Raw genomic sequence first — 247,356 nt, 5'->3', positions numbered from 1 at the left:
GATACTTTTCTTTTCCAAGTGTTAACTTGACCGATTACATTAATGCTAAGTGATAAGACCTGCGCTAAAAGCCTGGGGTGGTCTTTAAAAAAATAATATTCAAATGAAAAATCACTTATATTTATTATGACCCAGGACCTCCAGCATGGTAGTGAAACACGCTTATCAGCACAATACGGAGCTAGCCTGGTTTCTTAACTTCGTTTATAATACAAAATTTGGTAATGTTTAAAAATATAATGACATTATATTGAAAATGCCATAACAAGGCGAAACAATTGTCGCAAATTTTATTTTTATGTGTTTTTAACAACAAAATACAATTCAGTAGACTCTAAAAATCAGTGTTTGATTGTAACATTTATATATAAATTAAAAATTTATGTATATATAAATTAAAATGGAGTTCTACAAATTAAATGCCAAATCTATAAATAAATTTTAAAAATATATTTTATTTTATGTTCTGGTTAATATTATCTCAGCTGGTTATTGTTTTCAAAAAAAAGTGACAGGGCCTTAAATAATCACAATAAATGAATTCCACCATATCTGCTTAATATTATTAAAATTAAGTAGTTATGTTTAAAAAAACAAGTCACAAAATTAATGAAAAAAGCGATGAATATTCAATATGCCTTATTTCATTTTAATTAATGCCTTTAAAACTACATAGAGGACAATGTAAAAACAAAACTATTGTTAGTCGTTGCATCTTTGCTTTTAATGGAAAAAGGAATGAGTAAAAAGGTTAAATATAAAAATACAGTACTATTATACTAACAATATAGATTAAATAATACAATAGATCCAAAAATTGTTATTGAAATGTACATCTATTAAAAATATGTTATTTCTTTTATATGAAAGTTAATGGACTTTTTTAGGACGATAGTGAGACTTAGAAATTAGAGGGTTAAGAAGAGTGGAATTACCATATTGGCTTATGAATAACCTTATATTATTACACATTTAAAAAATAGTATATTTCTACATTATATTACGTTGTCAATTAAGATAAAATATGGTGAGTTAAACTAACATTTGGCAAAAATGGTGGGCCAGTACAATGTTTCTTGTTTACAATACATATGTCTAATAGTGTTATATCTAAAATACAGATGCCTGGTTTCCGGTCATCCGAAGATCAAGCAAAGATAAATATGAAAATAAATTGAAATATTTCAGGCATCTCCTGATAGGTAAAAATAAAGCTGAAAAATTCTCACCACTCAAAAAGCTATTTACATCACAAAGTTCTCAACAGATGGCAGTTCCATCTGATATTTAAAAAAAGTGATTAGTCAAAATATGTAATAAATTTAAATAACTCACTCGATCAAAAATTAGTGTTCAACTAATTGGACACTAATTTTTGATCGAGTGAGCTCGACTTAAGTGATTAGTCGATTAAAATTTAAGCTCGATTAAAGTGAAACTTTAATTTTAATCACTAATGATTAAAACTAAAGTTAGTAGTTGATTGAAATCTGTTGATTTTTTAAATCATATGGTTGCTGCTCAAGAGGCTGTAAAATTGGTGAAAAATCTTTTGTTGACAATGAAATTAATTTTGGACAATTTTAATGCCAATAAAATAGTATCTCAAAGGCGTTTGAATCCAAGAGACAATACTAATGGATAATTTTGATGTGAAATCTCAATAATTTACATTTGTCACTCTCAACATTTTGATGTTTGTTGATTCCTATATAATATTGAATGGACCCAATAATGATGGGTCCATTCAATGCTGTTAACATGTGAAAAGAACACGGCGCAAATTACAATCATAATTCTACTAATATCAAGAATACACGGAAACCAGACTTAAAATAAGTGTTAATCTATTCATCCTTTAGGAGATCTAAGTGCCGTATTATATTTAGAGCTACGTAAAACTTAGTTTGTCATAATCCTATCAATCTATACGACTATTTACTTTATAGGACCGCGGACACAGAGTGTCGGGTCATTTTTCTTATCTAGATCACATTATTACTTTTGTTTGAGCCTTTAAGTGAAAAGAAAAAAGCCATTTATGGCACATAATAAAAAAGAAAGCGGTGCTATGACAGAGAATGAGAGATGTTTACATTTATACACTCGGGACATTCACAGACGCCACAATTCTACAAGACATATTACCATCGCCTAACCATGAATAGCAGTTACATTCTTGGCTAATAAAACAAGATGGGGATGTTAAAAATAAAATAAAAACTACAGGCAACCATTCAAATACACTCCTGTATAAGTTAAAATGATGAATACAATCTTACCTTTACAATAATAATGAGAGATAAAATTTTAATTATAAAAACAATAAAGTTTTCCAGGTATTACGTTTAATCAGATATTTGTTTGTGCTATTGTCAATGTAGCTCACTCATGGTTAGAGCGATGAGATAATGGTGTGAGTGCAACAACTACTAACATACACGGATGATGAACTAATTTCAAATGAAATATCATATATTGCAGCTAATCTACAGTGATAACACATGAATGTATTTTAAACAATTAGTTTGTGTTCAACAGAACACTTAAATTTTTAACATTAAACAAATCAGGACTGCGATCCCAGGAGTATACGAGAGATTGAGTTGTAAAATAAGTGCTTCGAAACAAGCAAAGGAAGTACCTACCTCTTTTATGTTTATAAAGACCTACCTATTAAAAAGTTTTGATACTTGCAACCCTTTCTATGCGCTCAAAAGATATACATTATGAAGCTAAATACACATACTTTTATAACATTTTTCATATCCTAGTGGACAACATTTTAATATCGAATGTCAAAAATAAGATGTTAAGATTCGTTGGAAATAGCACAATGCTATTTCCCGGGTAGTAAAAGAAAAAGAAAAATATGCACATGGGATCACAGTCCAGTATATCATTATATATATGCAACGACACATCTTTCATTCCTCACAAATGACAGTTCTAAGTGTGAATATTTCAAACGTTAAAAAGAGACACTTTCCCCATAAAAACGGACCCAATAAAAGTCACCTTCCAATGTGATATAAAGTAAACATAAATAAAGTATATTGTTCATTAAGTAAAGAAGCTTTGGTTCTCATCATTCAGACATTTGCCCATTATGATAATAAATATCCACGTATGGCGTGAATACATTGATTAAACAACATTTTTGCTTGGCCAATTAGCATCCTGACATGTCATACTGACCACTTGATTCCTCCGCTGTATAAGTCTACGAATCTTTTAAGGACGATTTTTTCCTGTTTTTGGTACTATTTCACGTGACAAAACGTCTCGTTCACATAACTATCAGATATAGTCGATTCATTTACCCCATGCAGTGAATGATTTGAGATTCTTCTAAGTGTTAATTGATATCTTGAATATGATGTAAAACATATTTATAATGTCAATACATTGACCAGAAAATTGAGTATAATTTTTAAGTGAAAATGATCTATTATTTTCTATAAAGTTAATTACAAAAATGAAAACTTAGTTCAATAACAGCAGCTATGGCGTTGAATCTGTTTTTACAACAGGAACTACGTGGAATACCTTTTTGACATTATAAATATTGCTCAGGGATCTATATCATTGAATTGAGTGTAGATCTTCACAGTCACAGAACAATATAATATAAAGACATGGCCTGAAGAAGGCTTCATTAACGGTTGACGAAACTGCTACCTGAAGTGCAGGAATTGTCATCTGGTTTTTATGTAATACACAAACAAGTTAAAATGATGAGAAGTGAAAAATAAGTATAATCTTCATATTCACGCCATACTGAAGGGTACAAAATTGAATGGAAAAATTACAAACAACGTAAATACAGCCGAATCAATATTTTTTTCAATATCCATTTTCCAGATATTAGAAAGCATCTAACCCTCGATATACGACAAAGGTGTAGAACAAGCCGCAATTCAGCTTAAAAGGCGTGCGAACTTGTCATATATATAAAGAATACAACTTTTTAGTCTAAATATTTCGATGAAACTTTACTCCCCTTCTTAAATTACCAAAAATAGTTCAAATATATTTACGTATTCAATAAATTTCTTTTTCGTGAATTTATTTTTACAATGAGTTTATAATTGATATTTTAGAATAGCGCTATTGTATTTTCAATACTCTTTTCCATGTTGAACAAACGGACGAAAGAATACAGAGATTTTTGCTTCGGGCAGATTGTCGCCTAGTTTCAAAATCCGCCACATCCAATTTTATAAGATTTTAAAATAAATACTTTTCTTAATGCCAATGTGGGTTTTATTCGTTAAAATATTTATATACTTGAAAACCCTGCTGAAAAGTACTTAAAAACAGGGTTGTGTTTCAAATTCCGCCATATTTATGGAACTTGCCTTCTGACCCATATCGGCCAATCAGAGAGCGGGGATAGGTAAAAAATTAAGATGACTTTATTATCGGTTTGCGTCTCGTATTTTTTTAATACTGAAAAAAATTCTGAAAAAATGGGAATATTCTCTATTTCGTAATATTTTATCTAAAGATAGACAAATCTTTTGAACATAAATGTTACCTGGAGAGTTATGCATTTTTTGTAAAATTGACTTACATGGATCTGGCAGATTTTGAAAGTAGGCGACACATATACTTGTCGTAATTCAACATACTCAGATGTTGATACCGGCAAAACCCAGTCACAGGTCAAATAAAATATATGTGGAAAAAACTATATGGTTATTTTATTTTATTATACAAATGAATTTAGTAGAATGATAAATCTTGTTTTGTTTTATATTAATAATAGTATTTTTGCAGTTGATATCTGCGACGGTTATAAGTCAGAGCATGTCTCTGTATCCCTAAATCCACGTTCAACACTCCACTTGCCTCGGTACGTCGGGCCCTATTCTTACCCTCTATTCCTTTGCGAGACCATCGCCACTTCTGAATCGATAGTACAAGCTAATGTCAGACTGAATCATCAGACTCTCGTAAGTTTACAGTTCAAAACATGTATATACTTTTTCCATCCAATATTAAAATATACTTTTATTTTACAAAACTAGTGTGTCTAATAATTATCATTAATTTGACAAATAACAATTAAATCAGATTTGAAAACTCACACGCCCAAGGGGAATATAATATTGTACAGTTACGAAAGTAGAGGCAAGAGAATATTTGGAAAGTACACGTTGAATACGATTTATTCAAACATTTTAGGTTTGTACTTCTTCCCGTTGAATTTCCTTTCCGGGTATTTTCCGTGCTTTTCTTTTACCAGCCAAAAGGAGTCGATCACCTCCCCTTCCTTATCATCGGATACCTGTAATAAAAGTATTTTTCTTAAATGTATAAATATATTCCAGGAACAAGAAAAACTTAATATGGCCATGACCAATATCCAAACAGACATCAAGACAATAGGACTTTTTCCTTTGTAGCGTACAAACCAAGAATATCCTACATATATTCTAAACCCACTAATCTTTTTTTTAGATGGGATTTGCATTTATTATTTACCTTGCTTATGATGTACAAGGTTTATAGATCATTTAGTGGATTTTTGTTTTTTCTAACTAATTCAATATGTTTTTATTTGAATCTGTGTTGGGAACAGGAGGGATAATCTAGTGTGGGCCAATCGGGAACTTGTCAGCATTTTCTTATTGCTGGGAGGAAACCACAATGCACTCCTGGGGAGAAGGCAGACTGTTGGCTGTCATCAGCAGACCTTCCGTTCCACTAAAAGAGGGTCGGCATTTTGTATCCTAGCCCTTATTCTACACCCAATGGTGCATAGGGCACTGCATCATATATAAGCAGTGTTGATTTTTAAGTACATATATTGATCATTAAATACATGAAGGTAAAATAATCAGCCCTGCACTTCACGTACCAGTCCAGCGTAATATTAAATAAATATCCGAGTGAAAAATGACATAAGTTTATTTTGATCCCCCTGGGAATCGAACCCAGGACGTCCAGGAAGGTAGCCAAACGCACTGACCACTGCAGTATAGAGGCGGATCATTAACTTTCTGACAATCCATTTCAAAATGCCAGAAGTAAAATTAAGGAGTTATCTATACTTTGTAATCAGGCCGTTGGCCCAGCTCTGGTGGGTAAGGGTTAAATAATTCAAATAAAAAAAGAGACTCACCTGCTCCATGTACAAATGAGTAGAATTCATGGCCTTCATTCTAGTATAGCCATAATCTTGGCTGTGGAAAGCAGACCATTCGGGGGCTTTGGCTATAAATATAAAAATTCCAATAAAAAGTGTAAAGTGGCAATATGTAGCTAATATAATAACTATAGTAGCTAATATAATTTAATAGCTAATATAATAGTTAGATTATTTATTTATGTGCAGCAAACAAGTGGAAACACGCGAGCAGTGCTCGGACACATGCGCCGACCGCAAACACTGCTCGTCCAAAAGCATTAAGTGGTTTTTCTATGTTTTATACTATTCAGATTATCGACTGAAAATAATACATACCAATAAATGGTTCGCGGCCTTCCTTGCATCCAGCTGATCCTGTTACTATATGGACGGGTGCTCTGAAAACAATTTATTATGAAATGATATGTATATAGCAAGACAGCCTCTTAAAAAGTTAACAAGGATTTAAAATGCTACTTAACACATTGTTTGCGAGAAATGCTTAAAAGTGTCTTTTACATACTGTTCCTTCCAAATTTGCGTATTTTTAAAAAAAAAATGTGTTTTAAAATTGTATTCATAAATGTATGCGAGAAGAACAAAGAGACGCAGTTTATCGACTTTAATTGTTTACAATATTGTCCCCACCACATGTAACTCCTTTAAAATCGTATATAAAGGGTGGAGGACAAATTTTTGTGTGCTCAGATTAGATATACCGTTAAACTTAATACGTCGCACTCGCTCTTTGTCTTTTGGCGTCGCTTTGTTCTTCTCGCCCTTATAATTTTAGTAATTTTAGAAAAATAAATAATTGATCTTCCTTTGCGCGTTTCCGTCTTTCTCATCATCAGTGTTCCAGTACCATTAGTCGTAACACATACTATTGGTAGTGAGCTGGACACGCTTATAAACTTTCTATTTGCTTACAAATGTAAGAGGTAGAGCGTAAGAGATGCCAAAAAACATTGCACAGATCGGAATTGGGTTTGCGGTTACTTGTGATTAGTATACTGAGGGTCGGGCGGCAGACCGTCTGAGTATAATTAGGGTCAAAGTTGATGATAACAAAAAGTGACAATACCTTATTGCGACTTAATTATATCAAACAAAACAAAATTTATGAACAATAATCTGATCGTTTTATTTTTTACTATATCAACTTTTGGAGTGCACTCTTTGTTGACTTTATCAATGTGAAAAAATTAATACACAAGGTGTTTTTTTTTTTTAATACTTACTGAGGATTCACATAGGGGTGTTCGTAAGATCCATTGTAGACTGTGTAATCGTATATTGGCCACAAACGCTCGTACGAGTGCTCGTGAGCCCATATCTCCAGGTCGACTCCATAGCTATAGAATAGTTCTTCCAAACCTAAAATTATCAAGCAAAAACTATCACAGGACTGCTGCGATCTTTACCAACTAGAATTTTACTGTTTTTACACCCAAATCCAGTGTAAAGTCTTTAATTTGTGATAATTTGAATCTTTTCATTACAAAAATAAATCAATTGCATCACATTAGCGAACTAATTTTAACGTAAGATGAAAAATCGAAGAACCAAAAATTTTGAATGATATATCGACCCCTCATACCTACAATGCTGTGAGCCACATATCATCAATTTTATGATTTATACGTAAAAAGATAAAATATTCTGAAATTAATTTGGAACACAGAACCCGGACAACTCAGTACAAGTCTACGGGAAAAAAACATGTTTAAATATACTGAAATACAATGTTTATAACAGTTTATATCAAACATGTAGATGGAACCATATGTAGCTTCCGAAACTAATCGTTAAAATATAATACATACTCAAGTGGTAAAAAACAAGTGTTGTTTTATAATTTAGTAATATTTGAATTCAGTTTAACTCCGCTTGCCTCTTTTACAAGGCATCAGGTTCCCGTCACCCAGGATGTCCAACGCTGTCAATTGGTCAACAGTTCTCATCTGAACTATGGAAGACTTGCCTGACTTGGGAGGATGCAAAGGAGCTAACAGCATACAAGAGTACATGGAGGCAGTATGTGGATTCCATTAGATCCTTTAGGATGACAGACTGAGATGACAGTATCATTGGTGAACAGATGAGTCAATGGCTTATTTGAAATTTAATGAAAATTTTGCAATGTCCATCATACAAAAACAAAACCAAAATTGGTAAAATTACCTTTTGTTCAAAACTCAATGGGCTAGAATGCACTGCATGCGACTCATAGGACTGGGTTAAAAGTATTATATTTCTAAAATTAAGCGAACATTGTTTCACATGTTCGTAAACTCTATCTTACTTTTACACTATGGACTTATCAAGTAGAATGATTTCTTCATAATCACATGTACTTTTGTACATTTTTAAGGAAGAATTTCATGCTCACATCAACCCATGCATGAGGTTTACTTAAATATAAATGCAAGGTCATAGAAGCGAGTAAATTATTGATTATATGGCCAAATAGTACAGAGGAACTTTAAAAAATTGAACCAGTGTTTCTAAACATCCATGGTTCCTGATGATAATTGGTTAAGATATATCTTTTTTTCATTACTTTCGTAATAGTCTATAAATAAAATAATAAATATTGAAAGGCATTTGAATTCTGAATTATACTAACTTAAATAATATTACAAACATAAGAAAAAAAACCTATATAGTTAGATTAAATATACGGGTACAAATTATATTTCCAACCTTAAGAAATGTTTACATTTAATCAATATACATCATATTAACAACAGAAATGATTCCTAAAACGCTGTATGAAAACAAAACAGTGAATCAAACTTTATGGGTACCTACTGTAGTGCTGTTCAAATATTTACAAAAAAATTCACCATCAAAAAGTGTAACATTTTCAAACACATTTAGTTGTGAAACTAAGGCACGGTGAAAGAAAAGCTAAGTGAATGACGTAAGACGGGAAATTGATTTACATTATATTACATATTTGACAAGTGAAGAGAGAAAAATCAATAACATTGATTTATTGCAAAAGATAAATGCCATACTCCTAGATTCCAAACCCGAATCATCTGGTTGCCAGTCAAGATCCCGTGCTTTTATATAATCACGATCGAGTTAATACTGCATCAATTCAATGCAGCACCTATGCACCACTTAAGTATGGACAGACCCCAAAAGGGTCTTGAGTTGGGTAGACGCTCGACTGCGCAACTGGCATCGCGGGTTCGATTCCCGCCAAGTGCAAAATAAATTCAAGAAAGATTTATTTTCAATTGGTCTGGGTGTTTGCGATGTATTTTTCACATTTACCTTCCCTATTCTTACTATCCTACCTGCGGACAAGCCTCTAAAAATAGAGGCTTCACAGGTTATTCCTTTAAAAAAATACTTTTGTTTTCCACTTTTTACATTCACAAATAAAAAATCTTTGGAATATTTCCATCATCCTGTTTAAAGAAAAACGTTCCGGCTGAAGCTATCCTGGTAAATCCTGAGCATACTGTATGAGACAATTTTTCCAATAAACCAAAAGTTTACAAAATCGAAATTGCAACTCCAAAAAACTAAAAAGAAAATATAAAAAATTGTTACACAAATATATCCAAAGAAATGGTTAGTAATTAAATATCAAATACAGTTATAAAGCACCTCCACTACAAATTTTCTAAAAGTAAAAATCATAGTCATGTTGAAATGCAGCTTTTCCCGAATGTACCATGTCACCTAAAAATGCAGACATTTTGTTTCCGATTGTTTGGTTGGTTGGTAAATGCAAATGAAAAAGCTTAAACAATTTATACAAAGCCAATTTTTAATGTACACCTATCCCTCAAATACATTAATTTATATTGATACTTTACAGTTTAGGTAGGGTAAACAAGGGTATTGTTGACACCTTCGCCCCAGTTATTGACACTACCGATTTCATATATGTATTTGATCTAATTTTTTGCTACGAAAATACTCAAGAATAATTTTGTCTTAAAATAAAATCGCTAAATTTTTATACTCATCAATATTGAAAACAGGTTATTTTCTATGACTTAGCCAAATATGTAGTTACTTAGCCACTTAGGCCAAGTTGAATTGTAGTTAGCCAAATTCCGTTAAATCACGGTCCTGGGGTTAGTGACTCTAACGCAAATACATATTTATATTATTTATTGATTCAGCATTAACTTTGTGGAATGACATGTTGATTTTTTTTTTAAATCAAACATACCACTTAATGAGTTTTATTTTTATAAACGACTTGTTTCGAAAACTAACAGACATTTTCATCTACAGGCAAAAATTAAAACTTATTATTAGATTAAAACCAATATTTTTAGCTTTTCCACTTTTTTATTTGACCAGCGACCGGGTTTCGTCGTTACCGACATCATCAGACCAGTCTGATGATGTCGGTAACGACGAAACCCGGTCGCTGGTCAAATAAAAAAGTGGAAAAGCTAAAAATATTGGTTTTAATCTAATAATAAATTAAAAATGCAATTCCATCACGAAGTGTCAGTGGATAATATAAATCTATTAAAAATTAAAACATTAAAATTTATTTTTACCTGTAGATGAAAACATCTGTAACTTTTCGAAACTAGTCGTATATAAAAATAAAACTCATTGAGCGGTACAGTAAAAGTGTTTGATTTTTAAAAAAATAATACATATTTATATGCACAAGTGTTTTTCAGATTTTTTTTTTAAATTAAGAAAATTAAATGTAAACTGACCATTTAATGAATGGTTCAGTTGCAGATCAATATGAACTGAACCAATATGCTTAAAGTGACAATAATCAATGTGTTTTACCCTACATAATAGGTAGTTAACAACAAAAAATCATGAGAATATTATCAGATTTTTTTTTAAATTGCTTTTTAATTAAGTGGTATTTTTGCTTCTAAAAAGACAGATATATTTGAAAACCGGAAGACTAAACCTCCCTGATTGGTTATATACTAACAAAAGTAACACTTTTCAAAACATTTAATACATAATTGCTCGGATTAGTGTTTTGATTTGAAATGAACGGTCACAGCAGTAAAGGTGTCGTTGTTTCGACTGTTACTACGAACAAGTTGTATCGGGGATGATAGTACATTAAAAGACGGAACAAAGAAACATTTGTGGGCGGGTCTGGGTAGGGGTGATTAGCGAGGCGGGGCATTCACCACAAACAAGTAGCATGAAACGGTTAGTACTAGCTCCTTACCAAACCAGTGTATGAAAGGCAAGCCAACTCGAGTTAATGTCTCGTGGTGGGTACAATCGTTAATGTTTAAGTTACTGCAGTACATCGGGCGGTGGCCGAATACCGCGATCCACGGCCGGCGCTTCCTGCAAAGGGAGAGACAGGCGCAAAACGGCGCGCTTAATTAATCGGGAATAGAGACAAAAGGCAGGAAGGTGACTCACCGAAGGAATGCGAAAACGGTAAACCGACGCGAGTTATTGTCTCGTGGTGCGTGCAGTCGTCGTTGTTCAAGTTGCTACAATACATCGGACGGTGACCGTACACTACGACCCAAGGCTGTTTCTCTCTGCAAGGTTGCGATGCCATATTCACATTTTTTTAGGTTAGGTTCAAACTCTTACAAGTCCCGTCTGATGACTTCCAATATTAAATGTTTTCAAATTTGCACTCAAACATTGTTCAACTTCAAACTGCGGTACGTATTATATGCGTCAAATGATTCATTGATACATTTTTAAAGTAATTATTTTTCTGCGCCTGGATTTTAGTGGCTCTTATAATTTGAGGCGCTTTTATATTTTAAAAAAATTACCTGGATAGGGCACTGCATACTGACGCAATTTTAGGTTGATTGTTAATAATATGAAGACAAGGTGATCAGTCTTGAGCTTCAGTATTAATCCAGGGTGATATCAGATTTAAAAATCACTATTTATATTTTTTTTTTGTATCTATTTTGATTATTTTTTTTTTTTGATATTCAAGAAGACATTGACAACTTCTTAAAAAGATTATGTATTGAATTTTATACCTGCATAGTTATTTAGATCATTAATATAAAATTCTATGCAAATTTAAGTCACATGCCGAGGTTTGATGTCATTCCAATGTTACTTTAGAAAAACCAATTAATTTCTTAAAGATTTTGAGTAATTTTTTGCTATCCTGTTGTGCTAGGTAAAAATACAGTATCTTTATACAAATTTAAACAACATTAGAGATTTAATTCAGTCTACTTAATATTTATTTCTAGGATACAAAATGGCAAGTAAAATGCGCATTATTGTCCCCATATGTATCCCTTTAGCATATTGTTAACTGAATCATTGTGTTTCAAATTGTGAAATTTATAAGAGACAGTGCAATTATAACACCATTTATTTATTATTTTTGTTTTAAATACTTTTTATCTTTTGAACCATTATTTTTTATTATAACATTATTTCGATAATAAATCGTCCATTAAAGATTTAAAGAAGTAGACATATGAAGTGTAATATGCAATTACTCCAAAGCAAACATTTTTACAATGCGTCTCTCTCACTCTTGAATACAAGGGTCAAAATTGGTATCGCATAAATGGGAGATATGCGGGCGCAAGGGAGATGCACATATTTTTATCGAATTAAGTTATATATTTATATATAACCTGAATCAATAAATATAACGTTGAAGTTGTTTTTTGTTTTTTACTTAGCACAACAAGTTGTAAAGATTCATTATCAAATTTGAACAAAATTTAATTGTGGAAGTAACCGTTTTCTAGGAAATGTACAATGGAAAAAAAATACATTGTCATATTTTAACTTCAAAAAAATAATTATTACTGATCGGAAGGAATATGAGTAAAGAATAACATCTACATGCGGAGTTTTATGTTTCCAAATATTTTCTGTATTTGACGAATATTAAATATGAAAGTAAACCTGAAAACAATGTATGTTTAACAATTAAAGATGCTCTGTGAATGAAAAACTAAGAAATTTAAAAAAAACATAAGAGCATCAAACTATCATATTCCAGTGATAAGTCGGGCACACCTCACTGACATTGCGGCGTCCATTTTCTGAGCCGTATGTTACTGCATCGGGATGATAAACGCCATAATGTCGGCAAGATATGCAAATGGCGATGGCATTACAACTCAGAAAACATTGTCAACAATCTAAATTCAATTCAAGACTAAATTCAACCTTGCTTTATTTTAAGACAATGTAAAGATCTTTGAAAAGATAAGTTAGGAGGATAAATTTGATGTTGGTAATTAGTACAATCAATTGAAACCAATTGACAAAAATTAATCAGTTCTACAACCACCAAAAACATATCAAAATGTATTTTGAGTGATGTGATTTTATAATATTTTGAGAATATCCAAATTCGAATATGACTTTATTAAAAACGTGATTATTTAATTTGATCAATAATCATGACTAAGCTAAAATATATTATTAAAAATTTGGATGGATTCAGCAAACACTGTCTCTTAGAAACTGCCAAAATTCCAAAAGCATTTTCTTAATTTACTTTATATTATTTTGTGTAAAATCACTCTCCCATAAAATGACATTTCTGAAAATCTGACATTGTTTTATTTATTTAAATAAACTTCTTGTACAGAATATATGTACAATAGCAGGTACATATATTGCTAAGAACCAATATCTTCTGACCAACCATAAGCAGACTGGTCAAAGTTTGAACCTCATACAGTCGTTTAAATTAGAAGGCAGCATTATTGATCGGGCATGTTGACTATTGCCAGCCAAGAGGTGTGAGTGACAGTTTTCAAGAGATGCATTTAAAGCGCTATAACTTTGATAAGTGGTCATGTTGCTTTACTCTTCTCCATGGTTCTATACCAACTTATTGTCTTTGTAGTCTGTTGGGGTCAGATCTCCTCATCCTCAGATTATAGATACTTCTATAATCTGAGGAATCTATCATATACAAAGTCACCTAATCGAATCATGTTATTTTTCTGTAGTATCTATGAATGTTTTGATCTTCCTCTAGATGTCTTTCGAGGAAGATCCATGGCTTTATGTTGCTATACTATTTTATAATAATTAAATAAAATGAAGTCCTGTCAACAAAGTTATAGCGCTTTAAATGCAGCCCATAAAAAGTAGCCATTTGTCACTCACTACTTTTCGGCTGACAACAGTTGATATTTGAATGTATTGCTAAGTTTTAAAGAGATTTTTAAACGAAAAAAGTTTTACCTGTTTTCGAATTTGTTAGCTTCTTGCAAATCTGCCTCGAGCCACTCGTACTGCAAAACTAACTGCTTGATTCCAAAATTCAAGAAGTAATAAAACTCCGTAGAAATGGAAATAAAGTGAACGGGGCCCAAATTGAAGCTGTACATCATACTCTCCTGTCCGCCAGGCATCGAAAACCTGTTGCGGTAGTTACTGAAGTTACTAAAAGAAAAATTATAAAAAATAATCAATCTTTATGTTAACACACTTCGGACGAGAAAGGTATTTCTACCAGTTTGGTCGATTGATGCTTAAGGACGGGAAGGGTATTTTTACCTTCTGCGCTGGCCTTATTTTAAAGTCAGAAATGAAGGTATTATCTAAGGTTTTTATATGAATATTAAATACAAATCTCTTTGCTAAGGTCTTAACCATATGTATAGATGGACGAAAAAAGTGCTTGACTGGAGGCCTAGAAGCGTGGGTAGACCCCAGACAAGATTGTCCAATGACATATAGAAAGTGGCGGGCCTGCACTGGAAGAGATTCGCGTCCAACAGAGAACTGTGGAAGTCCAAGAGAGAGGTCTTTGTTCAATACTGGACACAAGAAGGCTGAAGTAAGTAAGTAAGTAGTAATAGGAGCTAGAAATACACAATACGCAATCAACTTTGTGCACTGATTGGCGTGATTAGCTACAAGTGATCGGATCCAATAATAAAATTAATAAAATTTTAAGTCATTATTTAATTTTTTTTTTTTAAATTTGATAGCCCATCACTGGTGGATATGTCTATACTCCATTGACAGTGATCTGTTTTAAATGAATGCAACAGCAATACATAAGGAGACTAAAAAAAAACCTTTATCCCTTATCCAATAGGAGAATATCTTCATTTTGTCTTTGTGGAAATCATCACTTACTATTTCTCCTCGTGGTTCCCGGGACACACCATGTAAGGGAGATATCCCGCCAGAGGCTCCACCTGACGCATGAAGGCATCTCCGATGAGGGCATTCTCAGAATCCATATCGTACGCAAAGTCTCCCACGTGAATCACCGCATCATACATCCCCTTCTGAGCTTCATCTTGCAGACGGCTCAGAGACTGTAACAATAATAAAAAATTAAGTATTTAAGCTATTTGTTTCTCAATTGTATTTTTCTTTTATCCTTTTTCATTCCTGGCCAATATTTATTTTAAAAAAACAATTAATTCTATCAATATATTGAATAATGAGTCATCAGGCAAGGTATGGAAAATGACAGTTAAGAGCTGTTATCATCAGCTGACTATACAATTACAAGATAGTGTTACATTCGTAAAGAATTTCAGCATATTAAAAATTTAACACATTTAAAGAAAACAAACAATAGAAATATCAAAGGTAGTCCCCCATTGTTTATGAATTTTGTTTACCATTTCCATAACGAATCCAAAAATCAATATGGGTTACCCGTAAATTGATTATTTACAAACATGTCAGAATGTGATTGTCACAAAACACAAAAATGATAAATTATTTAAGCGAACTCCGAATCCTCAGGGTTTAAACAATGACCTTTTTTTACTACTACCACTACAACTACTACCATCACACCGTTTCCCCGCAGGGGTAGATATAGAGGATGGAACGCCTCGCTTCCTTCACATCCATACATCTAGTTATACATGTCTTCCGATTACGCAGATTTTTGACACCACCAGATTTTAGGTTCTAATTGATCTAATTCCGCCAAGTCTTTTTCAACCGTCCTCATTCTGTTCTCCCGCTCACATTTGCTATATATATTTTCTTAGTCATTCTCTCGTTGTCCATTTGCTCCAGATGTCCATACCACCTTAAAGAACTCTTCTTAAATTTTTCGACTATCCTTTGTTCAGCCTTATATTGCTTTCTAAACATATCTTCGTTTTTAATTCAGTCATACAATGATTTTCCACACATTTTTACTTTTTTTATTGTCAAAAAACATAATAATAATTACCTGAGCATTTTCATTTCCCATGTCTCCAAATATGGCCAGAGTTGGACTCCATTTATCACCCTCGGGAACGGTTTTGAACCAGAAGGAAGGAGACCATCCCAGCGAGCTTCCGCAGTGGTAAACTGTAATAAAATCACATAATAAATCATTTATGTTTGAAGCACGACTTTGCGGTATTACATTTTATTTATTATCTAAACAAGATATGAAATAGACTGCTAAAGCATGTTATATGATAAATCGTTTATCTAAAAGTATGTTGTTAAAATGGTATTATGTGTTTTGCTTATTCACTATCCCTGACTCCTTTATCTTCCTCAATCAATACAAAAATGCCACATGAGGTGACCAATTCAAGCCCTGCTAACCTCCAAATATTTCATTTTTGAGTAGATCATTTTTAGTATAAATTAGTCTTGCTATTTATTATTAAAGTTTTACTCGATTAGTTTGTTGTAAATAACAGAACTGTTGAACAGGTGATGAAATTCAAGTAACTTGGAGTTGACGTCAGTAGCTACTCTATGGTGACACTCAGAAACAAATTAATAAGAGTACAGTTAAATCCGGATGCCTCAGAAACTCGGTGTGGAGGAACGAACACATGAGAATAGAAAGTAAAATGAAAATATACAAAACATGTGTTCAACCAATAGCCACTTATGGGATTGAGGCAAGAGCAGATACTTCTAGAACAAAATCTCGACTTCCAACCTCTGAGATGAAGACTCTCCATTCCATAACCGGAAACACATTGCGAGACCGAGTAAGAAATACCGACATCCGGAGCATATGTAAGACGGAGGATATTGTGAGGTGGGGTCGACAACGAAGGCGATACTGGAATGATCATGTATACAGAATGTCAGATGACAGACTTCCACATAACGCCCTTCAAGAAATCCCTGAAGGACGCAGACCCCCAGGCAGACCTCCAAAAAGGTGGAAAGACAGCTGGGAGTCAACATCCCAAGAGCTACAAGCGGAGGCACAAACAGATCCTTAGGATCTAGAAAAAGAAGAAGAAGTTTTACTGGGTAAATACAATTTTTTTTTTTTTAAATATTGTGACACATATTTCGATGCATTATAAATCATTTACAAATACCGCACGGGGTATGTTTAATTTTTTTATTAAAAATGGATAGATACTATCACAAAGTGACTGCCGAATCAAATAATGAAAGAAGCTATTTACTTTGAAGCCAGTCGACACTATAAACAAATATAATAATATCATTAATATTCATAGCATTAACTTTGGGGTTCGTCGTTTTTACCTTTTTTATGTTAGTTTATAACCACCCACCGAAATTTTAGTCTATAGGTTTTGAAACATCTTGGTTTTGGTACATTTTCAGTATGTCTCGAAACCGGTAGCCTAAAATCTTGGCAATTAGCTATATACCAACATAATTAACATTTTTATAAAAAAAAAAATTAAAAATAAATAAACCTAAAATATATTGATTTTTATAACAACATGATTTTGTTGAAATAGAAAATCACAAAGTTGGCACTTTGAACATTGATTATATGTTTTTAGTACTTAGAAAACTTGTCTAGAATGTATGTTTTGAAGATATGGCGAAAAAGCGAAATAATAAATATAATTTTAAAAAAAATAGATATTGAGAAAAGGTGAATTCAGGGAATATAATAAACGATACTCTGAATACATGAAAATCTATGGGAGTCAGAGTAGCAGTTCACAATGGATTGCTAGCAGCGACACTCACATATGGAAGTGATACATGGAATCGGCAAAAGAAAGATGAAAGCAAAGTAAATGCGTAGAAAAATAAATGTAAGACAAAATTATAATTGAAGATATAAGAATGGAATGTTAGTTGATTAAAAAAATATTAAATTATGCAAACAGAACTATATAAAGATATGTCATTTATAATGACGCACGAGTTTGCATGAAAAAGTATTTAAATTTACATAATATAATGATTTCTATGTGAAAAAATGTAAAGTAGTATTGTTATCATAAAACATTAAAATACGCGATTTTGTAAATATTATTAGTAAACAATATATGTAGCACTATCTTCAGTTGAAATTAGTTGTATGTGGTTATCTGCAAGGGAAAATTCAACGCTAACTGGAAGACCCAATTTATTATCTGCATTACTTTTTTGTATAATATTGAATTGTATTATTATTTTACATATTTTTATTGCAATCCTAAATAATAGAAAAATTATTTTATTCAACTAATATGTATTGACCGCCTCCGTAGTGTGATGGTCAGCACGCTCGGCTACCGTACTGAAGGTCCCAGGTTGGATTGCCAAGAGTGGGTCAAATAAATGTAAGCGATTTTTCACTCCAATGCTTATTCAATATTACCCTGGACTGGTACCTGAAGCAGAGGACTGATTACCTTTCTTTCATTTCTTATCGATCAAGATAACACTGTGTTTATGATGCAGTGCCCTATGCACCATTGGGTGAGTTATCTCGTTAATGGCATCCTTGAAATTTGTAATAAAAGCTATATATGTTATATTCACAGTGGATGAAATATCCTGTAAAGTGGGTCTATACACAAGCTTAAATGCATATTTAACAATGATTGGCGATTATAAAATACTTGAAAATAAGTGATATGAGCTATAAAACAACTTCAAGAAGCAAAACACTCCCGTTATCGTCAATACAAATTGTATAAATAAACAATATAGATAACGATTGATAACAATCCATTGTTTGGAAGAGTGAGTACATAATACAATGTTTGCTCTTACGAGGAAGTGAAAGCGTTAAACAACCCGCCACACATATTGCAACAATGCGATGAAAAGATTAAGAAAAGGGTCAGTAATTTTCCATCATTAAATGAGAGACCAAAACTAATCTTATAATATTTTAGCGGGTCCAAATATTTGTCCAGAAATGATCGATTTGTGATACTTGGGAGTTATTATAAGTCGTATAAGTCGCTTAGGTATTCGCGGCGTGGGCGTCCTCTGGCGTTTATTCCCTCCATCGTTCCCTCTATTATTTGGTGCAGGAAACCCTCTTGTCTTAGCACGTGGCCGATCCGACTTATACGAAGACATGGGCTGCTCGACGTATGAGCAGCTGAAGAGGACTTCCGAAAATAGGCGAGAATGGCGAAAGAGATGTCATCTGTTGCTACCGACCAATCCGCAGGATTGAGACCAGAGAGAGAGGGAGTTATTTGTACCAAGATTTTGATAACTTACTGGCTATGGCCAATATTGATCGCTTACTTAGTAAAAACTTGCAAATATCTATTAGAATAAATATTAGAGTAAAAAATCACATATATTTATTCGACCCCCCCTGGGAATCGAACCGGGGACCTCCAGAACGGTAGCCGAGCGTGCTGACCATTACACTACACAGGCGGTAAAATTACATATGCCTATTTTTACATAATCTATTTTTACATACGCGTAATTATTATTTTTTTACTGTTTGTTGACTGATTACAAAATATGTAAGCTTATAAGAAGCATTTTATTCCAACCGAAATTCCAAGGTATAACTTACCGTATTTGGTGTTTGGAGTCAGATTGGTGAGCAGAACTCGATGTATGTACTGCTTGTGTTTCTTGCTTCCACCGTCTTCAAACACCGTCGGTTTCCCCGTAGCTTGCAGAACGAACCCTCCGATACCATACTCCACGACCGACTCGGGAGTGGCGTCGAATGTAGACCAGGTGACTACTATATCACTCACATTTTCTGCGAAAAAAGAGAGGATCTTTTTTAATACTCATTTTAAAATAACATTATACATCCTTTTTTTATTTTCAAGTGAAACATTTATTCATATTATTTTTTTAAATCTAATCAAGTATGAAGAAGAATACGGAAGTCTGGGCTTTTACGGTGGTGATGACCGTCATAGGCTGGTTTAAGTGATCACTTTACTCACGTGTAACATTCACCAATTCTACCCATTATTGACAACCACACTACTCAAAATCTTGGAAGTTCTATATATGTATATATGAACCAATTTAGACACCTTGTTCTTGAATCACTAGAACTTCACTAGAGACATCTATTGGTGAGATGTAAAGAAGCTTTTTAGTAAGCAGAAACTCTTATATTAGTATGTGAGGTCCGAATCCTGGATTATAATCACACACATGAGAAACGCCAGAAAATATCATTTTCATTTTTATTATTTTAGGTTATAATTGACCAGTTAATTTATTTACAACATTTTGAGTGTGTCCAAATACTTGTTCACAAATCTGGATAGTCCAGATTTGTGAATAAGTATTTGGACACACTCAAAATTTTGTAGAAACATTTATTTTTTATTTATATATTGATTTGGCGTTTAATTTGTAGAACTCCAGTTTAATTTATGTCTTAATTGTTAAATCAAACATTTAGATTTTTTAAGTCTACTAAGTTTTATTTTTTTGTTAAAAAACACATAAAAATTAATATTGTGACAGTTGTTTCACCTAGTTATGGCATTTTCAAACATTGAATAGAAATTAAGATTTAATGATATAATGTTTCATAAGTTGGAAGTTGGCCATCCACAATGATGAGGAGCTCAACCAGCTGCCCTCCAGCGTGACGACCATCGCTCAGGAAGGCGTCCTGCCCAACACCTTGGCCATTCTCCAGCCCATGGGGACAATAGGAAGGCGTTTTAATTTGTCGGCTCATCTTTTCCCCGCTCCAGACTCGACGGCCCGAGACCGATTGACGACATTTTAATCTATTTATTTTTCGTATATCATTATTATCATCATCATCTATTTTTATTATTATTATCCATGTCTTTATAAGCGCCCTTGAGGTAGTATTTTACGAAAATGGCGCTATACAAATTTTGTCCGCCTCCGTAGTGTAATGGTCAGCACGCTCGGCTACCGTTCTGGAGGTCCTGGGTTCGATTCCCAGGGGGGGTAAAATAAATATAAGTGATTTTTTCACTGTAATATTTATTTAATACTACCCTGGACTGGTACCTGAAGCGGAGGGCTGATCACCTTTCCTTCATGTGTATACGATCAAGATAACACTGCGTTTATATGAAGCAGTGCCCTATGCACCATTTGGTGCGGATAAGGGTTTTTATTATTTTATTTTATATCATTATCATCATCATCATCTATTACTATTATTATCCATGTCTTTATAAGCGCCCTTGAGGTAGTATTTTATGAAAATGGCGCTATACAAATTTTCCAAATTATTATTATTATATTATTATCAAGTTAAAACACCTTTAAAAATGACATCACATCCGTAGGGTAAATAATCCAGTCTCCGATTTAATAATATTAAATAAATAAATAAAACCCTTATCTGCACCCCAATGGTGCATAGGGCACTGCTTCATATAAACACAGTGTTATCTTGATCGTTTACATATGAAGGAAAGGTGATCAGCCCTCCGCTTCAGGTACCAGTCCAGGGTATTATTAAATAAATATTAGAGTGAAAAAATCACTTATATTTATTTGACCCCCCCTGGGAATAGAACCCGGGACCTCCAGAACGGTAGCCGAGCGTGCCGACCATTACACTACGGAGGCGGACATAATAATAATATTAATAAGATATAATTTTTGTTTATTTTCAGTGCTCAGCACTGGAACGGTGGATATTTTGGACTTAATACAAAGCGAATGTCCACAAGTATTATGACCCTTTGACACTGTTGATTCATTATTCACAAGGTCACAGGTCGCTGGAAGCGTTTAATCATTTATTGACTCAATTATTTTGCACAACGACAAACTACGAAAATTTAATGAGCTTGTCACAACGCGAATTGAAACGAGCCGATTCAGAAATTCTGGCTACCAAAATCACACACAAAAAAATGACAATTTTATTTATTGTTTCGGCATTAACTTTGTGTATGTATTAATTTTAAATCAAACACAGATTTATTGAGTCTACTAAGTTGTATTTTATTAACAAAAACACATAAAAAATTATACTGTGACAATTGTTTCGCCTTGTTAGGGCATTATCAAACGAATGTGATAAATTAACTTTGTGGTAAGACATGTTACAATGATTAAAGAAAACACTTGTTTTTTACCACTTGAGTTTTATTATAGACTACATGTTTCAGAAGTTAAACTTCCAAAGTTAAACAGTTATTATACAGACCTGAATGATGGAAGTTTAACTTCTGAAACATGTAGTCTATAATAAAACTCAAGTGGTAAAAAACGAAGTGTTTTCTTTAATCATCGTAAAAATGACAATGTTTGTTTCAAGAGGTTTTAAGCACTAAAAATTATAAATTATTTTTTTATTAACTTCTTCATCTATGTTCAAATATAAATAAAATATATATGATATCTTGAGAGAAGGAATTTCATTATAATCAATTAAGGTTATTATGTAATTTTATTTGTTATTTATTTATTATTATTTATTTTGTCCGCCTCCGTAGTGTAATGGTCAGCACGCTTGACTACCGTTCTGGAGGTCCCGGGTTCGATTCCCAGGGGAGGGTCAAATAAATATTAGTGATTCTTTCACTTTAATATTTATTCAATATTACCCTGGATTGGTACCTGAAGCTGAGGGCTGATCACCTTTAATTTATGTGTTAATTAAGTCAATCAAGATAACACTTCGTTCATATGATGCAGCGCCCTATGCTCCATTGGGGTGCGGATAAGGGTTTGAAGATTTTATTTTAACATCTCAAAATAGATGAAGAAGAATATGGAAGTCTGGGTATTTATAGGGCTTATGACCTGTCATAGGCTAGTTAAGTGATCACTTTACACACGTACAACATTCACCATTCTACCCATGATTGACAACCACATAACTCAAATTTTCGGAACCCCTGGATATATTGATCAATCTCATGACACGGTACATATGAGTTCACAACAGCCTATTTGTATGCAAGATCTGAACCCCGGATTCTTTTACAAACTGGGTAACGCCTGAAAACATGATTTGAATTTTTTTTGTATAGCTTTTAATTTGATCAGTTATTTTTATTCATAACAATTTGAATGTGTCTAAATAATAATACTTGTTCGTAAATCTGGGTTTTCTGAAATTAAGAGTTATTTTTAAGTACCCATACTTTAAATACCCATATATTCTTCTTCGTCTATGTTAAGATGTCAAAATGTAAAAATAACTAATAAAAGTGGAAATAAAAAACAGATTTGTGAACAAGAATTTGGACACACTCAAAAATGTTTTCAAGGTTATTATTATACTTAGTTATACAAAATGTCTAGAGATGGCGATAGAAACTCGAATATAATTAGTTCCTTGCAATATGAGTAATATATAGCATATTGCCTTCGTGTAATTAACGACCAAGATAACACTGCGTCAATATGATGTAGTGCCTTATGCACCATTGGGTGTTGATAAGGTTTAGAAGAAGAAGATATTTAAAAATCTGTCATGGCCAGAATGGTGAATATTACAGATAATGACAGGTCCTAAGCCCTTTGTTCAGTACTCAACATTCACGATAGAAAAAAATTTCTTCTCTGTTAAGAGATCCACAGTGTGATATTTAAAAATCATCATTGTACTCCCAAAATATTTTTACCATCGACTTGTACCTGAAAAGCAGGACTGATCACATTGTCTTTGTGAAATTTACATTCAAGATAACACTGCGCCAATCATAAGCAGTGCCTTATGCACCCTTTGGCGGGGATGGGGCCAAAGGGTGATAATATACGAAAACATATGCTATGAAAAATCAGAGCGAAAACAATCGTAAAAATAAACAAAGGCTTAGAGATATTAATTCGATTTATTTATTAATAAAGTATTGCGGAATAATATTTTTGTAGGTAGAATTTAGAAAAACCATATTGAGAAAAATGGGAGTGGATTTAGAAAAATCGATTTATGGATTATATATTAATATAAAATATTTATTGAATCGTAGTTTTATACGACATATTTTAACGGATAGTGAACTGAAATTGAAAATACCGTTATAACATTCGGACAAAGAAAAGATTTCAGCTGGAGAACATCTTGTCGAAGGTACAAAAAAACCTTTTGTATCGGATAGGAAAGTAGAGAAGACAAAGAGATTTCATTCATGTCAACTGGTAAAAATGCCATAATTTAATAAAATCAAGCTTAAACATTATCAAACACTTACCGCCGAAAGCCAAGTGTATTTGTTCCGGTTGAAATGAAGAAATACAGCAAACAGTTTTGATAATAAAAATAAATGTCCAAAGTCGTAAAAGAGCCATCTTTACAAATCAAAACAGCGTCATCCGGAGATATGTTTAACGCGACTAATTGATAACGAGCTATTGTTAATTGTGACAAAACACGCAATCTGGCGAAAAAGCGGCGGCGACACGAAAATCGGATTATTTCACTGGGCCAGTAGAACAAAGAAAATTGAAGAGCGGCGGAACGCAACCTCCCCCCACTCGCTCAGCTGACATCTGTCAGAAATTCTACGAAGAATTGAAGTTATCTGTTCCGAAATAAGCACTTTATTATATAAGTAGGTACTCACACAGATAATGAGGTATTTTGTATGCAATTCTATGTTTATTTGGGAAATATTATGAGAAACCATAGAAAAATTATAGATTTTTTGACGTTTCTTTGACATTTCACTTGACACATGGCATAATAATATTCTGGCGTTGAATATATGCCCGTAAATAATTACTTGTATTTTAATTTTGAGAGACTCTTCTTTTTTAATTACTATTGTAGATTTAAAAAAACTCGCAACAGTGTATTTTATAATACTTTTGCACCGCATTGCAGTAATTGCAATACTCATAACTCATATAAAATGAATGGACTTTCGCTCAGAATTTCAAATAATGGAGTTAACAACGTCAAGAAAAGTGACTCTAAAGTACCTTTATTTATTTTTAGTGGCCATCAGGATACGAAATTTTGTAAGTCGTTACATTCAATGTACCATTGTTTTAATATAATAATAGCTTGGGCTATTTTTTAACCTCAAGTTCATTCATGTTCTTGTTAACAACTCAATTAGAGCCAGTTAATTTCCTTTTTTTTTAAACTAACTAACTGAACTAACTAACTGAACTAACTAACCATCACGCCGCTTCTCCGCAGGGGTAGGCAGAGAGAAAAGAACACCACACCACTCTGTCTTTGCAAACATTCTTCGCCTCTTCCACGTTCATGCATCTCCTCATACATACCTGCCGATTATTACTACTCCTAACCTGACCACTTTCAAGTATTTGGCATACCTGATCGGTCTTCCTCTGCTCCTTTTCCCAATTACATTCGCCTCATAAATGATAAAAACATTCTCGTTTTTTAAATTAGCAAAAATCTGGAAAAAATACAGATTTCCGTTTATCTCACCCAATGACTGAAGAAACCCATAAAAAAATCTCTTTTTTGACAGAGCTGTTCATTTAACCTTTTTACCTTAAAACATTTTAATTGTAATTCTTTCAGGTGCAGAAATAAAGAATGTTAATGAATTTATTGATGCAAGAAATGTCAGCACACAATTGGAATTTGTAAGAAATGTTGCAAAAATCCTCGATGGAGACAGTTGTGACAATGTTGAGACTTCCAACTTGATCAAATTCTTAGTTGTTATATTTCTTGATGCTCCTTTGAAGCATCCATTGAAAAATACCTGTGCTAGGTAAGTTCCCTTCTCAATTTAATTTTATTATTCAATCTTAGCTACATTGTAGAATGCTACGCATTCCACGGACAAAGAACAAGAGCAGGGAGACAGTTGCTGACTGATATCAAGGTCCGGAAGGCATCCTATCTGGGGCATGTGCTTAGAGGAGAGAAGTACAAGCTATTCAGTGTTAAACGCAGCAGCGAGACTAATTTTTGGAATTTCTAAATTCAGTCACATCACCCCACTACTTCACAAACTCCACTGGTTACGCTTTCCCGAAAGGGTTGAATATAAACTCTGCCTACTCATGTATAAATCAATACACAATATGGCTCCAGAGTATCTTAAGGAGCTGTGTATTCCGGATGAATTGGTTGATAGACGTCTCACGCTTCGATCGGCTACAACATCTGCAATGGGCAAAGTGATCTTACCAGCTCGCAACCAACGCACTAAATTTGGCGAGCGTGCCTTTGCTGTTGCAGGACCGACGGCGTGGAATGCTCTTCCACCAATGGTTAGAAATAGTGAGAGTGAGATGACCTTTAGAAAAAGACTAAAAACACATTTGTTTGCTAAATCATTTCCACCATAATATTTTCCCCAATTCATTCACAGTGAAGCGCCCTTGAGGTATTTTTTTACGAAAATGGCGCTATATAAGTTATCCAAATTTATTATTATTATTATTATTATTACACCTAATTGTAAAAGGCAAAATAGAGGGTCGATGAGGTGTGGGCAGAAGACAGATCTCCTGGCTCCAGAATATACGAGATTGGATGGTGATCAGGACCGTCGAAGTACTGTTTAGAGCTGCCCAAGACAAGGACAATTACTCTCAAGTGATAGTCGACGTCAGGGGGACCTGATATGACAGAAGATTTAAATATATGAAGTGTATCACATTGTGCTTTAATTTTTTTAAATACCACTTTTCATCCTCCATATTTCAGAATTTTATCATCCAGGAAATGCCATCATGAAATTATTGAATCAACAATGTCTGAACGCATTTCGATTGCGTTGTCTTCATTGAAAAACTGCGAAGATTTTTCAACGCTTAATACTTTATGTAATGCTATCAACAGCTGTTTTGAAAACTTTCCACCCGGTGTCAAAAGTGTCCAATATTCTTTGAACCAAGTTCTGATGTTTTTGAAGTCTGCCCTTATTTCTTATACTGAGAAAATGAGGTGAGTTTATTTTTGTCAATTTACCCTTTCATCTTCCTTCAAGAAACTCCTACACATTAACAGTGTCCAGGTTACAAAGCTAGCACGAGTACAGGTATGCAATCCCGAGCCCTATCCATTGCTGCTGTTCTTCTCTTCCTAGCTACTATGACTTCTTTCTGCAATTCCTTTCTGCACTATAGCAGAAATGTAGTACCTAGTACCTAACATTTTTTTATGTAGATCATCTGATCCTTTAAAATTGCTTTTATTTTATTTATTTATTTCAGCAAACACATAATTATTATTTTCAATTAACAATAATGTATCCTCACTGAGTTTCCCGTGCCAATGACACATTTAACAATACTGGTTCAATAAATTATTAGTTATATTATTTTTTTGACATCTGAATATAATAATATAAAAAATAACTCCTAATTTGAGATAATCCAGATTTGTGAACAAGTATTTGGACACACTCAAAATATTTGTAAAGTATTCGTTAGGTATTTATCTATCATGAGTCATGCAATCATGGATGACTAATAACAATCAAGCGAACATCGCTTCAATCCGATGTAGTACCCTGTACACCTTTCGAGTGCAGAGAAGGGTCAAAGAAGAACTTTTCATCTGAAACGTTACTATCTTTTCATTTTTCCCTAATATTAACACCCTTTTTTCTTATCTCTATTCCTACAACTTCTTTCATGATATCATCTCCTTTTATTCCCTTTTTTCATTCTGAAACATGCTAATTTTTTATTATTTATTTTTTAATACCTACCAATCTACCCGCTTCGCTAATGATGATTTTTTTCACTCATGAGTACATCATAATTGATGTGCCACTCAGTTATAATGTCACTATTGTTTCAATTTCTTTTACAATACTGTAACTACTTTATACCATAATTTATTTTTAGATTTGACTTTTAATTCGTAGAACTTCATTTTAATTTATATATTAAATATTAAAATCAAAAGATTAAATACAATTGAATCTTCATAGTAGTTTAAAAATGCCATAACAAGGTGAAATAATTGTCACAAATTTAATTTTTATGTGTTTTTAATAATAAAATACAATATATTAGACTCTGAAAATCAGTGTTTGATTTTTAATATTTAATATATCAATTACACCACAATAATTGCTTTAATATGGTATTTTTTATTGCTTTTTCAGAAATGACAGCAAGATGTCCCCAACAGAAAAAATGGAATTGTACACCTTTGTCCACAATGTTTTCCGTGTCACAATTGCCGTTTTACAAAAATGTGAAATACCATCAACGGTCATCTTAAATGAAGAATTATGGATAAAAATGTGCGCGCTCTCTACGCTCCTACTGAACCACACCGATTTACCCATGGACACCAAAGGGCTTTGTTCCATGGCTCTTCTGATCATTCAAAGATTCAGATTCGGTTCAGATGCTTGGATCTTGGTAAGTTCACTATTACAACAAGTTGAATCTGTAGATTATAAATTTAGCGCTGCTATTAAAGATATTAAATGATATTTTGGACGGCCGTGTACTTGCGAGATTAAAAAAAATGTGCTAACCCGCTTTCAACGAGAAAATAGATTACATTCTCTGTTAATATGCACAGCAGAAACATGCGATGACATGTGTTTTGAAGGTGACAAAAAATAACCTTGTACAGATGTCAATATATTATTCTTTTGTTTATGGTGTCTGTAACTTCTTATTGTCCACCTCTATGGTGTAATGGTAAGCGTGTTTAGCTACCGTACTGGAGGTCCCGAGTTCGATTCTCAGGGGAGGGGTGAAAATAAATATGAGTGATTTAACTCTCTTATATTTATTTAATATTACCCTGGACTGGTCCCTGAAGTGCAGGAGTGATCATCTTGCCTTAATGTAAGTAATGATTGAGATAACACTGTGTCAATGCGGTGCAGTGACCTATGCACCATTGGGTGCGGATAAGAGTTACAAGTAGAAGTAGAAGTAACTTCTTTCTCTTTTCCATGCGTCTTAAAACTTCTGAACTCTCTCAAATCTCTTTCTTTCTTTGGAATCCTTCAGTCTTCTTTGCAGTAGGTCCGGTGAGAGTTCATAGTTGGCATCGACGCTACATAGAAACACTGAAAGGATGTAGCATCATACAATTTACATTCCTAGATTAAGGTTGCAGTTTCTATTTCCAAGGATGTCTGGCATTTTGAAGATGCAATTTGTCGCCATTTCTGTCCAGACTTTGATCTCTCAGGAATGGTCCAACTGGTCACTAAGCCAACAGCCCAGATTGTTTGTTAGATTAACATGTTTTGTTAAATAATATTTATTATTTTCCCATACAAGGATTTTATATACTGTACAAGGATTTATTACACATTTAGTTCATATGTCTTAAAAATTATAGTGAATGTGTATAGTTAATAATAAATTAATGAGGTTAATCCCTAAACACAATTCAATGGATACAATGGATTCAATATCTTATATCCATCAAGATTTGTTACATAAATCTGACAGATCTTTATGCCCTATTTATTGCCTCATCAATGTTTGCCAACTGCAAACCTTCTTTTGCACATTCTGTTTCCAATTGAAATATTTCTTTTAAAAAAATTGGACATACCCACACTTAATGAAGGACATCTTGTGATGACGTCTCATCACATTACAAATAGAGTTTTGTGTAATTTTAAAATGGAATAAGTATTCCCGAAAACATGATTAACATGTTAAAAATCTTTTCAGCTCCTGCAGAATGTCTACAAAACGGAAGATATTTCTAGCCACTCCATATACAAAGAAATCAACCAGCTGCACCCTGAAACAGCCAAATTGTACATTTGCAGCGCTGTTATAAACGTAATTGAAATTGATGAAATTTCAACAATGTGTGTTTGCAATACCTCAGCACTAATATTTATAACTTCAAAACTTGTCGAACTTAGTGAGGAGTAAGTAATTCATTTAATATTATAATTAGCAAGTTATGTAGTATAATGGTTAGATGTTTGCCATGCTGGAGTGCCGGGGACTAAATCTTAGGCAGATAAAAATAACCCTCTTATTTCAATAATAAAATAACTCTAATATCACCCAGGATTGCTACCTAAAGCGAAGGACCTTATCTTTGTGTAACTAATGATCAATGTAATACTGTGCAAATGTGATTCGGTGCCCTGTATACCACTTGGTGCAAAAAAGGTTGAGAAGAACAAGAATTTAAAATATTGTCAAAATATGAGTTCCGAATTTTAAAATTATGTACATTATAATTAAAATTTAAATATGGTATATCAATAAGTTTTTTTTAAAAAAAATTGTAATTTTTTTTTTTACTTAATCTCAGAATTATTTTTTGTCACAGCTGGGCGATAAATATTCAGTAGAATTATAAATCTTGCTTTAACTTATTTAAATAAAAGTAAATATAATGTAACTTTTTTTCTTCAATGTGATTATTACAAAAATACTATATACAAACAAAAGATAAGCCATTCAGGATAGTGATGTTTTGCCAATATAGTTCTTAACAGTTATTAATATTGCATCTCTTTTTTCAGATCATCAGTTGACACAACTATTATTCTCGGTGTTGCCAGAACCATGTTATCAATTTCCCGCCTTTTGTACAAAGTTATAAATTTAGATAATGCCATCAAAACATCCGCCTGTATTTTAAATTTTGTTTGGTCCCATTTGGAGTATTATGTGGACAGTGTGCGACATTTATGCACTCAAATTCTCACCAATATTGTAAAACTATCCGTTACATTTGAAGCAAAAGGTAGCTACTGAGCAAGTTTATTATTAGCCTTTGAAATAAGTACCTACCCAAATAATTTTAATGATGTATGTATTTTTTTTCAGGCAACACCCAGCTGTCAAATGAAGTATTTGGTTCAGTAATAATGTTGCCAAAAGATCGTCATTCGAAATATAAAGGTTTGGCAACACTCGGTTCTGAATATGGTTGTGTTTATCTTCTTGGAAAAATTCCAAATCTTGTCGGAGATTTGCTCTCTGCCATTAACAATGTCACTGTTCCTGCAAATGTAAGTATCTCTTAAACATATATCTGTGAATTGATTGTTCAAACATGTGTACGACCAATTGCCACATATGGGATAAAGATCAGAACAGACTTCCAAGAACTTCAGAAATGAGGACATTGAGGTGCATAACCGGAAACACCAAATAAGAAACATGGAGTTCGGAAAATGTGTAGTACGGAGTATATAGTCAGGCGGGGAAGATAGCGAAGACAATTCTGGAATGCCCATGTCAATAGAATGCAAGAAAATAGACTAGCCCAAATTGCCCTTAAAGAGAACCCAGACAGAAGAAAACCACCTAGAAGGCCTGCAAAGTGATAGCGTGGCAGCCGGCAGTCCACATCACAAGAGACAGAGAACAGAACAAACAGATCCAAGGATCTATGAGAAGGAATAAGAAAATGAAGAATAATGGTTTAAACCTAAGTTCATTGTTAATAGTGGTATTTAGCAAGTGAAATTTAGTCTTTCCATCTATTTTATTGTTTATGCCCAAGTGTTTTTGAGTTTATGTTTTGAATACATGTGTATTAAATACGTATGTATGACTGCATGGACCATGTTAATTGTATTTCTAAATAAATAAACTACTTTGGATTATTTTAAGGTATCTTATGCGTTTGAAACACTCATGACAGAATATTCCAAGGAAGTTTCAATGGATATTTTGTTTAGCACATGGATCAGACCCGTTCTGAATGCGGTAATTGCATGTAAAAATGAAGAGGATAATATTTCATCGCCAACATTAACCGTTCTAGAGGATATATTGACAAAAGCTGTCAAGTTGAATTCTTCATTGGTGCCCCTTATGTGAGTTCCCAAATTAATTCTTTAACTTTCATCTGGTCTCACGTGCCAATTCAATGTGATCATTTGATCAAACCACACACAGTACAAAGATATTTCATTGCTCTGTAAAAACTCAAATCTTTTGACTGCGACTGATGGACAGTCATGGAATAGACGCACAAGTGCATTTTATGATGTAGACATTAAATCATATATACTAGATGTCTTAACCCATCGGCCTACCTGCCGCCAAATCTTGGCGGTAGGTATGTTTTTACATTCGCAAATCAGCCGCAGTTTAAGCCACGCCCCCATCCGTGGTAGTTCATATTATAAAGATACTTTAAGGTGATATTTACAAATCAATAAAGAAAGCTTTTTGTAATGCATTATTTTTTAATAATTTTTTTACAAATTTATTGATGACAAATTTATTGATGACTAAAGATGTCCCTGTAAGGATAGAATTATCTTTTTGATTGAAATATCAACTAAAATCAGTTAGAAATCAAAACTTTACATCCCACGTATAATGTTGTATCGAGTTATTTTTACAAGTTTTCTTGTAATTTATCACATTTCTGATCTAGACACGATAAAATATGTACATAATAGTTATATGTACCATATTTATTGGTAAAACAGAAAAAGTTATAATTTTATGGGATGGTTTATTTTTATAACTCGGTTGAATTTGAACGCCGTTGATGCTTCAAATACGCGAGCGTTATGATTGGTCGGACTGATTTGTACTGCAAAAATCAATCTGTTTAGTGTGTGGTACCTTTTTCTGCATTTAAAGATTATTTCTATGTTTGTTCTTGTTTTATCAGGTGCAAAATATTAGCACCTCGTTGTTTGACAAACCATATCACCTCCCCTCCGGGCGGGGCAACTTTCTTACTTGTATCCCCACATTCAATTAGTGTTTTTGTATACATGTTTTGAAAAAAATCTGATATGCGGATGGGTTAATAGAGAAAAAGCATCTTTTTTTATTTACAAAGAGAATATGGAGGTCTGGGCATTCATAGAGCATATGAATTTGAATGCCCAAAGGGCAATACCCAAATTCAGAGCTGAGTACAGTCATGCTGAACTTACAGCATGAGTGATAGATTTATATATGTACTGTGTAATATTGATCATTCTTCCATAGTTAATTCGGCAGTCACTTTGTGGTAATATGTATGTATCAATTTTAAATTTAATATCTACTTTAGCCTTTCTTTAGTCTTGAACTTCAATATTATGGAACGTCAGAAACTGATAAAAAATGAGGAAAGATTTTCCCTAATGAAAAGTTTAATTTTGCCTCTTTTGTATAATTCATGCAAACCTATCAACTCAACTAGGCCAAGGCAGTCTTGTATAATTTTTTATTTTGTGGTTAATTTAATATAACGGTTCTGGAAAAATCCACAGGAGGTGTTTGTGTCACTTATGTAGTAAATAGCAGGAATTCAGATTCTTTGTGTATTATTTTTCAGGATTCCCGCTATTTTAGAGCAGAACACATTGACAGGTGACAAAATAGATGACGGGCAGCTAAAGTGCATACTGATATGTCTCCACGTTGCCAGGAAAATGGGTGTTTTCGATTCCAAGATGGTGACCGAACAACCAACTGAACATGAGAAATGGAAAAATGTAATTGAATATGATTTATTGCGAAGCGCAGTAACCCATCGGTTATCTGAGGTAACAAAATATACAAGAAATTATCGCCACTTGTTTCTTAATTTTAACGTATGTGTATTTTAATTCAAATTCATTTTCCTTTCTAGATTAGGGTCATGGCATTTTCATTGATTGTTGACTCCCATAAAACTACAGAAAGCTTTCTAGAATCGGAGTTCAACTTGCTATTGTTGTTTCTAAAATACAACATTAATGTACAATCTCCAGCCGTGCGTCAAAGGATGCTTTCACTGTCCAAAAAGGTATTGTTATCGTACCTATCTTTTTATTTTACAATTTCTTCCGAGAATGAATTGATGGTTAAAATACTAAGCATTTAACATTTATTTGTTTGTGAAATGAATAGGTAAAATCCACTATGACAATATTAATTTATCATATCAACAAAAAAAGTAACTGTTCCTCTATATCATGGGTCGGCAACCTGCGGCCATTTTGGACATTTTGGTGCAACCCGCGAGATTCTCGCCGCAACGCACATGACGGACGATATTATACACAATCGAGTGAAAGGAAGCGAGAAAGGGAGCGAAGGGAATCTCATTGATTTTATTAAATACAATAAATGTCGTTAAAATATACACTTAGCGTTTTATTTTTAAAACTAAAATATTTGTACATAAATATTGTATGTATACCTACTGCAAGTGCGGCCCGCACAGATCCCCATGAAAAATATTTGGCCCTTTTACAACAAAAGGTTGCCGACCCATGCTCTATATGATTGAATGCCGGATCTTCTGATATGTTGTTAAGTGCTCTGATACCTCGAGTTAAATGGTCATCCATTTAAAGCAAGAAATTAAAAAGTTTATTGTTGAAATAAATAGCACGCTCTAACATCAACCTGGAAACCAACCACCCTTTGTAAGACTCAGAACAAGGTGAAAGGGTTTCATAAGTCTGTACACGGCACCATGATACAGCAGATATTATAAGACCCATTTTTATGTTTTTCTTTATCCTTATATTCCATTATTTTCAGATGGTAAAACGATGGAAAGATAGCTTTGACGTTGTCCTGAGAAACATAGAAAACTTGCAAAATAAAATAATTGTCTTACTTCAAAGCAAAAAGGATGTTAAACCACTTTTAGTCACTTTCACAGACACTATCTACAAAGCAATCAGTATGAAAACTTCGTACACTAAGTTTATAAAAGAATTGTGGAAGTTTTGCCTCGGGAATATTTTTCCTGGAGCTAATTTCAGTCGCAGAAATATGTCTCTTCAAATATTGGTTTGGTGTCAAGAAATGAAGTGCACAAGCATCGACTGGTAAGCTTAAATGTATTTTCGATTATTACCTCAACGAAATGAAAGCTTGGCAAGATAAAGTATTGCAAATACTTGAGCGTGGTCAGATCAGGAGTCGGAATAATCCGCAAGTATGTATGAGGAGATGCATGAATGTGGAACAGACAAAGATTGTTTGCAAAGACAGATTGTGGTGGCGTTTTATTTTCTCCCTACCCTGTGGAGAAGTGATATGATTTTTAGTTAGTTAACAGTTAGTTAGTTACCTCAAAGGAATTTAAACGACAATCTAACCCGGGACCTCCAGTTCGGTAGTCTAACGCACTAACCACTACACTATGAAGTCCAACAATAAAAAGCAGTCTATCTATCAAAAGACTAAGAAGGTTGGTCCTTCCTGCTATATATCCAGCACCTCCTATCGTTGAACTCTCCAAAGATCAATAATGCAATCATAAAGAATCTGAAAAAATGTTTCAGCATTGAAATGTTCTCACTTACATCATAATAAAAAATGCCAGTTATTTGTGGTATGTATCACTCTTTGGGTGCTTTGCCAAAAAGAAACAAACAAAAAACAAAAGAATCGCAGTGCACATAAAAAATATTGAAATTTGATTTGGTTTTCAGGGACTGGATACAGGATGACTTGAATTCTTTGATGTTTTATTTGGAAGACAGCTATGAATCTAACAAACAGTTAGTTGTGGAGCTTCTCGTGTATTGCCCTGATATGTTCACCGAAGAAACCTCTTCTCATCTCTTCCAAGAAGCACTGGCAGCAGCATCGAGTGTCAAACCGACTGACTGTATCTCATCGGCATATAAATTTGAATTACTTACTAAATTTCCTAATAGTCTGTTACGTCTCTTACAAAAGGATCTGAATGAAAGGTGACTATCTATTCACTAAGCTGTTAAGATAAATATGTACTCAAATGGAGTCAAATTAAAAGTAACCTTTTTAATATTAAATTTAGTAACTTTGTTGTTATTGAAGCAGAAATTTTAAAATCCAAACGTGATTTTTGTGTACTTGATTAGGCACTAAATTTGTATTTGAAACTTTAAATATCCGATAAATTGAAGACAGTCTCAAAAAACGAATTAATTTAAAGGTTTAAATAATAAAATAAACACTTGGTTTTGTAAATTAGTGTCTCAAATTCAATTATAACATTACTATGACATTCTTATTTGATACTTAAGATATTTTTCTTGACATAAATACATTTTTTAAAGTATTTAGTCAAATTAAGTTATATATATTTTTATTTTGACATTTTCACATAAGTTACAGTGCGTGAGTATATTTTATATATTTATTTCAGTTCTGACGTTCCTTTTGAAGTGCAATATCTCATTATAATGATTTTAACAAAGAAATTGGCAAAAGAAATGGATATAGCTCGCTGTAATATTTTGGTAGCAGCTGCTAAAGGACCTCTTTATGGACTATTGTATTGCATCAGACATCTCTTCACATGTGTTGACTTTAGGTAAATACATACATTTATTTATCAACAAATTATTTATTAATATGTCCCCAATGGGCTTATGCAATATATTTATAGGTCTATACTTAATCACCGGACTTGTTTCAATGTACCTCAATATGAGACTATCATAAAATCACAATGATAAGAATAACTCACATTTTACCAAAAAAGTTTACTAAAAACATTTAATAATAAGTGCAACATGTTTTTTGTCAATTTTATATAAAATATCAGCAAAAATAACTATGATATACGTGCATTCCTAGATATCACTACATTCTTTAGAAGTGTTGCCTCGGTGAATGGCTCATTTACTTATAAAAATAAATATATAATATGTATAGAAACACATATCAACTCTTTCTTTGTGGATAGCTTACATAGGTGTTTTGCTGAACAATGTCGATACGCGGCCATGATGTTACATACCATTGAGCTTTAGTCTTTAAATCATAACTGTTTTATAGATTTTTGTTTGAAAATTGCTCGAACTCAAACTCTTAACATTTACTGACATCTTACGAACTCCCCCGCAAGCATATTCCAATACCCTGATAAAATGTGTGTATTATGCATAAAATAATCCAATTTATGGTAAAAGAATCCACAGGAACTAGACAAGACTAATACTTTCAAATTATATTTCAGTGTTATAGCATCAAGTAGCCATTGGTCTCAACTCATTAGTCAGTTGATCAACATGTCGTTTGAAGTTAACGAAATTGTGGGTCCAATTGTAAACAATTCCTCTCCGGAAGGCCACTTGCCGATGGACTTCAATGCCGGAACGACTCAGACCGAGGGTAACGGAGTACACCTGGATAGTGGACAGCGAGTTACCGCTCAAATGGTCTTACTTTGTGCTTGGAGGTCCGTCAAAGAGGTTAAATATCTTATTTTATTTCTACATTTATTAATTTATTGTAACTGCAGTTGGTAGAATTCCATTTTAAATTTTTATCAAGACATTATCAAACATTCGCTAACAAGTGAGTGAGTGTTTGATAATGTCTCAATAAGACGAAACGCCTCACATATTATCATATATATATGTAAATAAAAGTAGAATTCAATCCAATAACCTTGCTTAATTTTGGATATAATACTCAAAAATCTACATTAATTACAAATTTCTGCTACTCCTATACTATAAACTGTTATCGGATTAATTGATATATTTGAAAATGAAAAATTAGGGCGATCTCGTATATAGGAATAAATAGAAATTGTTCATTTCGTAATGCATTATGTATTTATTTTTGTTTTAGGTGTCATTATTACTTGGGGATATTTCACATCAAGCGGTTATTATCAAAAGTGATAATAAAAACATTGAAAATAAAGATATCTCTACACACGGATCTATCAGTGAGAAAACTGTTTTAGAAATTGGAGACCATTTTACAAAATTACTCTCAGAAACTAAACACCGTGGCGCCTTCGAACAGGCATATCTAGGATTCTCCAGACTGTGTTCCAGGTAAAGATGACAAACTGGGTGGGCTGCGTCTTCTACTCAACATCTGTGGGTGCTAAGAGAAATGAAAGACCAGGTTTATTGCTCCGTGTTTCACTCCTGCAAGGAGTTGTCTCAACTCTTTCCTCATATAACTCCAGACGGGATTGAGATAGTAAAGTCATCCTTTGAATGTTTTTGACGCCCACTTTTCAAAAATGATAAGGGTTAAATGTCAACCTAATAAATTTTTGTTTTACTACCAAAAAAGTAGCAATCATAAATCTGAACTGCTGGTAAGAAATATGTTTTTAAAAAATGCAATCATACTTACATCTGATTGTGATATATTCATCAAAAAAAGTAAAGATATCTGAATATGCTGTTTTTCTGGTCAGGTAAGCAAAAGGGATTCTTCTTCTTTCTCTGCCATTTCTAATGAAGATCGGCGATCATCATGGCTATCTTCAATTTTGATGCTGCAGCTCGGAACAGAGATTCGGTGACAAAAGGGATTATAGAAATGTAAAGGTGGTTTGAAACATTTTTAACCATTTGGGTTAAAACCAAAAAAATACCTTTAAACTACTTTTGGTAGTTGTTTTGTTGCGTAGTCAGCTTTTCAAACATTGGATTTAGTTTGAAGTTTTTTTACAACTATAGAAAGGATAGCATCTTACCAGCCTCTTACCAATTTAACTTGATTCATAGCTGATATATTATTTATCATTTTAGACTATGGAAATGTAACTCTGAAGAATTACACAATCTCCCACGGATTTGGTTAGACGATTTGATTACTGCCATTGCCTCGGGTGATACAAAAAATTCGAAGTTATGTGCTACAAGGCGCAGTGCGGGAGTTCCCTTTATGGTTCAGGTAAAAAAATCATATATTAAGCTTTAAACTATGAAATTAAGGCTAAGAAACCAATCTTTGATTCATCTTTTCAAATTCACTAATGTTTTTTTTTGTTATTGCGATGGAAGTCATTGTTATTTTTAATTGAATTGATTTTAATTGAATTGATCGCCTATCACTATAATGAATTAACACATGTTTATAAATATTCAAAACAAAATGTTGATTTTTTGCCCATCGGTGTTCAACAATTTCTTTTAACCTTCCAGGCCCTTGTAACGACAGAATTACAAGTGAGCGGCAGTCCTCGGTGTTTCCAGAAATGTATGGAAACAATGCTAAAGTTGGCAACATTTAAAAATGCAGAAACCCACATTTCTGTCACCGTAGAGACTCGAACACACTGTCTGAACATTCTGCGGGCGCTGTACCGACACACCGCCCTCGGGGAATATGTGAATCCGTATGTTGCAGACGGACTTATGACAGCCATAACGGGATTCAACGGAGCGACATGGGCGGTTAGTATTTTTTTAATTTGTCTAACATTTGTCTAACTTTTGAGTTAACGATGTAGACAAGGATGTTCACACATCACTATGTAACTTAAATCATAAATAAAACACTTGTTTATTACCACTTGAGTATTATATTGTTATGACTAATTTTGGAAGCTACAAATGCTTGAATATAAACTCTTTGTATTCAAAGGAGTTTGTATTCAAATCTGTAAATGGAAGCATCTATGGCTTCCGAAACTTGTCGTAACAATATAATACTCTAGTGGTAAAAAACAAGTGTTTTATTTATAATTTAATCATGTCTTACTACAAAGTGAATGCCGAAGCAATAAATAACATAACTTAATTATAATATTGATCGGTTTCAAAGCAAACAACTTCCTCAAGACTAATTAAAATTAAAAACTATATATAGTTGATATGTGTATCTGATATATCCGATACTACAATTAAATTATACATAATACGATATGTAGAACTGTTGTATAAATCTTTAAACTTAAAGTATAAAATTATGTGTTTAGATAATAAGGATTTTTTACTAAAAGACACTACATTTTTTTTAGGAAAGAAACTCATCAACTTTGTTGTTCAGTAGTTTGGTAACTCGCATATTCGGAGTTCAGAGAAGTAAGGACAGCGACAAATTGTGTATCAGAAACCGAATGACCGGGAGAATATTCTTTTTACGCTATCCAAAACTATATGATTTCATATTGGTAAGTCTTTATAATTCAGAAATATGTATGTACTTTTTACTTCAGCCTTCTTCTTGTGTCCAGTATTGAACAAAGGCCTTCCCTTGAACTTCCACGGTTCTCTGTTGTTCTCGTTATAACGCTGTCTGTATTTTAATACATACAAATGAAAACTTATCTTCATTTAAGTATTTTTTTTTGTTTGTTCAAAAATATAACTAAAACAGTCAAGCTTGTTGTTAAACATTAATAAACCATACTTTTTTTACAGGATGATTTGCATTTTTTTGTTTTTCCACTTGATAATTTGTATTTTTTGGCCACTAATTTAACAGCCAGAGTCAAACGCAATACTTAATTCATATCCGTTCCCTACATAAGGCATATGGGATCCACAAACTACCACCAAATTCCCCTGGCGGTTGTCAGCTCCTTTGCATCCTTCAGAGTCGGGTCCACATCCCGAAGTTCAGACGAGAACTGATGACGAATTATCGACTGTAGACATCCTGGGCGACAGGACTGGTGCCTTATAAAAGGGGCAAGCTTGATGTCAGCTCTCGGGAGGCTAACCAACTTAATTTGCTTTTCTTCTTCACAGTTGTGACCATGAGAAACCATGAATGATTATTATAACTTGTGTGAGATATTTAAAAATATATATATTTTTCAAAAAGTTGAATAAACTCATTTAGGTAAAATATGGTACTAAAATAACCTTCTTTTTAATATTTGGTTACAGAATGAACTCAGTGATGTGGATGCAAATATTAACTCCAAGGACTTTTTAAAACCTTCACTTTATCCTGTCCTGCTCCTACTTGCAAGGCTCTACCCCTCATCTTTGGAAGGAACTGATTCTAATTTACAGGTATGTATTTGTCTGTAATACATTTATAGCTTCTACTAGAAGGAGTGACCATAAGATTACCCTCTGGAAATATATTGTCCCGAAAATGCAGGAATAATCCGGCCATATATCACCCTCCAGCATGAGTTATGAGGAATATTATAAATAAGAAATTCTCACATATAAATTTCCTTCAAAGACCATGTATTGTAGTCCAAATAAAAATATAATTCCATGTGATTTACTTTTCTGTCAGTCTAGAGTTAGTTTTATGTCAGTATCGGATTATTTTTCTGTCAGTATTGAGTTACTCTCCTGTCAATCTTGAGTTACTTTTCTGTCAGTACCACATTACTCTTCTTTCAGTCTTGAGTTACTTTCATATCAGTAATGAGTTACCTTTCTGTCAGTCTTGAATTACTTTTATGTCAGTATGAGTTACTTTGCTGTCACCCTTGAGTTACTTTTGTGTAAGTCATGAGTTACTTTACGATAGGTTAGGTTGTACCTAAGAACTGTAGTTCTTTCTTTCCTTAACAATGTTATTTAAACCAGACTTTTTATTTCAGCTTGTTGTGTATATACCGTACCTGCTGACATGTGCTAAGAGTTGCGTGTTGAAAACCAGACAACTGGCTGCAAAAGCAATGGTTCCACTCATCAGTCAAGATAGGTTAGTAATTGATATATTCTCAATAGAGATAATACAATTTTATGAGATGGATTATGGAAGTCTGTCTTCGACCTTGCCCCAGGTCAGCCATCCTAAAAAGGTAAAACAGACAGCGTGCCCGCCAACACGCTCTCTGAATGGTGGGTCTTTGCCAGTCACCGATGACACCAGCATTGTGTTATTTGAACGGATCTATAGATCCGTTCAAATAACACAATGCTGGTGGCCCCATGATCAATCTGTTTGATTGAGCATATGAATGATTCACAATATTTTGAGTGTTAACATTTTTGTTTACAAACGCTCTGTTTAGGAGCTTTTTATATCAAGATTTTTGTTAATATCTCAACATAGATGAAGAAGTCTATTTATTTAAAGGAACAACCCATAAAGCCTCTATTTTAAAGGGTTGTATGCAGGTATTACAGTAAGTGTAGGAAAGTTAGATGTTAAAATTACATCACAAACACCAAACAAACATCATGGAAGAAATAGTATAGAATATGACAAAAATGCATTAATTTTTCTGCCAACTTACTAAAAACTTACAAATTTCAACCATAGATGTTATTTATGAAGTTTTTTTTCACTTGCGACCTGATAACATATATGTATAACTTGTCAGTGATGGGAAAAATGGTAATTCACAATGAAATGATGGTCACTTATGCCAGCAAATGGCGACTAGTAAGGCTTAAAATTTACAGACTGCTATATGTATTCCCATTTCAAAAGACTTCTTCGTGTATGTTGAGATATTGATAAATATCTTGAATGATTCTTTCATTTTAGGTATTCTTCTCACTTCATAATGTTACTAAATATACTGAGTGAAAAAAACATCAAAACAAACTACTGCCACGGAATCCTGTTGCAAGTCAGTGTTACCTTTTAATATGCACTTAATTAATAAAACTATTAGAGTCCATGATCTTTACAAAATTTGTTAATGATCATTTTCAGATCCTTCGATTATTGCAATCTATTCCTGAAGACTTTAATATGAGCCATTTTCAAACAGTTGAAATAATTGGACTACTGAAGAGTAGCAGATGGATTCTGGATAATATTTCTACAGAAAACTGTTGCTTTGTCACTGCCGAGGCATATGGTCAGATGATACTACTACTAATAAATAGGTATGCATTTTATTTTTATTTCAAACACAATGATAAATATGTATTACTTACACATCACGTGGTACTTCAGCTGTTCATATCTGACATGTATGCAAATTTACAATGCGTGATGCTATCTTATTATATCAGTTTGTATCGTGTATACACATAATTATACAATCAGTCCTGCGTTTAAAAGTACCAGTCCAGGGTAATATTAAATAAATATGAAATTTTTATTTCAACCCCCTCAGTAATTGAATTTAGGACTTCCATCACAACAGATAAGATAAAATAAAATAAGGAAATTAGAAGAAAACATTATATAATAATCAAATAATCTTTTCCTTTACATTATTTAATCCAAAAAAAAATTATAGAATATTATAATATATAAAACATGTTACATACATCCACACATAGAATTGAGCGCTAATGGATGCATTATTTTTTTTCAAATCTTCCATTATTAGAAATTTTTCCTTTAGGCTAGTAATACATGTAATAAGATAACATCACTCATAACCCTTATCCGCACCCAATGGTGCATAGGGCACTGCATCGAATTGACGCAGTGTTATCTTGATCATTACTTACATGAAGGCAAGGTGATCACTCTTGAGCTTCAGGAACCAGTCCAGGGTAATATTGAATAAATATTACAGTGTAAATATTACCTTATTAGGTAATATTAGTAATAAGATATGTGCACTGTATCTATTAAAATCCATTAATAAATTTTAATAATTTTCTTTTTTTTTTAGGTTCGATTCAATTGTGAAAGGCCACCGTGAATTTTTCTCCGAATTAGAGGCTTCGTTACAAATTCCTTCGCAAATAAACGAATCCCATAAGATACATTTTAGCAAAGAGGGTTTTTATACACTCTGCCTACATTTAAAGATCGATTTGCTTTATTTATTAGATCGAAACTCCGATGTGACTTCTGTTTTTGTATCAGCTTTGAAGTGCCCGGTGTATGAAGTCGTCCTGACAGGGTTAAATTACTTGCTTTGTTTTTACAACTATAAAAATCTACGAGAAGTCGAAGAAAGGTTCGAACTGGGAAACAACGAGAAAAACTTTATCGCAAAATTGGCTACAAATGATATTATTTCATTACTTCAAGAAATACAACCATCGATCAATGAAATTTTATACAACCTTTTAACCGATGATACTTTTTTCATTTGCCGTCAAAAAGCCTTGATGATTCTCTCATTTATACCAGAGAGCTTGGATGATGTTTTACTTCGTTTTGCCCCAAATACGGAAGATTGCAATACAAAATTACAAACTCTGATTGATTTGATTGACACCGAAAATGATAATACAAGCTACATATATCTAAGATATGTAAATAATTATATAAAATCATTGAGTATAAATAAACACTCCATCTATGAACAGTTTTCTGAAGAATCTGTAAAGCTGTTGAGTAATATGCTATATGAATGTTCTTGTCCGGACAAATCAGTCCAGAAAAGAATGGAATGCGCCAATGTTTTGACAAATCACTGGGAATTCTTCGACTGGGAAAATTGTACAGCTATCAAAGGTATTTATCTCCATTTGTCATGTCATTATATCACATGTAATAATTAAATGTGAAGCATTATCACTATAGATTAGAGTGGACAAGTTACATATCGGATCTAGCTAACTAACTAACTACTAGTCTCTTTCACTGCCTACACTGGGGCACTTCTAGAAATTTGGTAGTGATTTTACAAAACTTGTATTTATTTAGATTGGCAGTGACAGGGACATTGAAAGCTATTAAATGTAATTTCACAGTTAAATTGGGATACAATTTTGTTTCACATTTTCTAATAATTTTTGCAACTAAGTTCATAAAATAAAATTACTTCGCAAGATCCGGAAAATGCAGTTGGGAGAGCTTTCAATGGACAACTTTACATTTAGTGATTGTTTCAGCATTCACTTTAATTTTTGAAATTTAAAAGAAATCACTTGTTTTTTACCACATGAATTTTATTTTATTTTAACATTGTCATTTCGTAGTAGAAACTAGTTTTTCGGAAGCTACAGATGCTTCCATCATCAGGTCTAAAAATAAACTCAAACTAAACTACTCGTTAAAATAAAATAAATATAACTCAAAACTAGTGGTTAAAATGAAATAAATATAACTCAAGTGGTAAAAAACAAATGTGTTCTTTTAAATGACAACTTTACAATCGTCAATTCATCTGATACTTATGGCATTTTTTTTTTTAAATGTACACATATTTTTTTCAGGTGAAGGAATACTGCTCCAATGGTCCGCGTTACTTCAACTTTTAGATGATGACGAAGAATGTATCAGATATAAGATAGCCAACTTAGCAAATATTTTCAGCAATAAAAATTCACAAGGGAATACTCAAACAAATGAGCAATTTTTGTATAATGAAAGTAAAGCCAAGGAGATAATTTTGCATGCATTTTCAATATGGATGTGCAAATCTTCCGTTGACTTTGCAATTATTTCGCTGATAATTTTAGCCCTTATTAACGAAAGCAGTTACTTCATTTCTGAAGATGATATTGACCAAGAGGTAATTTATTCAATATTTCTTAAAATTTGCACTTAAACTTCTTCTTGTAGCCCTCATCCGCACCCAATGGTGCAAAGGGTACTAGATCAATGCAATGTTAACTTGATTGTTAGTTATATGAAAGAAAGGTGATCAATACTGCACTTTATTGAGTGCTTTAAACAAAACTTAGATATAGATTTATATTATCCAGTGACACTGTGATGGAATTGCATTTTAATATATTATTAGATTAAAACCAATATTTTTAGCTTTTCCACTTTCTTTTTATTTGACCGGGTTTTAGCGACCGGGTTTCGTCGTTACCAACATCATCAGACTGGTGGGAAGCTATACAAATTGTTATGTTATATATAAAACAAGGCAGGAGTTGATAACCATGATTTGATATAATTTTGTTGAGAAATTAATTTAATTTGAGTGAACTTAAGTATTGTATGATATTAATAATATTTTTTATAAAGGTTTTTTTTGTATTGAGAGCACGATTTTATATAAAGTTATAATAGATTTGCATTTTTTTTTGTTTTTTGTATTATAACTTTATTCTAATATAACTTTATATAAAATCGTGCACTCAATACAAAAAAAACCTTTATAAAAAATATTATTAATATCACACAATACTTAATTCAATCAAATTAAATTAATTTCTCAACAAAATTATATCAAATCATGGTTATCAACTCCTGCCTTGTTTTATATATAACATAACAATTTGTATAGCCTCCCACCAGTTTGATGATGTCGGTAACGACGAAACCCGATCGCTAGTCAAATAAAAATAAAGTGGAAAAGCTAAAAATATTGGTTTTAATCGAATAATATATTAAACTTAGATATACTTAAATACGTACATTTGTATCCGGTTTTTCACCACAGTATTATGATGCCGTCACAAGGCAAAATAGCTGTCACAAAAGTAAACTGATTCAGAAGAATTTAAATTATATTACGTATATAGATTATGAAATCCTACATAGAAATTGCCAATTTAAAAGAACATTACATACATATTTGAATTTGAAATACTGCTGATTAGGCAATGATGATATTGTATTGATGTGTACTTGTTGATTTCAGTGTCGCGTATTTGATAAAGGGGAAGTGAACATTTTTCAAGAAGAAATAGCCTTAGCTAAGCTTTGCACAGAACAAATCAAATATATTTTCAATACACAAGTGTTTGGCGAAAAAAAATTAACAACTTGTAAGCAAAAATTAAACCAACTATGCACTATTTTTGAATCGCAAACAGTAATGAAAAATAATGCAGAGGGAGATTTCAAAATACTTCAAAACATTATATCGGAACTTAATAAGGACAATAGCAAAACTAGATTATTAGGAATGTTAGATCAGTCAACTTTGCAAAATAATAACTTGAATAAAATTAAATGTATTATAATAGATTTAGGTTTGGTTGAATAGTTTGTTTTTTTGTGAACTCTGTATCTTAAAGCCGCTTGTGCACTGCACGGAATTTTACTGTCCAGCAGTCCGGTTTTGAAAAATAAAAGCGACTACGACAGTTTAGCGTGATGGAAAATGCGCGTAAAGCGCACCATGATCACGCACCGATCGAGCACACCGATCCGAAGAAAGAAAGACAAAAGCACGAGCCAATCCAAGCCAATCATCCGTTTTATATGCTAACTGAAGTGCCGGACGGTAAAATTCCATGTACATAGTGCACAAACACCCTAAGTATATGTTTTATATTTAAATTGGATTATTTTTTATACTACCGCATAATAAAAACGATAAAACTCAGTAAAACTTATTTATTTACTAAATCACCCTGATGTTTGGTCTCTGGATACATTTTGAGAAGCAACTTCAACTAATCACATACACATGTCCCACATTTACAAATTTGGCGAAAAGGTTCATTTTCATTTCTAATTTTTCACTCAAATAACACTCGAGTTTTTTTTATACGTGTTACTCGGCCGAAAACGCACACAAATTATTAAAAGTCTAGTTATAAACATTTTTACTTTTTTCTTTGTCATTTTCTTCTGATCTTTCTCCGGACAGACCCGTTACTCTCCTTTTCCGTAATATTATGAAGGAGTCTTTGGGTCTTCCTCAATTCTTTTTCTGTGTCTCCCCTAATTTGGTTTATCTGTTGTTTTAACTCTGAATTTTTATTTCTATTGAAAGGATTATTATTGTTATTTTGTTTATTTTTACCGGTCATTTGTAATATTTTAGTTTTTAAATCGCTTATGTCTCCCGGAGTTATCGTGATTTCTTCCCGATCGGGCGTATGGGGAGCATCTTTTTCTGAAAACAAGTCTTCTACTTTCACGAGTCTGGGAAAATCGGCATTTTTAGGCACGAATGTGTATTTCTTATCTTTTTGATTGAATATGGAAGCCAATCCCCACACACTGCTTTTATTACTATCCGTTGATTCTAATTGCCACGCGGCATTCCTCACCTCTACTCGTAACCTTTCGCATTCTTCGTAACTTACATTTTTACTGACGTTGAGATTGGCTTCTAAAGGATTGACAATGTAGAGCGCGGAGTGGTCGGATTTATTGATGGGTTTGCCTTCGTTTATAGATATGGCATTCGTGGTGAAGTCAAATTGAGCGTAGAACTCGAAGAATTGAAGCAACAACTCTTCTAGAGTTGTTTTGTTACTGGATTTGTGATTGATACTGTTCATGTCTCTGACGAAGGTACAATTTACGAGATCGTCTGTCAATCTGAAGTCATTCTTTCCTGTAAAAAAAAGGGAGCATTATCATTTTATTGAGAAGTACATTTCTAAAAAGATTATTTTATTTATCTTTATAAAATTAATTAACTTTGTTTTCACCACTTAAAAAATAAAAAATAACATAGGATTTTTATGGAGTGTGTGGAAGTTTTTGGTGAGAGTATTTTAATGTTTTTAATATTTTTTATTTAAAATAAACCCTGATGATGACAAGGTATTGTCGAAACCGGTAGGTTAAATTGTATTAATAAAAAAAGTGGTGAAAACAAAGTTAATTAATTTTATAAAGATATTATAAAATGTGCCACAAAGTATCTGCAGAAAACATTCAAGAAATTATTTTATTTATTTATTACAACATTATAATACAGAAACGTTCAATCATCTTTATTTAAAATAGATTGTAGCGTTTTGTTAAAAAATCACATCTTTCAAAAGTGACTCCTATTTCACTGATTTCTAATAAATCTTTCTGACTTTATTTTATTTATATTTGATCTTAAAAAGCCATTTTAAAAAGAACAGTATGGGCCTATCATAACCCCTTGTATATTTATATATATAAATAATACACGCGTGGTACACTTTCTCCAAAGTTTATTTAACAATACATACAGCTTTTACCCAATGATGGGCTTCTTCAGAGTGAAACATTCATTTGTATGAAAATAAATATCACAAAATAATAATAATAAAACCCTTATCCGCACCCCAATGGTGCATAGGGCACTGCATCATATAAACGCAGTGTTATTTTGATGGTTTACACATGAAGGAAAGGTGATCAGCCCTCCGCTTCAGGTACCAGTCCAGGGTAATATTGAATAAATATGACTGTGAAAAAATCACTTATATTTATTTTACCCCCCTTTGGAATCGAACCCGGGACCTCCAGAACGGTAGCCGAGCGTGCTGACCATTACACTACGGAGGCGGACAAAAAGACTAACTTAATATTTTTGAAATCTTTCGCGTTGAGCTCTTTCCGTCCTTAAGCACCAATCGACCGAACAGGTTGAAATACCTTTCCTGTCCAAGATGTGTTCATTTAAACCCCTATACTATAAGAGTTTTAAGTCTTTACTCAAGTATTGATTTAAAGAAAATGATTTTAAAAAGGGCTCAGTAACTTTTTTGACATCTCAGCATATGAATATGAAAGTCTGAGCATTTACGAGGCTTACGACCGTCATAGGCTGGTTTCAGTGATCACTTTACACACATGTAACATTCACCAATTCTACCCATGATTGACAACCACACTATTTACTCAAATTCTTGGAAGTTTTATATATATGATCCAATTTTGAAACATTTTACTAGAATCACTAGAATTTTCACTAGTGACACCTATTGGTGAGACGAAGAAGCTTTTTTATTGAGCTTCCCATATTCATATGCCCAGACTTCCATATTCTTCTTCATCTATGTTGAGATGTCAAAAAATAATGTGAACTTAAATGATTTTTTTCAAGTGTTTTCATGTAGTTTGTTTTAGCGATATGTGGGTCGTTAAATTATCTGCTGAAGATTGATTTATCGTAACAGCTGTTTCGTTTCTTAAATGAATATTCGAACTAGAGGTGCTTCTCGTTAAATATAATTGATAGTATCTACCCTTATCTACGTAATGGCATAACAATGCTTATTACTATGTAGAAACACACTTCAAACATGGGGCAAACATATTATATTTCAGCACGAACAATCGTTTCAAACGTAAAATAATATAAAAAATAACTTTATATTATCCACTGACACTTCGTGATGGAATTGCATTTTTAATTTATTATTAGATTAAAACCAATATTTTTAGCTTTTCCACTTTTTTATTTGACCAGCGACCGGGTTTCGTCGTTACCGACATCATCACCAGTTGCATTGCTCACCAGTTTGATGATGTTGCTCACCAGTTTGATGCTCACCAGTTTGCATTGCTCACCAGTTTGATGATGTTGACATTGCTCACCAGTCTGATGATGTCGGTAACGACGAAACCCGGTCGCTGGTCAAATAAAAAAGTGGAAAAGCTAAAAATATTGGTTTTAATCTAATAATAAAATAAAAAATAACTCCTATAATTAGAGATAATCCAGATTGGTGAACAAGTATTTAGACACACTCAAAATATTGTTACGGGCTCAGTGAGTCTGAAGGGGGAATGACTGAAACAGATATATACCTGCAACTTTCTTGAGATAATCAAAACTGGGCAGGATAGGCCCACTGCTGGTATTCTGCAGGAAGAAGAGCACCATCAGAGTCAGCGGGAAGTTGGTTATCCAGCGCCCAGGAGATGGATTTGTAATCCCGACACTGTCCGCCCACTTCCTGACTGTGAATACAAGCGGCCGCACTCTCGGGTCCAAGCACCCAAACAAGTATAACAGCTCCGACATATAGACCCCAGACCTAGAATGATCATTACATTTTAACTCTTACCACTCTGTAGGCCAGACATTCTGGCCCGTATGATTCTAGTAGGCAGCTCCGTGGGCCACAATATCTGGCCCGGCGCAGGTATAAGTTTAATCGTTGATTTCTCTATCACCCAATTATATTCTACCAAAAAAATTGAGTTAAATACGGTTAATCATCGCAACATATTGAATTAACCAACATTTCTTCAATAAAACTTTCCATTACTTAGATATAATCTAGGAAAAATAGATTATCATTTTGAGTGATAGAATATTCGTCATACGCTAATATTTTTTGGGACAGTAGGTCGTTATCCTTCATTTATGACGGTTCTCTGAGATATTCCCACTTTTTGTGACCATATTTTTTCGTTTTGTGGAGCTATTATGTTTCAAAATTTTGTTATATTAGTGTTAGTAGTTAAAATAACAGAAATTGCATTTTATGTGTTTATAATAAATATTTTATAGTTAATCCGCCATGGAAAACGATGAAAGTTACACTTTCAAGTTCAGTTATAAAAACGAATGGTCGTACGAATTGCCAGACAGAGTGACCCAAAATTAGGGAACCAAAATATTTATTTTAATGGTAGAAAAACGTCACATCTTTTTGATCAGAGTAGCTGATCAGTTATGAGAAAAAATGCTCAGAGTGGAAAAGGTTAGTGGTTGCCATCATATTTCATTTATGCAATGATGTTTTTTTTTTCAATAAATAAAATCAAATATTTAGTCAGCTAGAATGACACTGTTTACAGAATCACAACTTTAACTTTTCTTTTGTACTTCTAATGACTTTGATATTATGAAAATCCATTAATCCATCAATACTGTCAGGAAGTTAATGATACCATTAAGTAAATTAATAAATATTTGTATTTTGCAAATGGAAAAAAGTTATCTACACTGTAATTCTGCCCCCGATCACACTTAAAGCCAACGATGTAGCTGAATTCAGGTAGTTTTATCACTTTAAAAGCGATATCAATTGCGGGCAAAAAAATTACAAAATCAATAAAACTGCATAGCTCTTTCATAAATTTTAGTAACATATCTTTTCAAAATAACTTTTTTTATAGAATCAATATATAATTTATTGGATTTGGTATTAACATGATGATTTACACATCAGTGTGGAATAACACTGATAAGAACATCTGTAGTTCGCAAAACTAATCATGTTTACATTAAACTTAGTGGTAGACCACTTGTAGTACTGCCTCCGTGGTGTATTGGTTAGCGTGTTTAGCTACCGTGCTGGATCTCCCTGGGTTCCATTCCCTGGGAGGGGTGAAAATAAATATTAATGATTTTACACTCAAATATTTATTTAATATTACCCTGGACTGGTCCCTGAATCGCAGGAGTGATCACCTTGCCTTCGTGTAAGTAACGATCAAGACAATACTGCGTCAATATGATGCAGCGCCCTATGCACCATTGGGTGCGGATAAGGGTTGGATTGAATGAAGAATGAATTTATTTACAATATGACAAAGGTTTTTACATTTTAACCCTTAAATGCATACCATTGCAATTCTGCAACAATTTCACAGCAGTTGAAACATCCTTTTGTCGCCTGGAATTGTTATAATTCATGCTGTTGAATATTTGCTACACATCTATGTGTTAGAATTAAGTCAGTTTTTACAAGTACATGGCGCTGTGAGTACATTCTTGTGAGTTATTGTTGTCGGATATTTTTTTTTTAAATTAAAACAACAAAAAATCATGCATTCAAGGGTTAAAAATGATAAAGGCATACTAACATACTGGCCATGGAGAGATCGCACTCGACCCCGGCGTATTCCTGGTTATATTTGATGATAGGTATTCTGGCTTGCAGTATCCTTCGGACGTGATTGCACCCGGGCAGGTAGAGCTGTATCATGTCGCTGATGATCTCCATGTGCCGCTGCTGCTGCATCCTTCCCGAGGCGGTCGACTTCTTTGTGTGGAAAACTAACCGGCTCTGGGAATCCGCTTTCTATAATTGCAAATAAATAAGTTAATGCAATGTTAATTTGTTTGTTAGTTATATAAAGGAAAGGTGATCAATACTGTGCTTTATTGACTGCTTTAACTTGTTAACTGGGCGGGACGCATAAATACGTCAAACGTAAACTATATCAGGTATGGGTAGGACATATGAATACGTCCTTGAAATATATGTTTTTTATATTATATATATGGACGTATATTTTTCCAACAACAAAGGTATTAGTCATCCATACATGTCTCGACATGAATTTAAGACGCGGAGTGAATCAGTATTTGCGCCCGTTACAAGTTGCGTAATTGGACAGCAGACCGCCCGGTTAACAGGTTAAACAAAACTTGTGCTTAAATACATAAAAATATATCTGTTTTTTCACCAATTTGATAATAGCTGTCACAAAAGTAAATTGATTCAGAAGTATCGTTTTAAATTATATTATATAAATTATGGAATTTTATATGCAAATGACCAATTGAATAAAAAATTATACATATTTGTATTTAAAATATTGCAATTAAATAAATATGATGCGCAAACACACTAATAAATAAATAAAAAGAAACAGGCTATTAATAATGACAGGCATAGTTGGGTAGATGCAAAACTGCGAAACTGGTGTCACGGGTTCCAATCCTGCCGAATGCAAAATTAAATCAAGAAAGATTTATTTTTAATTGGTCTGGGTGTTTGAGACGTGTTTTTCACATTTACCTTCCCTATCCTAACTATCCTACCTGCAGACAAGCTTCTAAAAGTAGAGGTTTTGCGGGTTATTCCTTTAAAAAAATACTTACATTTCAAATCAATAATTTTAAATATTCAAAATATGGGAGTCTAAATAATCGGCAGGTACGTATGTGATGCATGAATGTGTAAGAGGCAAAGAATGTTTGCAGACAGTGGTGTTGCATTCTATTCTCTGTGCCTACCCCTGCAGAGAAGTGGCGTGATGGTTAGTTAGTTGATTAAATTAAAAGGAATCGTATAAAACATATTTTAATGTTGTTAGATTTTTAACTACATAATTATGTTTCCTTATGTTAATACATAGTAAGTTCATTCCATTTCATAATAACATACATTGCATAGCATGCATTAAAATTTTATAAACACACAAATTATGCTAGTAAAATTATGATTGCGTAGTCTAAATATAAGTGCATGTGCAATAAGATAAAAAATTGGCACAGCAGAGAGAACTTAATGTTGAAATAGGGCAATTTGCCAATATCAATGTGTGGCTTGTTTAGCACAGGGCGGTTAACAGGTATACAGCACAGAGTGTTTTTGTAGGTTTTGATGTCATGTATCATTAACGCCTTGCTGACGTTTTGAACCACATTTTTGCATCCATTGTCTGAACTGATGGAGTCAGTATGCAATCACTACATCAACCACCCTACTCTGGGGTTATTTTCCGAGAAACAGGCAAAAAAAACATCTTTTTTCTACAGAATTATGAAAACAATGTTTGTTGTATTCATACCTGACAAAATTTTGCCACAATAGTTGCATTTAGGATGGGTTTATGTGCTTTTGTAATTTCAATAGTTACAAACTGTTTGTACTGATATATATTTTTGTATGTTATTTTTTACTATCATAAGTTACATGAAAGAATAAAGTTTAGAAGTATTTTTAGTGTGATAAATTTAAAACACGGAATACACGGACCAACTTTACAGTCAGGACAATAATAGTGAGTTCCTCGCCTAATTTTTTTCCCGTACGCTTTAAATATTTTTTGCACATATTTTTTTATCTTGTGTGCGTATGTAATACGGGTTAGCAGAATCCGTAATGGTGCAGAAAAAATGCGCGTATCGCGTACGCTCGTATGTATAGGGCGGTTGATAGGGTGATGGGTTATTTGCTGGTGCTCACACTTACCTCTGCTTCATCATTTGTGTATCGTAACAGCAAATCTAAATCACATCCCATCTTTCCAAAACCATTGACAGTGGATCCAAAGGGTCGCACTGTCACATCCGGATACAGTCCTTGCAGTGCACATTCTATCTGGAAAAATCAAATATGGAGATTGAGAACTTTAGTAATCCAATATGCCTAGGGAGTTCTTTGTAATCTAGTAACTTTAGAAGAACTTCTAGTGGAACAGAAGGCCTGTTTACGGCAGTCAACAGTCTGGCTTGTCCTGAGAAGTTTTACATAGTTTTCTCCCAGCATTGAGCAAATACTGAGAAATTTCTGATTGGCTCACACTAGTTTGTCCTTCCTGTTCCCAACACAGATTAAAATAAAACATGTTTTTAGCTCTAGCTAAAAAGCTTTCTTCTAAGAAACAAATATCCACTAATTGATCTACAATAAACCTTGAACGTACATAATTCTTCTTCTTACCCTTATCTGGACCACAATACTGCATCATGTAAATGCAGTATTATATTGATTGTTAACATAAGGAAACGTGATCAGCCCTCCGCTTCAGGTACCAATCCAGGGTAATATTGAATTGGAGTGAAAAAATTACTTACATTGATTTGACCCTCCCTTGGGAATCGAACCCAGCCATAATGAGCACGGTAAATAATAAATGAAACATAGAAAAAGGGAAGGAAAATTATTCCTTCACTGGCTTGAATCAAAAAAATTGGACATTGATTCGCCAAAATAATTACAAAACTTTTTGAATGTCAAATTTTTTAATGCAGCCACCAGATTAGAATATCCCATATAAATTTGTGCTCATAGATTTTTAGGTTCAGTATTCCATAAAAGGGTTTATTAACATAATATACATATGAAATACAATGCATAAAAATAAAAAGGATATTGCTATTCAATTTACAAGAATCGCACTAGATGTCACTTCCGGGTCATAAATCCCGTAAACGCCTTGACATTTATATTCTCTAGTCATAAATTGATTTGTAACAACTCCTCAGTGGATAAATCCAATACTCGCATTCTTACAAAGATTTGGACATATTGAAGAAGGCCTCTTGTAACGGTGGCCGAAACATCAGGATGGGGAAAAATACACAGATTTAACCCTAAAAATCTGTTCCAAATGGAAATTGTGTTATGTAAAGAATTTTGTGAAGAAATGTGTTTTTAATTTCATTGATATACTTAGTAAATACCACTATTTCTTAAAATCTACTGTGACACGTGTTTCGATACATTCTGCATCATTTTCAAAGACCGTATGTTAAGTTAATTCTTAATTTTAGAGTTCCTTGGGACTTTGAAGGATAAAGAGGCGGTAGGATCTATTTCTAATTTTTATTCATTTATTTAACTATTTTTTTCTTATCAATGGGAACAAAGACAATAGGGAGGAGGCTTTAGTCATTGTAATATTCTGAATTATAGGTTTTTTTATGAATATCTATTATTTCCAAATGTTGCAGTTTATGACTTTTCATATTAATGCATCAAAACACGCGTCACAATAGATTTTAAGAAATAGTTGTATTTACTAAGTAAAACTTAAATTAAAAGGGATAGATTTTACCACAAAGTGACTGCCGAATGAATAAATGAAAATTTTCATATAGTTAAGTGAAGATAAGGGGAAATGAATGATAAAATATTATTATTTTTTTACATCTCATCAAAGATGAAGAAGAATATGAAAGTCTGGGCATTTACGGGGCTGATGACCGTCATAGGCTGGTTTACGTGATCACTTACACACGTGTAACATTCATCAATTCTACCCATTATTGATAACCACACTACTCAAATTCTGGGAAGTTCTATATACATGAACCAATTTTGAAACATTGTTCTTGAATCACTAGAACTTCACTAGAGACATCTATTGGTGAGATGAAAAGAAGCTTTTTCATCTCACCAATAGACAATAGATAATCCAGATTTTGTGAAGTATTTGGACACACTCAAAATGTTGTAGATATAATATTAGTTCTTACCTGTCGAGCTACCACGTATCTTAGCCTAGTACCGATGTCGTCTAATCTTGTCATTCCATACAAGGTTTCTATTTGCTCCGTCAAATTCGCCGATTTCAAAATTTTATCCATGACTTCGTTTTCACTCGGAATATTACAACCATTCTTCACATTTAATGTCAAGTCTTCAGGAAATGATTTAATATTTAGTATGTCTGTAATTTTTCGTCGGGAATTTTGGTTCTTGGCTGAACGGAACCAGAGGAAAGAAGATTTCACGGGAATCACATCTAACTCTTCGGAAAAACAACAGGATAAACTTAAATTTGACGCATCTTTTTCAGTCTCAAATTCAACTAGCATGAAGTGCTGAAAAACAAATAAATATTAAATAAATCCCCGCAAACTTTCATGTTACTGCAACGTATACTGAAAATATATTTTATCAACCTGAGTTCCACAACGTAGGGCATAGTGATAGACTCCCATTATGTTCCCGAATTGAGAGCAATACGAATACAGTTCTGGGAAGGACAACTCGGAATTGACCTGTACCAAAATGCTCCGTCTCGCCTGGCATCTCCTCTCATTAACAGACTGGTCGAACGGTTTATAATTTTGAACGCAATCTAAAACAAAATCAATTAAAAACATTATAATCCACTTAATAACCTAAAATAGAAAAGCTAACTTATAACTCACCCGAAAAACATCTGCCACTAGATAAGGATATAAATTTATATAAATTACTATTAGTTGTTGTAGAAGTAAACGAGCAATCTACATTTAATAATTTATTTGATTTTAAAATTAGCCTCCCGAATCGGACCAAATGTGACATTTTCAAAAAAACATAGATGAAGCTGCGCAAGTAGAAACCGATTTGCAGAGATTATTATTTTTCCTTAGTAGGTACTATTTTATTGTCTCGGTGAGTAGGTATTTATGCGGGGATATTTATATTTTAGCTATAGCATCCCGTTAGGAAAAGTCGTTTTGCTTCGCATGTAAACACACAAACCAGTTGTCAATCTGTCGGCCCCGTTTTTAGGTTAATAAGTTTTAAATGTTTTGATATCATATAAATATGAATACGTTTCCAAGATTAATAATGAGAATTCCGTTGCAATTTTCGCGGAACTTATCTTGTAGTACCCAATCATTTCATGCAAGTTCTTTCTTTAAAAGAATTATTTCTAGTGGATCGACCGTGGTAGCTATAAAAGTTCATGATCAGAATTACTTAAGCAAGGACTTCGTCAGATTCTACGCCAAGAGTAAGGATAAAGGCAAAGAAAAGGGCAAAAAACCTGGCTCTGTTTCAATTAGTCCTAGCCTTATATCTTCCGTTATAGACTATCAACAACTCAAATCCAAATTTGATGAGGTAACGGAACGATTAAAAGAAGATTTTGCCAAAAACCTGTCTTTGCGTTCTTCCACCGGCACGATCGAGTCGCTTAAGGTCCCCTTCGAAGGCAAAGACTACGAACTTCAAGAGTTGGCACAAATTGTCAGAAAAAATCCCAAAACAATTATCTTGAACATGACATCTTTCCCACAAGCGATACCCGACATTCTGAAAGCTATTCAAGATTCTGGCTTAAATCTAAATCCGCAGCAAGATGGAACCACGGTGTTTCTTCCTGTACCAAAGGTTACCAAGGAGCATCGAGAGCATTTAATTAAAAATGCTACTATTATACATCACAAACACCGTGATATTGTGAAGAAAATCAATTTGCATTATATGAAAGAAATCAGGGATAAAAAGGGAATATCCGAAGACTTGATACACTCTGTGCAAAATCAAGTAAACGCAATGACCGAACTGTGGTTCCAAGATGGAAAAAAAATATTAAATAGTAAATTATTAGAGTTAGGAGGAAAGGAATAATAATTCATATTTCAAATCTTCAAAAGTCACGAATTCAATAACTATGCATGAAATTACATAAACACTCGCGCTATTTGTTCTAAATGGGTAATAGAATATAGCAGCTGGTCAATCTGACCTCAACGCACATGTCCCACTTGTTTTAGTTTAGTTTTTTTCTTTACTATTATATTTTGTTGAAAAAGTAACTAGAATAAAATAAAATTCTAACATTTTAAACTTGTTTTCTTTATTTACTTAGAACTAAATGTAAAAAATAAAAAGTGGCCCGAGCAAAAGTGGAAACATGCTATAATTTATATTTGAAGCACTAACTTTGTGATTTTCCATTTTATAATTAAAATGTAACTCTGTTTTAAAATCACTTTAAATATTTTATTATAACTTAATTATAATGTCTACCGGTTTCGAAGAAAACCGCTTCTTTATCAAGACTGATTAATACTGTTAATTAATCAGTCTTGATAAAGAAGCGGTTAGCTTGGAAACCGGTAGGCATTATAATTAAGTTATAATAAAATATTTATTGTGATTTTAAAACAAAGTTACATTTTAACTATGCAAAAATGCTATTCATGCGAAATTTTAATTTTTCCTACGAATTGTAATTTATATTAACATTATTTTTTTACATATACAGTAGATCAAATAAATATATTTGGTTGGAATTATTTAGGGCTCTCAGATAATGGTGTAATAAATATGCATAACATTTTAACAATATGAAACAAATACATCGCTAGCATACTGTAAAAAATCTTTAGGAATATAATTTAAATATATAAAAGGTAATAAGCTAGAGGTGAATTATGTCTTTATTTTTAATTTAACAGAACCTTATTTACTTTTATCTTAGAACAAAATAAATATATTTACTTAGAAAACTGGTAATAATGAAGTACTTTTTGTTTCAATTTTATGTATATACTGTCCGCCTCAGTAGTGTAATGGTCAACACGCTCGGGTACTGGAGGTCCCGAGTTAATGAAAGTTATTTTTCACTCTAATATTTATTCAATATTACTCTGTACTGGTACCTGAAGGGAAGGGCTGATCACCTTTTCTTCATGTGTTAACGATCAAGATAACACTACATTAATATGACACAGTGCTCTATGCACCACTGGGTGCAGATAAGGGTTTGAAGAAGAAGAAAAAGTATATATTGGATAATTCCAACTTTCAGGTGGTAATCCCCCTGAAAGTAACTTTGGCATTATATTTTTTTGAATAACTATAAAGATTACCACTTCCATAGTTCTCTGAAGACTAAAATGTTGGGCTTCTTTGCTAGAGAACCCAGATATATCCTCGGATTAAATTAAATTTCATTAATTGATTCTGCAGAGACTTGGTGGGAATATCTATCCATTTTTTTAACGTTTTACTTGGTAAAAAAACACTTTTTTAAATAGTGGTATATACGAAACAAAACTTTAGTTCAAAATAAATGCAAAATATTTTTTCATTAATTTGTATTTCAAATATTAAATAAATATTGCATTTCAATATTTATAATTTAGTATTTATACTGTATATAGTTCAATATTGCCACTGATATATTCAGAATTGATCATATTCAGCTTCATGAGATCGTTTTTACGTAGTACTTTGTGCACTATTGGACACAGAAGATAAAAATTACAGTCAGAAAAAAGAATCACTTTCTTATTTATTGTAGTCTGATGGCTTTTGATGTTATTTTGACCAATATTATTTTTATACAAATTCACAATTTATTTTCAAACAAAAATGGTGTTTTTTTATTATATGTAGGTACCTACCTTTACATAATACTTAACAGCCTAAAAAAAAGTTTTAGTAACTGTCAAAAATTATAGTTCAAAACAAGATTAAACTAGGCCCAACTAGGCCATCGTATATAAATGTATATAATTTCAATTAGTTAGCTTTGTAATCTTTGCATAGTAATCTGGGCCTTTCATCGATAGACAGATGCGTTTTAATCTTTAAAAAAATAGTTATTTATTTTATGGAAAAATGGATAAATCAAAAAGAAATTTAAAAGACAAATATTTTAGTGTGTGTGGTGTGTTAGAAATTAATAGTTCAAAAACCTGCGATACTTTTATCGTAAAACATCCCAGAAACGTAAATCTTTCCAGTTCTAAAAGGCGGAAATTTGCTGAGCTTCCAGAAGTTTTAATAGAGCCATTACATGACGTTTCTTTGAACAAAGTGCAAGGAAATAAACATAATCCAATGTTACAAAGAAGAAAAATCTCGAATGTAAAAGTAAATGAAGAGAGTAATTTAAATTATAAAATAAATCAGCGAATTCGCCTGTACAAAGAAAAATATGAAGGTTCGAAAATTTCTTCAAACTTGCCGCCAACAATTAAAACATCTCCAAAAGTTTTTAAATGTGACAGTCGTAAAGCTAGGATCTGGCGACCTAAAATAAATAAATCGACTCAAACACCAGTGTCTTACATTCAAAACAATAATAATGAAAATTTGCATGTGAATTTATTGAAGGTACATGAATAAGCTATAACTGAACTAACTACTAATCTCTTTCACTGCCTACACAGGGGCAATTCTAGAAAATTCGGTGGTGGTTTTACAAATTTGTATTTATTTAGATTTACAATGATAGGGACATTGCAAGTTATTAAATATAAATTCGCAGTAAAATCGGGATACAATTTTGTTTCACATTTTCTATAATTTTCGCAACTTAGTTCATAAAACAACATTTTAAAAAATGGTTTGTAAGAGAGGGTCTGTCAGGAAGTCTAGATGCTTCTGTATCAGATCCGGGAATGCGGTGGGACATGGTACATGAATTATTGTCATATTTTATCTTGTCTTTAACTCCGGAATTATAAAGTTCGTAGAGGCTATGAATATATGTAGTAAAAATGCACTTTTATGTTGAAAGTTTGTTTTGTAAATATTCCACTCTTATCTTTTTTATACTGATAAATAAAATTTAAAAATATGTTCTCATTTTAAGTACCTAGTTGAATAAATCATATAAAAACAACCTCTATATTCTAGGGTGAGACGTTATTGTTTTTCTTTATTGGCCCCATCTGCACAAGTGGTACATAGGGTACAGCATCAAATTAATGCAGGTCCAAAAAAAGGATGACCACTACCGCATTCCAGATTCATGTATTTTCTAACCTTATCAACATTAAATGGTGCACAGGGCGATGTAACAATTACACAAAGGCAAAGTTATCAGCTCTGCGATTGTATGTAGAAGTGGAAAATAAATGATATGAGTGAAGTAGCTCGGGGTGAAGAAAGTTGCATGTTGAAAGTTATATGGGAAAGGAATTTGAGGTGAAATGGCTAAAGTACTCGGGATAGCATACCCGTACTCATATCAGCCTGTGTAAGTTGTACACTGCTAAAATGTGGTAGTCCGCCTCCGTTGTGTGATGTTAGCACGTTAGGCTACCATGCTGGAGGTCCCGGGTTTAATTCCTAGGGAGGGATGAAAATAAATATTAGTGATTTTACACAATAATATTTATTTAATATCACCCTGCACTGGTTTCTGAAGTGCAGGAGTGATCACCTTGCCTTCATGTAAGTAACGATCAAGATAACACTGCACCAATACGATGCAGTGCCCTATATACCATTGGGTGCGGATAAGGGTTAGTAGAAAAAGAAGAAAATGTGATAGGGTCTGAAGGGTAAATAGTTAAGAGTAACCTAATGTTTTTTTCTATAGATTTTTCACTCATGTCCTTTAGATATTGTAGTACCTTGAACTTTTTTTCTGCTCAAGTGTAGATGCAAGATAAGTGGTGTTGCATTAGCCACAGTGATATTTTAACCATTTTTTGACATTTTAATCTACCGGTTCATTATTAGCTAAGACAACTGCAAAAAATATATAAGGCAATGACTGAGTACCTTGTCATTATATAGTTGTCAATTAAGTTACCAATATGTCATAATTAAAAGAAATTACATAGGTTTGCAGTTGGAAAAAGAAGCAGAGGAAGGTGGAGGAAAACTTGACACAGTCAGGTATGTCAAATACCTGAAAGCAGCCAGGTCAGGAGTCGTAATAATCGTCGGGTATGGATGAGGAGATGCATGAATGTGGAACAGGCGAAGAATGATTGCAAAGACAGAGTCGTGTGGCGTTTGATTCTCTGTGCCTACCCCTGCGAGGAAGCGGCGTGGTGGTTAGTTAGTTAGTTAGTTACATAGGTTTGTAAATAAATACATTAGCGCTTGTTCTGTTTTTTTAAATCTATGTTAAAAAATCTCATGGACATTTCCTTAGCGTTTTTCATAATTCTGTTACATGTTCTGTTCTGATGTATTATTGCTTAATTTCAGAATGAAATAGAAACGTACAAACAAAATCTAAATGTATACAAGAAAATATATCACATTTGTGGAACTGACAGTGAAAACATTATAGCAGAAGTGATTGGTACAAAATTGCCTAATTTAGAGAATGGTAAACATATAAATATTTTTTTATCACTTGTGTTCAACTTGATAAAACACCAAAAACAAAATTGGAGCCCCCAATTTTTTATATAAGCCTAAAAACGACTTTTAATACAATATGTAAATGGATTTGAAAACTAAATGTGAAATCGCAAACTAGAATTAAATTCGTGATACTTTAAAATACATTTCTGTATTATGTCTATTTTATTCACGAGTCTACTCGCAGAATAAGTTGTGGTCTTCGGTAAACGGCTCATTATTAAAATAGGTATCAAATTGTGGTAGACTGGGTTCGAACCCAGAAACTCAAAAGTCCATGACACTAACCACGGGACCACAACCAGACGAATTAAAAAAAAATTATAACTATTTTATAATTCTCGTTCGTTTCACAAATTCTAATAAAATAAAATCATCATTTTCTGAACATAGACCAATAATTTAAAATTAATAAAATGTTTGTTTTATTTTTGACTTGATCAGCTTTGCAGCATCACAAAATGTTTATAAGATATTCTTTGATTTTATAAATACTTAATTTGACAATCATAAAACAGTACTTTCTCATAATATATTGATAATATGATAATAATAACGCTCAAATACTTCTTCAAACCCTCATCCGCACCTGATGCATCATATAAACGCAGTGTTATCTTGATCATAACTACATGAAGGAAGGTGATCAGCCCTCCGCTTCAGGTACCAGTCCAGGGTAATATTGAATAAATATTAGAGTAGTAAAATCACTTATATTTATTTGACCCCCGCAGGGAATCGAACCCAAGATCTCAAGTACGGTAGCCGAGCATCCTGACCATTACACTACGGAGGCGGATGGTTACGGAGGCTAATCGAATATTTTTAAAGTTAACTCGCAGCTACATACCGATTTTCAATATTTCAAGACAAAATAAGAGCACATAATTAAAATATCAACATACAAATACATTTTGAGAGTGAGGTCTTTATTGCAAACATGCAATTTAACCACTTGCCTGAAGTTTGAAAAACATTCAAATTTGATAAATTAAAAAAAAAAACCTGTGAAATACTTCATCCAAATTTTTTTTGTGAATGATTTAGTTATTTATTTCTATACTATTTATGTATTACCTTATTTCTCTTTTATATCTTTTTCCCAATACATTAATTAAAAAATCTAATTTTTTACCTTGTAAAATTTACCCCAAAAAATGTTTTTTCAGATCAATATCTATCATGCACACAATCCAAGATTACAAGTTATAGATAAAATGAAGCTGGTCAACGCTGCTCTTTTTTTTCATATTTGGACAGCGCGCTATCCATGTTACAATATAATTTATTCAATATTTTATATTTTCTTTAGCCTCGACATGTAAAATAGGTATATTGTTTAATAAATAAGTAAAACACCCTTCATATTGTTTTATTGTTTGTAAGCTGAAAGGTGTGCACCTTAAATGGGCCAGACTTAAAATGGGGCAAGGAAAAAAATTAGCATTTGTTCAATTTTATAAAACAATCAGATAACCTTGAATATTTTGCTTCACGAAATTGGGGGATACTGTATTATGCTCCAATCATAATGAAAATCTCCTTCTCTTTCCTCGAGGACATATGTTCAAATGGATGAATGAATCGGTAATAGGTAGGTGCTCAAGGAGAAAAAGGGCTTATTTGTAAATTCAACATCCTATTGAAGTACCTACTTAATAAAAGACTAGTAATTTAGGTACAATACATAACATTTCATATTATGTGTGATTTTTAAAACTTCTTTTCCGATATATGGTATAATCAAATCATAATACAAAAATATTTTTTTATCAAAAGTTATTTTAGTATATAACAACTCACCGAGATTTTATTCTACCAATTTCAAAACATACCTATCTCTCTGTCAGAATTTTGCAACACTAGCATGCAAATATCATTGTACTCCACTACCTTAGCACTACATATTTATACGCTTAGCCTACAAATATATATAACACATGCGTTATTAGTTGGCCTGAAGACTAGCATGCACTAAGGGTGTTAGCCAAAGAAGGTCATGGATATGTAGATTGAAAATAGTAGGAGGGAGTTCACCCCACAACAAGAAGACCAGCATCACCCCCCGTCATCTGCAGTTGACATCCACAATGACGGGAGCTCAACAAGGTGCTCTTCAACGTGACCATCGCTCAGGGAGGGGTCTTGCCCAACATCTTGGCCATGCTGGAGGCCAAGAAGACCGAGAAGAAGGCATAATAATATGGCGGCTCCACTTTTCACCTTCAGACTCAGCAAATTGACAACATTTTTCTTTAATGCATTTTTTATCTATCATTATCATTTTCATATCATAATCCACATCTGTATTTTACGAACCCTTGAGGTAGTATTTTACGAAAATGGCTTTATATAAATTTTACAAAATTATTATTCTCCTTACCACTCACTTTAGTGGAAGGTTGATTTTAACCAATGATGGCAAATCAAACAGAGGAGTAAATATTTTTTACATTGTCACCGAACGCTAAGACAAAGATGCTTTTAAAGCATAAGGAAGGAAGTAAAATAAGAAATAATTTGAGATTTAAAAAAAGAGTACTTATTTTACATTCAGAATTTTAAAAAAGAGGATAGACTAGCTACTTGTCAAACTTAGGACCATCCATGTTTTGGTCTTTGACCATAAAATATAAAATGGTATAAAATGTATTTTGTAAAATGGGTCTGGTTGTAGTTCTGTGGTTACTGTCACAGACTCTGAGCTCATGCTAGTTTCGATTCCTAACTTCCGCAATTTTCAAACACAAGCCGCTGAGACTCACCTGATGATATATTTGTGTTCATCATAAAACACAGTTTTTATTTTTACTAAAAATTAAAGAAATTTCACGCGTAAAGAACGCCTAAAATCAGTTATTTTTGACAATATTTTCGTTGCGTTTTTTCCCGAAACAACTCATTCAAAAGGATTCTACTAAAACTGGCACTTACAATGCTCTACCGGGAAGGACTTCAGCCCAGGAAGCATATAGATATAGCACATAGGTTTAAACTCTGTACATATACACCTACATAGTTACGTTTTTACAAAAATTCTTTTTAAAATTTAAAAATAAAAACAATTTTTTGTTATGTAAATCTTTATATTATTTCATATTCAAATATATTTTTATATTTGAATACAGTCATCTAATTTAAAAAAAAATGTATTTTGTCCGCCACTGCTAGAATGAAGATCCATATTGTTGAAGCTTTGGATTTAAATACAGCATTTTCGCCCGACGTGTCATCCGCCTCTTTAGCTCAGTGGTAGAGCACTGGTCTCGTAAACCAGGGGTCGTGAGTTCAATCCTCACAGGAGGCATCGACTTGCACCCTTTTTTGTTTTCTTTTTAAATATATTTGTTGTAAGTAAAATACAACACGATTTTTTTTATATACAGGTTATTGTATTATTTCGTTATAGATATTTAAATTACTTTTTTTTTTAAATGTGGATTAAATGAATATTAAATAAAACCTTTTCAAATAATTCATTTTAAAAATTAAAAATGATATTTTGAAAATTGTGTGGTTACGTATTTTTGTTTCTTTTAAAATCTCAGTCATCATAGCCATCTATCGGCTAGCCGGACAAGCTCAATGCACACTAAAACTTACGAATATGGATATCAAACAAACTTCACGAACTTTTCAACAGATCATGATAAATGCGAGATATTAGTTTTAATGAATGATCACATACGAACGCAACTATGCACTTTAGATACGTAAATAACTTTACTTTTAGACTTTTAGACCTTGATTTATAACGACTTTTGCATTTTCATCCTAAAACCGCTTGTGGAACACAGATGAGGGCTGGATATGTGGCAACACCGGCGATCGCCAGCGAGTTGATATTCTCACATCATACCTCCAGAATTTTTTAAGTCCAAGTTACAAAATCTAGTACGAGTACGGGTATGTAGCCCTGAGTGACCTAGCCATTAATATCATTCTACTTTTCCTATCTTCTATTTTCTTTCCTACAAAGCAGTAATTCCTTTCCCGCTGAGCTCATCAGTTTAGACATTTGTATCGTTCATGTCATTATTTAAATTAACATCGAGTCGATTCGATGCAGAGCCCTAAGCATCGACCGGGCGAGAATAGGGGAAAAGAAAGAAGATGCTTATCGCTCGAAACTTAAAAGGTAGGTACTTTTTGGTAAGTGGGCAGGTACATATCGAGTCTAAATTCATAAATATTTATGTTCACATGAATGGAAAGAGCGTTCCACGTTTCATGCCTGAGTTTTGTACATACCTACGTGTGAATTTCTGGCACATTCGATTTTTGCCGCGTCCCGCGCGCGCGCACTGCGGAGCCAACATGGCCGATATATTTTATTTCCCCGCCAATAAGCCCGTCGAGTTCAAGGCTGATGACGCGCTGTATTTCTGTTTCCTTTATGTGAGTGTACATGTGTATGTATGTGTGTGTGTGTACTATAGAAGGATAACAATAAAACACATCATGTGTACAAACACACACAGCGCACTGTGTGATATAATATTGTAATCTTTTTACTTTTTACATTAGTGTTTGTATTTTATTATTATTACGTGACATTAACAGCGTCTGCCAAAGGAGAGTTATTTTACAGACGTCATGTTTTATTTGTTTATTCTAAGCATCATTTTTTTTTTATTTAAATATAATTAACATTTTACATAACAATAAAATAATTTATTATTTCAAAGATTATTCATTCGAAGAAACTTTGTACAATTCAAGTATCCTTTGTATAATTTAATAAAACGAAAAATAGTGAAAAACGTAAACCCTTTTAATGGCGTTTTAGGACTTTTAACATAACGAAATTCTTACAAACGCAACTCCGTCCTGATAATCTAGTCAGCTGATGCCATCAGCTGTTAACTGTCATTTTCCATGTCTATCAATGTTCGATTCCAACCCCAGATTATTTTTGCATACTGGGAAACGCATGAAAACATGATTTTCAATCTTTTACGTAGCTTATATTTTGACAATTTATTTTTATTCACAACATTTTGAGTGTGTCCAAATACTTGTTAACAAATCTGGGTTCATTCAACTTAACGTTATTTTAAAGAATATATTAACTCCTAAGTGGAGAAAACCTAGATTTGTGGACAAGTATTTGGACACAATAATGATGTGAATAATGTTATATGCATCAAATTTATTATACTCTTACATTCAATAACCTGGAACTCAACTCTGATTAAAAAATATATCTTGTATTTAAAATTATACACATCCATGAATATGTGTATGTTGGTACCTCGGTATACGTCTGCTTTGCAAAAAGTCCAACTTGGTGTACGTCATGTTAGGACGCGAAACATTTTGCTCGATATACGACCTTCGTTTGGAATACGACTTGCGTCCGTGCAAGAACTTGTTAGTTAAAATGAGTCACAACACCGCGCCATACTCATGTGTGTCAGTATCGCGATCGCTACCCTACAGTGAACGACTCGCGCGTTAACTGTGAATTTTACGTGATTTTGAAATTTTCCCTTAAATTTTTATCAAGTTCTTTAACCATGAGTTCTAAGAAAATTATTAATAGGAGCCAAGCAACGAGGAAAATGGTTAGGATCACCATAGAGGTGAAAAAAGAGATTGTTGATAAGTATGAAAGTGGCATACGTATCCGGGACTTGGCTGCAGCATACCATATGCCCAGATCGACGATTTCTACGATTGTGAAAAAGAAAGACGTTATCAAATCGGCTAATGTAGCGAAGGGGGTGAAATCGATTACTAAACAAAGATCAGAGACATTAGAGCATGTTGAAAAATTGCTTTTGCTTTGGATATCAGAAAAGCACTGTGCTGGCGATAGCGTCTCGGAGGCAACTGTTTGTGAAAAGGCAAAAATGATACATGCCGACCTTTTAAAAGACAAGACAGGAACGAGCCAGGATAGTGAAGTGTTTAAAGCCAGCCATGGTTGGTTTGATAATTTTAAGAAGAGGTCTGGTATTCATAGTGTTGTGAGGAAGGGAGAGGGAGCCAGTGCTGATAAAGATGCTGCAAATGAGGTTAAATGTTCATTTGTTTCATCTAAGTTCTTTTTTTTATTTATGTTGCACTCAATTCGCTCACTCCTTTCAAGAACGTCATAAATAAAAAAACGTGATTTTTCAAGAGAACGTTTTTAAAGTTTAAAAATATAATACAATTTATAAAAAATAAATATCAAGCCACTTTTGAACTTTTCACTGTGCAACAGATATTTTTAGGTAAAACCTGAAAGTTTTTTCTCCATTTGAAAAATATTTATTATATTGAAAAAAAATATATGAAACAATACCTTTTATTCAAAATGCAAAAACAACACTTTCTGCCCTGTAGCGGGTAAATATTAAGTTAAAAATAGGCCTCTTTTGCTGGGATATAGTACATTTTCTGGGCATTCCGAAAACATGCACAACTGAAAATTAATGATTTTTGATTTATGACGTTGTTGAAAGGAGTGAGCGAATTGTGAAAGGCCATGTCTGTCGCTAGAGCGCGTATGACATGAAACGATAAAGACTTTATGTTATCTTTATTTAGTTATATGTATAGTTAAACTTGTTTGTTTAAATTTATCATTGTTTTAATCTAAATTCCACATTTATATATTTTAGTAGTAAGCAGAGTTTAAATTATTTTATACAATCATCTCAATGTATAATAAGCCAAAAAAAACAAATTCGTGGGAACGGATTATTCATTTTCCTTTATTTCTTATGGGAAAAATACGTTTGGTATACGTCCCATTTGGTATAAGTCTCGTGATCTAGAACAGATTAAGGACGTATACCGAAGTTTCACTGTAAATATGCATATACAAAACATACTTATACAATATTTATATACAATGATAATAATAAATTTGGATAATTTATATAGCGCCATTATCGTAAAATACTACTATACAAGGACTGTGATTAAATTATGTGAAAAACAAAATTATCGCATGCTTGATTATATATAAATTTACAGTAAATGTTGTGAATTTTCCGGAATTCTACAGATTAAAATCATTTTCCCGAATCGATACCTTCGCGGAAGCGGGTGCTTTAGTCATAAAGAAATGTACACGCGTTTCCCGGAAGATCCAGATTATGTTGGCAGGCGTTGCCAAACCCTTGCCAACTTATGAAAAATTAAGCGCGATTAACTTTTATCTGTCGTCGAAATTGAGACATAAATTACTTATAATGTAAAAACAAACCTCCTAAAAGGTGGAGAGATAGCTGGCAGTCAACATCCCAAGAGCGACAGACAGATCCTGAGGGCCTGTAAAAAGAAGAAAAAGTAAAAACAAAGATATTCTACATTTTATGTTAGATATTCTTTTTAAACAAAGATTAAAAAAAAAAAAAAAAAACTAACTAACCAACACGCCGCTTCCCCGCCGGGGTAGGCAGAGAGAATAGAGCGCCACACCACTCTGTCCTTGCAAACATTCTTCGCCTCTTCCACGTTCATGCATCTCCGCATACATACCCGCCGATTGTTACGACTCCAAAGATATTCTATATAATTAAGTATTTCAGTGGTTGCCTCAAAACTAATATATAAAACTTTACCAATCAGTTTTCTTGTTGCTTTATTCAATCTCGATCGTGCATAGGGCACCGCGTTGGATCGATGCAGTGTTGACTTGATCGTCAATGAAGGGATAATATGATGGCTAGAAAAAGTATTGTTTCATACGAACCTTCGTTCGCATCATTTTCAAACACCGTACGTTTGTAAATGTATATATATACTCATATGTTCATACAGACATGTGGTGTTTAAAAACGATGCGGGAATACATTGAAACAGTCGCTCACTCCTTTCAAGAACGTCATAAATCAAAAAACTTAATTTTTCAGGAGAACGTTTTTAATGTTTAAAAATATAATACAATGTGTTAAAAATAAATATCAAGCCACTTATTTAACTTTTTCATATGCAACAGATCTTTTTAGGTAAAACCTGAAGGTTTTTTGTACATTCAAAAAATATTTAATATATTTAAAAAAAATATTAAATAATACCTTTTCTTCAAAATGCAAAAACAACACTTTCTGCCCTGTAGCGGATAAATATAAAGTTAAAAATATGCCTCTTTTGCTGGGATATAGTACATTTTCTGGGCATTCCGAAAACATGCACAACTAAAAATTGACGATTTTTGATTTATGACGTTCTTGAAAGGAGTGAGCGATGTGTCACAATAGATTTTAAGAAACGGTGGTATTTACCAAGCGAAATTTAAATTAAAAATGGATCGATACTACCACAAAGCGACTGCTGAATCAATGAAAATATAACCATTGAACAAAACAAAAAAAAGTGGTCAAATAAAGGGTGATTGATTCCGATGTTCGATTAGCTGAATCATTGTTTATTGCAACTGTTTCTTCAAAAAAAATGTTTATACTAGAAATTATTAATTGCATAAATGCAAAAAAATATGACTACTCGCTGGTAACCATTTTAAATGTTTTACATGTTTTATCCGTTTGACAATACCGGAATTTGCAATAAAATCTCAAAAAATATTTATGTGAGTTATTAAAGTTATTTCTGGGAGAATTGTGATTTTTAAATGACTGCGAATTTTCATAAACGAAGCCAAGATTTCTAAAATATTCAACTAATCCAATTACAATGTTTTTGGCGAATCTCATGAAGAATTCCGGATGATCTCATCAGTGAATTGTATTTATCCTGGTAACAATTTAGCATTCCGATTTGATAGAGTCAGAAATTGGTTTTCTTCTGGAAATAAAGAAAATTCTCTGACACTATCACCATTCGTAAACCTGCCGCCAGTTAGGATGCTTGTGGTGAAAAAATCCAAATAAATAAGATATTTTTACTAACGTTACTTATGTAGAATGTATGATTTATTTTATACATGCAAAGATATAAAAACCTACATGTAATAATACATCTAATCCTACATCTAATCATATATCGTTTTACCGATACGAATGCGTTTGAGTGATCGCTGAATGCAGTCTACTTTCATCCTTCTTTTGACAACTCCATGCTTCATTTCCATCAATTTGGGTTGATACCAGGACTCCGTTGTGCACTGTTAGTTTAGCTTCCGCATGACTTAATTGAAGGAATTTATAGTGAGGGACATCATTGGTACAAGGGAAATGAAATGGAGGAATCATATAAGGCACCATACAAAAAAAGGAAGAGAATAGCAATATTGTATGAATAACAAAAATAATTTTAAGACTTAAATGTAAACACAGTGATGCGAAACAAAACGATGAAAATAATCTTAAAAAAAGTAAAGATTGAAGAAATGAGAAGAGCGCATCTGGTGGCAAGTCCACTTACGTACGTCGTTCTGTCACTCTCATTCAGAACTTCTCTTTCTTTCTTACATATCTCACAACTTTAAAGAATTATTACATGTCTTGTAATTGCAAGTAAAATGCTTCTTATTTTTCGTCCTTTCTCTTTGTAAGTCAATCATCGGCCCTTGACTCTTAGATTCGGAATATTTATTTGTTTACTTCCCGGAGTCTCAAGGAACAGTCGGTAAAGAATCGGTTAGGTCTCCAACTTGACAGAGCAATTTGCCTCATCAGTTATCGCCGGGCAATAATCCTCCTTCTCCAAGTTTAAAGTGCCCATTCATCCGAATAACTTGGCGCTGGAATGGCGCCAGATTCTCCCGAGGCGACACATTAATGTGAAAGTGACAGCGATGAATGATCGCGCGACCAGCCACCAAACATTAGTTTTCGTGTAATTTTCTTTTAGTTCCATTTGTCATTCAGTTTCGCTAAGTTCGACCTTTCGAACTTAGCGAAGGAAGGGGAGACCTAGCTTTTCGCATATCAAAAGTATTCCAGCATTCTTGCAATGAGGCAGAATTATCTTCCTCATTGCAAGAATGAAACATAAAACAATTATGTATACTTTTTCTTCTTTCATTATATTTGGGTGGGAGGGTTTTTAGGAAATTACGTTCAAGTGATTCTGATATCTAGCTACGGCGTATGCTTACCATGCTCCTTCTTAGGCTCCAATTTCATTATATAAGTTTTATAGCCTATTCCTAATTGTGAGAAGGTTTGCTCTTTATGATAAAAGTTACTATAATTTCATGTAATTCTCGAGTGAAAAGTTCTAGGCACTCGCCATCAAAAATATTGAGAACTATAATTTTATATTTTTAACTGAATGAGGGTAGATAGGGCAGGTTGGGTTAGGTAGTTACGGGGGTGAGGATAGGCTATTATTTTTTGTAGTTTTTTCCAAAGTTTTCAAAACGAGGCAAATATTGAAACAGGATTTGTGGATTCGGATAGTAAAAATCAAGTGGACTGGTATTCTGAATTCGGATTGATTGCGAAGGGATTTCATTATTAAATGCAATTTTCTTCAGATATAAATGAAATCCCAAAGGATTAGACTAAGGCATGACCCAATCAGGAGCTTCCTATTTGTATTCTAAACATTTTCAGATTAAAGGGAAGTTCGTAACGTCCAGAGAACGCTGATTACTTTTACGTGCTTTTACAAAGGTTACTCTTCAAATACAAAATTTAATATATTTCTTAAAACATGTGTTACGTATATATTTTAAAGTTTCGGTATGAATGATTCAACGACGAAATATCGTATATTTATGATATTTTAAATTTATAATGACAAGAAAAACATAGGGTATAGTATCAAGTAAGGATTTAAAAGGTAAAGGGGTAAAGAGAGAAGATCCACAAAAGTGATACTTTGGGTTTCAATGATGTAAATTGATATTATTTTATCAAGAACTTCACACTGAATTTAAACTAATAAGCAAGCGAATTTGTGACAAGGCATGTTATTCAATAACTAATTCTTTTCTTGTAAAAATCTTAATAGTGACCTCTTTGTGGAATTAAACCTATTAACACACTCGAAATATTGTAAAATATTCATATTATGCCGAATACCCGGACCTTTGTACTGTATATAAATTGAGTCTTTGCTTCTTTCTTTCTTAATGCTAAAACTTTCAAAAGAATCGTACAAAAGAAGAAACGTGTCATTTGAAGTCACCCTTAAATTTGGTACGTGCCCACGTACATTAATTGGCGGTCCAATCATCTCGGGAGCACCTCCTTCTCTTCTCCTCTCCAGACGTGTTCTATCTGCGTCAGTGTGACCCGACCCCCTCCCCCCGCCTCCCCTAGCGCGTCCTCGAAAGGGATAAGTATGAAGTTTTGTGCAAATTGCTGTTCGTGACCAAAAGTGAAAGAGGCGAGTCGCGAATATCGCTTTAATGGCAATATTATATATTGAGGCTAAACGTGCCTCAGTAACAAGCCAGGTAATAAAAATAAATTTTATTTGCACAAACCGGGGTTGGTTGTTAAATAGTAGACCATTTCAAAATAGAACAGTTCATTGAGAATGTCATTTATTTTCATGTGTCTACAGTACCTAGTGTCCTTAAAAGACGAGTTCAAATAAGAATCCACACGTTACGCAAGCTAACATGATTAGGATATGCATTCGTTAGTGCCGTAGCCATTACCGTTATTTTCCTTTTCTCTACTTTAAAACCTTCCTTCTATATATATTTTCCCATATATATAAGAACTGCTATCAGTTGTTTTCTTCACCTTCAACTCCAAGCGACCAGACTATAGAATGAATTGCCTCGCTGGGCGAAAAAAGCAGCTTCTCTGTTACCTTCAATAAACGCCTTAATAAACATTACAATATATTTTTATAAGCGGAAGGGGGGGCTAGTTGTTACGGGGGCAAGTTGTTACATTCTAAATAACTCCCCCTAGTGAGGTACTGTGGCGTACGTGTCGCACAGCATGTCTAGGTATCGCGTCTGCAGTGCTCGACGGAATGTCGCTCTTGCCGGTCGTGCGTAATTCAAATAAAACCGAATATAGTGTATTTCGTATCTAAAAGTAACTTTCGTTGATTGATTTTGAAGTTTAATTGTATTCCAACTATAAGCGGTAAGTAAATTAGTAAAACTGCTCACATTAAGATAATATATCGAAATAATAACACTTTCCGTGTTTTGATGTTATAACAATAAGTTTTTATTTTAGGTCAAAGGGGCTAGTTGTTACAACAATGTGGGGGCAAGTTGGTACTGTAACAACTAGCCCCACAACATTTCCCTTTTACTTCAAATGGCATATTTATATAAAAATATTAAACCATTTATTATTATTTTTCTAGAATTTATATAACAATGGTACGGACATATATAAAAAAGACCAATAGGGGTGAAATTTCCGAGGAGAACTACAAAAGAGCAGCTAAAGAAGTAGCAGAAAAAAAATTATCTATTCGAAGAGCTGCCGAAGTATATAAAGTAAATTTTATGACGTTACATCGTTACATAAAACGTCAACAGAATGGTCCAACCACAGCTAACTTAGTGGGTAACAACAAACCTCGCCAAATATTTCCTGTCGATCAGGAAAAGGAGCTTGCAGCATACATAAGTACACGTAGCAAAATATCTCTTGGCCTATCGACTACTGATGCAAAGAAGTTAGCATTTGAATATGCTTTTAAAAATCAAATCCCTTATCCCAATAATTGGAATGATAATAATACAGCAACAAATTATTGGTTGAAGGGTTTCATGAAACGAAATGGGACTTTGTCAATTCGCACGCCGGAAGCAACAAGCCCGAGTCGGGCGACAAGTTTCAATAGGCACAATGTAAGTACCTTTACTGTCATCATATCATTATTTTCTGTGATCCTCTCCTTCTGCCCCATCAACCCCTTATACCTGATCCTACTCCCTTTGTCTCCCTTGTTTTCATTTTACAGTGTCGTAAATATACAACTTTGTAATTGTTTTAGCGTTCTTACTGAAATTCCTTAGTACAGTGTTTTATTTTTATTTTTCACTTATATGTGCAAGCACTAAGAGACCACTAGTTTTAAACGGCAGTATAAGGTACCTAGACCACTATTGCTTTTTTACTATTACTGTTTTTTTGGATGGATAGAAGGTATTACTTCATGTACTTGTATTCTGTACAAGAAGCTTAAGAACTTAAATAAATATGAATGGATAAATTCCGAATATTGCAAAATCGACAGCGTCAATTGCATGAACCTATTACATGGTACTGGTAGATGGTAGTCTACAAGAGCTATACCACAGATGTATGTATACTACAAAAACTGACTTATAACTGGAACGAGCTAAATTACAGTCACTTCAATTTTACTACGTTAAAATCTGCAAAAACTTGAACATTTTGTTAAGCATTCAGATTAGCGTCGTTGTTTCTTGAACCTCACACGAGTGTCGGATTTCAAACGATGAGGCATAGTTTCTCGGAACCGTGGAATCCTTTCGCTTTCGGGTCCACTTGGAGCACTTGCATTGGAACGATGCCAAAGAAATTTCCTTGAAAATATTCTGAATGTAATAATGAAATTTACTGTTTTATACACTCATTTATACAGCGCTTGTCACTACATAGAATTTTACTGTCCGGCAGAACTACTACGAAGTTTGACAGTTAAGCGAGATCGAGTTCACGCGCACCCTGATCGAGCACCAGTCCGGAGAAAGACGGACAAGTGCTCAAGTCAATCATCCAACTTTTTTCATGCTACACCGGACCGTAAAAAAAAACCGGACAGTAAAAATCCGTGTAGTGCACAAGCGCTCATAGCGTCACTCATACTTGAACATTACTAATCCGGACAGTTTCTTCTTCTTTAGCCCTCTGTCCTCTACTGGTAGATATAGGCCTCTTCTGTGTCCTTCCATTTTTTTTGGTCTGTTGCTGCTTGCAGCCAAGTTTTACCCCCCACAGCGGCTTTAACGTCGGACCATCTTTTTGAGTCTTCCGACCCCTTTTTTATTCTCCCAAGGTATCCATCTTCAAAATTTAGGGATCATGTCCTGCCCATCGCCACATTAGTCTCGCTACGCTACCCATGATATCCGCCATTCTGGTTCTGCTCCTAATTTCTTCATTTCATGTTTTATCTCATAGGTATAAACCAAACATGGATCGCTGTGTGCATTTGAACTTCTCCGCATTTCTTTTTGTCAGAGCCATGGTCTCTAATGCGTATGTATGCAGTCACTGTAGTGTATAGAATAGAACGCCACACTACTCTGTCTTTGCAAACATTCTTCTCCTCTTCCAATGTGGAATGCGTGCGTTTTTTCTTTCTAAATTTTGCTCATTACAAATTGAAAACAGCTCGATGTCAGATGTGGTGGGAGTAGAAAAGGATAGATATGTTTTTAAATACTTCGATGGTTATAATTGAACTTTTTGGCTTATCTCAATCATTCATCACACTATACTCCGCGGTCGATTACTTTCATCAATTTACAGCATATTGTTTTAATCATTCTTGCAGCATTCCCATGTTGGCATCCTTACCTATTTTTACATCCGATAAAACGCTCTCACTTCCGGTGCTGAGAGATTAGGTCCATCCTGTATTGTGACGTATTGTAATCAATATGCGTTTATCAGTTAAGTAGGCGGATGCACAATATGGCGCCACCGGATGTGACGCGGCGTCCATTTTATGCAAATCGTCTACTTAAACAATAGCAAAGTTGTGTTCTTAACCTTTTCATAGCCGCAAATAAATTACGCGGCAGTGCTCAACAGGCCAATTATTTTTTTGAAAAAAAAAAGTTGTCTAAAGATTTTTTTTTGTTGTTGTTTTTATTGAATTATAATTTACTTACCAAATATTATATCCCGCATCGATTGTTAGAGTTTTATTCTTGAAGTTAAACCAGTTTCAAATTTTCAGGGTTGTCACACTAAGTCGCACACGCAAGTTTTTATTAAATTTAATATTAACACACAACTATTATTTATCAATGGAATATTTTAAAATAATAAGAAAAACACAAAAAAAATTGAGCAAAATAAAAACCCCTGGCGTTCAAAACAATCGATTAAAATAATCAATATTTCAAGTGGTTTGAGTGGTAGCCCTAATGACATCTGTCAACTGTCAGCTGAAAGTGATACCGATAAATCACTTAAAAGTATTTAAAAACTTTATAAAATATTTTGTGACAACTTCAACTGATGGCAATGTATGTTCCGTTTTTGACAGATTGTCAATATGAGTTAAAACTGCGGAGTAATACGTCATCAAAAGTACTGACGAGATATCTCGTCTCTGGCCATACGGGCACTCCGCCATTTGCCGAGATATCTCGTCTCTGGCAACCATCGGGTGAAATTACGTATTACGACTGATTTTGAACGAAACGAAATTATTATCATACGAATCCACCACCTGTCGATCATTTTTCATGTGGTATGTGGTATGTGATGCCTCTTCGATGTATTTTAATAATTAAATCATTTTTATTGATTGAATATGGTCCAGGAAAAAAAATTGCTATGATATTGTATGGTAAAAAAAACCCTCCCATATACACCTGGAATACCGACATTGAGTCGTAAATAAAATAAATTAATAATAATAAAAAATAAAACCCTTTTCCGCACCCAAATGGTGCATAGGGCACTGTGTCATATAAACGCAGTGTTATCTTGATCGTTTTTTTTACACATGAAGGAAAGGTGATCAGCCCTCCGCTTCAGGTACCAGTCCATGGAAATATTGAATAAATATTACAGTGAAAAAATCACTTATATTTATTTTACCCCCCTTGGGAATCGAACCCGGGACCTCCAGAACGGTAGCCGAGCGTGCTGACCATTACACTACGGAGGCGGTTTTTAGTTTAAATTGATATAAAATGGATTAAAAAACTGGATATTGTAGGATCTGTCTTGTAGGATCATCATCACAATTAATTGCTAGAACCGGATAGTACTTGAATTTAACTTGTATGATCCAGTATAATTCATATAAATAAATCACTTTTATCTACATTTTAAGTACGATATGAAATTTTGGTAAATGCTATCGAAAAAATACTCTGTTTACTGATTATTGCTCATATGGTCATGGCTTAGCACGAAAATGCCAAAAGTATGATCGATATAATCTCAATTATCGAATATAAATAAACCCCGAAGAGGGCAACAGGTTGTTGCCGAAACTAGTTGCTTAATAAAAATGTGAGTGGATCAAAACACAAAGTATTTTTATTTCTTGAAATAATATATCAATATGATCCACATAGTTAATGCTTTCAATATTCAAAACAGAATATTAATTCATTTATTAACAAAGACTTGTCCTAAAAAATACGTATTTTTACATAACGTCCTCATTTACATTATAAAATACATTCATATAATCGAAGAAGCTCGTTCTAAGCTGGTAGCTTTGACATATCGCTCACTCCTTTCAAGAACGTCATAAATCAAAAAACTTGATTTTTCAGGAGAACGTTTTTAAAGTTTAAAAATATAATACAATGGATCAAAAATAAATATCAAGCCACTTATTGAATTTTTTATTGTGCAACAGATCTTTTTAGGTTAACCTGAAGGTTTTTTCTCCATTTGAAAAATATTTAGTATATTTAAAAAAATAATTAAGCAATACCTTTTCTTCAAAATTCAAAAACAACACTTTCTGCCCTCTAGCGGGTAAATATTAAGTTAAAAATATGCTTCTTTTGCTGGGATATAGTACATTTTGAGGGCATTCCGAAAACATGCACAACTGAAAATTGACGATTTTTGATTTATGACGTTCTTGAAAGGAGTGAGCGATATACGCGTAGAAAGAAAATTAAAAGAAGGAAAAATAATGGTATGACAGATTAATCGATGTAAACTAAAAAGAAAATGAAAATGTAAGAAGAATTATCATCGCGTATCTCACTCAAATTTCTTATAAAAGATTACATTACATTGCCTCTGTCATTGACAAATTATCATTACAGACTGTCGTTACTACTACTTGTCGATGGTCTGTATATCTGTGTAGACGAGGCGATGAATTCAACGTTGTAACTGATCGTTGTCTGGTTCTCTCGTTTCAGAATCCTTATAAGGTCAACGAGTACCGCCAACCGTGGACCATACATGGTCAAATTAGTTCAAGCTCTCTTTCGTACGTGGTAGATGCAGACGTCGGTAAACCCTGATAAAGAACTGCCTAATAAATTTATACAAAGGTCAAGATCATAAAACGGTAAAACTATTGAAAAAGGCGGTAAATTATAAATAACTAACTATTAAATTACAATTAATAACTAACTAACCATCACGCCGCTTCCCCGAAGGGGTAGACATAGAGAATAGAACACCACACCACTCTGTCTTTGCTAACATTCTTCCCCTCTTCCACGTTCATGCATTTCCTCATACATACCCGCCGATTATTACGACTCCTAACCTGACCACTTTCAAGTATTTGGCATACCTGATCGTGCCATGTTTTTCTCGACCTTCCTCTGCTCCTTTTTCCAATTACATTCGCCTCATAAATTATAAATTATAAATACCTAATGAAAACCCGATATTTGTGTTTTATTCGATAAAGGAATCTGTCGTTAGTTTTTGTAATTGGTGCAAATAAAAATTCTGACTAATGTGAGATTTAAAAAATTGGTTCTACTCTCTTAAGCACTTTTATACAATAGACTAACTAGATTAGGGGTAGTGAACTTGCGGCCCGAGGCCGAATGCGATCTCTTGGCTACTCGATAGCCCAAAAAGTAAACAAAAAGCTTATTTGAAAAAAAATGTAAATTAAGTAACGCGACCTTATGTAGCTTTCTGACATCTCTACATACATAGATGAAGAAGAATATGGAAGTCTGGGCATTTACAGGGCTTACGGCCGTCATAGGCTGGTTTAAGTCACTTTACACACGTGTAATAGTCACCAATTCTACCCATGATTGACAACCACACTAATCAAATTCTTGGAACTTCTAGATACATTGATCAAACTCGAAACACAGTTCTTGAATTCAATAGACTTCAATATGTTGAGATGTAAAAAAATAACTCCTAATTGGAGATAATCCAGATTTGTGAACAAGTATTTGGACACAATCAATATGTTGTACCTTATGTTGAATTTGATCTTTGAATTTAGCCTAAAACTAGACTCTCACTAGAACTTAACTAGAGACATCTCACCAATAGATGTCTCTAGTGAAGTTCTAGTGATTCAAGAACAAGGTTTCTAAATTGGTTCATATATACAGAACTTCCAAGAATTTGAGTAGTGTGGTTGTCAATAATGGGTAGAATTGGTGAATGTTACACGTGTGTAAAGTGATCACTTACAGCCCCGTAAATGCCCAGACTTCCATATTCTTCTTCATCTTTGATGAGATGTCAAAAAATAATATGACAATATTTCCCTTATCTGGGATGCAAAATCAATAAAAATATTTGCCGAAACAATTTTAAAAGACGACGGTGGAACCAAAATGAGTCATTGGCGTGGCTAGAATTATCGTTAGAGTTGTTGCTTTGAATTTTTATAGTTTATTTTTCAGTAGTTGCTTACTTGGTATGCTAGAGACATCTTTTTGTGGCCTTACCGGAGTATTTCTTTATTTAGGACAAAACATTCCAGCGTTTTACTTGTTACTTACTTCTTTTGCATACATAAGTAGGATTTCGAATGTTTATTACATGAGCGCTTAAAGCTACCTACCTAATGGGGCTATTCAGTTACTTGTACGTTAATGTTAAAAGTATAAAAATTGAGACTTACACTAATCTCGTATATGGACATATTCTGTGAGCCTCCGCCGTCCGCCTCCGTAGCGTAATGGTCAGCACGCTCGGCTACCGTACTGGAGGTCCCGGGCTCGATTCCCTGGGGGGGGGGTCAAATAAATATAAGTGATTTTTTCACTCTTATATTTATTCAATACTACCTTGGACTGGTACCGGAAGCGGAGGGCTGATCACCTTTCCTTCATGTGTTAACGATCGAGATAACACTGCGTGTATATGATGCAGTGCCCTATGCACCATTGGGGTGCGGATAAGGGTTTGAATGAAAAAATAAAATTACATAAACGTTTGATCTTGTAAAGAAAAGTCGATACAAGTTTGTGTCGGGTTGTGGCACCGTGGTTAGTGTCGCGGACTCTTGAGTCAGAGTTTCTCGCTTCGAACCCACTCTACCACAATTTGATACCTATTTCTAATCATGAGCCGCTTAGGCTCACAGAAATAGTATGAAATTGAAGTATTTTTGTAAATACTAAAAACACAAATATTTCTCTTTTCTATTTTTTTTTTACAAAAATCAAGCTGGTACAGAATAGTCCCACAATCCTATGCAAAATACTCTTCAATTTGTCACGAAAACATTTGTCCCTTGTGACTGACATGCACGCTTAAAGAATAAACAAAATGTTTTGTATTTTTCTCGAATAATCTAAAGGCTTTTTCGCAAAGTAAGGTGAGTAAGGTAGTAAATTAAATTCTTGGGGTCATTCTTACCAGGTAGAATGATAAAACATTATGTTAAGTTTCTTGTATTTGCTTGTGTGCCAGTAAAAGACAGCGTACTCGAGGCCAAATTTTTCTGCAGGTTCGATTCTTCGTCGCTCGTGAGTTGAATTTGATTATAAATTCTATGAAAGTTTGCATCATACAGAGGTTAGGTGATTATTTTACTTTGAAGTGTATGATTTTTACTTTAAGTTTTACCATAACCTAAAATCTTACCTAAAACCCGGAATCTTATGTTAGATCCCTCGGTGTGTGGAAACAGATGAAGCTAAGACTATGTATCGGGACTCAGGACATAATTTATTCCTCAGGCTACCCTTTTTTTGGGTCAAGGGATCTTGCATCCCTTATGTCACTGCGACCATATTAGGTCTATTGTGACTTCCCTCTGTATTACAGCTCACTGCCAATACCTACATGAGTCATGTAACTCACGACCTGTCTTGGTGGTAGGAGCTTCACCTTCTCGGAGTCCAGTAGAGGTCCTCCAAGGATGTAAGTTCGTTTGTGAGCAAGTGCGTCACAATTGTAGAGAATATGGGTTGGCGTTTCGTTATCCTCCATACAAAATCTGCATAGTGGGGAGTCATGAAGTGAGATTTTTGTCATAGGTTTCCTTAGTCTGCAGTGTCCTGTCAAGGTCCTGGTTAGGATCCCTATTTGTTTTTTGCTAAGCTAAGACAGGCTTGGTGGAAATGGAGCTGTGGTAATAGAAGTAGCCCCACGTATATAATACGTAAGGTGATCTAACCTTGTCTCCTTCTCTCTGGAACAGTTCCCGAAACATCCAATCCGATCCCACACATTCCAAACCCAAAGGCAATGTAGAGTTAATTTATGGACTTAACGATAGCACTCTTTCTCTTTCTTCTTCTTCTTCGTGTACCTTATCAGGACCTCCAACGTTGGCCACCACTATGGCAAATGCTTCGCGGTCATGCGCCGTCCAGAACAACTCCTCTTATCTCGGTCCATTCGCGAAAATTGCGAAGCCACGATGCTTTTTTTCTGCCAGCTCCTCACAGTCCTTGTATCTTTCCCGTCATTATGATTTACAGAATGTAGTATTTCTCTGCACGAAATACGTGAACCAGATATGAAATCTTCCGAACCTTGATATACGACAAGAGTTCTCTGTGTAATCCAGCTCTTCTGAGTACTTTTTCATTTGTGACCCTATCCACCCAGGGAATACGAAACCATATTTCAAACGTTTCAATCCGATTCATCCAGGTCTCAGAGCCACATTGCAATACGGACCACTCTTTACGAGTCTCTGTCGAAGTTTAAGGACTCTTTTTTCATTGCTAGTATTCTTTATTGCATCGATTGTTACTCCACCTCGTAGTCTAATTTCCAGGAGACCTACTACATTTCCAAAGCACGGCCGAGGTCTCGCAGTGGACCCGGCGGTATTCCATCGGCGAATCGGTCGGAGAATTTTAATGCGCGGCTATTTCGTTTTCTAACGTCACCCGGGCACGGTCGGGCGTGCTGTGGACGCCAACAAGAAGGCCCCCCGTGTTGGGAATACTAAACGCGGCCGTAACGTTTCAATTTGCTCGCGCTGGAATCCTGCGAGGGATGAGCAGGAATCCCCACATCCCCACATTCCTGCGCGACATCATGGGAAACTTGAGCCGGGCGCAGAATCTCGGAAGAAAAAATGCAACAAAGGAAGATGACAATAAAATAAATAAAAATATTTCTAGTCAAAATATCCATACATACAAATGATCCTCCACGCAGCTATTCGGAATAACCAGGCAACTGTTTTAATAAAGGTAAAGGTCTACTGCAAACTTGGTCAAGTACATACTTGGAAATCTAGCTTTCAAAACACATTTTTCTTTTCTTTTCTTGTAACTTTTATCTGATATTATAGATGCAGCATCGGGTGCATAAGGCACTGCATTGTATCTACGCGTTATTGGTTACATAAATCCATAGTTATTAGTTCTGCGACATTCTTCTTCTTCTGATGTCTCTCCAACTGATGAAGGTTGGCAGCCGTACTAAGATATCTTAAATGATATGTCCCAAGGCAAAGAGATAGCTCATCAAGTTGAATCCCGCTTCAGTCCCTTACTAGAGACTTCTTACATCTCTTCTGCGTTCTATTTCCCCATCCTTATTTCCTAAGCTATTACCGGACCTCATGGTACTCAACTTTCTGTCTATCTACTCAGTTCCTAATACCGATCAACTTATAAATATTATTAGAGACATTACTATCTATCAAAAGAATCCCAACCTCCATCCTATCCATCAAACCTCCTCCTTAGTTTTTCCCTCTACCTCCTTCCCTAAACCCCCTTTTTCCTTTGCCTTCCTTTGTAATTTATGTTTTTTTTTGTGTTCAAGTACTATCTACTCTCTGATTGCAAACAATATGGTATAAAATTTTTGACCTATATCACTAGTCTGTTTTTGGTGGTAAGAAGAAATTGATTTTTAGCAATGAGCCAGCCAATGTACTTACTTCTTATCTGTACATGAAGTTTTAATAAAATAAATATTAAAGCCTCATTCGCTTTCCTTGAATCTAGGCGTCGAAAAGACTAACAGCAAGGAGTAGTTGTTGATTGCATACCCCTTATCTTGCCAAGTATGTTATCTTTTTGTAATTCTTTTTCCATCGCCAATTTTTAATTCTTAACCAGCAAAACACGACAATCTTATCACACCTATAAATAGTTATCGGTCTGAGAATGTTTGTTTTCTTGTTACGTGGCGTGCTATCTTCCACATCCCACAGTTTGGTACACATCACCAGCCAACGGATGTAAACATTGAAAGATTAGATACAGTATGCTTATTCTGCGAATACAGCATAATATTTATTCAAGTAACCAAAAAGGTATCTAAAAAAAGAGCGTCTTAACGTCTCAACTTTCTAGCAAAATGAATTCCTGGACTTGAAAGAAATCTCGATCAATCAAGTTACATTTAATAGGACCCTGAAGGTGTGAAGCCATGATAAATAGGGTAAGAGTATATACTAACTCCGCCTCCGTAGTGTAATGGTCAGCACGCTCGGCTACCGTTCTGGAGGTCCCGGGTTCAATTCCCAGGGAGGGGGGGTCAAATAAATATAAGTGATTTTTTCACACTAATATTTATTATATTACCCTGGACTGGGTAATATTGAATATATACTGGAGGGCTGATCACCTTTCCTTCATGTGTTAACGTTCAAGATAACACTGCGTTTATATGATTCAGTGGCATATGCACCATTGGGGTGCGGATAATGGTTTGAAAAAATAAAAATAAATTATATATAAGTACTAACTAAAAGTAGTCGTATTTGCATGATTACTAGATATAGAAAATGTGATTGAACAACTGCTTGATCCACAAATGTGGTAAGATGGAAACGTTCCAGTACGACAGCACTGATGAACGATTCAAGTTATATGAAAAGAATGAAGACAATTTTTTTTATATTTCGTAAGTTTCTTCACGGGAAGACGTAGTACATTCCGAATCCTGGCAGCCGTTATGGCGAGGATTTCAAAGTGTTCTTTTGGTAAAAACAATGTTCAAAAATACGTATTTAATCGAAATTCTTGACAAGATATAAGTATGTATGTATTGTTTTTCACTGTATTTATCTATGTCTCCAATTCTTCTTTGTCGTTTCCGTCATGATTGGGGATCATGACCTTTCTGAAACCTCAGGTGGGTCATTTTTCTCCATCAGCTCTGTCCTGTACCATTTGGATAGCGGATGAAAGCGAGACTAGCCAAGACCTTGGATTTTTCCATTGCTCTTTTAAAAAATTACGAGTCTTTTCTGCACATCAAAAGAAAAACTAATACGAATATTTCCACATTGCTATTATTATTGAATGTTTGTACTTTGGCAATTTTCACTATTATTTTTTTCCTTTGCATTTTCATTCACGTATTTTTCAGCTGATAAGACCGTATTTTCACGGTCACAACTTTTCCATAGTACATATTTGTATGTGCAATGTTTATATCGCTGTTAGATAACACTCAAAGCGTACTGTATCGACCTATACATGTGCACTTTTCGCACAAAACTATATCCATATGTGCAGTTTATGCATTAAGATAAGATATTTAAATATTGATCCTAAAAAGTAATCTTTCTATTTGAACGTACAAGATACATAACTCAACACACGCCTTCGATCAATACGATACCTTATAATAGTAAAAAAGTGATAAAAGACTTATTTGATACTCTTTGTTATAGTACCTTATACATAATTGGCGTTAAAAGGATAATTTAATAGTAAATTACCGTCGGTTTGTACCTCGTTTGCTTAAAATCCATATAAACGCAACCAGTGTCTTTACGTTTGACAAAATTTCCAACGAAAATTAGTAAAACTGTGAAAAAATCTATATTTTTTGCACATATCGCTCACTCCTTTCAAGAACGTCATAAATAAAAAAACTTGATTTTTCAGGAGAACCTTTTTAAAGTTTAAAAATACAATACAATGTATTAAAAATAAATATCAAGCCACTTACCGAACTTTTTACTGTGCAACAGATCTTTTAGGTAAAAATATTTAGTACATTTAAAAAAATATTAAACAATACCTTTTCTTCAAAATGCAAAAACAACACTTTCTGCCCTGTAGCGGGTAAATATTAAGTTAAAAATATGCCGCTTTTGCTGGGATATAGTACATTTTCTAGGCATTCCGAAAACATGCACAACTGAAAATTGACGAATTTTGGTTTATGACGTTCTTGAAAGGAGTGAGCGATATCTATACTCTCATTCATTTAAGGCACGTTGACTGTTGATTTTAGTACAAATAATTGTTATTTATTGAACTTTTTACAATGGCTTATTCTGAAAACACACGAGATACATATTTTAAAAATTGAGAAAAAAGTTATATAAAACATTATTTATAACCCTGTTATAACAGATTTGCGTTTTTTGTTTATTTTTTCTAATGTTAAAAATAATTAGTATCTACTTTTATACAATATACCCATAATTGTGGTATTCCTATTATTTTCCTATACCATTAGGTAGGTGCTGCCCTGAAGAGAGGCGTACTAAAATCTTCGACAGAACTATCTTGACAACTAATCCTAATATTATATCAATATTACAGGAAAGCTGCGCCTAGTCGTAATAAACTTTGATGCAAAGAACAGCTGATAACATATTTAATAAGTTTTTTTAAATTCTCTTTCGTATACATATGCATACATGTGAAATGTATGTTACGTATTTATATACATCATCTTGACCATCGTTATGCCGACAACATGCTTCCTCAGCGAATATCAGTGCATCTCAACCTTTTCGCTACTAACACCCGTTAAAAATATTACTAAGTATTTTTAATTTTATACTTAATTTCTGCCAAGTATTCTATTGCACATCAAATTAAGGGTTGGCATGTGACAGTTATTAAATATAATTTAAATGTAACTTTGTTTTAAATCACTATAAATTTATAGTGATTTTAAAACAAAGTAACATTTCAATTATAAAATGGAAAATCACAAAGTTAGTGCTTCAAATATAAATCAAAGTTATTAAATATTCGTCAGCTTACTAACAGTCTTTCGCAATTGTATTAAGTTTTTTTGAAACAATTGACATATTCTTCTTCTTCAAACCCTTATCCGTACCCCAATAGTGCATAGGGCACTGCATCATATAAACGCAGTGTTATCTTGATCGTCAACACATGAAGGAAAGGTGATCAGCCCTCCCCTTCAGGTACCAGTCCAGGGTAATATTGAATAAATATTAGAGTGAAAATATCACTTATATTTATTTGACCCCATCCTTGGGAATCGAACCCGGGAGCTCCAGTACGGTAGCCAAGCGTGATGACCATTACACTACGAAAGCAGATATAGGCATCTAAATATACCATACTAAAACATTCAATGAATTAAAAATTACAATACTGTAACATTTTGTACTTAGCAAAAAAAACAAAAGCCTGAAATAGTTCATCCCTTTAAAAAGAGGACAAATTCTTTCTTTGCTCAATACGATAGAGCACTGTGACAAATCCTATTAAACGTGGATATCAGCATTATAACAGCGACTTATTTGCTACTACCGATACCAAAAAATGTTATTGAACTCACCGTAATGTTTTTATGGTTTTGCTGGAATGGTGCCAGAATTAGGATGGAGCCAAAAACTCCTAGGCTTACCCTATAAGATTTGATCATCTTTAGTTCTGTTTCTGTATGTGTATATATATATATATATATATATATATATATATATATATATATATATATATATATATATATATATATATATATATATATATATATATATATATATATATATATATATATATATATATATATATATATATATATATATATATATATATATATATATATATATATATATATATATATATATATATATATATATATATATATATATATATATATATATATATATATATATATATATATATATATATATATATATATATACATACATATATATAAATATATATATATATATATATATATATATATATATATATATATATATATATATATATATATATGTATATATATATATATATATATATATATATATATATATATATATATATATATATATATATATATATATATATATATATATATATATATATATATATATATATATATATATATATATAGTTTTCAAGGATTTTCATCCATTTTTTTTTTCAAATCCTAACACTATATGTCGCCTGCATTATCTTTCAACTCTTTCACAAAGCTTCTTCCTCTATCTCTCTTTCCTTCTATTTCCCCTCTATTATTGTATCGTCGTCGAGCTGGAGGATATGTCGTATCATCTTACTACTTTTGTTTTTTTATTGATTCTGATAAGGTTATTTTTTCTTTCATTCTTCTTAAAATTTCTTCGTTGGTCACTGTTTTCATCTCTCAACACCACAACTAAAATATTTAATGTCTCTATCTCTCTTAATCACTGTCCAGAATTCATTACCATAGAGTCTATACTCCAGACAAAGGTTTTAATAAATTTATTTTTGGATTGAAAACATTAGGAAGAGTTCTTTAAGGTGGCAGTGCATGTGGGGCGAATGGATAATGAGAGAATGACTAGCCAAATTTATGAGTCTAACGTGAGCGGGAGAACAAAACGAGGACAGCCGAAAAAATCTTGGTACGATCAGATCAGAACCTAAAATCTGGTGGTGTTTGCGTCATTGGAGGGCATGTATGATTAGATGTATGGATGTGAAGGAAGCTAGGAGTGTACGGCTGTCCAAACTCAAAACACAGTAAGGGACAGTAAAATCTACTTAGTCCAAAAATGAAAAAAAAACGTGCTACACAAAATTTCCCTTACTGTGTTTTGAGTTTGGATAGCCGTGTATGTCAGAATAGAGGAGTGTTGCGTTCCATCCTCTCCGCCTATCGCTGCGGCGAAACAGCATGATGGTAGTTTTTTTTAAATTGCTTTGTCATTTGGGGATTTAAAGTAATATTTATGTAATAAAAAATATAAAAGTATAATTTATCAATCCAAATTATCCAATTTATCTAGTGCTGATGTATCTAAGGTTGATCAAAATATCATTGTTTTAATATGTCATATCCATTATTCCCATATGCGTCATTAAACTCTCATATGCATTACTCTCGAGCCACAGTTACGCAAGCAGTGAAATTTGAACACATGTTGATAATTAATATTTTTTGTTCCAAATAACTTACCTGCGGATATCCTAACGCTAATACATCCGGAAACGTTCGTATTTTACCTCTGTTATACATTTTTTCCCGATCAGGTGTTGGCCGTAAAATAATAATTAGTTATTCACCTGTCCCCTTCTGATGCACCTGTACTCTCTGCTCTCTGCTCTCTGGTCTCTGCATGTGTGAGGCGCACGTATCCTTGCACACCTGGTGTGATGCGTGCGCGTCAACTTACTCAAGACATTCAATGGGGGTGTTTGCTGTTAAAGGCGCAAATACTCGTACCGATTGCATAATATCGATGATGCTCTATCTATCATATGTCGCTCACTCCTTTCAACAACGTCATAAATCAAAAATCGTCAAATTTCAGTGGTGCATGTTTTCGAAACGCCCTGAAAATGTACTATATCCCAGCAAAAGCGGCATATTTTTAACTTAATATTTACCCACTACAGGGCAGAAACTGTTGTTTTTGCATTTTAAAGAAAAGGTATTGTTTAATTTTTTTTTAAATATACATAATATTTCTCAAATGTAGAGAAAATATTCAGGTTTTACCTAAAAAGATCTGTTGCACAGTAAAAAGTTCAATAATTGGCTTGATATTTATTTTTAATACATTTCATTCTATTTTTAATCTTTAAAAACGATCTCCTGAAAGATCAAGTTTTTTTGATATATGACGTTGTTGAAAGGAGTGAGCGATGTATTTGATTATAATCCAGGATTCTGACCTCACATACTAATGAAAGGGAGAAATAGAGAGTCTAGTGAAATTCTAGTGACACTCTTATATTCACACATCAGCATGTGCAGATGATAATGTGGTGTTAGTAGTTTAGTCTTCTAGTCCAGCGCCTCCACGGTGCTGAGTCAAGCGACTACTGTATGAATATGGCTAGCAAAATCTTGTTATATAATATTATGATTAATGAGCGAAGGATAAAGTGGCTACTTGGCGTATTCTATTTATGGATATTATTTGTACAACATGTGACAGGCTTGATAAACATTACTATTCATTAGTTTCTGCAAATTCTGCAATGACATAAGAGGGCGATGTGTTCATGCTCCATGCCATTACCTACTTGTAACCGTAATTGGACTGTATAGTATGTACTAGAGATAACTTATTAATATGCGCAAATAATCAATTCTAGCTTGATATATCTAAATATATCAGTGATTATTGATATTGCTCGTCAGATAATGGTATTGAAACTCGACAGGATCCCTAGATACAGTTACGTTCAAATATGAAACAAATCATCGAAAAAATCGAGGGCATAATAAAAATCGAAAAACGTTTTATCGTATATTACTGAAAACTTGTCAGATTTACACTGGTCACTCCTTTCAACAACGTCATATATCAAAAAACGTAAATTTTCAGTTGTGCATGTTTTCACTAATGTACTAAATCCCAATAAAAGCGGCATATTTTTAACTTAATATTTACCCGCTACAGGGTAGAAAGTGTTGTTTTTGCATTTTTAAGAAAAGGTATTGTTCAATACTTTTTTAAATATACTAATTTATTTTCAAATGGAAAAAAAACTTTCAGATTTTACCTAAAACGATCTGTTGCATAGTAAAAAGTTCAAAAAGTGGTTTGATATTTATTTTTCATACATTTTATTATATTTTTAAATTTTAAAAACGATCTCTTGAAAAATCAAGTTTTTTATGACGTTCTTAAAAGGAGTGAGCGACATGTGACCTTTCAAAAAATTACTTTTCGAAGAAACGACACAACAATAACAGTTAGTTCATTGAAATTTTTGACGCGTTTTAATTGTATTTCATTTATGAAATCGAAATTATAAAAAAAAATTAAATGGAATCCAGAATGGTAATTTTAACGCACGATGCGGATCGACTGCGCCGTTAGTTTATATAGTTGGATTAGATGAAAATTGGATTTTATTAATCATTTTCGAGATCGCCTTGCCAGAAATGGTAGCCCTATTTTTTATTTATCCATCCGTATTCTGAAATCCTGTTGAAGTTTTACAAGAAGACCACAAAAAAGAGTAAACCGAATACTTTTTATTTATATCTTATCATTTGCTAGTAAATTACCGTGTGTACTTAAAGTCAAGATAAAGGCAACTCATTACATTATATTAAATTATTAATAAATGATAACGAATAGATAAATGAGAACAACACGTAGAAGTTTGGATACACTCCGTAATTTCTACATTTCCTCGTTCAAGAAACGCCGTTTGACTGTTTTTGTTGTTATTGCATTAAATAATGCTATTTATGTACTTTTTTCCATTCCTAACTAATATAAGATGAAAACATTAATTTAATTTGCTGATAATGACAAATTAAGATGATACTAAAAGTTGCAATGATCCAAAATCACTAACGAAGACACAACAGGACAAAGATTATATACTAGCAACGGGAATATGCTTTTCATGGTTTGAAACTAACCTAGGCCGTAGTTGATTCATTTTGACACTATGTTTTTACAATTAAAAATACTCGACGATGATATTTAACTTATTATTCTTATTTCACAGGCATAACAAAATGAACACGTGCCTGTGCACGTGTTCATTTCTATACACAACTGCACTTTCGTCTAAAATGGGCATGTCAGGTCACAAATAAGCTGTCTCACCATTTTAAAACAATCAATAATAATTGCAATTCACGGAACTCTCAAATCTTATCTGATATGCCCACATTGTAAAAATCGTTGATCTCTTAATCTGATTGCTCCAATTCTCGTTACGTTATCAGTTATCTATAATCCGACACCGTTTGGCAATAACCGATGATTGATCTAATAATTTAGTACACAAATTACGCAGACAACTCCAAACTTTCCGCTGTTTTTACACTTTTATCGCGGTTTATTAGAATTCCGATGCTGAATGATTTATGCGCCTCCGTTATCGCTATATTTCTTTTAATATCACCACCATTGTTATTTTTTCAATGGTTAAATCGGCGAATAAACAATAAGCGTTCGTCCCGATGTATGAGGTCATTGCCAAGGACTCGCCGAATGCCACATAAACGTACTTGTACATATCAGATACGGACCCAAACACGATGTTTTGTTCCAATATTATGTCATATCCCGTCATAACAACTTTATGTTTTCCGTTTAAGATACCGTTATCAGAGAAGCGAATGTTTTTGCTTAAAACTTGCTGTTTGGCACTGATCAATGCTCAGGATCGTCAGTTTCGTTGTGTCCATTCTCTCCCCGCCTGGATTGTGTGGGTGCATGATTCTTCTCCATTCCTATTTAATTACATTATTACTGGAAGGATCCAGTTTCTGGCCAAGTTGACGGCAGTGCGAACTCTTTTATTTGGTCACTCCATATTGAAGGAGATCGTTCTGTTGTTTGTTTTTTTCTCAAACTCATTTTGTAGCCTAAAGCACCTTAAGTAGGAAAGAATCCTTTTCTACATGTTGATAAATACTATCGCGTTTTATATATTTATTAACATAGTGCGTTAGAACTTGGATCTGAAATTAATTAGACAGATTCGATACCCGCCAATTGTAAAATAAATTCAAGAAATATTTATTTTCAATTGGTCGGGGTATTTGTGATGCATTTTTTACATGTTCCTTCCCTAGCCTTCCTATCCTACCTGCAGACAAGCCTCTAGAAGAAGAGACGTTAGAAGAGGATTATTCCTTTAGAAAAAAAACAGTATCAGATTATCTTCATTTCATAAGTAATAAAGCTAGACATTCTCGGTAGAAAATCAAATTGACACGATCGTAAAGAATAAAGATTTTTATTGTTATAATATGTTTTTTACACTTCGATCTGAGGCTGCTTTAGAGAAAAAAGTAATATGAAGAAGGTTCAGCGGCAGATGGAAATAAAGCAGGTGGATTTGATAAATAAATGATTACATAAAAGCAGCATGCAAAACCATAACTCAAATTAGACCTTAAACGACAATTCTTTTTAAACAAAAAGTCCTAACCGTTTCCACAAACATTTCTCTATCATTGTTCTTCTTCATCATGTGCACTCATGGTTCCCCAGACCTCGGCTCAGACCATGGCTTGAGACTCCGTATCCTGCACTATCTGGAACAGTTGCTGGACTCCTCTCATCCAGTGGACGGTCCAGTCGTATACTTTTTCAAGCCAGGACGGTCGCCTCCTTTCAATACCAGGTCTTCTTCTATCTTACCCTTAGCAATTAAAGAAAGTACTTGGTATTTCCCACTACGTTGTACCCGACCAAAATATGCCACCAAATTAAACGCGTTTTTCTTAGTATCCATTTTTAAGTTCTCGAAACTGGAATTGTTTTTGTTTAAAACAATATGCGTATTTAGCATTGCAAATTATATTTAACATTAAATAATTCGGTATTGTGAATGAAATTAATGTTGCATTAATATCAGATGGCAGTGAATGATTCAAAAGTTACCTGTTCGGCTATTGTATGCAAATTGGTTTCTCGGAAAATATGCGAATTTACCGACAATTTATGCATTTACGCATTTAGATTTATTACTCATATTATTATATAAGTAACATACATTGTCAGACTTATTATGTACTATGGTAAAAACTGATATTTTCCAATCTCTCTAAACAAACAAACACACGAATAGCGAATATTATCCGGTATGGAAATTTTAAAATTTGTCCGATGATAAAAGATGGCTAGATATAACTTTATATTCAGCATATAACATCGAAAGATAATGAGAAAAGAGTGATAAGTATAATAAAACTGGAGTACTTTGGCTACTATGAGGGGATAGAAATACGAGGTAATACAATTCATACGATTACATATTTATTATAAGGCAAAGTGGAAAGTAAATGCAGCGTAGGAAGAATAATAAAATAAAATAGAATAGTCCGCCTCCGTGGCGTAATGGTTGACGTGTTTAGCTACCGTGCTGGAGGTCCTAGGTTCAATTCCCTGGAGGGGGTGAAAATAAATATTATTGATTATTGTGAAATCGCGCATACTGTGTTACGAGTTTGATCAATATATCTATTGTAGAAGTTTCAAGTGAATGGTGTGGTTTCAAGTGAATGAGTGAGTGTTGCAGTTGTCAATCATGGGAATAATTTGTGAATGTTACACGTGTGTAAATTGATCACTTAACCAAGCCTATGACGGTCGTGAGCCCTGTAAATGCCCAGACTTCCATATTCTCCTTCATCTATGTTGAAATGTCAAAAAAATTCATGGAAAAATGGCTCCTAATTGGAGATAATCCAGATTTATGAACAAGTATTTGGACGCACTTCAAATGTTGTAAATTTATATGAATGCATAAAGCAGAAATTGTACAGACGGTTCCTATCAGCCATCGGCCGTCATTACAGCTACACTTTCCGTTTCGCGGCAGATAATAATTGCAAGTAAGTGCACCTGATTGCATGCCTCGCGAGGTGGGTTGGCGAGTGCACACTGCAGATAGTGCAGCCCTGCATGGGCAAGCGTGCAGTGACACACTTTAAGGTGACAGTTGCCGACTAACGGCCGCGGTCGGCACCATTCCGTCGTATCGTCGTCTGCAAGACACGCTGCGTGAACGTAATCACCGCGTGCCTCGGTATCTACCCGTGACATGCGATATAACAATTAACCTCTGCTAATAATAACCACCGCTAATAATATCTGCTATCATGTTGGAACGATAAACTGTCCACGAGCTTTCGGTATTATAAATATCAATTCTTCTTCTTCTCCTTCTTCTTCTTCTTCTTCGTCTTCCTTTCCTTCTTCTTCTTCATTAGCCCTCTGTCCTCCACTGCTGGAAATATACCTCTTCCGTGTTCTTCCATTACCTTCGGTCGGTTGCTGCTTGCAGCCAGTTTCTACCCCCCATAGCGACTATGTCGTCGGACCATCTCTTTTGGGGTCTTCCAACGCCTCTTTTGTTCTCCCAAGGTCTCCATCTTCAAAATTTCCACGCGTTTTACGCCTGTTCCTTCTTCTTCTTCTTCCTGGCTCTATCCCAACTTATCGTCTTTTTAAACTCTCCTCGTCCTCAGGTTGTCGTCTTTCTATCTTGGACAACGTTACCTAGGCCATGCATCCGAATCATGTTTTCTTTCTTCAGCATCCAAGAGTTCTTTGATCGTCCTCTAGATGTTATTTGAAGAACATTCACGGCGATTGTCTGGTTCGCAATATAGTTATCAGGTTCTCTGCATCCTATGTGCCCATACCATCTCAATTACGACTAAAGTTGATTAAAAATAATCGTTAATGGAATTTATCCAACGAGTATGTATTTATGTTTTGTTTAGTGATGAGAATCGAAGCATTTACGGCATTTTATACAACTCGTAATCCGAGCAAATTGATAAAACGCAGACACATTTCCGTAGAAACATTAAGGTATTATAATTTTTGATGGATCCGAATTTTTATCCCAGGTGCATAAAATAATTACAGAGTAAAGAATTGCATTTCCAGTCAAGGTCTAAAGGTGCATTTAGAACATCTGTCGCGTCTGTTTGGTATGAAAACAATAAAAAACGTATTACTTGATTTGAAATTAATTAAGATGTATATTTCTGTTACGAAATGGTATAAATGGAAATGGTATGTTTATTTCTGTTACAAAAAGTACAGTAAAACCTCGATATAACGGACTAATTGATGGGAGGGGGTGCTCGTTTACGCTGAAAGTTCGTTATATAAAGAAAAGTTTTAAATAAATTTCAAAAACTTAAAAATAAAATATGAACACTTTATGTAGGTATAAATAAACAATTCAAAACAAACAAAATTATATTCGTTGTTTTCGGGCACTCGTCACTTAGTTTTATTTGCACATTTGAAGTTTGCTGTTTTTTTTTTTTATAATCAACTCTCCAAAATAACGAAAATGCGTATAATAAAGTTTAACTTCGTTATCTGACATTATGTTATTGACATTATTTTGTCTGCCTCCGTGATGTAATGGTTAACGTGTTTTGCTACCGTGCTGGAGGTCCCGGATTCGATTCCCAGGAGGGGGGGGGTGAAAATAAATATTACTGATTTTTTTCTCTAATGTTTATTTGATATTACCTTGGACTTGTCCCTGAAGCGCAGGAGTGATCACCTAGCCTAGGGGTTAGAGTAGTAGATGTTATTAGAACGTTGGGATGTGATACATAACTTCATTTTTGGAAGGCTAGGTGCAGTCTACGAACAGGACGGCATTATGTCTCAAATTCTAGTGCTAAACGTCATTATCATCGCTGCTAAAAATTGTTTACACGCGGCGACACTTGAATTTAAGCATGTGTAATATTAACAGGACGTTTTTATATATTTTACCGGATTTTTGCCCGTTATAGTGGGGACTGACCCGAGCATTTCGTCGTAACGTAACGTCGTTCGCTCGCGGCGAGCATTAGCGAGCATCCGAAACTATGGATGGAGCGCTCGGCTCGCTGTACTGACTGCCTGAATGTTCGCATCGTAACGTGTTACGTCACGACGAAATGGCTCCGGTCAGTCCCCACCATTATATCCCAAGTACGTTAAATAGAGGTCCGTCATATCGAGGTTTTACTGTATTTATTCGATAATCACGTGATAGATTACTCTTTACCACGTATAAGATAAACGCCGACAGTAAAATAATGAATGGCTATCTTTTTGCAACAATTTCTCCGTTCGACCTTTCTTGATCCTTTCTAGCAAAATTTCGAGATAAAACAAACAAAATGCTCCGTGTTTTCGAGAATATTAAATATTTAATAACCAATTTTACGACAATTATGCAATCGGCGGAAACGAATTTAATCGTTAATTTTATCGTCGTGGATAGCCTTTCGTGACTGTAAATAAGATGGCGTCATGCGTCAGTGTGACTCAAATAACTTTTGATTACGTTTCGCATAAAGGAAATGTATTTTTTAATATCCTTTCATAATATATTTGTCCGCCTCCGTGGTGCAATGGTTTGCGTGTTAATCTACTGTGCTGGAGGTCCCGGGTTCGATTCCCAGGGGGAGGGGCATAAAAATAAATATGTATGATTTCACACTCATATTGATATTTATTTAGTATTGTATTACTCTAGACTGGTCCCTGAAGCCCAGGAGTGATCACCTCACCTTCATGTAAGTAACGATCGAGATAACACTGCGTATAAACATATCGTATTGACGATGCAGTGCCCTATGCACCATTGGGTGCGGATAAGGGCCAGAAGATATAGATATGCCCTCTAATTACAAACGCTTATCACTAGTGTGTTTTTTGTTAGTTAAAAGATATTTGTCCTTGGCAATAAGCTCGCCGATGTACATACATTCTGTACAAGAAATCTAAATAAATAAAATAAATAAAAGTTGGGGCGGCAGATGTATTGGTAATGTTTGAGAATTGTTATTAGGTGCATATATTAGCCGAATAAACAGTAAGAGTAGTTATGTGTAGAAGAAGGAGGATATATGGAAATATTGGTTGATGCAAAAGTTTTGACCGTTTTTTACATATATTTTTTTTAATTTTTTTTTTCTTGTGTATTATTTATTTAATAAATTATATAATTTCCATCAGTTCTTATAACCTTCTCCCGTCTTTCTATCAACTTATTAATACCAGTAGTATAAAATTCCGTGGATTTTGATGCGAATAATGAAGTAAGGGATGTTTTTACCTGCTCTATTGAATAATTTTTTTCATCATTTAAATTTTTTTGCAGTGATCGGAATAAATAAAATTCAGAAAGAACAAGATCTGGAGAATACAGTGGATGCTTGATAACATCCCAATTTAACTCATTTAGCTTGTGTTGGGTCATCATAGCCACATGTGGTCGCGCGTTGTCGTGATGAAACACTGCCCCTTTTCTGTTTACCAATTCTGGTCTATCCTTTTGAAGGACCATGTTCAATTTGGATAAATGCTAACAATATCGTTCTGCTGTACTTGTCTTATCGTGTTCCAAGATTTCAAATTACACAATACCCTTATTATTCCACCAAACACAAAGTATAACTTTTTTTATGGATTTCGGCCTTCGAAGTTGTTAATGGGGCTTGTCCAGGTATAGTCCAATGTCTTTTTCTTGTCACGTTGTTGTACACGACCCATTTCTCATCTCCCGTCACCAAACGATGCAAAAAAGGTTCATGTTTTTGTCTCGCACTCAAAGCAACGCGCGTTGAAACACGATCCAATAAATTGGCAGCCGACAATTGAGAAGGTATCCGAACGTCGTACCGCGAAACCATTTCCATACGCTTCAAATGTCTTAATGCGATTGTTTGGTTGACTCCCATCATTGACACAATCTCTCTGATGGTTAGACGTGGATTGGTGTCAATTATGACTTTTAATTCCTCTTCATCAGACTTCAATGGCCGCCCGGTACGTGGTTTATCAATGAGTGAAAAATTTCCAGATCGGAATTTTGCAAACCATCTTCGTGCCTGTCGAACTTTGATGACATCTGCTCCGTACACTTCACAAATGTTTTTGGTTGCCACACTCGCGGTATTGTCTTTACGGAATTCATAAAGTAAACAATGACGTAAATGCACTTTATCGAACGACATTTTGAAAAAATACAAGGGGTTATTACTGTACTCTGGCCAGGCCAAAACTGAATAGAAAGTAGAGGGAAAGCATCCTTTATACAATGGAATCATAAAAAAGAAGATACTATTCATTATTTATGAAAAAAATTTTTTTTTACCTGGGATCATAAAAAACGGTCATTACTTTTGCATCAACCCAATACATATGAATAAGGAAGGTGGTATTCCTGCAGTCCCAGTGGACCGATACATCTGATGGGAATGATAATTCAGTGGAACGGACGCACAAGAGTAACCGTCCGAAAAGTGCCTAACAAATCGCTCACTCCTTTCAAGAACGTCATATATAAAAAAAAATCGGCAATTTTCAGTTGTACATGTTTTCGAAATGCCCAGAAAATGTACTATATCCCAGCAAATGAAGCATATTTTTAACTTAATATTTACCCGTTACAGGGCAGAAAGTGTAGTTTTTGTATTTTGAAGAAAAGGTATTGTTTAATTATTTTTTTAAACATACTAAATATTTTTCAAATGGAGAAAATACCTTCAGGTTTTACCTAAAAAGATCTGTTGCACAGTTAAAAGTTCAATAAAGGGCTTGATATTTATTTTTAATACATTGTATTATATTTTTACTCTTTAAAAACGTTCTCCTGAAAAATCAAGTTTTTTGATTTATGACGTTCTTGAAAGGAGTGAGCGAAATTTGCAAAAGGCAGACATCCATATTCTTCTTCATCTATGTTGAACGTTAAATTCTGTACAAAGTGGTCACTAAACTAGTCTATGTCGGTCGTAAGCCCTGTAACTGCGCAGACTTCCATATCCTTCTTCATCTTTGTTGAGAAATGTTTGAAAAAGAACAAAAATGTTTGAAAAATATGACTACGGAAACATATGTGGCGAATGTGAGCGGAGAACAGATCGAAATCGGCCGAAAAAGACTTGGTACGATCAGATCAATCAGAACCTAAAATCTGGTGGTGTCAAAAGTTATGTATGACTTCTGTCATACATAACTTCATAACGTCATACATATATATATATATATATATATATATATATATATATATATATATATATATATATATATATATATATATATATATATATATATATATATATATATATATATATATATATATATATATATATATATATATATATATATATATATATATATATATATATATATATATATATATATATATATATATTTATATATATATATATATATATATATTTATATATATATATATATATATATATATATATATATATATATATATATATATATATATATATATATATATAAAAAACTTGATTTTCCAGGAGATCGTTTTTAAAGTTTTAAAATATAATACAATGTATTAAAAATAAATATCAAGCCACTTAGTGAACTTTTTACTTTGCAACAGATGTTTTTAGGTAAAACCTGAATGTTTTTTTTTTAAATAATATAATAAAACAATACCTTTTTTTAAAAATGCAAATACAACACTTTCTGCCCTGCAGCGGGTAAATATTAAGTTTAAAATATGTCGCTTTTGCTGGGATATAGTACATTTTCTAGGCATTCCGAAAACATGCACAACTGAAAATTGACGATTTTTGATTTATGACGTTCTTGAAAGGAGTGAGCGATATATAACTATATGTATGGATGTGAAAGAAGCTAGGAATGTATATTAGGGCATAAGAGTGTGGTGTTCCATCCTCTCTGCCTACCCCTGCGGTGAAACGGCGTTGTAGAAGTAGTAAAAGTATTTTTTTATATTTGAGTTTGCAGCCTGTAAGATTCTCGCATCTTCCTTTGTTAGTTGTTGGGCAGCTGCTCTCTGCCTTTCCGGACGGGCGGTGGTGCATGGTGTGCGTCCGCTGGACCACTGGTCCGCTGGTCTCCGCGACCACCACCGTGACAGTCGGAACCGGAACCAAACGCTGAGGTGCCGGCCTCTCGACGTGCTAAAGATTACCAATTTTGCCAAATCTTTGTACCAACAAAAAATACTAAGGACTGATAGTTATACCCGAGGTATTCTAATCCAGATTTTTTTGTATATACTCGTATCTCAACTGAGATGTAGACGTTTTTTGGCAAAGAAATTGTGCATAGGGCACTACATAGCATGGAAACAGTGTTATTTTTTATTTTTAATTACGTGGAGGCAAGATGATCAGACCAGCGATATGTACTCGTATATGTTTATAAAAATGTTCCACTGAGTATCAGCAAAAACATTTTTTTAATTTTTTTAAAAATATTTTATGAGTGTGTTGAAATATTAAACATATAAATCAGAAGAGCATCGGAGAACCAAAAGAAGATAAAAATAAGTGTCGTCAGAGATTTGGCAGGTACAAATATTGAAATGTAGAAAAGTTCATTGATATCCATTATCAAAATTGGAGGACACGAATAAAGATAAAAGATGATATTATGACAGCAATTCTCTCGTAATCTGAATCCTGAACATCGCGTATTGAATACATACAAATAATATCCATATTGTTATCAGCGATATGTTTATTTACTTCAAATAAATGTAGCTTGTTGTGTCTGGCTGTTAAAGGCTACGCAGTTTGTAAATATTTGATAAATGTTATTATTGCGGAACGAGGTCTGATAACGAATCATTTGCGGTCTTATCTGGTTCCGATACAGAAATAAAAGCAACCTGTTCAACAATATTGTTGCCCTTTGGTTGGAAGACAAATATAGAAAAGAAAGAAGAAAAAGCAATAAACGTCTTCTTCTCCGTCTTATTCCTCATTATTGAGGGTTGTGACCTTTGTGAAAGCAATACACGTAAAGAATCTCAAATCCTCTGGTCGCTACTGTAATGGAATCCCTTCCTGGTGAGAGCCGACAAAACTGTAAGCACACCAGACTAACCGATTTAATTGAAAAACAAGAATGCGCTTAATTAGCTGCTGATATCAATAGTTTTCCACTTCCTCAATGAAGATTGTATGTTTGTCAACAATATCTAATTGGCTTCAAAGTTCGAAGCCAGTTCCTCTATAAAAGCCATTCCTGGTGCACTTATCATTAACAGATGGAGGATGGCTCCAAACCCCTTGATGAGAAGAATACATGCTGTTAAACCTAGTAAAATGCAATCCAGTTAAGGAATCGTAAGATGATTTAAAATTGTAGCTATTGTAAGTACTCGTACTATGGCGAACAATAATATTGACACCGAATATGATTTTTTAGTAATTTTGCAGAATGTAATAAATATGTTGCAGTTATCTCCGAGATTTTGGTCGGTATGTTCAATATACTTGAAAAATATTTAAGAAATAACATAAAATCTTTACTATCGAAAACATTGCCCTACTCTTCACGACATGGTAAGGTGCACGAGATAATCACATGTAATATACAATATACTCGTATACTTGCTCATATATTTTCTGTTATACGTCAACTTCATACTCGTACAATATGATATGTAGGTCTGTATAATCATTGTCATTAATCCCTCTTCTGGAATAGGGTAGGCCGCATGAGAGACCAGACCTTGAGGAAATTACGAGCCAACATCTTTAATATATTATTTTACAAATTATTATTGTTGTTTTTTCTGCGCTGAGGTGTGCAAAGACTGTGACAACACCTGTTAATGAGTAACGAGAAAAGATAAGGCGTTTTAATACTCCCAAATATTAGTAGAATTACTAAACGAACAGCGTATTGAACTGCTAAAAGGTTATGCTAAATTGTTTAAGCTTGATCTGTTACAGTTACAATTAGATTATGGAATGAGGACGTGAGTAATGTTATGAGAAAAATAAAGTTTATCTCAATTTCTTTTAGTTGCTGCTGCTCTTCTCTGGTGTTCGTCGGTTCGTCAACGCTTTGCTTTAGTTTATCATCATTTCACTTATCTTGTTTAGTATTTAATTGTATCAACAATTTAACTTTTGCAGTAAGTTTATCGACTTGTTTTCGTCAATTCTATTTTCCGCTAAATGACGCAATGTGCGGGCGATCGTTTAAAGAGACTGAAAGAGAGGCTATATCACGTTTACTTCTTTCATTTATATTGTACATGACACAATGTTATATGAAGATTCAATTGTGAAAGAAAGACACTTTCGTTATTTCACTAAACAGATCCTCTGGCAGAAACTACTCATCCCGAGTATCTTCGAGGTCTAGATTTGAGAGTTGGACTAATGGGACCGTTGGAGATTCCACCAAAATTATTTTACGATACATTAATTTCCTATTGAATTATTTTCTATGACGTTGATAAACTTTACCGAGAAATAAACGCTTGAATATCTTCACATGCAAATATTAAACCAACGCATGAGTAGACATACATTTTTTTATTACCTCATGTGATAAAAAGCAAACATATTTCTTTTATTTAATTCCATTAATAATATTATTTTAAGTCTTTCCGCAGGAAGATAAATGTGTTTTCAGACTCGAGATTAATTTCGTATCTCAGGCACGTGTTTTTGAAGCAATTATATTCTTAAAACCACATAAATTAGGATACTATCTCGTGACTGCTGATAATGTGGATCTAAAAAAACGGTCATATCATTTTTTTATTCCAAATAATTTACTTATCGATTAATATTTGTTTATAACATGTTGCATAAATATATTGAGTCACCTTTGGCGCACCAAGAGGCGTTGTACTATATCCTATTTATAAAAAAATAATTAAATCAATCGCCTAAATAACCGGACGATATTTTTCTGTTGTTAGAAATTATATTATTTGTGATGTGAATATGTTTATTTTACATATACTCGTACGATTGAATTATGACGTTTTCTTTATTATGATTATATCGGTGAAAAACATATTCACTATTTAATTTTTGTGTATTTCAATTAATTAAATTGTACATGATTTGTAATTTTTTATTGAATCAAGTCGATACAAAATATTGTTTTTTTTTATTCATTATTTTGCGTTTTATGGCAATAATAAAATATGAGAAATTTAAAAACATTTGATTTGATGGTTAAATTCAGTGTGTGAGTCCAATAAAAAATGTTAATATCAGCAAACATTTAAAATAAATTTAAAAGGCGGATACTGGGTGTGAGAAAGTATGACTTCGTCAGGATTGAGGACGTCCTCATATCGGTCCTAAAAAGGAGGAGAAGGACATAGTTGGATGTACAGAGAATACCGCCCGAGACCATTAACCTCTCATATCTTCTTCCAACCCGAGGATTTTAGAAAGGGATTATAGACGGTCGGTCTAGGGATGAAGCAAAGAAAATGTTGCGTGGCAGGGTGGGAGATGAGTTGTGGTAGCCTCATGGTCGAAAAAGATTGATAAAAAACACATTTCAAGCATCTTACAAAAGGTGAAAATCGAAAACATTCTAAAAACAAAAAAAAACATACTTTTATCTCTCTTTAGACATGTTTAATTCTGCTTCCTGCAAAATCTGTTTTTTTTATACCATACCCTTTTTTATCTCTTAATGTTTTTAACAGTTATTATAACATAAACGTGGAATTGTTTAATTGGCATTATTTTTATTAATGTAACTATTTTTGTTAATGTAATGTATTGGTTATTATTGTTAATGTAACTTTTGTTTACTATATACATTTTTTAATGTAAAGCTGTACAATTCCCGAACAAGTAAAAATAAAAATAATATATCGGGTATCTTTATAAGCCATATTACACTTAGTTAAATCTTCCGCATCTTAGAAGTACTAGAATAATACAAAATGAGTTACATTCAAGCCAGTCTAAAGGTGGTTGATTCGCTTATAATTTACGAGAAAAAAAGACACTTTTATCATTCTCCATTTCATTAAAGTCTTATAACTCGTTTAAGATTCTGTGGGAAAAAATATAAGCAATCCGATTCGAATCCGGGTACCTTGACCGGCGACCATCCGTGCAAACTGGACAATGAGACTAACTCGTTTTTGCTCATAAAACTTTTTACCAAAGCAAAATTGTGGAAACGAACAGTCTTTGATTGAGCTGTGGTAGTTGCAACAAGTATCATTGTTATCGACTATCTTTTCAGTAAAAACATTTTTAATGTTATATTATAAATATCATGGTATGAATTTCCAACTTTATAACGCATAAAAATCAGTCGCAAAGAATTCAAATGTTCTTTCATACGCAGAATCATGAAACAGTGTAAATGTGAGTTACTTTATTGAAAATTACACTATGATAAGGTAAAAAGGATTAAAGGCTTATAAAAAAGGTAATCACCATCCCAAATAGTTCAGTCTCAATCTTAATCGTTCATTTTTTAATCTTTTTGCCAATTTGTACAATTTGTTGCAGAAAGTTCTTCATTAAAACCGCTAAATTAATAATTTAGTTACCAGGTGTATGATTCAAATAGTGGAAAATAGGAAATCGGACTCTGAATCCCACATAAAACATAAAAACTGTAGCTCAGTAGTGTTGAAGGCGATTAAATAAAGTTTTTTTTTTATCAATAAATAGCTTCTTTATGTAGGTAATATAATTCAAATGGTTCAAAATAGAGAATCGAGTTATGAATCCCAACACAGCAGAGTTGAATCAGTTTAAATCGACACTTTTTTCATCAATTTACAAATACTTCTTGAAATAAAGCACAACGGCAGTGCTTAGCAAAATTCAGTTATTCAATATTCGAGGAATGTAAACTATTGTGGATCAACCAACGAGAAGCCATTTTGTATTCTGGATGCAGAAGTGGAACAAACCGTTGCACACTGCCAGTTGTCGCGGCTGCGGCTGCGCCTCGAATCCGGTTTAGCAATACAACTCTCGTACTTTTTGCGTGCTGTGGCGTGAATTCCGTTTTTGTAGTTCCGACCACAAGAACGAACCGATTATACCGACCGACGTCACATGACCGTGATTTTATAATATTCTTTTTTGTTTCGACCGGACTCCTTGTACCGTTTCGGCCGTAGAATATTTGGGATGCATCGCGCGTGAAGCGTTCCGCGCCGCGAGACGAAAGTCGGGCCCAGTTTTTCATCCGAGACTTCCCAAGATTAGATAACTCACAAGGCTTTGAGAAGATCACCATGACTACGCGAAACAGCTCTTACAGAAATGAAAATTGATCATTCAATCACTGGAGACGAAGATGAAGCCATAATGATGAAGCGAGTCCAAAAAGATTATGGCTCAATCTTTACTATAGACTTTACAATAGACTATCGTAACTGCACTGCAAATAAAAAAATCAAAGTATTCCACCACTTATAAGGAAAGGAAGAAAATTTTCCAGAGATTGATTTATTTTGATTGATCAATAATACCTATCACATAAACAAGGAACTTTTGACTTTTTTTAATACAAGATGTAAAAACGGTTTCTTTGTTTCACTCGAAAACCAGTTTTTATCGCGAAATTTCCCTGAATAATGCATGGAATGTTTTGGACTCCAATATTTGGGCATTCACTTGACCCGTGTTAGTCCTCTTACCCTCTATTCAATTTATCATATTAGTCACATACTTATAGGTTCCGCATAGTATTTTTGATCAATCCGTTTCCATACCGTTCCTGTGATTTTTTACAAATAAATCATTCTTATTCTCTGTATAAGCAATAAAATCGAAATACCAAATTGACTGCTTGTGTCCGTATTCAGAAATTCTGTCAAAGTTTTACCTTGGAACGAAAATACCATACAAAAAGAGATTGTGAGTACGCGCATTGAAGTTTCAAATGGCTGGAAAAAAAATTAAACTGGAGTATTTTCTAATCATTAAGTTTTGGATATTTTTTTTTATAAGTAAGACATGACCCCCTTATCAATCGATTATGGTGTTCAAATAATACATTTTTGACATAATAACATGTATGAAGAAGAAAATAATAAGTCTGGGTATTTACAGGGTTAACGACTTGTCATAGGCTGGTTAAATTATAAGTAGAATATCTCTGTTGAGATATAAAAAAAACTCCTAAAAGGAGTAACCAAGATTTGTGAACAAGTATTTGGACACACTCAAAATGTTGTAAATAATTAGTTGTTTTAAAAAATGCAATTCAAAGATTTAGACTTTAATTTAGTTCTTAAAGGCGGTAAAACCGATATATAATATGTATGGTATATCATCTTCCTCCTCCGCCTCCGTAGTGTAATGGTCAGCACGCTTGGCTACCGACTGGAGGTCCCGGGTTCGATTCCCAAAGAGGGGGTTAAATAAATATAAGTGATATTTTCACTCTGATATTCATTAATATTACCTGGACTGATACCAGAAGCAGAGGGCTGATCACCTTTCCTTCATGTGTTAATTAACGAACAAGATAACACGGCGTTTATATGATTCAGTTTAATTATATTATTATTTTAATTATATTATTATATTATTATTTTATTTAATTATATTATTATTTTAATTATATTAAAATAAAATTTATTTATTTATAATTCAAATACGCATTAAAAGTAAAATTTAAAACGTATACGCTAACAAAAATTCTAAAATAAGCAAGAGTACTCTTATTTTTTGACATCTCATCAAAGATGAAGAAGAATATGGAAGTTTATGAAAATAACTCCTGTAATTGGAGATAATCCAGATATTGTGAACAAGTATTTGGACACACTCAAAATGTTGTAAGAATACTCTTGTTGAAGATGTAGAAGAATCCAGCATCAGAATACCCCTTGCATGGTACAGATCAATTCAGCGTGATATTGTTCAGCATAGCGGTAGCTCTTCCAGCAGGCATAACCATCGGCAGGTTGGTTCTGTACGTGAAACAATCAGTGCCCTATGCACCATCTGGTGCGGATGAGGGTTTGAAGAAGAAGGTAGATATCATCAGTTTATGGTCGATCGACGAAGCACCCTGATCTGTAGTTTCGTCTCGGTCTTCGGTATTCTTATCTCTATATTCATCACCGAGAGCGCGGGTCCGTGAAGCGTTCAGTGTTTCCGTTCCGGAGCCAACGACCTCAGTCATGTCATGGCTCAAGCGACACAGATGCTCTTGCCGCGGAAAATAACATATTATACGAGAATCGTGCAAAGGAGTCACAACAATTGCACGACTGCCATAGTCTGATGAGCGCGCGCATCGACCGAGGAGAGAAAGCAAAAGTTGAAGACGAATGTGTCGGCTGTGCTCGTAGCTCAACCAGAACACGGGGAAGACATACTCGTATGTAGTGTCGTCATGTCGTCCATTTGTCGTTACCACTTCTTGAACGGACATCAAATGCTGGTTCTTACTCAACTACAGTATTATGCGTCGCTCTTGTACTTCAAATTGAATGAATGATGAGTAAATAGGTAAAAAAATATACAAGACATTTGGTTTGTAATTTGATACTTGTTCACAAATCTGGATTATCTCCGCTTAGGAGTTATTTTTCATATGTGGATATAGATGAAAAGTATTCTTCTGGAAATCTGGGCATTTACAGGCCTAAGACTTTCGATTTCTAGGGGGTGGTGAAAATAAATACTAGGAATTCTACACTCTAATGCTTATTTCATATTACCCTGGACTGGTCCCTGAAGTGCAGGAGTGATCACCTTGCCTTCATGTTAGTAACGATCAAGATAAAACAGCGCAGTGCCCTATGCACCATTGGGTGCGGCTCAGGATTAAAAGGAAAGAAAAATTATTATGTATTAAAATTTGAAAGATTTTTGGATTTTCATTTAAAAAATTATGCGGTCTCAAATAAATTGGTGGTATTTACCAAATAAATCTAAAATTAAAAATTGATTGATATTAATTACCACAAGGTGACTGCCGAGCCGAATCCATCCATGACAAGATATTTGGTATTAAATGGACCAAATTCACTAATACCATATACTATTTCTGCCATGATGACGTGGCCAAATTACGATATTTTCATTCCTACCAACCTTCATTGCCCATTTATGTATAGATTAATTAATAGTTTCGTTACTGAGTGACTGGAAAAAGCCCATTGTCACATGAGACGTTTTGAGGAAGTCTTGCTAAATTTGGCCAAATGGATTTTAGCTTTATTTATGGATTTTTATTGTGTGTTTCTTCGCAACCATTCACCTGATTAAACCGACTGCGATCCAATCGGGGTCAAGGATTCGTGAAGTAATCTACTTACATAAATAATATTAAATACTCGTCACTTGTTTTGGTGGAAAATTTGGAAACCAAATTAGATAGTGCGTTATCAACAGACGTATTACCGAATCCACGCTCACTTTTAAAATGTTATTTTCATTTTTTATCGAGATACCGGGCTGGGTACAAACATGGCGTACCTACCTCCACCAAATTGAAAGCTGTCCCACCGCATGCCCAGATCTGATACAGAAGCATCTAGGCTTCCTGACAGATCTGCTATTGAAAATGTAAAACAACATAAAATTGTATCCCGATTTTACTGTGAATTTACATTTAAAAGCTTTCAATATACCTGTCACTGCCAATCTAAATAATACAAGATTGTAAGTCCATCAACAAATTTTCTAGAAGTTCCCCAGTGTAGGCAGTGAAAGGGATTAGTGTTTAGTTCAATTAGTCAGCTAGATCCGATTACGACTCGACGTTGGCCGGTACATAGACGCCCACAACCCCGACCAGCACAGCAGACAGACACGGAACAGTGCAGACATTTACAGAAAATACCTCCACCAATAAAGATATTTCATTTGGATATAATACTACTACTACTACGATCACGCCGTTTCTCCGCAGGGGTAGGCAGAAAGGATGGAACGCCTCCTTCACATCCATACATCTAGTCATACATGCTCTCCGATTACGCAGACTTTTGACACCGCCAGATTTGAGGTTCTGATTGATCTGATCGTGCCAAGTCTTTTTTGGTCGTCCTCGTTCAGTTTTCCCTCATCCTGTATAAAGTATTTCGCAACATAATTTTCTCTTAACCCAGGTAACACACCTGGGTTAAGAGAAAATGACTCCTATAAGGTCCTACGTACATTAAATAGCAACATAACTTTCTTTAAATCTTAACATTTGACGTCATTAATTTTTTTCTTTAAACGCCGTTTTTGTTTTGACAAAAAATAGTTTTTCTTTGAAATAAATATATGATTTTGAAAAAAAAGAGTTATTCAAAGGTAAGGAGTTAAAAATATAAATGAAAATATTTTTTCTATATATTCTAAAAAAAAAAATAGCCCGAACACACGACAACCCCTCATCTAGGCCTTAAAGTGAAAACGTCCGGCTCACAGAGCTACCCGACGCTTACTCTATTATATTATTACGAGTAAGGCCTTAATGTGTAAAGTTACGCAAACCTGAATCCATATACACACATGGGCAATGGTGAATACGACATTAAAACAATAAAGATATATTTTATTAAACTCAATTGTAATCTTACAAAATATCTTGGGATTAGTGAAAAAAACACTTATCACCATAATGTAGATAATAAAAATCATACGATATTTAATATGTTACGTAGGTACCTACATATTTATATATTTTTCTTTGAAAACAACCTGGTTTAAGAATTATTATTTATCTCTTATCACTCACTCCTTTCAAGAACGTCATAAATCAAAATTCGTCAATTTTCAGTTGTGTATGTTTTCGGAATGCCCGAAAAACGTACTATATCCCAGCAAAAGAGGCACATTTTTAACTTAATATTTACCCGCTACAGGGCAGAAAGTGTTGTTTTTGTTAAGGTATTGTTTAATTATTTTTTTTTAATATAATAAATATTTTTAAAATGGAGAAGAAACCTTTAGGTTTTACCTTAAAAAATCTGTTGCAAAGTAAAAAGTTCTATGTACAAGCGGCTTGATGTTTATTTTTAATAAATTGTATTATATTTTTAAACTTTAAAAACGTTCTCCTGAAAAATCGAGTTTTTTTTATTTATGACGTTCTTGAAAGGAGTGAGCGTTATATATTTCGTCTTTATCGGTTTATACTAATTGAATACAAATGTATTCGTAATAAAATTGCCTCCTTTTTATCTTTGTTTGCTATTAATGAATTATTTCGATTTAATATCTTGATATTGGACACAATAGCTACCTAAAGTTGGTAATTAAACCCCACCTAAATAATGTCTGAGAACTAAAGTACAGTAGAACCTCTCATAACGAGCACCTCTCAAAACGAGTAATTCGCATAACGAGCAAAAAATGTGAAAAAATTGCTCTCAAAACTAATCTCAAAACTATAAGGAATCCACATAGAACCTTGTTTCCCCAACGCGACAAAATGTCAAATATGATTGACGTGAGTCGCCATTTGCAAAAATTATAACATCTTCCGATAGGGTGATATTTTTCGCCAGTCTGTATTTAGTAATCAGAATAAAATTTGCACACTAAATACAAACACGTATACGTGGTGCTCTTAAATTGACAATAGATGGTGCTAGTATCTCTTTTTTCGCTATTTCAACAAAAGCTAGTGAGAAAAGATGTTTCTTTTTTCATTATTTGTATACAAACAGACGTTTACATTTTACCTCGTTACTAAAAGTCCGTATTATAAAGATTAAGGCGATCTTCACCCTTCATTTTATCATGAATCCTATCCACATATCATTTTTGACATCTCAAAATAGATGAAGACGAATATGGAAGTCTGGGCATTTACGGGGCTTAGGACCGTCCTATGACGGTCCTAAGCCCCGTAAATGCCCAGGCTTACATTATCTTCTTCATATATGTTGAGATGTCAAAAATATATATACTTATATTCCTATAATTGGAGATAATCCAGATTTTTTAGTAAGTATTTGGACACCGAAAATATTGTAAATCCCATACACATTTACCACAGTTAAAACTAAGATTTATGTTGTACATTTCGACATCTCAACATAGATGAAGAAGAATATAAAAGTCTTAGAATTTACAGGGATTATGACCTGTCATAGACTGGTTAATTGATCACTTTATACACGAGTAACATTCACCATTCTACCCATGATTGACAACCACACTACTCAAATTCTTGGAAGTTCTATATATATACATACAATACAATTTCGAAAAATTTTGGAACTCATATACAGAGAGTCATATTTAGTAGAGTCTCGGTTATCCGACCTTTGGTTATCCGATCTTCGGTTATCCGACCTTCGGTTATCCGACCCTCCGAGTTATCCGACCTACCAGGGCAATACCCCTTTCTCTTACTCGACTGCACGCATTATATTCGCGCGCCAGGCGACAGTCCTCAGTCTTTACTTAGCTCCTTCGCTGGGAGGACGTGGTGCGCATTGTTTCCTTAATAACAATAATAATAAAATTGGATAACTTATATAGCGTTATTTTCGTAAAAAATACCTCAAGGGCGCTTCACGGTGAATGAATTGGGGAAAATTTCTTTGTTTCGTTTCTGTCCTTTTGTTGGACTGTTGGTTGTGTTTTGATTTTGTCGTCTTAAAAAATTGTAGCGATGGCTTCAAAACGTAAAAAGGTGGTTGCGTCAATGGAAGAAAAGCTGAAAGCCTTGAAGAGATTGGACAATGGTGAAACTTTATTAAAAGTGGCACGAGATTATAACGTAGGAAAAACGACGGTAGGAGACTGGAAGAGGAATCGCCATGAAATCGAAAAATGGTGCTCTCAGCGAGTCACGCCAACTGCTTTAGAAGATCGGAAGACCATGAAAAAATGTGAATACGAAAAAGTAAGCGAAGCTTTGTACCTGTGGTTTACGCAACATAGAGATAAAGGCGTACCAATATCAGGACCAATCTTACAAGAAAAAGCCTTAAAGTTCCGAAATGAACTGAACGAAGGTGAAGCTGATTTCACAGCTAGTGTAGGTTGGCTCGACAGATGGAAGAAAAGATACGGAATTCGGCAGCTTGATATCTGTGGCGAGAAGCTTTCAGCAAAAAAGGTAAACAAAAGACGATCACGGACTTTTTTACCCAAGCTTAAAGCTAAACTTATTTAGTTTGGTAGTTCACTGCATTGTATGTGAGTATGTGCCTACTGTAAAACATGTTTTATCACTTTGCAGTAAGTGCATTTTGATGTTTTAGTTCGTTACATTCAGTTATGTTACATGTATATTAGGCCGGGCCGTTTTCATTTTTATTTGATTTCTTAATGGGCACAGCGGGTCAAAAGGTGCCAAATGGTCCTTTAATTATATGTGTAAAATATCAATTCATTATGATATCACTCTCTGCCTCCGGATTGATTGTCAAAGTATATTTTTTTCTTGATTTTCGAGGTAAATTCTAGTTTGGATTCCAACCAATAAACATAACTTTTTTTATACTTACGTTATGATTTCAGACCTATGTTAGGGTGTTTAAGGGGTGGATGGGTCAAGTTGAGGAATACCAGCACACTTGCGAGTACTTCCTGTACACGTTTCAAAATTTTTGCCATGGATCCTACTCGTACAAAGTGAAAATGCCGGTTGTTTGATGATTTAAGCGATATTAAATATTCTCAATATTATTAATATTTAAAGCATGGGTGGCCAACATTTTCAGCAGCCGGGCCAGATTTTAGAAATCAGATTTCTTAGCGGGCCGTAAAACAAAATTTCTTTTGAAATATATTGTTTTTTTAGAAAGATATTACAAAAATATGAATCAAACATATTTATAAGATAAGAGTTAGGCAATACAAAAAATAAAATAAAATAAATATTTTCATTTGTGAGATATCCGATTTTGTTTGTCAGAACTAAGTGCATCAATGTTGATACGTTAACGATTGATGCTGTTGCTACACGCAAACAGTTTTCCAAATGCTCATTAGTGATTCTTGTTCTCATTTGAGATTTAATATGCTTCATTCGACTAGTATCACAGCTACTGTATAACTAGCTTTTACATAGCATTTTGACTTTAAGTCGCTTTAGCACTCAGTTATAGCAGCTTGTATTCTTATCAATGTGTATTTAAAAGTAGATCGCAAAATGTTGTGATTGTTTGTTAACACGAATATACCATAGAAGAAATTGTCACGATAGTGAGATACTTCCGTATATGGGAAATGATACAAACTACAAGTAAACCCTGAAGGACGTAGAGCCCCAGGCAGACCTACAAAAAGGTGGAGAGATAGTTGACAATCAAGATCCCAAGAGTGACAGGCGGAGGCACAAACAGATCCTGAGGATCTATAATAATAATAAGAAGAAGAAGACTATGAAAATACGAAACACATCAGTTACCCCTAGCTCTAAGTACGACAGTAAACATGCTTGCGGCGCATAGCTCTCCCCACCCGCGTCGTGTGTTGTCGTTGGTCTGTTTCCTAACGGCATTGCTCCATCGTCCGCCACTATCTTCGCGTCAAATCAACCTTGTGACGTCAGCCCGCTTAATATCGGCCATGACGTCAGAGCTGGCTGCCACTAATGCCGGTTGCATCACGCCTGTCTGCGACGATTCGGCTTCCTAAATACTACACTGGGATTAGCCACAAGTGACAGCGGACATCGTCACCAGTCACGAAGGTCGGCTGTTGGGAATGTATATAAGATAACGCGGTGGAGGGAATTATTTGCTCACGATCTTCGCTTACGTCCTTTTTGGAAAACCTCAATGTCGTTAGTGATATTTTCGGTTTCGATTAGAGGTTAAACCCCTTAACGTTTTGTGGTAATAATACGACATTCATACCCAAACAATTTATGATAATAGTAATAGTATGTTTATATATAAGTATATACAATAGGGAAACCTTATCAAATACAGGAACTAAAGTATTTTATATTAGCTTTTAGCATTGTCAACTTTGTGGTATGGTAGTATAACACTCTCCTTATCACTACTATTATACTACTTTAAAAAACATTATTATGGTATTACACAAAGTGAACGATGAATGATAAGGACAGTGTTATGAACTAAAGTATTTAAGTCATATCCATAATATAGTTAATCCGTTTTAGAATCCACGTTATTTGAATTTTATGTTGTGTACGCCACTTATACTCCCTACATGAAATAAGGGGAAAGAAACAAGTAGGTACATAGGAACAAAACCGCAATCGCATACAAAGGAATAAGGAAAAGCAGAGAACAAAGGGTTCATTAAATAAGAAAAAAGCGAGAATCATAAAAATGCCAAATGCGGGGAGACGTTTAACTCTGCGGTTTGTGAGGAAAGACACTGAAGCTCGCCTTAACATTTTGACAACATTTTGAGTGTGTCCAAATACTTGTTCGCAAAATCTGGAAAAAACAAACAAGTATTTGGACACACTCAAAATGTTGTAAATAAATTATCTGGTCAAATTATAAGCTTAATAATAAAAATGAAGATGGTATTTTCTGGCGTTTCTCATGTGTGTGATTATAATTCAGGATTCGGATCTCACATACTAATATAAGAGTTTCTGCTCAATAAAAAGCTTCTTGACATCTCACCAATAGATGTCTCTAGTGAAGTTCTAGTGATTCATGAACAAGGTTTCTAAATTGATTAATATATATAGAACTTCCAAGAATTTGAGTAGTGTGGTTGTCAATAATGGGTAGAATTGGTGAATGTTACACGTGTGTAAAGTGATCACTTAAACCAGCCTATGACGGTCGTAAGCCCCGTAAATGCCCAGACTTCCATATTCTTCTTCATCTTTGATGAGATGTCAAAAAATAATATTAACATTTTGAATTAACTGTGAGCATTAGAAATTTATAAATATTATCAGACGACTCAACTTCTAAATGATTTTTTTTAATCATCCCTATCAGAGAACAGGAATAGATTGACTAGCTAAGTACTGTTTCACTTACACTGAAATCACTGCCTGATTGGGTAATCAGCAGGGAAAATTCTCTAGAAACAAGAAGTTCTTCTTCTTCTTCTTCATGAGCCCTCTGTCCTCTACTGCTGGATATAGGCCTCTTCCCCTTCTTTCCATTTTCTCAGGTCGGTTGCTGCTTGCACCCAGTTTCTACCCTCCACAGCGACAATATCGTCGAACCATCTCTTTTGGGGTCTTTCGACACCCCTTTTGTTCTCCCAAGGTATCCATTGTAGAATTTTTAGGGTTCAACAAGGGGTTACTGCAGATAATTGCCCACCATACTCTGAGCATGTAAAACACCAAATGGTAATTTAGTGAATATGTTGGAAAAAATAACTCTTGATCAGCAAGTACATAAAAGCTACCTCCTAAAAATCTTGCTGAACATTCTGTGATAACTAATGGCAACACTAATGGTTGTCGGGGTTCCTGAAGATCTAATTAAAAATATATATTAGATAGGCAGATGATTGCGTGATTGAATTTTCATGCGTGATTGAGAATCTCATGTGAATTCTTTGTTCGTGATTCTAGTTCGTTTCCGGCGTCACGAAATCGTGCGGATACATTCGAAGACAAAAACGCTTCTCGATCCTGTATCCCTATTCCGTATCTTCAAAGAAACTTGGATGTCGTTTTTATCGATGGCATTATCTTTATCTTATCTTATGTCTTATGATCAATGAGGATTGCTGCACCTAGATCAATCGGTAACTGTGCGACTATGGAGGCAGACAAATCTTTACACATTTACCCTACATCCTTACCCAACGGCACCATTGAAGACCTGATGGAGGCCATCGATGTTGCCACTAGACACTGGGTTGCCAAAATCTAACGCTTAAGTACGCGATAAAGTTTGTTTTTCTTTTACGATTCTTTGATTCTTGAACATCATGGCTTAAGGTTCTGGTCTCTTTTGCTTCTACATACATATAAAATAGATGGCTTCTATTCATTTCGAAAGCTCTTTAGCTCACGGGAAAAAGAGACCCTTGTTTTCCTGATTACATTATCTATCTTGTGGAGATAATGTACCCACCCATTCGTCTTCATTCTGAACCATCTCACTAGATGACTAGCCTCTTCTTATCCTTTTATTAGTTGGAGGAGTACCATAAGCACCTAAAATTACTACGTATTAATCTGTTGTCAAGTGAAGGTCCTCTTGTGACTAACGACATAGCCGAGCCATCGTATAATTCACCGCATTGTTTAGATCTCTGTGTACCATATTATAGTCTAAAACATTATAGTTCACGTCTGAACTAGTCATTTGTGGAGCGTTTTCCAGGGAATTGTGAGTTTTCGACGCTTCACCCTATTTCTCTATTTCATTTAACACTTTTTTAAAAATAATTTTAATAAAATATTTGAGTCTTATCACACGCGTTATATTTATAATACCTGTGCGATATTTATCTTACAGATATTTCCTCATATTAAAAATACATATTAAATCAAATAAAACTAATCCAGTCAGAGATTTTGGATATAAATTCAGCTGAACAAATTAGTGTACATACTAGTGTGTATTACATAATCCCATACGGTTTAGGTACATGTACACCATATCGTGTCTTATATGTAATATTTCAACCACTACCCACTATCGAAGTACCCTTTAACAATCACCGTTAGCACGCCATATCGTGTGCCATAACGACTAATCATTTATGTCCACAACGTAATAATACTACCAATTTAACATTATTTATCACGGCTATTACTATCGGTTTTCGAATTTTATTATTGGTCATTGATTACTATTTTTGTTTTGGTTACTAATCTGGTCAAATGCTCTTTTTGCACATTACATAGAAACCTCTTCCAACCGCATTCCTGAATCTGATAAAGCAGCATCTAGGCTTCCTGACAGACTTCTCTTGGATAGCAATTTTATTTTATGAACTAAGTGGAATGTGAAATAAAATTATAACTCTACTTTACTGTGAATTTACATGTTACTGCTAATCCAAAAAAAAAACAAAATAGTAAAACCACCACCAAGTTTCTAGGAGAGCTCTAGAAAGGCATTAGTAGTTCGTTAATTAGTCAGTTAGTCAGTTAGATCTGATTCCAACCCGACGTTGGCCGGTACACAGACGCCTCCACAACCCCGACCAGGACAGCAGACAGACACGGAACAGTGCCAAGGCATTTACCGAAAATATTCACTCATCGCTTTTCCCACTTAACCATTATTCAATGACATTGTATTACGGATTGTTTTCACACGTTTTTTTTCATGACACAAACCTATTTGCAAACGATGGAGAAAAAAACAACCCTCACAACCTAGCATCAAGTCCTAACCACGACATAGAAAGACAACAACACAATGCAGCACATTACATGAAGAAAAGACCCTTATGATGCAGCACCTTCGATCAATCATAATCATTTAGAAATCACAAGTACAACGTCCATCAGCTCTTTTTGCACAGGATGCCAGGACTCACGCCTTTTATCCTCTATTTTTTTACTTCCTATGACTAGTTTAGTTCCTCGAACGTCGACGATCTCCGCGCCACACATCTCCTAATATTTAGCAAACACGATATTCATTCGTTCTTTTCCTTTCCTTCCTATATGTATTTCTCTATAATATAACTTGTAATATGCTGGACCGATCTAGTTTTATTTGTATTTTTACGAATGTCACGAGCTCTTATTTGTAGAGCCACAAGTAATCCACACGATCGAAAGGTTAAAAACCTCATAATGCCGCAGGGAAGGGTGTGAGATTGTGGATATTTATTATTAATCTCTGGTCACGCAATACGCAGAGAGATGAGTAACGTTTAGTGATGTTGATGCAGTCCATTGTCACGCAATGTATATAATTTACGATCACCTACTACAAGTTTCCGCTATCTCGGCTACCTCTTACGTGACTCGAGCCTCACGCCACCCCTCGCTTACGACGTTCACCCTTAACTATTATGGCTCTGCGCTCCTGGCATAAATTCATTAAATTTATTGCTCGAATAATTAAACGGTAGGCAATTGTCTAATGTCCTTCCAGCACTTAGATTATGAGACACCTACTGGGAAAAACTAAATATCGATGGCTTATTTTTCATCTATTCAATTCTTAGACTTCGCTAGAGAATTAATAGATTTGCATTCTAAATCAGGGATATCTATTGTACAATTCTACTATCATCCCAAAAGTTTGTGTAACTTATCGATATAAACAAATTAGGTCGATGCACATATTAACTATTTACAGTTAGCTCGGTAATTAACACATTGTATTAATTGCTAGACTTTTTGATAGGTAATATAATTGCATCAATGACAATGTCTCACTGTTGTACATTATATTAAAATTTTGTTAGTTTGTCCGAAGATCAACGTGAACTGAGGGCGTTTGTGCATTACCCGTAATTTTACCGTCCGGCAGTCCGCTTTTGAAAAATGAAAGCGACTACGGCAGTTTAGCGTGATCGAATTTACGCGTAACGTGTTCACACACCGATCCGAAGAAAGATGGACAAAAGCACAAGCCAATCATCGTTTTAAAACGCTAACTGACGTGCCGTACGGTAAAATTCCGTGTAGTGCACAAACGCCCTAAGGTGTCATCTATGTGTGGCATGCATGGTGCAATGGTTGTGATGTACAGTAAAAGCTCGTTAATTTGAATCTGTAGAAATCAAAATTACAAAAATAAATATAATTTCTAACAACATTTTGAGTGTGTCCAAATACTTGTTCACAAAATCTGGATTATCTCCAATTACAGGAGTTTTTTTCATATTATTTTGTAACATCTCATCAAAGAAGAAGAAGAATATGGAATAATGGGTAGAATTGGTGAATGTTACACGTGTGTAAAGTGATCACTTAAACCAGCCTATGACGGTGTCAGCCCCGTAAATGCCCAGACTTCCATATTCTTCTTCATCTTTCATGAGATGTTACAAAATAATTTTTAAATTGGCCGACCGGAAAGCTTTTTATTCAATAACTTTTCATAAATAAACATCTTTTAGAGTGTATGTCAGGACAGAAGAGTGTGGCGTTCCATCCTCTCTGCCTGCCCCTGCGGGGAAACGGCGTGATGGTAGTAGTAGTAGTAGTAGCTTATTATTATATCTCACTTGGAAATTTGCGTCTACCCAACTATGCCACGGCGCCTGACTTTTAATTTAAATTGCATTTGACCTTTATTTATTTTATTTATTTATTTATTTGTTTTCATAATACATAGATACATTCCATATACATATTCATTTCATATACACATTTATTATACGTATTACGGCTCTTTAGGCACCTTAAACATGAATGAAGAAAATCTTTTCGGCGGCTGAACTTCTAGCCGCAACCGAAATCAGATTCAGCCTCGAGCTACGTCACATCTTGCGGCGAGTGACGTCACACCCGATTTTTGAAAGGGAGCTTGCGTCTGCGCACGATATATTTTGGTGATGTCACGCGCTCACCTCAGTGCTGTGAAGTTAGCACTGTAAGCGGTTCGTGGTGCTGTAGGGATTGCAAATGGCGGCGGGCTTTTGTTGATGCGTGTTTTGTTTTATTGTTTTGCTACAAATATATTACGTAAACAGTGAAGTTTATTCGGAAAGTTGTTAAGTATTAGTAAGTAAATTTCGTATTTATAACGCCACTTTAATGTTTATTTAAGTTTAAATCTTATTTGACGTTTCAAATGTATATTAATAAATTTGAATACAGGTAACCGTCGTTAAACGCAGGGATGTAGTTCCGAGAGTTACCGGCGTTAAAAAAATCGGGGTAAAATGAACACAAATAGTCAATATAAGGTTAGGGTCCATGTAGAAATTTTAAGAAAAATTTAACTTGCTAATTTGTTTTCGTGTTAAATAATTGTACCATAATTATTTTTCTTTTTCTCACCCTTATCCGCACCCAATGGTGAATAGGGCACTGCGTCGTATTGATGCAGTGTTATCTTGATCGTTACTTACATGAAGGCAAGGTGATCATTCCTACGCTTCAGGGACTATTCCAGGGTAATAAGAAATCAATATTATGTAAAGTATTTTATTAATAAATATTTTGTAAAGTATTTATTTTTACCCCCCTGGGAATCGAACCCGGGACCTCCAGCGCGGTAGCTAAACACGCTAACCATTATACCACGGAGTCGGTACAAAAATAATAATAATAATCAAAACGCTCTCAGGTGTAGATGCTTAATACAGTATTATAACACATTGCAGACGGACCACATTTAGTATTCACAAATTCCTAAGCATTATTATTTTTTTTTTAAACTTTATAAAATAAAACTTTCTTCAACCAGTTTCGACAAGATCTTGTAAGATTCGTCACCATCAGAGTGAAACATGTACATGTTTAACCCTGATGATGACAAACTTCGTGTCGAAACCGGTTGGAGAAAAAATATACCAACAAAGAAAGTGGTTAAAAACAAAGTTGTTTTATTTTATACAGTTTATAAAATGTGCCACAAAGTATCTGCTTAATACATTAAAGACGTTATTTCTTTATTTACAGGCGATTCAGCAGACCAACATGGGGAGATGTTGCAGCGTTCACGGGTGCAAGTCCAACTACCGCTCCCAGCGCGAGCGGGTGACCACATTCGCTCTTCCCAAAAATGATATTTTACGGACGAAATGGCTTCAGAGCATCAATGCGGATTTCTCGAGAATTAAAAATCCGTACGTTTGCATCAAGCACTTCGACGAGTCCTTGGTCGTGAGGAGCGACAGATGCACAGTGCGCGGGGTGCCCAGGGACGTGCCCCGGAAAATCCCTAAACTTCGCGAAGGTGCAGTTCCCACAATATTTCCAATTGTAACTGGCTATGTATCACTTAAAAGACCGGCCAAAGTGGATGCTGCGCAGGACAGTACAGACGAAATTAAACTAGAATGTGTTTCGCCGGAGACAACGTTACGTGGGGTTTTTGATTCTTCTCCGGGTCCAGAATGTTCATCTTTCCAGACAACACATAACGTAAGTTTTTATTATTATTTAAATTTTATTTAATATATCGATATTTATGGAGTTATGTGTCCCGATTTTTATACAATTTGTCTTGGACTAGAGCTTTGATCTTTCCCTTTTCCCCTTTTCATTCCTCCCGTCCATCTTCCAGGTATATATATTATATATGTATAATGTCATATGTGAACTTTTGTAAATGGAATGTTACAAACACCTGTTTTTTGTTACTCATTGTTGTAAATGTATTTATGTAACTGTAAAATTTCCAAAAAATATTAAATAAAATAAAATAATATAGTCATGAACTTTTTTCACACAATTTAATACAATTTCTATACATGTCTACTCCATACAATCTTATAATTTCATTTACGCTGAGCCTCTCCAAAAAAGAGACTGAGCTCTTGTGGTTGGAGAGGGACTTTTTTCTTCTTTTTTTAATACCTAGTGACAGTATTTGATAGTTATACATTTAAAAAATATATATTACTGGGGAACATATATTTTTATGCGGTGCGAGGGAACATGTATTTTTATCTAGTTTATTTTTTTATTATATGGTATGTACATATATATTTATAGTGTTCGATGAGTTTCTTTTTTAGAGTATTTGTGTTTTTGTCATTTTTAATTTATTTATATATTACATTTCTATTTCGTGAAATAATGCAAGGTTGAGATAAGCATTATCGATCAAACGAAGAAAGGTGTGTTGAGATGGTTTGGACATGTGGAACGTACGAGTGAGGAAAGAACGGTAAAACAAATTTATGAGGCGAATGTAAACACGCGTGAAAACACTCGCGTCGTTTCTGCGCGACATTTGCACGCGTCTATATCGTCGACGGAGCCGCCATGCGCTATTATCTCGAGTCGTAGGAGAGTACTTCGTACGGCTTCGCGTTCGCTCGTGAACTACGAGCGAAGCGGGCTAACGCCATTTCCACGCCGCCAGTGACTGCAGTCGCGAGTTTGCCGTATATTAGTGAGGGCGTCACTCCGCACCCGGCCGAGATGAGCCTGACGTCCCTCTCGTCCAACCTGCGCATGGAGATGTCCGAGACGATCAAGTTCATAAAGCTGTACAGAAACGAACCGATGCTGTGGAATCCCGGGCACGTCCACTACAAGCACCGCAAGCATCGGACCGCCGCGTACAGAAGGATAGCCGCCGCTCTGAACTTGCCAGACTTCACCGCGGCGCACGTCGCCGTCAAATTCAAAAACCTGAGAAGCACATATTCGCAAGAATTGAAAAAAATCGCCGAAAGCAAAAAGACGGCCCTCTCCCCGGATGAAATGTACGTGCCGAAAGTATTTTGGTACGACACGATTTCTTTTCTGAAACCTTTTATGACGAGCAAACCTACTACTGTGAGTATCTATGAATATCTAATATTACTAATTTCTCACCATTACTTACACTTCAAATGGTAGTGTACAGTTAAATACTCGCGCGTAGTCGATTCGAACGCATGATCGATTCTTATCCGTAAGATTAAACAATGACCAACTAAAAAACGGGTAAACGGGACAATATTTTGAAGGTGTGCTTAGCTTTGTGCACAAATGTTGCATTTAACCCCAACCGACCTTCAAAGCCTTGATTTTTGGGGTTAACAACTGAGATTTTTTCTCTAACAGAGACGAGTTATTGATATGGGAATGCGGAAAATTAGGCATTTAAATATGTTACGACCTGTATTTAATTAATGATTAATTTATAGACTGTTCAACATTCACCATTTTACCCATTATTGAACGTTCATTATCTCTTCATTTTTTCGTATTGTTTGATTATGTTATTTAAAAAAAAAACAAAGGAACGCACCAAACAACGATACATCATTCCCTGTTTCTATATTTCCTTCTTATCTCTGTTGAGACATCTATAAGATGTTCTCGTTAACTGATAACAATCACTCGGGTGTTGATTCCCCCGGAGTATTCGTGTGCAAACATTTGACACTCAAATTATTGTCAACGATTTGCCTTTCACGCGTTTTTTTATTCTACGTAGTTCTCATTTTACTATTGCGGTTGCAGGATTGTACGGAAGAACCCGATCAGACTGCGGACGTAGATGGAAACTCACTATCTCCAAGGCGATATGAGGATCTCGTTGTTGAATCTGAAACAGATATCAAAACTCCACTATCGCGAGAACCCCCATTAGCCAATGAAATTCCTCTAAAAAATATCGCAAAAAAGAGAATTTCCAACGGACAAGAAAAACCAAGAACTAAGATAGAAGATGTCGGTAGTTTAAGAGAACGAGAAATTGATACAACATCTTACAAACCCTTGAATATCCATAGCAAAGATGAAGACTGCTTCGATCATTTCGGGAACTACGTGGCTTCCATGTTGAGATCATTTCGAATGGATAAAGCTATCAAAATTCAAAGTGACGTTATCAATTTAGTGTTACAAGCTTCGTTACACGATGCGAAAAAGAGAAAATTTTCGATAAATAATTCAAATTTGACTCGACAATCGTCTTTATATCCCGTAACAGAAAGTAAGCCAGTAATTTCAGCAGAAGCGTCGTCATGTGAAGATGATGGAGACCGTGATAAGCTAAATGCCGATTTGTCTTTTTTATATTAGTTTTTTTTTTAAAGACATTTTCTGACATCTCAAAATCGATGGGCATTGAAGCCTGGATATTTACAGATTTTACGGCCTTCATAGGCTTGGTTCACCTCGTTCAGTTGGGAAACCGAGCCAATGACGGTCGTAAGCCCTGTAAATGCTCAAACTTCCACATTATTCTTCATATAGATATGTTTAGATGTCAAAAATGGTAAAAATGTCTCTCAAGCGGAGATAATCCAGATTTGTGAACAAGTATTTGTACACACAAAAAATCTTGTATTTATATTTGGTATGTTATGAAGAAAATGTGACAATGTACCTACATTTTTTTTAATAAATCATTTTGACATTTATTTTTCTTTCGTTATTATTTTTCTTAGTAGGGTTATCGTTCGTCCTACATCGTCGAGACATGTCACCATCATGAAAAAATACTGGTACAAAACGCAATCGAAGATTTTGAGATCCTAATAGGTATTGAAAAACTGACCATTGTGGAGCGAATTTTCCCCGCCGACTTTGACTATATTTGGTATTTTAATACCGTGGTTTTGGAAAAATATGGCAACCTAACCAAATGACGTACAGTAGAAGCCGGTTATAACGAGCATTCGGAAATACCGCGGGTCTTTTTCTTATTTTGTTATTCTATACTAAAAAATGATCCTTTAGAAGAAAAAAAACAACAGACCATCGATTTTTTTTTATAAATGTGATTGTGTTATGACTTTTATTTATATTTTAAAAAAATAAATTAAATTTATAAATGTTTTCTTTTTCTACATAGAAAGTAAGGAAAGAAGGGTAAAACAAATTTACGAGGCGAATGTAGTTGGAAAAAGGAGCAGAGGAAGACCGAAAAATCTTGACACGATCGTCAGATATGTTAAATACTTGAAAGCGGTCAGGTTAGGCGTCGAAATAATCGGCGGGTATATGTGAGAAGATGCATGATTTTGGGAGAGGCGAAGAGTGTTTGCAAAGACAGAGTGATGAGGCGTTCTATTCACTCTGCCTACCCCTGCGGAGAAGCGGCGTGATGGTCAGTTAGTTCGTTAGTTATTCGGTGATCATATAACGCGGCTTATCTGCAGCCTCCCGGCTTATCTGACCTGCGGGAGCAGGCCGCCTTGTAAGTGACTTCCGCAGTATCATTTATGAGTAATAAAGTGCGTTCGGATATACTGCGCTATTGACACTATACTCTATCCTCTATCCAGTTGCAGAAACGGTCGCTAGTCGGACGAACGTGCAAATTTATCGTGCGTTTATATCATCGAGTTTACTAGACGAGCGTTGTGTATTTTTCAGTATAATGCCTTTGAAACACTCACGGAGGTCGTACACGATCGAAGAAAAATTAAAAATAATCAAAAAGATTAAGAGTGGCGTTTCTAAAGTGAAGATAAGACGCAAGTTCGACATCCCAGAAGCGACGTTACGGGGGTGGGTAGCGGAGGAAGAAAAATTACGCTCGTTCTTAGACACATTCGGCAATGATGGCGGATCACATAAACGGAAATCTAGACTCCCTAGAAAAAAAGTTACACGAAACAAAAAGGTAATAGAGCTGTATATTCCAGACGAATTGGTTGATAGACGTCTCACGCTTCGATCGATTTATTATTATTATTATTATAATATATGCATATACAAGTGTCTCAAAAGTCTTGAAAAGTATATTTTTGCCGCGCCTTACTGGCTGCAGTGTGTTCGAACCGGTTGGGTGAGACCCCATGTTTTTAGCCGACCAATGTTCAGTCTGCTGTCAGCATCAGTAGAATCTGAATTGATGCACCCTCGATCGAGATATGTCACGACGCACGATGGCGGATACTAGCGAACAACGTTGGGGGGTTCGAATTTTGCACAAAACTTGAAAAAAAAAGTTGTCGAAACTCGCGAATTGCTCAAACAAGCCTACGGGGAGACTGCTCTATCGTATGTGCAACAAAGGTTTCAAGGTGGGTGATGAAGTTTGAGGAAGGAAAAGAAGGGTGAATAATGACCTTCGCTCTGGACGTCCAATAACGAGCCAAACCGAGGAAAATGTGACTCGTGTCATGATTTGGCCATCGTATGAGTGTTCGATTATATTATTAGCTGAATAAACATTCCAAATACTCATATTATTTTTTGACATCTCATCAAAGATGAAAAAGAATATGGAAGTCTGGGCATTTACTGGGCTGACGACCGTCATAGGCTGGTTTACACACGCGTAACATTCACCAGTTCTACCCATTATTGACAACCACACAACTCAAATTCTTGGAAGTTCTATATATATGAACCAATTTTGAAACATTGTTCTTGAATCACTAGAACTTTACTAGAGACATCTATTGGTGAGATGAAAAGAAGCTTTTTATTGAGCAGAAACTCTTTTATTAAACTCTTTTATTTTATTTTTGTGAACAAGTATTTGGATGAAAAATAACTCCTGAAATTGGAGATAATCCAGATTTGTGAACAAGTATCCAGATTTGTGAACACACTCAAAATATTGTATTCCAAATACTACTGTACATCGCATTATTGCAGATGAATCGAATTGGTCAACGATAAATTTGGGAATTTTGATATGTTCTACTCGACATTGTCACCTACTCGACATTGGATCGCTTAAATAGTCGATATTCATATCGTGATGTGCCTATTGTCATATAATTTGTCTTTGACTTGTCCTTTGATCTTTCCCTTTCCCCCTGTTCCTCCCTCCCGTCCCTCTTCCAGGTATTTTACTAACTTACAAATGTGAAATTTTGTAACTGGAATGGTACAAATATGTAGGTACCTACCTGTTTTGTGTTACTCGTTAATGTTAATGAATTTCTGTAACTGTCCTGTTAAGTTTCCAAATAAATATGCAAAGGGTGTGCACCAAGCTGGTCCCAAAACTTCTGATAAACAAAAAAAAATGAGAATGCATAATTTGTTTTTTTAGATATTTTAATATATATTGCAAAAAAATATTTTAACTTCTTATCTTTTAGTAACTCTTTGAAATCATATATTTATTTCGAAGAAAAACGTATTTTTTCAATACTAAAACGGTGTTTAAGAAGAAAAAAAGTACGTTAAATTTTACCTGGGTTTAATGAAAATTATGTTGAGATTTAACGTATGTAAATTCGTATGCTTAAATTCGCAGTATTTTTTTTTAATTACCTAACGTCCAAGTGACTCTGAAATTTAGCTACGGCTTACGCAACATCGTTTATCATGTCCCTACTCAGGCTTCAACTTTATAAGTTTCATAGCCTACGCCTACTCGTGAGTGGATTTACTCTGGATGTTTAAAGTTACTATAATTTCATGTAATTCATGAGTGAATATTCTAGGCAAAAACACTCGCTTCAGTAAAAAATTCGCTCGCGATCTCGATTATGTAGCCGCTTCATCTGTGTCGTGGCGCTGCTTCGTGCAACTCCGCGATCGCTCGTGACTTACGAACGCTCCACGAAACGAGACAGAGGAACGCTGCCTGCTCGCGTGTGCGGGCCACTAGTAGGAGGTTTGCGCAGTGGCGAGCCGCTCACGTTCCTGGCGCCCCGAAACCTTCGCCATGAGCTCGGCCCTCTTGTCCAACAACCTCCGGATGGAAATGTCCGATACTTTGAGATTTTTGAATCTGTACAAGGACGAACCGATTCTATGGGACCCCAAGCACGCTCAGTACAAGAACCGGGAGCGTCGTTTCGCGGCGTGTCGCAGGGTCGCCAACTCCCTGAACTTGCCGGAGTTCACTGCGGCGTACGTCTCCATCAAGTTTAAGAACTTGAGGAGTTCGTACGCGCAGGAAATGAAGAAAATCGCCGAGAGCAAGAAGAACGCAGCGTCCGGCGAAGAGATTTACGTCCCCAAAGTGTTTTGGTTCGAAACGATGGACTCGTTTATAAGGCCATACGTAACGAGCGGAAGAAGAGCTCTCTCCGAAGTAAGTAATATTTTTCTCATTTTTTTAAAAGTTCTTTGTTTATTGAACCTCGCTCCTTCTGCAGGTCCCGGGTTCGATTCCCAGGGGGGGTCAAATAAATATAAGTGATTTTTTCACTGTAATATTTATTCAATATTACCCTGGACTGGTACCTGGAGCGGAGGGCTAATCACCTTTCATTCATGTGTAAACGATCAAGATAACACTGCGTTATATGACGCAGTGCCCTATGCACCATTGGGGTGCGGATAAGGGTTTATTATTATTATTTATTTTTTTAATATCACTGGACTGGTTCGAAGCGCGGGACCGATCACCTCGCCTTCACGTTATTAAAGATCTAACTTTATTTATTTATTTCTTAAATATACATAAACATATAATTAATCTGCATTTTAGCTTTTTATTTAAGCCTGTGTTGTGCCGAAATACTTACCATACATGCTAAAGTACAACAAAAAGTAAAGTTAACAATTTAATACAATAACACCGCGTCGTTGTAAAGTTGTGCCCTATGCATCGAACGGTTAGAATATTTAAAAATAAGATAAATATACATTTTTATTACATGCTGAATTTTACGAATGTGCTGAATTTACGAATATACTTTTTTTTACTTCTTATCCTTTATAAAACGGGTCTTCAAAATTTCCTTTATCTTTATTTTATTCTTTTTCTTGCTATTTTTTTCTGGGGTATTATTTTTTGACATCTCATCAAAGATGAAGAAGAATACGGAAGTCTGGGCATTTACGGGGCTGACGACCGTCAGCATTTTGTGAACAAGTATTTGGACACACTCAAAATGTTTTAAGTAAATTATCTGGTCAAATTATAAGCTTAAATAATAAAAATGAAAATGATATTTTCTGGCGTTTCTCATGTGTGTGATTATAATCCAGGATTCGGACCTCACATACAAATAAAAGAGTTTCTGCTCAATAATAAACTTCTTTTCATCTCACTAATAGATGTCTCTAGTGAAGTTCTACATAGTGATTCAAGAATAATGTTTAAAAATTGGTACATATCTATAGAACTTCCAAGAATTTGAGTAGTGTGGTTGTCAATAATGGTAGAATTGGTGAATGTTACACTTCTGTAAAGTGATCACTTAAACCAGCCTGTGACGGTCGTCAGCCCCGTAAATGCCCAGACTTAATTATTCTTCTTCATCTTTGATGAGATGTCAAAAAATAATATGAAAATAACTGTAATTGGAGATAATTCAGATTTTGTGAACAAGTATTTGGACACACTCAAATTGTTACAATCTGAGGTCGTTAATTACATATTTGGTTGCAGGAACTAAAAGAACAATCCAATCAGAATATCGATATGGACGCCAAATCGCCATCTCCAGAACAATTTGAGGATGCCATTGTCGAATCTGATCCAGATATCAAACCGGCTCTGTTGCAAGATCCTATATTAGTCACTCCGACACCTTCTGTTAAGAAAATCGCAAAGAAAAGATCTCGCTATGGAAATGAAAATCCAAAGAAGAAAATTGGTTCTTTCGACAGCTTCGTATCTGTTACCGTCGAACGCAAAATAGACACATCACCCGAACATTCGAATGCTCCAGAGAAAAATGGAGACTGCTACGATCACTTCGGGAAGTACCTCGCTTCCATGTTGCGGTCCTTTCAAATGGATACGGCTATTAAAATACAAAGTGACGTTATAAATATGATATTGAAAGCTTCGTTGCATAACACGGATAAGGAAAGATCGTCGACCGGTGCTTCGTTTGCGAGCCAAAGGCCATCTTTAAACCGCAGAAGATCTACTCGTGCCAAGATAGCGAGTTCGCCAGAAGCATTTTCGAATGACAGAGACGATGACGAAGGTGAAAGTTCAGAATAACAAATGTATTATAGTACGCTATGTGTATTATTTTGTAAATACCTTACCACATATTTTTAAATAAATTATTTTACTTTTACTCGTATTCACTAATTCTGATATATAATTTTTTGAAATTTCTATATGGATGAAGAAGAATATGGAAGTTTCGGCATTTACGGGACTTACGACCGTCATAGGCAGGTTGGACTGATCACTTTACACACGTGTAACATTCACCAATTCTACCCATGATTGACAACCACACTACTGAAATTCTTGGAACTTATATACATTGTAGTCGTACAGGAGAAAGTGACCAACTAACGAAACATAAAATGTTCAGGAGGGCCATTTAACCGTTTTTACACTTTTGTCATCAATGCAGTTAGTCACTTTTAACAAGTCAATATATTATACTTCCAAGTGTTACTTGTCATTAATTAAAAACAAAGAAATAATGTATTCACGATTGTGATTATTTTTGTGTGAAAAGAGATGTTTATTAATACTGAAATGAGAAAATAATATTTTAGAAAATTTTCATCCTCAAGTATTTAAAATTACTTTAAGCAGTTGGTCCCTTTTTCCACCCATTTATTCAGGAAAAAAATGCAGATAGTCACTACTGATTCTTATAATCAGATTGGAAACGTTAGTGACAGATACAAAATTGTAATTCAAAGCATTTTTTTTATTAATTCACATTAAAAAACAAACGTTTTTCGGAAAATAAACTAGCTAGGTGACATAACATATTTTTTTTACACTGCAAAATTTTGTTTTAATAAGTATACAAAAAGTAAAGAAGTATTATTCTGGCTCAGATTCAGAATCTAAGTTTGGTTCTGGTGCTCTATCTTCTTTATGATTGACAGAAAGTGATCTGTACCACCTGAACTACTCCCGTGGAATTGCACCAGTATCACACAGTTTCAGCAAATCTTTCTTCCTTTTCTTACTAATACTTAGTTCTCCTTTGTATAAATAATTTAATGGGGGAAAAATTACTGGAAATCCTCGCCCAAATACTGACAGGATTTTAAAATCTTCGTTATACGAATACTAAAACAAAAATTTCCTGGTCTAGTGTGCTCATATCGCAAGCATTTAATTTGCAGCCATTAAACAATTTCGCTGTTTTTATCGCTAATTTAATTTTTATCGGGTTTTTCAATTTTATGGTCAGCACGCTTGGCTACCGCTCCGGAGGTTCCGGGCTCGATTCCTGGTGGGGGGGTTAAATAAATATTTAGTGATTTTTTCACTCTAATATTTATTCAATATTACCCTGGACTGGTACCTGATGCGCAGAAGTGATCACCTTACCTTCATGTGTTTATGATCGAGATAATACTGCGTTTATATGATGCAGTGCCCTATGCACCATTGGGGTGCGGATAAGGGTTGAAGATTTGAGATCTATGCTTCCGTGGTGTAATGGTAAGCGTGTTTAGCCACCGTGCTGGAGGTCTCGGGTTCGATTCCCAGGGGGGGTTGAAAATAAATATTAGTGATTTTACACTATAATATTTATTTCATATAACCCTGGACTGGTCCCTGAAGCGCAGGGGTGATCTCCTTAACTTGTAAGAGAAACATTCAAATGTCAAATGTTTCATACAGAACTTTAACTAACTTCATGGCGTTGAAAATTGTTACATTAAGCAATAATGTCCAACTGTCACTTGGTCACTTTTGCTTGGCAAGAAAAAAAACATCAATGCAGTTAGTCATTTTTAACAAGTCAATATATTTTACTTACAAGTTTAAAATCACTTTGGGATTTTTTTCAGGGCAATATTAAGCTAGTTAGATATCAAATAGTCAATAATCACGTTTTTGTAAAAACTGCACTTGGTCACTTTCTCCTTTATGACTACGATATGTTGTTCAAAATCGAAACACATTTCTTGAATTGACTAGAATTTCACTAGAGACATCTATCGGTGAGATGAAAGAAGCTTTTTATTGAGCAGAAACTCTTTCATTTGTATGTGAGGTCCGAATCCTGGATTATAACCATATACATGAGAAACGCTAGAAAATATACTTTTCATTTTATTATTTTAGCTTATAATTTGACCAGATAATTTATTAACAACATTTTGAGTGTGTCTTATTATCCTCCAATGACTGGAGATACTCCAGATTTGTGAACAAATATTTGGACACACTCAAAATGATGTTAACGTAATTTTTTTTGAGGTAGCGTCCTTGATACGCGCACACCAGATGCGCAGACGCCAAGGTCGCTGCGCGCGCACCAACGACTCCCGCCGTTCAGTACGATGTTGATCGTTCAACACAAAGCACGTTGCGTTATTTGGTAGAGTTATCCCTAAATAATAATCATTAGCCTTACTACCTGAGGTTATATAAGAAATCCAGGATTCTAAAATTACTCATTCATTTTTTTGGCATCGAAAGTGACCATATCGCATTAGCTTTATCAGAGTACTCGGTACTCTGTATCCAATTGTTCGTTTCCTAGAAAAAAGCTTGTTTGTGACGATTGTTTAACAATGGAAATTCAAGTAGAAGGTTAATATAATCTTTTACACACTTTTTCTTCTTCTTTTATTTCATAGGTTGACTATAAATAAACTTATGTTGAAATAAAATGACACGTAGGTGTTACGCAGTACGTAAAATTATGTTATTATTTCGTCTTTCTTTTTCTTGTAAACTTTTAACTGATCCCTTATAAACCTGCTTGAACGATTTCTATCTCAACATGCATATGTATGTCTGTAGTTTAAGAATCACGAAAAATTGTCTGCGTCAGCTTGCGACGGGAACCCCTTTTGCCGCTCGTAGCACCAAGTGATATCCTCATAGAAACTGTACGAAAATGCCGCGTTTTACTTTTTAGCATTTAAATTTATTGTTTTTTTTCAGGTACCATCTACAAATTCACTTTTACGCGTATGCATTTATTGGACATTTGGCTCTCCGTAAAAGGGTATAAGTCGCAGGCAGCGAGGGATCGGCAAGTCTTTCACGTGTTGACACAATCCTTGCCAGATATCACAAATATTGATACCAACCTCTTGCGATACCGTGTTGCGAGAATATGTAGTAAATTGTCAACATATTGGAAGAAGTCCTGCCGCTCAAAGGTCAAAATGATCGCTAAATACGGTGACTGGTTCAACATCCGAGAAGAGTGCAACCTTTCCGCGGTGCGAGACGACGAACATGTTCAGCCGGTGCCTTCTAGCAGCGCCAGCGCCAGCGGGTGCCAGCACTGCCGCGGCGCTTATGTACGAGTACTTCCTGCGCGCAGGAATGACAGCGAGCGCTCACGGCGTCGCAGATTAGCTAGCTCGTCACAGGTAGATGATGAACTGCTGTTAATGAATTACTTACCAACTCTGATCGGTCGAACACCACTATTTCAGAAATCACTACCGAAGAACTTTTATCTTTGCTTGTAGATGCCAAATTAATAATTATTGATTAGAAACTTGATCAACTCTAAAATTCCTAATATTTTACCTTCGTACCGTAAAGTACTTGATGCGGAAAAGCGGTGTTACCCTTCGATGCGACAGATCACCGAATCATCAAAGTACGAAGAAAAAGTTTTAAGTTTTAACAATTTTAAAAACCCTCGAATAGGTCTTTGTTACGATGTTAGATTATTGGCTGATAAATTAGTATGAAAAATCACAAGACTATCGATATCATTCTTATTGACATCTGTAGGGAACTAAGGGAGGTATTAAAGTTTAAACTTTAGATATTTGAACAAAACGATAACGTGAGTTCGCATACGTCATCAAATTTCCGTCATCGAACGTTTTATGACGTCATATGGTTTATTGTCTATGGTTTATAGAGCTGTAATAGTAGTAGTGTGGATTGTTTGTTTACCACTACACCACCATTTGTGTTATACAAATATGAGGGGAGGGGGGACCATAGACACCAACAAATAGAGCCGCCAATAATTTAGCTATTACCAACATTAAAATAACTCCATCGTTTCTGTGAAGTCATTCATTGCCTACATGTGAAACAGATCTTTTTAGGTAAAACCTGAATATTTTTTATCCATTTGAAATTTATAAAGTATATTTTAAAAAATAATTAAACAATACCTCTTCTTCAAAATACAAAAACAACACTTTCTGCCCTGTACCAGGTAAATATTAGGTTCAAAATATGCCGCTTTTGCTGGGATATAGTACATTTTCTGGGCATTCCCAAAATATGCACAACGGAAAATTTACGATTTTTGATATATGACGTTGTTGAAAGGAGTGAGCGATATATATTGTGGGTATACTGGCAAAAAACGTTAACTCTAAAATCACAATTTGAATAATCCCTTTATTTAAAGCTTTTAGCTTGAATACCTGCTATTTAACTTAAAGTTGAATATACTTTTAATACCACATACATATATAAGTATGACATTTCAAACTATATACATACTTATCGTATTTTGCCAGTTTATAGAACGTTCAAAACTGTATAATATGCATCATTAAGTCAAAATTGTATATTTTGGAGTTAACGTTTTTTTCCAATACTCCCACGATATATAATACGTACATGAAATATAATACGTTTACAAAATGAACATTTCACTTTAAAAAATAAATAAAATAAAAATAAAGGAAATACAGTAGACGCTCTCTTAACCGGCGCCGCTTTAACCGTCCCGCCCCCTCAACCGGCCCAAAATACACGCAGACAAGTAGCAACTATGTAGAGCGTCTGCGCCGCGACCGCGAGTCAGTCACATTGCGTATGCTCTGCGGTTAGCATCGCAAATTTTAGTGATGTTTTATAATGTTAAAGAGTTTTTTTTTTTAAGAAAATGAGCGGAGATAAGAGGAAGCGCGTTGTTGTGTCAGTGGAGCAGAAATTACAAGCTCTCGAGCGACTCGAAAAGGGTGAATCGGTACAACGGATCAGTGAAGAACTAAATGTCGGAAAGAGTACGGTCAATGACTGGCGCCAAAACAAAAAAGCCCTTCAAGAGTTTTGCGCACAGATCTTTGAAAAATCTTTGTCCGTTAGGCGAACATTAAGGAAACCGCTCAACGAACAGGTAGACGACGCGTTGTGGCTTTGGTTCGTGCAAGAGCGTCGTAAAGGATCGCCGATAAGTGGTCCGATTTTAAAGGCAAAAGCTGTGATCCTACACGAGGAGTTTAATAGCGGGGGGCAGTTCTTAGCCAGTGACGGGTGGCTATATCGCTGGAAAAAACGCCACGGTGTTCATTTTCCGAGTGTGTGCGGTGACAAACTTTCATCCAGCCCACAAGCAGCAGATGAATGGGAAGTCGGGCTCGAGGATTTGATTGAAAGAGACAGTTTGGTGCCGGAACAGGTCTAACATATTTGTGTACCTTATTCATTTATTACAAACTATACACATCCACTATCATTTTTAAGACATACATATGCATATACATACATACTATCATTTTTAAGTAGTGTGGTTGTCAATAATGGGTAGAATTGGTGAATGTTAAACGTGTGTAAAGTGATCACTTAAACCAGCCTATGACGGTCGTCAGCCCCGTAAATGCTCAGACTTCCATATTCTTCTTCATCTTTGATGAGATGTCAAAAAATAAGATGTTTATTTTGTTGCCAAGCAAAAGTGACTTAAATGAACATTTTACGATTTGTTAGTTGGCCACTTTTTCCTGTACGACTACGATATATACTAAATATGCCATAAGTCCTTGTACCTTACCTTACCTTACCCCCTTAGAACGTTTACATAGATATCCTTTTATCTTAGGGAATTTTATGAGGGGTAATGTTTTAAATTATATTTTTTCATTTTAACTAGCGGGAAAAACTGTAATCATTTCACTGAGTCATTTAAACTGAACTATATTTTTTAAAAACATAAACTTTCCTATAACGTCTTCTCCAGTACCGTGGTACTTATCTCAGCGTTAATACACATGTACATAAAATTTATTGAATTTCGTCTCTTTTTAGGCACAACCTGTGTAGAGCCGAAACGTTGGGTCATGTAAATATATATTATATATATATATATATATATATATATATATATATATATATATATATATATATATATATATATATATATATATATATATATATATATATATATATATATATATATATATATATATATATATATATATGTACTAGTATATAGTGTGGACGTTAGTGTTTTGTCCTGTCCCGAAGAAGAGATGGGCACGGGCAGACGTAAATCTAGTCTGCCGGTCTAAGAGTGATTATAAAACTAATATTTTGTCAAAAGGTATATTTACTTGATTTTCGATGAAATTTAAATTTACCTTTTCGTTATCCATTAACGGGTATCCACGATCAATACGTTTTGTATAATTCTGCAAATCTTCATCGGTCGCGTTTTCGGTTTTCGCGATATTGTCGCGGACACGGTCCCAATTACTGTCAATTACGTCAATTCGTGCAAAGAATTGGTCGTCGGCAGAGCCAATTACAGATATTGTGATTGACGCGCATTGACGCAGCCAATTGATCGATTCGTCAGTAGCTCGCGGGACAGTAAACATGGCGGGCGCGTCCAATCCTTCCGAATGTTCCATCGCGGAGAAAGATTTTGTTCTACTCCTCATTGCGTCGTATCGAGACTGTCCAGAGTTGTGGAAAGTGAGATCGAACGATTATCAGAACAAAAATAAAAGAAGACTCGCTTTGCGAAAAATACTCGACGTTTTGAGAACGTACAAACCCGATTACAGCGAGGATCAGTTGAAAAAAAAAATCAATATTTTGCGGACAAACTTTAATAAAGAGTGCCAAAAGGTGGATCAAAAAAAGCGATCGGGCGCGTTTAGTGACGACATTCCGGAACCGAAGTTGTGGTACTATAATCAACTTCTATTCATAAAGGATCAAGAGGATCAAGTGGCGGTAGCAGAAACTGAATGTTCTGAGGTGAGATACATTTTGTTATTCGAGTATTTATCTATCGTCGGGTCGACCTTCGTGCTGTGGGTGTTAGCCCATTTAGCTACTCCCGGCTCGATTCCTGACGAGGTCAAAATTAAAACAAAATATAATTAGATATAAATAATCAACTGACTTTTATTGGTTGATATAATGTAGCTTCCTTTACTTATTTGCCTTTACCAGTAACCGAATTTCATCGTAACCGACATCGTCGATTTGGTATCGGACCACAGCTGGGATTCTATACGGATATTAAAATGGATTTACACTAAGACTGGAGAATTCATTTTTCCTCGCTGACTTTAACACTTCAACTTCTGACTTTAACGCCAACTACGAGATAACTTGTATATTTCGTTCTTTGCTAGGACGTCGACTACGAGTTATCTTGTACTGCGTTTACTTGCCATATTCGTGCAGCTACGATAAAATTCCTAGTATATAAGTGCTAATATGGATAGATGGCTTCTGGGAAGCAAACAAAAAATCAATGCTGGCTTACATGAACAGAAAATTTATTAATAAATGTACCGAAAATATAATTATGTACTTTAATCAGAGTATTTAATTATACAATATGATTGAATGAAATTGGCTTTTTAGACCGGAATTCGGAAAATTGACAAGTGTTAATAGCGTGTGTGCAGCCTGAAATAAAACACCTCGACTGATGACTGCGTGTAAACGGTGTAAGTCAGTTCTCGGTGCCAGTACTGCGTTAGTAAACTTACTCATTGGAAACCCACTTTCGGACAGCTCTGTCGCGTCAGCGCTGACTTCGCTATTCCCGGTGTTTATTTTGATGTCAGTCCTTACTGAACACCAAAATCAGTACGTGTTCAGTCGCTGACTCGGCGTTGTAGGGTGTCGTTGGGTGCCTCGTGTCGAAAATGGCGCGCAAATTAAACGGAAAAGAAAACTTAAAATTGGTTCAATTGTATCGCGAATACGAATGCCTCTGGGACATCAAATCGCAAAATTACCGCGACAAAGAAACGCGTATAGCGGCGTTGCAAAACATTTCGCTGCAAATGGGCATAGAAGGACTTAGCCCTAATGAAGTTAAAAATAAAATCAGAGCCATAAGGGCGACATATTACTTAGAATTAGATAAAATAGAAAAGTCCTCAAGAGGTTGTGGAAACGTATATACTCCGAAAGTCGAATGGTTCGAAGAAATGCACGCTTTTATACAAAATGTGTTGGTAAAAAGAAAAACAACAGTAAGTGAACTTATATTTATTTATTAGGTAGGAACAGTAAATAAAAGATATTAGATTTATTCTTGGCACACTTCCGTCAGTCACAAAGTAGTTTTTACATACTTAGGTCCTTATTTATTTTTCATTTAAGGCACGGTTTTTCCCTTTTTTTGTCGATAATACTTGATGATGGACCGACTTCCATGTGTCTTGACGTTGAATAGAGCTTGTCACCAATGAAGGGGATTCGTCTAAATTATTTGGTGTCATTCTTAAAGTCACCGTGTATTCATCAGAATCTTCCAATCTCAATTGATTTAGCAATGAAGCCAAAACTCCAGTTTCATTTCGATCGCTTGTACACTTCTTCATATAAACTTTTTTTTCTTTTAAGATAAAGATATGTATCTCTTCTTCTAACATATCCGTGAACTCTTTTAATGGCATATGTGAAATATTTCTCAACAAATAATTGACTCTCATCAAACTCTGCCGTTTTTGGGAGTTAATTTTTCCTCACTGACTTTAACAGCGTGTATTCACCTTGATCAATTGATGACTACGTGTTTAACAGTGTAGTGAGTTCTCGGCGCTAGTACTGGTGGCAGTAAGTGACTCATGTAAATATCCCTTTACCTCTTTAACTACGTGGTATAGATAACTTGAGTTATAAAAAAATATCGGTGATTTACATTTCACGACAATACTGATAGAACCGCTTTTAAAATGTTCAAGTCGTTAGAAATAGAAGTTCAGAAGTAAAGTTAAATTTATCTACGCTACTTTACTTGACTCGACACTTGCTTTAATTGACATCTCAACATAGATGAAGAAGAATATGGAAGTCTGGGCATTTACAGGGTTTACGATCGTCATAAGCTGGTGATCACTTTACACTTTACACACGTGTAACATTCACCAATTCTACCCATGATTGACAACCACATTACTCAAATTCTTGAAACATCTAGATATATACTGATCAAATTCGTAACGTAGTATTCGCGAGTTTACTGTAGCCATCAATGATAATTTTTATCTACGCTACGTAATGCGTTAACTTCCGTATGGATCCCAGCCAACTTCGAAGATGTCGGTCAGGAAGATACTGGGTTGCTGGTAATATACATACATAAGTGGAAACTATAATATCTAATAATGGTGTATTTGGGACAGTGTCGTGCAGTGTTTTTCCTGTTTTTTTTTTTTAAATTTCGACTGCCATTACAGGTTGTAGATGATCCCTGTAACGACGTCAAACAAGATCAAATGCACTGCACGCCATTTTCACAAAAAACGCGTTTAAAAACCATAATGTTGCCGTCAAAATCTACGTGCTTATTCGGAAATAATTCATTGTACTATTTCGTTTCAGCAATCTTTTAGCCAAGAACCGCAAAGACCGTCTGCAGTCAAGACGTCACTGCCTCATCCGCCTCCTGCGAAAAAGAAGAAAGTAACTCGAAATACTACAGAAAGGGTCGCGAGTTTATCTAAACTGCCAGATGAGGAAGTGGACATTCTAGCTAAGGGCTGGGCTATAAAATTGAGCCGCTTAGACCCGGACCAGAGGCGATATGCGGAAAAAATTATTAATGATACGCTATTTGAAGCTGTAATGGGTACATTGACGAGGAACAGAGTGTGTTTTCAAAAGTCATCTGTATCTCCGTATATCTCACCTTCCACGAATATGTCATCCCACCCAGCTTCTGAAAGCAGATGCAGGGTACGGTGTTCGAGACCTGCACATCTTCCATATTCATCACCCTCGTCGGCAAATAAGGTACCACGCGAATCGCGACGTCATTTAACACATTTCAGATGGGTATTTTGTACGCCTGCGGACCACTGACGCGGGATTTGATAATTGTGCAAATAAAGTTAATACCTTAACAAAGAGATTGGTATATAATATTCATATAAAAACATAGGATAATTCACACCATTTTGAGTGTGTCCAAATACTTGTTCACAAATCTGGATTATCTCCAATTATAGGAGTTATTTTTCTTATTATTTTTTGAAATCTCATCAAAGATGAAGAAGAACTTTACGGGGCTGACTACCGTCATAGGCTGGTTTAAGTGAACTTTGCACAACATTCACCAACTCTACCCATTATTGACAACCACACTACTCAATTCTTGAAAGTTCTATATATATAATCCCATTTCGAAATCCAGGCACCAACCCTTATGTATGAAAGTGAAATATGGAATATGGAAAATAAAGATGAATGGAGTCGAAACACGATCTCTCAGAAGAATTTGCGGCTAAACGATGTATGACTGATGTTTGAATGATGAAACAAAAAAAGAATGCAAGACTGAGAAAAGCATTATCGATAAAATTAAGAAAGGCGTGTTGCGATGGTTTCGACATGTGGAACGAATGAGTGAGGAAAAAACGGTAAAATAAATTTATGAAGCAAATGTAGTTGGAAATAGAAGCAGAGAAAGAACGAGGAAAACTTGACATGAGCATGTATTTATTATACTTGGACGCGGACAAGTCAGAAATCAGTATAAGCGGTGGGTTGTATGAGATACATGAATGTGTAAGAGACGCTTATTTTTGCGAAGGCAGAGTGGTGTGGCGTTCTATCCCCTCTGCCTGTCCCTGCGGGAAAGCGGCGTAATATTTAATTAAATTACCAACCTTTTGCTTCGGAAATTTTTTTTTCGGTAAACTACCGAAATCTACCGGTATTTCATGTCTCATATACCGATTTTCGTTCCGTCGACGTTGGCAACACTGCTCGTCAGTCGCGATCAGTTAGTGCGAGAGGGAGGTCGTGTGATACGGTCTGTGCTGCATTTCCAGTGTGAAAACGCAAAGATGTCGGAAGAAGTACTCAAGCACGGCGTGCGATTAGTCGCGAAGATGTTAGCTGAAGAGATAATAGACGAATTGGAACAGGAGAAAAAAGAACTTAAAAGGCGAAGATTGGTAAGAATACTGCGGTCACGATAATGCCAGTTTGCAAATATTCAGCTGGCATTTTTTTTAAATTACCTAACGTCCAAGTGACTCTGAAATCTAGCTACGGCTTATGCAACACCGTTTATCATGTCCCTACTCAGGCTTCAACTTTATAAGTTTCATAGCCTATGCCTACTCGTGAGTGGATTTACTCTTTACGTTTAAAGTTACTATAATTTCATGTAATTGATGAGTGAAAATTCTAGGCAAAAACACTCGCTATTCAGCTGGCATTTTGCATCGTAGTCATATATAGGGTGGCGCAAAATCAAATACTCTATCAGAAGATGCTATAATTGTTGCAAAAGGCGTCGTACGTCTATAATATTTGTCGTCTTCGTACGTCAATCATTAGAATTCTAACTGTCCATCAAATTTCATCCCTCTACGCCCTTTCCTAAACTCCCTTTTTCCTTTGCCTTCCTTATTATCATCAATTTGTAATTTAGTTTTTTTTAATGTTCAGGCACTATCCACCCTCTGATAGTAAACAGCTTATATAGCTATATCAAACGTTTTGACCAATATCACTAGTCTGTTTTGGATTGGTTGGAAAATATTTAGTAATAAGCCCACCAATGTACTTATTTTTTTCTCTGTACATAATGTTTAAATAAAGAAATATTTGACATTTCAGTACACAAACAGATTTAGAGTGGCGCAAAATTAATCATCTAATTTTGTTTTAAAATAACTTTTTTACTATTAAATAAAATAACTTCTTTACTATTTAAGAAATTCGTAAGTTAAGTTATAAGTAGGCACGTTTATTTATGCATATAATATTTTTTCCAGAATTATTTCACATACTAGGAAACGCCTTAAATATTTGTTATTATTTTTAGACCAATTATTTTAATATTTTGGTTCATTTAAATATTGTTAATTAATAACTTATAATTACTTAACTTTTAACTTTTAATAAAACAACAACCACATAGTTTTTCCCCACTTTATTTTATTTTAACAGTGACGGGTTTTGCCGTTACCGACATCATCAAACTGGTGGGAAGCTAGAAAAAAAAATATATGTGAAATGTTATTATTGTGTATATATTGTGTATATATACATCAAGGCAGGGGTTGAAAACCATGATTTTATATAATTTTTCTGAAAAATTATTTTTAATTGAGCATAAAATTTTGTCTAGCATCCAATCAGTCTGATGATGTCGGTAACGATGAAACTCGGTCACTGGTCGAATAAAATGAAAGTGGAAAAAAATATGTGGTTGTTATATTATATAAAATGCAGTTTCACATACAAATGTCGGTATAAAACTTAAATCGAATACTGTAAACCCCCTTTTAACGTTGAGATAGGAGAAACCTGGCCAAAAGTCTCAGGTACAAATTTCGCTAAAATAAATTATTAGTGCGTCATACGGCGGCCATTTTGTAAATATTCAGCCACGCATTTCGCTGCTGTAGTTGAAACCAGGGGGGGTCGACTCGTAAACGTCAGATTGTTCAAAAAACGACCAGAAAATGACGAGACACACTAATACACTAACAAAAACACCAAAACGGGAACGAAAAATACGAGATACCAACAAGTTGTTCAAATATTTCAAATAAATATATACAGACTATGGTTATAGACAATTATCGATAGAAAAATAGAAATCCGTCTATGAAGAACTTCATAATATTGAGTATTATGCCAAAGTTAAAGTTAAATTTTGCGTATGAAAGTGTAGTTTTTCTTACTTAACACAACGCTCCCTTGAATTTCTGCAGCACCCCCCAAATGCAAAAAAATTAAAAACGCCTAGCCAGACTTCCAAAACGCCCACAAAGGGGCGCTGGCACCCCCGTTAAGAAACATAACTTCAGAAAGTGGTGGGCACTCCTTCCGCCCTTTTAAAATATTGTATTTTCTAGAATTTTAAATATAATATAGTAATTTGAAAATTCTATCGTTTTTGTTTTTGTTGAAAAGCCTTATATTTATACATAGTTTGGGATAATAATTTCAAAAAAGTTACCATTACCATTTACCATTGTAAGGCTGAGTTGAGTAACCATTATTAATCGCCTGAATTCTTTTTATAATTGTCGCGTTTTAGCCGTGACCTTTCTATTTTTGTTTACACTGAAATAAATAAATTTAGATAGTGAAATATCTTCTTTGTAATATTAATATTATAATTTTGAAAATATGTAATACAACAAATTTCAATATAAATACCATTTAACCTGAAAAATGAATGATAAATATTTCGACGGGTGGATTTGACATTCAGCCGCGGCGAAGTCACGCCCAGCCGGGAGCTTAGTACTTCTAGCCGTTTACGTCACTTCCGGCCACTGGCGAATATCACTTCCAGCCATAAAAAATCGAGGTAGTTGGCGGTCTTTATATAAAATAGTTAGTCTGTGGTTGAAACCCAGTCGTCGTCGAGTCAGCACGTCTTTGTTCTCGGCGCTTTCGTTTTCGGCAAATTTTGATTTGGTGATTTAAGTTAGTTTTTCGCAGTGTTGAAAAGTTATACTCATGGATGTAGAAAAGGAAGGTATGTGTTATAACAATATAATTAATTATTTTATTGGTTTGAAGTAATTACATCAACGTTTTTTTATTAAGTTGTTTAGAGAGCATAAAAAAATATTTTTTACAAGTTTGCCTGTCGGGCATTGTCGGACATTTTTCTTTTGACTATCATAAAGTTCAAATGTTTCTCATAGTATTTATAAAAAAAAACTTGCAACATGTTTGCGACTTTAAAAAAAATACATTTAAAAAATTGTTGTTTTTAACACTCAAAAACAGTTTCGTTAAAAATTTAATGTTTTTTTACAGGATCTTTAAGCGGGGTTAAGGAAATGACTAAAAAACAATTATATGAGTTGATGCAAAGCTGCTCTAAGAATTTAGAAGAAAAATTTTCATTTATGGAGAAAAAAATATTTGATATAACTGGATGCCCAGATAACAAATGTGATTCATTGAGACGGTTTTTAAGACATTTCAAGTCTGAATTTAGGCATAAATGGATAGCTGCCAACCGAAATAAAAATCGTTTTCTGAAGTCCAATGAAAAGTGGTTAAGTGGCTCCATAAATTTTGAGAATTGGACTAAAATTAAGTCAGATCGACCAAAAAAAGTATTTCAAGAATCAAGTGATCGAAGCAAACGACGTAAAATAGAAGCTTTGAGAGAGCAGTCAACTGCTGACGAGTTGACGTACGCAGCTCGTATGAGCCAACGTTCTGAAGGAAACTCTGCTGCCTCGAATATGCCCAACGTGTTGGGCATATCAGACCGCTCTATGAGACGAATTATGAGCCGCGTGAAATCTGTAAGCCGCCACTTGACTAATGCAATCTTTGAAATTGATAAAAAAAATGTATTTCACTAAGAAAAAATATATTTCTACTCCTTTTTAAACTTTCAGATCAGCAAAGTTAGTTGCCGCACCTTGTACAATATTTAGTTCACATTGTTTCGACCGTTTTCAAAATAAGTAGGTACCTACACATTATTTTTGAAATTGCAAAGTATATCATGGTATTTATTATCCAGGAGGCGAGAAACTTCGACTAGATTTCCATAAGTGCGAAAGAGATAGGCCGCGCACACATTGGATACGTTTCCTTACGAAATTGAGTCGTACGATTACGTACAATGAGAGCGAGCGCGGTTGCGTTGACATTTTTCGTACGATATTGACTCGTCCGAACACGTACGTATTCGCGCGAGTATTCTCAACCTTGGGAGTACTATGGGTAGGGATTATTCGTGCGTGCGCGCGCGTATAGTCGCGACGTCCGACGCGATCTCATTTTGTCGAAAATATTTGAATATTTTGCGTTTTTGTACGAACAACTATGGATATAGAGAAATTCGTCAATTTGGTACACGAGTACAGATGTTTGTGGGACCAAAGTGATTCAAATTATCTCTTGCGTGACCACCAACGCGCATCATGGCGGGCAATTTCCGCACAAATGAAAGTACCAGGTAAGTTAATTATATATATTAGATTAAATAAAATAACTTGAAACTGCATGAATGCAACTTTGAAAAAAGTAAGTTTTAAACAACTGACCATATCTTCGTTTGATGGAAATTTTAGAAAGCCTTTCCTAAATAAGTTTACATGTATCGCTTGCAATAATTCCAACAGTACCTCGAGATCCTGAATGAATATCCAAAAGGTTTGAATGTTGAACCAGTTGCTAAGTACTTGCAAATAATAAGATATTTTTTTTCAGAAGATGAACTGAAGAAAAAATGGAAAGGGCTGAGAGACACTTTTGGAAGGGAACTCAAAAAAGTTACAAACAAAAGATCAGGTCAAGCGGCTGAACCTGATTCTAAATGGCCTTTCTTTAAGATCTTAATTTTTCTGACGGGTACTATTTCCCGAAGAGATCTCGAAGGCAATGCCCCAGAAACTTATAAAGACACGGATTGTGATAGGAACTGTGGCACAAACACTAACACAGGTTCTGACTATCCTACTTCACATCCTACACCGTCCTCCAGTCTAGCCCCACAATCTTTGAACGAGACATTTAAATCTTCATCAAAAATTAAGGTTAAAAGACAGAAGATAAATGAAATTGAGGCTAGACTATTGCATATTGAAGAGAGAACAAATCAGTACTTTCGAGAAAGCGTAAATGATTCTGATACCCAGTTTCTGATGAGCCTTGTTCTGTTTCTAAAAAACGTCCCTAAACATCGCAAATTAATTGTTCGGACCAAGTTACAACAAGTTTTTGTAGATGAACAGAATACTGTGTCACCAGCAGTGCAGCTGCAGTATTCGAGTGATTTATCTCGAAATATTGAACATTCTTATATACCGCGACATATTATGACACAAGGACAATTGCAGCAATGTACTAGTGATTTTCGACAATCAAATCAAGCTTCTGTAAGTGATTACGTTAAGAATTTCAATCCGAACTTGAAACATGAAAACCTTCACCAAAATACCAGAACGTCCAATAATTGTATATGTATTACAAATTCACTCCATTAAGCATAGTACTTCAATATACTCCTCATTATAAACATGTAAAAAAGCATTTTTTAAACAATTTTATACGATAACATGTTTAAGTGGTATTCCAGTACATATTTCTGATGTATTATGTTTATTTGTACCTGTTCTCTCTCTGTTGTTAACTTTGCTTTGTTGCCTTATTTGTTGCGCTATGTATTTCAGATGTTTGTATTTACACGAAGAAAAAGAAAATACATTTTTAAGAAATAGTGGTATTTATTTTTAAGAAATAGTGGATTTTAAGAAATAGTGGTATTTACTAAGTAAAACATTAATTAAAAATATATTTTCACTACTTTTTTAATTAACCTTTGAATTCGGCAGTTAACTGCCGCACCTTGTATAATCTTGGTTTACATTGTTTCGACCGTTCTCAAAATAAATAAATACCTACGCATTATTTCTGAAATTGCCAAATATATCCCGCAACAAGGCATGGTATTTATTATCTAGGAGGCATTGATGTCTATCCACGCCTGCGAGAAACTTCGACGCGAGCTGTTCTAAAATAAAAACAAACTCGCGCATTTCCACGAGTGCGAAAGAGATAAGTTAAACGGACGCTAGGTGAGTTAGGGTGAGACAGAACTCTATTTGATAGCAGGCGCTGGCGTTCGCAAATGGCTCTAATTTTTGGTGCTCATGATCTCCAACGTATCGACTAACTAAAATAGTATGCGGCCGACAGTTGTGGCGTGAAGTTTGAAATGCCGTCGTGTGTGCTCAGATGCTGTAAGAATAGTGCCCGAAAGGTAGGAAAAGCTGATGGAGTAACGTTCCACAGGTAAGTGTGTTTTTACAATAACTGCTAAAATCCTATTTAATTCTACTTTTTTCAAATGAAAAAACGTATAAAATGCTAAATCTGTTCACCGCGGTGTCGAATGAAAGTGTCATACATAGTTGCAAGATGCAAAAACAACAGTTTATGGGAATATGAACAGCAAAAGTTATATTCCCATATTTTTATTGTTGCAGGTAAAACACTTCCATTCGGACAATCCGTGTATAAATTTTAAGAATTTATATAGCGGCATTTTTACAAAATATCGTCTGAAATCATTTATATTGATTATATTTTATACGAAATAGCCATTACGCTACAGGAGTAAGCAGACAGGATAAAACGCCAAACTATCTTTGCATACATTATTTGTCTCTTCTACATTCGTGCATCTCATACCCGGTGATTATTCCAACTCCTTACATGTCTTCCAAGTCTATGATGTATGTAATCGATATTTACGAAAATGGCGTTACAACTAATTATTAAAATTATTATTATTATGGAAGGAAGCTAGGAGTGTGTTTCAGGACAGAAGAGTGGGCGTTCTATCCTCTCTGCTTACGCCTGCGCGGAAATGGCGTGACGGTAGTAGTAGTATATTACATAGTAACATACAGGTTGTGTACAGTGGCGTGCACATAGTTTTTAATACAGTAGTAGGGTTGGTTAAGGATAAGGCATAATACAGCTGTCCAAAACTCAAAACAGAGTAAGTTTTTTTTTCATTCTTGGATTAAGTAGATTCTACTTGATCCAAAAATTCAAAAAAAAATATTTACTACAAAAAAATGTCCCTTACTGTGTTTTCAATTTGGATAGCCGAGTAGGCACTGTCGTGTTTCTATATGGGACGCGAGTGATGCACTGCTTTTCTGCCTATATAGAATGCACGCCTCTGGTTGTATGCTGAAACAGGTTGTATTGTACAAGAATGTCGCTATATAAATTATAAAAAAATATATTATCATTATTATGAATATACTCTCAGATATTTTTCATCTTTGACCTTTTGAATTATAGCTTGTAAGATGTTTTTTAGATTCCCGCGAAAAAATGATCCCACGCGTGAGGACTGGATCCAGTTTGCGCGCAGAGATCGCCACGAGGCGCGCTGGCTACCGAGCGACAGCAGCCGCATCTGTTCGGCGCACTTTCGGGAAGCGCACAAAAACGTCACGAAACACGGAAGGGTGTTCTTGACGAAATCTGCTGTGCCGTGTATCAAGGTGATCGGTCTTTTACAGAGTCTACGAACCATTCCAATGTAAAAAAAAAAACATAATGATTTCTCATATTTTCTTATTTTGTTTTACCTTTTTATATTTTCTCATTTTTTATATTTTCTCATTTGTTTATTTTAAATAACCTCCGTAGTGTAATGGTCAGCATGCTCGGCTACCGTTCTGGAGGTCCCGGGTTCGATTCCCAGGGGTGTTTAATAAATATAAGTGATTTTTTCACTCTAATATTTATTCAATATTACATTGGACTGGTACCTGAAGTGGAGGGCTGATCACCTCCCTTCATGTGTAAACGATCGAGATAACACTGCGTTTATATGAAGCAGTGCCCTAAGCACCATTGGGGTGTGGTAATGGTTTTATTATTATTTACTATTATTTGAAATATGCTCTTACCTTATATTTTTCTCATTTATTTCTTTTAAATATGCTTCTTGTGCCTATTTATTATACCTGTTTATTGTTTTTATATTTTGCCATGTATTGGTATTAGTTTCGGTTATTTAAAAAAATATATTTTTTGTTACTTTATTATTTGTGTTCCAGTCTTGTTAACCTTAATCCCATGTCCCAAAATGAGAAATAGAAATTACTCATCGGGAATATTATATGTATATATATAAATAAGCGTATATAAATAAGCGTATAAAAAAATAACTTCATTACAAGTTACCTTACCTAGCTTACCTTACTACCTACCTCTACTGCCTACCCTAATTAATTCCCAGTGCACGCCACTGGTGAAAAATCTATGTCTAGTCGGAGAGTACGTATGACTAAATGTATGGATGTGTAGAGAGATAGGAGTGTATGTCAGGACAGAAGAGTGTGGCGTTCTAGCTTTTCTGCCTACTCCTGAAATGGCGTGATGGTAGTAGTAGTAGCAGTGAGCTATTTTTTTTATTTAGTTTGATTTTAAATAATAAACACGTTGATACAAAAGTATGATTTTTATTTTTGTTTACAACATTTTGAGTGTGTCCAAATACTTGTTCACAAATCTGGATTATCTCCAATTATAGGAGTATTTTTCAAATTATTTTTTGACATCTCATCAAAGATGAAGAAGAATATGGAAGTCTGGGCATTTACGGGGCTGACGACCGTCAAAGGTCGTCAGCCCCGTAAATGCCAATCTTTAACAAACCAGCCTATGACGGTCGTCAGCCCCGTAAATGCCCAGACATCCATATTCTTCTTCATCTTTGATGAGATATCAAAAAATAATATTTATTTTTGTCTTTGAATTTGAGGTACCATCAAAGCTTGTTGGCTGACATGGTGACGAAGGGAATTCGGGTTCCCACTACCTCCAAGTACCCTCTTTACCGGATAACGATTTTGGTACAGTAGCCGGCTGTAAATAATACCCATCGGACTTAAGAAAAGAGACTTCGGGTTTGTAGAGCGCTATCTCTGTCATTCGTAGACGTATAAAGTTCCGTCCTGAATTGTCAGTCGTTGTCAAGTGTTCAACAGTGCGGTCGCGTACATTTCAAATTATAAAAAAAAGATATAACCATGGCATCTATAGTATCTAATATAAAACAGGAAAAGCTTTACAAAGTTACGATGATGGTTGGTGTCATTATTTTAAGAAGCTTCGAGAGCGAGTTGCGAACGCTACTGGGATCTCGAGGAAATCTTTGTATAATATATTGAACGAAGTCAATGCTGAAACATCGTCCATTCCATTCGAGTTCATTACTCCGAAAAAAGGAAAACCCAAAAAGAAATTCCGTTTAGATCTGGACAATTTTGTGACTCTTTTATGTGAAATTTTAATATTTTACATTTTGTGACATTTTTATAACCCCTGTCTACGATGTCTATGCATGAGTTTTGTCGAAAAAACTTTTACTCTTGGTTTGGTTTCTAAACAAAAGCAATTATAAAAATAAAGCAGTACACATGTTTTTTTTTATTGTTTTATATTAAGTCTATCTATTATTTGTATTATCTATTATTATTTATCTATTATTTGTTGAAATAACTCAATGGTCGTAAACACCATATTTTTCACACTTTTTTTTATACTAACGACTTCGTCTGTGATTAGATTCAAGTATAGATGAATATTACAGTCGAACCCGGATATAAGAGATCTGCATATAAGTGAAGACTTCTATAAAAGAGAACTGACTTAAGGTCCCGACATTTTACCCTGGGATCCCCTGTAAAAGAGAGCGGGAAAAACTGGATAAGAGAGTCGTTCTATTTGAACTGATCTTTATAAAAGAGCGTTTAGTTTGTAGATGTAGCCGCAACGTCACTGCTGACAAGTCCTGACAGGTTGTTTGTCTCTGCTTCGGGAGCTGGCGCAAGGGATCGATAGATCGGTGTCCTTTAGCGTCAGTGATAAATCGAGATGTCTAAACGGAACACTTTAACGTTAAGTGATAAATTGAAGATTTTAACTGCCTACGAAAACGGAAAACTGCGAGTCGATATAGAAAAAGAATTCAATGTGGGGGAATCGACGTTTTATAAAATTATTAAAAACGGAGAAGCTATCAAGACCGAATGCGATGAGGGTCATGGCAAAATGAAACGCAAGCGAAAATCTGAATTTCCGGATGTCGAGAGGTGTCTCGTAGATTGGATCAAACAGACACGGAGCAACAACTTCCCGGTGAATGGACCAATACTCAAAGTGAAAGCTCAAGAATTTGCATTTAAAATTGACGAAAAAGACTTTACCGCTAGCAACGGTTGGCTGGAGAGATTTAAAAAACGTCATGATTTAGTGTTTAAAAAAATATGTCGCAAGAAAAAGCCTGTCGATGAAAGTGTCTGCCAACAATGGATGACTGACCTTCCCAATATCTTTAGCGGTTATCACCCTGAAGACATCTACAACGTAGACGAGACCGGGTCACTTTACAAGTGCCTTCCAGTCAAGGCATTTACATTTACCAAAGAACAGTGCCATGGAGGAAACCAAAGCGAGGATCGTCTGACCGGTGATAGAATTGTCGAGAATATTGTTTCGGATTGCGTCAACAACCGCACGGAGGAATATGACAAAGATAAAGGAGGTGACAAAGGCTTAGAGAGTTTCGAAAAACCGACTGTTAAGAAGCAAGACGCCATTGAAGCTCTGAAAAAACTACGCGTGTATTTTGAAATGACTGAAAGCGATCCGTCTGTGTTTGAGCTTATAGCTAATCTAGAGAAAAATGTTGCAGAACCGTCGACCGGGAAACGGAGCAAGGTAACCGATTTCTTTAACAAAGCTTGATTTTATGGACTTGAAAAATTACGCTTTTCTTGGAAAAATTCCAACTATCCGAATGGGGTCCGCTTCCAATTGATTTGGGTAATGGATCTTTGTCAGACGGGAGGAATATCTAATTTAACATACTCAACCAATAAAGGATTGTGTAACACTCGTTTTGTGTTTATAACAGCCGATATAATCAATATTTTCATTCATCATTTTCTTTTGCAAAATTCGCCTTCGTAAAAACGTTGTTTTCGTAAGTTGGTAACGAATGACGTCACAGAAACGAATCCACACTACTACTATTACAGCTCTATAAAGCAGATACATAAAGGGATACGCCGCATAACACACCCAATGACGTAAAATTTGATGACACATAACGGTGTTCGTTTTTCGTGTTATTCAAATATCTAAAGTTTAAACTTTGATATCTCCCTTAGTTCTCTACAGATTTCAATGAGAATGTTACCGATAGTCTTGTGATTTTTCATATTAATTTATCAGCCAATAATAACACATGAGAATGATCCATTTCATAAATATTTGACCTTTGAGAATAAGTCATTCTAACGTATGTATACAATAGGTGGTGCTGCAATGGTGGTGGTATTTGGAATCATAAATGAAGTGTACTTAAGGCCCAATATACGAAAAATGGCAAATTAATTTTCTCTAAACCCAGATAACACTACTTTGAGCGCGAAGTGACGTCTAGCCCCCAGCGCGGCCGAACGCGTTATAATTTAAAAGATCGAGATCTCGGTCTTAAACACATACATTGTGCAAATGTGTAAGTAGCAGTGTTGAAGTGAATATCTTACATGATTTTGCGTGAATTTCAAATTATACATACACCCCTGGACAAAAAAATTTACGAGTCCTCAAAAAAACTAAAATTGACACATAATGAATTATTCTTGATATTTAATTAGTTTTTTTTGTATTGTTTAACATAAGTGATGACTACTCGTTACTTCAAGGTTAAAATGAAAGATCTTACTCATGAATTGTACTTAGAAATTGCCATTATATACCAGGTATCAGATTATCCGAACCTTAGAGACCCATAACGGTTCATTTATGGTCGAGTGTTTGTGATGGAGTAATAAAAGACATGTAATTTTTTAATTCATATTTAAGAAGAAGGTTCTAATCGCTTTATTTTAAATTAAGGTATTTTACATTTAAACATATTTATAACATTTAAAAATATTTAATACTTAGTGAATTCACCTTTATTTTTTATAACATGTAAAATTCTATTATTTAACGAAGCGTAAAGCGAATCTTAAATTTCTGATGTTATTTCTTCTTCCTAAACTTGAATCAAGTTTTTTTTTAATTCCTCAATGTTTTTTTATTTTTTTTTCCCAACTTTTTTTTTCATAATCGCCCATAAATTTTCTATCGGGTTCAAATCAGGACTATTCCTGGGCCACGTCAACGATTTTAAGCCAATTTTATCCTTGTATTCAATGATCTGTAAGAAAAACAATAAATTATTTATCAAGTGGTCTACAAAGTGGATTAAAAAATAAATATTTGTACTCACAGTGCGGGCTCTATGGCACGGCGCCAAATCGTCCTGAAAAATCGGGTCCGCGGTATACTGCGTAATGTCCTCGATTGTTGGAATAAGATGGTTTTTCAACACTTTTTTGTACTGGATGGCATTCATCGTACCTTGTATAAAATTTAGAGGTCCCAAACCGTACGCTGTCATGCACCCCCAAATCATGACGTAGGGTGAATGTTTAACGGTTCGAGTGACGCACGACGGATGGTATCTTTCCCCAAGTTTTCGTCGAACTATCTTTCTGCCGTCTGGACCAAAAAGGTTGAATTTTAATTCATCGGAGAAATTAACATTTTGCCAATCCTCCAAGGTCCAATTCTGGTGCTCCTTCGCCCAATCCAGTCTAGCCTTCTGCATTTTGTTCGTCAGTAATGGTTTCTTTGCGGGACTTCGTGCTTGGAAACCATGATCCAACAGCCGCCTGGACACTGTTTTTACGGAAAATGTTGATGAGCTGGTAGACTGCACCTCTGCGTGTATTTTAAGTGCCGTTAAAAATCGATCGCGCATAACAATTTTTTTATTAAGCGATCATCTCGGGCAGATGTCGCGCGCCCCCATCCGCTTCCTTTTTTCCGTTCTATGGATCCAGTTTCTTGGAATTTTTTAAATAAAAACCTCACTGCACCTTCTGAATACCCAACTCAACGAGATATTTTACAATTAGATATGTTTTGTTGCGACAGTGTGATTATTTTGGATTTTATCGCAATCGACATTTGCTTTGCACTTTCCATGATTGTTGTGTTATGTTCCCTCAAACGCGGGTAAAACAAAATTGTTGAGACATTTTAAAATGTAAATATTGTAGAAAGGTGACACAAAGTGTCTTTAATTTATTGAACAAAAGAAAGAGGTATCGATAAAGGATTTCTTAGAAAAAGAGTTCAGTAAAGTCAAGGCGTGCGGTAGCAAGTAAACTCGTAAATTTTTTTGTCCAGCGGTGTACGTGTGTGCCATTCAATTGCAATCAATAAAACTGCTACTTTGTATTTTTAGTATTTTTTTTATTTATGTGTTATGTGTTTATTAAAGAACAATGCCACATGTTGAAAAAATTAAACAGTATTTTTTTTAAATTGCTGTCGCATAGATTTGGCAACGTTGTAAAGTGCTTGCTGATTCTTTCGAACGGCAAAAATCAATCAGTATCGTTGAAGACAGCGCGGTGTGCATTCGTGTGTCTGTGCTTTAGTACAAATATTACGAAAATTGTTAAATATGGAAAACATCAACGAAGGTATTACGACGATATTACATTTTGTTTTTGTTGTTATTAAATATGCTGTCGTAAAAATAATATTTTTGATTTTGTATAACGGCATTCATTCTCTAAACACCTATTTAACTAACTTTTGCGGACAATCGCGGATGATGACAATATATTTTTTTTCAGAGAGCCGGCAAGTAGTCACACGACGAGAAATTTTCGAGTTATTAAAAAGAATTCAAGGAGTAGCTAAGGCATCATCTGTTCAAAATAGCAAAAACATTTCTGATTTTATTTTTACCAAGTTAGAAATAACCACACCCGATGAAAATGTAAAAACAAAATTAAATTTACAAATAAAAAGGTTTTGCGTTAATATTGTTCGTAAATGGAAGTCGAGTGCTCGCAAATTTAACGTATTTGAAAAGAAATATTGTACATGGCTCGACACACAACTGCCTCTAGAAGATGCCATAGCTTCACATAAAAACTACTCTCTCACTCAATCGGCTGTTCGTCATGTAAAAGATTTTTCAACGTGCAGTTCCGAGACGAAAAGGAAAAGGGTTAGTACTAAGTAGAATCTCAAAACTTAACAGAAATTGGCTATCGGTCTATAGGAAAACGAAACGTCGCTCAAATAATATCACAAACAGCTGTTTTTACTTCAAGAACCGTGAAGATAATAAAAACAGCATGTTTCTCTTCAAATAAACATTATTCCTATTTCAGAAGGTACTAATAGTAATTGATTTTACTTAATTTTTAGTATTTTGTTCAATAAAAATACACTTTGCTCTTAATTATTTTATTAATCAATATTTGCCTTTCATTATGTTTATTTTGTAATAATTTGTCAAGAAACATACACTTTCCTCTTAATTTTTCATTCACCAATATTTGTAGCGAATTGTATGATTTTTTTTCAGGGGGGGTAAAACAAGAATATTAATAAAAAATCGGTACTGATTTCAATATAACAATTTACTTATATTATCTGATAATTTTTTCACACAAACGCAGTATTAAAATTGTTATTATTAATATGTTGTATGTATTATTACTATTATTAAGTTGACTACGACTGTTGTAGTGTTGCCCTTTGGCCTTTAGGATATATTATACGAGTACACACACCGTTGTTTTATTTACACTAACATCAAGATAAAAAAATCTTGTGTATCTTCAATCAATGTTATGTAGTCTCGTCTTACAGAAGATCTGATTTGTGAAGCAATTGATGCACAATATTGTATCAAAGTAATATTGTTACAGTAGAGTCTCGAAAACTCGGCACTCGATAACCCGGCAGTCCGGACAACTCGGCCACACGTGCATATGTGCAGCCTCGGCCATATGTGCAGCCGTTGCCGGGGTTAGTAGTTCGTGGGTGCCGCACAACTCCGCGATGGCTTCGTCCGTTAAAAGAAACCGAGTGAACTTGTCTATGGAGCTAAAGTTGCGGGCATTAAAGAGATTGGACGAGGGAGAAAGTGTCAGCGCAATGGCTAAGGACTTGGGAGTCGGCAAAAGTACGATCGGAGACTGGAAGAAGAAGCGGACGGAAATCGAGTCGTGGTGTGTCGAGAGAATGCGTACGGAAACGTTGAAAGAAAGGAAAAGTATGAAGGAAAGTAACTTTAATGACATAAATGGAGCACTTTACATTTGGTTTAACCAAAGAAGAGAGAAGGGCGCGTCTATTAGTGGGTCAATATTGCGAGACAAGGCATTGAAATTTTACGATGAATTAAAAAAAGACAACCATCCTAAATTTGTCCCGAGCACTGGTTGGCTTGATCGCTGGAAGAAACGCTACAGAGTCCAGCATATTACTTGTGGGGAAAAACAGTCTGGGGATACGGAGGGTATGTCTCAGCATAAGGTAAACACTCAGAAATGTATCGAAGTTGAAGGTTATCAACATGTACGAGTATGTCGATGTATGTATGTGTATAATAATAAAAAAAATCTACAATTGTTTGCATTTTATTTTTCATATTAAAAAATCCTTTCTGCGTTATTTTTCTCTGCTTCGATTGTGAATTTATCTAGATGAATAAATATTCTTTTATTTTGTTACAGGATTCTGCAACACCCGGATCGTGTCCTGAAACGGTAACTATCAAGGAGGAAGTTAATGACGATGACGATTTTAAATCCGAAACGAGTTCCGTGTCCAACCAAGAACCGCCAGCTAACGAGGATTGGTTCGAGTCCACAGAGCACGGTGTTACTTTAAAGTCGGAACCACATTTTGAAATAGAAGTCGACGAGCACCTCATCACTGTTAAGAATGAACCGATCGACGAAGATATGAATCCACCTTTAAAAGAAGCCTCCCCGCCTAAAGAAGAAACGGAATTCGACATGTTCGGACGAAGTGTTGCGACTCAATTAAATAATATGCCTATCAAGGACGCTTTGGAACTACAACTAGCAATTCAAAAAGTGATAACTGACTTCCGTTTAAAGAAATGTGCTACTTGAGTTTTTAAAACGTTCCTACAGTTTTTCGTTTTGTGGAACAACAAACTTTAAACGGATGTACAATAGTGATCCGAGTTATGAATGAACGAATGATATCGCGATTTCATGTTACCAGTGTCATACGTTATCCTTTTTTTAAACGTGTATATCTCCTATGAATTAGTTTTTAAACTGCTGTGATAGGATTAAGCATTTTTTAATATGGAACTAGACACTAGTTCGGGACTAAAAGCTCCTTTGGACTCTCGATCCAAAGAATATTATAAATGTCTATAACGATTATGAAGAGCGATATAAAACTACAAATTCTGTAAAACCTGTATCTGAAAAGTATCCGAAGTTATCCGTTTAAATAATATATTAAATTGCAATGGAAAAAATAACTCTCCAGATAAACCTTTCGGCAAATTTGGACGCGGCACTCCTCTTACTACACAAGCAAAAGAAACAATCTCAACCCTTCATTTGACAGAACAATACAAAACAAATAGTAACAATATTTAACCTCGAAAGCGTGTATCGAATATCTGAAAAAAAATAGTAACTGAACCAGTTTCGGCTTAAAGGACTGTCTTCGACAATAAAAAACGTCTTAACATCTTAAGGTCATTGTATATCAAGAAAAAAAGTCAAAGATAGACGATGAAAATGATTTTAGAAGACCATATCGAAGATCCTCTAGAATCTAGATGCTGTTTTTTTATGAAACAGTATAATGATGACATCGAACTGCTTGATGATGTTATCAAAATAGGACAATTTTACAATGACATGAAAAAGAACAATTTAATCAAGATAGAGAGAAGCACATGACGATATCGCCAAAGAACTATATGTTGCTGGCTAGAACCATGTGATGTCATAACAGTATAACACTATCACCACGACATCAATATTAAACCTTTCAGTGATATCATCAATGTAGAATAACATGGAGTCAACATAAAACCATGGAATGATGTCTAAGAATCATTTACAGACCCAAGCCATTTGTTCTTGTGGAAAGCGGTCAATTTGATAGTGATGTACGTAAAACATTCGATCATAAACATAGTGTAAATCAATACCATATTCACGATGGGTTAAAAAATTACTGTCATCATTTTTAATTATTTGGAACATATTCGAAATTAATCATTTCAGTAAAATAGCGGGATAAATTTCATCTGGACGTGCTTTCTCATATAATGATAAACCAATGCCGAAGTTTTTACCAGATTCATAAAGTAAATGGAATGGAAATCTTTCATTTAAATATTTTTTCTTCGTTCTTTTGTATGATGTAATTCAAATGTATTATTCAGATGGTTTTAAAGTGCAAAATTGACGATTATTTACTGATGTTAAAGAAATTTTCTTACTTTTTAATCCTGTATTTCAAGATTTGTGGTTATTGTATTAATGACATTATGATTTAGGTAGCCTTATTCTCATTTCATTATAAAGAAAAATAGAACTCGTAACTATTATTTCAATTATTTTTAACATTTTGACTGATTGTATAATAACTTTTGTATTTTTAAGAGTTTTGAATAGCCATATCGTGTTTTTTTTTCGTTCTGTTTCAACAACGTTTCCATTTTGACTGATACGTTTACTTTATCAGCCAATATTTTTTTAAGCAAAAAATAATATTGTAATAAAAATACTGTGTTCATACTATTTATTCCCTTCCTCTGTTATTAATATTTTATGCAATAGCACATAAAAGCAAACAAGAAACAAAATATTTCAGGAACAAAGATAATAGTGCGATAATAATGGCGAGGTCCCGAAACTTTCCAGTTTAAATTAGAAATGAGATGAATGAAGCCAAAAATTAAAAATATGTATCTCAAATTACAGATTTTATCAACATTGAACTACAATATGATGGTGCCTTATAAACAATCCAAATATATTTGGATATTAATTCAAAAATATACACCACAACCACTTAAAAAATGATTTTGCTGATCGATTAAGAATATAGCAATGAAAAAATGTATATATATTTTTTAAAATCATTTATCCGAAGAAGAAGACCACGTTTGGTACGTGTAGGCACTTTCTTCCTCGAACTACAGGATGTTCGCTAGTAACTTTTTCCGAGAACTTAGAACGAACTCTAATGCAACATGTGAAAAACCAGGACCTGGTCCATGTCTTCGAAAATCAACAGAGCCGAGAGCTATTAGTGGGACAAGGCTAAAAAGAAATGAAGAAGACTTTACTAAAAGTACTCAAGTGGTTTGACCAGCTTCATTCATTCACCATAATAAAATAAAAAATACGCATTTTAAAATCAATGGCACCAATTCATATAAGAAAACTAAACTATAAACCACACAAGTTGTGCTCAAAATTCTTTAATGTACACGTAAAATATATTTGAAGGAATACGGATGACGTTACTAAAGGCACTTTTGAAAGTACCAGGAATAATAGTAGGTACATTAAATTACCTAACAAGGGGAAAGGACAATAGCCTCATCGACTAGAGTACTCGAGGCTGCATACCCGTACTCGTATAAACTTGTGTAAGTCGGACAAGTGTATGAGCCCCAAATCCTTCAAGGTAAAATTGACTGTAACGAAATGCTATTTACATGCCTGAACCCCGTATAAACTCAGTAGTGTATGTATGGAATCACCTTTGCCCGACATCTATGACCTGAGAAGTTGATTACTGACATCAGCCAGCTTTGTGTAGCGGCTTGCCATTGTTACGTCTAGCAAGAAATAATTTAAATGAAAAAGAAACCAATTTGGTACATTTTATATTACAACAAATCCAAAATGTTAAAAGACTAGGATTTAAGAATTGCTAAAATTCTTGAAAATAAAAGTACTAAAGCCTACACCAGTTGACAGTTGGTCTACCGGTGACGCCTTTAGATACGGGCAATCGAATTAATGACAAAGAAGTCGCTACTTAATTCAGTTTTTGGATTCGATCACTTAAAGCCAATCGCATAATTTGGTCGCATATTGCGTACTCCTAGCTCCTAATATATTTGACATAAAAAACTTAAGCTGGAAAGAAATATGAACAGTAAAAAGGTAACATTTACCAATTAGTCACGACTCTAGTTGCCGTGCTCTTTCATTAAAAACAGGATTTCATGAAATGTCGGGTTTTAACATATGTAATTATATGCTGCAGCTGACAACATATAAAAATGTAAGTATACTACACATATTACAAATAATAAGGAATCCCAAAATAAGCAGAATGACTCATTTATCATACTCGCTGCGAATGCAGATAAACAATGTTTGAAATACATTGGCGGTATAGTTCTAAAACGGTGCGCAGGCGCATAAATTATACGTCATCGAAGTTATGTAAAAACTCGGTAGATGTCTCCCACGCCGCTGCGTGACCTACGCACAACCAGACCACGTCATATCACATGACAGTAAGTAAGCGAATAGTAGGCTATAGTAAACAAACAATTCGACCTCCAAGATGGATGCAATCCTAATTCCAGAATGACATCACGTACAAATTTTATCATTACCCGTCACAAAAAACTGGATCGTGACAGCATTTCAGTTTGCCTCGAGGCGTAACGTAACAAAATAGACTACTCCAGCCACACTCAACCGTTTTTTTCTTGAGCGAAATCATCACAGCGTATTTTCTTCAAAACATGAAATGGCGGGCGATTGGATGAAAAAAATCAGAAGAATTCGGCGCTACTTAGTCCACAAATTTGGCTGCGAATTCCCACTACTTATACATTCGTAATTTTCTGTCCGCCTGTGTAATGGTCAGCACGCTCGACTGCCGTACTGTAGGTTCCGGGTTCGATTCCCAGGAGAGGGATCAAATAAAAATAAGTGATTTTTTCACTCTAATATTTATTCAATATTACCCTAGACTGGTACCTAAAGCGGAGGGCTGATCACCCTTTCTTCGTGTGTTAACGATCAAGATAACACTTCGTTTGTATGAATGTTTTTGGGGTTTGAAGAATATATTTTAAAAATGAACATAAAAAAAACATTGACTAGAAATACAAAACCTAGAAGAATAAACGAATACTATTCCAATCGAGTAACAGAAAATCGCTTAAAAGAGTAAGATTTTTTCCAAATCATGCACATATTTATTTATTTGTTATTATTATTTTTAATAACCAAACGTCCAAGTGACGCTGAAATCTAGCTACGGCTTATGCAACACCGCTTATCATGACCCTACTCAGGTTTCAACTTTTTAAGTTTCATAGCCTATTCCTACTCGTGAGCGGATTTACTCACGAGTAAATCCACTCACGAGTAGGATTTTTAGTAGTAAATTTCTTTTTAGTGGATTTATTTTATTTATGTTTAAAGTTACTATAATTTCATGTAATTCATGAGTGAAAATTCTAGGCAAAACACTCGCAAGCACATGTTTATTTTAAGTAAATTCTTGTTCAGTTCGCGCGAACTGCGCATCCACGCCCGCTGGGGCCCGCCAACTGCTAGTTGGGTATAGCTGGACTAGTCCATTTAGTGAGGTAACAATGACAATGGAGGACGCTATTATTCAACTCGGCTAATAATGATAATGTCATTGTTCATTATCACAGTTCAGCCACATTCACGCAATAAGTAACGACGTACGATTCGTGGGTTATCTTCCAAGCCAAATTGGGTGTTTTACAAATCGAATTTGCCGTTTAACAAATCAAATTGGACGTTATATTGTATATTATAAAAAAGTTTAAAAGGATTTTAAAAAGATATATAAAAAGTAGTACTTATGATTCAAAGTAGTATTGAAAATCTTGTATGAAAACTTGAGTACACATCGCGCGCACAGACTGTGACAGCGCGCCGCCCAGGCTTGCCAATTTGACGACTAACGCACCCGCTAGTCTTAAGAATACCTAAAATATGTGGGCAGGTATTCACACTGACGGTGTATGTAGTACTTATATGAATATATTGTTTTAAATTCTATTTTTTTTAAATACAATTTAACGTCCAATTCGTTAAGTAAAACGTCCAATTTGATTTGTAAGGCGACCAAATTTATAAAATTAATTTCACAACATATTACATACACAATTCATACGTGTATGTTACGTAATTTCCATTTCCCATTTTGGGACATGGGATAAAGGCTAACAAGACTGAAACACAAATAAGAATGTTACAAAAAAATATTTAACAAAATATACAAACAAACACAGAGCGAAATATAAAACAATAAACATAAGATGAGAAGCATGTTTAAAAGAAACAAATGGGAAAAAATAACTAATCACTAACACAAATATCTTTCCATAAACTATTTTTTTAGTTGTTGTTGTTTGATTTGTAAGGCGTCCAATTTGGTTTGTAAAACTTCCAATTTTTAGTGAAAAATCTGTAGTATAATAGGATAGATGCTAGACTTATTAGACTCCTTTATGAATATGATGAAAAGGATCGTGATAGATAGAATAATGGAGTATACCCATAGACGTAGCAGTCATCACCAGAAACCAGATCATCTCGAGGACAAGTTCGTGACCGTGACTCAGGACTAGGTACACCTAACACTCGACCAATGAACAGGAAACTAAAAATAACCACGATGGACCGGTAGTGCTGGATTGTTTGAACACAAATCGAACCATATCGATTAAGTCTATTTTGTACTAATATATAGACAGACACATGCCATAACTTTCCGTTAGTGCTATATATAAAGATTACGTATATAGCACAAAATTCCATCCCGAAGATAATATTTCAAGTTCCGATATAGACATCTAAAAAGGAAATATTCAGCAAATTACAACTCACGACAATCGAACAACTACGCTAAAGGAATCCTTACGTATGCATTCCAAAATTACACATACGAGTATCACAGGAAACACCTCCCAGCTAAACGACATACAAATCGCCAACAACACACTACAGTATCTACTCAATGAATTAGGGCCACCCATTATTTTTTTGAATACTCTGAAATCTTTTGGATTATTATATTTATTTTACATAAATACTTTAAGTTTTCTATTGACATCTAATATCATGTATATTACCTTCAATAATATGTAAAATATACCTGGATTATTTAAGCCTTTACAAAATTTCAAACCCTTTTTCTGAAAAAGGTCCCTAATTAGCACAGGTAGACAGATAGTTGAAAGTTAAAAAAATAGTCCTATCTCATTTATTAGTGAAGTTTCTTGAGTTCTGGTTGTTGTTTTGTTCAGAGAGGTTATATAGTTATCGTGTCTTGTGAAAAAAACTTAATTTTTAATTTTAGTTCATGAAGTATAAATTTTTTTTGTAAACACAAGTGTTTTTTTTGAAAAGGACAAAATGGGAAAAAGTAAAGACATTTCTGAGGAAAAAAAGTCTAGTGTTATAGTGCTACTGAAATTAGGAATATTATCTAATAGAGAAATTTCAAAAAAAGAAAACGTTTCTCGTCAAACAGTGGACAGAATATCAAAATCAATAATAAATCAGTCACCCGCCACCAGCAATCGGCGAAAGAACTGTCGTAGGATTAGAAAAACAACACCGAGGACTGATCGAAAAATCGTTCAAAGTGCCTTAGAAAACCGTAGTGCATCAGCAAAAACATTAAAAATAAAATTGGAAGAAGAGGGTATAAATATATCGGTATCAACACTGAGGCGACGTCTTTACGAAGTAAATCTGAAATGCAGGCGCCCTGTAAAAGTACCAAAATTGACACCACGAATGAAAGCGGATCGATTAAAATGGGCCAGGCTACATTGAAATTACTCGGTAGATGATTGGAAAAAGGTATTAATTTAAATTCAATTTTCAACATATCATTTTAGTAAATAAACTTATATATTTGAATTAAAGTTAAATTTTCATTATTTTTCCGGTCATCTTTAGTGATGAGTGCCGGTTAGAAGCCGTGACAGAGAGCCGTCAATTCGTCAGGAGAACACCAATGGAACGTTACAATGAGGCCTGTGTGGTAAAAGTTATCAAACACCCCCCTGCAACAATGATATGGTCATGTATTATTAACAATTTACCTGGGCCGTTGTTTTTCGTGGAAGGAACAATGAACCAAAATTCCTATAAGCAGGTCCTCGAACGAATTTTATTGCCCTTCTACCATACACTCGACCCAACAGAAGGTCCATACACCTTCATGCAGGATGGGGCACCTTGCCACCGGGCTAAATCAATAATAAAAATTTTGTCTAACAAAAATCTGCCTTTGCTCCCCTGGCCTGGAAATTCTCCGGACCTTAATCCTATAGAAAACTTATGGAGCATGTTAAAAAATAAGGTATACTCATTTCCAAATCCGACAGTAGACTGTCTAAAAAAAAATATTCAAAAAATTTGGTCAGAAGACGAAGAAATAAAAAACATGATAAAACAGTGCATTTTAAGTATGCCAAAAAGAATTGAGGCAGTTATTTCTGCCAAAGGTGGAAATACTAAATACTAACTATATTTATATGAAAATATATGCATTATTTAAGCGTAATAAAGTGTTCATATGTAAATTAAATTCAATGTTGTTTTATTCAAGGTTTTCTCTGAGTTATTCCTGTTTAAATTGAGAAATTGCGTGAAATTCTGCATGGCCCTAATTCATTGAGTAGATACTGTACATATACGAAACATTCAAAAATATACTGCGTCCAAACAACGCAATGACCAATCTAAGAAACTTTAAATAGTATCTACGTAATTAAACTCTATGACCTATTACCATTATCCATAAATTCATTGTGTTAAAATATTTTATTTATTAATAAATATTAATAATATATTTTATTATAAGAGGTAGAAATCCGTTCCTCCAGAAAACACATCCTTTTGCAGTAATTCTTACGAAGTGTCTATGCTGTAAAGTGGATAAACCACGATAAAAAAGGAGCATAAATTTTTCAACAAAATATTTGTGGCACGGAAATATTAAATACGGATTACAGTCAAATGATCATTAAGGCATCTTCGTACATTGGTCCGGTAGAAACATCGCGATCTCTGGATATGTATTTACAACTAAGCTTAGCTTGATTGTGTCTGACTGTTATTTATTGATCTTCCATTGTATGGATTAGTCAGCAGTCGGAGATAACCGCATTTCTTTGTCCTGTTATTTCCAGGCTCTTTGTCCTGTCAATAATCCGATCTCTCGGCTCGTGGTTCCATCTACTCATCTAATAAATCGTGATACTTAATCATTTTTTTCTATTACATATTTGACTGTAAACTGTCTCGCTTCAAGACCGAGAGGCGGTGGACTTACGCTTTTAAACTCTCGACTTGATACCTGTATTCACGTATTAGGTATCTTTTGATCTATGGCGAAGATTTATAATTGATCACGATCTAAACATTTAATCTAGGATCTTCAAATGAAATATATCATTCATTACAAAGGTTGGCCCACATACTTTTTTAATAGTTAGATGAAAATTGTACATTGTAGATGATCTTATGAAACCATCATTAGTTTATTTGACCTGGAGTCATTGCGATTAAAGTGTTATTATCAGTAATTTTACCCCTTATTTCATTACAGATTTCAAATATCTTATTACCAATTGTCTCGTGGTTATTTCTTGCACGTATCTACAATTGATTTTAAAAATTAACCTATTAACGAATATTCTATAGAAAAATATATAATTAATAAAATTAAATATGTAATTTGCCCAGTTAAAATCATCCCCTTTTCTAGTAAATTACGGGCTTTCACTCTATCAAAAATCTTTCGTAAAGCGTGTTCAAGACATCAATTTGTTTTCTTTTTAAAACTGAAAACACCTATTTCTAGCTGAATATAAAATATTGTATACGTTTTTTCTCAAAAAAATGTTACCTGGCATGACCGTGACCGTCACGAATATATAATCTACATACCTACTACAATCTACCTATGCGTACCTTCTAACTCTCGCTTCTTCAAGGTTATTCTAAATTCTAAATCATTATATTTCAAATTAGAGTTTCGTGGTGTTCCACATTTACATCAAAACATAACGACGTGCCCAACATAGCTGTTACGGAATGAGTCAACGACCTTTCACGTTACGCAGCCGACAGTCGTAATCTAACCGACAGATTACAGCGAATTAGAAAGTTGTTCCTGTAACAAAATGAGCCATTTCAGACAATAGACAGACAGACGACAGCTTCAATTTCTCTTTTTAATACAAATATACTATTAAAACAATGATTAATGATAACATTTAGTTTGTTATAATTTAAGAATGATATTAATTAATCAGTATTAAACTATTTTGTGTGTCGACCCAATCGAGAATCGTGTGTGAGTGCGTGCTAGCAGGTTTCAGCTACACAAATGTGAAACCACTACACTACCAATGCAACCGCGACATATGAATAATATAATAGAATGAGTCGATAATAGAGACAATCAATTCCGACCGAATTCACTTACAGCGAAATCTCTATATTCGCCATTAAACCTTTCCTCTAAGGTTTTCTGACGAATACAGTAACATAACTAACTAAAAATCAATCAACTCGATCCTAGGACAAAAAATCGTCGCTCTCCTGACTAGCTGTCGTATCTGTGTTTGCGCAAATATTGATGGACAGCGTTTTTGTGTTTGTCGTTATTACATTTAATTTCTTCCGAAAAGTAAATTTTGTACCACTTACCTGTTTTTGGTTGGTTGGGAGATATTTCTTCTTAGTATTGAGCTCCTTAGTGTACGCACATTCTGCAATAAGTTAAATAAATAAATAAGTATTTAGCCAAATTACCTCCATTATTTCAGCTTCTTCGTTATAAAGATCTAGTATACTTATATTGAGAGTTTCGTACGATTCATTGGAATATTTTTTAAACATCAATATAAACCGAATTTCAGATGTACGAATATAGATAATCTACCGTATTTTTAAACACGATACCAGTTTCGTCAGTAAGGTTCATGTGATGCCAAATTGTGTTGCATTAGTGATGCATTTGATGTTTATGGTAATTCGGTAAGTGATACACGAGTATGATTGATATCGACCTTGAATTATAATGCCCCTTTTATACGAAATTCAATACATTATTCGACCGTTGCGAATAATACCAATTTCGGCACGTGTAATGAAATATCCATATACATTAAATGAAGGGGTTTAAATTCTAAAACGTAATTTAAAATGGTAGGTAGATTTATTACTTCATTCAGTTCAGGAATAGAATGAGTACTACCCGTTAGTAGCGCAATGTATGTTTAATATAAAATCTATCTAAAGTACCTCAGATCGTAGAGGACATGTGGAAAAATTGGTCCATCATTATGATCCATCGATCTAAACTGGAATCATTGCAACAGTTGAAATAAATCTACTTTCTTCTTCGCTTTTATGCTTTTCTTACTTTTTGTCTTTTTTCTAAAACTGGTGTATTTTTTTTTACCGATGCGTCTTTCTGGCCCGTTCTTCCTCAAAGATCAATGTATACTTTCTTCTGAAGGGATTTGTTCGGTCCTTGGGTTGACTGTTGGTTTCAGCCATCTTCTGATGGGACTCCTTGTTCACACATACACATTTCCGGTCAAATTTCCAAGCCAGGACAGTTAGTTACATTGTGCCAATGCCATCCATGTCTTCCTTTCGTTATGTCTCTGAGCATTGGCTGAAATACTTCTAAACCCGTAGAACGAGTGTTAGACCTACCATCTTTCGACATTTTGCTATGATCAGCAATTCCTTAGTAGATATTGGAGCATGTAGCCCTCCAGGATCGATGCATAGAGTACGTTATTTGCCCGAGTATTTTAATTCATTGCGAAGTATGTGGGTCTAGCTTGGAGTGTGGGCGAATGCACGAGTATTGGCATGAGTCACCAATTGAACAACAAAGCGTCATTCTTGCTTGCCTTTTCCGGATGGTGAACCTGTTCTGTGTGTCGTACCGTCCCTGACCCCCGCGATGCCTGTACCAGCCTGTAGTACGCCTATAATGAGCTAAGCAGTATTATTGTTACAACCTACGCCTACGGTAAATTCAATAACATTGCACAGTGATTCGTTTCGATTTATCTTGGTTCTTCTTGACACTCAAATGACTCATCATCGAGCAAAAAAGTGGAGGGTGGAGCGAGAAACCGCAATCTTGACATTTGAAAGAGCTGCGTTCTTTGCTAATAGTGTTTTATATTCATTTGCATTCCAAGTAGATATTTAAACGATCTCCAATTTTATAAAAACAAAATTCAAATAGCAATCTAAACAGTTCTTTACATCAATACGCCAAAAAAATCATTAAAAACAAAGAAAAAATGTCGCCCTGCCTGGTAGGAGATTTGTATTACATCATATATTCAATATTTTTTCCTCGTTAGTGACGACTCCTCTCATTGGATGTACAAGTACAAGTACTCTGAGATATAGGTAGGTACTAATTGTCGAATAATAATTACTTGATTTAAATGAGAATATTTTCAACATATCATTAAATCGTCACACCGTTCAAGTAAATCTACTTTGAGAGTATTCCACCTAGTAGTACACCTAACAATGGCCTAACACACTCGGCCTAACTTTGTACTCGTCTTCGCGTCTATCTACACACCGTGACGCATAATTAGATGGTTTCGTGAGCGTTCCGAAGTAATTAGTAAAAAAATCCCACAATCTAAATCTGCATCTGTAAATTATCACGAACATAATGGCGTCAAAGAAAAGCTCCCATAAGCCAACATCACATGCCGGCAGCGACCATGACCTTCCCGCGCTCGAGACGCGAGACGCGAGACGCAACACGATCGACTCATATTATTCACCAAACAAAAAAGAAAAAGATGAGTGACGGGAAGTAAAACAAAATGAAACAATGCAGCAGACATTTTGAATAAGAACAATGGGTGTTTACGTCGCGCCGCGGCGGTATGTACCAGAACGGAACAGCGTGGCCTGAGAAACAACCCAACTCGAATACACTCGTTCATCCACCAGTAACATTTGACTGTCAGTTAATTATACCAAGATTAACTGGTCCCTTACTTGGTTTTCGATTAAACCGCGCTTTAGGCTGACAAAAATTCAATTCAGTTCCAGAATTCAGTTCTTGCATTCTTGCATTGTTATTTTTGTGTTGACGAAATTTCAATTGGGTTTTTTTTAGGATTGTATCGTTAAATAGTACATAACGGTAGACTATAGCAAGACGCTTAAAATAGTTTCGTGTGAAATTGAAGAAAAACAACCAAAATTACGATATATACGAGTATATTTCCAGAAAATTTAAAGCAGTGACAATTCGTTGTTCCATTGCAAGAATAAAACACAAGCCGTGTTTGAGATATTGAAGTTTGAAGGTTAATATTATCAAGTTATGATTATGATAATTATGAAAATTATGAAAATTATATACTTATCAAAATCTGATTACTTCACACATATTAAATATTGTTGCAATAACTTGATGTCGTTGACCTGCGTGGATTGAAATATGTACGCCCAAAACGGATATGCCAGAAATGAAGACAAGTCTATTTTTATAACTGGTTTTTCGAGAAAAATTACGATGTTTATGTTGGTGAACTGAATTTTATTTATTGATTTTTCAATATTGTTTAAAACAATTGAATACTGTGCCAAATATTATATATCAATTCGATATATTTTTTATATAATAACATATGTAGAGCGCACATTGACAACGTTGCGGACCACACTCGACGATTTGATTCTTTTTGGTCCTTTCTCTCACGATCCGTCACTGGCGGTGACTGAGCACGCATTGGATTGAAACGAGTTGTACCAATTACCGAATCCGCAGTCTGCCGCTCGAGAAACCGGTCGTCCTTGGATCCGCGATCACGACTCACGACTGATACGACGGACTCTGCAAATATTGCCAATCCGAGAGTGTGGAGTGGAATCGGACGTCATTAGGCCTACTTAGGAGCGCATATCTCGATACCCGAGCGTAAGAGAGAATGCCAATATAAACATGTACCTCGTACATCTTAATTAAACAGAAGAGTCATATGTACTTTTAAGGAGGATTACGCAGAGTCTTATGTCACTTTTGAGCTCAATATCTAAAAAAAAAGTTCCTATTATATGCACTTCTTCTTTTTATAGATCCTCAGGATCTGTCTGCCACCTCCTGTCGCTCTTGGGAGGTTGACTGCCAGCTATCTCTCCACCTTTGTGGAGGTCTGCCTGGGGGTATACGTTCTTCAGAGTTTCCTTGAAGGGCGATACGTGGAAGTCTGTCTTTATGTACACAATGATCAAATTTAATTCTGTTTTCGTAGCATGAATGAAGTTTTGGTATGAACGTATGTATCTTTATTGAAATGAGTATTATTTTATTATTTTCTTTGACTTCTATCGCCACCCATCTGGTGTAAAGGGCACTACGCAATATGAACTCGATCATCAATAACATAAAGGTTATGCGATCAGTACTGCATGCCAGTCATATGGATGTGGGTGAAGAATACGTTCAATGGAATACAGATGCCGTGAAGTAGTTTAGGTTGAAGGATATTACAGCTATACGGGAAAGTAAATTTGGGAGAAATGGCAGTATTGACAAAGGTATGTATACCTATATTCGTAAGAACTTGTGTGATAACTGTGTATGTGAGAACTGTTTGCAAGCCACTGGGATTTGGAGTTTTTCAAGAGTCAAGTATCTTTGCTAACTTGCACATTTTCCTCAGAGATGTCGCCCATTTAGTTTATTCTGATAAATGCATAAAGTGACTGTCAATCGTGGGTAAATGTTGAACACATCATATTAAATGATCGCTTAAACCAGCCAACGCTAGCTCGTAAGTCCTGTAAATACAAAGAATCCCATATTACCATCTCGAAGTGTTGTGTGTCCGCCTCCCTAGTGTAATGGCCAGTACACTCGGCTGCAGTACTGGAGGTCCCGGGTTCGATTCCCAGGGGGGGGTCAAATAAATATAAGTGATTTTTCGCAGTTTTGTAATATTTATTCAATATTACTACCCTGAACTAGTACCTGAAGCGGAGGGCTGATCACATTTCCTTCATGTGTTAACAATCAAGATACCACTGCGATGATGCAGTGCCCTATGCACCATCGGTTGCCCATAGGGTTGAAAAAATATCTGCGTTGAGATATCAATAAAAACCTTGATAAAAGTTACAATGTTAGTCGGCTCCGTAGTCTGATTGCCTATCTTGGACTAACAATACATCTCACGTATGTGTTATCAGGATTATGATAACAATGCATCACGTGATGCAGTGGCCCATGTACCACTGGATGCGGAGAAGAGACGAAGAATAAAGATGGCCGTCAGCCTGATGCTTGCTTCGTATCAAGTTACAATTGACATTGTCATGTCATGCATCAGCGTATTGTGTGACACCCACGATTAGCAGTATCAGTAGCTGGTCATCGGTCACATCTACCACCCCGCACGTCGCGTGTCGCGCGCAACACGCGGCGGATAGCGTGTCACACGCCACATGCCGTGAGAAATCGCTCACTGCTCATTCCATTACTCAGAATGCTCCCAGAAGGTATCCAAACTCTATACTTGGCACTCTAAACTGCCAAACTCACATGAAACGCAAAAAGCGATAATTTCAGACGAATTAACTAATACACAAAGAGCGCTTCGATCAACTACAATTATTAAAGAATGGGTGAAGTGACGTGCCTTTGGTGTTGCGAGTGGTGTTTCATGGCGTGGAATGTAATTTTTCCCCCTTAAATCCAATCACGAAATTCCCTACCTGGTTAGGTAGGGTAACAATTATGTCCTGTTGACCCGTCAGCAGCAATTGACACTCAGTGTCAAGTGCTGCTTATGGGAATTTTTGAAAATTTTGGTAAATTATTTGGTAATTTTGGTAAGGATTTAATAGATACGAAGTATCTAACTGCGAACGAAATCCGCCGCGTTTCGCTTTCCGCGCGCCTCGCCGCAAGTCCTAATCTGGCGCGCCAATCGCGCAGTTTATTCAGTACCAAATTACAATCCGGCGGGGAAGGTGCGTCGCTTCATTCCTCGCGGGACGGCCGCCATATTGCAAAACAAAATGGACACGCGCTACCTGGGAAAGGAATTCCTCACAAAATTCATCAAAATATACCAATCTAACCCTTGTTTATGGAACACAAAATCTACAGACTACTCAAACCGGGCGGCAAAAGACGTTGCGTTTGCCGCTTTGTTGAAGCATTGTAAAACTGAATTTCCGAGCGCTAATCGAGATTTCGTTGTGAAGAAAATTCAAAGTGTTCGCGGGACTTATAGGAAGGAATACAAGAAGAAGAAGTCGACCAAAGGCCATGTATCGAAGCTGTGGTACTTTGATCTATTGTCGTTTTTACACGAGCAAGATGGAAAGGATAAAGAAATAAATGAAGATGAAGATCACACGGCTGAAGTAAATATGTCGGATGATGCTAATAGCCCTAGTGACGGTGAAGAAGATGACATGAGTATTGATGATCCTTCAATAAAAGTGGTTAGTATTTTTTTATTAATTTTTTTAAAATATTTAAATAGCTAGTTACTCTTATAGGTTTTTTTTATAAAAGCGGTTGACGATTATTTTTAACATAATGAAAAAACTTTCAAAAGGGCAACCCTGTTTCATATGTCACTCGTCTTCGATTGTCATTGTGGCATAAATTTTCGTAATGTTCAGCAAAGTATCGCGTGCATTTTCAGAAAGTAAAGCCATGTTATTTCAAGTCTGAGAGTGAAATAATATATTAGCCACAAATCGAAAAATCTTGAGTAAACTAATACGATACAGGGAGTGAGGATTGGCCCAAACTCTTTATCGGGATTTTTGTCACTACGTCAAATATTAACGGGATTTCAGAATACGGGTGGTTAATTTTATTTAATTTTTGTTTATTTTCCAAATTACGTTTTTTTAGGAATACCTCGAAAGTGAATGTGAAGAAATCGAGATACATAGAGAGATGCAAAATTTAGATGAAGACTTCGTATTACAAGTCCTCAAGTTATACAAAAAATACCCCTGCTTATGGAATTATAAACACGAGGATTTCAATAAAAAGGCCGTAAAAAGAAAAGCGTATGGCGACATATCAGAAGTATGTAAGCAGACTTTTCCTTACGCCAATCGATATTTCGTGGTGTCTAAACTGCAATTCATGCGCTCGTGGTACAAAAGGCTGTCAGCCAAGGTAAAAGGCTATATTCCCACGAACCAAGAATATCCAACAGGATACTGGTTCTACAACCATCTCAAGTTTCTAGAGGATGGAAAGGAAGAAGCTCCCGAAATTCAATTAGAAGAAGTGGCTGTACCTGCAACAGAAAACAATGAAGATGAAGAACTTGATGTCACAGAAGTAAGTTGAAAATGCTTAAGATGAACTCATTTTTTAAATTCAGGTGGGATAACGGTGAATCACATGCGTTATTAGATTAAATCATGCGTTATGAAAAGTGCTATGATAGTGGTGTTTATTATTGTTTGCACGCTAGTGACTTAAGATAAAAGTGGTGCACACCTAAAGTGACCATACGTTCCATTTTGAACGGGACCGTCCCGTTGTCCCCAAGTAAAGTCGGGACGTCGAAAAGTCCCGTTTTCAAATAAATATAATATTTAAGTTGCAGTTATAAGTCGTGGACGAAAGAAAAAACACAATTACAAGTCGGTGTACTTAAAGCGATTTTGTTAGTTGAGATAATTTTTTTAAAATCCTGCGAATAATTCCATTCTTATTTAAAAGCAAACCCACTTATACTTAAGAAAAAAATTTCATCAGAAAAATATAAAACAATTTTTTTTTCATATTTATATTACTTATTCCTCTTATTTTCTTTATCAACATTCCTTTTCTTTTATTAACACACTATCTGTGGGAAGGGTAATTTTACCGTTTCACTTGACTGGTGGTGTTCGGCGGGAAGGGTAATTTTACCTTTTCACTCGACTCGTCGTAAATTGCGTTTAAGTTATTTTTACGCATGACTTTTGCGGCATCTTTTGATCTCATATCGATGTATACAGTATGGTTAAATGTTATCACTTCTTTTCAGAGATGTTTATCTCTATTATGAGCGCGAATCCGCACGCAGATAGTGTGTTAATACATAAAAACTATGGGAAATATACGGTTTCTTGAATACACACACTATTACGTAAAAATTGATAGATGTCACTTTATTTTATTTATTGTTTCGGCATTAACTTATTAAGTTATTATACAGACCTGAATGATGGAAGTTTAACTTCTGAAACATGTAGTCTATAATAAAACTCAAGTGGTAAAAAACGAAGTGTTTTCTTTAATCATTGATAGATGTCACGTTTTAAGGGCAAAAATAAATAGTCAGTTTAGGTATGCATTTATTTATTTTTGTCCTCAAAACGGAAAATTTACCAAATTTTATGTAATAGTGTCATAGTTTTTGTGTATTAATAAAAAGAAAAGGTAAGTTTATAAAGAAAATAAGAGGAATAAATAATGTAAATATGAAAAAATTATGTTGTTTTATATTTTTCTGATACGAGACAGGCTATCTAAAAACGGTACGGTCCCGTTTGAAACGGGACGTATGGTCACTTTGTCTATATACCATCTGGGTGCAAAAAATGCATATAAGTCTTTTCAAAGGCCAACATGCACTAAGGTGTCTAATTTATTTATTGATTTGGCGTTTAATTCTCCATTAGAACTCCATTTTAATTAATGGATTAATTTTTAAATCAAACACAGTTTTTTTGAGTCTACTAAGTTGTATTTTATTAAAAACACATAAAAATTAATTTTGTGACAATTATTTCGCCTATTAATAATTAATAAAATACAATTAAGTAAACTCAAAAAATCTGCGTTAGATTTAAAAATGAATTCATAAAAAGGGTGTCTAATATTCAGATTTTGTTCTCGAAGTTCGAATGTGACTAGATTGAATTTAATTATTTATTTTTTTACAGAAAACTACTGAGAAGTTTCCGAAATTCATGGACAAAAAGCTTCTCGTTAAGTTTATCAAGTTATACAAATCTTTTCCATGCCTATGGCAAGTCAAAAATAAGTATTACTTCAATAAAACTGTCAAAAGAAAGGCGTACAATGCCCTCGTTGACTTGTTGAAGCCGACTTTCCCTCAAGCTGATAAAAATTTCGTGTTAAAGAAAATTCAGAATCTTCGCGGAGTTTTCAGGAAGGAATGCCGAGTTGTGAAAAGAATGGAGGAAAACAATGAACCGTACACGCCAGTCCCTTGGTACTTCAAGCACTTCTTATTCCTGAACGAAGAGCCCGACGATGAAAACGAAGAATACCTTTATTACGAAGCTTTGGACGAAGATCTAGTTGACAATAGTGAAGGCGCTCAAATCAAAACGGTGAGTGCTTTTTTGGATTCGTTGTTATTTCACAATATTTTTAATATGTTCAACATTTTATTCACATATGCTGGATTCACTCCACTAGTAAATTACCGGCGCTCAACACGTATGTGTCAACGACCAAAAACGAAAGTAGATTTTACCTGGATGACAATAGGATACAGAAGATGAACGGTCTAACATATTTTTTGTGTGGAGTTTTCGTTACAAGGTCAAATATTAATAGCCTTTGTGAATACGGATAATAATCATAATAATTGTGTTTGTTTGTTACAACTGATTGCGGAACACTGTTTCTTTTAGTATATTTTTCTACCGTTCCCGCTCTATGCACCATACTTTTTAAACACTAACTCAAATCTATCTTACTGTTTTGTGCTTTCACTATTTACACCTTTTACACCATTTTTCACCATCTTACATCCGTTTTTTTTAATTTTATAAATCTTATTATATTGTAACTTAACTCTTGGTCAAACTTCATATAATTCTGTTTTTTTTTTATTTCCAGGAGGCATTAAGTATTTCTTCGTCTGATAGTCACGTCTCCAAGAGAAGAGGGGACGATTCCATAGATGCAAGTTCCAGTGCTGCAAAGATTGCTCGGATTTCGACTGATCCAAATAAAGAAAGCAGATTGGGCACTGAATTGGATGCAGTCGGAGTATCCATAGCCAAAAAATTGCAACGAATGGATCGCATACAGGCCACTCTAGCAGAGGCGTTAATTCATAATGTGATGAAGAGAGGTCTATTGGGATACCTATCGCCGACGACCATCATCAATGAAGAATAAAAAAATAATAAGATGTCTAAACAAAGACTTATTTATTTACTAGACTTATACAAAGACTTAATAATTTTTTTATGCGTACGGAATATGGAAGTCTGAGGTTACAACCTGGCTGTTACTACACTTAAACACGATGTTATCTACTGTTACCATTCTGACCGGTTTTTTAAATTTTTTTTTAAATAAATAAGTGTATTTTTATTAAATCATTGACTAGTTATTTCCATATCCTTGATGACTTTAAATTTAAATTATTACAAGGCTAATTCACATAGTTAATCCTCACCAGAGGACGAGGTTGAGGGGTGATCAGGGTTAAAATTGGATAGAGAGTTATACAACCCATCTTAGTTGAACTCATGCCTACTTTTCTACTAAATTACCGTCACTGCTGCAGTAGATTCTACTTAGTCCAAAAATGCAAAAAAACGTACTACAAAAAAATGTCCCTTACTGTTTTTTAAGTCTGGACAGCCGTGTATCTCTTACGTTTAACGAAATTCACAACAGCAATAAATAGGAAATTGGAATTTATCTATCGTTTTGCATTTTTTCTATGCTTTGTACATTTCCATAAATTATATCGTTTTACTCTTTGAAAATGTCAAACACACGTGATACCTATGCTAAACATACGTGATACTTGTGCTAAACATACTTGATACTTTGCTAAACATTGTGAACATTTATGGCAGTGACTGTTGGAAAACGAGTATAAAAGCATAAACAGAGATGCGTTTTTTTTACTGTTTTTCGTTGTTATATAATACCGTTTTTAAATAGGTAACCTAACCTAACTGCAAAGCATGCGGTCGGTGGTCATATTTTTTTCATTAATGGTTTAATAGTAGCTCTATTTTAGATCCAGTTTTGTTGGGTATGGGAGGGGAAAGGGGAAGGAAAGAATGCGGAGGAAGTAACTGTATCTCTATTGAGTGTTCAGGTAGGGAACCGAATAGAATGTACATGTGTAGGGTGAGGAAGAAGGGTAGAAACAGCTGTTGTGAAGGTTATTCATTCAGAACCGGCTCAAAAACAGACAATAATAAAGTAAGGAAATAGGGCAATATGTACCTACACGTTACACGTGGTGTACCATAACTACATATCAAATCAAAATTCGTGTTTTTTTTGCAGATAGGACACAGATTTTCTTAAATAGATATATGAAATTTCATATCTAATTGCGAATGTTTCTAAATGTGTCTAAAACTGACATTTTTAGTGGAAAATGACGAAACAAAGCATTTAACGCTTCTTGCAATAAAATGTCACATAGTAAATACGTTTCAAAACCGGTTTTACTCGATGTCAATTGTAAAAATAAATATAAAAAACACTACGCAAGGTCATGCTATTTAATTATTATTATTCACGTACATTCTAATCCAGGTACCTACCAACTTATCTTATCTATTAAATCAATATTATATTTGTATCTATAATGAAAAGTATAGTATGATAGTATTATTTGTATACACTTATTTCCCTAAGCGTTCATTATTTCGTTCAGGTAGTTGATAGAATGAGCGTCCGTATATATCGCGGTAGGAACCGATTTCGTCTACTGCGGTTTTGGAACGCGCCGCTTTAGGCAGAGCGCTCGGACCCGCGTTCGCCTGTATTCGGCAACACTCGGCAACGCTCGGCATTCGAGAGCTGGCGCTTGCCGCTCGAAGTGCGCCGCGTTCCCGTGCCGTGCCGTTCCAAGCAAAATGGACGTCCGCTTCTTGGATAAGGAATTCTTGACTGGATTCATCAAGTTATACGAAAAGTCCCCTTGCCTTTGGAAAGTCCAATCCAAGGAATATAGAAACAAACAGCTGAAGGCAGAAGCGTACGAGAATTTGGTGAAATATTCCAAAACTAAATATCGCGGGGCTACTCACGAATGGGTTGTGAAAAAAATTCAAAGCATCCGCGGGGCGCACAGGAAAGAATATCATAGAATGAACAGCGACCCTAATCACATCCCTTCTCTTTGGTATTTTGAACTTTTTTCATTTTTATATAATGATCCGAAAAATAATGGAACTTTTGGAGAAAATACAGACTACCATCACCAGGTTAGTAATTAGTATTACAGTATAGAGTAGATACCTTTAACTTCACTTCTGGTAGGTAGTCGATTACAGTGGATGGATAACATTTCTTTTGAACTTTTGACATTTTTAAACCAGTTTACATCCGTTTTATCCTGATAATACTCCCCGAAGTTATTCATTTATTTTATTTACAGGGTTTTGGTCCTAGAATATCGAAAACTGAAAGTTTGTCAGACAGGCAAAGAAGTCACCTGACGCCTGCAGAAGCCAAGAGGCTGCTCGAGATGGAGGAATACGAGGCCGTCGGGGTCGCCATCGCCAAGAAACTGAGAAGAATGGAACCGAGTCAGGCAATTCTCGCAGAATCCCTCATCCACACCATATTGAGAAAGGGTCTACTCGAGAAAATAACTATTGAAACGGACGTAGAAGAGATTGACGCGTACGATGATGATGAGTTCTGAGACCAAGTCTGATATAAACCGATGTTCCTCAGAGACTGAGTTGATTCATTTGGATGTTATCGCGTTTTTGTAATAATGTAATAATAATAAAATAAACTGCTGTGACAATCGATACTTTTTTTTATTAAAATCTGTAAATAATCTTTAAACTTGCAATATACAATGCTTAGAAGAACTTCAATGTGGGAAGTGCGCTATGTCGGGGTGGGAATTGACAGGAATGACATGTTTAACAACTACTTTCGACGGCTATGCTACGATCTTCTTCTTGTATTTTTTTACACACTCGTGTAAATAAAAAAATATATACACACCCGTGATGATGCAGCACATCCTTAACTTATTAAAATGCTGTAGGTATGTTTTTTTTTCAATTGAATCTTATAGTCTTCATACTATCAATATCAATGTTAAAAAAATATACGTATAGTACGTAAAATAAATGTAAATTAATAGTTGTACGTTAACGGAATTCAATTCACAGTAATATATTTTTTATATATTGTATGTAATATTACTTTATTCATCATTTGTAATTTACTTAGAGTTCTCTTAGAGAACTCTTAAGAGTTTGGTGAAAAATATGTAAATACTTCTTTTTAATGCCTAAAAAACACGACAAACAAACACCAATCGATAATAGTGAGGCACCTTTTTGCAACACTTTTTGTCGTAATGACGCAGGAATTTTGAAGTAATTATGCTTATTGTAGAGAATTAATTCATTTGTTCAGTTTTTTTATAAAACTCTTTTGACGAATCCATTTTTAATGAAGGTTGTTGTCATGTCAGATATGTTTATTACTTTATAGCAGCTATCATATGATTACGCGTTTATTACGTGTTTTGTATGATTTTCGTAATTTTTGTTTGTAATTGTTCAAAAATGGGCATTCAGTTGTTTCGTTTAGGATTGTTCCGCGTACAAGCTTTATGAATAATTTCTCGGTATAATATATGTACTAATCGGTGTCGCTCAGAGGAAGTGGTTAGTGCAGTCACTTCACACGTGGTTATTCAGACCAACACAATGGCCTTCCAACAATAAAAATATTAAATTCCTTTTAGTTTCAACAAATGTGGGAAACTTCACACGAAACGAAAGAGATTCCAGATAGAATATAATAATAGAACAGTAGTCATTATATATCCCCAAAATTAATTACATATATGGACGTATTCACAATCGCATTAAAAAGTTAACATTTTGTTAAAAATATTTTAACTGTATTATAGTTGAGATAGTATAGTATGAAATACAATTCCAGTATGTATTATATTAATTTGACATCAAAATTTCACCCCAGTAAACTTGACAGTTCTTGAAATGGCACTTATTACCATGTTACCGACATTTTACCAGTACCTACCTACCAGTGTTCGACTGTTTGCCGGCGCACAGGTTCATTTTAAAATATATACATATTTTTGTTTCTTGAGCGATGACTGAAAGAATCATAAAAAATTGGCCAAGAAACAAAAAATGATAAATTAATGCTTAATACAATACTATGATCAAAACAATAATTGAGGTTTAATCGTATTTTCTCTATACGAAAGCCATAACCTTCCTCTTTGACTGATAAGATAAACTTTAATAAATAAAAATGCAGCCATGCGTTAAGTAATTAAATGAACTTGTAGAGAAGCTAATACAGCAAAGACAATACGTGGATATTTGCAAAGGTAAGTGTATTGAAAATGTATTGAAAATCTAGTTAAACCCAACTAAGACGCCTGCGTTTGGTTTCGATTCGGTTTTTTTGACGCATGGGTTTCAAGCGTCGGTAATTTATTTACCAGAGAACATTTTGGTTTTCACTCATAATACCAAAGTACCTATATCACGTCACCTGAAGCGATGGGACGCTTCCACGAAAGTCCGTTATTTATTCGTATTTGATTTAGCGTGTCCGATCACGTCCGAGATACCCTCGCGTGGCTTCTGACGCTACTTCGGACAAATTCCTAGTGTCTCCTTCATACTGTTCTTGTAACCGATCCATTGACGTCACGAGTATTTTTATACCCATATCTCGCGTTCTAGGTCTTGGGCACACGCAGGGCGCACGAAAAGGTCATACGACCATGAAATTATAAAATACCCTTTCACGAAACCCGAAACCTACTTTACGCGATATTAAATTAGCATCAGCCGATGGATTTTAGCATTCGCAATCACGCCACTTCCCCGAAAAGAAGCGAAAACCCTCCCCTGTTTGACTTTTCAACAGAATTTGTTATTTGTTTCTACGTGCGAGGACACGTATGAAAATCTCAGTACATAATATTTATTTCCTTCCGATTTATATAGTATAAGAAATTGAAACTTGATTACTTAATGCAAAAATAAACTTTTCGAATCATTTTTATTCCCTTTGTCTTGTGGATAAAGTAACGCATTAAAATCTTCATGAATGAGAATGTAGCAGAATTTTTGGGAACATCGATGATATTCAATATTTTTTTAAATGATAACTTCGTTTTATTGCGAAGAACAATGGACAAAGTGACCGCTCAACTGGTGGTCTAAAGCTGCCGGAACACTGTCAAAGTTCTTGATGGATGATATTCCAAGTGTGGCAGAATACACATGGTAGCTACAACGCCAGAACATGAACCGATAGATGGCCATGGCGGAGACCTACGTCCACCAGCGGATGACGAAGAAAATGGTTGAAACGCATAAGTAATTGATATCAAGATCTGTACTCTTCTGACCTCTTCTAAAGCTGGCGTAATATTATGCATGCTAGGAGTCGTTACGCGTCATAAAACTAAGGCTGAATCACATCATTATGAAATCCACTCTGTTTCTTCTTTTAGGAAGTTCATTGTAGGGAATCTCTCACGGTAGCAGGCTACAGGTAGCAGACAATTCAATGTTTTCTGCTGATAAATGACTTGGTAAGTGGCATCTTCTCTACCGTGGAAATAATGTGGCAGGGTGAATAATTTACGAGTTCTCCGAACAAAAGGATACGTTCAACTAACAGGCAGTATTCAATGGTCATTTTTATCTTCTGCATGCCTCGAACAAATTTGTATTCTTGGCGTAGTGCTTTGTTGCGAGTATACGAGCTTGTTTGTTGGACCGTGGCAATGGGTCAGGAATACCTAGGTGAACAAGTCTACAGTTAGCTTAGGTACTATGAATCGCGCGCTTCAACCTTCAGCATAAATCCTGTAAAATCACTCGCATTACTTCAATATGGTTTTTAAAATTCTTTAGAGGAAAATAGGAGTAATCAAAATGCTAAAAAATGTAATTTTCCAAAAAGTTAAGAGTGAACTATTATTTATTTGATGACAGGTAACGGCTGTTATCGCGTTACTTGTGAGACTGTGCAGTCAAAAGTGGAAACAGCTGAAGCAAAATTATATGAAGCTGATTATAAAAAGTCTTGGTGAGAAGCCACCCTTAGAAAATACTGAAAAATCTTACAGAGACAGAGTTCGTAAGTATTTGTATAAAAAAAGCATTCAACTTGTGGTGCCCTTTTTCTTTGAACGACCTCGACCTCCTCAAAGGCCGATAGTGATATTACGAACTAGATAAATATAAATATTAATAAATCAAAAATAAATCTTCCACCATTTACTTGTGTCGGTATTCCAACGAACATAATGAAGAATAAAGTATGTGGTTTGTGGCTAGGCGCGAGGCGCGAGGCGCGAGGCACTTTCCCGAGCTAGATTTTGCGAATACTATTACCCCAAATATTCAATAGCATCGAGGTCTCGCGTGATATCATTTTACGGAGTGGAGTAATAAAATAAAAAGAAATAAAGTGGAACGCTTTTACGGTGACGTCACATAATAAGGCGAACCTTAAACTAAAAATTGGGTAGCCATTTGCACGCGAACTTTGTATTATTCGGGTGATTTTGGTCGATGACAAATTATAATTGTTATTTATTGTTTCCATGTTAAAGTGGCACATAGTCTCGGTAAGTTGTGGCTTTCTAAAATTACATAACATTTTATGTTGTCGTCGTCTGCCACCGGAGTCATAAAAGTCATGCGAGGTCCGCGTTGCTGTGTGGATGCAGGACTCGGGCACTGCTCACTTCAAAGATGATTTAAGATTCAGGCATTGTTAATGCGATTTTGCCTTTAAATACTCCAAAATACTAAGCAAAATTTACGAACCATGTTCACCTTAAACAAAAATCCATACAAAAAAGAGAGCCGATTAATTTTTTTTTTTAGATTTCTGACCAATATCAAATGAAATATTTCGTTTTACTGTCTGAAAATGTCGAATATACGCGACACTTGCGCTAAAAATTGCGAAAAATTATCGCACAATGTTAGACAGATGACGAGTGACGTAACAGGATGCCGTTTTTTCATTATTTTGTTCGTGTTAAAAATTAACTGTTAATCACTTTTATATATTAGAATAGACAAATAAGTAAAACGGTTAAAGTAAAGTAAAAAAAAAATAATACGATACTAAAAAAATAACTGATCAATCCAACTATAAAGTTAATAATCGAGCGCAGTGATTGATCTAATATTCGTACAACCCGCAATTCAAACGGCTTTCTGGAGCAAAATGGGTTGGAATAGTCGAGTTACCTTATAAATAATAAATATATCGATAGTTGACGAGTTCTACTATATTTATGTATTTAAGCATGTCATGTTTAGTCTTGCTATTGACAATACATGGATTGTATTCCTGAAATAGAAAAATATCACCCATACGCGGTGATAACCGACGATGACACTGGCGTCTACTTATTTTTACACAAAAATACGAAATACAACAAAGAGCACGCATTGTTTGTGATAATATTTTAATAACAAAAGTGTTTTAATGTATTTATTTCACTAAAAAAATAAAGCTAAAAACTTACGTAATGTATATCTGCACTCGCATTTATTCAAATCGTAATGAAATGTGGATCCACCGAAGGATGTTGAGAATATCCTGGACTGACATGATTAGTCAACGTTGAAGTATTGCGTAGATCAAATGCACAGAGAGAATTGTTCACAACTATCAAGCCCTGTAAAACTTGGTTTTTTTGGTCACATAATGAGAGGTGAAAAGTATGCCATCCTACAACTGGTCATAAAAGGAAAGATTGAGGGTCGCAGAGGGATTATAAATATCTGAATTTTAATTATTAGTTTTCACCTCACTAATATAATTACATAGCAATTTATCAAATATAATTAAATCGGTGATATGATGATTTTTTTTTACACAAACCGCAACAAGGAAAACCACTTTTTTATATAATTATAGGGAAAATCCAAGTAATTGCTATTATTATCTAAATGTGAACTAATTTTTTATTACCGAGAACAAAATGAACAATGTCTCGTTGCATCATCACACTGATGTCATTTTGAGAAGATGAAATATACTAATAGAATGAGTTAGGTATGTGCTTCATTGACATTTTCCAAATTTTAAAAGAAATACTATTTTTACGTGATTTCGTTTGTCAAACGATTGCCTCAATATTACAGATGGATCATAGAGAAGAAGGAATTTCCGGAAAGTGAACATTGAAGTCTTTGGGCATTTACAAAGCATGCGATCTCCCATCGGCTGGCTTAAGTAATAACTTTATACACTTGTGTTACGTTTACCATTCTGTCCTTGTCTTGAGCATCCGCACTGCTTCATTTTCGGTAATTGTATGTATTCAATATCCAAAAGCCTATTCAAAGCGACTCGAGATATTATTGTATACGATATTGTAGTGAAAAAGATTTTTATGTAAGTCTAGTCGGGAATCAAACTCAACACCAGTTAATCCTAGTCCTAACAAATGGTTCACAGTTTTACATATTGTTTTCCATTAAACTAGGGTAGGCACTACTTTTCTGCCTAAATTGAACGCTCGCGACTGCATGTATATATGTGAAAATTGTTATTCTTGAGTTGTAATTCCTTAACAACCAGAGCAATATACATCGTTAAATTGTTATACAGTAAACAAAACTTGCGACTGGAATTTATCTATATTTACCCGAGAGTCGTAAGAGGGACGCTACAGAGTAGCTAATTGCACAAAGTGTTACATAGTTTGTAGGTATTACAACATGCAGAATGAGTGAATCAAGTGAGATGAGAGGTTCATTAATAGCATCTGCTTTAGAATGCACCGACCACGTTTCACGATCCATTAATAGGCCATTCACTGTCTATCGTGGATATTTTCTTCCTGCTTTACATTTTCATTTCCATTTCCCTCGTGTTTTCCACGTTACCGATGCGGTAACCGAATCACCAATGCTTGTAGCTTATAAATAATTAACCATGACGAGGTTTCACTTGAGTTAGAGCATAATTCGAGAAACCAGTCTATCTTAAACACGTTACTTTACTTCTAGAATCATTACAATATCTGCGCTTTTATCGATATGTTCTAAGCTTCTACTTCTTCATCGTCCATTCACTCCAAACACCCAAACTATCTTGATAATCATTTTTTAAACACGATCAATAATGCTTGTCAGTTTACAGTCTTTCACAGGAATCACACAAATAGTTTGGAGCTGCTACGTCAGTAAAAACTCCACAGGCGTTGACAACGCAAATTTCAAGCTTTGCCTCAATCCTATTACTTTTGGCATCAGAATCAAAGATTTGAGATCGAATAAAATCATTATATTCCGAACACATCGTATGTATCGAGCGTTGTACGAGTACCTACCGAGTATTGTTCATTTAGAGTCGTTATCAGTCGACTTATCTTCCTATATCCGTAGCAGCTACCACTGAGTTTTATTGATGCCACATTCGTTTTGATAGCGTTGTTATCAAAATGCCGTTCGCGGCCGCGCTCTTATCTTGTTATTAAACTTTTGTCCATGTCTGCAGCCTGTTACCATCCGGGAAGTGCTCTACACCTCTGTACTAGGCGCAGACGGCGTATCTGCATCACAGCCAACCGAAGATACGAATCGCTTTCTGTTTGCAGAAATATTTTGTAAACTGCAAATGTTTACAGAAAACCCCCTTACAAAGTTGACATAAGTACCCCTTTATCTTAGGTAGTTTTTTAGGGGGTTAATGTTTCAAATTGTATTTTTACATTTTAACAAGTGGAAATGACTGTATTGAGTCATTTAAAATTGAAATACAATTTAAAAACATTAAATTCCATATAACGTCCCCTCTGATAACGCGGTTCCTACCTATCTCAGTGTTATACTGGGAATAAATGTATTTTTGAATAGCATATTTGCATTCGGGAGGAATATTGAGTTTAACATACTCTTTATTTATTGTTTCGGCATTAACTTTGTGGTAAGACATGTTACAATGATTAAAGAAAACACTTCGTTTTTTACTCAAGTGGTAAAAAACGAAGTGTTTTCTTTAATCATTGTAACATACTCTTCATTCAAAATGAATTCCTCAAAATATGAAAATCCGTATAAACTTCAGTTACCCCCATTGGAGTTAGTAAGGCCGCATATTAGTAGCGCCTCGTGTTCCGAATGACAGTAGGTACGTAGAACGTAACACGCGAATAATGCAGTCTGCTAATGTCACGTAAGATATGACGAATATCCTTTAATACGAGGAATCCTTCAAGCGGCCTTTGATATGATACGAGCTGATAAAAACGTGAACTAATTTAAGCTGATAGTCATTACAGACGACAGATATCTCGTCGTATCGATCAATATCAATCACGATGAGAGAAACGTTCGCTAATAAATTGTTTGCCTACCTATCTATCGCTGAATCTACTGAACTACTAATATGTACTTATACTATGGACTATTTGATTATAATAATAATAATTACATTTTGAGTATGTCCAAATTGCTCACAAATCTGGATTATCTCCAAATATAGGAATTATTTCTCATATTATTTTTTTTGACATCCCAACATAGAAGAATATGGAAGTCTGGGCATTTAGGGGGCTTAGACCGTCATAGGCTGTGATAACTAGATGTGCTTATGTTGTAAACCTTTTATCATTTGCCATACAAAATTTTCTTCTTCTTATTCTTTTTATAGATCCTTAGGATCTGTCTGTGCTCTTGGGATGTTGACTGCCAGCTATCTCTCCAACTTTGCAGGTCTGCCTGGGGGTCTACGTCCTTTAGGGTTTCCTTGAAGGGTGATACGTGGAAGTACTAGTATATTCGTACATATTACTATAGTAAATTCATATTCGTTTGATTTCATAGTATTTTGTTGCTAAATCCTAACTCCTAACATGATATACATGAGTACGTGAAAACGTTCTAGTCTTTACTATACGTATCTTTTTACCTTGTACGTCTTCTGAATCCTAATTCAACTCGGCATTGCATTGCGCGAATCCTTGTTGTAAATCAGATTTACGTAGGCCTCACGTGTACAAAAAGGCATATCGGTTGTTTTGAAAGTTTGCCTCGATGGCGTGGTAACTAGCTGATTCTTGGCACATTTTCAAATCCGCCTATTCTGTTTCCTTTTAGTTCGTGCAAGTCTCACACAAGTAGGGAGAGTTTGAAACTAAACAAAGACATATCCATGTTCATACAGCTACAGGCTGTATTTTAGATGTCTCTAATTTCAAACATAATTGTTTCCCAAAAAGTGCAAAAAGACAGAGAAAAAGATAAGACGTGAGGTACGCTTTGCAGGATTTATTTAACAATGGATTGACCCTCTTCTTCAAGTGCCTTGTGCGGATTCCGGGACATTAGCTCACATCAAGTATCCTACGCTATCCTGTCTTCCTGGATTCCTCGAATCCCAATCCAGACGCGTACACTTCCAAGGCAAGACAGTTAGTTGCCGTCTGTCGATACCGCGTTTTCCTTCTATCTTGATAATCAATCAGCTATGAGTGAAACTATGCAACATATTTTACGTATACACACATTTCATCAGGTCGTCCGCCTCTTTTATTGATGGATCGGGCCTATTTTGCGGTGACAATTGACAGTTATTCAGGCACCACCAAAATTATGATAGAATGTGTTATTGTATTAAATTTCACGTATTCTTACTCATACTCAGACAAAAGAATTTATATACGAGAGCTCTATATTTCTAATATACATATAAATATATTATTAGATTAAAACCAATATTTTTAGCTTTTCCACTTTATTTTTATTTGACCAGCGACCGGGTTCCGTCGTTACCGACATCATCAGACCAGTCTGATGATGTCGGTAACGACGAAACCCGGTCGCTGGTCAAATAAAATAAAGTGGAAAAGCTAAAAATATCGGTTTTAATCTAATAATATATTAAAATGCAATTCCATCACGAAGTGTCAGTGGATAATATAAATACATATAAATGTTTTTAAATATATACAAAATTGGTTATTAATGCTGTTATTCAAAAATACTCATTATGATTTGAGTCGTATAAATTGAATGCAGAAGAGAGAACTTGAAAAGGCAAAAATGGATTAATGCCTGTACGAGTAAAACATTAAAAGAATGAGGAACGCAGTATCCTTTGCTTCAGCCAAAAGTTTTTAAAGATCAAGTAGATTTATTTCATTTTCTCAAATAAACTAACAAACAAAGAACGCTTTTGAAGGTGAATATAAGGATTATCGAAAGTTGAGGACATCTATAGTTGTTCGCAGTTCGCAGTACTTGGATGTACTTCGCGCTATCGATCATACGTTTCCCAACCGTTAGTTTGATTGTGTGTTTTATCGCGCCCTTATCATTAGTTTGCTACCAAAGGTTGACAACCTCTGTTGAGAGTAAACACGAAGCCTTATCACCTCGTGATACGTCGGCTGGAGAGGAAAATTCCGTAGGATACACACACTTGGAACCCGTTATCGGGGCATAAAGTCCTACATATGATGTTTATTTACACAATTGTGGATAAAAAATAAATGCACGGTTTTTTTGATCACGCACTCGACGTTATTGTGTACGAGATATGAGTGTATGGTATACTCTAAGGATGGTTAATTCGATCACGCATTGTTCGTTCTTTTTCTCGAATAAAACCAACATCTCGTCTAATCAGTTATGATCCAGAATATTCGCGTTCATCTTTCTAAATTCCAGGGAAAATATTATATGATACATCTAATTGCGCTCGTTAAATGTTTACATCAATAATATCAATAATTTATACAAAATACATGTATTAGTCCTTAAGTTTTACAAGACTAGTTGTTTGTATCTCTTTTGTTCAAAATTACATGTAAACTAAAGATATTTATCAACCAATATCATGTCTGCCTCCGTAGTGTAATGGTCAGCACTCTCGGCTACCGTTCTGTAGGTCCCGGGTTCGATTCCCAGGGAGGTTCAAATAAATATAAGTGATTTTTTCACTCTAATATTTATTTAATATTACCCTGGACTGGTACCTGAAGCGGAGGGCTGATCACCTTTCCTTCATGTGTAAAAACGATCAAGATAACACTGCGTTATATGACGCAGTGCCCTATGCACCATTTGGGTGCGGATAAGGGTTTTATTATTATTATTATATCATGCTTAAAACACGTGTCATATTTTGTTGATTAGACCGGAACCATGCAGTCCAGATTGTGGCCGCAATGTTTTATTTTTTCTTACAAATTCTCTAAATATGAACTCCTTATTTAAAAAAAATATTAGACAAATCTCAAGAATTCTACACGTGATGAAAGATGGCAATAGTTTTATTACAATGTATTGCATATATTACCCTGTTATGTAAAAACACAATAAAAAAAAATGTTAATTATGTTAGTATTGTATGTAGCCACTCACCCCGATTCTGGTCTATCTCTTCATCGGGACAATAACTGCACTAACACGATTACAACACTATACACCGCTACCATACCACTATTACACTACCATACCACTATTACACTACCATGCCATTATTACACTACGCACAAATTTGACTAATAACGCATATGATCACCGTTTTTAAATTCACCGCTCCGGCGTTAATGTCTTAGCAATGAGCAAGTGCTGGGAAGTTTCTGATTGTCCCTCACAAGTTTATCCCTCCTTTTCCCAACACAGATTAAAATCAAACATATTTATTTAGTTAGAAGAAACAAAATCCACTTAATGATCTAGAAACCTTGCACATAATAAAAATAAATATTAAATGCAATTCCCAACTAAAAAAATGTCCCAGTGCTATCCATAATATTAGGTAATATGTGTACTCGTATATTTTGACTTGGACGTGGAATACTGACAAAAATACTAAATTATTGAGAAACGTACTTCAAATTTTGACTATAAAAAAAAACACAAAATAGATGTAAACAAAATCGGAAATAAAAAATACAACAATAACAAATACGTACCTACTTCAATCCTGTTAACGGATTCCGAGTAAACACTATTATAAAAATGTTTTTCTGCTGCCATGCGATCGCCCTGCAACGTATATGACAAAGGTAGGGAATACTATCCCGGGTTACAGCATTGTAAAAATTCAATCCCGGGATACGAAATTAAACCCGAAAATTATCAGGAAAAATCCTTAAAAAATTAGATATATCGTAGCCATTACTTCAACTTAAATTATTTTTAAACGCATTCTTGGCGCGCCCCGTATATATATTTTTTGTGTGTTGATTAATATTGTAAATTAAATGGTAGATAACTTATCATTCAATGTGTATTTTTTAGTTGTTGTTTAATTGAAATTTTTAACTGGAAAAAACACATTTAATTTCATAACTGAGTGGAAAAAGTAATGACAGTTTCATAGAGCATAGTTTTTCATTAAATGTTTGTATAATATTTAACAACCAATACAATGACAAAAAATGCATAATTACAAACAAATAAAATCTAGAAACGTAACTGGAATCATCTAAATCTAAATCTTATAGACTACCTCTTGTTTTGTTGTGATTTGTAAATATAATATTTTGTTTTTGTCAATTTATACTGTTTTTTTGTCGGGATTAAACGTTTGTACCGTCAAGCGTTAAGAGTTTTCTTCCAATCTCAAAAAACCCGGGATCGGCGGGACAGACAAACCACCGGGATCCCGGCATCCCGGGATAGTGTTCCGTCGGCACAAGGCACGCTGTTCGTCATGCTTAGCCTTAACGAAGTTACAACCTTAATAATTCCTCGTATGCTGTGGAAGTTTGACTCGCCCGCGGATGTGCTGGCGGCTGCCGGCATCGGTATGCCCGGCACACAGCAGTGAGCCTGTCCATTAGCGAATAAACTTGCAAAATGGCCGGAAAATTCGGAGCACGTATTGGTACGCGACTCCTGCTGCCGTGACGGGCATAGCGAGCAGCCAGAACTAACTGGAGAATGAGATAATACTCACACCCGGAGTACCAGGACTTCAGATCCCACTACGGATTAGTTCCAGGCGCCATTTGCGACGTAATCGTGTCTTTAGAAATGACGAAGGTCTTGAGTCTCGTCTACGTGATCAGACAGAGTAATTAAACGATCGGTGATCAGTTATGATCGTTTTACGCCCGTATAAGCACTAAGTTCTACACCTTAAACCTAACCGTGTCTCCTAAAGAGACTAATTCTTGCGCTCGGAGAGGAACTAACATTGGTTTGAACTAGGTTTATGGAACTGAATATTTATAAAATTAATTCCTGTATAATATCACACATTTGGTACATTAAGACATACTACAGCGATGTATCACCTAAGTTTATACATTATTTGAATTGATATATTATTTCATTGATGATCAATTTGATATATTATATCATTGATGATATAATAGACTGTTTAGCTTAATCTGCAAAGCAGCGGACGTGATATCCGAAGGTCTCAGGATCGAGTCCCGCAGAAGGCAGTTACTTTTTCTAGATGTAATTATTTAATTTTGTTGTAATAATTTTCGCTTCCAAAAAAATAATTGTACGTAAAATTTTGAACATTTTCAACCATCGCTTAAATATTGATATATTTAAAACAAATGTTGATAACGAATCGTATAAAATTTTATAAAATTACAATTATTTAGACCATAACAAAAACTAACCGTTAAACTGACGATCTTCGAAAGAATAACAGCGTAGAGCAAAAGAGTTTTCTATTATTTTTTTGTACTATTGTACTTTTGAGACGTTGTTAAATAAAACGAATCGGGTTACGTTTATATATTTTTTAAATTCATTTACCAAAGAACGTGAGACAGGGGGTGAACGCCCAATCTCTGTTATTGTATGGACTTTTGGTTAGCAAGAGCGCAGAATACGTCCAGTGAACAGTGGTTACGATAGTTTCCTTCGCCGCTATTGGTTCAGGACATTATGGAACAGGTACGTACTATTTAGTACCGATTCGTGACTTGTGAATATGCCGTAGTGTGGTGTTGTGGCACACTTTCGTGATCTCCCGGCAATTAGCTTCGCAAAACATCGCTACATTTGTATGACTTCATCACGAAACACGACTTCTTTCCGTGATAGTTGTGTACTCGCTCCTTATCAGCGCCGCTCTAATCGTACGTATATAGTAGAATGTGTAATGTGTAGTGGGCCTTATCGAGTCTGACGCTGTGTCGCTCTGTAATACACTCGCTATCACTTCGCTTCTCCGGTGTTCGTGTGGCAACAGTAGATGAATTCCCATCCTTATACGTAGTTACCATCTAACACAGAAACGTCATTGACTTGTTACTAAATCTGCTATCAAAATATATCAATGTGATTACATTTACAAATACAGAGTACAAAACAAGGTATTAGAAGGCGATGTGTAACAATATCCATCCGAGTCAAATATCACATCGTGATTTCAATTAGACCAAATAAAAACTTCGTGGATTTAAAAGAATTAAGTAGTAATTTTTTCATTAAATTTTTTACTATAAATTAAATCAGTTTAAGAAAATTAATAGTTGTATAGGTATGTAGGTTACATAAAATAATACTGCTTTTAGGTATTCAAGATAAAAATGTCATTTGGAGAAAATATGTAAAAAGGTAGAAAGATTCTTTCTAACCTGTGTGGTATATTTTATCAGTTATTTTAACTTATATAATTTATTTGTTTTATATAGTTTAAATGGAAAAATCCGTAAAAACATTATTTTAGAGGCTTGTCTGGGGGTGTAAGGCAAAAAGTATTATTTTTTTTTCGTATACTTTTTTAAAGCAAAAGGTTTCCATATTCCCTTCTTATAAAATTGGTTCGAGATATCTAATAAGAAATCATGAAGAAGTAGATACATTTAATCTGTATTTAAATGCCAAAATATGTATACTCTAATTTTCTCAAATGTTTTCAAATATAGCCATGAACCGTGATGTAATATTAACCTCGCCATTGAATTTGAATCCGAGTTGTGACGTAACAGCACGCGACACAGTACTGACTTGTAAAGAAGACCCACCACCCACCACCCACCACCCGCTACCCACCTATCCAGATATCGCGTATCAGCCGGGGACAATTATGTTTTTTCAAGTATTTATTTATCGCGAGCAGTTGGCATCGGCTCTGAATATTAAATAGACCCGTCCAAAAATACTTTTCCTTTCTCTCCGTTATTAACACAGCTTTTGTGCGCTTTATTTTAAAACGATTCTAGCTCTATTTATACGAGAATTTATTCTGGTATAAGTCCTAATGAACACGTGTAAGATGTAGTATCGCTCAATGGATAACATGTTATTGTTGTTTACTATGGAAAGGATTCCTGCGAGATACGTCGCCGATGACGTCACGACGTTATTTTTGTAACTCTGTCGAGTGCTGTTTTGGACGAGGTAAAGGAAATAGGTCATTAGAGTAACGCGTAACTCACTCTGTCCAGTTTCCTCTAGTCCGCTTGGGATATGTATTATATAATACAACCAAAAAATTGCAAAAGGTATAATTAAGTTTTATTGGAAACCGTATTAAATTATATTTCTAAGCATCTAATAATAAGTAATAACCATGTTTACAAACGTAACTTTCTGTTAAAAAAAAAGGAAATAGCAAATGGCTCGTCTTCGATGTCATTATCGTTGTATGTTGTGAATAAAGTACAACGACTTTTACGTCACGCACTTCGTAGCGCGCTAACATGACCTTTGGAAGGTAGTTTTTAATATAATATAAATTATTGTAAGTATTTGATCATCCGTATACTTTAGGTTTATTTCTTCTTATTTAATTTGAGTTTTACTAAGTAAATACCACTATTTCTTAAAATCTATTGTAACACGTGCTTCGATGCATTCCGCGTCATTTTCAAACATCGTGTGAGGCTAATTGTAAATTTTAGAGTTGTGTCCTTGGGACGTTGAAGGTTAAAGAGGGGGATGAGGGAAACACACGTCAGAACAGATGTTAAGAAATAGTGGTATTTTCAAATAAAACTTAAAATAAAAATTGATAGATTTTACCATAAAGTGACTGCCGAATCAATTAATGTTTTTTTCTTCTTACTTATTATATGTACCAGCACTATCTGCCCACTATTTTCATACACCTGTAAAGTATAATAAGGTGCAAACCTCGATCACTATTACTTGTCTGTTTTCGATAAGTTGAAAGATATTGTTTCATAGCAACAAGGCTTCTTCCAGATGAAAAAAAGTGTTTAATGTCGTTTAATTCGTCCAGTGTCAAATTACCGCGGTAACCTTCTGACTGGATGTATATTTTTTACCTGGTAGGGTGGATGGTTCCCTTAATTGATTTTTATGTAGTTTTATTATACCTGCCAATTTCGAAGCTGACAATGTGATTCTAAAAAACTTTAATTAATATTTTTTGACATGACAACATAGATGAAGAAAAAAATAGAATTTCGGGTATTTACAAGACTTCTGTCATTAAATTGGTTAAGTGATCACTTTACACACGTGTAACATACACCAATTCTACCCATGATTGACAAACACACTACTCAAATTTTAGAAACTTCAAGATATATTGATCAAACGCGTGACACAGTATGTGCGAGTTCACAACAGCCTTCTATGTTAGGATGAGGAAAGCTTTTATTAAGCGGAGAGTCTTTCCATTTGTATGTGAAGTCCGAATCCTGGATTATATTCACATACTTGAGATACAGTTGAAAACATAATTTTCAAATTGATTTAAGCTTATAATTTGACCAGTTATTTTTTAAAAACATTTTGAGTGTTTCCAAATACTTGTTCACAAGTGTTTGGTGAGGACATACTCAAAATGTTGCGTTATAATTATTTGCGTATACAATGCAGCATGACTGCGTCGCTAGCTCTCTACGACTAAAGAGACACGGACAGATCTTGTTTCATTGCGGAAGGTCGTATTGTAAGACAAAATGGACACCATATCCTGTTTAAGCCCAATAATGTAGTGTCTTGTATGCATAGTATGTATAATTTCGGCCCCCGGTTGACCCATATTGCGGTGCGGCCCCAGCTGACCCGAAGTTGCACAGCCCTGATCTAGTATGTTATAAATTATTTACATTTCACAGCACACAGCCAACAACTTAGAGTTTGAGAATCATTTCCGCTGAACCAAAAGTCACCAACTCGTCAACAACACAAGCCAAATACGTGTGCATTGTTCAATAATAAATGGTTTTGTCTCATATAACACAAGAATTTAGAGATTTATAATAAAAATTTACACATACCTTATGAATTGAACCTATGCTACGAAAATCCTGTCTATATAAGCCATGACGCTTTTAGTATTTCTAGTATTTCTGCTAAGGTCAATTCTAGGTATTGTAGTAGTTATAGCGTTTGACTACCGTGCTGGAGTCTGTGAGGAGTTAACACCTGTCATCGACCGGCTTAAGTGACCAGTTTATACAATTGTATGACGTTCACCATTTGCCCGTGTTTTTGAACATCCATAATCTTTTAAAAAATAGCATATTTGTACAACATCCAAGTGTCTTTTCACCTAAGGTGGAGACTGACCGGAGCATTTCGTCGTAACGTAACATGTTACGATGCGAGCATTCAGGCAGTCAGTACAGCGAGCCGAGCGCTCCATCCATAGTTTCGGATGCTCGGTGATGCTCGCCGCGAGCGATGTTACGACGTTATGTTACGACGAAATGCTCCAGTCAGTCTCCACCTTAAGATTTTAAGCGACATTTGACAAGATTATTGTGAAGAAAATAGCCATATTCTTCAGATTTTTATGCGACATTCTTTTCGTAAATAACTTGAAATTTTTTATTTTTTTAAAAAATAATTTTGTTTAAATTATCGTTATCGTTATTTAAATCTAAAACTGCAAAATTGAGTGTCGTTTGAAATGTCTCCTCATGCTTTGTTTCGTTGTATCCCTCACAACACGCCTCCTCGACGTTCCTCTCGGCTCTGATCAATACCGTGTAATGCCCGTCCCCGTCGGCTTCCTGAATCGTGTGACGTCACGGCCCGTATCCTTGGGAGGGCCTGGAAGGGTGGGGTCGCCAGTGGGCATGAAGGGAAGCCGATGACGTAAGCGACCCTTCAGGACTAACCTCCTAAATCGATAATCGCGAGGATCCTTTGTCTCCGGACTCCATTGTTGGTGTACGACTTTTTTTTTTACTTTCGTTTATTTTTGGTATAACTAATAAATACTCCATATATAAAAAAGAAAATGATTTTTTCCAAATACTTAAAAGATAAAATTTGCTCTGCAACTGTCAACAAAAAATACTTAACAAAGTTTAGGTAGTGATTTCATCAAAATGGAATGAAATTGAAATACATACGTGTATAAAGAATACAAACACAAATATTTGCCTTTTGAAATTGAACAATAAACCTTTTTTATCATAATTATTGTTTTATTATTTATCTATTTATAAAATTTATTATAATCTTTATGAAATAAAACTAGGACTTTGTTTTTAACCACTGTTTTATTGGTACTATTTTCCTTGAAATTGGGAATAATACCAATAAAAATGTGGTTAAAAACAAAGTTTATGTTATATTTTATTTAGTTTATAAAATATGCCACAAAGTATCTGCGAAAAACAGCTAAGAAACAAACTTTTACATGATATTTAGACTTTGATTCGTAAACTTCTTATGTGCCATTCAAGGTGTCCATCGTTTAGCAGCTACCGATCACGATTCCTGGAATCCAGCAAAGCTTAGCGGGACATCCCGAGCCACCCGAACCCCCCGAGCATTCCCGACATGTCCCGATCTGCCCCGAGCGCCCTGGCAGACCGTGACGCCTGGATCAATACAGTCAGCTGTTACCCCCTGTCCCTCCTGCGCCCCGGCTCCAGGATTTTATGACCTTTCTGACTGCGCCGAGCTACTCACCGGGGCTTCTCCGCAAGAGGAAACACGGGGTCACACGAGGCGCTCTGTGACATAAGGAATTATTTACGGGTCAATAGGTTATGATCACTCAGTCATTCGTTTTCTTCTTCTAATCCAGTTTAGCCTTTTAGCTTTTTGGTATCTGCCATGGATTCGTATTTGTCCCTGCCCCTAAGTCTTTTAGCTCCTCATATTCTAGAGCTGACAAAAATGTCGGTACTCAATACTGATTTCCACAAGAGCCTCGTGCATATAAGCTGTGTATATCTACGGGTATGCAACCTAGAGTGGCTTAGCCATTGCTATCATTCGCCTGTTCCTCCATTTCCTTTCTCATATACAGTATCAATTTTATTATCCATCACTTGCTATCTGCATCCCATCTATGCAATGAATATTTCCGTTCTCCATCCAAATATTTGGAGCGCAGGACTGATTACTACTCTGCCTTTATATTATCACGATCGAATTAACACTGCGCCGTTTGAAATTACTGCCTTATGCACCACTTGGGTGCCGATAGTAACTTAAAGAAAAAAGTGCTTAATTAGTACATCTAAATAACTGTACATGGTATCTTATGTGCTAGTCTCTATTACATCCAGGAAAACCCTTTAATACCGCAAAGAATTATACATTTTAAATAAAATTTAAATTTAAACTGCAAATCGATAATTGGTTACACCTAAAATGTATCATTGCGATTTAAATACTTTTTTACTCGCGCCACAACATGGTATGACAGCGAGCAGCTTTGATTTTTTTTAATGAGTAGCACGATTGTATTCACGTCACACAGAGAGCATAAAAACTTTCAAACCCTTTGTTTATTTATGCTATGCTGTGGACACATTTCTGCGAAACCACGTCAATTTTGCGAAAAACTAATGCAATGGTTATTTGGTATTCAATTGTCTTATTTTGCTTTTTGAAATGAGAATTCAAAGAAAGTTAATTGGCACCCGCTGGTTGGCTGTCGTAGAGACTTGTTTTGCTTCCCGTTTTTATACTCGCATTGTATGCATTGTTCGCTGTATTCGTTCGCGTTTTGCGTCGGCGTCGGGTCGCTCTAGCGCTACTACGTCGGCGTCGGCGTCTATCGTAACACGTAAACGGCGTCATTACTATACACCCACACCCACACACTATACAGCCTGCTTTACTAATACCAACTCGATCGAATTAATAATAATTTTACGTTAATTACTTTCAGCCTGGCAAACTGTTTACTCAACCCGTAAACAGAATTTACGTTAGGAAAAAACGGTACAGATATTTTATGAATTTGTTTATTCATTTTAAAATAGCACAAAAATTCAATTATATGTATTCGTCTTTACATATTTCAGATAACTGATTTTTTACCTAATTCTTATATCTAGTAAAAGTTTTAAAAATATTATTAATACATATTACCAAAAATATAATTAGTAACATTATCTTATTTTTATATCAGCTAAAACAACTTGTTCGACTCCTATAGGCATCCAGATAGTGAACAGAGCACCGTATTAGATTGCTGCGGTGTTAATTTGATCTCCATGATCAACATGAGGGCAAAGTTATCAAAATTGCGCATTCTTGGATATATTAAATACAATCTAAGAATTCACGGAGAATGTAAGAATGGTGTCGATTTAATGGGTTACATTGTCCCACCGCATTCCTAGATCTGATACAGAAGCAAGGCGTCCTGACAGGCCATCTCTTGCAAAGAGCTAACTGTTATTCATGCAAGGAAATGAAGGAGGAATGGTGCTGCAAAAGAGGAAAAGGAGAAGAGCAGCGAAGGTAACTTGTACTCTATTTCAAAGCGTAATTATTGACACTAAAATTTGATCATTTTTATTTGCCAATAATTGTAACTTAAAATAAACATTTTACGCAATTAATTTTCACTATTAGCTTCGGCCGTAAATCAATAATTAGTCATCGAGTAAAAAACCAAATAACGTAACGGCTTCTTGCGGAGATTCCGTCATCTTTCACCGAGTGTGAACGATACCATACATCACTGTACCATACGTGTCTGCTGGATGTCCCTATAGGTAGGAGCGGCTGCCCGTAGTACGGCGGGTCCTCCACTGCGTCAGGCGTCGCGCCGCCCCGCGCGACCTGCGCACTGCGCCCCGAGGATGTAGCAGGACGCGCGATCGATTTCGGCCCCGAATAAAGACTATCATATCCTATCTTCTATCCTTTACTAACCGTTAACTTATCTACCTTAACCAAAACTTTTAATTACTACGACAGGATTGATTCTTCTAATAGAGTATTTGTCATTGTTTTTCTGGCCCCTATTCATACACGAGTGGTTCATAGGGCACCGCATTGAAAGAACGAGGTATTTACTCCGTCATTGATACATCAGCCTTGAATCGAGATGTTTGCCACTAGGAGTGAAATATATTTAAAGATACACACGTGACGTATGTAAGGGAACGAGCTCAGGATGAAGGACATTACCGCTAAATGGGAATCAAAATGCAAAAATAATAGACACTCAACCCTCGAGCTTGCATACCCGTACTGGTACAAGCTTATGCAAGCTTCCGCGAAGATGTAGGAGTCTCTAAGGATAAGAAACTGGTCTAAATTATCAATAATCTACTAATAGACATTTTCAAGCTCTTCTACGTAATTCGTGATATAGCAGTCGTCGCGTTTAGTCACATACCAGTACATACACACTCACTTTTGTGGTAAGATCTATCTGTTTCTTTCAGTTAGTAATTTTGACAACAGGACAGGAGGAAGGAGCACGTGATGCACGAAAGGCGAAGGGAAATTATTACCACGTCATTTAAAAAAATGCAACGCCAAACAAAGCATTTCGTATTTCATTAGATTGAAAAAATAAAATAAAAATAAAATGTTAATTCTTTGTATTAAGAGTAATTTCATTGGAATCGGAAATTACGCTTCAAATATTCAAAAGATCAAAAAAGTATCATTGATTTATACAAAGAAAACGTAACGAACACCACGCACCGATCCCTATCGGGTAACCGATTTTCCATGCTCGTATCCAAATATGTAACTGCATACTCTTCTAAACTGATATTTATATTTTTATACATTCCACTTATGTGGACGTGATTACCAAAGCAAGTTATGCTGAAAAAAGCAAGGCGATCGATTGTGCATGTCTCGGAAGTGGCCCGATGTGCGGTGCAGGGCGCGAAGCGCGGGGCGCGGGTGCAGGGTGAGTGCAAGGCGAGCAGGACGCACCCGGATCGATGCGGCCACCGCGCCCCTTGCAGGCACGTGCTCAGCCTGCTGCCTGCTGTCTGCTGCCACCCCCAACACCAGCTGTATTCATTGTTGTGCCACAGACCCCCGCGGCAGGACCAAATCACGACTAATTGCTCACACTTAGGCATGGGACAAAGTTGCGCTAGTTGCATATTTCCGGATTCATCGTAATTATTCATTTGTTTGGCTACAATTCCCTTCTACTACTACTACCATCACGCCGTACCCGTACGCCGTAGACAGAAAGGATGGAACGCCACACTCTTGTGTCCTGACATACGCTCCTAGCTTCCTTCACATACATACCACACATGCCCTCACATGATTTTAGATTCTGATTGATCTGATCGTGACAAGATTTTGTTTTGGCCGTCCTCGTTCTGTTCTCCCGCTTACATTCGCCGAATATACTTTCTTAGTCATTCTCTCGTTATCCATTCGTTACAACTCAGTATCTTAAAAATCCGGGTAAGGAATCCCGAGGAGAGATCAAATTTGAGAAATTCACATCGACGAGAATAATGTTTTCAAGTTCTAAGGAATTTTCTAACGCTTATATAGATATCGTCATAGTAGTTCTTTGCAAGGGTAGGCAGAGAGAATAAAACACGTCACACCAGTCCATCCTGGCACAATACAATCCACGGGTACATAAAGACCTTGACCTGCCCTCTTTTTAAATAATAATTTAGTCTTTCATATGTGTTTATACATACAATGATATTTCGGTAGTGTAAACGCAAAGGGGTATATCTGTCTCAGACCAAATTTTACAGGAGAGCAAAAACAAACTTGTGAAATTAAGTAACTCATTTGTTTTATGTATTTTTATATGTATATATCTTAATAAAACTAAATAAGTAATGCAACTACGGCTTTATCCTTTTGCCAGATTATGGAAAATACTATTTTAGACATTTTGAGGAACAAACTTAGAAAATGGAAAATTTGACAGATATAACCCTTTGCCATTACACTACCGAAATATAAACCACACTTTTGTTATCCACATTCCGAAAACGGAACCAAAAAACACTTACTAGGAGGAGTTGATATAAGGTCTAGTTTAATCAAGTTATAAGACTGATACCTTACTAAACATATTTTTGTTTATTGAAATGGCTTTTATCATTTTGTCAGTTGTCATTGCGTGTGGTCGCAGGTATTGCAGTCATATCCGAACGTCTCTGAATAGAGTTGCTAGTCATCCCTCCCCTGCCCCCATTGCGCATCGACCCGCTTTTCTTGGTGGAAAGTCGCGGATTGAATGGCGACCCCACGGGATAGGATGCCAGGGGAGCCGAGGAGGTAGGGCGTCGGACGGCGGACGTCGGACGTCGGGACGGAGCCGTTGCACTTGTTACTCGTTACGGCAACTCTGCCAAACGTACATGACGCAACAGCGGAAGGTCGTGCGATAATGGAGTATTTTCGCGTTGCGCAGCGGAGCGCGGCGGGACGATGCGAGTACTCGCTACTCACCAGCCAGCGCAAGGTTACAGAGTGATATAACGCGAGATACACACACAATGCACACGTATTCGTGCAACTTTTATTTTAAAATAATTGAATTTATTATATTTCCATCCACAAAATCCTAACCCTGTTGTTGTCACACATCGTCGATCTATTACCGTGCGAATGATTTTCGCATTTTTTGATATAAAGTAAGTATCGCGAGTTTTTAACATTTTCAAAAAGTAAAACGATATTATTTCTTCGAATATTGGCTGCGAATTACATAGCAACAGAAAATCAACTGTTTAAATGACATTTCCGAACGAACACATAGAAAATAATCGAATTGAGGGGTTCATCCAAATTTACACTAATTATCGTTGGAAATCCCTCTGAAGGTGGAGACTGACCGGAGCATTTGGTCGTAACGTAACATGTTACGATGCGAGCATTCAGGCAGTCAGTACAGCGAGCCGAGCGCTCCATCCATAGTTTCGGATGCTCGCTGATGCTCGCCGCGAGCGATGTTACGACGTTATGTTACGACGAAATGCTCCGGTCAGTCTCCACCTTAAGAGTAACGAAAAGGAATGCGTTCATATTGATTTAAGCACATGGGATACAGGGCGATTTTTTTATACGTTAATTATAATCGTGAATGATTTAAATCAGCGGGTGTGTATGAGGAGGTGCATGAAGTTGGAAGAGGCGAAGAATTTTTGCAAAGACAGAGTGGTGTGGCGTTCTATTCGAAGCGGCGTGACGGTTACTTAGTTATAATTTCAATTTATTTTAACCAGATAGAGACAGGAAATAGGGGATGAGGATATTCCTAATCTGTTTTTTTATGGAGTCTTCGTCACATGGACGAATTTGTAAATACAGCCTTCGATGACTGTGTCCTGCCAATAGAACCCACAGCATTACGGTGCAATGTTGTGTTGGCCGACGACTCGTGGAAGGAGCACATACTAGCACTCGTATACCCACTTGATCCATTAGTCCGGTGAATCAGTCGCACAAAAAACAAGCAACTGTTATTAGATCTAAAAGCATTACGTAATTATCAACTTATTCTCGTGGATCACCCGCCCGCCTACTCGCTTCTCTGATTTTAAATGACTTGTGGTCCTATTCTTAAAACCTTTCGTTGATATCATAAATGTAAATTTAGACCGCACAAAGATCGTCTATAAGACATCGCAAGTCCTGCGATTAGATACTTGAGAGTGGAATATATTTGATAGGAAGCAGATGGTGAAAGTGTAGGTGAAAGGTAAAGGACATTACTGAAATAATATGTAGGAAAAGAGCTTAGTAGCTCGGAGTGTCCCAATGGTTATGGGAAATCCATAGCCCTTTTCCAACTATGCGTCTTTAGTTTTATCTTCAGATGACATGCCTTGTTCCTTCGATCATGGAACGATTATTAGATTAGTAATCTTAATAAGTTGAATCGGCTTTATTTGAGTACTCGACCTCATCGAATCATCAAGTGCACACTATAAACCGATTCAAACCGGAGATAGGATTCCCGGAAGCCTCGAGGATGGCACAAAGGGGACATCCGCCGGGCATGTGACAACTATAGAAACCACCATCTTCACTCTAGAGCAGTGGAAGCAGAAGGTTGGAAGGGTTTGAGAATAGTTCTATTATTTACGACCTCTTTTGTGGCTACCAAACCCAGTTTTAACAGCTCTATAAAAAAACACTAACCCTATTCAGTACTACCATGCCGACCGATAGTTCGACTTTGCGAGTTCGTAGAATGTTGACGTTATGGTACCACCTAGGTCGGTAATCTCTGACATAATCGGGTTGTTAAATTGGTCGTGAATAAGGTCGCGACATTACACTTCAGACTGCTACATCACCGGGTTGATTGAGGACGTATTTTGGTAGTGCTGGTGACATCACTGCGTCACTATTCCGTAATGTCACGAGTTTTCTTGTTTTTCTCATGGTCTACTTTGGTTTTTTCATCAACAACTAAGGATATAGAAATTTTAAAACTCTAATGTACAATGATTTATTATTTAGGCTGGCACATACATTTCCTTTCTTCGTTATTATTCTTTAAATGATGGCATGGTGATCAGGCCTCCTCTCCAGTTCTTCAGATCTTACAGTGGAATATACTCGTACAATATTTGAAAAGATACATATGACGTAAGTAAAGAAGTCAGGGTGACAAACAAGAAAAAATGAAGGCCAAATAGTAGGAAGTATTAATTAAGCAAAGGGTTCCTTGTTCTCTACAATATTATAAATATGTTCTCAACGAAATCATCGTTTCGTATAAATTGGCCTTCATTTTCTTTTCTTTTCTTTCCTCGATGATCTTTAATCTGTGCAAGAACACACATAATAAGAATTATCAATTTATTTTTCCAGTGCATAAAAATATATTTAAACATTATCTTCCCAGCTTGTAACCTCTCCCAAATTTATCCACGCAATATTTGAGAATTTTGTGTTACTTTTCCGTAGAAAAAAAAATTCTTCGTTTTGGTACAAAGGTGAACTTTTCATGGATATTTATTATATTCTTCATGTATGGGTTATGCAGCTTATACAAATATTTCAGCGTGTGTGTGTCTGTCTGGCCGTAGCGTAATAAGATTGCCTCAACATTGTCTGTGTGTTTGTTAGGTGGTTTGGATATAAATAAACCTGCTGTACGGGAACTTTCTAAATTATCTCCGTTAGATACCGGAGGTAAACAAAATGGTGTTTCTGTTCGGTATTTACAAATGTTCAATATTATGTACTTATATATGTACATACAAATGCAACGGCGTCCACATGACTACGTCAGCTGAATAAAGCTGCGAGTTGTGTGTCTTGCCTATTGAGCCAAATAACGTCATATCAGTCCCCAATTTCTTAATCAAGAGGTGCGTTGCTAAAAAGCGATATTTTTGGACTGAGTACTACCTAGTATAGGGGTTGTTGTTTTGATTATTTTTCGTTGTTTCTGAGATGACTTCTTGGTCTTTAATTTTTTCATTGCCATCATGATTAGAAGAAGGAAATATCTTCTTCTTTATTATCTTTCCCAAGTGCCTTACTTCGTGGTCTCCTAAGATGTCAGATTGAGAAGGCAGCCTTTAAAGAGAATCTCATTACTCCGTTTATTTAGTTTGTATATCTTATGGGAGACACTAAATTTATCGTCCCTATTACTACTATGTAGCTTCTCGAGACTCTTCTCATTATTCCTATAAATGATTAAAACAAGAAAAAAAATAATCGCTAGCTCTTAGAGGACTGTACGCATAGAAGACGTACGCATAGAAGACGTACGTATAATCTACAATAGAATTAGACTCACGTAACAAATTGACCTTTTGTTTTGACCTTCGTAACATTTTTCTAAGCACCTCATGACTCGAGATCAAAGAACTCGTGTGGAAATCGACTTACATATTACGAAAGCATAAACTAAAATTTATCTTGTTCATAAATCCAGCCGAATATGGACTTACAATATATCGTAGGTAGTATATCTTAGTCTTTGTAGGCCTTTGGTTAATTTATGATAATCATTCTCTGTCTATTGGCTATGGACCACCGTATGATTTATGTTCCATCGTGATATAGCCTGTTGTTTTGGACTCGACTGTATCTTGTCGAGTATGTACCATATGTACCTGTAGTTAAAATCTATTCATTTTAAACCTTACAGGTGGGGTCCGCTTCCGTAGTGTAGTGGTTAGCGCGTTTGGCTACCAGTCCCGGGTTCCATTCCCAGGGATTTCAAAGTAGTATAAGAGATATTTCACTCTAATATTTATTTAATATTTTCCTGGACTTGCATTTAATTCGCTGGACTGATCATCCTCCCTTCATATAGTTAACGATGTGATACAGTGCTCTATGGACTATAGGGTGCGGCTAAGAGTTGGACAGGTAGAGTACATTGTCAAGTAGAATATCATAATTTGCATTACATAAAATTCGTCCATGGTTTTCCAATAAAATTCGACCGGCCTTTCGTAAGTTATTTCGATCAGTCACTGGTAAAATTTTGCGTGTTATCTCGACCGTGCACAAACTTATTCGGCGACTATAAATAAATCCTATAAATAAAGAAATCAGAGTTCAAAGAACCAGCATTTGACCTCCATACACCGCGAAACCCATCCGAGGACACTCCTCATTAAGAAAGCTCTTAGCTAAGTATCCTTGGTAGCTATGTGCAGAAAGAGTCTAAAGAGTGGGAAAATGAATCCTTTATTGAATGGATTGGTTGGCAATGTATGCACAACTAAATCATTATTTTATCTTGACTACCAAAATGAGAAAACATGACTTTCAAAATTGTGAAAAAATACGTTTTTGACCCTTATTATTGTTGCGATAATAGCGTGATTATTGATTTATCTATATTTATTAACCTTTTTTCGATTCCTGACTAATATTCTTTGAACAGTTTGTTCCTTAACAGGCATCACTAAGCATATGAAAAATGACAGCTCTAAGACGGTTGCCATCAGCTGACTATAGATTAATATGACTTTTTTGTTAAACTTGTTTCGAGAATAAAGTTAAATGCGTTATTTTAACAGAGTAAAGAATGAATTATTGTACGAAGGCATACAGTATGTTACTCGATCTAACTACCGACATACTTATGTAGATAATTCACGCATTAGTAAAACCACCCGCACAGTTACCGACCGGCTCCACCATTCGCTGTAATGTATGACACCCGGACGTTACGACATGCAACACTGCAGCCGAGTGCAGCTAGGAGATCCGCTAACCTCGATGTGCTTACCGAGTACAGTTCACATCCTACACTCGACGAGTGCCACATCTGTGCTGGTGTCATGACATATGTACAGCGTTTGTGTATTGACACATACACACACCTAGTCGCTTAGCATCTACGTTTTTTATTTGCATTCGAAGTGACCAGATTTGCAGTTTTTTTTACATAGATTTTTTTATCATTTGTCTCTAGAAATGACGATGGACGGCAACCACAATAGCTTTTGATGAAATGTTGATGTTTATCATTTGTAATCTACGGTAAAACTAGGAATAATTCTGGAATAAAAAAAACAGATTCATGATGGATTCACGATTTGTCTGTTTTCCCGCCAGAATCAGATTTCAATATGAATGGTCTTGTGATTTTTTATCATTTATACCATTAAGATCCGTTATAATACCCTAATGACAGTGTGGATAGTCACGCGCGTAGTTGTCCCAGCAAGTTGTACCTTCGACACTTTGCTTCGAGCATTTGTCTGTTTTCCCGCCAGAATCAGATTTCAATATGAATGGTCTTGTGATTTTTTATCATTTATACCATTAAGATCCGTTATAATACCCTAATGACAGTGTGGATAGTCACGCGCGTAGTTGTCCCAGCAAGTTGTACCTTCGACACTTTGCTTCGAGCATTTGTCTGTTTTCCCGCCAGAATCAGATTTCAATATGAATGGTCTTGTGATTTTTTATCATTTATACCATTAAGATCCGTTATAATACCCTAATGACAGTGTGGATAGTCACGCGCGTAGTTGTCCCAGCAAGTTGTACCTTCGACACTTTGCTTCGAGCATTTGTCTGTTTTCCCGCCAGAATCAGATTTCAATATGAATGGTCTTGTGATTTTTTATCATTTATACCATTAAGATCCGTTATAATACCCTAATGACAGTGTGGATAGTCACGCGCGTAGTTGTCCCAGCAAGTTGTACCTTCGACACTTTGCTTCGAGCATTTGTCTGTTTTCCCGCCAGAATCAGATTTCAATATGAATGGTCTTGTGATTTTTTATCATTTATACCATTAAGATCCGTTATAATACCCTAATGACAGTGTGGATAGTCACGCGCGTAGTTGTCCCAGCAAGTTGTACCTTCGACACTTTGCTTCGAGCATTTGTCTGTTTTCCCGCCAGAATCAGATTTCAATATGAATGGTCTTGTGATTTTTTATCATTTATACCATTAAGATCCGTTATAATACCCTAATGACAGTGTGGATAGTCACGCGCGTAGTTGTCCCAGCAAGTTGTACCTTCGACACTTTGCTTCGAGCATTTGTCTGTTTTCCCGCCAGAATCAGATTTCAATATGAATGGTCTTGTGATTTTTTATCATTTATACCATTAAGATCCGTTATAATACCCTAATGACAGTGTGGATAGTCACGCGCGTAGTTGTCCCAGCAAGTTGTACCTTCGACACTTTGCTTCGAGCATTTGTCTGTTTTCCCGCCAGAATCAGATTTCAATATGAATGGTCTTGTGATTTTTTATCATTTATACCATTAAGATCCGTTATAATACCCTAATGACAGTGTGGATAGTCACGCGCGTAGTTGTCCCAGCAAGTTGTACCTTCGACACTTTGCTTCGAGCATTTGTCTGTTTTCCCGCCAGAATCAGATTTCAATATGAATGGTCTTGTGATTTTTTATCATTTATACCATTAAGATCCGTTATAATACCCTAATGACAGTGTGGATAGTCACGCGCGTAGTTGTCCCAGCAAGTTGTACCTTCGACACTTTGCTTCGAGCATTTGTCTGTTTTCCCGCCAGAATCAGATTTCAATATGAATGGTCTTGTGATTTTTTATCATTTATACCATTAAGATCCGTTATAATACCCTAATGACAGTGTGGATAGTCACGCGCGTAGTTGTCCCAGCAAGTTGTACCTTCGACACTTTGCTTCGAGCATTTGTCTGTTTTCCCGCCAGAATCAGATTTCAATATGAATGGTCTTGTGATTTTTTATCATTTATACCATTAAGATCCGTTATAATACCCTAATGACAGTGTGGATAGTCACGCGCGTAGTTGTCCCAGCAAGTTGTACCTTCGACACTTTGCTTCGAGCATTTGTCTGTTTTCCCGCCAGAATCAGATTTCAATATGAATGGTCTTGTGATTTTTTATCATTTATACCATTAAGATCCGTTATAATACCCTAATGACAGTGTGGATAGTCACGCGCGTAGTTGTCCCAGCAAGTTGTACCTTCGACACTTTGCTTCGAGCATTTGTCTGTTTTCCCGCCAGAATCAGATTTCAATATGAATGGTCTTGTGATTTTTTATCATTTATACCATTAAGATCCGTTATAATACCCTAATGACAGTGTGGATAGTCACGCGCGTAGTTGTCCCAGCAAGTTGTACCTTCGACACTTTGCTTCGAGCATTTGTCTGTTTTCCCGCCAGAATCAGATTTCAATATGAATGGTCTTGTGATTTTTTATCATTTATACCATTAAGATCCGTTATAATACCCTAATGACAGTGTGGATAGTCACGCGCGTAGTTGTCCCAGCAAGTTGTACCTTCGACACTTTGCTTCGAGCATTTGTCTGTTTTCCCGCCAGAATCAGATTTCAATATGAATGGTCTTGTGATTTTTTATCATTTATACCATTAAGATCCGTTATAATACCCTAATGACAGTGTGGATAGTCACGCGCGTAGTTGTCCCAGCAAGTTGTACCTTCGACACTTTGCTTCGAGCATTTGTCTGTTTTCCCGCCAGAATCAGATTTCAATATGAATGGTCTTGTGATTTTTTATCATTTATACCATTAAGATCCGTTATAATACCCTAATGACAGTGTGGATAGTCACGCGCGTAGTTGTCCCAGCAAGTTGTACCTTCGACACTTTGCTTCGAGCATTTGTCTGTTTTCCCGCCAGAATCAGATTTCAATATGAATGGTCTTGTGATTTTTTATCATTTATACCATTAAGATCCGTTATAATACCCTAATGACAGTGTGGATAGTCACGCGCGTAGTTGTCCCAGCAAGTTGTACCTTCGACACTTTGCTTCGAGCATTTGTCTGTTTTCCCGCCAGAATCAGATTTCAATATGAATGGTCTTGTGATTTTTTATCATTTATACCATTAAGATCCGTTATAATACCCTAATGACAGTGTGGATAGTCACGCGCGTAGTTGTCCCAGCAAGTTGTACCTTCGACACTTTGCTTCGAGCATTTGTCTGTTTTCCCGCCAGAATCAGATTTCAATATGAATGGTCTTGTGATTTTTTATCATTTATACCATTAAGATCCGTTATAATACCCTAATGACAGTGTGGATAGTCACGCGCGTAGTTGTCCCAGCAAGTTGTACCTTCGACACTTTGCTTCGAGCATTTGTCTGTTTTCCCGCCAGAATCAGATTTCAATATGAATGGTCTTGTGATTTTTTATCATTTATACCATTAAGATCCGTTATAATACCCTAATGACAGTGTGGATAGTCACGCGCGTAGTTGTCCCAGCAAGTTGTACCTTCGACACTTTGCTTCGAGCATTTGTCTGTTTTCCCGCCAGAATCAGATTTCAATATGAATGGTCTTGTGATTTTTTATCATTTATACCATTAAGATCCGTTATAATACCCTAATGACAGTGTGGATAGTCACGCGCGTAGTTGTCCCAGCAAGTTGTACCTTCGACACTTTGCTTCGAGCATTTGTCTGTTTTCCCGCCAGAATCAGATTTCAATATGAATGGTCTTGTGATTTTTTATCATTTATACCATTAAGATCCGTTATAATACCCTAATGACAGTGTGGATAGTCACGCGCGTAGTTGTCCCAGCAAGTTGTACCTTCGACACTTTGCTTCGAGCATTTGTCTGTTTTCCCGCCAGAATCAGATTTCAATATGAATGGTCTTGTGATTTTTTATCATTTATACCATTAAGATCCGTTATAATACCCTAATGACAGTGTGGATAGTCACGCGCGTAGTTGTCCCAGCAAGTTGTACCTTCGACACTTTGCTTCGAGCATTTGTCTGTTTTCCCGCCAGAATCAGATTTCAATATGAATGGTCTTGTGATTTTTTATCATTTATACCATTAAGATCCGTTATAATACCCTAATGACAGTGTGGATAGTCACGCGCGTAGTTGTCCCAGCAAGTTGTACCTTCGACACTTTGCTTCGAGCATTTGTCTGTTTTCCCGCCAGAATCAGATTTCAATATGAATGGTCTTGTGATTTTTTATCATTTATACCATTAAGATCCGTTATAATACCCTAATGACAGTGTGGATAGTCACGCGCGTAGTTGTCCCAGCAAGTTGTACCTTCGACACTTTGCTTCGAGCATTTGTCTGTTTTCCCGCCAGAATCAGATTTCAATATGAATGGTCTTGTGATTTTTTATCATTTATACCATTAAGATCCGTTATAATACCCTAATGACAGTGTGGATAGTCACGCGCGTAGTTGTCCCAGCAAGTTGTACCTTCGACACTTTGCTTCGAGCATTTGTCTGTTTTCCCGCCAGAATCAGATTTCAATATGAATGGTCTTGTGATTTTTTATCATTTATACCATTAAGATCCGTTATAATACCCTAATGACAGTGTGGATAGTCACGCGCGTAGTTGTCCCAGCAAGTTGTACCTTCGACACTTTGCTTCGAGCATTTGTCTGTTTTCCCGCCAGAATCAGATTTCAATATGAATGGTCTTGTGATTTTTTATCATTTATACCATTAAGATCCGTTATAATACCCTAATGACAGTGTGGATAGTCACGCGCGTAGTTGTCCCAGCAAGTTGTACCTTCGACACTTTGCTTCGAGCATTTGTCTGTTTTCCCGCCAGAATCAGATTTCAATATGAATGGTCTTGTGATTTTTTATCATTTATACCATTAAGATCCGTTATAATACCCTAATGACAGTGTGGATAGTCACGCGCGTAGTTGTCCCAGCAAGTTGTACCTTCGACACTTTGCTTCGAGCATTTGTCTGTTTTCCCGCCAGAATCAGATTTCAATATGAATGGTCTTGTGATTTTTTATCATTTATACCATTAAGATCCGTTATAATACCCTAATGACAGTGTGGATAGTCACGCGCGTAGTTGTCCCAGCAAGTTGTACCTTCGACACTTTGCTTCGAGCATTTGTCTGTTTTCCCGCCAGAATCAGATTTCAATATGAATGGTCTTGTGATTTTTTATCATTTATACCATTAAGATCCGTTATAATACCCTAATGACAGTGTGGATAGTCACGCGCGTAGTTGTCCCAGCAAGTTGTACCTTCGACACTTTGCTTCGAGCATTTGTCTGTTTTCCCGCCAGAATCAGATTTCAATATGAATGGTCTTGTGATTTTTTATCATTTATACCATTAAGATCCGTTATAATACCCTAATGACAGTGTGGATAGTCACGCGCGTAGTTGTCCCAGCAAGTTGTACCTTCGACACTTTGCTTCGAGCATTTGTCTGTTTTCCCGCCAGAATCAGATTTCAATATGAATGGTCTTGTGATTTTTTATCATTTATACCATTAAGATCCGTTATAATACCCTAATGACAGTGTGGATAGTCACGCGCGTAGTTGTCCCAGCAAGTTGTACCTTCGACACTTTGCTTCGAGCATTTGTCTGTTTTCCCGCCAGAATCAGATTTCAATATGAATGGTCTTGTGATTTTTTATCATTTATACCATTAAGATCCGTTATAATACCCTAATGACAGTGTGGATAGTCACGCGCGTAGTTGTCCCAGCAAGTTGTACCTTCGACACTTTGCTTCGAGCATTTGTCTGTTTTCCCGCCAGAATCAGATTTCAATATGAATGGTCTTGTGATTTTTTATCATTTATACCATTAAGATCCGTTATAATACCCTAATGACAGTGTGGATAGTCACGCGCGTAGTTGTCCCAGCAAGTTGTACCTTCGACACTTTGCTTCGAGCATTTGTCTGTTTTCCCGCCAGAATCAGATTTCAATATGAATGGTCTTGTGATTTTTTATCATTTATACCATTAAGATCCGTTATAATACCCTAATGACAGTGTGGATAGTCACGCGCGTAGTTGTCCCAGCAAGTTGTACCTTCGACACTTTGCTTCGAGCATTTGTCTGTTTTCCCGCCAGAATCAGATTTCAATATGAATGGTCTTGTGATTTTTTATCATTTATACCATTAAGATCCGTTATAATACCCTAATGACAGTGTGGATAGTCACGCGCGTAGTTGTCCCAGCAAGTTGTACCTTCGACACTTTGCTTCGAGCATTTGTCTGTTTTCCCGCCAGAATCAGATTTCAATATGAATGGTCTTGTGATTTTTTATCATTTATACCATTAAGATCCGTTATAATACCCTAATGACAGTGTGGATAGTCACGCGCGTAGTTGTCCCAGCAAGTTGTACCTTCGACACTTTGCTTCGAGCATTTGTCTGTTTTCCCGCCAGAATCAGATTTCAATATGAATGGTCTTGTGATTTTTTATCATTTATACCATTAAGATCCGTTATAATACCCTAATGACAGTGTGGATAGTCACGCGCGTAGTTGTCCCAGCAAGTTGTACCTTCGACACTTTGCTTCGAGCATTTGTCTGTTTTCCCGCCAGAATCAGATTTCAATATGAATGGTCTTGTGATTTTTTATCATTTATACCATTAAGATCCGTTATAATACCCTAATGACAGTGTGGATAGTCACGCGCGTAGTTGTCCCAGCAAGTTGTACCTTCGACACTTTGCTTCGAGCATTTGTCTGTTTTCCCGCCAGAATCAGATTTCAATATGAATGGTCTTGTGATTTTTTATCATTTATACCATTAAGATCCGTTATAATACCCTAATGACAGTGTGGATAGTCACGCGCGTAGTTGTCCCAGCAAGTTGTACCTTCGACACTTTGCTTCGAGCATTTGTCTGTTTTCCCGCCAGAATCAGATTTCAATATGAATGGTCTTGTGATTTTTTATCATTTATACCATTAAGATCCGTTATAATACCCTAATGACAGTGTGGATAGTCACGCGCGTAGTTGTCCCAGCAAGTTGTACCTTCGACACTTTGCTTCGAGCATTTGTCTGTTTTCCCGCCAGAATCAGATTTCAATATGAATGGTCTTGTGATTTTTTATCATTTATACCATTAAGATCCGTTATAATACCCTAATGACAGTGTGGATAGTCACGCGCGTAGTTGTCCCAGCAAGTTGTACCTTCGACACTTTGCTTCGAGCATTTGTCTGTTTTCCCGCCAGAATCAGATTTCAATATGAATGGTCTTGTGATTTTTTATCATTTATACCATTAAGATCCGTTATAATACCCTAATGACAGTGTGGATAGTCACGCGCGTAGTTGTCCCAGCAAGTTGTACCTTCGACACTTTGCTTCGAGCATTTGTCTGTTTTCCCGCCAGAATCAGATTTCAATATGAATGGTCTTGTGATTTTTTATCATTTATACCATTAAGATCCGTTATAATACCCTAATGACAGTGTGGATAGTCACGCGCGTAGTTGTCCCAGCAAGTTGTACCTTCGACACTTTGCTTCGAGCATTTGTCTGTTTTCCCGCCAGAATCAGATTTCAATATGAATGGTCTTGTGATTTTTTATCATTTATACCATTAAGATCCGTTATAATACCCTAATGACAGTGTGGATAGTCACGCGCGTAGTTGTCCCAGCAAGTTGTACCTTCGACACTTTGCTTCGAGCATTTGTCTGTTTTCCCGCCAGAATCAGATTTCAATATGAATGGTCTTGTGATTTTTTATCATTTATACCATTAAGATCCGTTATAATACCCTAATGACAGTGTGGATAGTCACGCGCGTAGTTGTCCCAGCAAGTTGTACCTTCGACACTTTGCTTCGAGCATTTGTCTGTTTTCCCGCCAGAATCAGATTTCAATATGAATGGTCTTGTGATTTTTTATCATTTATACCATTAAGATCCGTTATAATACCCTAATGACAGTGTGGATAGTCACGCGCGTAGTTGTCCCAGCAAGTTGTACCTTCGACACTTTGCTTCGAGCATTTGTCTGTTTTCCCGCCAGAATCAGATTTCAATATGAATGGTCTTGTGATTTTTTATCATTTATACCATTAAGATCCGTTATAATACCCTAATGACAGTGTGGATAGTCACGCGCGTAGTTGTCCCAGCAAGTTGTACCTTCGACACTTTGCTTCGAGCATTTGTCTGTTTTCCCGCCAGAATCAGATTTCAATATGAATGGTCTTGTGATTTTTTATCATTTATACCATTAAGATCCGTTATAATACCCTAATGACAGTGTGGATAGTCACGCGCGTAGTTGTCCCAGCAAGTTGTACCTTCGACACTTTGCTTCGAGCATTTGTCTGTTTTCCCGCCAGAATCAGATTTCAATATGAATGGTCTTGTGATTTTTTATCATTTATACCATTAAGATCCGTTATAATACCCTAATGACAGTGTGGATAGTCACGCGCGTAGTTGTCCCAGCAAGTTGTACCTTCGACACTTTGCTTCGAGCATTTGTCTGTTTTCCCGCCAGAATCAGATTTCAATATGAATGGTCTTGTGATTTTTTATCATTTATACCATTAAGATCCGTTATAATACCCTAATGACAGTGTGGATAGTCACGCGCGTAGTTGTCCCAGCAAGTTGTACCTTCGACACTTTGCTTCGAGCATTTGTCTGTTTTCCCGCCAGAATCAGATTTCAATATGAATGGTCTTGTGATTTTTTATCATTTATACCATTAAGATCCGTTATAATACCCTAATGACAGTGTGGATAGTCACGCGCGTAGTTGTCCCAGCAAGTTGTACCTTCGACACTTTGCTTCGAGCATTTGTCTGTTTTCCCGCCAGAATCAGATTTCAATATGAATGGTCTTGTGATTTTTTATCATTTATACCATTAAGATCCGTTATAATACCCTAATGACAGTGTGGATAGTCACGCGCGTAGTTGTCCCAGCAAGTTGTACCTTCGACACTTTGCTTCGAGCATTTGTCTGTTTTCCCGCCAGAATCAGATTTCAATATGAATGGTCTTGTGATTTTTATCATTTATACCATTAAGATCCGTTATAATACCCTAATGACAGTGTGGATAGTCACGCGCGTAGTTGTCCCAGCAAGTTGTACCTTCGACACTTTGCTTCGAGCATTTGTTATGTTTTTTAGGTCACCTGTATGTCATACATATGCAGCTGGCCCCGCGTTGCAATCATGTCTCGTCTAACCCACAATGTCTTCCCATGACCCGTCGCTCGGTCGCCGGTCGCCGGTCGGTCCCTTGGATGGAATTACATCTCCCATGTAGCCCACGAGTGGTTCTATCGGAAGTGGCACGAACTATCAATTATCAATTTGCATCTGCACGGAATTACATCTAGCCGTTTAGGTATGAAATGCAATTTCTGGTTCTACGTTCCAGCCATTGATTCTCCAGTCCAAACGTATTATGCGGAGAATTATTCAATACCCTTTGGACGAAATTCTGCAATTTCCCTACCTAACGACCCATCTCTCCACTATCTATCTATCCAGGCACGTATAATAGAATACATTTTACATATTTTGACTCAGGGATATTGCTGATATATAGACCCTATCCTGTCAAAGTGTTATAATTACTAGTTGAATATAAAAATGAATAAAAAAGTTGTGCTTTGGTAAGCAAATCTACTTACAAGTATACTCATGAACTGGTAAAAATCCCACACTTTCGTGATCTTCTGGATTATCTGGTTAATTAATAATATCTGCATTCATAAATCCTTGTAAAATTTGATCTTTTAACGAAATGTTTACACAAAAAGAGATTAGGCCGATCCTTAACCTATAAATTTGGATAAACTCCATAATTTAAGTGCTCTATGCTTTTATTCGTTCAAGACTCGTTACTCTGGCAGTAGATTTTTGTTATTTTTGTAAATAACGGATGTACGATATACCTATATTTAACATTGATTCATTCCTAACCCATATAAGATTAAATTTTTGATATATTATTAGATTAAAACCAATATTTTTAGCTTTTCCACTTTATTTTTATTTGACCAGCGACCGGGTTTCGTCATTACCGACATCATCAGACTGCTCCAGTCTGATGATGTCGGTAACGACGAAACCCGGTCACTGGTCAAATAAAAATAAAGTGGAAAAGCTAAAAATATTGGTTTTAATCTAATAATATATTAAAAATGCAATTCCATCACGAAGTGTCAGTGGATAATATAAATCTATTGAAATTTTCGTTTCACTACATATTTGAAATGTCATATACACACGATACACTGGAAAAATGATGGCACAGTAATACGGAATACGAGCGTCACAACCGGGTTCCATGTTTTGTCGTTTTTCTTTATAAAAATTAATCATTTGCTACTTTAATAGAATAGACTTATACGTATATGAATGTTCATATTTTCAGTGTTCAAGTGTTCATTTAGTAATAAATCTACACGTTTCTTGCCCCCAGCGCTCAGGTTTATGAAATTACTCGTTAAAATGATTGTATTATATACATACATATATGTATATAGGTCATAGATTGTATGTATTTGTTGGAAACCTGTACACCAACATATCGACCTTTTCCCATTGAAAGATTGATTTGTAGGCGTTATGTAGTTATGTGCAGACCATTAGAGTGTAATAACCGAGGATCTTCATTACGTAAGCATTAAAGCGGACACGGAATGAACTGACCGTAGAATGGAATGCGCCCTTCCATCTTGTGTACACGTTATATTGTACGTATTGAATAATGCTCGGTAATGGACCCGACCGCCTGCGCCGAGCTGTTGGAGCGCTTTCATGAACAACTTTCTTACGGCTAACTGTTAACTCGCGGCCCGCCCCAGGTCCGCGGTCCACGCAGACTCCAATAGTTTGTCCGGCCATTTCAAATTGATTTTATATAATTATCCTAAAAATATGCAATTACTTCAATCCTGTAATCTAAAGTTGGGTTTATATAGGGCAAACGCTTTGTAATATCATCGCAACTAGAACTTAAGAACGCGAATGTGCTTCAAGTATTGATCGGCCACAAATATCAGCTATAACGGAGTTCATATAAAACGGGACATAAGCCAAAATTCATATAATATTTTGATTCGTTATGTGGAATATTTTTTTCTTACTCGATTGTATAACTTCGACGATCCGAATTTGCTCCCAAAATACTCTTTCGGTATATCAAAATTCCGATCCAGCTACCGTGCGCAGGCTCTAACGGTCGCCCGTCTATCGTAAACTTGAACTTAGAAACAAAACTCGTAAAATCCTGTACCTACCGACTGACGTCTGAAGCGTTTCAGAAACGATCGATTTAGTATTTTCACTGCCACTCGCCACCGTCACTAGCCACTGGACGGCGACATCTTTTCGATTGCGCCACGTTCGGTAATAATAATAAAACCGCTCCGGTCAAAAGAATGATGACCGAAGAATTCCTCTCCGAGTTTCATCACGACACTCCTCTAAATAGTAGTAGGATATCTGGCTCCACGCCTACGAGCGAATTGTTGAGTATTTGTTTGATCATCGGTGAAAGAAAAAGTAATAAAATACAATCGTTGGTAAAGGTTCGCTTAGTTACCTGACCTGCTACGGGGTAATAGTTAAAACTCATTTAGTCGCGCGACATGCTCGTGACTTGTGACACCCGGAGGATGAGTAGTTGGAATGTTTAACGTTGACAATTCCCATTAATTTGGTGTCTATGAATACAATGTTTGCCGATGATTTATTATAAATTGAATGTCGAGTAAGTCTGCCAAGTGAGAAACTATCTGGATGTACGAATAATGAGCTGGTCAGTCGATCAGTGCATCGGGAGTAACAGTAAAACGTGTTTCAAAACTGAAAAAAATGAGTATCGGTCTATCCATTTTTTCTTGTTTCTTGTGGCTATCCGTCAAAAATTATACAAAGAGCGTATAAGTTTATGAGTTGTTTTAAGAAAGTGTTTAGAGAAAAGAAAATTGAGTTGATACACAGTTCCTTGGAAAGGTAATAGAATTTCACACGTTTCTTGAAAGAAAGACGTCCATCTTTTGCAGGAAGAAGTACTTCATTCTAAAGTCGAACAGTTTTCATATAAAAGGAATTACTGAATGACGCGTTATAGAGAGAGTTGAATATATGATTTGAGAGGATATGGATTTTGATCAGGAGCCAGGGGTAACCAACGAGCGAAAAAACATTTTTTTCTAACCTCAATAGGTTACGTCATTCGTACCATCGATTTTTTTTTTACTTGCGCAACTAATTAACCAAGTCTGAACTGTTCCGATGGGCCTAAAATAGTCTCATAGTCCCACAGCACACTTCTCGAGTTCCCCGCGTATTTGGGTTTGACTCGTCCTGCGTCGTCCTACGCTAACACGTGTATGTGTGTGTATGTAGTGGGTAGTGGGTAGTAGGTAGGGCTACGCAGGGCTGCGCACGCGCCCCGCGGCCGGCCCCGCAGCCTGCCCCGGGGAGGCGCCCCCCGACCCCCGCGTAGTAGTAATACAACTGAAAGTAGTACGTGTCGTGAGTCATCTTGGATTTTCCCGTTACACATTCGTGACCGTGACAGACTGGCTTTATTCCTTCCACGATCCCCTTGATTTGTCGAACCGCGGGTTAGTTTAACCGGCATAATGGTTCCAACATAGCTTAGCATGACAACTGTCAATTTGACGCCGACTGCCAACTCCAATAAGTCGTGACTCGTGACATGAACCTTCCAGTGTTTTTTTAGTTATAAGGGCTTGGTCTAGACTGATTTCTTTTTCATCAGGTTTTTCAGACTTTAAAGACGTTTTCAGACCAATTTGAAAACTTTTTTTGAACAAAAATTTTGTGGAAAACTCAGTTGTGCTAAAAAAAATGTGCGACAATGATATTCAATTCAATTCAATTCAATTCAATTCAATTCAATTTATTCAATAATTAATATATACATTACAAACAAACATTTAAGGCGTATATATTAAAAAAACAAATTAAAAATTACACAAGAAGACTCTTGTTAAATGTGTAGAAGAATCTCGCTTCGGAAAACTCCTTCGGACACATGGAACAGATCAATATGTTAACTTAATATCAATATTAACTTGCATTCTTGTTTAAATTAAAATACATGTTACACTTCTACGACTACTGCCTCTTTTTCCAAACATAAATTAATAAAATGTATTATTTTTCCATTTGTTTTGTCTTCGTGTAAATGTAATGTTATGTTTTATAATGCTTATCTCTGTAAATTATCCGTTGACGGGTGAAAATGGTACCTTGTATTTTTATTTGTTCATTACAATAAAATATCATTAAAATAGAATTCCATTAAGAAATGTAAATAGCAATAAACGAAGTTTTTCCAGTATTAAAAGAAGGTATACGAGTATACCATTAAATTCTAGTAAAATATGTTCATCAATAATTCAGATTCTTGGATCCAAAGTGACGAACGAACAAAATTTGTTTTAGTTTCTTTTTTAGGTTTTCCTTCAATAAGTTTAAGTTCAATAAATGTTTTAGGCAGCGCAAAGACACGTTTCAATTTCAGTGTAAGCCATATAAATTAATACCCTTCGAAATCTCTCTTTAAACCCAAACTTAATTGCTTTAGTAATTGATTAACGGCTTAAATCGTCGTACGTCGCTATTTTGCTTAAGCACCTCTCTACAGCCACAAATCAACTCAATTAGATCTAATTCCTGGAATTTTAGAGGGTGTAGTTAATTAAATACATTTCTGGTGACAGGTTTCAGCTGCAGATATTAATCAGATTTGCCTATAACTACCGGTTCGTTGAACTAGTCATTTCTGTCACCTGTCGTTGAAAAAGTGCCTGAACAAAGGTGAACTAACGAACGAGAATTGCATGGACTTAATTGGATTTCTGTGATTGGCGCTTTCATAGTTGCATGTACCTATTACATATATGTACATAGTACATATCGACTCGATGGTCCAAAACAAGAAGAGCAAACGTACAATTTTTAGTACCTATTTTACTATTTTATTTTAGTTTTCATTCAATTACCTCTACACTATATTTCTCAAAATCGTCAGCATCTCATCTTGTGATTCCTTTTACAATCTTTGTATCATTTGCCTATCTTTATGGAGCTCATCCTATAGATCGTTGTAATGGTAGGCGTTCTCTTTGACGTATTCGTCCATCTTTCCACTACTGGTCTAGTGATATTTTATATCAAATCCATTTTAATGATATCTCCGTTGTTGTTGAGGAGACCAACATCTCACAGCCCACCGCTCTCTACTGTTAGGTAATTGGCATCAAGCTAAACTAGAAAATGGACAATGAGCAAAAAGATTCATAAAGCTTGGTCCAGACACTCGCCGCCTCAATAGCTAGCTTCTCGACTTCCAGGGAAATGGTTACGCGACGCAGTCTGACACAACTCTGATGGTAAAAATCAAATTATTATATTAAATCTATGTACATAGTAATGTATGCGCATTGTATGTTGTACGTCCGTGAAATATCCGTCACGTTCTGTTTTTCCCGCGCAGCATTGTTGTCGCGTTTCGAGCTGACTTCATCTAAAATACATAATGCATCACTTCGCTTCAATCTCAATTCTTTCCACATTGTTCAACGGACAGATTTAGATCCGAAATGTGTCCTTACACCTCACGCGCCCCTCGTGTTGCACCAGCTCAGGGGTACTCAAGGCGTGATAGGACATGTTAGTATACTGATGGACCAGGCGCCAGGCCGAAATTGAGACTTATAGTTTTCTTCGAAGACAACACACAAAATAACAGTTTACACGACGTCCGTGTTATTAAATTTAGCTACAGCACATGGAATGTTTACTATCCGATGTTATTATATGTTTCTTCTGCTGTTACTATATTTCTGGTTATTATTAATTCACAACAATTATATATTTGATGGAATAGAGATGACGTAATGAAGGAGCATAAGGTGAAGGAAAGAGAAAGGAAATGAAGAAGGGATTGTAGGAAAAAGAAGAGGAGAAGTTTTCAAAAGCTACCGCGAAAAATTGAGAGATTCTCGAGTATATTTGTGTATACGAGCCTATTCGCATATCGTCAGTTGAAGGCACCTGCTCTAGAGGATTCCAATCACGCCAAGGTTCGTCTGATCCTGCATGCTGAAGGAATCGGATTAATTCACGTCACACTTCCCACTTCCGAGCTGCTCCCCCTCCCCACCTCCCCACCTCCCCACCCCCCTCCGTCCGCTGGCGGTCCCATCCAGAATGTCAATTAGCCCCGCACCCGTTCAGCACCTTTTTTAATCAACAAACTCACTCAGCAAACGTACTGCGAAATTCAGCTCGGTAAATTCCGAACAAAAGTGATCCGCGAGCCACGATTTATCTTATTCATAAGATTTGTTCACACGTTACAGCTACTCGCATATGTATGGTATGTACGAGGACGTACAATGATCAATCTTTTTGGATTGACTCATGAACCATACGAATCCATATGACTCACGTCTCGCTAAAAGTTGAAGTAATTAGTAATGGACCCTGTTTTTTAGAATTTACAAAACAATTTACCCATGTTTTTTTAAAACGCGTTGTTGCATAATATATCATCAGATAAACAAATACAAAACAGGTTATACGTCACACACGCGCAACTCGTAGTGTAAATGAGTTTACATTGCTTCGGAACTTTTATTTTAAATAATTTTGTTAGATACCTACATAGAATTTCAACCAGGTTGTTTAAAAAAACAACAACGACAAAACTATTTAAACTACTGTTGGTGGTTTAAATCGGGGACCGCAACAGGCAACGCAAGAAATGTTGGCCCAAAGAGTCGGCAAATATTGGCCTTACTCTTTGAGGCACAGAGTAAAATGAAAAAATCGAAAATCGCTGGCTTCCAAGGTACGTATGCGACGCTTATCACTGAACATAGTTAACTGTTAAGATAGGTGGGAGAAAATATAAATCTTTGTACTTCAAGTCATTGGATTTTTTTAAGATGCTACAAAAAACATCCCACCAATATCAAAAAGGTGAGATCTTTTTAATTCCAAGGAGCTACAGGGACAACCTAGTATATTACATGGGCGATAAGCGACTGTTATCTGCTAGTATCTTTCATGTGGTACCTACCTAGCCCGCGACTGAAGCGCATGGTACAACATCACTTCGCTTTCATGTAAATAGAAAAAAAAACGATTAACATCACCCTAATCAAGAACGCTTTTCTGAATAAGCTTCAAATATTATTTTTGACATCTCAACATAGACGAAGAAGGATATGGAAGTCTAGGCATTTAGCTTCAAAGATGACAAATGTGGTTGAAATTAGCGTTAAATTGAAGTTAGCAGAAACCTTCACATTAACGATGGGAAATTCTTTCCAATATTTCACAATATTTTGAGGGTTTCCATAAGCGGAATACAACCCAGAATTTGTGAACTAAGATTAGGATACACTTGAAGTTTGTAATGATCGACGCCTGTTGACAACAATGAGGTAACCGATTTAAAAATGTCAAAGTAATTTAACATGCAGATCATAGCTACTCCTTTGTTGGATGGGCTGAAGGACGTTTGAAATTTAACCATTAAATAGATGAGTACAACGAGGAAGTGCGAAATGTTGAGTATTTGGCAACAGAAGGAATCAACATATGCTAAATTTTGATCTATGTAAATAAATATTTCATAGTATACAATATTTTGATCCCCTTAAATACAATAATACATGGGTAGGTACTAGGTACCTACATCTTTAAATGGATAATGCTATTGTTATACTGTTTTCGTCGCACGCTGTTACTATCACCACACGTGCTTTTGACCTTACCCTTGTTTAAGATAGTAATTTTCACCCACGAACCTTTCCAAGTACCTACCTGTGTAATTTGATATTTGAATAAGCATCTAGGCAATATTCTGCAGGTTACAATTACAAATACTGTTCACCTTGTCGATGAGCTTTTATTTTTTGCGTGGGATTCTAAATCCTGTATGTGGGGTAACTGTGAACCTCGCTCATATCGTCGGGGTGGTATTTAGTAGGAACATATATTGTGCTTTTACTTTTAGCATATCGTATAACTCAAACATATTTTTTGATGAATTATTTTTGTTAATGAAGTTATCAACATTTAAGTATTTAAAAATATATGATCCCCTTGTCATCATCGATTGTGTAATGATAAAAACAAGTATGGAACCAAAGTTCCTACCGACATCATTGAAATTATCTCCAAATCGAAGAAGAATGGGCCAAAACTTATTGGTATCTTGAAGACTACGGACAACGTAGGATTAGCTATATGAGACGAACTAAGAAATTTTATGATTTTATAAAGGTTCAGCATGATCAGGATAACGTCGAATGCTAGAATGTAATTCTTTGGCCCTTTAATATTGATGACTGGTATATTTTAGAAAACCAAGAACCTCTAGAAGTTGTGAGAGCGTTCTCTCGTCTTAATCATCTCTTTTTTCATGTTGATCTCTGAATGAAATGGACCGGTAGTGATCGCTAATTCCCGACAGACATATTTTCATTATATGCTTGAATAATCGAGCCATCTAACTGTTTCTAACTTTTCGAGAATAAACGTCTTAGAAGTCCGTTTAGTGAAACTGTAGTGACAGTCCACTACTCTACTTGAGCTCCCTCGGCAAGAGGTACAGGTAAGATTTTAAGGGTGACTTCCCATTTTAGAATTTTGGTCGCAGTGACCAGAAATATTACATGGGTAATGTGTTCAGTAATAGATGGATGCAAGACTTTTGTTCATTTTTTTGGTATTTAAGCGATCTTAAGTATTGCACAACTACAAAATAATAGCACACACTTTTCATTAAAGAAGTAGATTTTCTAGAAGTCGTTCCTTGGGGATAAAAGCAAAATTAAATTGCGAATGAAGATAGCAATCTCAATATTCTTTGAACAATATTTACAATCATTGTAAAACTTTCTCAATTATCGGGAAAATTTCTTTAGAGTTTGATCAAGTTCATAAACAGATCAGATCGTAGTGTGATCTGGTTTTCCTCTTTGTAATTGGGCGGATTTTCCTAATGGCTTTTCACTTGTATCGTTCACGCGCGATACCTGTCATCAGATTCACTTTGAAGGTGATGTATCGCGGTGTATTGGAATCGTTTTTATTTGATCAGAAAATCTATTCAACCTCATTTTCAAACCAGGTCTTTAGTAGGTGCATTTCCAGTAATTAATCTAGACCAGCTCATTGGAGGCCTGAAACACGAGACCATTCAGTATGTGTATGTATAGAATATTTAAATTTATTCAGTAATAAATAACTATGATATCACAACATATGTTCGTGATCAAATAAGAACAACATGTCTTATTCTCATTGAAGGCGATTGCCTCATTTCAATAACATCTGTACGTATTATTTATGATTTGTACAATTGTCTAAACGTACTTGAACATTACGCGGGGATGAGTAATACTATATATATAATAATAATGAACTTTGTATCAAGTTTGCGTACGTCTTGCTGTCGTGTTGGTAATTTCTTCGCTCTTGCGTTTTACAAATCCACATTACAAATCGCGATACGTTTACAATTTATGTGAATAAAGAGAAATTAATTCCTAATCAATATTTCTAAAAAAATGTGAGGTGGATTGATCTTTTGTTTTTTGAAGAAAAAAAACAATATCATCTGACGAGTGACTTTTTGGGAACTAAACTACGTTTGATGTTTCGAATAAATCTTGCAATGTTAATATACAAATTTGCCACCACAACTCCTGTAGAATGAATGATATGTACTATTCGCTTGAATATCAGGTAAACATACTACACGAAGAGATGACCGTATTGTAAAGTTCTTCTCCATTAAAAATGAATTTCGTTATTATTTATTAAAAGAAGACTACTTCAGTTAATGTTAGCTTTCAAACTAAGTTTATGGGTACTTTTTATTCGTGTTTGGTTATTCAACCACCTGCTACTTTTATCACGTTCCCATTTTACTGTTATTAATTATTCATTTTCGTTTATTGCATTTCTGATCAATACAAAACATATTACGTAGCTACCTGTTCCTTTCATTCTCTTGTTGTTCTGAGACCGACTAACGACTACGCTAATGGCCATTCTCTTTTGCATGTAAAAGTATTATATAACGAATAAACCACTTTACGAGACAGTGCAATTCCCATAACGAATAATTCATTGATTTTTTGCTATAACCTAACCTAGCCAAGGTAATTCTGAACCAGAACCAGTTTGGTTTCTGAAACAACTTCTTGATTTAGTACGTAACATATGAATTACGCAATGGTTGTTTTGTTTTTGTTTATCTAACGGTTAACACGTATACAAGAATCGTTTTGCTTTTAACCAATGTTTTATTTAAATTTAAATAATTCAACAAAACTAAAAAAATACTCCAAGGGTTAAAATTTCGATTTTATTTTTAGCTTAAAAATAGCAGATCATGAAAATTCGAGACGTTTATAAAACGATTCCATGGAGATTGTTTGGTCAATTCACAGGATTTAGTTCAGATCTACCATGATCCACTCCCAACATGTTCTATTTATTGCTCTACAGCATCTCGCCTGTAGTACTTGTCCAGTCCATCAGTCCACCAGGCCACTCCACGTTCCGTATGGCATCGCAGCATCGTGCTACAAATAGAGTTGTGACGTTCGTTGCACTTCCGCCGAGCTCTCCTTCCTCGCCTGTGACGTCGCGCGTCTCATGCACCGCTCCCGTCCCGAGCGCCGCGCTACACACTGCGCACCGGGCTGGACAGTGGGCTATATCGGGACACGCTGCGTCCGATGCACCTATTTATGGACGCCAAGCTGTGGCCATTTCGCCCTATCGTCAACTCTTACGAAATATCAACAGCGAATGCAGATAGCGGAAGAAATGTACTATGTTATGAAACGCATATATTGAGAAAAGATTCTCAATGCTGGATTATCAATATGGTCAAACAAGATACGGTAGAATACAACACATTATTAATAGTGGACAGATTAGAGGCCGGAACCGTCGGTAAGCATGTATGAGGAGATAGAAGTGTGGAAGAGGTGTCTACAAAAACGGAGAGTTAGATTTTAATGGCTCCAAATGTGTTTTCTCTTGAATATATATATAATCTTGCATTTTTGTCACGTCTTGGAGCGCATTGTCCATCTCCTCGTCTGATAGACATTTTCTGTGTCATTATGGCGTGTGTTTCTTGCGAGCTTCTAGTTTATCTTAGCGATTGGATGATAGTGGCATTTTTATACGCAACATGTAAAACAGTAAACGTTTCTTAGTAACATTTCAATACGTGTTGCGACGCCAACATCAGCTTCAATGGGTGTAATAACCATAAAACTGATTTTTTATATGAATATATTTGCAATAAAGACGAACGTTAAAATTGTTCCATTGATTTTTTCGCATCCCAATTCTAAATACATTTAGAATTTAGTGCAATTCGCATGAGGCGTTAGCTGGTAATATTGTTATTGTTTATTTTCTGAAGGAATATAGAACGTCAAAAGGCTATAACGAGCTCATATTATCATCTATTTGTAAGTATATATCTAAAAACAAATAATAATATAATAATAATTAATAATTAATAATTGTTACTATCAATAATGATACAATTTTATAATACCAAATAATAATTAATATTTATTATTAATATATAATACATAAATATATAATACAATATTCTATCCGCCTCCGCATGTTAATAATTAGCGCCTTGGCTACCGAGCTGGAGGTCCCAAGTTCGATTTCAAGGGGGGTCTCAATTTGTAAGTGATTTCTCACTCTAAAATTGATGAAATATCACCCTATGGTCGTCTTGCCTTCGCGTAATTAAATATCCCTATCTTCGTCGATGCGTCGGTGATAATAAGGTATAGAAGAAGCGAGATATATAAGTTCTCTAATAACTTGACATCGCACCCGCCTACAGTTCACCCATTAAATGTTTGCACAAAATATAATTAAAACCAACCCACATCTATAAATTCAACAGTCAATGTTTAAATAAGGAAGATGTTGATTAATTGCTTACTTTTCGAGCGGCAACACCGACATCGCGACACGTTGATGTTAAAATATCCACGGCTGTGTTGTTTTATATGTTTAGTTGCATTCTCGTACACCAAACAACTATGTAAATTCAATTTTGAATATTTCATACCACGTCAGTGAAATATTCACTTTCAAAACATTTTTTTTTATTATTCGACACTGAAAAGAACCAGTTGGCACGAACGGAAATTTATGCAATGTTCTTTTGAGTTCTTATTTATTTTTTTATTAACGAATAAATTAAATAAAAATCACACTCTGACGACTCGCCAATATTCGTATTACATCACTTGGAAAAATATCCATCTACCAGTTTAAGAAAAATATCCATCTACCAAAATATTAGTTTTGTAGATATGAAAAGCTGAGATAAGCATTATCGACGAAATTAAGAAAGTTTCAAGCTGAGATGATTCAGGCATGTGGAAGTATGTGTGAGGTGATAATGAACGAGAGGAGGTTCCAATTTAAGCCTTTCTAGATGTTAAAGATGTTAAAAATATGTATCTAGATATCTATATCGTATTTATTTATTGATTTGGCGTTTAATTTGTAGAACTCCATTTTAATTTATGTATTAATTTAAAATCAAACACATTTTTTGAATCTACTAAGTTTGTCTACGAATGTTCTACGAATGTCATTCGTTTGATAATGCCCTAACAAGGCGAAACCATTGTCACAATAATAATTTTTTATGTGTTTTTGTTAATAAAATACAACTTAGTAGACTCAAAAAATCTGCGTTTGATTTTAAATTAATACATAATTCTATATCGTAATTTATTGTCAGAATTAAATCTCGCAGAGTATTAACATAACTAAAATTATCTACAAATGCCTAACTACAAAGTTAATATGACTTTTAAATATTTATTAAAAAACATATTAACAATTAATAAATACATACATAAATAATGAATAGAATTTCTTAAGGTATCTCTAAGATATCTATCTCTTTATGATGTTTCTACACTTGGTATGTAATAAACGAGCAGAAGTTTTATTTATACATATAAATATGAACAGATATATTTTCAGAATCTGCAAATAGAGTTATTCTGTTGATCGATGGGATAACAAACGTGAAGTCCTGATGGCCTTCATTATAACGTAACCATATTTCGCGATACTTATAATAATATACCAGGTATTCCATCCATCCTCTAGAATTGCGACGCATGCGTGTTTTTCTTTTTAATAAAGATCATTATACGCACGCGATCCTACCGCCACTGTTATTCGATCTTTCATTTATAGGCCGTTATATGTATGACGTCACAAATAAAAACTTTTTCTCCTTCGGCAGGTTCGATCAGCCAGAAGCTAGAACGACGGATCACCGAACGCTGTACCCATCGCCACAATGTATTCGCGTGATTCCGCATTATTGCGAAAAAATTAACCTTTAACCGGTGAAGGCGATATTTTATCATATAAAAAAAGCTATTTTTAAAATGATGACATATCACGCCATCGTAACACACTTGTTGTGTATAAAACTAGTACCGAAATATTTTAGGAAGTCACTACGAAGGAAAGTGTACAAACTTCTAAACCATTATGTATATCATTAAATAAGAAGCCTCGATTACATGTCTCTTTCTTCTTTTTCCATGTTCGCTCCCTAGGTGGAGCATATGGCCAACACGAGTCGTCTCCAAGTCACTCTGTCACGCGCCATCTCCTTGGCTTCCTCCCAGGTCAGTCCGGCGTCTCGAAGTTCCGCTGAGTATAGTCGGTGAATGGTCGTCAGCGGCCTTCCGGGGCGCCGGAATCCTCGGGGTTGGAAGAAGAGACATGAGGGGTTGATGCCCTCAGGTGGCATTCTAAGGACATGTCCCAACCATGTCCACCTTCTTCTCTTCAGGACTTCCAGTATGAGGGGCTGTTGAGTTCTTCTCCTCACATCATCATTCCTGACGAAGTCATACCACTTTATACCCAGTATTCGCCTCAGGCATCTATTTTCAAAACTTGCTAGTTTCTTGCTTTGAGCTTTGGTGAGGTGCCACGACTCACATCCGTACAGCAACACTGTTAGGATGCAGGCGTTAAAGAGACGACACTTGGTTTTTGTCGAGTAAAGCAGTGAGTCCCAGACATTGCGCATTTTATTGAATATGGCTCCTGCCATTCCGAGCCGTACATTCAGTTCCTTCTGGACACTACCATCCTCCACCATGAGTGTTCCAAGGTATCTGAAGGTGTCGACTCGAACGAGCGCTCGTCCCTCACAAGTAAGATGTTGATCTCGGTCCGGACAGGCTGAGTTGCACATGACATTGGTCTTTTTGGCGTTCACTCTTAGGCCTAACCGAGCGGAGTTTATTTGGAGGGAGTCGATTACATGTAATGATGTAAAACTAATTAGTAGACTGTCCCCGTCCAACTCTGGGTTGGCTGTGGCTTCTCAGTTCAACTAAGTAATTGCTGGATCGAAGGGGTTTAAATTTTCCAGCTTGCATTTTTTTTCTTTAGTATTTCTTAAAATACGAATTTCTTGTTACATAGTGTTGTTGTATTTATTTTGTACATCATATTAACTCACCTGCTCTGGCGTTCCCGTGTGATTGGTGCATTTTTTGGACTTAATACCTTATGAATACCTAAATTCTTATTATTTTAATTTTTCATAAAAATCCTCTAAATTCATGATTGTCATTCCTTCGACCATATCAATCATCGAAAATGGAAACAAAACATTTTGATCTTCTGTTGTTCCTGTACAAAAACGGGTTACAAATTAGGCCAGTTCACCACGCGAAGAATTTCGTAGAACGTCATCCCGTTTTCCCGAGATACGTGACTGCCGGGATAAAACTGGATGTTTCTCGCAAACATACTCGCGAGTATTACTTTAAAGTAAATGGACAAGTCCGCGCCTTGACAGATTCACTTGTCCTTGACAACTCTTGAATTGTAAATACCCACTATGCTATGCATACTAACTAAGTTTAAACAGACAAAATTTTCATTGACGTCATTCGCATTTTTTTATTATGATACTTGTGTATTGTATCATACATAATGCTATGTTGTTCGCCACCAAACGTTATGTCATCACTTCTTGTCTTCGTCGTCCGTGATTGGTATTTATTCGTTATTTATCTCGCTACCAACTTTTGTTTTTACTGAAAACATATACAGTATATTTTATACCTGTAAAATCATAATCAATTATTTTTCATCTTTGTTAGCTTGTTTCTTGTTTAATTTGCTGTGGTACAAAATCAAAAGTACATTTTTTAACCTTTTTTCTAACACCTTTTACTTGAGATACTTGTCGATTTTAATTATTTATTTGCTTTTTATTAGTATATATTATATAAATATTTGGTATTTTGGTTGTGTTTTTATATTATATATTATATACACATTTACACGACGTCTGTGATTCGTCGGCGATTCTATGAAACCTATTTATTATGCAGAAAAAACAAAATTTTACATTGGATTCGAAACTTACCAATGTGCTGCTGTTATAATTGCATTTATTTGGTGTTAATTTATTGTATTTTTTTTCATTGGAGTAAGAATCACATTCCGCATAGTATTAGAACTAAAAATGATACTTTAGCACTTCTACAATGAAAGGTTGTCGGTAAAAAGCATTAGACATTTAGGAAAGTATGTGGATAGTTGCGAAAACCAGATAAACTTTATACCGAAGGAGACTAATGGGTAGCAATTCACTTACCTGCATTGCAAAATACACCCGACATGCGATCGTGGTAAAGTGCATTCGGCATGTATAATTAATTATACCTGCATTCGATCATGTACAATATGTAGCTACTTTTTGCACGACCGACCGACGTAAGTTGGATTCATATCATTAGTTGCTATAGTTACATTTTACAATGTATATAATTTTGGTTTATTTTTAGCCCAAATACAAAAACAATGCTGTAGTTGTAGAATAACTGACCGAAACAGAAACAAACTGAAGAAGTTTGCATTTGTGGGTAGTATTTTTAGCCGTCATGATCTAAAAATGCAAGAAGCGAAGATCGATCAGAGAACATTTCACGATGGGTCGAGTGATTATTTATTTGTTGTTGAGATCTGGCACGACGCGTGACGTGGCGGTAAAGGCGCGAAGTTCAGTCGTGTTGCTCGAGTCAGGAATGCGCGATTAGCCAACACAGTTTGCCGTGAGCGGAGCGATGGCGATGGCGACGTGGCCGTCTAAAGCGCTTCGTTCATTTCGCCATAGGTCAACAACTTGTCTAACTGGCTAGGAACTCGGAACACCGACTCGATGCGGAATGGCCGAGTATTTAGTATATAACGTTTATACAACCGATAAGAGAGATACTTTCTTGGCGGGCAATTCCGTTTTCTTGTTTTTGCTCGATGCAAATGCAAATGGCGGCAATTGTTTTACTGTTAGATGTTAGTAGCACACCGTGGTTATGCGGCGAGTTAGTTTAATTCACAGTTAATTGTGAAAGTTCGTAGACTAACCGGAGCTAGACTCTGGGCTGCCATCTGCAACAGCTTTGTGACGTCGGATCATAGAAAACCCGTCAAATTCCAGTTTACAGGTTCAGTTCATACATTCACCGTCGTACAATTCTAGCAGAGTCAATAATTATTATGCCAGCTAGTTTGCATTTCGCAGTATATTACCCACTGGAGATAAACGGAACTTCGTGTTTGCTGTTTGCATGTCTATCAGATGTGGGTAATTGGAGACTCGCTGGCATTATACACTACATTCCTGACTGTCAACGTTGTACGAGTATTCCATTATGACGGTAATGATATTCTTTTTGATCTCGGAAAGTGTTCTCTTCGATTTCCGCTAGAAAATCTACACTGACATTCCTAAATCATTGCGATTTTGAGTTATGAAATTACTTCGGTCCTAGAAATAATAAATATTGCATAAGAGCATTTAAAGTATTCTATCTGAATGGTATCGTTTTAAATCAAGAATCAAGTATTTGGACAAAGGGCCATACGCTACCGAACATTAACACCAAATAATATTCATTTTGCTAAATTTTACAACATCGAGAGTTAAAAGACCTATATTCGTCTTCTTCTAATAGTACTCTTGACCTTAATCCTCGATGACTCTGGACTCACGACTTCTTCCTTACTCCCACGTTTTACTTCCCTCATGTTTTGCATCAAAATAACCCGGAGAATATAATACCAGTTGCGTCCTTACATGATCAAGATATCGAACGTTTCATTTCTTTGTGATAGTCACTCTTTCCTCACTCAGATGGGTGAGGAAAATGCGTGTTCAGATGAAAACCCGAAAACCTGTGTTCATTCTAACTTGATATATCCCTTCTTATTCTTCAATTTCTCGGTTAAGACCGGTTGGCTCGCTACGTCTTCAGACGATGATGCCTCCTGCGACGTGGATTCCCATCTACCCATCAATCACCGGCGGCGGTCAAAAGGTTTGAGATGCGTGACAAATTTTGCGAGACTTTCATAGACCATTTTTTCTTTGTGTGCATGCCAGTTGGTTTTTCTTTCTCACTCCCATCTTACCATGTCTTGCACTCTACAAGCTCATGTATGCCTTTTAATTTCGGTCAATTTTCTCTGTAACTCTCGGTTCTCTTGAATTTGATATTCCGAATATCCATAATTAGACATCCCGAGAGACATCACATTCTGTGTTCTTTACTTGGCCTTTGATCTCATTTTGAAGGTCCTGTCCTGGGTTTAATTTATAAAAAGGCTAAGATAACTTGAAATCGCTCGCACCCTCTTGTGAGCCAGTCATTTTGATAAATTCATTCAAAGCGTACATCATTCCCGCATGTATTACTTTGATTAACATTGCTCTAGATCTAGAGTCGAACTGTGATTCTGATACCACGCGGCTGATGATGATTTGTTGTACGCTGTGCACATTCAGTGGTCCAGTGAATGCTCGAGTGCGCCTCGCGGCTCGCGGCACCGCGTCATCGACTCGAGTTATTAATAACCAGCGAACAGCACCGATCACGTGACATTACTCAACATATTATTATTTACATACGATATGTACATAACTATATTTCTCACATACGTAAGAAAGTGGAGTGTTGAATGTTTGCAGCGTACATTAAGTTGAGACTCTCTAAAATATATTGCGTAAGTTTGTGAAGTTCCTCGGTATCTACTTTTAAATCTAACTGATCGATACCCAAAACTAACCGGGAAATTTATGGAGAGAGGGAATAGCAAGTTATCGTTCCCTTCTGAAAATGGTATCATCTTGGATGCTTCCAGTGTCACTGAGACGCACGTTTCCTATTTGCAAGCTGTTTTCATCGCGTGGCTATGTCTACTTACAAAAAGACAACAGCTTGCTTCTTTTACGAGGTATCAGGCTCCCGCCGGCGCCGCCCAGGACGTCCACTGCTGACAATTTGTCGCCTGTTCAAGTCTGAACTTCGGAACGCAAGAGAGCCGGAAGCCGACAGAAGAGTTTGGAGGCAGTTTGCGAACTCCATATACGGAGCGGACATAGATGGATGAAATGAATGAATGACTTTGACAAAAAGGTCACTAGGAATTTTGGAATATCTCATGGGATTTTAACAAAAATTCTACCCCCCATGTCCGACGGAATATACAAGAATGGTCTGATTTTCAACACCTCTACTACCTACCCGGATTAAAAACTCTATGCACACCACTCGATAAATAAATGATATTATCAAATTTACTTTGAAATATTTAAATGTAAATATTTACTTTCAACATTTAGATAATAAATAAACAGTACGTAGTAAATTTATTTGCCATTATACTCGAGAAAAGAACAACTCGAGTACAAAACAAATGCGAGTCAATGGCCTATAAATTGAATTTCCTTATTGCACAAAGACATGGTTCACAAGTGCATTACTACATCGCTTCCTGAAACAATAACGTGTTATTTGAAGAATAGTATCGTTAAATAATCGCAGGTTCATAGTCACGGCTGTTGGAAGTTCAGAACGAGGGCTATTCTGGCGAATCTACTACAAAACGTTCTCAACTACAGCGCCTTATGCACTGATGGTGCATAAGGCGCTGCAGTTAGTTGACATGGGTTATAGAGGATATAAATAACTTTATATTATAATTCAGTGATAAGTTACTTATTTAGTACTTTATGAATGGTAAAAATAATATTATTGTATTTTTGAACAACCATATTTTAGTGGTTAACGCATTTGACTAACGCAAAGTCCTGGGTTCGATTCCTGGGGGGTTAAAATTTATAGAAATGATTTTTTTTTATTAAAATATTTATTTTATATTACTCTGAATGCAAGACTGATCACCTTCACTTAATCACCGATCAATATAATACTGCATCGGTGCGATGTAGTGTCCTATGAACTGTTGTGTACTGCAAAGGGTTAAATGCAGAAAACTTGCATGACAAAACTATAAATGTGCGAATTACGTTTTTTTTAAATAATTTGTTGATTTAAGACGCGTGGCGTCACACGTTGACATTACGCGTTGGACCAATCCTATAGTTACCAAATTAGTTACTTAATGGTTAATATGGCCTAAGTTCATATTAACCATTAAGTAACTAATTTTATACCGAAGTTTTTTTGGTTTGGCAGCATCGCGCGAATCAATCCAACACTTGCGCGAGTCATATCTGTATTGTATTAACCCGTTGATATTTGATTACCGAATGAATCGTTCGCCGAATCGAATGAGAACATTCAACTCTCTTTTAATTACGGAAGTACAGTTATGATTCAACTCGAATGTCAATCAAAACTTTCCCAGACTCCGAGCGGCTCCGGAGCGCGCTTCTCGTCGCTGTCTACAATTCGGCGCACAAACAATTCTTTATTTTGAAATCGTGATATCCATTTTAGTTTTGTTTGGCTCGGCCGGCTGGTTAGATGCGAGTATGTATGTTGGTTGGGTTTATACTGAATGCGCTGACGTTATACTCGGAGCAGCAGCAGCAGCCGAGAGAGGAGGCGGAGTGCATTGTACTGAACTTTACTGGAGAGAGTTAACCCGGGCAGGCTTCAGCAAATTCTCGACATATCGCTCACTCCTTTCAAGAATAAATAAATAAAAATAAAATAAATAAAATAAAATAAAAATTCAGGAGGACGTTTTTAAAGTTTTAAAATATAATGCAATATATTAAAAATAAATATCAAGTCACTTATTGAACTTTTTACTGTGCAATACACCTTTTTAGGTAAAACCTGAAGGTTTTTTCTCTATTTGAAAAATATAAAGTATATTTAAAAAAAAAATTATCCCCTGTAGCAGATAAATATTAAGTTAAAAATATGCCTCTTTTGCTGGAATATAGTACATTTTTTGGGCATTCCGAAAACATGTACAACTGAAAATTGACGATTTTTGATTTATGACGTTCTTGAAAGAAGTGAGCGATATGTTTATTTTTTGTTAACTACTAAATTGCACTTATTTAAAAGATGCGATTTATATATATGAGTTTTTGAATTCGGACGAAAAATAACTTAAGTATTTTTTACCCACAATCTAACGATCATTAATTTAATAAAAAAAAACAAAGTTTTTTAAGAACAAACGCAATGTAGTACTTTCATGTGTTTCTATTGTCTTATGAGTGATATGTAATTTTTTTTTCATGAAATAATTTGAAACGTATGATAAAGTAGCACTTGAAATTTTAACTGTGGTAATCTAGTTTTTTATGCATTTATCGGATCTAATTTTACAGATATACATATGACTCCATTCCTAAAAAAAACAGTTTTTGATAGTAAAAATAAATACAGTCAATGATATTTAAATTGGTAAAGCGTTAAGTATAATATAGCTACTTTATTTGTTTTGGGATTGTTAATTTGAATGTTATATTTCAAGAATCACATATTATACTTAAAATGTTAGCGTTGTTATAAGAACTAGAGACTGCATTGTAGAATTTTCTAAAAGTCTCCAAATTTTATTTTCCGATGTACAGAATGTTCATAATTTGAGAACTGTCTGAATGCCTAAAAAGAGAAAAGATTACAACAACAGTCGGAGTGAACTAACTCCATCATGAGAGGTAACACGTTGTTAAAAGTCATCAACCTAATATCATCTAAAAAATAAACATTTCTCAAGGTGAATTGTGGAGTACTTTTTTGCATTTATTCTTAATGTTTCGTTTTTATATTTATTGACGAATCTACATTATTACTTGTTACAAGACATATTACAATATGTATAATGTTTTCCTCATCCCCTCCCAACGATGTCGGCGTGATGCTAACTGATCGATTATTAAATGCAGACAATGCGACCAGTCCTGCGCTCCAGATTCTTGGATAGATCCGAGACTCCGAGTCCCAGAGGACTGGAATATATTTGATGGGATACAGATGACGGTAATAAAAGAGGTCGGCGAGAAAGATGTTACTACTAATGGAAAGAAAATATAGAAGGAAAACAGAATAGCAGATATGACTAGGGCACTCTGGTTTACATACTGGTACTGGCGTAAGCTAATATGTAAGAATTGATGCGTTGTATTATATCAATCTTTACACAAGCTTTTGTCTAGGTACTGTTAGTATATTCATTCAAGTCTTAACAATAAATTTTCCCGATATAAATTGATCAAATTTCATTTCAAATATTTTATCGCCGTGTCTTTAAAAAGGGGGGGAACATTCAAATAATGTATTAGGTACTTAAATCACCTGTTTCCGCGTGAAATGAATGGACATGCAACTGCTCGGTGCTCGGTTCTCGGTTGCGAACAACTGTTAACTCTAAGAAAAGGGGACAGCGTTGGCAGAACACGCCAAACTGGTCTCAAACACGCAACAGTAAAAACAACCGTCGAAGTAAAAACCGAAACCGCCAGGGCTTCAGATCACGCGGATTAATGTACGACTGGGCGAACTGAGAACCCACCAGAAACGAGTATCATACGAGTAAATATAAAGTACAAAATTCCAACAAGCTACAGTCAGCCGTGTACTCGTACCTCGTACCTACTCCAAGCACTTCGTGGCATGTTAGGTCAAGGCGAGACATTCTCTACTCAATAGCCCGACGACTTTTTTCTTTCTTCCCATCGAGGTACTCTGTACTCACGATTCTTCTTATAGGCACTCGGAGAATTAGTAACTCCGAGTTCCAACGTATCATTATTCCCTTTGTTCCTATCAATATGTTTTATATAAATTTAAATAACAGGAGATCTAAATCCACTTTGGTAGACTTGACACATTTGCCGAACTATTTCTTTAAATAGTCTGATATTTAATGAATAATAAATCTGATGCAAAAATAGGAAAGGACTATTTTAAATAGATAATTTTAAGCCGGGCATTCGTTTGAAATTATCAAAGTTCTTTGAAAGCAGATGTACAAGCGTTTCTACGTTTACTCTTCACAAATTTTGGACTAATCGCCCCCATTTAACTACGAATTTATTAATGACTTTTGATTGTGGTTCTTTTTATTATGAGTACATAATACTTTAAGTGTATTTTTTTATATTAACGTTTAAACTAATAACTAAGTGGGTACAGCAAAAGAAAATTCACGTGATTTTTTTAATCTTTTCATTCATCAGTTGACAATTTTAAACTTACGATAAAACATTATTACATTGTTGTATAAATTTATGAATTATAATTTAGGTGTTTTTTTAATCGTTATCCAAATTTTGAATTGAATTATTATTGTTCACTAACCCAAATTAGAATTGAAAATATTCCTATCAAACAACTAAATGCGTAGCAGTAACTAACGGCATTAAGAATATAAAAATAAATAGTTAAAACTTGTGAGAAATTTCCACCAATTCACATGTCATAACTCTTATGAAGCATAGCTCCTCGTGTCTATAATGTCAACTATCTATTTACTTTAAGTGTTATAATATATTCGCGAATGCGAAGCGGGTCGCCGGTTGTCATATGATGTTGCCAAGTTCAATTAACAACTTATCTTATTCAGAAATCGCGCAGTTTTGCAATGTGGTACGTCAATACTATTGAGGGTCTATCGCTAATTTTATTTTTCAACTGCCAGGTTTCGGCTTTAAAACCTTTTAATGAAAGGAATCCACCTCTCATGGCCGAATTCACAAATCCTCTTAATCTTCGAAAAAGAAATTGGGCTGAAACTCACCCTCTTCCCTCGCAATCAATTTAAACGCGACCCGTTACGTCACGTTTCATTAAATTTCCTTCCAAAATAAGTACAAATTAGGAGTAACTATATTTCTAGCAGTTTGTCTACACTTTCGTTCAAGAAACATCACTTTGACCGTTGCTTTTTGTTATTGTGGAAATAATTGATATTTTTCGATTCCTGACCAATATTTATATTTAATGAAAAATATTGTTTTACTCTTTCTTTTAATATTTATATTTAACATTTTAATATTTTTTTATAATAATTTAAAACACTTTAATGGAAATATACCATCAATATCGTTCAACGTCTATCTTATCTAATCTTGTATGAAACCATTGATTACTGTTTTTTTTTTTGGTTAATACAAAACTATGCTTGTGGGCGCTATCTGCTTTTGGAGACTCGGGAGGAGCTACCGTCAAAAACAGTGAAAATGCGGACACTGACCCTGTATTCAGTTCTACGCACTAGGCCTCATCAAAGGTGAAGAAGAATATGGAAGTCTGGGCATTTACGGGGCTGACGACGAGGCTGGTTTAAGTGATCACTTTATACAAGGTTTAACCTTCACAAATTCTACCCATTATTGACAACGACACTACTCAAATTCTTGGAAGTTCTATATATATATGAACCAATTTAGAAACCTTGTTCTTGAATTTTCTTCTTCGTCTTTGATGAGTTATCAAAAAATAATATGACAAAATAACTCCCATAATTGGAAATAATCCAGAATTGTGAACAAGTATTTGGACACACTCAAAATGTTATTTTTCATGATACCCAAATCTCAGTTGCTCTGCGTGCCCAGTGCGGAGGGATGTAGTGAGTGAAATATAAAACGAATTATCATTAGACATAGGTAGGTGGTTGGTAGCTAGTACTGTATGTAGTACATTAGTGGCGTGTATACTGTATTTATAGCCGTGGCGTGCAGTTTGGCATTTCACGCGAGCTCCGTGGTTCGGTGCTCGGTGCTCGGTGCTCGGTCACAGTTGTTGGGTAGCGTCGGTCGAGCGACTGTTTCAGTCCGTTTTGCAACGCGATGAAGAGTGAAGAGTGCCGAGTGGATGGCTCCTGCCTCCTGCCTCCTGCCTCCCGCCTCCTGCCGGCCGCAGACGGCACAACATGCCGAAAGGGGCAAGGCCATTTTCGTGTTCAGTCAGCGGTGACTAATTTCCGTCCGTTGATTCCACTCGCACTCGTGACGTCTCCGCTTGCCAAACTGCAATGAACTTGTTTTGTCATTCTACTTTACGTAATTTGGCCGCTATTGTACCTACCGAGGAGCGTCGACATTTGGCTTTATAACACCGCGAAGCTTACTCCAACCTTTATCGTTGTAACTGACGCCACTGCCATTCCAAACATCCTTCATCTTCTTCGGCTTCTTTGTCTTCTTCATTTCTTTCTTCTTCGAGAAGATCAAAGATGAAGATGTGCCCTGTCTGGTTCCCTGGACATTGATTTTCTTGCAGATAACTGGCACTCTTCAAACCGATTTGTCAGTTCGGCTCATCGTCCTACGGTCTTAATATACTCGTATATAGTAATGTTATCTAGGGAATCTACAGTTTTTTGGGATCCAAAAGCTATTCAATAAATTCTTTCTTAATTAACAAAAAACAACAATTTCTGTTAAATCTCATATCGCAATCAAGTTTTTACACAAAGAAAATATAGAGAACTATTAAACATTATCGTTACATCCACAAAAAAGATACTGAATGCCAGAAAAATATACATACCAAATTGAAAAATATTATGGAAAAACCCGCGATTACGCCTACTGAAACCTGAATTCTGATTGAATGAAATTAATGCTATAAAAACATAATTTTACAATTGCTTTGACCTTCGTAACAGCAACAACAATCAAATAACATCTTTTATGAACGTGTTTAATGGCGATAATAAAATAAGAAGCTTTTATACAAATACATCTTTTTTAAATATTATGTTCAAGCAATGGATATGAATGTGTGTACCCTTATGGATTAGTGTACATATAAGACTAATACTCACATGAAAAAGCGAACGTTAAAAAGTAAAATACATATAATAGTATGTCACTATAATTACTAGAATGTTGAAAATAATACATTGAGCTTAATGATTAAATCGCACTAACTTTGCTAACTGGCAACATTGTACGTATTGGGCACCTTTCCTTAAGTTGGTATGTATGGTATCGACGCTAGGAATTTACGTGAAATAACCCGACCTATCTAATCCTATTCATATTTGTGACTAACCGCAAAAAATAAAGTTCTTATTTTTTGTAATTACATGGGTTATTTATTTATCAGTTTATAAAGTTATTCAACGAGGTGTTTTGACGAGGTATCGTTATTTCATAGTATCGTCATTAGTCGTAGATATGATACCTCTGTCAGGCGACGATAAGACTCGCCTGTTACGTTTGCATAATAATTATATATGTATAATGAATAATAATGTCTACTTCCACCGGAACAGGGAACAGGCCACGTTCGGAGGTTGCCGTGTTCGTGTTGCCGAGCCATGAGCCGCGGGCCGCAGCCATCCTATTCACAACTCACGACACGGTACTCGCACTTGCGCCTACTCCTACTCGTATAATACCGACTCGCCGAGTTGCCGAGTTCCTTGTGGCCGGCGTTGCCGCGTCTAAAAATAAGCGTAGTATTAAAAGAATACGAGACTTTTTACGAGACATTCGTATGCAGGGGCCTCTCGCACTTACGTCATCGGCAGCCGCCGTGCTGCCATTCCGACAGCCGACAGCCGACAGCCAGCAGTCGAGCGGTTGCAGCTCGCTCGTGCATAATGTATTTATGGCTTCTTACTGTTACCGGCACATTTGAAAGTAAAATGCCGGACGCTCGATAGTCTCCAGTTTAGTGTTACGAGGGTATTAACATTTGGGCGTCCCGCCGCGCGCCGTTTCATTTACCCGCCTTAGCAAACCTTTCAAGTGCTCGTGGAGTATTATACCGTAACACTCGTCGACTGATATGGTACCTGTCAAAAGTATAACGAAAGTACATCAAGTACTTTTACACGGAAAACTTGTTTTTCTTCCCTCGCGAATTGCCGAAACCCGAAGCGAATCCAAGCACGGATACTTCTGACCTCTTGTAATGCTGGTTCCGAATACTTATACTGTATCAAACTTTTTAGCGCTCTCAGACGGCTCGGTCGATTAAAATAAGTAGGGAGTTTTCCATTTCCATGTAGGAATTCAAAATATCTTGGGGCTGTTCAAGTTTTCCACATTTAAATATTTTATATTAGTCAATGTGTTTCCCAATTGGTTTTACACTACAATACCTACACTAGTAATTACTACGTTAAATATTGTGTGTTGAAGAAAAACGCAGAAGGAGACGTGAAATGCAGAAAGTAATATCTACCTTTCTTCAGCATTATTTACCGTCAGTGGTGCCGTATGTGAAGGCGCTCAGGGTGACATCAGGTGCCACTACCGCTTTATGAAAATTGGGGTGCAATTTGGGTAAGAAACGGAGAAAAATCCAATCCGGATTGCATACCCTTATTAGTACATACGATATAAATTCGCGTACCAGTTCCCCGAGGAAAATAAAATAACCTTTTAATTAAAATAATAACTGTAGAACGAAAAAAACTCGCCGTGAAGAATTGTTTATAATTTTATATCACCCACTAAGGATTCCAGAAGATCTCCGGCATAATATAAATCAAAATGGAAATTCCATCGGCCGACGGATGAAACAAGAAAGCGACACCCATCCACAAGCGAGAGCTGCATTCTAATGAATGGCCATCGCACATATCGCTCACTCCTTTCAAGAACGTCATAAATCAAAAATCGTCAATTTTCAGTTGTGCATGTTTTTGGAATGCCCAGAAAATGTACTATATCCCAGCAAAAGCGGCATATTTTTAACCTAATATTTACCCGCTACAGAGCAGAAAGTGTTGTTTTTGCATTTTGAAGAAAAAGTATTGTTTAATAATTTTTTTTAATATATTAAATATTTTTCAAATGGAGAAAAAACCTTCAAGTTTTACCTAAACAGATCTGTTGCACAGTAAAAAGTTCAATAAGTGGCTTGATATTTATTTTCAATACATTGTATTATATTTTAAAACTTTAAAAACGTTCTGCTGAAAAATCAAGTTTTTTGATTTATGACGTTCTTGAAAGGAGTGAGCGATATTCATGACGCCACGAGGCAAACGCGAGATGAATTCTAATGCCCACTAAACATTATTAATAAATGTGCATGCACTCCGCTGCACCGCCATTTTAGTGACTATCACCATCATCTTCAAACCCTTATCCGCACAACAATGGTGCATAGGGCACTGCATCATATAAACGCAGGGTTATCTTGATCTTTAACACACGAAGGAAAGGTGACCAGCCCCCCGCTTCAGGTCCAGGGTGATTTTGAATAAATATTGAGAGTAAAAAAATCACTTATATTTATAAGACTCCCCCCCAGGGAATCGAACCCGAGATCTCCAGAACGGTAGCCGAGCGTGCTGAATATTACACTACGGAGGCGGTAATTTGAAACAATTAGGTACTATTCCTAGTTTAGTATTTTTGTGCATTTTATTGAAACACACTTTTTCCAAATTGTCACATTATCAGAACCACGGGTTGTTTGAAATTTTTAACTTTCTACGGATTTTCTCTGCGACCTACATGTCTCCGAAGGGAAGGATAGAGAAATTTGACAAACCCAAGGTTGCAGCGAGGTCAATATCCGACCGCCATGAATCATGAGTAATACGATTTAAAAAAATAAAGAAAAGCTACTGGTCCCTGAGAAGGTAATAATACAATCTCAAAAGCGGTATGTTTACTTCTTATATTAAACCCTTCAGCTAGGTGGAGACATTACCAGGCATTAACAGCATCTAGTAAAAAAATTACGAGGTTCTTCAATGTCATAAGTAATAAGTATCAAGATATTAAAATATTTCGCTGCACACTGGATTAACTTTTAGTTTTTTGGCACCTGACACTGTTGTCCGTCATAATTTTTGTTTACTCAAAATAAATGTTGTTCATACTCCCATCTATTTTTCAATTGAGGCAAACTGTTTTTAAGTTGCACGATTATTATTTTCACTTTTAAATCCGAATCCAATATCGAGAGAGCTGTGGTACTCGATCGAACTAACTGTAATTAAAGCGTACCTACCTGAACCTGTTTTAAACTAATATTATTCAACAGTTTCATAACTGTACATGAACATACATCATATGTATGACGTATTAACGTATTACTAACCATTTGTGTTTCAATCAATTCGAATGTAAAATTGAAATCCTCCAGTTATGTATTGTAGTTACCTACATTCACGCATTCTCTATACTAACAGGAACTGTTGTACCTACTATGTCTGCATCTTTTTTACTTTATTATTTTCCATCTGATCTGGGCATTTGTGAAGTGTTTTTCACCATAATTCTATCCAACGTATGGTAATTGGGTTGGGGTAATCTTAGTGTTTACATTTTTTTTAAATGTTATTGGTCAAAAATTATTAAATTAAGTCATAACAGGTTTCGCGTTGAAGCTAGAAGAACGAGTTTAAGATAATATTAGTCACGTAGCCCGCTTTCCTAGTCGCTGGTGGTGCTTGCGATGGAATAATGCATGCATCTTCTCGATTTATCTTCCTGTCTTTCAGTTTATGGACTTGAGATGGCCACTTCCCAAACTTTAGTTAAAATGTATTTAGTTGACTCTATACAATCAAGAACCAAACATACTTACTTTCTCGTTTTTATGAGGTGCAAAAGAGATTGGAACTACGACAGAAAACTGCAGTCGTGGATTAAAATTGACTGGTCTTTTTTATCTCAATTTTATTTATTTAAAGCATTATTACTACTTATTATGTTAGAATGGTTTTCATTCCAACGCGCACAGTTCGCTGCTATACCTTGTTCGAACTGAATGCTTTAGTTCTATGAACTAGGTTCCTTTCACAGCCATTCGAATGTGAATCGAATTAATGCGTTGTTCGTATGCCACACACCGCACATAACCCGCAATATGCTATGTACTCGTTTGAAATGGAGTGTATACGTATAATATACGCTACAAACACGATCACATAGGTCGCGTACAAATTTACGAACACGCCCGAATAGCGGTCATTTTGAGGTTTTCCAATCACTTTGGCTGATGCAAATCGAAGAGTCGAGAAAGTGGACAAGAAATAGATAGCCATAGGAGATGCTGACAGGTGTATAAAGCTATTAGATCGACGCTTTCGGGGTGGGCCAAGAAGATACTGTATCTGGAAAGCGGCCTAGATGTCGAATGGGGACAATGTCGTATAACGTATAAATAGAGCAGTTTCTCGTCTCGTGTACCGGTACGTTCCATCGTATCGGTCTGGAGTCTGCACTATCGTTTATCGTATGTCAGCTCTGTAAGCGACCGTGGTAATCCTATTATCCACCGTATCGTGAGTGAGGATTACATTACAAATAAGGATAAGATAAGGTTTTATTTGTACAAGTTGTCGGTAATGGCCGCACCTAGTCACACCCGCCGATACATAAAATTATCTCGAACTCACGTCGACTGGCAATTTACTTCAAAAAATCTGCTGAAACAAAAAAATATACGCATGATCTGACAAAATGTCATACATGTACTTTAATGTGACCTGCGTGCACCTTTGATATGTTACTTTTTATCGTCATAGATTGTGTGCCATATTTTTAGACATCACTCGCAAACGAGCGAAGACATTTTTTTAAATCGCTTAATGGCTGTGTGAACAAAGATATGTAGTTCCTTCGTGTATTCCGCTTTTTGGTAAAAAGTCATTTAGAAAACGTTTTTCCATTTCGTTTCAGTAATAATGAATAGCCTTTTCTATTCTGGTATTTAAATTACTTGCTGCGCGTGTTTTTTTGATAATTCGAGTTGACCGTTTAAAAATTTCGTTAGTAAGTTAAGCCATTTCAATTTAACTTTAAATTTATATTTCGACGTAATATTTTCCCGTAATCTTTATTTTATTATTTGGAAACAATGTTTGTTCAAAACATGTACTACAAATTCAGGATTAAAAATTTCAGTAAAACAAAATGAAACTTCAACCAAAAAGTAAGGAAAAAAAGCAATGCTAAATCTAAAAGCTGTCAATATTTACAATACACCCGCATTTCGATTAAAGCTCACCACAAATGATACAATGTTCTATTTTTTGTTGACAAGACGCGGTAGAATGCCACAGTTTTGTGGCATAATAATATGAAAATGATATAAAAATTTTGTTACTTTTTTCTACTGTTTTATTATGACCACGGTGTGGTTTCGCCCACCTTCAACACCACCAGTCTGGACTGTGGTGTTATTACATCTCCACTTAATAGTTTTGTGAGTTTCCAACTGGCTAAATGATTTTTTTCTCTGATAACTAAACAATATATATCAAAGCTTGCAGTGGTTAGGATTTATTAAAACTCCACACTCTAACGTGAGATAAATTTAAGCTTCTTTATTTAAGCTTGGCCATCTCATCTTTGGATGGTGTGACTAACAGACAGACAGCCAAAATATTATTGTTGCAATATTTTTCTTTTGTTGTTTTGTCACTACACAAAACCTGTCATAGGTTATATGTGATATGAGACGTTCATCGAAACATATTGTAAAAGTAAAATAATAAAAATATATGTTACGTTCGTTTATTGTACGCCATCTGCCCGAGGCGTTGGTAAAAAGAAATACAGGTTGCCAAACGAAATTTATCCAGAATCAGTATGGACAACCACAATTGCACAATTGGTATTATCAAACGACCGGTGTTATCTACTGTAAAAATATGTAGGATCATGAAAAAACCTAACCTATCCTCACTGGCTGCTAACTCAACAATCTATTAAATCACTAAAATCTGTTTGAGTGTCTCAAAAATAGTCGTCAGGCCATGTCAAAATATTGAAAATGAACTTATTTGAACGTATCTTCTATCGATTTAATACGCGGTTCGATTTAACGCACTTATGTATAACTAAATAAGCCGAAAACATTATTCGTACCGTCGACCATCCCTATATATTATCATAGTGCAGTATTATTAGTCGTAGTAATTATTATTCTCGACGTAATCCATTTGGCTCCAATCAATGTCACGGTTTGTTCTATAATTGATCGTGCGGCCGCAGCCGGATGCCACGTCACGTCGCGTCATGTTGTTCTTTCTGTTGCCAGACTGACTTTTATTTCATGACACAATTTTAGGTCAGCCGAGCCCAAATTTTACATCGGAGTGAAACTACGATACCAGTTCGAATCAACTGCGACGCAGTCCGAGAGGATAGAACACCGGAGAGCGACATTTTATTATTGCGTACCGATTTCCTTTAATACTGTTTGTTATTTAGAGAATTCGTATGCCTTTATTAATCTCTGACGTTTGTTAATTTATAAAAAATCTAGAACGTCAAATCTTCGGGAGAGACAAATCAGTGATTTTTTAAAGAATTTTTAACTGTTAGATTTAATGATCTCATGTTATTTCAATTATGTTATTTTATTTCCTAAATAACCTGTCTAAAAATATCCTAAATAATCACTTATTTATCTCTCTTGAACATTTGACGTTTTGGGTTTGAGATTCTTCCAAATTTAGATCCTTAGTTCATCTGAATTTAGATCCTTAGCTCACGTACTCATGTCTGATTTAAGTAAAAACCATTTATCATTTATACGAGAGTATGTTGAAATCTTCTTTAATTGCGAAATACTTTTCTGTTTTATTTTTCAGATACAATGTTATATGTTAGTTAGAATTCGGTTGAACTGTTATCTTGACTTTACACGATGACTACAAGATCACCTTCTTTTACCAGGAGAATTTTATATCCGTAATATTAGTTTAGAAGCTCTGATGGCCTTCACCTGTGTATATTTCTGTTCTTCTCGATTATATTGTAGGTTGTAGAAGAACTTGTTACGCTCGCGTTGGAAAGGAAGCAGTCGAGCCACCGATAATATGGAGCTTTAACG

At 35.2% G+C, this 247,356-nt stretch overlaps 7 protein-coding genes, 1 long non-coding RNA gene and 1 other non-coding gene across 14 annotated transcripts; 7 read left to right on the top strand and 2 right to left on the bottom strand.

Annotated features, from left to right (window-relative positions):
- Positions 1–4,052: 4,052 nt before the first annotated feature.
- LOC148306396 (acid phosphatase type 7) lies at positions 4,053–24,711 on the bottom strand. 4 transcript variants are annotated; one of them, XR_015838012.1, is made up of 11 exons: positions 24,412–24,711; positions 19,812–20,006; positions 16,284–16,405; positions 15,218–15,402; positions 14,315–14,515; positions 11,531–11,655; positions 7,378–7,513; positions 6,473–6,534; positions 6,131–6,222; positions 4,616–5,293; positions 4,053–4,192 (listed from the first exon to the last, which is right to left on the bottom strand). XR_015838012.1 is itself a non-coding variant. In XM_088265116.1 (10 exons), exons 1-10 carry the CDS (start codon positions 24,506–24,508, stop codon positions 5,174–5,176), a joined length of 1,335 nt encoding a protein of 444 aa, XP_088121242.1. In that variant the 5' UTR covers positions 24,509–24,711; the 3' UTR covers positions 4,053–5,173. The 4 variants fall into 4 exon arrangements, 2 of the variants coding, with proteins under 2 accessions (XP_088121242.1, XP_088121243.1); XR_015838013.1 differs by lacking the exon at positions 11,531–11,655 and adding an exon at positions 11,328–11,452; XM_088265116.1 differs by having other exon boundaries at positions 4,053–5,293.
- A 155-nt stretch (positions 24,712–24,866) lies between these two features.
- Positions 24,867–40,444, top strand: THADA (Thyroid adenoma-associated protein homolog). The gene is made up of 18 exons (XM_088265069.1): positions 24,867–25,180; positions 25,719–25,914; positions 26,859–27,098; positions 28,270–28,531; positions 29,816–30,021; positions 30,631–30,854; positions 30,938–31,122; positions 31,730–31,935; positions 33,405–33,615; positions 33,702–33,857; positions 34,601–34,893; positions 35,503–35,766; positions 36,204–36,371; positions 37,020–37,254; positions 37,640–37,851; positions 38,563–38,707; positions 38,959–39,214; positions 40,356–40,444. The coding sequence occupies exons 1-18, from the start codon at positions 24,925–24,927 to the stop codon at positions 40,442–40,444; spliced, it is 3,804 nt and encodes a 1,267-aa protein (XP_088121195.1). The 5' UTR covers positions 24,867–24,924.
- Positions 40,445–46,879: 6,435 nt separating this feature from the next.
- MTPAP (mitochondrial poly(A) polymerase) lies at positions 46,880–237,084 on the bottom strand. Of its 3 annotated transcripts, XM_088265093.1 has the most exons (9): positions 236,887–237,084; positions 166,480–166,541; positions 69,734–69,798; positions 56,595–56,773; positions 56,166–56,513; positions 54,157–54,285; positions 52,037–52,254; positions 50,027–50,256; positions 46,880–47,846 (listed from the first exon to the last, which is right to left on the bottom strand). In XM_088265093.1, exons 1-9 carry the CDS (start codon positions 236,911–236,913, stop codon positions 47,122–47,124), a joined length of 1,983 nt encoding a protein of 660 aa, XP_088121219.1. In that variant the 5' UTR covers positions 236,914–237,084; the 3' UTR covers positions 46,880–47,121. The 3 variants fall into 3 exon arrangements, with proteins under 3 accessions (XP_088121219.1, XP_088121221.1, XP_088121220.1); XM_088265095.1 differs by lacking the exons at positions 69,734–69,798; positions 166,480–166,541; positions 236,887–237,084 and adding exons at positions 59,826–59,909; positions 142,760–142,800; XM_088265094.1 differs by lacking the exons at positions 69,734–69,798; positions 166,480–166,541; positions 236,887–237,084 and adding an exon at positions 56,847–57,011.
- On the top strand, positions 57,140–58,268 carry mRRF1 (mitochondrial ribosome recycling factor 1). Its single transcript, XM_088265060.1, has one exon. The coding sequence runs from the start codon at positions 57,232–57,234 to the stop codon at positions 58,039–58,041; it is 810 nt and encodes a 269-aa protein (XP_088121186.1). The 5' UTR covers positions 57,140–57,231; the 3' UTR covers positions 58,042–58,268.
- LOC148306393 (uncharacterized) lies at positions 59,908–63,195 on the top strand. Its single transcript, XR_015838008.1, has 3 exons — positions 59,908–60,540; positions 62,374–62,497; positions 62,977–63,195. It is a non-coding gene; the product is annotated as an uncharacterized LOC148306393 (long non-coding RNA).
- On the top strand, positions 65,768–65,839 carry TRNAT-CGU (transfer RNA threonine (anticodon CGU)). Its single transcript has one exon. It is a non-coding gene; the product is annotated as a tRNA-Thr (tRNA).
- On the top strand, positions 122,766–124,757 carry LOC148306391 (uncharacterized). Its single transcript, XM_088265098.1, has 2 exons — positions 122,766–123,177; positions 123,850–124,757. The coding sequence occupies exons 1-2, from the start codon at positions 122,818–122,820 to the stop codon at positions 124,411–124,413; spliced, it is 924 nt and encodes a 307-aa protein (XP_088121224.1). The 5' UTR covers positions 122,766–122,817; the 3' UTR covers positions 124,414–124,757.
- Positions 127,850–130,294, top strand: LOC148306390 (uncharacterized). The gene is made up of 2 exons (XM_088265097.1): positions 127,850–128,341; positions 129,647–130,294. The coding sequence occupies exons 1-2, from the start codon at positions 127,970–127,972 to the stop codon at positions 130,208–130,210; spliced, it is 936 nt and encodes a 311-aa protein (XP_088121223.1). The 5' UTR covers positions 127,850–127,969; the 3' UTR covers positions 130,211–130,294.
- Positions 171,780–178,572, top strand: LOC148306389 (uncharacterized). The gene is made up of 6 exons (XM_088265164.1): positions 171,780–172,287; positions 172,709–173,149; positions 174,748–175,161; positions 175,676–175,955; positions 177,509–178,023; positions 178,197–178,572. Exons 1-6 carry the CDS (start codon positions 171,856–171,858, stop codon positions 178,464–178,466), a joined length of 2,352 nt encoding a protein of 783 aa, XP_088121290.1. The 5' UTR covers positions 171,780–171,855; the 3' UTR covers positions 178,467–178,572.
- Positions 237,085–247,356: the final 10,272 nt, after the last annotated feature.

Source organism: Brachycentrus maculatus, unplaced genomic scaffold (assembly GCF_059751285.1).
Source record: "Brachycentrus maculatus isolate JH-2025_06_01 unplaced genomic scaffold, ASM5975128v1 h1tg000242l, whole genome shotgun sequence".
Classification (NCBI taxonomy): domain Eukaryota; kingdom Metazoa; phylum Arthropoda; class Insecta; order Trichoptera; family Brachycentridae; genus Brachycentrus; species Brachycentrus maculatus.
This window is presented reverse-complemented; position numbering and strand designations above follow the sequence as displayed.

Bases quoted from the DNA above. Each gene is read 5' to 3' on its own strand.
- LOC148306396 (XM_088265116.1), bottom strand. From the start codon at position 24,508: ATGGCTCTTTTACGACTTTGGACATTTATTTTTATTATCAAAACTGTT. The intron at 20,007-24,411 runs GTAAGTGTTTGA...CTTTTTTCGCAG, and splicing joins AATACACTTGGCTTTCGGCG to AAAATGTGAGTGATATAGTA. The intron at 6,535-7,377 runs GTAAGTATTAAA...AATTGTTTTCAG, and splicing joins CACCCCTATGTGAATCCTCA to AGCACCCGTCCATATAGTAA.
- mRRF1 (XM_088265060.1), top strand. From the start codon at position 57,232: ATGAATACGTTTCCAAGATTAATAATGAGAATTCCGTTGCAATTTTCG.
- THADA (XM_088265069.1), top strand. From the start codon at position 24,925: ATGCCCGTAAATAATTACTTGTATTTTAATTTTGAGAGACTCTTCTTT. The intron at 25,915-26,858 runs GTAAGTTCCCTT...TCCATATTTCAG, and splicing joins TTGAAAAATACCTGTGCTAG to AATTTTATCATCCAGGAAAT. The intron at 30,022-30,630 runs GTAAGTAATTCA...CTCTTTTTTCAG, and splicing joins CTTGTCGAACTTAGTGAGGA to ATCATCAGTTGACACAACTA.
- LOC148306390 (XM_088265097.1), top strand. From the start codon at position 127,970: ATGAGCTCGGCCCTCTTGTCCAACAACCTCCGGATGGAAATGTCCGAT. The intron at 128,342-129,646 runs GTAAGTAATATT...ATTTGGTTGCAG, and splicing joins GAAGAAGAGCTCTCTCCGAA to GAACTAAAAGAACAATCCAA.
- LOC148306389 (XM_088265164.1), top strand. From the start codon at position 171,856: ATGGACACGCGCTACCTGGGAAAGGAATTCCTCACAAAATTCATCAAA. The intron at 175,162-175,675 runs GTGAGTGCTTTT...TTTTATTTCCAG, and splicing joins AAGGCGCTCAAATCAAAACG to GAGGCATTAAGTATTTCTTC. The intron at 178,024-178,196 runs GTTAGTAATTAG...TTTTATTTACAG, and splicing joins ATACAGACTACCATCACCAG to GGTTTTGGTCCTAGAATATC.
- LOC148306391 (XM_088265098.1), top strand. From the start codon at position 122,818: ATGAGCCTGACGTCCCTCTCGTCCAACCTGCGCATGGAGATGTCCGAG. The intron at 123,178-123,849 runs GTGAGTATCTAT...TTGCGGTTGCAG, and splicing joins TGACGAGCAAACCTACTACT to GATTGTACGGAAGAACCCGA.
- MTPAP (XM_088265093.1), bottom strand. From the start codon at position 236,913: ATGTCCATTCATTTCACGCGGAAACAG. The intron at 56,774-69,733 runs GTTTGTTTTTAC...ATTTTGTTTTAG, and splicing joins ATCTCTCCACCTTTTAGGAG to ATTGCGTTCAAAATTATAAA. The intron at 47,847-50,026 runs GTATATATCTGT...TTTTTTTTACAG, and splicing joins TTATCTCAAGAAAGTTGCAG to GAAAGAATGACTTCAGATTG.